This window comes from Chroicocephalus ridibundus, chromosome 4 (assembly GCF_963924245.1).
Source record: "Chroicocephalus ridibundus chromosome 4, bChrRid1.1, whole genome shotgun sequence".
Classification (NCBI taxonomy): Eukaryota; Metazoa; Chordata; class Aves; order Charadriiformes; family Laridae; genus Chroicocephalus; species Chroicocephalus ridibundus.
Genome location: NC_086287.1, coordinates 72,993,884 through 73,252,361, shown reverse-complemented (window position 1 = coordinate 73,252,361; position 258,478 = coordinate 72,993,884). Strand labels below are relative to the sequence as shown.

General features: G+C 47.8%; 8 protein-coding genes and 1 long non-coding RNA gene across 19 annotated transcripts in view; 3 read left to right on the top strand and 6 right to left on the bottom strand.

Moving 5' to 3' along the window:
* PSKH1 (protein serine kinase H1) overlaps positions 1 to 25,780 on the bottom strand; it is a 44,857-nt gene extending 19,077 nt beyond the window's left edge. The window contains exons 1-3 of one of the 2 annotated variants that reach the window (XM_063334050.1): positions 25,738 to 25,780; positions 23,837 to 24,000; positions 21,643 to 22,674 (exon numbers count right to left, since the gene is read on the bottom strand). In XM_063334050.1, the coding sequence (XP_063190120.1) occupies positions 21,643 to 22,587 (945 nt within the window). In that variant the 5' untranslated portion in view covers positions 22,588 to 22,674; positions 23,837 to 24,000; positions 25,738 to 25,780. Of the gene's footprint in view, positions 1 to 21,642; positions 22,675 to 23,836; positions 24,001 to 25,214; positions 25,686 to 25,737 lie in introns of those variants that run through there. The other variant, XM_063334049.1, reaches the window with a different exon arrangement.
* Positions 25,781 to 33,079: 7,299 nt separating this feature from the next.
* On the bottom strand, positions 33,080 to 36,527 carry NRN1L (neuritin 1 like). Its single transcript, XM_063332988.1, has 3 exons — positions 36,394 to 36,527; positions 33,614 to 33,773; positions 33,080 to 33,526 (listed from the first exon to the last, which is right to left on the bottom strand). The coding sequence occupies exons 1-3, from the start codon at positions 36,449 to 36,451 to the stop codon at positions 33,253 to 33,255; spliced, it is 492 nt and encodes a 163-aa protein (XP_063189058.1). The 5' UTR covers positions 36,452 to 36,527; the 3' UTR covers positions 33,080 to 33,252.
* Positions 36,528 to 37,627: 1,100 nt separating this feature from the next.
* On the bottom strand, positions 37,628 to 76,455 carry EDC4 (enhancer of mRNA decapping 4). 2 transcript variants are annotated; one of them, XM_063334035.1, is made up of 29 exons: positions 76,295 to 76,455; positions 71,829 to 71,985; positions 70,622 to 70,733; positions 69,384 to 69,483; positions 67,625 to 67,814; positions 66,788 to 66,935; positions 65,922 to 66,026; positions 64,891 to 65,000; positions 64,228 to 64,311; positions 63,519 to 63,614; positions 61,894 to 61,996; positions 61,268 to 61,448; positions 59,043 to 59,115; positions 58,501 to 58,592; positions 57,663 to 57,859; positions 55,513 to 55,601; positions 54,573 to 54,726; positions 53,369 to 53,832; positions 51,791 to 51,892; positions 50,237 to 50,389; positions 48,772 to 48,808; positions 47,595 to 47,775; positions 45,471 to 45,626; positions 44,617 to 44,732; positions 43,760 to 43,925; positions 42,391 to 42,577; positions 40,897 to 41,116; positions 39,998 to 40,161; positions 37,628 to 38,628 (listed from the first exon to the last, which is right to left on the bottom strand). In XM_063334035.1, exons 1-29 carry the CDS (start codon positions 76,371 to 76,373, stop codon positions 38,436 to 38,438), a joined length of 4,209 nt encoding a protein of 1,402 aa, XP_063190105.1. In that variant the 5' UTR covers positions 76,374 to 76,455; the 3' UTR covers positions 37,628 to 38,435. The 2 variants fall into 2 exon arrangements, with proteins under 2 accessions (XP_063190105.1, XP_063190106.1); XM_063334036.1 differs by lacking the exon at positions 50,237 to 50,389.
* Positions 76,456 to 78,314: 1,859 nt separating this feature from the next.
* NUTF2 (nuclear transport factor 2) lies at positions 78,315 to 104,641 on the bottom strand. Of its 3 annotated transcripts, none has more exons than XM_063334031.1 (5): positions 104,528 to 104,641; positions 94,306 to 94,430; positions 91,064 to 91,135; positions 86,763 to 86,861; positions 78,315 to 78,848 (listed from the first exon to the last, which is right to left on the bottom strand). In XM_063334031.1, exons 2-5 carry the CDS (start codon positions 94,402 to 94,404, stop codon positions 78,735 to 78,737), a joined length of 384 nt encoding a protein of 127 aa, XP_063190101.1. In that variant the 5' UTR covers positions 94,405 to 94,430; positions 104,528 to 104,641; the 3' UTR covers positions 78,315 to 78,734. The 3 variants fall into 3 exon arrangements, with proteins under 3 accessions (XP_063190101.1, XP_063190102.1, XP_063190104.1); XM_063334032.1 differs by lacking the exon at positions 104,528 to 104,641 and adding an exon at positions 104,092 to 104,457; XM_063334034.1 differs by lacking the exon at positions 104,528 to 104,641 and adding an exon at positions 97,312 to 97,441.
* Positions 104,642 to 109,873: 5,232 nt separating this feature from the next.
* THAP11 (THAP domain containing 11) lies at positions 109,874 to 112,802 on the bottom strand. The gene has a single exon (XM_063334030.1). It carries the CDS (start codon positions 112,779 to 112,781, stop codon positions 112,029 to 112,031), a length of 753 nt encoding a protein of 250 aa, XP_063190100.1. The 5' UTR covers positions 112,782 to 112,802; the 3' UTR covers positions 109,874 to 112,028.
* Positions 112,803 to 112,907: 105 nt separating this feature from the next.
* Positions 112,908 to 132,957, top strand: CENPT (centromere protein T). Of its 4 annotated transcripts, none has more exons than XM_063334027.1 (14): positions 112,908 to 113,154; positions 113,653 to 113,776; positions 114,340 to 114,433; positions 115,688 to 115,821; positions 117,270 to 117,303; positions 118,492 to 118,634; positions 119,102 to 119,530; positions 121,165 to 121,371; positions 124,171 to 124,347; positions 125,071 to 125,271; positions 127,714 to 127,804; positions 130,000 to 130,164; positions 130,607 to 130,711; positions 132,558 to 132,957. In XM_063334027.1, exons 1-14 carry the CDS (start codon positions 113,086 to 113,088, stop codon positions 132,679 to 132,681), a joined length of 2,097 nt encoding a protein of 698 aa, XP_063190097.1. In that variant the 5' UTR covers positions 112,908 to 113,085; the 3' UTR covers positions 132,682 to 132,957. The 4 variants fall into 4 exon arrangements, with proteins under 4 accessions (XP_063190097.1, XP_063190096.1, XP_063190099.1 ...); XM_063334026.1 differs by having other exon boundaries at positions 118,492 to 118,643; XM_063334029.1 differs by lacking the exon at positions 121,165 to 121,371.
* A 5,493-nt stretch (positions 132,958 to 138,450) lies between these two features.
* On the bottom strand, positions 138,451 to 165,694 carry TSNAXIP1 (translin associated factor X interacting protein 1). The gene is made up of 16 exons (XM_063334024.1): positions 165,623 to 165,694; positions 161,117 to 161,207; positions 159,340 to 159,443; positions 157,356 to 157,479; positions 155,909 to 156,002; positions 151,136 to 151,332; positions 148,175 to 148,310; positions 147,055 to 147,224; positions 146,273 to 146,432; positions 145,877 to 146,007; positions 144,766 to 144,894; positions 143,059 to 143,220; positions 141,536 to 141,645; positions 140,636 to 140,759; positions 140,190 to 140,296; positions 138,451 to 139,377 (listed from the first exon to the last, which is right to left on the bottom strand). The coding sequence occupies exons 1-16, from the start codon at positions 165,649 to 165,651 to the stop codon at positions 139,149 to 139,151; spliced, it is 2,097 nt and encodes a 698-aa protein (XP_063190094.1). The 5' UTR covers positions 165,652 to 165,694; the 3' UTR covers positions 138,451 to 139,148.
* Positions 149,295 to 163,514, top strand: LOC134515255 (uncharacterized). Of its 3 annotated transcripts, none has more exons than XR_010070926.1 (6): positions 149,295 to 151,063; positions 151,244 to 151,347; positions 153,492 to 153,581; positions 161,141 to 161,225; positions 161,756 to 161,963; positions 163,213 to 163,514. It is a non-coding gene; the product is annotated as an uncharacterized LOC134515255 (long non-coding RNA). The 3 variants fall into 3 exon arrangements; XR_010070925.1 differs by lacking the exon at positions 163,213 to 163,514 and adding an exon at positions 162,721 to 163,172; XR_010070924.1 differs by lacking the exon at positions 163,213 to 163,514 and having other exon boundaries at positions 161,756 to 163,172.
* A 512-nt stretch (positions 165,695 to 166,206) lies between the features above and the next one.
* RANBP10 (RAN binding protein 10) lies at positions 166,207 to 256,744 on the top strand. 2 transcript variants are annotated; one of them, XM_063334023.1, is made up of 14 exons: positions 166,207 to 166,448; positions 167,410 to 167,521; positions 188,868 to 188,920; positions 214,892 to 215,059; positions 222,783 to 222,805; positions 228,655 to 228,839; positions 235,272 to 235,384; positions 238,958 to 239,066; positions 240,069 to 240,217; positions 242,357 to 242,552; positions 245,289 to 245,413; positions 246,316 to 246,458; positions 246,937 to 247,048; positions 249,170 to 256,744. In XM_063334023.1, the coding sequence occupies exons 1-14, from the start codon at positions 166,244 to 166,246 to the stop codon at positions 249,298 to 249,300; spliced, it is 1,824 nt and encodes a 607-aa protein (XP_063190093.1). In that variant the 5' UTR covers positions 166,207 to 166,243; the 3' UTR covers positions 249,301 to 256,744. The 2 variants fall into 2 exon arrangements, with proteins under 2 accessions (XP_063190093.1, XP_063190092.1); XM_063334022.1 differs by having other exon boundaries at positions 166,208 to 166,448; positions 246,313 to 246,458.
* Positions 256,745 to 258,478: the final 1,734 nt, after the last annotated feature.

The window sequence follows — 258,478 nt, the reverse complement described above, 5'->3', positions numbered from 1 at the left end:
GGGGGTGGGAGCCAGGCACGCTGCAGCAGAGCAGCTTTCAGGGCGGATTTTCAATGCCAGAGCAGAGCCCCTGAATTTTACTCTGCCTGCGATGTTGCTGTCAAGCGGTCACCAAAACCTGCGCTGCAAGCAAACGACCGAGCCAACTGTTTTATGCTGGCTTGTTTTTACCCTAAAACACACACCAAATGTGTTTCTGATCCGTTTCCCTGTTGGACACTAGTTCTTTAAAATACTTCTATTGCATTCAAGTTTCTAAGTTACTTTTGTTTTTTCCCCCCTAGGTACTTTTTTAAAATCAGATTTTGGAAGTCTCTACATGTCAGCAGTGCATCCTCCCCGGATACACACTCCTACCCCTACGAGGCCAGGCCACGCAGATACCATTCAAGAGTGGTCTTTCGGCTTCTTGAAGACCCGGACAGGCAGAATCTTTGCTATAAAGGAGTTTGTTCAGGATGTTCATTATATGCTCCCTTCTTGCCCTGAAGAACCCACCTGGGACACAAGGCTCACAACAAGCCGCTCTCCGTCCTACAGGCACACCTGGCCACACCACCGCTCACAGTTGGGTACGTGTCCCCATATACGCCTCCACTCAGTGTTCACCAGCTGCTGCTGTCTACAATCCCATTGAAGACATCCAGACCACTAAAAACCATTAACAAGAAAGTCAATCCGGACACAGATGGCACCCAGGTATCACAGATATGAAGAGCAAAGGCATTTTTTTTCACAAAAATGACTCAATCTAAGACATGTGTATGGCGCTGGAGGCAGGGCACATCTCTCCCCCTTCTACCATTTTTCAGAGTAGCTGCGTTTTAAAATTCAGATGTCTTTGGCGGTCGACAAGTGACATGTGTTAGTTTTTAAAAATAAATTAATTGAAGGTCCCCAAGTACTCTCTGCATTGCATCTTTCACACATTCACACTAACGTAGCTGTTTTGTCTAATTTAGGAGGTTCCCGCGTGCCTTCAGAAAACGGAAAGCGTCAACTCCGAAGGAGCAGGTTGGGGACAGCAACTGTGAGATGTCACTAGGACGGCGCTGGGGCTCCAGGAATGACAGGCTGGCACAGTCCCGGGCATCGTTAAGCCCACGAGCAGTTGCAAAGAGGTGATCAAAACCAACCCGTTCAAAAGAGCTGGAAGAAAAAGTTTCCCATGAAAAGCTGTAACGTGCTGAAGCCCGCGCAGGACAGATTCCCAAGCATTCAGCATTAATTTGTTGATGTGGGGAGGGAGGAGGAATAAAGAAAGGATGAAAGAGGAAAATACAACAGCCCTTTAATAATCCACAGCATTATAAGTATGCACAGCCATCTGGTGCTGTGAACTTCTATAACCCAGTTTTTCGAATGGAAATAGCCAGCCGATTTTCCCCGTCCAAGCACTGAGTATTCAGCTAGAATAATGCAGTGAAATTACAGCAGCTACAAAAAACAATAAACACAAGGCTTTTCTCTACAGTCAGGGACGGCTCTGCTAACTGTAATGCCGAGGGAAATAACTGGCATGTTAAATTGGGGGAATACCACATTGTAGCTTGGACTTCATATCTGTCTCTTAAAAATGTGGCAGCAAGTTCGAGCTGGACACAGGGGACTTGAACCTTGACTGAGAAATTGTATATTGAGAAAGCTCAGGGTCAAAAGACCTGAACTCAGAAGGATACAGGTGAAAACGGCGAGATCACCGAGTGCAGATGGTGGAGACCGCCATGGAAGGGGCAGGCAGGGGAAAGAGCCAGACATTTCCAAAGGCATTGCCATAGCACCCGTTCGCAGCGGTATCTGCGGTAACTAAACTGGGAAATACCTTTTCCAATCTGTTCGTAACATCTGGGTATCCTGACATCTTCAGTGCTTTTACTCTCAAAAGGAAACTTCAAATTTGATCTCAAACGTTCTCTCATTCTGAATTATTACCTTAAGAGAGGCGTTGGCTGAGAACTAGAACTGAAGCTAATACGTGTTTTTATGTACCAGTTCAGAGTAAGCGTTGAATTAAGGAATAGTTAAACTAAGGAATCCTCCCCAATAGGGAGGAAGAATCTTCCCCAGCAAGGAAGAATATCTTTTATCACGCCGATTAGTGCAGTGGCGGGGGGTGAAGAGATAAGCTTATAACCTTCCACGTACACACTCACCCCCTCCCGCAGGCTACAAGCTGTTGATGCACAAGCCCTGGGTGCTTACAAGAGAACGAACAAGGGGGAGTAAATCCTAAGAAAGTCTTAGCTGCTAGTCCAGCGGGGGGTGCCCTGCTCCCCGGCTGCCACCAGCTTCTCCGCAGCTGCTCGGGACAGCATGAGGCTCCTTTAACCTCCTCGAGCCCAAGCGCCGAGGGCAGCATGCCAATGAGGAGCTCCGCTGAAAACCTCAGGGGTGCCCAGGCTCCAGCAGAAGAGCAGCACCCGCCTCGCCGCCCGGCTTGCCCTTCCCTTTCTTCCTTATAGTCACCGCTTAATTTAATCAGAATCCAACCCAGGCGTGGGTCAGAGGAGGTGAAATGCCCTTTCTTCCCTCCAAGCATTTCCTAAAAGCTCAGGTTTAGGTATTTAAGTGCTTCCCAAGCTAGGCTGGTACGGCCCAATCTCATGACATTCCCGTTTCTCTCCCAGAAAGTACTTTTTCAGGTAGGCAAGGTGGAGGGTTGGAACTAGTTGGATCTACATGACCTTTAAGGTCCCTTCCAAACCGAACCATTCTATGATTCTATATAAACTATTGCTGCTCTGAATAAATTTAAAGTTCATAATACATCGGGAGACACCAAAAGTAGGTTTGCTTGGTCTAACGCAGCGTGACTGGTTTACAGTTGTCTTTCCCGGCACTACTTGGGAAGTTTTAGTTAGAATCCAGAGCAGGACAACTGTTTGGGATCCCACAACACCGTGTTTCTCCTTAAAATCTTCTCAGCCTCTTTCAGCATCCGAACGGTTCAGTGAAGGAGAGAGAGGTCCTGCCGAACAACAGAATACGTCATCGAAACTGCACCAAACTGCGCATACACGAGAAGGAAAAATCAAAGGAGCAAGGACAACTCAAACATCCCTACCTTACACATACCTAATTCTGCAGCTATAATCTTATAACAGGGGGAAAAAAATCCCATTAATATATCCTACATTTGTTTTTTTCCCTCCAAAAAGAAGATCAGGAGTTTTCGGTTTGCTATGTGGAATCATACTACCTACCGTCAAGCATGGCCATCCCCCAGTTGAAGAAGGATGCAGAGAAGATGCGGGTGAGGGCTGCCAAGGTGGCCAGGCGTTTGTGGCATGTGGCCCGCAAGAAGGGGTGGAAGGAGCTGGGCTTGTTCAGCCTGGCAAAGAGAAGTCTGAGAGCAATCTAACAGCAGAGTACACTCATTTGAAAGTAGGTAGAAGGATTACAGAGCCACAAGCAGCAACAGGGAGGAGCTGCACCTTGGGAGGTTCAAATCCCTGGAAGGGTGGAAGGAGTCACCAGGGAGGTGGGGGATCTCCATCCTTGAAGCCTTTCAAGACTCAGGAAGACAAAGTCACAGCCAACCCGATGTAGTACTGGCAACAATCCCATCTCAAGCTGAACGGGATGAGAGACCTCCAAAGGTCTCTTGTAACCAAGGTTTCTATGATCCTAGTGCTTTTCCTCCCTGTCCCCAGCTGGTACTGGCACATCCCCTCCACGGCTGCAGCACATCCCTCCTTCCTACCTGCACCGCCGCCCAGGCTCCATCCCACACGCTTAATAGGGACAAGTGTGTCACAAGCGGTTCAGAATTAAACACGTGCTGATCAGCTCCCTGGATAAATTTGGATTGATATTTAATTACCTTTCCTGCAGCAAGGATGATTTTAGCTCTCTCTCCTACTGAGCCACCGATTTTTATAAAATTCACAGAAACTCCAGGCCTTTGAATTCTCCACATTGCTCAAATTGGGCTGAAACAGACCTTAGAAGTTAAATAGTTAATTGTGGGAGGCTGAAAGCCAGATAGCACAGTTCTACAAACTTTGCTTCCTTGGGAAATCAGGGTAAAAACAGGGCTGCAACGGACATCCAGGGATCATCCGATCCATCCCACGGTCCCCAAAGGATCCACCGCAGATGCATCATTCCTGACAGCTGACTGCCTAACTTGTTCTTCCAGACAGCTTCAGCAATCCTCCGGGAAAATTTTTTTTAGGAGCGGGAGACACTAGTGTTGGAAAAGGTCTAATGTGAATCTTTCTGAGTGCAATTTAAGGCTCTTGTTGGACATAATCTGGAAAAGAGATTATTCCTTTTCCTCTCCCGAGCAGCCTTGTGCACATTTGCAAACTGCTACGACACCACCTTCTTCAGGCCAAAGAGCCAAAAATGCTTCAATCTTCCGGAGACTGTGGTTTTTTTGACTCGCGATTGTTTTTGTTGATCTTCTGTCAAGTCTCTCCGCTTGGCCCGCGGCGTTTTTGAAGTCCGCTGCCCAGAAGCGTCAGAGCTTCAGCTTGGCACGCTGCAGCAGCCACTAAAAGCAGCGGGATTACACCACACGCAGCCTGTATTTCTCTTCATACACCCCAGTACATTCATCTTTTTCCACAAGCGTGATATTGCTGTCTCGCATAATAGTCTGTGATTCATCGACACGTCCTTTTCTGAGAAGCGAACACCTCCTAATCTTCTGTTCTTCACCTATTTTTGTGCACTAGCTTACTCTTATTTTTTAAAAAATTCGCACCTGCTGTTGAATTGCTCAAATTCCTCAGGACCATCTGGAATTCGATGCGCTTTGCAGCCCTTCCGATTCAATGTCATCTCCAAATATAACGAACGTACCCTCCCTTCCCTCAGCTGGGTTAGTCAATAAAGCCCCAAATACCCCTGGACCTTTGGCAATTTCTCGAGAGCCACGCTCACTACGTATTCCACTTCGTTGATGAGCCACCGCTAAGTAAATGCCAATTTTAACACCACAGGTTTGGGGAAATCCAAGATTTGGTCCCCACGCTCTCCCTGCGTCACCCACAGCCGATTTTCAAAGCGCCGTACAGCAGAATCTGCCTGCCGGCTTCTGGCCCCAGAAAGACTGGAGAACATTATTTTCCTAGCTTCTAGGCAAAGGAGTTTTGCTCGGCATGAAGGGCAGCCGAGGACACAATGATTTGTAGCAGTAACTGGAGAAGCATAGTTTTTCTGAGTGCCAAACCCCCTCTCCCACGGTACTTCTCGCCCATTGACACAGAAGATACCAGCCGATGCAGAGGACGCGTGAGGCGACTCCGCTTGCCCAAAGCCAGAAGGCTCCTTGCTTCCAGAAGATGAGGAACGCTTCAAATCCTGCCTCTCCTTTGCCTGCAGACGTGGGTAATTCACCGTCGCTGTTTGTTAAGGACGGTTATTGCACTTATTGGATTTACCCATACTGACTGTTTGGGAGCTCCACGTGCCTGGCACACATTCAAGCGCACACAAGGTTTCCAAAGCAAGGCTGGCAGTGCTGCAGCTTATTTCCAAACAGGGATTTTTCAGAGATCGTGAAACACCTCCATGAAAAAGCTAAAGACACCTCCAACGGTGGATCCATCCTTGCTAAGCCCCCGGGGCCAAACACTGGAGGTACAGGAACTCCTATGAATTTTGGAAGACTAGTGTGCCATGAAGTGACTTCGCATTCTCACCCAAGAGCCAAGCTAGCATTTCCCTCAATTTTGCAATATCAGCCTCTTAAAGCAAAAAGGTAGCTCAAGAATGCCACCAAGAATTCCTGAAGCTTGTAAAGCTAAAAGCAAATGAAAAAAAAAAAAAAAAAAAAAAAAAGGAGGACTAAGAGGAAAGAGATAAGAAACTGTAACTTAGGCATTCTTCCTATCAGCACCTGATATAAGAGCCTTTTGAGGCATCCCAGCCATAATAAGAAGCCTTTCTTATGTCCGAGCTACATAACCATTCTCAAAATGATCAGACTGTGAAAGAATCCCTTAGAAATTATTCTTCAGACGCAGACAAAGGTAGGAAACATGCAAACACTCTCCTTCTCAGACAGCTCAATACTGCCTCTTGTCAGGTACGGAATCAAACTCTTGGGTTAAGCGCTCCAAGCACGTGAAACGCTGGGTGTATTTGATGCGTAGGGTGAACGGCGCTGATGGAAGTTCAGGAGCTGTAGACACGCAGCCAGGCGTACAGCCACCCCAGCAGTCAGGCGTACGCTGCATTAACAGCGGGTATCTCTCAACAGCCACCACCAGAACGTTCTGCCTCTCCTCGACTTGTCTGCCTGGCTCCCACCTCACCAACCAACGCTAATCTGGTGTATTAGTAAAAGCTCAGTTTTCAGGAAAATCCATACAAGCGTCCACTTAAATAACAAAGGTATTGGAAAACAGGCCTGGGATTTCTCTCTTAGTGCTCCCTCGGGGCAGCAGGAGGGTGAAGCAGCAGGGTGGTGAGAACAGAGAGCAGGAGAGCCAGCCTGAAGCTCGTGTCCAAAATGGGAACTCGCAGGCACCGCTGCCTGGTTTGAGCCATCCCTTCCAGCTCAAACCAACTAACCCAGTTCCCTTGCGTCTACCAGCCTGAAAGCTTCAACTGCAATCTTGTCAGATTTAGGGATTTGAGGGATTAGGTAAAGAGACTACCAAGAAAAACTCCAGGCTTAGGAAGCATCTTTTTAGCCATCCAACTCAGTACCAACAGAAGCTCCCCAAAACAGTTTTTACAGCTGAAAAGAGATTTTAAGTATCTGAAATCAAAATCTTGACTTTCCAACCTATGCCATGCGTGCTAGTTAACTCCTCCTGTGTCTCACCTCAGGGCAGGAGCATGCTGCAGCTGCTAGGGAAGTCCCAAATTCTGGTCAGAGGAAATCTAAACCAACTCTCAACAGCAGATTGTTCCAAATATACCAGGTCCGATCGCTTTCCCCTAAGGCAGGGTCAACTACAGGCCACAAAATGATTTGCAACAAGGTGCGTGCTTACAGCCTTTCTTTGGAGAGCTCAGGTTTGATTAATTAAAACTAGTTTTTAACCTGCAGCAGGGGACAGCTGCTGGAACTACAGCCTCAAAACCTCCAAGTCTGGTGCTCAGTCTGGGGGCTCAGATGGGAGGTGGGAAGATGCTGCAGTTTTCTCCAGAGTGCAATGCATTTACAGCTCCCCCCCCAACAAAACCCCACTCCAAAAACATTTTACAGGCACCAGTCGGGGCTCCCTGTGCCTCCAGAGTCGCACTGCTCTTCCAATTTTGTACTTCCACATCCACCTTCTGGAGCCATCAGGGTCTTCGGCAGACCAGGGCTAGCAAATCCAGCTGAAGCAGTTTAAGCTGTTACCGCCATCCACTCACCCTGGGACTTGCTGTGACAAACTCCACTGTGTGTCACAGCAGGGACAGAAGGCAAAAACTGCTTGCGCCCTGCTCACGGGTTGCACCCACCTCCAGGCGCAGGAGAGCTCTTGTATTTAGAAAGAAAAGGAATTAAATCAGCCAAAAATAAAAGGGGGAACTGTACGGGAGTCACAGACATCAACGGCAGTTGATAGTTTAAATCCTTTCTGTTAATAATGTATATTCTGCACAGAGGCAGCTTAATATTCTTTTTCTACCCTACCAATGTCCCTTTATCCCTACATCCTTAAATCTGCAGAAATAGTATTCTACCATTAACAGGATTTTATAGGGCCTAAAGATGCAAAAATGAAAATATAATGTCAAATCACAGCATTATCACAAGTCCTCTTCCCTCGGATGCGGCTCCTGCTTTCCTCCATCCTTAAAATAATTATGTGCCATACGCTGTGCGCCGCTTCCCCAAAACCAGCCATTCACCCCCCAAAAATCTTAACCAAAATGCTCAGCTGCTGCCCTTCACCCTGCCTTGAGCCTGTGGGTGCTACCGGTATGGAGTGTAGCCCCAGGGACAAGGGGCTGTGGATGAAGTTACTGGGAAAAACCACATTCCTCTTCTCCATGAAGATTCGCTCCCTCCTTTCTTTATCCCTACGGGCTTCAAGGTGTAGACAGAGTGTCCTCCCTGGTCTCTTCTGCTCAACACACCCAAATAAATAGGAGCGTTACAGTCCAAACAAGCCACCACGGTGAAGCATGTGGTGTCTCCACCTCGTTGTTTCAGCAGACGCTTCCAGCCACAGAAACTGCAAACCCAAACGGAGGGACAGCCCGGCCAACTCACCTGCCACGAGGCACCAACTCAGAACATTCACTGACCTGGCAAAACTCACGATTCTGGGAAATATAAACTTCTTAATGGGGTGTTGCAGACTGTAGCTGTACGGAAATGAAATATGTACGCAGAGACAGATCATCCCTCTCCTTGCCTAACCTGCCCGAGGATTTGGAGGGATCTTCGCAGCCGAGTTGCAACATAAACTGAAGAACATAGTAAAAAGGCAAAAGGAATGATTTGGAGAAAGGTCCTTGTGACATAAGAATTCCATCAGAGGAAACAATCCTCAAAAAAAAACCCCAAACACCCCAAGAAGCAGTCAAAGCAAAGGGGAATTGATTTTTAAATGCATACATTGGTTTCAAAGCCCTTTCACTGAAAAAGGTGTTTCTTTACCTATAAATAAAGTGTTTCCACACTAAAGTTTTGCAGGAGCGCGGTCACCGATACACGCAGGAGGTTGGAGGATTTTCCGGGCTTTAATTGAACTTATTGCGTTTCAGAGAGCCTAAGATGTCCGCTCCCGCAGCGGGAGAGATCTGGACAAACACTTCAGCTCTCAGAGACATATGGAGCAACGCAAATCCACCCGTACTCACCCCCGCCGAGCCGGTGCATTAAAAGAAAAGAAAGAGCAGAAGCTAAGGGAAGTACATTTACGGGGCTGGCCCGGGTGTTTTGCGCCAGGCTAGGAGAGGCACACTTTCATCCTGTTCAAGGGTTTCAGCTCTTCAAAGCAGAGCGCGGTGCCCTTTTCAGCAGAGAGCCATCTCGCCAACACTCCTGTTGCTCTGCTTAAAAATCACCACGTTCTCACAGCCGTCTGAAATGCAAAAGCACATTCCTCTGTAAATTGATTTCCCCACACTCCCACCCCCCTTTTCCAGGCAAAGGGCTCAGAGATTTATATTAAAAGAGACCAATTCTTCCTTACATAGAAAAAAAACCTCTAATTTTTAGAAAAAAACAAACGCATTTCTCAAACAACAGGGTTACTGTAAAACACTTCTACCATCTAATGTGGCAAACGGGAAAAAAACAGAGCAGCTGCTATAAGTAAAAAAACTCTTTTTTCCCTCAAGAAAGTTAAAACATGCTCCCAGAAATTTGTATGATCATGGAAAAGAACAAACACGGTTTAAAACCTCGCCTTCAGCTGCCCTGTCCACGTTTTCCTTGTTATGCTAATATATCAAGAGCTTGGCACACTCAAAATCCAGGGAGAAGACTGAAAAAATCAGCCACCCTACTGGTTTGGAATCTCTCCTCTCTTCTGGCATGAAGCCCAGAGACCAAGGTGATGATCACGTCTTGCAGGGCAATGAGGAGGTGGCTTTGCAAAGAGCATCTCTCAGAGCAAAGGGTGGCACAAGACACCGTGCAAAGGCAAATCTTGGATAAACGGGAGACAGACACTAGCTTTCCCAGCCTCTTATAGCTCATGACTTTATTTTTTTGATTTTTATTATTTTTTTTTTTCAATACAGGAGATAAAGGACCAATGGGAACATTAGAGGGCAGCGATGGTACTCTGTTCCTGGCAATATTTTTTAATCTCCTTCGAATGTTTTCCAGAAGACATCCTCTAGTCCAAATTAAGGGTACTCCCCATCTTAAACTGGGGATGTACTAGGAGGAAATCAGCGGAGGGAGAGTTTTTCCCCCCCTTTCATCACAGCTGCTAACCCTAAAACCGATTTAATTAGCATTTCACATACTACACAAAGCTTTATGATATGTAACAAAGCTAGAGCTATGAAGTACATGAAAAAACTTGGACAAATTTCTGGGGTCAACAAAATAGAAAATAAACCAAATAGATTATGAAACACTTGATGATTTTTTTTTTCCAAATGAGTATTTTTTTTTCTAAAGTGGTTATAATTATCGTCATTAAAACAATAAAAGAGGGATTTTTTTTTTTTAATTACATATGCATATATAATTAATTCTCAGTGACCGGGAGTGCAAACACAGAGGAGCCGTTCCAGGGCTGGCAGCCAGCCAGTCCCGCTGCAGCACCGACGCGAAACTTACTGTTCTTTAAAAAGCCACCTCCAAATTTTGAGAATGTTTGCTCTGTACTGACTGAACTCTCCTGCAAAGCGCTAGGGAGGTGCGGAGAGACATTTTCTGCGATACGCAAGTATAATTTTTTTCCTCTCCTATAGGAAATCAGTTTCTACACTAAAATACAAGTATGCAAAATAGAAATGTATCTTTTTTTCCCTGCAGATCACTGCTGCTATACATCTCTACCTGCAACTTTTATAGCAAGGAGGTTACCAAGTAGGTTACCAACGCTATTCTTTTTATTGCTTGTGCCTTTTTTTTTTGTATAAATTTGTAATTTTTTAGAAATACCTGACCACAGTCATTATACAATCCCCGATCAGTCCCTTTGGAGAGGGACAGGCGATTCAGTAACCAGTTCCCACCTGAGTCAGAAGAAGCCTGTGTTCAAGCTCTACACCCCACTCTCTCTCAGAAAGCTGAATAAACACAGGAAATTAATATTAAAAGTTGACAAGACTGTCATCTGTCTCCTCCATTACATGTCCCGAGGGATTTGAGAGGTTACAGGTCCTCCGCAGTCTATTAACCAGCCTCCACAAGGAGGAACAATTACAAGGATCCTTTGGAAACGCCCTGCAGACGTACTTGGAGTAAGAACTCACACTGTAAGCGTGCATCACCTGGTTTGAAACTGTGTATTTTTATTTTGCTCTCTGTCAGGTAGCAACGAACAGCATGGGCACGCCGTTTGTTTGCTAATGCACCACCAGCACTCTTCGTTCTTCCTGCTTCTGTTATCACCTGCAGGCAGGGAAAACTGTTTGGGGAGAAAGTGTTTCGTTTCTTTACTTACATGGACCACGTTAGTTATCATGGAAACACCATTCACGCTACCCCACTCATCTTCTACTAGGGTAATTCGTTTTTCATGTAATTAAGTGCATTCTTCCAGCCCAAATCTATCCATAGCAGTATTTGAGGAGTTTACTCAATATCTGCATTTAACTCGGCGCTTTCAACTCCAAGCTAGGGCAGATGGTCATTAAGATGCTGAATACGATCAGAAGTACTCAGCATGGATTCACCAAGGGGAAATCATGTCTGACTAACCTGATAGCCTTCTACGATGGCATGACTAGATGGATAGATGAGGGGAGGGCGGTAGATGTGGTCTACCTTGACTTAAGCAAGGCGTTTGACACGGTCTCCCACAGCATCCTCATAGGGAAGCTTAGGAAGTGTGGGTTAGATGAATGGACAGTGGGGTGGATAGATAACTGGTTGAAAGATAGAGCTCAGAGGGTTGTGATTAGGGGCACAGAGTCTAGTTGGAGACCAGTGACGAGTGGTGTTCCCCAGGGGTCAGTACTGGGTCCAGTCCTGTTCAACATATTCATCAATGACCTGGATGAGGGGATAGAGTGCACCCTCAGCAAGTTTGCTGATGACACCAAGCTGGGTGGGGTGGCTGACACACTGGAAGGCTGTGCCGCCATACAGAGAGACCTGGACAGGTTGGAGATCTGGGCAGAGAGAAACCTTATGAAGTTCAACAAGGGCAAGTGTAGGGTGCTGCACCTGGGGAGGAACAACCCCATGCACCAGTACAGGTTGGGTGCTGACCTGCTGGAGAGCAGCTCTATGGAAAGAGACCTGGGAGTCCTGGTGGCCAACAGGATGACCATGAGCCAGCAATGTGCCCTTGTGGCCAAGAAGGCCAAGGGCATCCTGGGGTGCATCAAGAAGAGTGTGGCCAGCAGGTCAAGGGAGGTCATCCTCCCCCTCTACTCTGCCTTGGTGAGGCCGCACCTGGAGTACTGTGTCCAGTTCTGGGCTCCCCGGTTCAAGAGGGACAGGGAACTGCTGGAAAGGGTGCAGCGGAGGGCTACGAGGATGATTAGGGGACTGGAACACCTCTCTTATGAGGAAAGGCTGAGGGATTTGGGTCTCTTCAGTCTGGAAAAAAGACGTCTGAGGCGTGACCTTATCAACGCTTATAAATACTTAAAGGGTGGGTGTCAGGACGATGGGGCGAGGCTCTTTTCAGTGGTGCCCGGGGACAGGACAAGAGGCAATGGGCACAAACTGGAACATAGGAAGTTCCACCTAAACATGAGAAGGAACTTCTTTACCCTGAGGGTGGCAGAGCACTGGAACAGGCTGCCCAGAGAGGTGGTGGAGTCTCCATCTCTGGAGACATTCAAAACCCACCTGGACGTGTTCCTGTGTAACCTGCTCTAGGTGACCCTGCTCTGGCAGGGGGGTTGGACTAGATGATCTCCAGAGGTCCCTTCCAACCCTATGATTCTATGATTCTATGATTCTAATACTCAAGAAGAGAAATAGGAAATGCTACGCACATACAAACTCTGCATGTTAAGCCTCTCCTTTGCTTTGCTCTGAAGCCATTTGTGTTGCAAATCTCCCTTTAGCATTACATTTTTTAGTACTTGCTTCTTGGTTGCTTTTCACCAAGATTTGGAGAAGCTGTTGATACGCAGGGCTGAACTGCCATCCAGAAGAACCTCAGCTAGCTGGAGAAAGCGGATCTAAGGACACGAGGATGATGATCAAAGGACTGGAGCACCTCTCCTACAAAGACAGGCTGAGAGAGTTGGGGTTGTTCAGCCTGGAGAAGAGAAGGCTCCAAGGAGACCTTACAGCCCCTTCCAGTCCCCGAAGGGGACCTACAGGAAAGCTGGGGAGGGGCTGTCTGCAAGGGCATGTAGCCATAGGACGAGGGGCAATGGTTTAAACTAGAGCAGGGCAGGTTTAAATTAGCCGTTAGGAAGAAGTTCTTTACACTGAGGGTGGTGAGACACTGGCCCAGGTTGCCCAGAGAGGTGGTGGAGGCCCCAGCCCTGGAGACATTCAAGGCCAGGTTGGATGAGGCTCTGAGCAACCTGATCTAGTTGAAGACGTCCCTGCTCACTGCAGGGGGGTTGGACTAGATGGCCTTTAAAGGTCCCTTCCAGCCCAGCCCATTCTATGATTCTATGACATCTGCCAGTACTGTCAGGGCGGTTACAAAGAGGAGGACACCACACCAGATGGTCTCAGAGATGCTCAGTGAAAAGGCAAGTGGTGACCATAAAGCTGCAACCAGGTAAATTCTGTCTGTTGTAAAGAAAAAACATGGTTCCTACAAGATTGGGACAGCCCCAGGACAGGGCCCAGAGCGGTGGTGACATCTCCATCCTTGTAAACTTTCAAGGCTTGAGTGAACAAGGTGCTGAGCAGCCTCATCGAGCTTTAAATTTAGCCCTGCGCGGAACAGGGGTTTGGACCAGAGACTTCCCAAGGTCACTTTGAGCCTAAATCTTCCTGTAATTTTAAGATCAGTGGTACGCATTGCAACACGGTACTGCAGGAAGCCAGACCAACCGTTTGATGATGCTGTCTCACCTGGAGCTTGCCAGTTGGTCGCAAAAGAAAAAGCGGAACCAATTCACAAATGCCATCAATTTCTTCATAAAGTTATCAGAAGTAATGGCATCTAGATTTAGAAATAGGTGCTCTTTATTTGACTTAACTTCAAAAGGTGCCATCACTACAAAAATACTATGAAATTGTTATTTACATTACTTCTATGTGCATCTTAGTTATTTTTCCATATCACCGACACCTGAAACCCACGTATATGAACACTCTCCACTTTTTTTGGTTATCCTAGGGAGCTGCCATCCATTACAGGGACAGACTAAAGGACCACAGCACACCCTTTCAGCGTTACGATCTTTGCTAACAAGGAGCCACAGACCAGGTGAATCTAGGCAGAAAGCGTAGGTAACATCTCTTTATTTAAGAGATGGAGAAGAAGAAATCTGGGGGGACGAGGGCCAAGGAAACAAGCTACAGAAAAAACGTGCAGCAGAGACCTGCATGTGCAAGAGCAAGAATGTTCTTGTTAAGTCAGGAGAAAGGGATGCTGCAAAGGTTCGGACTTAAAATGAGAGCCTGGCTGAAGGGTTTACTGTGTAGACAGAGAGAAAAGGCCAGTTTTTAAATGAAGAATGCTCAAGACTTAAAAATTAGACTTTGTTGAGGACCCACAAGAATCCTTGGTTTGAAGGAGGACAAGTTTCTAAACGTGCCCCCGCATGAAGGGCACTCATGTGGAGAGAGGAGAAGGTGAAGCGGTCAATAAAGGATGCTGCCAAAAAGGGTCAGAAAGATGTGTGTGTGATCTTGGCGAAGGAACTGACCCGGTCTCGAAAGGCCGTATGCAAACTCTGTGCATCCAAACCTCACACGAACTCTGTTCTCATGAGGATGAAGAACCAGCTTGCTGTCCCGAGAGTAGCAGGTTCGTTGCAGAAGAGCACAAAAGCCATGAAACCTCTGCAAAATCTAGTAATTCAGCTTCTGAAACTACAGAAGGGCTTATGTTCCACATGAATTCCGTGGGGAGAGGCACCGCACACTCATGGGATCAGAAAGAACGGCTTAAACACTTACACATGGGGCTTTAGCAGCCCGCCCCAAAATTGCTGTCACCCTTCCTCATCTGGCAGTAGATGCAACAGGGAAGACAGCACCTCGGGATGTTGTTGGGAACGCAAAGAAAATCAGTAAGCCAAACCCTAAACAGCAAAACCAACTGGCAAGAGGACCTGTCATAGAATGAAGCCATCATATTAAGGGCACCAGGGAGGAAGCCAGGAGGGGAGAACGGCTAAGAGTGGTTCTGCATTCAGGTGTCGCAACTGAGTCACCGAACAGAGACGGGCAGAGTCACAAGCAGAACGCAATTCACGCCACATTTCCTTTAAACACATGTAACGTCAAGAGATGCTCATTTCTCCCAAGGAAATAAAAAAAAAAAATCACATTTCTGCAGGAGAAAGGGAAGTTAAACTAACTTTACCATCTGCAAAATGCACTTTTTATTACCACTTAGTATGTATATATTGCCTGCTTTTTCACCTACCTACAGGCTTTGGGTCATAATTAAAAGAGTTCAAGAACATTTCCATTTAATAGGAAATGTGTCCCCTCCTCATTTTTTATACGTCTAGTCTTTCCAAAGCAGTATTATACAGCAAGTAAAATTAGCCCGTGGGAGTTGATAAGCCTGGGGATTGATTTCCGATTCTCAGACTCAGCTGAAATAATGCTGCCTCCAAACCACAAGCCAAAACCGCACGAGACGTGTGGTACCTGCCTCACTGAGGTCCGATGGGATGGCTGGACACCCCCAGCACAGAGGCAGGCGCCCCAAATGCTGCACCCACAACCTCGGAGCACTGTTGGCTCTGCTGGCTGCCTCCGACCCACCTCAGTAACTCGTGGGAGTGGATGAAGCCCCCAACTGAGGGATGAAATGAGAGAAGGAAAGACTAGCACCAACAGGACTGAAGGTTCCTGGCTCAAAGACTTAGCCAGTCCAGTACAGCATCTCCAACATCAGCCGACAGCAGAAACAGAGGGAGAGACCAAGAAAACAGTCCCTATGTTGCAATTAACACCCCCCCCCCCCATACAGAATCATAGACTGGCAGGCGTTGGAAGGGACCTCTGGAGATCATCCCATCCAACCCCCTGCCAGAGCAGGGTCACCCACAGCAGGTGGCACAGGAACACGTCCAGGCAGGTTTGGAATGTCTCCAGAGACGGAGACTCCATCACCTCTCTGGGCAGCCTGTGCCAGGGCTCTGCCACCCTCACAGGAAAGAAGTTCCTCCTCATGTTGAGATGGAACTTCCCATGCTCAGGTTTGTGCCCGTTCCCCCTTGTCCTGTCGCTGGGCACCACTGAAAAGAGCCTGGCCCCATCCTCCTGACACCCACCCTTTAAATGTTTATAAGCGTTGATAAGATCCCTCCTCAGTCGTCTTTTTTCCAGACTAAAAAGACCCAAGTCCCTCAGCCTTTCTTCATAAGAGAGATGATACCCTCAAGCCTCAAAAATTTGTGGCTTAGGGACCTCTTTATCCATACTTAGGACTTTTTAACAACATTCTCTCCATTGATTTATCCTCCATGAATTCATCCAGTTGCTTTTTTTAACTCAGGCAAACTTCTAAGATCCACAGCCTTCGTCTTCACCATCTGAAGAACTCTGTATCATCCGCTTCATGAGTGAACTTTGTCCCCATCACTTTCAGGCAGAAGGGAACAGATCCTTCAAACTTCACTGGGTTGTTTTTTTTTTTCCCCTCCCCATGGAACTGAGCACGTATTTCAACCTTGTGCTTATCTTCAGCAAATTGCTGATCCATGCAAAGGCCACTGTCGCATTACAGCTGCAAAGTTCCTTCAAGAAGCCTTAGTGAGGGACTTTATGAAACACCACTGGAAAACCTAAGCAAGCCATGCAAAAAAAGGCTGCCGAGTCCCTTGCAGAGCTCCTACAGACTTGCAATGCCCAGCTTCCTTCATATATCAAACGCATCCCTCCTTGCTTTCACATTGATCAAAGAATCCACAAGCACCATTATTTAGAACAAGGTTTTTTTGGTTTTAAAGGAGTTGTTTTCCCACACCGGCACCCACCAGCCTCACCCGTGGTGAACACACTGCAAAAAGCTGATTGTCTTTTATGAACAGGAAAACAGACCACAAGGGGAAACGATTTGCACAGATCAGGTATCAAAACCAGAACAATCCCTAGCTCAGTTTCCCAATTTATCCACAACACGTATTATCTTCCACTTCTTCCAACAAGGTTCCCAGGTGTGTTAAGCAACATAAAAGTATCAGTATTCAAGAGAAGGACAAGCTTTGAAAGAGAACCGGAGCAAGCCTGTCCTAGCAGGGTAACGATGGTCGGATGTTCATTTCTGCACTTTCAAATTCAAAGGAAAGTGTGAACGGAATTCCAGCTTTATTCCTCAGACAACTTTTTTAAGCTACAAAGAGATCTCTAGAAATCGGTTTTAACCCCAAGATTTCAATTAAAATATTGCCAAATCTTCTTTTTAGTCAGCTCTAACAAAACAAGTGAAAGAGACCGACTTTGTAGCAGGCTACATCAAACGTGGTCTCAATAGCCCAAGCAACCCATACTCAGAGATGCTCAGGAAAAAAAAAAAAAAGCCCTGCCAAGTAACAAAGCCAGCTTTTCTTCATTCCTCACCCTACCCATTACTCCAAGCAGTTCAGAAAGTACAGAAGAAGCTACAAGAGATGATCAGAGCAGTGATGTCAGCAGCACCTGAACAAGCTATTATGGGAGACCTCTCCTATTGATCTGCTAATAGCCTCTTCAAACAGCCCTCACACTCCAGGCACAGGAGAGCGGTGGTGAGAGCGTCCCTGTCACAAAGCAGTTACATTAGCAGGACACAAGCTCACTTGTTTTTCAAGAAGATGGAGCTCCTTCTCAGGGCAGTGTGCATCTTGGCTTTTATTCCTCTCTCAATACAGCTTTGTCCTCTCTGACCAGGTTTTAAGGCCAGACTGTGGGACTCAAAAAGTGGGACTCAGCACCGATTCCTGGCAAACCCGCGGCGCTGCTGCTGCGTGACATGATACGGGATACGGTTCGGAAGACGGCTCCCTCCTTCCCTGCTGAAACCTGTCTCAGCCGCGCAGCTCAGGCTGTCAAGCTCTGGGCACTTTACTTCGCAGACTTTCTTTAACTTTTCCTCTTCCATTACACAGCTTCAAAGTTCACGTTACAGAGAAGAGGAGAAGTTCCCCTGAAATCTCTGCTTCTGCATCTATCAGACACTTTCTGCAACGCGCTCAAATCTTCTGCTCATTCTTGTTCCAAATAAGCCAGGACTTGCACCTCCTGCCACTTCCATTAGTCTGACGAACTTATCAACAGACATTTCTGACATCTTCCCACTTCTTCCAGTGTAACACAAAAAAAAAAAAAGCCATTTTCTGTCAACACTGGAAATTTGGAAGCATTTAAAAGTCCAGAAGATGGCTTTAAGAAAGCTGGCAAGGTTGCGGGAAACATGCCAGACACCTCTAAATCTCAGGCTCACTTTGATTCTGGAATTTATTCACAAAGTTGGCATTTTGTTACTGCATCTCCTGCCAATACCCGGCTACACTCAACACACCTGCAATTTAGGAGTACAGGCTTAATTACACTGGTAAATTAAAGCATCCATTTTCCCTGGCTCTGGAAGAACAGAAAACATCTGGGCAAAATATACAGGCTATTGGCTGACACATATTTGCTTTCCAGGCAGTAAAACATCCACAGCTTTCCAAAACAACCACTCATGTCACACATCGTATCCATAACAGCCTCCTGAAGTACGTAATTCGTGGCGGGATAACAAGTAAAATGCTTCACGCTTGTGCGCTGGCACTTCCAAAATACAGCCTAACACTTTCTCTGTGGCACACGTGCTACCGTCGTGTATACAACCTACGAGCCTCCCGTGGCCCTAGTCACAATGAAGTCACAACATTTCTCAAAATAATTCAGTTCTGACACAAGGACCACAGGACATCACATTAAATTACCCTCAGGAACGCTCAAGATAGTTGCTCTCTCTATTCACTCTCCCTATTCTGCTTACAGCTGTGCTGTTTGGTCAGAGGCCTCCCTCAAACCTGTATTTTTTTGGAGGAAGGGCCCTAGAGTCTAGTCACTTGGTCTTCAAAAGGAAGCCAGCCCACACCTTTGGTTATTCACTCTGCCCTTCTTCATATGTTTTTTAATTCTGTATTTTTTTTCGGGGGAAAAAGAACTGCACCCAAGTGCAGGTGAGATGATGGGCAATGGCACAGCAAGGACACCTGCAATAACAACACTAATTCCTAATATCAATTGGCTTCTGATCACGAGTTTCAGGACGATGTTTAGAAGTGTTTAAACTCAAATTGCTTCTTCTGAAGGGCAAGCATCCTCTCCAAGGCCCGCCATCATTTACAGAAAATTCAGACTGCTCGTCTTCCCATGGGACCACTTCAAGTTTGTCCACACCAAACATCAGCTGATTTATCACGCGGTCTCCCATTACTTCCTCAGCTTTGTTTTCAACCTCAACAGCTCAGTAGCACCAGCATCTTTTATTGGGTGTCAAACCTGTATCCCACCACTTGCTTCTACGACTCCAGAATTACCGCATTCCACAATAATGGGCAGAACCTGTCCTGGATAGCATGCTAAACTTCATTAAAAAAAAAAAATCTGCAAAGAGATAAAACCAGCAAGTGACAAAGTTGAATGACAGTCCCAAAATTCAAAGTCACACAAGTTCATGCACTGAGGGAAGGCACCAAATGATATATACACTATGACAACCACAAATCAGCTATTAACACTCCAGAAACCTCTTGGAATCACAGTGGATCACACTCTACATCATCAGCCAAATGCTCAGAGGTGTCAAAGACACAAATACAGTATCAGAAACCCTACGGGAAGAAGTAGTGAACAACCAGAGAGATCCTTCTACGCCACAACACAAACCCACGGTGCTCGTGTTATCGCCCCATCTCACAGATTATAAGTAGCCTAGAGAAAAGGGTAATTTTCACCAAAAAATACCCCGATACGCTGCTTCTTCAAAATAAAAGGAATGGAAGAAGAAAAACGAATGGCCAAGATGAACACAATGGAATGAGCTAAAAAGGACCAAACCCGAGTTCGGCCAAGGAATCTAGAAAGCTCTAAAATCTGCAGGCCTAGAGGCCAACATCCAGGCTGAGCCAAGCCAGCACCTACCTACTGCTTGAATGAGAAACTACGAGGAGGTGCACGCACTTGAAATGAGTTCTGCTACACGACAATCACCGGCGTGAACTGGCCTTTCCACGTGAGAAAAATAACTTCTACCATACCTACTGCCAGTGGTTACAGGGTAAACTAGGTAACGAGGACGCTGCCTTTCAGAGTGACGCTGCAGATGTTACACGCTGCTGGCAATTAATCTATTTCTGCATTAGGATAACCCGATTGCACGCTTAAAACTCTGCGGCTGGTTAACAAATCGTATTAACAACGGCAAATTAACAAAAGCAGCAAAGGCTGTCAAAGTCAGCTGAAGCTTGCAGTTCAAGGAAGCAGTTGATAGAATATTTTGGCAAGAAACTAAGCAAATGCTGTAGTTACTAAAGGGAGCAACACACTTGGTCCAGGAAGTGCCAAATTTGGGGTTTTACGGCTCCTCACGTTTGTGTCTCCTCTGTGCACCAGGAGACCTTCGGAGGAGCGCTCACAGGAAGAATAAAAACATTCACAAAGCTGTCAAATCTGGGCTCTCCTCAGTGGCCTCCTATGCAGATGCCAATAGTCCTCAGCTTCATTTAACTTGGATATTCCGACTATTAACACAAGCTGGCCAAGTATAAAAGACTTGCTGACACCTCTGAAAACCCTTTAGAGAGCGATTGATTTATTTATTTATTTTTAAACACAATCCTAAAGTAGCTTAATATGCTTAAAAACTTAACACGTTAGACTCCTTCCATCCATCGTTAAAATGCCAACATACCTGTCACACCTAAAAATACAAGAACAATCATTAATTTGTTCTATTTTTTTGGACAGTTATTTTACTGTCGTTTCAGAATCATAAACTTAGCAACTCATTAACACTTTCCCAGCAGGCTTCATCTCACAAAGTCATGGCATTCAGGAATCTAAACCCTCTCCTCTCTTATTAAAGAGGAGGAGGTTATAAAAGCTTTTTTTTTTTTTTTTTTTTAAAATATTTCCAGTGAGGAATATAGGCAGAAATGCAACTTGAAAATGCGGATACTCCCGCTTTCTGTAAGGGTGATTCTTAGTGAGGCTGTGCCTACGCTTGGCAACTGCGCTGGCAGAGAAGCCGGCTGGTAATCAACATCTCCCACCACCACCAGAAACAAGTCAGCAGGAGCTGTGTCAGCCTGGCACCCGGCCATTCTGCAGAGTGATGGGACTCTGGGATGGTAGGGAAACCCACCGTCTGCCTAAAATCTATCCCCTAAGGTTCCTCTTTCCATAGTTACTTAAGAAAACCACCCTTCCGCCCTCCGTATCGTCATATGTTAAGCTCAGAGACAACGCAGACCAATTTCAGAAATGCTCATGTCTCCAGATCTAGGAAGCAAGAGCCCCTTTGTCTGCCCCGACCTTGTCTTTCAGCAAAGGTATTTTCCAGTCTACGCTTGGATTTGTATCAGAAAACAGACTAGGCAGGTACACGCTACATTTCAAACACTCGCCCTGGCAGGAGTTTCAACAGCGAAGCATCAAACAGCAGCTTACCAGGGCTGAGGTCTCCCCAGCTAGAAACCCACAAGCATCCCAGTTCTGTCAATCCCTCCAGTCCTGCTCTACAGGAAGAGATCTCTTCTTTCTTTAGATACACATTTTTTTAAAGGAACTCACTACGCTGCACTGGAAGCAGTTTTGAAAGCAGACAGAAAACAGGAAAGGATTTAAAAAGCCGAAATACCCTGGTAATGTTACCACCCTGCACGTGACATCCAGTTCTGCTCATCACAGAGACCCACCTCCGGAGAGCTTCTTGTTTGACTTTCCTTCGCCGTGAGCCCTGCCACACTCACCTCGCCTGAGTAACTGTATTTTCCTTTCAGGATCTGCCGATACAAACGGGTGCGGTTGTCATCTTCAAAGGGCATAGTGCCACTCAGGAGGATGTATGAGATAACGCCCAGCGCCCACATGTCCACAGAGTTCGTGTAGGGCTTCCTGACCAGGATCTCGGGAGCAATGTACTCTGGGGTCCCACATGTGGTTTTCATCAGGCAGTCATCTCCTTTTTTCCGAGCACTTGCCAGTCCAAAATCCGTAATCATGATTTTGGAGTCTGTTCCCGGATGGTAGTACAGCAGATTCTCTGGTTTTAAGTCCCGGTGCGTGATACCCAGCGTATGCAAGTACTTCACACCATCTAACACCATCTGCAGCACACGCGTCGCATCTCGCTCGGTGAAGGAACCTTTAGCGATGATTCGATCAAACAGTTCTCCTCCGGTCGCCAATTCCATCACCATGTACACACGGTCCTGGGTCTCAAACACCTCAATAAGCTGGATGATATTGGTGTGCCGAACCCGCCGGAGCACACTGAGCTCCGACTCACACACCTCCCTCCCCTCCCGGTATTTGGTCTCTATCATCTTGATTGCATAGGGCTGCTTGGTAGCCTTGTGTTCCACCCGTACAACGCGGCTAAAACTCCCTCTCCCGATCAGGGCTTTAATGTCATACTTGGCTGTCACGCGGGGGTCAAATTTGGCACGGTACTTAGCCACTTTGTTCTTGCGGGGTTCCGGCTGGTCCACGTGGGCAGGCAGGTGGTTCCCAGGGTACGGGTTCACGTGACGCGGAGGTGAAGGAGAGCCAGCTTTGATGACAGTCCCACAGTCATCTTTGATGAAATGCTTGTAGATGTCATTGTGGCCTGTGTAAGGTTCGACTTTTTTAACCAGGTCTAGCTGCACATCTTTGGGGGGCTCGGGAAGGACTTTGCTTGTCCCGCAGCCCATCACTGAATGGTGTTAATTCCCTATCAAGGCATTTTCCCAGGGCAGCATCAGCAGCAACCACATCCAGGGCAATTCCCACATTTGAACCTTAGGAAAAGAACAAGAAGGAAGAGACATAGGAATCAGTGTAGCAAAGTTTCAAACAGGAAAAAAAAAAAAAAAACAAGGCAAGTGGTTCACATCTCAATGGAGCCACGCTGCCGCAAACTAAGAGTATGGGGTTTTCACAATACTATACTACAGAGCACACGTCGCTGCTTTCATCACAACCTAGTGAAGCGCGCCTATAAAAACACAGCCACGGGCAGCACAGATGGCTGTGGAAATCACACAGCATCTCTTTTTATTAAGCATAGTTTGTTTACGGCTCCCAGCTGAGCACTGAATCACAGAGTCACAGAATGGCTGAGCTTGGAACAGACCTCTGGAGGTCTTCTTGTCCAGCCCCTATTGCTTAAGAGAAGTCAAATTAAGGAAAGCGTCAAGTACGTTCCGTAACTTTGTTTAATCTCCTCAATTTCATAAGACAGTAGCCACTCCGCATCTTACAGTTTTGAATTTTCTCACTCGAAACTCCCCAAAGCATCTCAGCAACTTGTTCATTTAACAAATCTTCCTAAGATTTTCTTTATATTGTAGTTGTACCGGTGTCATAAACCCCTCGCTACCGTGCTCCCGGGGATCAATGAAACTGCACAAGAGGCAGGGAATATAGAGACAGCAGCATGCTGTTTTCAAGATGCATTTTAATTACCACTTAAATCACTGCATCCCCTGCAAAAAGCAGCCCTTATTTAACCAGCTTTTATTGCAGCTTTTAGCTAGCAATTCCCTCACCCTCCAAACGCTAAGAAATCAAGGTAGCCTTTGACATATTTTAACATCCTGACTCAGCTTTGCTTTCTTTTGCATCTTCAGGTACCAAGTGGCACTTCTGGTTTTCCATATGGAGCTGGGTGTAGGAAGTGGAATTTCTACCAGCTGCTCCAGGCTAGTGCAAAGGGAGATCCTGATCATCACCCCGTATTCCAGCAGAACCAAATCAGCTGCACTTCAGCAAGTCTTCAGGTGCTAATTAAAACAGTATGACTGGCTAGGAGATGGAGAACCCGCCTGTCTGTGTTCTGGCAGTTAGCCAAGCAGTTTAAAATTTCTACTCTTTGGCTCAGAGCCCATCAATATGGTGCCTGAGCCTTCACAGGCGGCTACAGAAAAGCCGTTAGCCTTCAAACGTAATTGTACGCCTTACCACCACCAAACGTATCTTCACTCATTCACCACCTCTTCCAAGCAACTATGCAGCGTGAACGACAGAACAGGAACCCCCATTGATCTTCCACCAGAAGAATTATGTAGAGAAACAAGAAATGTTTTAGGGGGACACCCGGAAGAAGTTCAGACTCTACATCCAACCTGGAAAGAAAACAAGGCTTTAGTTAAGATTCAATTTTAAAATCAGACACCAACGAAGTAATTTCTCACCTAAGATCTCCTGGCAGTACCGCAAAGCCAAGCACACCAACCACACACAAGCATGTCTATATTAGGCTGCAAGCAGTAGAAATAAAAACCAACTTCATAGAAAGCTTAACTGACATTTGAATTTCACCATGGGCTCTCCTGTAATTAGGTCTTCATTCAGATTAAAGTACCATGTCAAAAAATATATAAAATACCATAGCTATTCCTGAATAATGCCTCACACAGACAGGTTTTCACAGCATTATTGCACCTCAAAGCATACCAGGTTAACAGATGAATGGAATGAGAGCACGTGCAAGCAAGGTTATTACAGAGTAATTCCACACGTAGAGAAGCAATTGTGTAAAACATCCCACCCATAAACTAAACCAATGAGGGGGGTCGAATGCTGAGCTTGAAAATGTTTTATATAAATCCACTAATAACATCAACTGAGATCAGACATCAAATACTCGTATGTCTGTGGCTCTTCCTCATATACATAAGGGTCTCAGCGAAGCCTACAGAACCCCAGAGCTGCATGCCGTGGCCAGCAACCAAACACTTAACTCCACATCAGTGCAGGTGAAAACACTCCTGTGTAATAATCACCAAGAGTTTGGGAAAAGGAATTAATGCATTAGAGAAACGGGGCATTACAACTCTCTTCTGAGCAGGAAAGTCAAATACTCATCAAGCACCAAACCCTTGGAAAGAGGACAGCACGCCTGAGCTGGGGCTGTCAGTGGTGAGAAGGAACACGGGGTTTATGTTTCAACACCTATTCGCTCATCTCCTTGGGACAACCAGCACATTGCATCCCATGGCTCTGCTGGGCAACACCTCGACTCCTGCTGGTTCAGAAGCGTCCTCCACATCTTTGAAAATATCAAGGCCTGAATGATTTCATTCCTGAGGGCATCCCCATGGATAAGGAGCGTCAGCCACCCCTGACTAACACACACAAGGCCTAGCAGGCCTTCCACCACCAATTAAATACCTCATGACTTGAAGCTATTTCATTTCGCTTTTCTATGAGATGCCAGTAAGGAAACTTGAAGATACCAGCTCCTAACTACATTAACAAATGCTCACACACAGCAGCCTTCAAATCACAGCTAAGCCAATGCAGCGTAATGGGGAAAAAAGACCTGAGAGCACCTTACCTTCAGTTTTACTAATAGTATCTGATTGCCTGACACGAACCTGGCATTACCGGCTCCCTAGCTGGCAGGGTAAGCCTTCAGTGGGTTTATGAGGGGAAACCCGGGGCTGGGACTGCTGCGGCACTCCAGGCAGCTGTGCCGGAGCCAGTGGCAGGCCAGAACCGGTCAAACCGACCGGGATTTCCAAAACTCTGGGTTTTTTTCATAACTCATCCCGAACCAGGCCGTTTTCCCCCCATCTCTTCCGGGAAGGGGACCCAGGGCCGGGCCGGTAGCTCGTCCCGCGGAAGGCTCGTCTCCAAGCCCGGGAAGCCCCGCACCCTACCCGGCCCGGTGAGGGGACGCTCCGGGCCCGCCCGTAACCACGGCCCCTGGACAGCGGCAAGGCTGAGGCACCGGGGCCCGCCGCGCCCCCCGGGGCCGAGCCGCCAACGCCCCGGAGGTGGGAGGGCAGGAGCCGGGGCCGCCGCCCCGGCCCGGAGCGGAGCGAGGGGCCCCGGGCGGCGGCCGAACCCGCACTCACCTCGGCCCGCTCCGGCCCCGCGGCTCGGCGCCGCCTCCTGACGTCATCGCCGTGCGCCGGGGTGGCCCGAGGTGGGAGGGAGCGGGCGGGGACACCGCGCCCGGCGATTGGCAGAGAGGCGGCGGGGAGGCGGGGAAAGGGGGGGGGACAGGGCGGGGCGGGCCCGGGGGCGGGTGTTCCCGGCGATTCGCCGCTCCGCGCTCTAGCGCCCCCTCCCGGGGCCGCCGGGAACACCCGCCCCCGGGCCCGCCCCGCCTCCGGGATCCCCTCAGCCCCACGGGCCCCGGGAGCCCCGACGGCCCCGGGCTCCCCTTAGCTTTCTGGGCCCCCTGAGCCCCCACGGGTCCTGGGATCCCCTCAGCCCCACGGGATCCCCTCAGGCCCATGGGATCCCCTCAGCCCCACGGGCCACAGAAGCCACCACAGGTCCCGGCATCCCCTCAGCAACATGGGCTCCAGGAGCCCCCACAGGATCCCTTCAGCCCCCACGGGCCCCGGGAGCCTCCATGGGACTCGGAATTCCCCCAGCAACATAGGCTCCAGGAGCCCCCAGGGGATCCCTTCAGCCCTCACGGCCCCTGGGTTCCCCTCAGCTCTGTGGGCCCCAGGAACCCCCACTGGGCCCTGGGATCCCCTCAGTCCCACAGAGCCCCAGAACCCCCCTCAGACCCACAGGGCTGGGCCCCCCACAGGCCCCTCGAGCCCCGTCAGCCTCATGGGCCGCAGGAGCCCCCACAGGACCTGGGCGTCCCTCAGACCCACAGGGCTGGGCCCGCCTCAGCCCCAAGGACCCAAGGAGCCCCCTCAGCTCCATGGGACCCCAGAAGCCCCCACAGGCCTCCAGTCCCCCTCAGCCCCACAGGGCCCTGGATCCCCCTCAGCCCCATGGATCCCAGGAGCCCCCACAGGCCCTAGGCCCTCCTCAGCCCCACAAGGCCCTGGGACCTCCTCAGCCCCAGGAACTCCAGGACCCCGCTCTGCCCCACGGGTCCCAGGACCCCCTCAGCCCCACCAGCTGAGCAACAGGCACCCCCGCCTTGCACGGTGTTCCCGCTCCCCACACTCCCGCCTCTGAGGGGCGGCCATGGTGACACGGCGAGGGGACAACTCCTTGCCTCCTTCTTGGAGCCAAACCCATCCCAAACGGATCCCCAGCAGCGCCTGGGAGAGCTGCTCCCACCGAGCGGCTCCAAGGGCTCCCCGCTGGGCTGCAGGGCTCTGGAAAAACACTCCCTTTGCAAGAAAATTGCCCGGAAGCGTCAGCCCTTTTCTTTGGCAGGGAAAACCTGGTCCCTGTGGGCTAGCTCTTGTGCACAACAGAATAACGAGGCACATTCCTTTCTCCTTTCTTTTCCCCAGCTACTAAGTGCCACAAAACCCTCAAAGCTTGCTTGGTAACTGCCAATGGACTTTCCTCCTCATCCCCTTTCCCCATCCTTAAACCAAACACTCCACGTTTCAGCCCTAGATGACCTGAAAACATGGGATGACACCTTCTTGCGGAGATGCTGACGGCACTTCTTTCTCCGGGGAAGACACAAACGCGACACTGTCGGGCTTGTTTTCCAGCCTGGCTGGAAATTCACGTCATTCCCGACACGGTTGGGGTGGAGAGGGGCTATTTTCACACTCCTACCATGCTTTTAAAAATAGCTGGTTTTATTTTAACACTCCTGGGCTCTTTCGGCTGCTTAAAATGCTTAGTAAGCCACACCATAATAAAAGTTATACCTGCTGATGCATGCTATTGTCATCAGCTTCTTTTCCATGTAATTCCAGATAATGTACGGAAATTTAACGAGTGAGATGACAGAGAAGGGGCTGCTTGGGCTGTACTCGGCAGATCTGGTGAGTGGTACGGTTTCCTTCAAGGGAAATCAGCCTGTTCTTCTTTTGCCACACAGCAGTGGTGCTGCTGGGACGTTTTCAGCCCTAGAACCGCCCCCCCATTTTCCTTCTGGAGAGGTTTCCACAGCCGCACGTCCCCCGCACTGTCCCTGGGAGGTGGCTTAGCCTGTGCCCAACATGTAAAACCTTGCACGTGTCCCTGTTAAAGTTGATCCTGTTATTTTAGACCGTTTCTCAAGGTCATCCCAGCTTGGTGCCACCAGCAAATTAAAAAGCACCTCCCCTCATCAGCCTGGCTGCTCGGGATGAGCGTACAGCACGGGGCTGCCGCTCCTTGGCCACAGCTGCTGGGACAGGGATAAACGGCTCTGCAAGGATGGCTTTCCCTCAGGGTTTTGCATCTTCCATTAGTCACTTCCTCACAGCTTTGTTTCCCGGCTGGCTCATAAGAACATCAAACGAGGCAGCTACAGGTCCATCGCCACTGCTAAGTATCAGCACAAAAATGCCAAAGAGCCAACACGTATGGAACTCTTGGGCCAGAACCACGGACTTCTGAGAACTTCAATCAGAGCGGCTCTTTCTTGTATTATTTATGCCATGGTAGTGCTCTGAGACCCACCGGAGCCAAGAGAACGTCACACCAGACATCCGCACAAAGCACAAAAGCCGACATATCCGCCCGGCATACTAGCCAGGGCCGAGGCCGGGAAGAACCCGTAGCTCACTGCACAAGTGTGAAACCTGTGACGGAGCTTGGGAGCGGGCGGGGATCTCAGAGAACCCTCTTCTCCTCTACACGATCTGCTGCCTGCCAGTTTGGGCACCCCATTTGAGTTTGGGGTCAGTGTCAGTTGGCCCCTGAAACCTGTTACCCGGTCTGGAGTCATTTCTCCAGCAAGAAATGTTTCATGGCCAGGGTAAGCGTCTTGCCGCTGGGGGTGCCGGCGGTGGGCTGCGAAGCCCTGGGCGCTGGGGGGGCTCTGCAGCCTCTCACCTCACTGCCAGCGGGCTGTCATCTTCTTGTTTCTTGATTGACTTTCACACGGTTCTGCCCCCTCCCTTCCAAGCTGTTGCTTTCCCAAGGGAGGAGCCTCTCCCTGCCCCTCCTTCCTACAGAAATCCCCTGCCAACTCTTACCCCCAAGACCCATAGCCTGCCTGCGGCGCTGGTGGGAAGGATTCAGCCCCTTGAAGGGGGGCTGATCTCTGCGAAGAAGCAGCAGCAAGAGGTGTCCCCGAAGCCTGGCTGCTCTTTCCTGGGAACCACCATCCCTCTGCAAGGATGGGACTACCATCCCCCTGCCAGGATGGGTTCCCCTCAGGGCTTTGCACCTCCCATTAGCGTTTTCCTCGCGGCTTTTCCTGTGGAAGCTGCTCAAGGCAGGCTGGGACCACCGAGCCGATGGTGGGTACCCAGAGAGGTGGAGAATCCTCCCTCCTTGGAGATGCACAGCTCCCCCAGAGACAACCTGCTCCAGCGCCAGGGTAGACCCAGCTTGGAGCAGGAGCTTGGATGAGAGATCTCCGGAGCTCCCTTTGCATCCAACACCCACCTGCAGCGCTGCCATCCAAATCCGGAGTCTCACTGGGGCGCAATGAGCTGTAATTTCCTGTGGAGTGATGGAAACAGCCAGCACCATCTCCAGCACCCCCTGGCATCCCCAGGCTGCCCTGGGACATTGCTGCACATCCAGGGCACGGGGCAATTCAGGTAGCCCAGGGCTTTCTGCTGTGCTGGGCCATAGGAAGGTCACAGAGCACAACAGGGTCCTTCGTCTGCCATCAAACAGACACGTGGTGAAGCGGGAAGCCCGGACTTCCTCCGAGCCACATCCCAGCCCCACGCGGCGGTGAGCCTGAGTGTCAGCGGCTATGTCAGGCCGGAGCTCAAGGTTGTCCCGGCAAAGCTGAGCAGAGGTCGGAGAGAGAGGATGTTCAATTAAAGCTGCTTAAAAAAGAAATCCAAATTTCCATATGCCTCTCTGGAGAAAAAAAAAGCCCCAAAGCTGAGTGCAGACGGGGTGCCAGCCTGGGGGCTGAGCATGGCCCCGGCGGCAGAGGTGACTCCGGCTCAGCCATGCCCGCTGCATCCGATCTGCAGGGATTGAGGTTGCCTTTCGACATTTCCTTATGGAAAGTTGGACATTTGGCTCAGCAGAAATCCCCAGGCGAGCTCGGATGGTGGCCAGCCCCGTGACATAGTGTCCTCCAGGCTACGCATGGCTCCCAATGGTCCTTCTCCCCCCAGCACGCTGGGGTGTCGGTGATGCTGGAGGCAGCTCTGCCCTGGCAAGGGGACACCAGACTGGGACTGTGGCACTGGGGACCACGGGAGGGCAACGAGCCATCCCACCTCCAGTGGTGGCCCTGGCATGGTTTCGGCCCATCCTGTTGGAGAAACCCAAGTGCGTCCCCACAGATGAGGAGTCATTCCCCGGCCGGCACCTTCACCAGGAGGAATTTCCCTGAGCAAAAAGGACGGAGGATTCATCCATCGCGTGGTGAAGACGGCGAGCGGCGTGGCCGGGAGGTTGGCCCTCGTGTCGCCGTGCCGCGCATGCCGTCTCGCTCACATGGCTGCCCAGAATAGTGTCACCATCTGGTTCCAGCTGCCCGGGGACGCAGGAGCCTCCCCAGCCCCTTCTGTGGTCACAAAAAGTGAATTCAAACATCAACCGAACCTAACTAGGCCTTCCTTTATTCCCTTTTCTTTTCTTTTTTTTTTTTTTCAATAATTCAGGTTTGTCTCTTCGAAAAGAGAGAGGGAGATAATGTCTGCAGAGCATTTAATCTTCTGCCCAAAGAAAAGCGGAGAGCAAATTAGGATCTACTCCAATTAATTTGCCTTGATGGGCAAAATCTGGAGAGCGGCCATATCTGGGAATTAAGAACAAAAGCGGGGAGTGTAAAGTAGGTCGCTGGAGTTTCATAACCGGAGCGATGGGTTTTCACAGCACGCTGGGTGCTCAGAGGTGCCCGGTGCCAGGGGCCAGCGGTCCCCGTCCCCCCCGTCCGGGGTTTCAGCCTGGGCAATTGCTTTAAGACACCAGCCAGCGTGCAGGGCACCAGCTGTTCATTCTTGGGGCAGGAACAAGGACATTTCCCTTCCCATGGTGGGACTGTCCCAAACCCTTGCCCCAAACCCTTGAACCCAACGGCAGGACAGACTTTTGGAGCACCCGGAGAGTTTTCCCAGGGGTCGGCATGCCCGTCCTTGATGTCACATTGCCATTCCCAGCCTTGAGGGCACCTCCTTGAAGGAGGACTAGGGATGACAGGGTGACAGCAGCAGTGCTCTGCTATGGACCCTTGCACCATTAGGTGTCACCAAGCAGTGGTGACCCACAGGCCTGTCCTAGCCTGGCATCCCCAAATCCCAGCCCCAGCTCCCTGGAGCCTCCAGCGGCTGCAGGCTGTGCGGTGACATGCTCTGGTGTCACGGCTGGGGTCAACTTCCAGCTGCAGGACACGGGGGACAGCATAGCCAAGGGTGTGGGCCATGTGTGGTGACATCTCCCAGAGCATGGGCCATGTGCAGCCTGTCTTTCTGGATCAAACACCCCGAGCGTTTGGTGGGTGCCTGCGGGTCTTCCTAGGCAGCTCCCAGCTGGATCAAAGCGGCACAGTTCGGTGCACACCATTGTCACCATCATGGTGACAGACTGGCAAAGCACTGCTTTGGTGGCCCTCCAGCTCCCCAGCCACCTCCTGCCACCCTGTTGGAGGACGATGGCGAGTGCCCGTGGCAGCGAGCCCGCCATGCCGGCCCGGCGGAGGTGTCGGCGGGGGTGACATGCCGGCGCCCGTCCGGTGTTTATCCTCTTAGCCACGCTGCGGGGATCCGGCACTAATTCACCCTTAAACACAGGATTGTCGTGAACTGGAAAGGAAGGAATCGGCGGATTATCCCCCCTCGGCGCCAGCGTTAAACACAGGGGGCGGCAGATGCTGGCCGAGGAGAGCCGGGACAGCGTTTTGCCCCATGTCCAGTGGGGCGCCTGGCCCCGGTCTTGGCACCGTCCCCTGGCCAAGGCTGCCAGCAGCCTGTCCCCGCTCCTTCCCATGTGACGGTTGTGTCCCTCCCCAGGCCAGCTCCAGGCTGTTTAATGGAAGAAATACAGGGTCCCCCCGTAAAGCTGAGGGATCGGCAGCGACCGCTCGCCCCCCCGGCATGCAACACGGCACAACAACCCAGGCAGCATTTCCCGACCCCGGATGCCTGCAGGGGACAGGGGCAGCTGGGGTGACACCCCAGAGGTCAGGGACCATGTGTTTAAGTGACCAGGAAGACATTTCACAATGAAACAAGGGGGGTCTATGACGGCTGGACGAGGACAGCGGTAATTGAGCTTCTTGCTCCCATGACAAAGACTTTCAGACACGGCGCAAATGCTTCCCCAGACCAAACCCATGACCGTGCCCCGTGACTGGCCACAGGGATGTTTTTGGGACACCCTTGAAGTCACCCCAGGAACCGAAGCCACTGCAGCAACTCATCCTCATGGCACGTGGCTGCTTCTCTCATCGCTCCTGCTCACAGCCGAGCCTCGCACGGTCACTGGGGCTGTCGCAAGTCTGGGACATGGTGGCACTCACGTCAGCCAGAGGATTTTGGTGGTCGGGGTGCTGTTGCCTTTACCGAGTGGGACGGTGTCCCACGTGCCGGCCAGATCTACCCACTGCCACCAGGAGCCTCAGGGCCGCGCCAGCAAGGAGCCATTGATCTGCGCAATAGATGGGGTGGCCTGTTCGCAGTTTTAATGTCCCTTTAGGTGGCAGGCGAGGGGAGATGGCTGTTCCCCGGAGAGCAGGGAGGTCGCCTCGCCGTCCCAAGCCTAGGGAACTAACTGGTTTGACATGGTGGGTTTTAGCATGCTAGGAAAAAAAAATATCTGAAGTTTGCAGCGAAACAGCAACAGGGATGGGAAAAAGAGCATCTTCCATTGACTGACACAAGTTTAACCAAGTTAAAGTCCAGCACGTCGTCTTGGTTTCACTTCAACAAGTCCCACTCGGACCTGGACGAGAGCTTCAGGTCCCTGGGTTTCTTTACCTATATCATCTCAGCTAAAAACCAACCCTCTCTTCTCTGCGAACCCCAGTTTCCTTGATGACCGTTCATAGGACCAAACGTAGCAGGACCAAAATAAAACAGAGGCCATCGGAGCTGCCTGCCAGAGGACAAGCTACCCGTGTTTTCCCAAGATGCCCCTTAAAATAAAGACCCCACTTGACCCATCTCTAAAGGGACTATCCTTTACGCCCAGCCCTGGAAAGCAGCTCTCAGTGGGGTGATGGGGATCCCCGGTCCAGCCCTCCCCGGCGCCATCGGGGTCCCGCGGGCTGCCCCGTGTGGCCTGACAGAGCCCCCCCCCCCCCCAGTGACCCTCCCCAGGGCTGGTGCAGAGAACATCCCCTCTCCAACCCCCGCCCGGGGCAAACCTGAAGCTTAGGAAGAAGGCGAGGGGCATCCCATGGCAGAGAGACAGGAGAAATGTAAAAGTGTCTTTTAATATAAATATAAATCCATCTGAAGGGCTCCAGGAGAGGACTGTGCCCCGCGAGGGACGCCCGGGCGGGAGGTGGGCTCGGCAGAGACCGCGGGTGCCAGTGCTCGGCCAGCACCAGGGGACCGACCCGGAGCATCACCCGGGCACCTGCAGGGCTAGAGCTGGGCCACCGGCAGCAGCAGGGCCAGCAGGGCCAGGAGATGGGGCCGCAGGAAGGTGGCCGAGCCCCGCAGCGTGGCCTGGTTGGTTTCGGCATCCGGCGAGCCGCGGGCACTGGCCAGGCGGCTCCGGGCGCTGCACAGCTCCTGCAGGTTCCCCTGGAACTGGATCTTGCGGGACTCCTGGCGCAGGGATTCCCAGATGGCGGCTGCTTCCTCGGGGCAGCTCGACAGCACCTCGCTGGCGCAGGCGTGGAAGTCGTCCCAGGACCTGGGGAGACGGGCAGGAGTGACGGGGACCGCTGGTGGCAGGTCACCCAGCCGTCCCAGCACCTCCCTCAGGGAGAAGGACACTCACTTGCAAACGGTGTCCAGCTCCTGCGCCTCTTCGCCGCCTTCCTCCTGCTGCCGCCGGACGCTCTGGGCCATGCTGTCCCCCAGGCTGATGAGGCAGCCGGCGAAGCCCTTGTAGATGGTGTCGCACTTCCCCGCCATGCTGACGGGCTCCTGGCTCATGGCTGCGGGGAGAGGAGAGAGGGAGCTGAGCCCCCGCGGACCCCCCTGATGGCCATTGCCTGCCTGGCTCAAGGGCAGTGTCACCAGGCAGGGGTGACACCAAGCTCCGAGATGTGGCGAGGGGCTGGCACCCCCTTCCACATCCCACCAGCCCCCCCGGCATCCTCTCCCCAGGTGCTCGGAGTGAATCTTTGCTCCTGGCCCAGGAGCCCGACATGACACAGTGTGATGACCCCGCAAGTGATGCTGCCATCAGCCGCCGGGAAAGAATGGCTGCCTCGCCTTGGGCCCCCGGGCTCTCCCCGGAGCCATCTGTCCCGGCTTTTATCCCCTGACAGCAAAGATTAATTTGGGACTACAACAGAAAAAAAAAACAAAAAAACAAAGGCAAAGGCAAAGGCTCAGCAAGCTGGAGTCCCTGCTCCTACTGAGGTGGGAGAGAAGGGGAAAGGGAAAGAGGAAAGAGAAGGGGAAAGGGAAAGGGGAAAGGGGAAAGGAAAAGGGGAAGGGAAAGGGGAAGGGGAAAAGGAAAGGGGAAGAGGAGAGGGAAGAGAAAAGGGAAGGGGAAAGAGAAAGGGGAAGGGGAGAGGAAAAGGGAAAGGGAAGGGGAAAGGGGAAGGGGAAGGGGAGAGGAGGGAAGGGAAGGGAAGGGGAGAGGAGGGGAGGGGAGGAGAGGGGAGGGGAGGGGAGGGGAGGGGAGGGGAGGGGAGGGGAGGGGAGGGGAGGGAAGGGAAGGGAAGGGAAGGGAAGGGAAGGGAAGGGAAGGGAAGGGAAGGGAAGGGAAGGGAAGGGAAGGGAAGGGAAGGGAAGGGAAGGGAAGGGAAGGGAAGGGAAGGGGAAGGGGAAAGGGAAGGGGAAGGGGAAGGGGAAGGGGAAGGGGAAGGGGAAGGGGAAGGGGAAGGGGAAGGGGAAGGGGAAGAGGAAGGGGAAGGGGAAGGGGAAAGGGGAAGGGGAAAGGGGAAGGGGAAGAACAAAAGGAAGAGGTACAAGTGCAACTCTGTCTGCTTCACCCTGGGAAGCCCCAATTCCCACAAGGGACACACCACCGGGACTGGCCGAACCTGGGTGTCGGCCACGGGACGATGGGTGACAGGGTGTGTTGGGGACAACGGTGAGTGACATCCACGGCTGGAGGAAGCCCAAAAAGAGTCGGTGTGCAGCTGGGCCACAGGGAAACGCTGAGCAGTCAGCTCAGCTCTGCCCCGGGGGTCCTGCAGGACCACATCACGGGAGATGTGAGACTTTCGGAAGTGCCGTGCGTGTGCCCGGGAGCTCTGAGCTGAGGGTGCTAAAAAGGCGTGAGGACAATCCTGGAGGGGTCCCCTGCAGGAAGGAGCCCCCAGAAGCAGCCGAAAGTTGCCTGGCGGCTGCCAAAGCAGCCAAGATGTCTCCAGGGAGCCGTGTGCCGCGCTGCTGGCATCCCGTGCCTGTGACCCTGGAACACGGCCCTGAGCAAAGCGGCTGCGGCCAAGACTAACACCGGGGCAAGCCTGAAACCTCAGCCCGCCACGGAGCACAGCGGGTGTTCGTGAGGAGAAAGCCCCCGACCACATCACCGAGGAAAGTCTCGGGTTGACGGCAGCCACGTGGGTCGCAAATGTTGCAGGTATCGATGGAGAAAGTGGGATCCGTTGCTCCTCTTTTGACCCAACCGGGCAACAAGCATGTCTCCAACCAGCCCAGGGACACCTCGGCTGGTTGGGCCAGCAGATGCCTTCCCTTGGCCAGCTGGTCCCTGCCTGGGCTTTGGCCCCCCGGGCTCCCCTAATGCCCAGTATGAGCCCACCCCTCTGCCCGGCTCCCTCAGCACACGGCTGGGCAGGAGGCAGAAACCAGGAGGGTAAATCACCTCTGCCACCCGGTCGCAAAAACCACATGGGAAAAACCTGCTCCCGGCTCCGGCTCCGGCTCCGGCAGGGAGGGAGCCCCGGGTGCTGCAGAGCATCGCTGGCTCCAAGCAAGAGCCGAGGCAGCCGTCCTGCTACTGAATCGTCCACCTTCAGAGCCCGACAACTGCCCCAGGCTCGGTGGTCCCCATCCTCCATCCCCTGCATCCCTCTTTGGGGCAGGGATGCCAGCGGGTACCACTGCACCCGGAGCCGGACAGTGTCCTCCCTCGGCTCTGGGAGGAGCAGGAGAGCATGGAGGTGGCACGTTGGGGTGCAGGATCTGCCGGATGCCCGTTCCCCAGCGGACAGGGAGCCCCCCAGGCCCCGGGCGAAGGTGGGCAGGCAGGGAGAGCCAGCCGGAGCGTGGGGTCGGCGGGCAGGGCTGGCCTTGGGGCATTGCTGGAGAACCGGAGCCGAGGAGCATCCCAGCCTGAGCGGAGGGACCCCCCAGGCGGCGCCGCGAAGCCGCTTTTCCCCCTGCCCGGTGGGCGACAGGGTGACGGTGGACCCCTGAGCCTCCGCCGACACGAGCGGGGCTCGGGGCAGCCGGGCACCCCGGGGGCTGGGGAGGGCACGGGCAGCGAAGCCGGAGACAAGCGGGGGTCCCGCTCCCACCCTCCCCCAGCCCGCCGGGGACAGCCCGGGGATGCCCGAGCCGCGGCCGCCGGCAGCCCGGGCACAGAAGGGGGGGTGTCCCCGGTCCCGTCCCCCCGCCCGTCCCGGCGGCACTCACCGAGGTGCAGGAGCAGCGGGCACACGACGCCCAGCAGCCGCCAGCAGCCGCAGCCCATGGTGGGTCCCCGCCGCCGTGTGCTCCGCGCCCCGTCGCCGCCCGCAGCCCCGGCCCCGCCGCGCCGCCCCCGGCCCGCCCCCGGCTCCCCCCCCCTCATCCCCCCCCGCCCCGGGCTGAGCCCGCCAGGCCCCCGGCCCCTGTAATCCCAGGAGGGAGAAGCAGCAGGAGACCCTTTTGCTGGGAAAAGGGGAATCAGTGTCTCCTTCCCAAGCACAAATCCAGAAAAATGGCTAGAGAGAAGCCCTGAGGAGAAGGATTTGTGGGTGGTGGTGGTGGAGAAGCTCAACGCCCTGAAAACGTGCAGAAAGTCCCCCGCAGCCTGGGCTGCATCCCCAGCAGCGTGGGCAGCAGGGCGAGGGGGGGATTCTGCCCCTCTGCTCCGCTCTGTGAGACCCCCCTGCAGTGCTGCCTCCAGCGCTGGGGCACCAACAGCAGAAGGACACGGAGCTGTTGGAGCGGGGCCAGAGGAGGCCTCGGAGATGCTGGGAGGGCTGGAGCCCCTCTGCTGGGAGGACAGGCTGAGAGAGCTGGGGGGGTTCAGCCTGGAGAAGAGAAGGCTCCGGGGAGACCTTCCAGCCCCTGCCAGTCCCTAAAGGGGCTCCAGGAAAGCTGGGGAGGGACTCTGGAGCAGGGAGGGAAGCCATGGGATGAGGGGGAAGGGGTTTATACTGAAAGAGGGGAGATTTAGATGAGATATTAGGAAAAAAATTTCACTGTGAGGGTGGTGAGCCCCTGGCCCAGGTTGCCCAGAGAGGCTGTGGCTGCCCCATCCCTGGAGGGGTTCAAGGCCAGGCTGGACGGGGCTGGGAGCAGCCTGGGCTGGTGGAGGTGTCCCTGCCCAGGGCAGGGGGTGGCACTGGGTGGGCTTTAAGGTCCCTTCCAACCCAAACCATTCCATGATTCTATGATTTCTAGGGCCAGCAGACCACCACCATCCATAGCCAAGCCTCCCGGCTCTTGCGGGATGGAAAGACCACGGCACCTGGCTGGACTCATACAGGAAAAGCTCAAGCAGAGACTTGGGGGGAGATCTGTGAAAAAAAGGGGCATCCCAGGCCCTTGCCTTGGGCTTCAGCCTAGAGATCATTTCACCTGCTTCAGGCCTGGTTCCAAAGGCCACGCTTTCTTCCCTTCATGGCACAACAGAAGCAGGTCCCGTTTTTTTTTTTTTTTTTCTCTCAAAAAGTTCTTTATTGAATTGTTCTTAATGTTATTCCAAAAAAAAAAAAAAATTCAAAATTTAGATAAAAAGAAAAACCCTGGTGTAAAATCAAAACTAACATCTGAACCACGGACATGCTCTGATACACAACAGAACCGATGGCCCCTCTCGCAGCTCCCTGCTGCCTGACCATCCCGACCCAGAGCGCTCCTCGGGCAGGCTCCAGAAACACGCAACGCGCAGCCCCCTGCCCAAACCTGCCTGCCCCACGTAGGATGGGCTGGACACTGCGGTGGCAGCGTGGATCCGGAGTTCAGGAAACCCCCTTCCCGCTCGGCTGATATCCTTCCTCCCAGCCACGCACCCCACCAGGGAGGAGGAGGTTTGAGTCCTTGACTAAGATACAGGTAATAGTTTCTCATCAAGGCGGAGCAGGCGTCCCCGGCCGCCCCTTGCTCGGGGCTCAGCACACACCTCCCGTCTCCTCTGCTCATGGCAGCAGACTCCAAACTAAAGGGGTAAGAAATCCACCGGCTTCTGCTGAATGCGACTTGGACTGCCAGCCAGGCCTCGGGGACGGATGGGCAGGTGGAAGAAGAGACTTAACTCTCTCATAAAGAGGCTATTTAGGAAAAATAAGCCAAGTGAGCGTTCAGTGATTATTTGGGACTATACACAGATGGCGTTTGCCTTAGAGACATCACACACACGTTGATAGATTTCCTGGCAAGAGCTCTTAACACAAGCCATACGTGGTTAGTAACTACTGGATCTGCTGGGTGGGCTTCCACGGAGCAGCCCACAAGGTAGCCAGGTCCTCCTAGGTCATGCCAGGGGTGACCAGGCCCTGGAGCATGATCATGAGGCGACGGGCAGGCTTGCTCAGATTGTTGTGGGGTTCCACCTGGAGAAACTGGAAGAGCTTCTGCCGCACCTGGTTCATGACTGACCCCATGTGGTCTCGGGTGATGGGGTCACTGTGGTCCAGGTGCATCACCGCTTCCTCCAAGTAACTGAGGGAGAGAGACTGGGGTTAGCACCAAACCCAACGTGCAATCCCGATCCCATTCAGTTCATTTTTAGCTCTGAAGATGCACAATTCCGCTCCCCCACCCACCCACCCAAACTCAGTGCAGCATGGTCAGCCACCAGAAAATAAATGTTACTGACTCAGGGAAGAGTCCACCTACCCCTTCTTCAACACGTACGGGCAGCCTATATATTTCGCAGGTTGCGGCACGCGCCAACACAACCTGGCTGCCCAAACCAAGCAGGCGCAACAGCAAGCCACAGCTCCCTGAAGTGCTGGAGGTGGCACTCGGCCACAGGCCACGCCTGGTCACAGCCCCGTAGATATTTTCTTTGCAGCCTTTTTAGCATAAGTGGCATGAGTCACTTATTAGCCGGTAAAGATCCTCAGCAGTGAGGCTTACTCCACGTAGGGATATATTTACGGTCGTCTTCCGACGTCTGTCCAGGAAGGGGTGGGGGAAGAGCAAGAGTTTTACCACCAAGCTGTCGTGAAGTTCAGATGAGCCATCAACTCTCAAAGCACAGCCTGAGAGCTGTGCGCTGCGGTCACTGCAAAAGGGTTCCACTAACAGGCCAGCCTGAACTCAACCGCAGCAGCTTCGACTCCGATTACCAGCTCTTCTGTAACTTAAAGCTCTTTTTCAGTTTTCCTACCTTGCTTTAACCCTATTGTTAAATTGAGTTAAAAACGCAATTTAAGTCATTTTCCATACAAGGCCAGATAAAAACCCGCAGATACCTTAACAAGTTCGTTTTTTAGGGCAGATAGCAGGGTTTTGACTCACTCACTAAAAATGTTCATGGCAAGTATCAGCACAGTCACTATTTTGTCATACGAGCTTTGCTGAGAACGTCTGACAGACATTACTCCCAGCAGCTCCTGCTGCCGCCTCCCACTGGACCTGCCTGGCAGTCACGACGAGAAAACTGCCGACACAAAAGTCCAGCGACGGGGTTAAGAATTGAGGACAGAGCAAAGTTGCTCTGGATTATTGAGCTATCCAGGAAACACGACGCTCTCCCTTCCTTTCACCCCCGCGGGGGACATTGTTTCTCGGCTAAAGGAGATCGCGGCACGGAGCACAAGTAACATTTACAGACTACAATCCAGGAGGTAACAGCCCCTACAGCTGGGTACCCCTTCTACTGCTACCTCTGGGCAGCAAAGCTTTCCGTGGTAACGCCCACATCTTTTTCCAAGTCATTACCGGCTGTTCACATGCCGGTAAGAGGCTACAGAAGTTCCAACCTCCATCGAAGCACCACCTTCCGCTTCCCGGCAGTGAATTTAAAGCCGGAGGCGGGAATAGGTCCGCACAGGTTCAGACCCAGCGCTCTGACCATACTCACTTCAGCTTCAGTTCCGTGCGAGTACCCAAATCGGAGGAGAGCTGCTGAATGAGAGAGAGCAGCACAGGCTGGGACAGCGGGCACGGATGCTGGCCGAATACTTGCTGAGTATCCACGGTCTCGCAGACGTACAGGACCAGGTTGAGATCAGCTGCTGTTAGAGCCTGCAAGGAAGACACAGCTAGAAGCGCCGAGGAACCAGCAGGCAGGCGAGGGGCACAGGATGGAGCAGGAGGCAGCCCTCCGCCTTGGGGCAGCTCAAGGGCTCGCCAGCCTCCTCTGGGAGTAGGATTCTCTGCAAAGCCTGCTGTCCAGGCAAGCAGGACCATGTCCATGAGCAGGACCTCAGTCTATGCTCAGAGGACACCTGTGTCTGTTCTAAGCAGAATCAGACAAAGGGGAGCAGGTTACAGGTGGCGGCACAGAGCAGGGCCAGGTTCGCATCCCCCACCAGCCCAACGCCGCGGCATTGCTGTTGTTCGCAGAGGAGTTTGTCTGCAGCAGCTCAAACAGATCTGCCAACAAGCTCAAAGGCAAGGCAAGGTCAGGCCCCAGCTGGTCGATCTGCCTGGAGAGGCTTACGAAGCTGTTGCTCTTCGGGGGCGCACCACGTGCCACTGCTGATGGCAAAACGCTGTCTCGCTGGAGCGCTGACACTGTCCTTTGAGGGCACGGACAAGGAAGGAACTTAATTGCCAACACATCGTGGTACTTGCACAGCTCTGGCTTGACCTGCATGAAAGCGCAACTGCAGCCCTCCAGCAGCCCGCTGCCACGGGTCTTTTCAGCCAACTCCCGTATAAGTTGTTGTGGGATTGTGTCCCCACCTCAAAGAGCCCTGTTCCCCCCACCCCACCGCCCAACGAGCGGCGATGCCCACTGCCAGGAAGCCCAGGTACCTGCTGGAAAGCTTGGTTGAGGTGTCCCTGCTGGAGCAGCTGAAGGATGTGAGTTTGCTGAGACTGGAAATCCAAGTGAGCGGAGGGGATGGGAGTCCCGGCCGCCGAGCGCATTGCCTGGACGATGCTCGAGGTGACAGCTGCTTGCTGTTCCTTCATAGCCAGGCTCACTTCTCCTTTAATGACCCTCTGCACCTGGGCCAAAATAGACTCCTGCATGCTAAAAAAAAAAAAAAGACAAACCCAAAGGCGTCTCAGAAAACGAAGAGCTGAGGGACTACACTGCACAAAGCTTGTACCGGCGAGAAAGCACAGGCTTGTTTGCTTAGCGTAGTGTGGCTCCCAAAGGGTTAACACAAAGCGCTCGGAGGCTTCGGAAACATGCTGCTGCTGCAAGGTAGCTCTGTGGCCAACGAAAAGGTCCCAGGGTGCATGGGGAAGAGGTTGGAATTCTGTGTGAGGGAGGTGATGTTTCGGGGAACTAAGTCTCTCATCACGCAGCGTTTTAAATCTTTAATCTCTCTGGCTCACAAGCAAGGCTACCAACAAGCTCTAGGTTCACCCCGAACGGGCCCAGCTTTCCACACCACATCTGTTAGATGCAGCTTCCTCGCTTGCAACCGACACCTTTAAGAATGAGAACTCGCTTCCACCAAGCCCGTGGGTTCTCCACGGAAGACCAGCTCACAGCGCCGGCTGCGCTGCTGTGCGTTACGCCTCTTCCCCAAGGGTAGGAGCCTCCCCTCATACGAAGGGTGCAAAGCGTCAAACCTGCTCTACCGCAGGCAGAGTCGCAGCACTTCCCTGGGAGCAAGCACAGCCTACGCAACGAGAATTTAGTCTGGTAGCCTTTCTGGCAAGCCTGGCCTGTATCGAAGATCCCAATGCGCTCTGACATATGTTCTAGTGGCTTAAAATAGACAGGGGCATTCTGCCCCGTGGGTGACCACCGGCCGATCTTAATGACCGCAACCTGCCACCAGCTTCACGGTGTGAATGCGCTGAAGGCACCACCGGGATCACACCTTGAAAGCAGGATGGCCAAGCGCGAATTGCTGCAGAGCAGCTGGGAGGCCAGGGTAGCCCGCAGAAACTGTTGGCATGCCCGAGGACACAGCGTTAAGAAGAAAAGCCTTCAAAAAGACCCGTTCTGAAATGGTCTTCAAGAAGCATTCACTTGAGCGTGCTTATGGGCTGCCTTAGGTCCTCCTGTCCTCCAACGTGCACATGGGACTCTGTGAAGAGCAGGCCCCGAGCTCCCAGATGCAGCAGCGGTACAGCGGGTTGTCAGAAACCTTCTGTGGTCTTCATTTTGTGCTCTACAGGGCAACAGTTACACCAGCCCACACGCTTTGTCATACCGTGCGCAGAGACAACAAGCGGCCCTACAGTGGCAAACGGCCTGTTTCCACAACTAAGCAGGGAGCGGTTTTTCTTACGCCCATGCATACCTCTTTCTGACATCTCTTTCCGCAAGCCCAGCCGCCAACTTACTTGCCCACGATAATATGCAGCTGATGCTGCACCTCAGCATGGACGCTGGCTGCGACAGTGGCAGCCAGCTGCTCGGTGCTGCTCTGGAAGGTGCTGATGAGCTGTCGAAGCTGATTCAGCAGCGGGTCCCGGGCCTCCTGTTCTCGTACTTTCTTGTTCTTCAAGTGAGTCTCGAGCTGCTGGACATCTGCAACAACCAGAAAAAGATGTTTGTGCCATCGGTACCTGCGGAAATGGTCAGGGCAGGAATCCAGCTGGAGGGGTCTACACGTTCTCCAGCAGGAGCGATTGCTGAGCCAGCGTACGAGCACGGGAGAGAGGGGAGAAGACACAAGCCTTGTTTTGGGCTCTGTTACACTAACCTAGAAACGCTGCTTCCAGCCTCCCCATCAATGCAGGGTTACATGATACAGCAACAAAGACACGAATTCCCTTGAGACAGACCTTTACAATCCCTGTTTGTTCAGGCAAGGTAAAGGTGGGACCGAGGGTATTTTATTTCATACAGAGCGTGAGTTGCGATCTGTGTTACTGATGGAGTTCAATGCCGACGAAGAAATTGTTGAACAAAATCATGTCTTGCAGAGATCAAAAAGCTGCATTTTAAAATATTTTACGAACTGATCTTATCAAAAGGGAGAAGAATATAAGCTCTATTTAATTGTGGGAGACTTGCGAAGAACACAGAAAAGGTGCAAAATAAACAGCAGCTGGAGACCCTGTAGGTCTACGGACAACAGAAGTCACTGTGCCAGCACCAGCCAACTTCAGAAACCAGCTCTGCAGAGTAATACCTGCCTGACCTCCCGGAAGGCCAAAGAACTGGATCCTACGCCTGAGAACAGGAAATATCTTCTCCAGTGCATCAGTGTACAATATACCTTACTTAAGAGTTTTCTTTTTTCCCGCCTGACCATGTCTACACTGTTCAGCCACTATTTAACTTCTGATCGTCCCTGTAGCAAACCTCCCCCAGATTCCATTACCCTTCTGAGAGGTGGGCCCAGCTGCAGGACTGCTACCCTCTCTGTATGTCGTCTGCCTGATGTCAGCACGTGGTAATGCCACAGCTGCGCTTTTCTACTCAAGAGATGAAGTCACAGGTTCACAGTATGCGGCCAAGTGTTTTACTGCATGGGTTACAGAGACCAGAGGCGAATATCTGCTCTTACAAGCACTACCCACAAAAACCTCCTCACTCCCTGCTTCCGCGTCTCAAGTGTGAAACGGAGCATGCAGACGGGCTAAAAGGTTAAACGGTCACCACTGAAACTCGGAATGGCAAAGACAAAAGAAAAGGCCACCTTCTTTTCAGCCACTAATGCAAATACGCTGTGCAGAGAAAACTCAGAGAAGAAAACCTACTCACATTCCTGTGTGCCCTGCTTGAAGGTGTCATTGATTTGCTGGAACATGGACTGGCAGCTCTTCTCGAAGGCTGGCAGCACGACGCTCTGAAACGCTTCCCTGTAGGCTGCCTGGATCGGCCCCTGCAGGGTATCGGCCGTTGCCCTCACGACAGCATCTGTAAGGTTCTTACAAGCACACACAGAAGAGATTTCAGAAAATTAACAACAGCCTGCTGCAGGACAGAGCTGTGAACAAACACTGTGGGTCCCTGCAACACACCCACACCAGACAAGGACAGCCTGGCGTTGGAAGCGTGTATTCCCTCAGCTCTTTCCACTGTCCGGGTGGCATCATGACTACAGCAGGCAGAGCGCCTGCCTGCCGAGGGGCTGCCCCAGACCTTCCCCATTTCCCTGTAGTTTAGCAGTAGAGCAAGGGGAGGTGTCAGAGTCAGGCATGGCTCCTTTCCCCATCCCCTGCTTCCCTCCCACCATCCACCGTTCCCTACCCAGGAAAGTAACAACCTTCTGCTCCCTAAAGAATGTAGAAATGGAGAACAGAGCAGAGGAGCCCGTCAAAGCTTCCCCACTTGGCTGACCGAGAGAGCCCTAAAACCACTGGTGTAGTGAGAATCTCTACTCTACTAGAAAATTAACAGCTCGGTAAATAAAAGAAAGGGCTAATGAGGCAAATCAGGCAGGGGAGTACACAACAAGTCTGCTCTCCTCGTAAGACCAGGAAAGAGCTCTCACCACTTGGCAGCTAAACTGACCTTACCCGGAGATATGGGTGAGGGCAAGAAGTATAAGGAGTCACTACCCAGGGCAGGTGACAACTCAGTGTTCCCAGGAAAAGCTACAGTCTGGTTCTCCTTACCTTTGATTTCACTAGCTTGGTGATACTCTCCTTCAGCGTCCCCTCAACAGCAGTCAGCTTGGCAGCAATAGTGTTACTTAACTGGCCAGCAATAGGGTCCACACTCTTGGAAATGCCTAGGCACAACACAAACATGTCAAAACTGCGGCTTTAGGCCTAGAGTCACACTTCAAAACCCCAAAAAGAAAATGGAGTCAAGCTCTTCTTTGATATGACACAGCAAGGGGCAGCGATCACAAGCTCGGGCTTGGGAAGCTAAGGTTGGACATTAGGAGAAACTTTTTGCCAGGAAGGTGGTATAACTCCAGGAGTCACCAGAGAGGCTGTGGAATCTCCAGCCTTGAAGATTTTCAAGACTTGCCCAGACAAAGTCACACTTGACCTGATTGAGAATAGCGGGTAGCCCTGCTTCAAGCAGAATGGTGGACACTAATGGCTGCAGAAGGCTTTCCCACCAGCGTTTCTTTGAACATTTCCTTACACGGATGGTGCCAGTGTGTCAAGGAAGGGGAAAGACAAGATTTAAGTTTGCTCTAGTCAAGTCTCAGCACTTCCAAACTCATTAGCCTCTTTTGCTTTCCTCTGCTGAACAGATTCCAGAAACTTTATGGATTATAATGGAAGGTCAGAGCACGCTCACTGGAAAGGCATTCCCTCTAGGAGCCTCACCCTCCTTCCAAACCACAACTCCTCAGATTACAGCGGGGCCCGCAAAGTTTAAAGTGCTATGACTAGTATTCACGGAACCCAACTCCTGCTTCACATAGCGCCAACGCTTTTTACGCAGCATGCTTTCAATCCCTACAGGGTCAACTGTAAGGATCCACCTTCAAAACCTAGGCAGCACCACTCACACTGGGGTACGGTCTTCTTCATCTCCTCGCGAACGGTCCTCTCCAGACGGGTACACACAGCAGTGGAAAGGGACTGGGAGAGCTGCTGAGACAGATGCTCCTGGAGCTGCCCATTGCGCTGCTGTCCTTCCGTCAGCGCTCGGTCTAGTCTTCTCTCTAATGAGAATGCACGTTAAGGAGCACAAAGAACAGATTTCCTCTCTACCCTCGACACCCCACTCCACAGAGACGGACACTAGCCTCACCTCCAGAGGCTCCGCGAGAGCCAATCTGTGGCTCTGGTGAAAGAGGGGGTCCATGTAACATTGCTGAGATGTCCCTGGGAACAACAGGGTGCTCTTAAACAAACGATCAGGGTCAGAGAGGAGCTCTGGAAGGCATGGCAGAAAAGCCAAACAGCTAAAAGAAGCTTGGTCGCAGCGTTCCCCGCACACTGTGAGTTAACTTAGCTGCCCTGTAGGCAGTTCAGTCCCACACAGGCATTCGGTCAACTCCTCTGCAGCGGGATGGGGGAGAGAACAGGAGGGCTAAAAGCGAAAAAGCTCACAGGCTGAGATAAAGATAGTCTAACAGGTAAAGCAAAAGCTGCACATGCAAGCCAAGCAAAATAAGGAATTAGTTCACCATTTCCTGTCAGCAGGCAGGTGTTCAGGCATCCCCAGGGAAGCAGGACACCATCATGTTGTAACAGTGACTTGGGAAGACAAATGCCATCGCTCTGGATGTCCCCCCTTCCTCCTCCTTTCTCCCAGCTTTACGTTGCTGAGCACAACATCACATGGCACAGGATATCCCTTCGGTCAGCTGGGGTCAGCTGTCCCAGCTGTGTCCCCTCCCTACTTCTTGCACACCCCCAGCCTGCTCACTGGTGGAGCAGCGTGAGGGGCAGAGAAGGTCTTGACAGGCAAAACCATCAGTGTGTTATCAACGTTGGTTTGCTCACAAATCCAAAACGTACCACCACAAGAGCTGCTATGAAGAAAACTAACTCCACCCCAGCCAAAACCACTACACAGAAAGCAAGAAGCCCCCAATATGCATAAAAAGCAAATGGGTAAAAACGTTTCTACGAGATTGAATTGGTGGACATAAGCGATATAGTGCTTGGGAGCAAATCCAGGCTTAACAAAAGCTCGCCATGCCTCACAAAGCAACCAAGCTCTCTGAAGGAGCCAACACACAAACACCGAGATGCATGTGCATCTTAAAAAAAAAACAAAAAACCAACACACAACAAAACAACAAACCAAAACCAAACAAAACCCCCCAACAAAACAAACAATGAAAAGACAATTTAGCTGCCGACAAAATTCAGTGCAGATATGAAGTCGTGCGGATAGGGGAAAGTTATTATAATATAGCTCTAGCCTCCTGACTACAGGAGAAAGCTATCCGAATTATCTATGAAAGTACCAGTTTGGTAGTCAAAAAGGAACATCCAAGACTAATAGAGAATACAGAAATCATTGTCACCGCATAGAAGTTAAGAGTGGTTTCAGACATGCAACAGGCTAGCGCTGCTCAGTTTGGGGAACGCGACCAAATTCAGTCCAGCGAAGGACGTAGAGGAACCGACTACTCACAATACAATAAAAGTAATCGGATACCAGGTTTGAAAATACTAAAAGAAAGTACTTTTCAGGCAACACGTTAGGGACCTGCGGACCACCAGATGCATATATGGGTCCAGACAGGATAATTCTACACTCAGCTATGCAGTGCGGCAGTCTGCTGCTATTTCTGGTGCAAATACTGACGTGCCTTACGGAGGAAAGGATCATCCCGTAATTACTCTTGTGCAACTGCCCACTGCCTGATGCAGGATAACGCATTAGGCGCGCCTCTAGTCTACTCCAGCGTTGCAGCACTTATGGTCTTAATGGGTAACTAGAAGATCTAGCGTCATGGAGAAAGCAGCGGTTCTTCTCCGTTCTATTTCTGAGTTTCTTGCCCTTAGAAAGGGACTGAGAGGAACCGAAACAGCTTATGCTGCAGCCAGGCAATTTTACTGCACCTGTGGCCCATGCTACCAAGATCCTTCAACTTCCTTAGCTTTCCTCAGGTCTCTAGTCTGCCCACAGCCTTCCACTCTACCTCCCACGCAACACTTGCAAACAAGGATACGTTCCTGCTCCTGCTGGGAGTCAATCACCCTCTCCACATGGCCCATAAGGGAGCTCTGAATGGCATCAAGGTGATCCGTGAGTCTCTGCAGCAGCTCCATCTGGTTCTGACGCAGCTCGGAGAGCTCCCGCTGTTGGCTCCTCAGTATGCACATCAGCTCATCCTGGAACTCCGGTGTCACCTATGCGTGGAGAGGACAAACATTCATTTCTAATAGGATCGGAAGTCAGTCAAGCTTTCTGCTAGGCATTAAGTCAACCCCCGTGCCTAGGAACAAAGCATAACACGCAAAGCAGAAAATGGGGTCACCTTAAAGCCTATTTCTAAGACTTTTGTCCCAAGAAATAAACTGACAAAGCAAAGTGCATGAAGTTCCCACATGGAATTCATAAACAATTGCTTAGAATATCCTCAACTGTTTAGATTCAAGACCCTTGCTAGAGCTCTGACATCTGAAAGAAAACAGGTTCTATTCACTTTTTGGCCAGGTACTGAGAGAAAGTCTTTACGCCTCTGAATGTAAATAATGACCTCCAACACTTAGGAAAAGAGCTGTGCAATCAGTAGAGGAAGAAAGAGGTTTCTCAGAGCACTTTTTCAGCTCTTTCACTTATTTATGAATAACCAAACAACTAGAGAAGTATACATCTATGGTTTGTTGTCTCTTCAGCTGCTCAAAATATTCAGAAGAGGAATACACATCAAGGGCAGTTTAAAGAAGTGTATGCAACTCTGCTGAGAGCATTTTCTGTCAGATACGGAGATACTATCAACAGGGATAAGAAATTCCAACAGGCCAGTCCCCCTTACTTTGCTGCGAAGAGCTTATCCTGCTGACGACACATGGGAGTCGGCTCGGCAGGGAAGAGGAAACGAGTGGTAGAGTCTTGGGTAACACAGTGCTTGTGAGCACACAGAAATTTACATCGCTACGCAAAGGCGAGAAGGGAGGGAGGAAGCTGTTGGTCCAGACAGCACTAAGCGGCTCCGTCTCTGCTGCTCAGAACAGAGCAACGCCAAGCCTGAGCACAGCCCCACCTCAACCTGCTCGGGCACACCAGTGGCCCACAGTGCTTCAGGGAACTGGGATGAACTTTCTCTCAAGTCTTTAGTAACGCAGTCAATAGAGATGAAGCATCATGCCCTTGGGAGGGACTGCAGAGCGGCTCTGACTCACCTGGTTGTTAGAGGATCTTGGCGACTGGTTCATATCCCTGGAAATAAAAAAAAAAAAAAAAGAGAAAAAGTAGTAATCCAATTATGTCAATTAGCTGCTCTTATTATCCAAGTCTTCTGCCAAAACAGATCACATGTTTTACAGCTGGTTTAGATTTTACACTCCAGCTCATGCTTCTGTTTTGCCTAGTACAACTCAAAGAGCGACGGCAAGGCGATGAAATCCCAGGCCTTACAGCAGCTGTGACTCCTTCAATTGCGCAATCCACAGGCCCCGAAGCTCCTTACAGACTGGTCCCTTCGCAGGGAGGAGATCTGAAGCAAGTCTTAATGAGGAGTGTTACAAAGGAAAAAACGCACACTGATTTTTCAGTTTTGTCCAAATTCAAAGCCAGGGAAGGCTTTGCCCAACCACTTTTGAACATCTCCTGATATTTTACAAAGAAAAAGCAAGTACCTGTTTGCTAAATACAGAATTAATGAGCTTCAAATAATCTAGAATGATTCCAGCTCTCAAGGTGAAGAAACTAGTGATGCATTCCAGCATATACAGCACAAGAAAGAAAATCACTGAACTGATTCACTAATATTGCACGTCTCCATCACAGTCACACATTTATGAATATTCAAACGCTACCAGAAGGGAAGTACACATTTGTCGTTCCTAGACAGCTTTTTCCCATCCAGCAACTTTAAAAGGACTGAGGCAGGAAAAATGAAAGGCATTTCTGAGGCTAAGAGTTTCTGGGTGTCACAGTACAGGACCACAGCCAGAAACTTAAGGCCATAGCCCATCTTTGTTGTAATCTGCACAGATAGAGATCCAAATCATGGAGTTATGGGAAGACAAGAAGAGGATAGAGTGCCCCGTGCAGAAGCTGTGCTGCTCTCCTCACACTAACGCAGACGGGTTGGTCTAATTTCCCACGGGCAGACCTTTCCAGTCATCAGTTTTCACTTACAAGACATTCACATGGGCACGTTTAGAAACACACGAAAGCAGCAGGCAGGTAACAAACAGCAGATGTTGCTGAACAAGGGCACCGTGCCAGCGTTCAGAAGCCAACCAAAAATGGAGACCCCCCCTTAAGCTAGACTCACAGCGCCACAGTTCCAATGAAACCTTCACTGAAACTGGCAAATGGATCCAGTGTCGTCCCCCCCAGCAACGCGCAATTCACTTCCCACACATACTTCTGAAGCCCAGGCTGTATTTTGGATTTTGAGTCACAGCTGGAAAGGTAGTGCAGAACCTACTCCCACACCCCCTGAGTGGCAGCCAGCATCTGAGAATCCATCAACGCTTTCTGTGGTATTTTACTGCCATTTGCAAAATGGGATGAGGGTTGGGTGCACCTGGCCACAGCCCAGCCTCAGACCCTAGTCTCGCTGCTAATGGCTACAGCAGGTTGTGACCCTCCACAGCTCTTCCCACAGCCACCTGCGTTCTGGCAAGCCCAGCATACCCGTCATCTTTCTTGCCCTTCCGCTTTAGCTTTGGGGAAGCCCGGGGGGACGCCTTGGCTTTCCAGTCCTTCACAGGCAGCCTCTGCGTAGACGCTTTGGCACCAAATCCACCTGACGTAGAAGCCAAGCTTGCAACTTCATCATCATGGTCACTACGAAGGAATAGCAGGGGAGAGGACATCACTTGCAATACCGGACAGCATTAGCCTTCACTAAGGGGTGGGGACTCACACTCTGCTCTTCATCCACACATGGCCAGAGTCACACAGCTAAGGACGCCTGTCACCTTGATCTTTAACACAGAGACCTCTAGGGAGCTCAGCACGTGCTGTTCGTTTGGATCCAGGTCTGCTCAGGCTGAGCTACAGCGCTGCGCAGCAAGACTTGAAGGGTCTCTGCATTAGGGACAACTGTGGTTCGGGCAGCATGGCAGAACAGCGCCTGTTCTTGCTGCGTACACACACTAGCACGTACGCCCTAGGATGTGACGCTGACCCAGCAGGGAACCCAGGCACAGCACATCCTTACAGCTTTACAGACAGAAAGCACTTAACGCAGCAAGTATTGCAGGAACAGAGGAGAAATCAGGTTGAGCCAGAAAGCGTGTGATCCTCAGTATCTTGGGAGTCTTTCAGCTGATGACCAGCCATCCAACACAGGCCGCACGCTTCATATCTGAATCGTGTGGATTATGAATGAACCCTCAGCAATCATAGAATGGTTTGGGTTGGAAGGGACCTTAAAGATCACCCAGGACCACCCCCTGCCCTGGGCAGGGACACCTCCCACCAGACCAGGTTGCTCCAAGCACCGTCCAGCCTGGCCTTGAACACCTCCTGGGGCAGCTGCAGCTTCTCTGGGCAACCTGGGCCAGGGGCTCACCACCCTCACAGCAAACAATTTCTGCCTCAGAGCTCACCTAAATCTCCCCTCTTCCAGTGTAAACCCCTTCCCCCTCGTCCCATGGCTCCCCTCCCTGATCCAGAGTCCCTCCCCAGCTTTCCTGGAGCCCCTTTAGGGCCTGGAAGGGGCTGGAAAGTCTCCCTGGAGCCTTCTCTTCTCCAGGCTGAACCCCCCCAGCTCTCTCAGCCTGTCCTCATAGGAGAGGGGCTCCAACTCCCTGAGCATCTTCGTGGACAGAGGCCAAACAGGGCTGAGCTTGCCAGGCACACAGAACGTGCCAACGGAGCTTTAGAGTGGCTCCTGAAGGAGCAAAGATGTCAAGAGCAAGAAACTAACTCCTGAGATACTCTCGCTACCTTACCTGGGGCACAGTATTTGGAAACTGATCGCTTAATAGGTTTTCACTAGTAATTAAACCAAGTTTGGTCCATGCTCTTAGGAGCAGCACAGTCAGACCTTTCCAGAGGCCAATCTTGTGATCAGCTGAAGTCATCAGAACACTACAGAAGCTGGACTGCACACACACACGAAGTCAGGAGACAAAGCAAAGACATTCACCCCACACGTGAAGGCTTGCTGGGGACAGAAGCACAAATGCAGCCTGAACTGAGTCCATGCAGGGCGAGAGAGGGGGCTGAGCACTCTGGTACCTTTGTTCTGCACTAGCATCCTGGCTGTCATGCTGCAGCAGGTGGTAGCTGTGCCGATGATAGGAAGAGCTCTTGTGCTTTTCTTCAACCTCATCCCTTGGGCTAGAGGAGGGGGGAAAAAAAAAAAATAAATGGAAATACCACCATGAAATTCTCTTTCAGCTTGGGTATTTGCTCACTCCATTTCTCATGAGAGATCCTGATAGAAGGTCTAAACCCAACAAAAACCTCACACCTACATGCAGAGATCCAGAAAGTGGTGTTTAGAGGCACTAAACACTCACACCTCTTCATGTGTTTTTCTGGGGGCCTTAAGAAGGGAGAAGCAGCTCAGCTATGCTTCAGGCACCAACCAACAACAATCTCCCAACAGGCATTCATGGAACACAAGTGAGCCGCTACTCAAAATGCGTAGTACGGTGTACTGCCGCGAATACCATCACCTTGGGTTTGGTTTTCCTCAAGTAACACTGATCAATGGGGCAAAAAAATCATCAGTTCATCAGCTGAAAAAACCACCAGCTTCTCAATTCTTTAAAGTGTCTGAAGAAGCGTGCGAATTTGAAGGGCTAGGTCTACCAGAGAGAACACAATCGTAAAAGTGAATCTAATCCAAGTTACATAAAGATTTTGAAAGCAAATTGCACCTGCTTCTAAGCTGTAAACTAGGTCTGTCTGAACTCAGCTCACAGGAAGATTTTTAGACAGAAGCAAGCATTTCTTGCTTTCACAGCAGCTCATGGCTTGACTGAGCTGGAATGTTAAAAAAAAAATAAAAATCTCCAAGATCCAGAGATCTCTGACTTGATATGAGAAGTCCTGAAGAATTCAAAGACAGAGTGGGATCGAGGGGAGTTGCAAACGCTTATAAAAGTATTTTCTCAACTTCTAGTTATGAGCAAAAGCAAAAACACCGCGTAGAGACACAGCCTCGGTGCCCTCCCCAGAGCCATCAGAACTGAGACTTTTCTCTTGCTCCCATCAGAATTGCAAAGAGCCCTGGACAGCCCCAGGGACAGCACCGGACATGCTCAGCCCGCTAGTCCTGTTGAAAAGCATGGTGTTTGCAGGCCCTCACACTAATTCCGTGATGAATCCTAACATTGCTCCAGTGTAACAGTTTGCTCCTGGTAAGCAGGCGTAGGTGATGCTGCCCCACTCTGCACGCCTGCTCCACAGAGACATTGCCAGCCATTTTCTGCCTTTTAAAGTACTTATTTATAACGCTCGCTGCACAGAGCCAATCCAAGGAGAAAGATATACAATTAACCCAAAAATCAAGTCTCCATTCCCAGGTGAACACAAAGGCCAATAAATTGGACTTTTCACCTTCTTAACCGAGATCCTTTATGCTGCAAGGAGCGTGAGAGAGCACAAATTGTTAGAGCTGGCCTAGGAAGTACAGGACACCCCATACACAGAGCAGGCACACAGGAAAGTTGAATCATCAGATCGTTTTAGGAAAGGGAAGGATGGAGAACTGTTCTGGTTTAAACACAATGTAAGAGCTTTACACCAAGTTAGCAGTTTGCCAAGCGCAATGAAGTTGCCCTAAGCAAGACAAACCCAAGTGATTACCTGTCTGCCATGCTGTTCCTGGTTTCTCTGGTTATGTCAGGAGCTGCTGGCCACGGCTGACTCACGACACTGTCAGAAGATGCATTTTCCTGAGTTAAAGCAGTCTCCAGTAACGATGGAGCATTCAGTCTGTCCACCTCCACTGGAGGCATGTCCAAAGAGTGGTGGCTGTGCTCGGAATTGTGCCGGTTCCTCGGAGACAGCAAATGCAAAGCTGAGGCAGCGGATGCCATACTGTCTGCGTGATGACTGGGCTCCAGCACCTCCGCAGGGAGCCCAGACGGAGCTGCCGCAAAGCTGCGTTGCAAAGTCTCGGAAGCAATCTCTGGGATATCCTGGGACATGGCTGTGGAGGCAGAGGAAATGACGTCTGGCGAGCGCTCGCGGGTGGGAGAAGCCTGGGGCACCACCAAGGGCTCCACCTCCTGCAGTTCCAGTGCTAGAGAGGGGTTTCCTGGCGCGACCTGAATACAAAAAAATCAAACAAGAGCCTTCAGGGTAATGTGGAGACACCCCAAGAACTCCTGGTACCTTAACACAAACCACCTCTGGAAACAGCTGGCTCTGTCCTTTCCTCATGGGATCCCTGTGCCCCCACTCTCTTCAGTAGATGAAGAAGGACCCCAAAACTTGTAACAGACTCTTAGCTGGGCTGACAACACACTTAACCCAATGCTAGTTCGAACAGACTTTCAAAAGAGAACGTAACACCAGTTCTACCTCGCTGCTCTGCTCCAGGATCCTTTCTCTTTGAGAGGAAAAAGTTAATTTTAACATTTAATATCTCCTGGATTTAAAGTTTATTTCAATGTCAAAATTTGGTCATAATCTGTTTTACAATCACACCCGGAAAGAAAAATTTAGGAATAGGAAATGATGGTTTCAGACCCGTAAGACCAGCAAGGAGGAAGAAACCTTTCCGGATAGCACTGTCTCCTAACGTAAACCATTTCCAACCACTGTGGTAGTGACAGCACAAGCTAGAGCTGTCTCTAGTTTTCAGAGACACGCTGTTTTATACCGTCAAGTTCCACTAACACGGGTAAGCCTGGCTGCAGATCCGTGCCCACAGCTGTGTTTTCCAGAGGGCAGCCGCTGGCCCTGTTATGATCCAAGTAAGTCTAATTTTCATCCTGCGCAGGCCCATAGAGACAGGTCCCTTGGCCCACGAGAAGAAGGAAGGGAGCAGCATTTGGAGCCTTACTGGAACAGGTGCCTTTGGCGTTAGCTTGTCAGGGAGGCCTGGGATAAGAACCGAATGGCTCCTAGGGCTAGTCTGGAGACTGCTGCTACTGCTGCTCAGTGTCAGGCTGGTGTCCAGCTGCATCTTTGGGCTCACAGTCAAGTCTTCCGACGGCCTACAGAAAACAGAGACACAACCAAATCAAGCAGGCCAACCTAATTATACAGATCTGCATCAAACACTCAAACTGAGGAGATGGGATCCACAGGTCAATGGAGGAGCCCAACCCAAACTTCACTAGTGTTCTCCAAGCCCTTGCTCTTTCCACTGTGGTCAGCCACTGCCTGTCAACTCCCACCTGCATCTCCTAGTCCCCACACAGCCCAAAGAGAGACCAGGTGGGAACAAAAAAAAAAACAGAGGGGCATCGCAGTCTCTTAGAATTCAAGGTGTCAATGAGAGAAGGGACCTGTTGTATCTTCAGTTCACGCTGTACAGAGTTTAAGGAGAAACAGGACACTATGGGATAGGTCTTTGTCCTTTTCCCAGCCCCCAGAAGGGAAGTTTCTCCTGTTATGCAGCCCAACCCACCACAACATTAGTAAGACTTTCCTAACAGTCCCAATTATCTTCCTGTCCTTGGTGGCTGCAGCGTTCTCTTACCTGTAAACAACGACAGCCCTTTGGGAGAAGCATGTAAAGCAACAAAACTGAGATGCAATAAGAGAATCCCTGCGAGGCACAAATGAAACACTATTTTGTCCCCTTGGATGACAACGGGCATGCTCCAGGCTGCACTAGAGATGCAAACAGTTGCCCATACAGGGACTTTGGGACTCAGGCCAATTTCTAACTCTGGTTACGATCTCCTCTCCTACAAGATGCACTACAGCTCTGCTTCACCCTGAAGGACACTATCAGCTCAGCTGCAGATGTATTATTTAATACACGCGCCATTTACCTGGGCATAGCAGCATCCGTGACAGAAGTGCTGCTCATGGCTGTGACTGCCGTCAGGGAACTGACGCTGCTGCCCGGAGACACAGCGATCTATAAGAAAATACACAGCGGTCAGGATGTGACAGAAAAGTCCAAGAGCAGAACTGGACCCGAGAATGCTGGCTCCAGAAGAACTCCTAAGGAGTCTTTGGCAAAGAGGGAATAGAAAAAAAAAAATAGGTTGAGTTCTACTGCCAGGGTGCTCAGGTGCTCGTCAAAGGCAAGCCCAATACATCCCCATCACGTGAGCCACGACTGCTTTTATTGAGCAACTGCTCTCCCCAAACAAAGCATCGTTCTGCAGGGCTTAGCACCAGATCCCCATTTTGTTTTTTGAGCTAGACTGCTCTCATCAAGATGCGTTGCCAGTAGCAAGGCCAGAGTCTGTGCTGGGTTTAGGTCCTGCATTGCTGATCGAGGGAGGGAAGAATGCTCCAACGTGCAAGAAGAGGTACTGCTCATCTAGCTAGCTGGCTGACGGTGAAGAGCACAGGTGGACATGCTAGTCCCCACTGCTGCTTCTGGATACCAAGAAACACCTACAGAGAACACCAACATAAGCACACAAGTGCTTAGCTGGGAAAGCTGGTTTGGCCAAGCGTCTTGCGTTTCACACTGCTTATGGCAGAGAGCAGAGATTGAGCTAAACAACTTCTCTCTGCTGCCTTGGGAAGGCGACCCATCCTTGGGCACAAAATTAACTTTTGCACTCAGCAACTTTCTAGGAACATCAAAACCTTTAGGAGTTTAATTTATTCCTTGCTCCTCAAGTTGTCGCCGGTGTGGCACACTCTCATCAGTCAGCTCAGCACTAACTGCATTTCTACCCATCTCCATGTGCTGCCCATCCCTATCCAGGCTCCTCCAGCTCAAGCTGGTGACAACCAGGGGTTCCTCCCTTGGAGGAGGAAGCCCTGCCTTAGGATGTGCACGTGGAGTGCTGCTCACAAGCACTCTCCTCTGGGCCTGCAAGAACCACATCAGCACGGCAAATATCGGCTGAGGGTCTGTTTCGCACAGGGAGGCAGAGAAAACACAAGCACCGCAGCTTCTCACTAGGGCAATCCACACCTTGTAATTATATTGCAGATCACTTTTCAAAATGCTCCTTAATTTACATCTACTCCCATTCTAAAAGCACGTGGAGAAAGCGACAGTCACAAATTGAGTGAGGCACGGAAGCAGGTTATAAAGCAAGAATATCTGAACGGGTTTAAGACAAACTAACACGATACTTGGATGAAGAATGGCAAAGAAACAGTGAGCTCCTGCACTTCTGCTTGTTGGCATAACCCAGAAGGGGCAGCAGAACCCTGCACCGAGTCAGACAGATGCACACTGCCGGTGCCAGCCAGCCTCTAGAAGTGCCCGGCAGGACCCCAAGGTATGTGACGCGGCGCTGCTGGCCATGCACACCTGACAGAGCATTAAGAGAAATTCCGTGTTTTCTGATGGCTCCATCAGAGTTCCACTGTGGTGTAAATGCTTGCTTACGGCTCTTCACCAAGACACTTTGCTATCCTTTGCAGAGATCACCAAATCCCGGGGAATGCTTCATGTGCTTCCTGATACTGAAACCCCCGGCGCAAGCACAGAAGACTTGCCTTCTGCACAAGTGAAGGCCTCCTGAGTCAGATTCAAACAAACCCACTGAGCTACTGGATCAACAATTTGCAGGTCTCATGCAGATGTTACCATTCCAGCCACCTACTTGATCATTTCAGACATGCACTTCCCCAGCACCCCATTAGACAGGGTAGGCAGAGGTGGCGTATTTTCTTCCATTGTATCACAACTCCCAACAACACGTGTAAACCAGTCTGCCAGCTTAGATATGGTTATTTAGCAAACCCATATTTCTACGCAACACAGCTACGTCAGCAGTTTTGCAGCTAAACAGAGCACTCGCAACACAAGCTTAGGCCGGCGTAGCATTTTAGATGTGCCAACATGCCTTTACTCAGTTTGATTACATGCACAGAGTTTCCTGCGTGCTCTGCATTCAGCTAGCATAGCCTACCAGAGTCTTTACGGCCTAGAAAAAGTTCCCAAAAGTATCAAAATCCAAACCCACCCCTTGTACCACCAATAACGGTGCTGCTCGCTGGTTACCTGTTGAAGAGATGTACTCGGTGTCATGAACGCATCTGGAGTCATCAGCTTGGGCTTAGCATCATTTGAGAGAGAAAGGAAGTCTGCTGGTACGGGCAGATCAGCAATACGCCGCAGATCTGGTTGAGACCCGTGCACCGAGCCTTTTTCAGATCCCAGCCCTTCTGTGCTTAGATCAGCCATGTGGTCTGGAAAGGCTTCCAAGGGAGAAATACAAATCAATTGACACGAACTTCCCCCAAAAGCTAAAGCTTTAATTCCACGAAGTATGAACGTAGGCCATCGCCTACCATACTGGATTCCAAAAGAACAAGCAAAAACCCTGCGACATCCCAATTAAAGCTAAGGGCAAGGCAAATCCCGTGTCATGCTTAGTCTTTGTAGGCTAAACAACGGATGTTATCAGTTTTGATAATAAGAGATCCAAGTTTCTTTTCTTCTCTAAATGCAAGGCCAGTTTAACAGCCACGTCCCAGAATGGTGAATGAACTGAAAAGAGCGTGCAACACACAGCCCAGTCCCCTCTACTCCCAAAGCTCTGGTGTCACTCTTAATCTCTTCCGCCTGACAAGAGACAAACGTCAAGTTTCTGGCACAAGTGTCAAATCACACAGAAAGGTGAACTCAAGCATGCACAAAGCATTAGCGCCACTAGCCTAACATGTCCCCACGCTCCACACTCACACCAGGCTCAAGTGGCCTGCTTCACGGATAGTCTATATTCAGAATCCTTTACGCAACGACACCACTCTATTACAAAGATGCACCCAAAGCTGCCCCCCTCAACAACCTTTAAAGGCTCAGCAACACTGAAGATCGATTTCACACAAACGCTCACCAAATTCTTCATGAGAGCTGTGAGAAGGCATGGATGCACTCATGTCAGGGCTATGAAGAGGCTGGAATCTAATCTGCACATCCTGTAGGGCCCTGAAAAAAAAAACAGGCATCTCTGATTAGTTTATGAATCCCTGAGAGAAGTCTAAGGCTTAGAAGATTTCTCTTCATGGAACTGATTCCCTAGGAATATGCTTTAGTGTTTTCTGCCTGTGACAGAAGCAGCAGAAGCTGATCCTCATTCAGCTGTGTCACCCGGTTCTGGAGTCCAGGGTATTCGAGAGACGTTTCCCAGCACTTACGCATGAGCACAACTCTTAAGTCACCACGTACTCATGGCAACAAAAATACTAGCTTGCCACAGCACCACGCAGGGCTACTTCCTGACAAGGCCATACGGAACACACCACAGCTAGAAGTTTCTACGGGTCCAAGTAGTTTTGGTTATGAGCAAAAGGAATTGGTAAGTTAAATTTCTATAGGTCGGTGCAGGATTAGGATGACCGCAGACAGCTGCCCATGGTACCTGCTCCACATACTCACTTGGTGTGCACACAGAAGAGTTTTATCAGCACGCCTGCTGCTGATTCCACAGCCCCAGCTCCCTGAGCACCTTCTGGAAACGAGACAAAAGTAAAATATGAAGTTGGATGGAAACTGCAGAAAAAGTACCATGTGATGTTTTCACAGAATATGAAGCAGAAGAGAACCAGCACCATACGGCTTCATCATGTCTCCGCTTCAGAGGTGGATTCACCCTGTTAAGGGAAAGTATATTCTACATGCCCTTTACTTTACAATGTGAGAGCAATCAAATTTGCTCTACTCCAGCCAAATAAGCCTCAAGGAAGAGGGGGGGGGTGGGAAAAAGGACACCTCGTAAAAGACACTAGGTAAAGAGGTGGAAGCTGAGGTCTGGAACTGCCAGCAATTTGTTCTGTCTGGCTGTTGAAGTGACTGGTTAGATATATTTTAAGGGAGACACTGTAGACAGAAGGCACAGAGGCACATCATACAGAAGTTCAGAGTAGGGCTCAAGCATCCCTCCTGGCTTTAAACAACTGTCGTTATGAAGAGCTCGGCAGTAACCTCCCATCAGCCAGCACTGACAACATTCACGCAGCACCTGTATGGGTCTCACTGCTAAGAAAGGAGGCTGAGTAGAAAAGATAAACCTAACTCCCCATAAAAAGAAATAATAAATTGGCATTCCTATGTAAATTGTCCTAATCATGTGAGCACCAATTGGGGACCTCAAGTTTCAGTCCCAGTCTGTGGCTGACTTGCTACATGCATCAGTCATTTTTACTTCTGCATTTCAGAGCAGTATGCCACAAATATTGTCAACAACACGAATTAACTATTACGTACAATAACAGGCATAGGGAAGCACATCATACAGCTGTACTGACAGTCCGGGAACCTTTCTAACAAGAAATATGTTGATGTTATTCAAAGCATCTTTCCAAATCTTACTAACAGAAAGGTAGGAGATCAGGAGCAAGCCAAGAGTGGGACAGAGGCAGCAACCAAGGAATGCCTGCCTGGGACAGTTCTCCACAGGATTTTCTATCATGTTCATTGCAGTAACAGCCAGAAGAACATTATCTCACATGTTTCTCAGAAGACTCTCCTCTAAAAGAGAGTTCCTGGTTCATTTCTGTTGCAAGAAGGTTTATGGTTCGGGAATATACCTTCCAGGCACAATGGAGAAGAATCCCACCCTCTCCCTCAAGCCAGACTGCGTGCTGTCCTCACAGCTGTCACAGCTCAGGCACCGCAATTCAGAAGCAACCAGTTGGTTTCTCAGATCATGCACTCACACCTCTGATGTTTAATTACGCGGAGTTTACTCAAACAAGCAGTCACAGAAATATCCCCTGCCAGTTCTTCCAGGAACCCTTTTGCTCCTGTGTGCCTGCATCAAACCGTGCTGGAGGGAGACTCAGCCCTGAGCTGCCAGAGGAAGCTGTCCCCTGCGTTCTGCTGGGGGCAATGATGCTATGTGGTTACATCCCAACTCGAAAAATATGCAGTTAACCTTGTACCTTAACCAAAGCGTCACTTGCACTCACTTCAGTCTGCACAGCCCTGGAATGCTTTTTTTAATAACAGAAACACCTCAGTGGAGTTGGCATGGTAAGGGACAATGGCTACAATCTGGGTTGAGAGGTTCAAGTTCACATTAGGAATATTTTCTTTAGGAAGTGGTGCAGCCCTGGGACAGGGCACCAGAGCAGAGACAGAAGTGTCATGTTTGAGGGCCTTCAACATGCAACCAGATAAAGCCATAGGTGACCTGATCTGCCACTAGCACTAGTCCTGCTTCAAGCAGCAGGTTGGATCAGAGACCTCCAGAGGTCCCTTGTAACCAACTCTACTGTGTTTCCCTGAAGTACGGTAGCTGCACAGGAGGTATTTCATACATACTTAGAGAAGAATAATCATAGAATCATTATTTAGGTTGTAAGAGACCTTTACGATCATTGAGCCCAACCTAGCACTGCCAAGTCCACCACTAAACCATGTCCCTCACTACACGTCTTCTAAGTACCTCCAGGGATGGTGACTCCACCACTTCCCTGGGCAGCCTGTTCCAATGCTTGATAGCACTGTTGGTGAAGAAATTTTTCCTAATATCTAATCTAAGCCTCCCCTGGCACATCGCCTGTTCCTGGGGAGAAGAGACCAGCCTTTCATGAGAAGGCCAGAACCAGCCAGGAAAGAAATCCTGATCTCACAGCAGCCAAATCCTCTTTGTCACCCACCTACACTCAAGTTGTCGTTTTCCTCTTCTGCTGGAAGCACTTCGGTGTGCCTTAACCGACAGCGGCTCACTGCCTGGATGCCAAAGCTTAGGACTGGGTGGGTGAGGAGGAACTCTGAGATGGAGCTGAAGTAAGCTTTGCCCTCCTCTTGGTTCTGCATCAGCTCCATCACATACAAGACCTAGAAGAATCAGAAACAGAGAGTCACTGGGCTTTCAGAGCAGACCATGCGTACGTGTGTGTGGACTACAAAGCGTAGCACCTGAACTAGATTTGGGACAATGGAAATAACATGAAGAATAAAGCCTGGGCCATTTGAATTTGAAACAGAACACCCAAGGGAGACACAATAAGCACATTCCTATCTGAGTCTCCAAACACTGGAGACAGGTGTCTCCAAACAAGAACTTTACTTTAGGGTGAGAAATAATCCTTAAGGCTTCTTAGGATTAATCAGCTGAATTGTTACCATTTGTCATCTTGTAGTGAAATAGCTGAGGCCAATCGCTGTGTTTTTAGCTATTAACATGCAAATCCTAGACCTAGGCAGCAGAACCAGTCACAGAAAGCCATTTCTCCTTCTGTCTGCATTCCCCACGCAGCCAGCAATAAAATGAACCACCTACTTTTCTCTGCACATCACTCAGTATCAGATATTCAGCTGAGAGGTCCAGGCAGACTTTCAGGCTGGGAAGAATACTCATGGAGCTGAAGATGTCAGGAGAAAAGCTAAATCCACAAACAAGAGGTGGGGAGGTAGAGAAACCAAGGTAGATTAGCACAACCAGAATGTGAAAATGCATTACTTTAAAAAAAAAAAAAACAACACAAAAACATCTTAAGGAGTTTGCAGTCATATTACAGGGCAACCACCCACTAGCACAAAACCATCACTGCAAAAATTAGTGCTGCCTTCAGCCAAGAGACTTCATCAGGGAGACCACACAACAGGATCCAGATTCTGAACAATTTAAGCGACAGGTGACAGTCTGCCATTACGTAATATGTTCCACATTCATAGGAGGACAAGAGCCAAGGCTACAGATTTAAAAACAAAAATCCACCAAACCAAAATAACCCTTCTATAGGTTTTGGACCTTTCTGCAGTATGAGGTGGAAAAGGCAGCTCTCAGCTGTATGCCATATTCTTCTCACTTTAAGAGGGCAATTCAGAAGCGGCCTTACACATGCTTGTAATCAGAGGCCACAATCCACGAGCAGAAAAGTAGAATCAGGGAACAAAAGCAGCATGAAAGGATGGACTAAAGCAGAATTTGAACTTCTGGACTTGTAGAATCATAGCGTGTTGGGTTGGAAGGGACCTCTAAAGGCCATCTAGTCCAACCCCCCTGCAGTCAGCAGGGACATCTTCAACTAGATCAGGTTGCTCAGAGCCTCATCCAGCCTGGTCTTGAACGTCTCCAGGGATGGGGCCTCCACCACCTCTCTGGGCAACCTGGGCCAGTGTCTCACCACCCTCAGTGTAAAGAACTTCTTCCTAACGGCTAATCTAAACCTGCCCTGCTCTAGTTTAAACCATTGCCCCTTGTCCTATGGCTACGTGCCCTTGCAAATAGCCCCTCCCCAGCTTTCCTGTAGGTCCCCTTCAGGGACTGGAAGGTTGCTCTAAGGTCTCCCCAGAGCCTTCTCTTCTCTAGGCTGAACAACCCCAACTCTCTCAGCCTGTCTTTGTAGGAGAGGTGCTCCAGCCCTCGGATCATCTTCATGGCCCTCCGCTGGACCCGTTCCAACAGGTCCCTGTCCTTCTCGTCAGTCAGTCTTGTATAATTGCTTAAGCTCTGTCAACATGGCAGCTTCTCATTATTTAAATCAGAAAAAAACAATAACAGGAAAAGGTCCTAGATTGGTTATTGAATATCTAATATTTCTACAGAAGAAAGCACTCAAGGCGTGCTGTTTTGGAATGCTCCTCATGCTACAGGTATGTTTATGCTCGGCAGGCCAAAACGAAGACACCAGGTCTTGGTAACACCAAGGAGACTGTATAAAAGGATCAGCCTCCCCTGCCTTGCCAAAGCTTGACCTGATAGCCTGTCACAGCCCTGATAGCTTTCAACAGATAGGTCAGACTGGCAAAGGAGGTGGATCTAACTGGGGCTAGAGTAGAATCCCTTGGGAGATCAAGGATCACCTTTGCAAAGTAAGTATAGCCAGAAATTGAGAGCTTTGTTACGATCTACTTCTCAAAGTAAATCCAGCCCTTCGGGGGAGTCGGCATATCAACACCTACCGGACAGTTTGTAGACAAGTCCAAGACACAGTGCACCACATCTTCAGTTCTCTATTCTGATCTGCTCCTGTGATGAGAAATCTCCAGAAGGGAACCCTGCAGGCACAAGAGAATTAAGTTCTCTTAAAGAACTGGTCCTTCCCACAAGGACATTTCACAGAGAAGTTCCTCACAAGCCGCCCACGGTTGATTTTACCCAACCGTGTCTTAAAGTTCCCAGAAAAATCTCTGCTTCTGAGGCAGATTAGAAACCACTATAGCTCTCATTGCTCTCAAGAACCCTAAGGCCACAACTGAGTGAAGAAAGAATACACATTAAAAAACAAAACAGTTACTTTTTAATCACCTGCAGTAGAAATTTGGAGGATAACAGGCCGGTTAAAACTGACCATACCACAAACCTGAAGGAACTCATCAAATTAGAATTTTCCTTGCTTTCATGGATTTGACACTAGAATTAAGGTCACTTTATATTGTGCTCCAGAGCCTTATTTATTTCTCCACCACTGGAAAACTGACTGCAAAGAGGATGGGACTTGCTCCTGCCACGATGCAATTTTGGTTGGTTGGTTGGGTTTTTTTTGCTTGGTTGGTTGGTTTGTTTTGTTTTTGTTTTTTTTCCAAGTACAATGCAGTTATAAGGAACCCTCCAAAGGCAGAGTTAGAAGACACCACTAAACTTTGTCCAAGTACAGGATTGGAGACTTACTCTGGGTCTTGCTTTTTATGGTTGTCACAGAAGAGCAGGCAGGAAAGAGGCCTCCCATCATGGGGTTTCCACTCATGAAGACACCTAGGAAAGAATCAGAAAAGACTGAGTGTGCAGGGAGTAGTAAATAAGGAATACATAAGGTGAGTGCTGAACACATTATCCCTTGTCCAAAGACAGCATTAAGTCAGCAGCCACTAAGCATTACCAGCTTGTAGCTGTTTACAAGCCTATATAAAATAAGGAGATTAGAGCCCATACGGCCATAGACTGTGGCCAAAACCCAAAGAGTTCATGTGTTGATGTTTGGTTTGGTGTCTTAACAAGGGCACAATACATAAGAGAAGTCAACCTTGAGAAGAACAGCTCAGAGAAGCTTTCTGCATTTACAGGGACAGTGCAGAAGAGTTTGACTACAGCCTGTGCAGAGCACAGAACTCCTGCTTCCAGACACAGCTCTTCGGTTAACTTCACCAAACCGTAAGCACGCGTCATATTCAGTGATACAACTCTTCTGCAACAAATTACTTCACAAACTTTCACCCTATATCTTTATAATGTCCTGAGAACGACCGCTGCAGGTAATTCCGTAACAAGGAAACTGTCCCAGTCAAAATGCTGCTCTCTGTTCCAAGATCCTTCATTTTCTAACCCTCCAGTTACCTTGGCTCATCTTGCCCCTCAATATAGATCTGCCAGAATTTGACAAAACCGTCATGGCTTGCTGTGGCCAACACAGTTCCATCTGGAGAAAGTGCTCCCTCGCTCAGGCACTAAACAGAGAGGGGGGGGTAAAAAGACACAGAAAAGTGATTTCATAGCTCTTCATAGAGAAACAGTACTCTCTTCAAACAGGAGTTTGGCTAACAGTCTGAAAGCACAGGAGGTCAGAGCGATTTCCAACACACACGCCACCAGGTAACTTAACCCTTCACAGAAGAATTGACAGGACTTTTTTTTTTTTTGTAATAATAATTAACGATCTTTTCCAGACAACAAACTTAAGTACAATGGATTGCGCTGCTACTGTTCCCACCGTTACTCACGTTATGAACAGGGCTCATTTTGTTTTGGGATGTTCTGGTTTTTCACAGTCATAATTGTTCCATCTCAGCAATACAATTACTTTATCATCATCCTGTTCAAGAAGTGAAATTGGAATCTTTCTAGTTGTGTGTTTTTGTTTTTTTTTTTTCTAGATTTAAAATATCGTCTACTGGATAGTCAGCTGCAGTCCTGGTCCATTGTACTCACAAATTTAACTGTACTCATTATGGAAATCATAGAAGAATAAAGACAACATCGGGCTTAACTCTGCCCTTCTCATCCAGCAGTAAACCACTGCCATGTTAAGTGTTCCGTTTACCAGGAGATATAACAAAGGAGTTGGAATACAGCCCAAGTTGTCAAACAGGCCCTTGGAAATACAGATGAGTTTTTTTTAAAGAGCCATTCTCAAAGCAAATGACTACACATTCACCTTGGCTCTTTTTAAACAAAGGTTACTCGCCAGTAGTGTGCGTACGTAGCCAGTAGGTTGTGGGTGATAGCGTGGATGGGTAAGAAACTGGGGTTTTTACTGCCAACTGTCCTAAGAACTGCAGCTCCTGAGACACCCTAACCCAAAGAAAACCTAAGTGATCTGTACTGACCATCTATGCGACGGCAGTAAAGAAAACAAAATAGGTTTATACCGTGCTGTGGCCTTTCACTACGATGAAGCCCTCTTTGATGCTAGGCACTTCCACTGGCCAGGAGCTGTTGTTTGTTCGGATAATGTCCAAATCCCACACCTCTGCCTGGAAAACAAACATGTGGGCACACAGGTTTATTTCTGCAACTACTGGTCTTATCTAGTGAAGAATTTCTTATATCCTTGTCTTATATCCTGACATACCAGCCCAATGGAAAGTATGGGACATAAGCCTTCCCGTTTAGGAAGTTCCACCTAAACATGAAGAGGAACTTCTTGACTTTGAGGGTGGCAGAGCCCTGGAACAGGCTGCCCAGAGAGGTGGTGGAGTCTCCATCTCTGGAGACATTCCAGCCCCACCTGGACGCGTTCCTGTGCCACCTGCTGTGGGTGACCCTGCTCTGGCAGGGGGTTGGACGGGATGATCTCCAGAGGTCCCTTCCAACCCTACCATTCGGTGATTTCCACACAATTTGGCCATTAGATGCTTTCGCGGTGCCCAGCTGTACATAAGTACAGGGACCTGCTCTTGGCAGTTGTAGTTGTGGCTCACCAAGCCCCTCCCCGTACAAGTACTGGCTCAGCCTCAACAGACACATGATGCCTCTGGCCTGACCACACTGTTTCTAGTGGTCCTCGTTGTTTAATGGCAAGTAGAAGTTATCACTTTCCATCCTGCTGAGGCCCAGAGAAAGATCAGCATGACCTCTCCTCAGAAGAGAGGAATCCCACATCTCATATTACGGGAGGATCCCCAACATGGACTAGACAGGAGCCTTTACAACTCTAACCATATCAGGCCTTTCCTTCATTAGATTCTCTCCCTCTAATGATAAGGACAATGTTTCAAAACTAGGGTTTCCTTACCCTATCCTCATGCAACAACGCCAACGTCTGACTTCCCTCTTCACCGCTCTCCTCGTTATCATCCGGGATGAAAGGGCACCAGATGATTCTTCGAGAGGTGTTCAACGGGGTATTGTCAGGTCGCTTGATGTTAACCAAGATCTCCTCTCTGATCACCATGGTTAAGAAATGTAACATTCTGGCTGCGTTACTAATGGTCAGCAATAACCTATTCAGGTTTGGTCCTCTGTTAAACACTACGAAACCTCCAGATTTTTTGGATCGCTGTGATTCAAAAAGAAACCAGGTAAAAGGATTCTGCTAAGAAAGCAGGCAAGCTAGTGTTCCTTCACTGTCGGAAGTGGTTAAGCTTACAAAAGTTAATAGAGTCTCATAATTTTCTCTTGCAGGTTGCAGACAGGGACAGGCTAAGCACAAGAGGAGCGCACACATGCATCATTGTGCAATCCACGCAACTGCTAATGGACAGATGAAATGATTTCAGCTAGCATCGCAACACTACCACAGAAAGGCTGAAAAGCTACCACATTGCCCCAGGCTGAATGCTCTAGTCCACCCCTATAAATCACATCTTCTCACTGACTACCATTGCCTGGACCAGAAGGAGCACTGAGGTGTCACTCCTAGAATTTCAAGCTACGTGCAATTTCGAGTAATGACTGTGCTGAATACAGGCACAGGTTCACTGATTTGATACTCTGAAAGGAGCAGAACTATTGACCTTCCCCCTGCAAGCTGCTGCTCTGGAAAGGCTAGGAAATGAATTGCAATTTTGAGGCTGCATTCACATCTAACCATTACACAAAGACTGGTATGAGGCTTATTTTGACAAGATACTGGATTTTTTCTTTATCCATAGCCAGGCGCCAGACAAAAAGGTTGCCGGCCTCATCCAGGCACGCCAGCTGGTTGGAGTTGAGATGAGCAAAAGCCAGGTCTGCCACACCGCCTGTGAATCCTTTCAGCAAGGTCCGCTCAGCAGTGCTGACACTCAACACCCGCACCATAGCGGAGCCGTTGCTGGCAACTGCAGAAAAGACAGAGGGAGAAGACACCATTTATCTATGCGGTTTCCCCACAGGGCTGCTTTCGCTTCCAGCGATCAGCATTTCCAGCACCCATCCTGCCATCAGCACACTGAAAACCCACCATCAACAGATACCATGTTATCTTAACCCCTTCAAGAACCAGGACACGCACAAACATCCACTGCACTTTTCAGCTTTGGTGCAGAAGATTGGAACGGCAGCATCAAGGAGGAGTTTGCCTGCCTTGTAAGGGGCAGCTTAATTCTCCAGATCTTCTACAATTTCTTGAGCACCTCAAATTCTAAGTTGCTCTACTTAAAAAGTCGACAGAAGTTGACTTCTCACGATTCCCAGGATTATTCTCATGAAAGATGCCTTCATTAGATGCAAGGCCTAAAACTTTATCCCAGGCAGACAACAAAGCTACCAAACCTCCAAGAGCGACCTCCAGTGACAGTGAATTAATGTTAACTGCAATTTCATTTTCACTAACTAGAGAAAAGGAGTCACTGAGAGGCAGGTAGCTAAAATACATCTTCTTTAAGGGAAATGTAAAAAAACATAAATACTCACCTGACAAAAAGCACTGGTTTTTGGTTTGCATGACTGAAAAGAACATGCTTGAGAGCATGCACATACCAAGCAAAGTTTGCAACTTCCCCATTTATGTAAACATCGCTACAATGCAAGCAGTCTTATGGAGACCCTGTTGCTTCCACTTCTTGATGCCCAAGCCAACCCTTAGCAGACCACTCAGCTCTCCATAGTGTTACTGCACCCAAGCTTTAATACCTTTAAAAACAGTGAGACACCGTAAAACTCCTCTAAAATAACCTCAGCTAGGAAAAAAAAACCCACAGAAACAGAGTAATAGATTTCATAAAAGGCCAGACAAACTGATGGGTGTTAGAACTAGGAAGAAAGTGAAGAGCTGATACAACCAAACACTGTGTGGTTGGTTATATGAGAGCAGAAAGAGACGCCGCAGATGACCTGGCGTTCATTTGTTTCACGTATGTTGTGAAACAGTCTTTCCCTGTGTTGCTCTGCTTTTTCTCTTCCTTCCTACTGCAAAACACCCTGCATCTATATTGCTCTTTGGCTCCTCTAAATTTAGCATTAAACTCGACTCTAAATTTATGCAAGCAAATCCATCACAAACATTTATCTGCTCAAATTACCACGGGGCTGTTTCTGTGCTTAGCTACACAGAAGCTTGCTTACTGTAGAAATATTTAATTAGAGGAGTAATCTGAACATCAGTTTACTGTCCGGTGAAACCAATGTAATCCTTCAACTTTTCCTCCATCCCCAGAGCCCTTCTCTTTCTTTTTCTAACTTCAGAATAGCTTTCTTTCTCAGTGGAAATTCTCCTACGCCACCAACTCTTCCCTCCCCTGTAGCTCCACCTTCATTTTTATTCCCGCTACGACAGCGCCCTGACCTGGGTATTGCAAGATGTGTTTCAATTATTGCCGGTTACCTTCTTCTGATGCAAACTTTGCCTCTTTTGGACATACACAGAGCAAAAGAATACAAATTACATCCAAGACAAGGAAGTATCTCACCTCTAATGGCATAAGCCAGGTAAGAGTTTGAAACAGCTATCAGATTGCCGTAATAGTATTTCTGCTCCCAGTCGTATCTAGCCACAGGCTGTATTTTCACCTGCTCAGGAGAAAGAAAACAAAATGTGAGAAATGACTGGAATTAACTTTTTCCTGGAACAAACCTGCCAAATATACAATTTCCTCTAGGGAAGATCTGTAATGCTTAATAGGAACCTGTTAGAAGTGGCAGCTGGTAAGAAGAACTGCACGCTGAATGCCAGGTAGCAGAGCCCTGAACATTCAAAGTTCTGGAGGCTGAAGAATGTTTCCTTCTGTTGCAAGGAGGCATGCAACTCGCTGAAATCGTCATGCTGCAGAACAAGACTCGACCCTGCAACTTCAGCAAAGCAGCCTTTACCTCTTTATTAGCACCGTGTCTGGATTCCCAGTTCTTGGAAACTTTTTCGAAATACAGAAACACATTCGCTGCAGGGGCAACTCACTTTTTAGTTTCAATACCGCTTTCCAAGAAACTGAGATTCCTGGTCCTATTTGGTAAGCATTGTCTTTGCAAGCAAAGAATTAAGAAATACTATCAAAGTTATGGCAGTGATCCTCCCTTTCATTTTTATCTCCAGTATTATCTATGAAAACCAATAACAATATAGTACAGTATTCATTTACAACCTCTGAGGTCCTTTAATTCTTTGCACATCAAGGAACAAAACGATACAACATGGAAAAGTGCCAAGAGGATCAAGACGAGAGCTCTCTCCCAATTATTAGCATTTGTTCTGAGCATGCCTTGGTACTCTGCTACAGCTCGAGTTCTGATCTCAGTGTGTTGGTTCTTCTGCAGCTCTGATCTGCTGGGTGGAGCCCTCAGCAGGACTGAAGCTAGCAAGCTATCAAACACAACCCTCCCTCTACAGCGAAGACCTTCCAGCGAAGAAACAAGCAGCAGGAAAAGCTTGTTTGTGAAGGAAGGGCAATTTCCCAGGAACCTACAGCTTAAATCACGGACTTATTCCTGAAAATTAGAGGATGACTTAGCCAGACTCTGGAATAACAGTAACAATCACTTGCAAGATACCACTCCAATTTTTTCCCCCTTGTTAAGCTCTTTGACAAACTTTTACGTAATTCTAAGCTCCTATAACACAGGAAAGAAGATAGTGGTTTCTATTTAAAACATACAAGCATGAGCTGGTGTGTCTAAAAAAAGAGACCGAACCATGCTTTCTCTTGCTCCTTACCTTGTTACTCCCTCTGGCCTTACTGGTGATGCTGGAATCACTGCTGGCCACTATCTCCACATCTTTTGCTGATATCACTACGCAAGTGGAGCTGTCATCACCAGAAAGGCAGCTTTGAAGAAAAACAAAGAGGGGAAAAAAAAAAAAAAATCAGACAGGACTCCACAGGAAGAGAACACAGATATTTGCTATTCATAATTTTAACAGCAATCCAGAAGGATTGTCTGTGCACCTAGGAGGTTAGAGCTGAAAAACTGCAAACAGAAACTACTCGCCATTAAGTGTCTCCCTTCCTCACGTGCCGCAGGTTTGAGAGCGCCAAATACCTGCTTAGTTCAGCTTAAAAACCTCCCGTCTGTTTGACTTGAGCACAGACCTACATTTGGTTGAAGTACCCAACATTGGAGGGTGCAAAGAGACCAAAGCAAACCAGTTGGACCTCATCAACAACAATGCACACCGCTCATGGCTCTCACAGCATCCTCCCTCAAAACTATGAGCAGAGAACCCAAACCAAAGCTATTTACATGAGCTCTAATGTTAAGAGTCAGCAGACGAAGCCAAGCATTACACTAATTAGACTGATGCAGACTTGTAGTTGTGGATTTGTATTATAACTCCCGTGACAAATCTAAAGTACCCTATAATGCATATGTTCTCTTGCATATAAGCAGGAAAACCCCATGTGCTGTCCAAAACACACCAATGTATACGCACAACTCAGCAAAGAGTTAGGTAGAAATCTAGCTCAGGATCATTTGTCCTGTTTCAAGTTCTGTAGAGAGAAATGCTTTGACAAGTGCAAGGTCTACTGCACTGCAAACTGGTATAAGTTACCTCTCAAGTAACTTGAGTCCCAGAAGGAGTTCAGCTGGAGGTCTACATGAGAACGTGAGGTTTCACCCAGAGCCCTGCTAATCCATCTCCATCTTGACTTACAATGTCCGCCAAGTGATCAGTCCTGCTCCCCTTCTCTCTAAACAGCTCTGACGATATTCTTCAGCTCCTGAGCAGCAAGGATGGCAGGCTCCATGCATCGGCCTCACAAAAGCTACAAAAACCTCTGACCAACCGTATGGACTCATAACTGTCACCTGAACTCAACGTAAAACTCACTATCGGATTCACAGAGTGCTTGTCCAGGCTCACCAGAACTAATTTTGAACTGTTTTCTATTCACTCTCAGACTTTTTTCAACAAGACTTACATGACTTGCTTCTCCTGCAGGGCTCCCAGAGAAATGTTGCGATGCACTGGCTTAGCCAAAGAAGGTCCATCTCCGGCCACGATGGGATCTGGCACCAGCAGTCCATTCAGGTCTCCGTTATACGAATTTGACGGTCTCTGGTTCTCATTCACTGAACCTAGCGAGAAGCATAACCAACTGTGTACAACATGCATTTAAAAGAAACAGTGTCACATGAAATACACTACTTCCAGATGCTTTTTGTCACGTTCTACTGGTCTATCAGGTAGAATATGCTGAATTGGTTGGGAAAACTAGTCTTCTCCAGAAAGGATGTGTAAGAGACTTCCATATAAGAAACTTATCTCCACATAAACAAGTGAAGTCATAGCTGTTTTCTTACACAAGCAATCCCAGCAGACCAGAAAAACACCAAAGAACAGGTTCAGGGAACTTACCAGGTTTAAGGATCAGAAAGACTAAGCTGGTAATTCAGATTTACTGAATCAAGTGCCAGACCAAAGGGTTCTTGAAGGATCATTTCTAACCCTCATGCCTGCAGAGAGATCTCTGAAGCCCAGCAATACGGTCCTCAGCTGCAACGTTTGGGGTTGGCTGGAAATAATACATTTGTTACTTTCCAAAACTGGCTTCTGACTGAGACCCTACCTCAAAGTCCAGATGTTTGAGTAACTGAGCTATGAAACTGTGCAGCTGTGCCTACAGGATTCCCGTAGTTTTCCCTTGGTCGACTAGTCACATAGAAGTTTACAGCACTCAAGTTTTGCATAAAGCAACCACTTGTTCAGAGCTTCAAGACTGCATGTGCCCTGCCTTCAGATATTGGACCTAGCACAAGCTGGCTGGTGGCCTCCACGCTTTCCGAAGGCTTTTAGAAGAGGACAGATTAACAGGGAGTGACGGAGACTCTTCTACATTGCTAGCAAGGTAAATCGTTGACGATCCCCATTGGAGAGGAAGCCCACTCCACCCGCACTTACACATCAAAACACCAAAGTCAAAGCCTCTCATCTCAGCAAAATCCTCGCTTGAAATTTTCACTGGTTTTGAAAACTGAAATTTCGTATACTGTTGCCAGGTAACAACTGCAGCTCAGCTCGTGCAAAATGGCTGCTCCCAGGACCAGAAGCTCCACCGTTACTAGCACACGTAACAAACCTAAACATAACCGTGGGCAAGAGGAATGTCCTCTGAGTGCCAGGCAAGCGTTCAGTTACCAAACAGGGTTCAACGTATCCGGGCAAGCGCTGCTGCCTACAGAAATACCTGCAACCGTTATTCGTTTGCCAGCAGAATATTTAAAACTTGCCTGTTGTTAAATCAGGACACAAAAAGCCCGTGCAGCGACAGGGTATCCCGATGCAGAGACCAGCTGGGCGCTCACCTCAGTTTACCTGCGCTGCATGAAGAAACCAGCAAGCAGCACAAGGAAACTTCAGCCACCAAACACATCTGTGCTGCGCTTGCTGCTCTTGCAAGATTAAGATGCACCTCTTATTCCTACAGCGCATGGTGGGTGCTTGCCCAGTTGCAGCAACTTCCATCGACTGCAATTTATCCTTTGTGCCCGAAAGCAGGAAAATACTCACTACAGAAAAAGCATCCAGGCTGCCAGAGAAAGACAACACAGTCTTTGCTCTATTTGCAGCATCAGGAGTGCCTCACGTAGGTATCTCTGCTCTCTTACGGACAGCAGGACAGTGATGTTCACTCCGTGGGAAAGGGAAGGAGGAAACAGTCCCCAGAGGCTGAGGGGCATGAGAAGAGCATACCGAAGTTCAGGAATGGGGCTGAGCCCATCACTGCCTCAGTGGGAGACAGACAAGCACAGGTGCTGCCTGCACACAGTCCTGAAGGCACAAAAGAAGGGAAGAGGCTCAGTGTTTAGCAGGTAGGCGAACAAAACAAAATATTAACCTAGACTAGCACTAGCCGTCAAAGGGAAAGCAGTGCGATTGTATTCATTACCTTTCTTTTTAAAGAGTGGGTAAGCAGGAACAATCAGAGCTGAGACACTGAACTGTTCCTGCTCACACCAGCACCTGCACCAGGGGATGCTGCATTTACTGAACAGAACACTCCCCTGATAAACGTCAGGATGAGCAGGGTGAGCCCACGTAACTCCTGGTTACCAGCAGAGATGTCAGCACAAATCGCAGGATTCTGCCCACAGCCCCTGCAGGGACTGTCCTCCACAGCAGGCTGGCATTGGCGGCCTGTCTCCCTGCCCCAGCTGGGAGCTCCGTGTCTTGGTCAGGCAGCTCCCCCTTGCTGAGGGGCATTAAAAAAAGGGGCAAGGGCTGCCAAAGCAACGGATGACGTTTGCCAAAACTGGGAGAAAACTGTGTCAAGAGAGACTGGAGTGGTGGATCGCATTTCCACAATCACCAAAACGAGCAGAACTAAAGACGCTTTGTGATACCTGTGAACTCTTTAGAGCAGGGAGTATTTCTTGTCCCCTGCCTGGACAGCACACAGAATAACACATTGCTGCTCATAGCTACATGCACCTAGTACTGCAAAACTTTCTTAGCAGTAATAACCTCAGAAAGCAGCTACACTAGTCTCTGCTGGGTATTAAAATCTGTAAGTGAAACCTGGGGTATAACAGAAACTAGAACTAGAGAGGACTTTGACCACAGCAACTTTATGCCAAGCAAGACTAGCCCTATGCATACAATTCATAAGGCCGCTTCTATGCTCTTTCAAAAGCCTTGAAGGATCCCTCAGTTTCCTTTTCCTCTGGCATCCTAACAGGATTTTCAGAGGCTTTCAGTTAACAGACAAGTACTCTTGCACTTCACTTTAGCTTCTCCTGTTCTTTCAAGCCTACTTGCTACTATCCAGGCAGTGATTTCTGCTGAGATCAACAACACGTTCCTTACAGCTTGACTTACTGTCCATTTGCTCCTCTTCCTCTCAACTGCCTTCTTGTGCACTAGAGTTCACAGAGAAGGTATAAAGACAATGAATAGGAAAGAAGAAAAATGGAAAGAAATAAACCATACTCGGTAAATAACTCCTTTGTGTCAACCAGCAAGAGAAGCTGTTGCAGGGGAAAGTCAAGTCAGCTTGAGAGAACAGAAACAACTCCAACCACTTCCCAATCATGACACATCCTTTCAGGGCAAAAACTGCTGTGAAACAAGCGTTCCCTACCCCTGCACTGAGTTCTGCTTTCAGTCTTTCAAGTACAGAGTGCTGCTGCACTGTGAAGGAAAAATGTATTTTCTTACAAGCATTATAATCTGGGAGTATCCAAGTGCTCCAGAAACAAGAGAAACTACTTCAAGCAATAAGAAGTTTCTCTGTAGATTGTAAAACTAATGAAGCTGGCTTCCTGTAGGTTTGCGCCATCACTCCATATGCCTCTACAACCCTCCCACAACAATCCTGCATCCAACCTCTCATCCTTTTGGCCAAGCAAAAGGCAGCACACGTGGCAGTTGCTTTGGAGGTAGCACATTCGTACTGACTCTCAGGACACTTAAAAGCTATGATGTTCCTGCTTTTTCCTCAACAGGAGCACAACACGGGCATAAATTCTGTCCTCTACCCAGAGGCTAAGTTTTTTCTGCAAAATATTCATAGTCTCAGGCACCTTCAGACCTCATCAAGTTTGAGGATGGCTCCAGGGAGACTTTATAGTAGCCTTCCAGTATCTGAAGGGGGCCTACAAGAAAGCTGGAGAAGGACTTTTTACAAAGGCAAGCAGTGATAAGATAAGCGATAACGGCTTCAAACTGGAAGAGGGGAGATTTAGCTGAGATCTGACGAAGAAATTCTTTGCTGTGAGGGTGGTGAGCCCCTGGCCCAGGTTGCCCAGAGAAGCTGTGGCTGCCCCATCCCTGGAGGGGTTCAAGACCAGGCTGGACGGGGCTTGGAGCAACCTGGGCTGGTGGGAGGTGTCCCTGCCCAGGGCAGGGGGTGGCACTGGGTGGGCTTTAAGGTCCCTTCCAACTCTAACAGTTCCATTATTCTATGGCACTGATCTGAGAGGCCTGAAAGCCTCATCCCCTGAGCCCAGACATCCTTAACATGGCATGGAGACTCGGGCAAGGATGCGAGCGCTCTTCAGTTCTCAGCAGCGATACATCTCGGATAAGAGGAGCCCAGAGACCCGCAGCAGCAGCGAGCTCTGGGTCCGAGCTGCTCCGGCTCAGCTCAGCGACAACAGTCCCCTCCCGTCAGCGGGGTCCTTCCCGGTTCCTCTCCTCACGAGGCCGGCGCGCACCTCCCTGCCGGGCCCGGGCAGGGCCGACCGGGACCCCCCGGCCCCGCAGCCAGCGGAGGGCGATGCCACCGGCGCCCGCAGGGAGACGGGCCCAGCCCCGAAGCGCGGCCGCCTCACAGAGGCACCAGCTGAGGAGCGTCCAGCAGCCCCGGCCCGGGACGGGGCCCTGTGAAGCGGCCCCGCCCCGGCCAGGCCCCGCCGCCGGCGGCCTCCCTCGGTCCCGGCCCCTCACCTCCCGGTCGGTCCAGCTTGAGGATGTCCCGCAGGTGCTGGGTCGCGTCCTCGATGTCGATGCTGGAGGAGGAGGCCATGGGGCCCAGCCCGCTTCCCGCCGCCCGCACAACCGCCACCGCGCTGCCCCTGCCCGGCCCGCCGCCCACGCTTCCGCCTCCGGTCCGGGCTTGCTGCGCCGGGCGGAAACCGCCGCCGGGACGGAGGGTTCCGGGCGCGGCGGGGGCGGAGCCGGCCCGGCACCGGGCGGCAGCGCCAGGACTGGCGGCATCAGCCCCCTCCTCCTGCCCGCGGGAACGGGGCTGCGCCGACGGGCCGCCCGCCCAGGCGCTGAGGGGGCGCTGGCGGCCGCAGGGGCCTGCACCGGCCCCGGGGCGCATCGTGTGGGTAAGAGCCCTGGCCTCACGGCCGGCGTGAACTCCCGCTGGGGCCAGAACCGTGAGGGGAGACCTGAGGTCCCACTCGTAAAGGGTGTTTTTTAACGTCACGCAGCCGCCGGCCCTCCCTCCACGCAGGAGACCCCGGGGCTCAGTCTCACACTTGCGGCAAACATGGGTATGGAAAACAAGAGTTAAGAGACAGCAGATCTGTTTGCATGTATCAGGCCTCAAAAGCGTGTCAATAATATTAAGCAATACTGATTTAGACACTGCGGTGTTTGTCTCCTCCAGCTACACTGCCAGGAGTGACGGGCTGTGTGGAGAGAGGCAGGAGAAAGAAGCCCAGAAAGATCTACGTGACCCAATTTCAGGGGATAACCGCTTTGAACTTTCGATGGCCTAAAAGAATCTCATTTCAGATAGTTTTTAAACCAACACCTGCCACGCATATCGTTCCTTGAGCCTGACTTTCAAGCAAGCTCTCTCTTGGCGTATTGAGCTCATTATTCAAGGGACTACCCCGACCTCAGGGACCAGCCCGGGTTCATCAGCCAGACCTATTCTTAGATCCCCCCTCCTCTGCCAGGCTTCATTTAGAACTGGAGCTACAGCAGGAGGATCCTTGCTTAGTGGCAGCCATACCAAATGAACAAGGGTTCTACTGAAAGAGCTAATCTCTTCAAGGGATGAATTTTGAGCGTGACTTTTGCAGCTCAGGAGCAACGACAGGAAAACAGCCCTGCATTTAACATGGGGAATACAGGAGAATGCTGCAATGCCAAACAGGAGGGCCCTAACATCAGCTGCCGAGAAAGCTCTGTTCCAATTCAAACACCAGAGCAGCGGGATTTGAGAACCGACCAGCATGAGCACAGCCCATCCTGGGCTTTCCTGAAAAGCCTCAAGAGGAGGAATGCCAAGTTTATACACTTCAAAAGCCCAGCAAGGTGTACTAAGCCCTTGAAAACTGAAGCCTAATGGCTTAGTCAGGTCTGAAGGTAAAGCGAATGGGATTCTGCTCCTGTGGCATGCTGGAAAAATGAATTTAATAAATCCGTTTACTGGTGGAATACCGCCACCTCCAGGGTGGAAGACACATGACAGCCCACCACGTTGTAAAAACCAGCCCAGCTAAGGCAGTACTACCAAGCAGCTCAAGTTACAACGAAGGGATGCTAGAAAAACAGACAACACAGAGCAGGGCCAGGGCTTCAGAGCAGCCTACAAACTCCAGGACGGTGCTGGACTGACAGCCCACGTGTCTGCTTATGAAGAAAATACAGCATCGTGTTCAGTTTTGAGGGTGAACGCAATAGGTATCGTGAAGATTGACTACAGGCTGCCATGACCAATGTCATCCTTGTGTATTTACGGCATTTGCCTTGGTACAATAGAACAGCTGGGAACTAACCCATCAATGTTAAAAACTGAGCTAGAAGTCTGCATTATAAACGCTGCTGAGGAGGGGAAAACGTTGTATGGCCAAAGGCATACCTGAACTGCCTTCATCAGTAGAACTATCAAGTGCTCTTCAGCTTCAGATGTTTAGGTTTCAAAATGTTTCCCCACCAGGCAGACACAGGACAGCCAAAGCAAGCAATACTATATACTCCATATCCAACTCATTAAAACAATTTAAACTGTTAAGAAAATCTGATGGTTTTATTGTGTAATGTAGCATTGAAACATCTGAATAAATCAATATCTGGGCTGTACAGGCTGCTGTTCTTTCATTTCTTTGGGTTATAGAGCATCTTGTCAATACATAAACAACAACCTTTTGCATTGTAAATTCTTTCCGAGGCATGCTGGTACAACACAAATTTCTCTTGTCAAATGCAGCTAAGTCTAACTTCCAAACATCATGCACAAGAAACTCATCTAGTGACAATGTAAACTCAGCAGAAGGGCAGGTCACAGGTCTTGCTTGCTCACGCTCCGCAGGGCTGCAGCTTTGTGTATGATATTTGGAATGTTCCGTGAGTGTGAATAATACCAGTAAGAGGAGAGGAGAAAAAAAAAAAAAAAAAAAAAAAGCACGGGTGCCTCGGGGTTTCCAGCTCAGCCAAAGTTGTGCAATGCTAGCCTGAACATGTCATTGGTGCAAACCCAGGCATCGTTGATGTTCTTTAATAGAAATATCTGGTGGAATCCCATGATAGGATCTTCATCAGCCTGTAGAAAGAGAGGGGGGGGGGGAAAAAAAGTTCAAAAAAGCTCTTTTTTGAGAAGTACATTCCAAAACTCACAATAAGACAACTTAAAAGCTAACGTTAACAGTGATGTCACATGCTGTAAGATGCCAAAGTACCTCAGGAGACACCAATACAACCAGAGGTTCTGTTCAGAGGTGCTTTGCAGACAAACACCTGGGGCCCATTGACACAGAAATCCTACAACGGCATCTGAAGTTGGGATTTTCTGGAAGACTTGCAGACATCTCATTCCAGCAGCTTCACAACACTGGTAAGGGCATCCCTGGCTTAGCGTCGAATCACAGATTTTCTTTGGGCCTTGCCCAGGAACCAAGCACAAACCAAGGTGTTTCAAAATTAGTTTGTAGCTGCTGCACTTTGGATTGATGACAGAAGGGAGATTCCGTAGAAGTCAGTATCAAGACTATTGCCTGAATGATCTAGGTCATGATCCAGGCGGTTGAAAGCTTTCCCAGAGCAGGTACAGCTGGCCAGTGGCTTAATGCTTCCCCCCTTCCATTGTCCAGGGAGAGCTCAAAGGGAGTGAAGTACCTGCTGTAGCTGCAATGAGATGCTCTAAGCACAGGGATTTTCACAGCTGTGCCTTAACTCCTGCCTTTGACAATTCATCCAGGCAGGCTGTAGTGCCTGCACTGTATTTACTTTACTACTATGAAAGCCAAGAATAGTATTAGAGGGAGACTACTTCTCCCACCTAATACTTACAAGTCTCCTCAGAGACATCATGCAGGAATTAAAGCCTCAAAATAACAGAAAGAATTCCAAAAATCAGCTGGAAATCACACAATAGGATTCAATCTGAACAGCGCACAGGTCCTAGCTAAAAAGCAATCTTCTGACACTGACCATAGTGTATTTGATTCAGCATTTTTGAAGGATTTTAAGCTCTATTCTTCCAGTACATGACTATCCAGCTTCAGAAAAGGGGAGAAATGCATAAAAAAAAAAAAAGCATTGAAAAGCAGCAGCCAGAGTAGCACAGACTGTCAGTGCTGCATGTTTATTCACAATGCTCTGCTGCCGTCCACCAAGAACAGCAAATTAAAAGGTTGAAGAGCAAAGCAGGCTACAAAATAAACAAAACAAAACAAAAAATCTGTACTTTAAAAAAAAAGTGATATTCACAGAAGTGTTAAATTGACTGTGAAACAAGTCAGCTTTGAGGAGCAACTTGCTGAAGGCATCAGTTTATCACAAAACAGTCTGCCAGAGCACTGGAAAGATCAGACGCATGTAAAAGCAGCATTCAAATCTCAAACCGCTGGAAGGATTTCACAACTGCCTAGGAAATAAAATGTACATGAAGCGCAGTTTCAGTAAGCGTATGCTAATCCACAGGGGAAAACCAAAACAGGCCCCAGATTAGCTACTGCCTGTCAGGAAAGTGAAACTGAAACCATGATGGACAATGTTTTATTGTTTGTTTGTTTTTTTTTAAACCAGCTCAGAGCTCAACAGCTCTCAAGGCAAGCACAGTGTTAGCAGTTATTAGGAAAGGAACAGAGAACCAGACCCCATAAGTAAGCAACTGCATAAACGCACAGAGAGCACCCACACATCAAATCCTGCATGCACTTCTTATCATTTAAAAAAATTAAAATGATAGAATAGGGAAAAGCCAGAGAAGGACAAGAAAGATGAGCCAGCCACAGGCCAGTTTCCTCCTGAAGCAAGTAAATTGAGTACGACTCTCCAGCTTGCAAAAATGTGATCGGGGTAGGGAGAACGGGCAAGATATCAAATTACTACAAAACCACGAAGGATGAAGTCCATGAGCTACTACTACAGCCAGAAATTAAGGCGGCAACAAGTAAGGCCAAAAGCATGAGCAAGTGCAAGTGCTCAGTAGACAAACGAATGAAGGAAAAATCCTCAAGCAAGACAAGTACCAACAGAGTCTCTGATGATGAACTGGGCAGTTTTTGTCACATTGAGATATGCCTCCTTTGCATTAGGCAGAGGCTCTGTAACAATCAGCAGCATGTGAACACAAACAATTACGCTGGATTAGACCAGCCATCCATCTAGTTCATTAGCACATACGACAGCCGTCGTGCCTATTCTTTCGGGGGCAGTATTATCATTATTAGCTCTGCCCAGAAGAGATGCTCGCGTAGCCACGCTGAAGAGGTGGCCTGGGCACTGAAATCCAGGGATTTATGCCTTTTCTAGGTTTTCCTAGGATCAAATGTAACATGTACATCCTAGTAAAGTCTCACTACTGCCTGATGGTTGGTAGGTTCCTGGACATGAAGGAATCTTTAAGAAAACTGAGAAGCATCAGAGACGCACATACGACTTTGTAAAGCATCTTATTAACACTATCCCTTCTGACTAAGTTGGAATGAACTCATATTCCTGTCAGCTCCTTTCTAATGGCTTAGTTTAAATCAGCCCGGCAGAATCATTTCGACTTGAACCCTTCTAATCACAACTATTAATAAGCATTTAGTATACTCTCAGCTGCCCTATGGTCTCCTCTTCTTAGGTCACTGAAGCATCTATTACAAGGTGCAAAAATAGCTTTCACACCAAATTTGGCCATGTCATTACTGACACAAGTACATTTTAAAATATACCTCCAGAAAAAAAAAAAAGGTATCACCACCAGACTAGCTTTACTGTAGGTCTCCTCAATTTATGATAAGCCTAGCTGCACTGCAGCTCTTACTGCTTTGGCTTGAGGAGAATTTCCTCCTTTCTTACCCAATCCAGGACCGCACACATGAAGATTAAAAGAAAAGGGAATTCTTCACCAAAATCTTGCCGTTCTACATATGGCAAATTCCCGCAATGAAGTCACGTGCTTTCTTTATTCATTTATGTTATGTCTTCACAGCACAGAGGAGCAGTATACTTTAAAACCAAGGAAAATCCTAGATTTAAGGTGAATGAAATAATTTAATAGTCCATTCTCAAAATTCTGAATACATCCTATTAACATATAGCAAAGACCCACATCTGAGTGACTTGACATGCTCTAGAAGGCATAGACTAATCCTATCCCATTTGATTTTGGACCTTCACCACAGCTCCGATAACCTCACTGAAACTCTTACTTTCCATTCCATATTCAGCTATGTCCAACTCAATTTGCATTCCAGATACAAGCCCAGGCTCGAAACACAGGGGGCTTTATTTTTCCTACAAAGCTTTCCTTTATGCAGTTCAAGATTCTTTCATGACATCCTTGAATTAAAACAAAAAAGTCAGGATCAGATTGGAAGGATCCTCTGGTTTCCAATCCAGCATCGTGCTCAGCATGAGCGTGGACTACCAGCAGCACTGCATCAGCTGAGTCCTCCAAGCCTCCAAGAACAGACATTTCACAAGGCGTCCAGGCACCATTTCCCAGTGTTTCAGCCTTCCAGTGAAAAAATCTTTCCCTTGTGTCCAATCTGAGCCTCCCAAGTGAAAGTGTGCAACCCCTGTCCCTTGTTACACTGTCTGGCACTGCCAAGAACAATTTGATTTCAGGTTGTTGGAGGTACTCTACTCCTTTCCACCTACATTTCAGGCAGATTGCCCTTAGCTGCCTCCTCTCCCAGCTCCAGGAGCTCAGGAACACTACCAATCTTGCCAGCTTTTTGCCCTCTTCCAGTTTTTCTACATCCCATCTGACCTGGGGGCTCAAAACTGTAGAAAGTCCTCAGCTCACAGAGCCGTGGGTCATGTCACAGTATTTGATGCAACACTATTTTGCAATCCAAGTTTAGCTGCACAACTTTTCTCCTTTTGTCTGGTCAGTTTTATCCTCTCACCAGCACCCCACAGCAACTGTTGATTGAACTGCAGGCTTGCAGCTATCCTCATCTCAGAGAAAAGGCTAATTACTTAAGATAGCAGGTTCTTTCAGATCTTAAGCCTCATTTAACAGGCTTTAAGCAATGCTTTAAGTGTTCAGCATGCATTACAAAAACACCCAGTGATTTTAATTGCAAATTTCCTTTCCTTTTTAAGGCTAGGAAACACCGCATAACAATTAGTTATTCACTATTAATTCTGCAACAATCACTTCAAAATTCACACTTTGGGGGAGAACCACAGATCTGCCACATGGCTCTGAGAAAGTGCAAGCCACAGCCATGCATCTCAGCCGAGCTCAAGTGCCAGAAGAGCGAGAAGAGAGCACTCCTTACTCAACCAGGCCAGCGAGGACCGCATGGAGGAGAGGGAAGGCAGAGGGTTAACCGTTGTGGAGGGCTAGCCTGAAGACTTCGTTGGTGCACACCCAGGCACCTTGATAATTTTTCAACAAAAAGGTTTGGTGGAAGCCTAGAACCTGGTCATCGTCTGCCTGAGCGCGACAGGAGAAATACGTTACGAGGTGAAGCACACTGAAAATATTGGGTGACATTCTGGATGAGCATCAGCAAAGTAGTGTCACACCAAATGAAACTCACTTCTAAAGGCTTAAACTGATGCTCACTCTTCCTAGCTGAAGCAAGCAAACATGCACCCAGACAATGAATAGCAATAAAAAGTGATAAGAGAATTAGAATAAGAGGAGGTATATTTATTATACCTCTACAAAAGGATGAAGAAACCCATTACTACCTATCCCAACATCCATTAAAGAGGATCTTTCATATGTTTACTCGTAAACATGCTTTTCAGTGAAAGCGATTACTGTACTGCCTCTGCCAGCAAATTAGAGCCTCGCTAGTGACATTCACCCTACTTTGATGCTCTATTATTCTCCAACATCTTCTCCAAGCAGCTGCTGTGTCCAGTCCCCTCAGTGCAGATGATTATTCTGCTGCAAAAGACTTTTTTTTTTTTTTTTTAAATTTACAGTTCCTATTGGTACCAGTGTGCTGGGCTGTAGACTGGAGCAGCACAGAGGCAGATGCACATCCTGACCTTGTCACAGGGCAGTCATGATTTCAGCTGACCCCAGTTAAAGCCCCCTCCAGCAGGGCAGGCTAAAAACAACCCAGACCTGCAGGTTTACTTAGGGCATAAAACTCTGGTAAAGGAAATAACAGAGTTTAGCAGTATTAGTCCTTGACCCCATTACTTCTTCAGAACTGTTCTTGTACAGTTAAGAAGGGAGCTGAGGCTGTGTGACAATTTGGGAGCAGTTCACCCCACAGTATATGCAAGGACAGTTGAAGGTTTTTCGGCTTTGCTTTGGGTTTTTTTCCCCCCTAAAATCAAACAAGATCAAAATATAATGGTTTAAGGAAGAAATACAAGATGTGCCCAGCTCACTTAAGAATGAGTTTCCACTGAACTTTTGGGACTAGCAATTCAAGCAACTAAGGCCTCAGAAAATCCATTTAAATACCGTGCCAAGAATGACTGCTTAGAAAGGGCACGTTACAGGTGTTTTAGCATTATTATTATTTTCTTGGATTATTCTATTGAAAGCATTATGCAAGCTCCTTCATTACATAAAACAATGCAAGTTTTGAAAAACCGCAGACGATTCAAAAGCATATGCATTAATTGTACCAGGCTTTGAAGAATTTGGCTCAGTCCCATGAAAAGGATAACTGAATAGCGACCAGGAGGCGTGGCTTTTCCCTTCAAAACCTGCTACTGATGGTCTTAAAAGTGCCATTCCTTATGCAAATTTCTCTACAGTTTTCCGACACCAACAGGCCTGAGCTGTGCAGAACAGCGACACCATTAAGAAAGAAGGCAAACTTTAAATAAAATTAAGTATGCTGCTCCACGTTTGCTTGTTAAAATGTACCCCGATCAACTGGAACTACAGATGAGCCACTTGTTAAAATGCACTGACTGAACCCTGTTGTTCTCAGTTACTGTATTATATCAAGAACAGCACTGAGACGCATTAAAATGGCTGTCAACACGTATGTATTAGCACAAGGACAAGTATTCTCTACATACAACAACCAGGTTTGTGTACTGGCAAAAATGGTTACTATATATGTCATGCTACTGTTCCTGGTTATTTCGTTTGTCCACCTGTGTAAGTATTGTACAAGGCAGAAGCAAGAAGTCAAAGTTCTAAGCTGACTTTGACTTTCTGGACAATCCCTCAGCGAGGAACAGCATTTGCCAGGCATTAAAATGTGCTTTTTAAAGCTAAGATTGGAGACACATACATGCGAACAGTGGAAAAATGTTGCCTCTCCTACTAAAAAATTCATAAACAAGTTGAATTTGATCATGACAACAGGCATACTTTAATCCAATATGGTTTTTTTTCCAAGTACCTAGACACACTATCATGTGATCCCTGAATTATTCTGAGTAATTTCAGCAAGCTGAAATTATTCAGAGGATAAAAACCAGCATGGTAAGAAATACTACTCCAAGCCACGGTATTTATGGAAAGCTCCCGGACTGCATCCATAACCCTAATGACCACACTAAAGAATGAGAAAACCCAAAAGCTTTACAGAATCGGTAAGAACTTGTTATCTTGCCACAGGATTCACCACAATCACTGTTGCAAGCTGTGATCTGCTTGATGATTGTGCAATAACCTTAAAAACATGACTGTGCAAAAAAACCAGTTGCAGACGTGAGCGGCCCAAGACATTGAGTCAAGAAGTCTTGGTCATATCATTGGGTTCTGTGCACACCCAAGAGCAGGACAGATGAGATCAGCATGTCTGACTTCATACGTGGGGGACTGAGCAACAAAGCTGGAATCCACCTTGGAGCTAGAAAGCAGGGGCAACTTTAATGAGAGCCAAAGCTATCTACCTTAGGCTTAGACGTGGATGCGATACACTGGGAACTGCTTTTCCCAACTGCCCAGCACAGAACAATTATGGAGAATAGCTATGCAAGCAGGTTCCAACCTTCAGTCCCAGGTTTGCTCAGTGAATGGCACAGTCAGTGGAAGTTTGAATGTTTTGGTGCCATTCAGAGTTAACAGGAAAAGGAAACCTAAACAGCTATTTCAAAAGAAACGAGGTTCAAGTAACTCCAAAGACTGGATGGCTTTAGAGTCCTGACTTGACAGCGTGGCTGGACCAAACCCTGACAAAACTAACTTTGATAATTGTAACTATTCCTATTTAATTTCACACTTTTTAAATAAACACTGCCCACTCTGAGCAAGTTCTGCCCACAGCTGACTTCACAGCTTTATGGGCTGTTTTTTGCAGATTCCAGGACGACAGCTTTCATTGATAAGTAGCATAACTAGCTTACAAGTCTGTGGCTCTAGTATATATTTCTCAAAAGAACAGGAGACTGCATAAGTTTATTCAGTTCAGTAGTATAACAAACAGCAATGTAATCACACCACAGCCTCAAAAATGACCTGATTTCTTCACAACAAGAAACTGTTTCAACAATAATTGTCTGATCTCAGAGGCGACACTCCCATTGCTGAACCAGTTTTGACTACAGAGGGACTGGACTGCATTAACACCAGAACTGTGTTCTTGTGTCCTGCGACAGCAAAGAAAAAACACGGTCTTACTGAAGGGTTGTCAGCTAACAACAAGGTGTCTGCTAAATCACGCCTCGATGCATACGTTACATCAAAGAGCACATTAAACTAGATGTGCTCTTACTGTCCAAGGACACTGTAATGACGCTTTAAAACGCAACAGAGGACACTGAAACCTTACTGCATCAGGGTAAGGGAAATACTGATGCTTCTAGAGCCCATGTGGTATTTGTATGCACTGGAAAAACCACGGTACTTTGCTTGGCAGGAACATAAAACTGTCAAAGTGCAGGTGGTTTACCTAGGGCTAGTTATCTGACGGGACGAGCAGTTTCCTGACAGTCTTCAACAGTAGAAGAATGATGTCCAACGCAAGCTTACCAGTGTTCCTTCCCCACCCAAGAGATTTATGTTTTCAGAAATTGGATGATTTAGAATCCTGCAAAAATCTAAGACATAAGCATTTGTTAACCTGTAATGGAAAGAGTTTACCTTAAGCTGTCCCACTACCATACTGAGTATACAGCTGTCAGGTGTAGGTTGGTGGTCTTGTGCTGTGATGCTGTGTTGTATTTTTTGGAAAGGGAGGCTCTACAATGAAAAGAAAATAAAGTGTAATATATAATGTAATATTTTAAATAAATGTACAGTCATTGCATTATTGAACTTACAAAACAAAAAAATCAAGCAAATCCAACATTATAAAGTGTTAGACTATTTTAGTAGTACTGCACGGACAGTTGTTGCAACTCAACACTACTCAGTCTGCGTTGATCCTAACAGTTGTGTTTTTTTCAAGCACTGGAGACATGAAATAATATGTCACCATATATGTTAAGCAGTGTCTGTTCCTAGTCTAATTACACGGCTCAAAGAGCTTCAGTTCATCTACAAGCTGAAGGTTCATATGATAGAGGCACAAAGCTTCTCTGCTCTGAACAACATTAAAAGATTGTTTACCAGACAACTCCAAATTTGCTTCTCTGTTAAAATCACTACGAATACAAAGGAAAGGTGGTTGACCAAGAACCAGTGTTCAGGACTTGAGATCCACGTATCCACCTTTCCCCTTTTTTCTTGCCTTTGTAACAGCACCTGACAGTAACAGGCACCATCTTTGCCATGTAGCAAGCAGGAGCAGGGGGAAAGGAGGAGGAGGTGGAGATCAAACACACATATATTGAAATGAAAAAAAGCTTTCCATGCTCATGTAGCAGATACAAGTATGTCTGCAGTTACGTGTGCAAGGAACACCCCTTGAGAAACACCAGACATTGGGGAGTAATTTCTGTCTTTCAACTTAGACCACATTCATATTCCAATCACAGACAACGCCAAGTGGCAAACATCACACACCTGGGAGATCTGAGAGTCCTGTCACAGAAATGCAGTTTTGGCACTGTTCTATCAAAAGCTGCATTAATGCCAGATGCTTGACAAGCAACAGTTCAGCATGGATGGAGCTCTGAGTGACCACATGGCTGGTATCCGGAGTCCACCCGCTGCACAGGGCAGCAGCATGTGGACATTTAAACCTCAAGTGGTACTTTGATGCCTTTGCTCCATTTCCCTGGTTTAAATGGTTGAGGCAGACCCAAGCACGTACTTTGACAAGTTCTGCATTTCACTCTAGTGGAAGAAGCCTGGAAGACTTCCTAGAAGATCTAGGTACAACAACAGGAGACTCAAGTCCTACTGTCAAGGATGTGAAGTACAAACTTGTCCCTGACAAGCGTAAGGCTTCAGAAAGAATACCAAGAAGCTAAATCCTTAGGTAACAGATAACACAGAAACTGTGGCAGGATCAATACCTGGGGAAGCAAAGGAAGTGTACGGAGCAGCCTTCTAATCAGAGGGACACTATTCAAGAACACTCTCTAACAAAGCCTGCAGTGTTTCCTCTTGGCTCAGACAACAATCCCAACCTATCACGAACTGCAAAGTGAGCTACTGGTGTGTAGTATGGAATAGACATTTAGTAACAAAAAAAAAAATAAAATCCAGAGCAGTCTTTTCTGAACTACCAGCAGAATGCTTTCCAGGGCCACCATCCTGAACTTAGAATCATAGAATTGCCTAGGTTAGAAGGGACCTTTCAGATTATCTCGTCCAACCATCAAAACCAACGTGCCAACCATCAAACATGAATGTGCCAGCACAACCTGCAGAAGAATAGGCTGGGACATTGCACACCCTTCCTTTGACAAAAGAGTAATAGGAAGCCTGGTCCCACCTCAGCACAACAGCTTCTGGTTGGACAAGTCCTGCAAGAAAAGTCTCTTGAAAAGGCAGAATGCTGAAGGGGAATGAATGTGGTTGTATCCAGAATCCAACTTCCAGTGTGACAAGATGCCAATGAGAGGTGAGATTGGAGAAAAGACAGGGAGGAAGGAAAGAGTTCAGAGTCAAAAGCTCTGCAATATGGTGACAAGGAACCAAAGTCAAGACTGGGTAAGATGGTGCCTGTTTCAAGTATCTGATTGTCCCCTTCAGAAAAAAGGAGCCCAAAGGTTGGCCAGCTGAGTAAGCTACTACTCCTCATGTGATGCAGCGGGGGAAATCCCGCTGGAAGAAGTAGGGTCAGCTGATAGGAAAGGTCACCCATTTTGAGGACAGAGAGAAGCTACCTCAAAAGAATGGTTACTTATGAACATCTGTCTGTACTGGAGAGAAGCATTTATTGAGATAAGGAGTACAATAAAAGTGACTAACAAGTGAGAAGCCACGCAACAACCAAGGCCTTTAGTGCCCTCTGACACTAAAGCTTGTCTGGGCTTTCACTGCCAAAACTGCGGAATTCTCCTTGAAGTCAGGCAAGAGGAATTCACAAGAATGAAGCAGGGTAGCTTAAAGTCACTCCTGGCAACAAAGCTACCTGTCCCAGCTCCCTCCTTGGTCCAGGAGGCTTGTACAACTACAGGATTATCTCAAATGCTCAGCGTAAATCATGCTGTCCCCTGATTAGGACAAGCACTCTATTTGAAACAACTCTTAAGTGCAACACTAATTAAGACACTAAGACAGAAGGAACAAGTGTCAACTCCAACTCTGTAACAAGGTTCAGGTGCCCAGTGCTGGCAAAGCAATGTCTTTACCACCTCACCCTACTGTCTTAGCATCACCTGAGAGAGTAGGTTGAAAAGGTGCCATAGCATTGCTGTTACACAGCAGAGAACTTAACTGTGACAGAAAATCCCACATCTTGGCATCTACATTCATTAATCAGCCAGGCACTGAAGAACAAAAGACTGCAGAAGTGCAAACGAATCTCAGGGTCAATCTTTCAGTGATCTGCTCAACTAAGAAGCTCCAGAAGCACAGAGTAGGTGAGCACATTAAGTGGGAACAGCAAACACAGCCCAAGCAGCTCAGTGCTGACAGGGGTATACTGAAAGACATCAGAGTCACACTAAGTTCATACAGCCCCATAATAAGCCATGGCAGCAGAAGGGCATTTTACTGCATTTCTTCCTTACTTTAAGCAGATGGATACACGTCAGAAAACCTTTCCCTGAGGCAAAGCAGCATGCCTTCACTCACCAAGCAAGACTATGCAGCAGACACATGAATCCAGAAAGTCCAACTTGCACCGGAGACACAGAAGGTAAAAATGAGTAATGCTCTGGTGGGAAGGGGCCGATCGGCACGGGGCCAGATCCAAGGCAGCGTCTGAGACACTGTGGCCAAGCAAATGCTTAGCTGGTTGGGTATCTAAATGGCTTTCAGCCCAGAAGTCTAAAGAGCATTGAGTACACAAACAAGCAGCTCTGGAGGTTGAGTATCCGCTCATCTAGAAGCCGGCAGTTGCAAGCTGTGCTATTTCTGAGGTGTGTGGCCTTCTCAAAAGCAGTGTGGGTGCCTAATACACAGATCCAAGAGCAGACCTCAGCCTTCACAGTTAAAGATGCCCTGGACGAAAAGCAGTGATTCCAGAACAGAGAAGCAGTAGCTGCGCAACAAGACAAGTGTCCAAGTCAGAAAGATTTTTCTTCTAAATGTGTAATAAAAATGGTGTATCTGCCTGATATACCACGCTCTGAGTGGAATGTCCAAGGACCCAACACATGCCCTGCACATTTCTTCCAATAGAAACAAACTTTCTATTGTCATGACAGCTTATAAGTACACCCAGTTTTATAACAGAAGCATGGATTTACTCAAAAAGATAAAACTTCTCCAAGTTTAACTAAATGAAGAGGGAGGGAGAGTTTCAGTCTCTACACAGAAATACTGTCCTCTCACTTGATGAAGAAGAAACACTGGTTTCAAAGTCCTGAATCATAACTGCTCATATCTGAACAGCTGAAAAACACTGTGCTAAGTCAGGTTCTCCACCACAGAATTTATCTGCAGTTTATGTATCAGAAAACAAATTGTTCCTTGTAATAACATGTTTAGCCTTTATCACAGGCTATCCAAATAACAGGTTTGCTATTGCTACTTCCTTGGCATGCTTTAAAAGAACAAAAAAAAACCACCTTTCATTCCCCTAGATCGCAGTGTCAGCTTATGAACTATACTTTTTAAAAAATAAATCAATAATGTCAGATGCAATTGCAGTCACAAAATAACCTTGCAAACTAATACAGTCAATTAACATTCCACCATTAGAGCCAAAATTGGAACACAGAATTAAATCACAAATAACATTTTTTGAAGAACAAAAGTTGGAAGCACAAGTCCCATGCTCAAGAGTTTTAAACTGCTGAAGTTGAAATCAGTTTTTCAGAAGCAATTAATTTATAGTCTCCAGAACTGTTTCCCAAAACATTTGATAAGAATTACAGACTTACAGAGAGTTTTTCAACAATAGCTGCTTTGCCCTGGAACTGCTGTCCTTCCCACGTAAGGCATGATGCATCAATCTGAGGGGAAAAGAAACAAATTCATCAACCTGCTGAGGTAACCCTTAAGCAATCCTGGTAAGAGACTTTGTTTACTTGGTATATACCCTTAGAATCCAGCTATTTGGAAACTAGCTCAAAGGGAGATGGAAAGAAACCACAAAGAGCAACTGAAAAAAGTGTGGAATAATCAACTAGAAGTTAAGCAGATTACATTTCATTATCATGATTCTACCATCAAAAAAGTTCCAGCCTTTGTATCAAAGTTAGCTTTCAGAAGAAAATCTCAAGGAGATAAAAGAAAAATCACAGAAAATAATCCTATGGACACAAAATCGAGCATGTAGGGAGACAAAAATACACGAAGAAATCTGATGAGTTCCTTCACCAGCTTTTTTTTCCTCTCAGGTACTAATCTGCATACCCTATTCACACCCAGAGAAGTAAAATGGGCCTCTAAAGGTTTTCTAACAGACTGCTCTGTGTGGCATGAAGGGCTTGAGGTGCTTCAGCCTACAAGCTTTTCTGAGCATGTGATGTCAGGTGCCACAGCAAATGGCAAGAAGCTTTCTGTTCAGCTTAGGATACTGTTTAAACCAGAGTCGCAATATCCTGTTGTTGACATAGCTCCCAAATCCAATTTTAAACCTCAGCAAACAGACTTAAATTTAAACTGGTTTCTACTGAGTTCAAAGTCTGCTGCCACCTCCAAACAGCACCCTCACCCTACACCTGACAGACCAAGTTGCCATGTACCCTATCACAGATGACTTATTCATTTCACCTTTTTGAGTTTAAATACCTCCAGGAACATGATTCCCAGTTCTTTTCCATTCGGTCTTCAGCTCTCACTGAACCTCTGAATGTCTCAGCAGAATCAAGCAGATTCCAAAGAGCTCCATTTGTATGCTCTCTTGTAGCTTTTCCAGGCCCTGTTTGTGACCCACATTACATCAAGCAGCCACTCCTTTCAGCCATATGTGCTATGCTGAACCTGCACAACAGTCACAACCACTCTAAAAAAGCTTCTGTTCCTCCATGTCTCATCAGCAGGAACTACATAGTGCAGCAGCAGCCAAAAGAACAAAGGGAATCACAGGCAACCGCATGAAGCATTTCAGGGTCACAAATGCAAACAGGGGCTCTTCATACCGCTTTCGAATACAGCCTCCTCTTGAGTTTGGACATGTTTCTTTCAGGAAGAAATAGACGGTGTAATTGAAAAAAAAAAAATCACACAGTAAATCATCTGGCTGACACCACTTGCATCTTACATGACATCAACCCTTGATGTTGATAACTGGTGAAGCCGGGTGATGGTACCAGGGAAGGAGGCTATCTGCTATGCTCTTCCTGAAACACACAACTTCACATTGTACCTAATTAGCATCCACCTGACCCTCTGCTACAGGTTACCTCCAAAGCCACTTGCTGTATCAACAATCTGGGAGCAACTGCTTCAAGAACAAAAAGCAACCCCTCCTCTATCCCAAAAGACCTACCGATAAGAAAACAGCATAAAAATAAGAAAATATTTCATTATAAGTAGCCACATACCCAAAGCAGAGGAAAGGAGTAGCTACAGCATTTTCCTGCCAAACAACCACAGAGAGATAACTGTAAAACAAGTCTTTGGCTTAGTGCACCAACTCAAGCAATTCATAGCAAAAGTGAGCGGCCCATATCCCTACCTGGATTAGGTGACAAAAGCTCAATTGACTTAGATCACACCACTAAAGGAGAAAACTGAACCTTGCAGTGGAAGTATCGATACAGAACGCAAACAAATCCAAGAGCTCCCTGCTGCATTCCTGCACGCTATAAAATTCACTTGCTCCCACAGCGTCTCAGAAGTCAAAAAAGCTCACCAGTAAAAGTGCGTTTCTGCAGAAATCCCTCTAATTTATACAAGTTGTGGCCATGGCGCACTTTGACCACACAAAACAGGGTCCCATCTTCCAGTTTAGGAACTCCACAAAACAATCATGGAAGGGACCTTAAAGATCATCCAGTTCCAACCCCCCTGCCATGGGCAGGGACCACTCCCACTAGACCAGATCTCATCCAACCTGGCCTTGAACACTTCCAGTCTGCATAACAGAACTCCTGACCACATTTGCATAGGCGTCTCCATTGAATGATCACAGAAAGAAGGACCCTAAGGATGGAAGAGTTCATTGTGTGGAAGGCCACGCTGCCAGGAATTTAAATTAGCTTGTACTTATCAGCAGTCTTCTGAAGATTCCTAGCAAACACACAACAATCCAAAGAGCAAATGCTATCAGTGCTGGTGGACGCTGCTGAGGTAGGTATAATGAGAGGTGTCAGATGGTGTTCAGGCAATAGCTTCCATCCTCAAGAGCTTGCTGAAGCTTCATACAGCTCATCCAGCAGATGAAAAACAGGTCAGAAAAACAGGATATGCTGCTAGAAGACTTGTAAGACTTGAGTGTCTTGCTGAAATGCCTCATCCACCCAGCAGCACTCCTCACCACCAGTAATCAACTCCAAACACAGAGCACTTTGCATGTTCTGGAGGAGTCTTCCCCAAAACTAAAAGCTGAGATTCCTCGGGTTTGTTAGTTACAGTCTTTAATTTTGGAAGCCAAATCTACTTTGCCCCAAATAAGGAGCAAAAATAAAAACCTACTTTTTGAAGAAAGTTGAACTGAATTTAAATTTCTTTAACAAAGTCTAAATATTTAAAACTGGATTCAAAATTTTAAATGTATTTTAATGTTCGGAGGATTAATGCAGCATGAGATCCAAAAAATACCTGCCAGAACTGCTAAACACAGAGTAGGACTTAAATCACATCCCACTTCAAGAGGGAACCAAGCAAATCCATGCCCATAAATCAGTGGCAAACCAAGGCTAGCACATTTGCTTTTAAAGAGAATTTCATCACAGGATCGTCACCAGCCCCCTCCACTACAAGCCACTGTCTACAGACAGCTGGGGGTTTTATGACCCTGACTGCTTATAGATAAGGCGGAGAAAGCTCAAAATAGAAGTGAAATGTAGAAGAAATGCAATAAATAAAAAGTTGAGTAAGTGTGATTGCACTGACTGACATTCTGGAGTCAGGATAAAATCCACTATCCCACCCTGTGTATTCCCACAGATCAAAATAGAGAAACCTAGGCAAATAACGGGACAAAGCCTCAGCCCCCTCTTTTGTAGATACTTACATATATTGCTCCTAACTGAGTCCTGTCTGCATCAAAAAGCTGGTAGTAATGTTGTACGAAGCTGGACCCAATCTGCTCCCAGATAGGCTTGTCTCCCATTCTGAATCCTCACCCAAAGCCAGTGACTGTAAAACAAACAAACAAAAAATTAGCAGAAAGAACAACCACATAAATAAGCATAGCACTTGGCTTAAGTATTAAGCATCAGTAAACACAGATCCTCTAGGCTGGACAGATTTTTCCTTGGACGAAGTAGGACAAATCTCACCTCTGTATCTTTGTAAATAAAACTCTTGGACACCAAATGGTTTAATTTCTTATTTTAGCGTTTGGTGATTTCTACAGCTATTTCAGTGGGTGGTCACAACTTGCATACAAAAGTGGAGAACAAGAACAAAAATGAGTAAGCGTTACCACCTTATATTCACATAGTTCAAAAAAGACACCATCTGAAAAAGTTGGCAAGCGCTTGCTATTTCAACTTGATCTCATTTACTGTAAACAACTGACGTGTTAATATGGATTGTCTGCAAGTAGCTTACACCAACTGATTTATCTATTCAGCTCCTCAGGTATTCACCATCCACAGGCCATTCTAAGGAAGAGCGTCCTTTCAGCGGTACACAACAGGAGTTAATTCACTAGGTCTTTACTTAACACAAGCTTACTTTCCTCTTCTGTCACTAAGGCTGAAGCATACTCGACATTTATCTGAGAGTCCTTCTATTTTAGAGGGATTAAACATACAGCACGTGCAGCAGCTCAGAAAGACCCAGTCTAGAAACTATCATGCATTATCAGTACATTACATTTTAAGATCCGAGTTTACTTCAAGCAAACTAAATTATACTTGCTAAACGTCAAGATCTGTCAGTCATGGACCTCTTTGCAATCCCTGACCAGGAACCTTGAGCTACAGGTCTGTATTGCACTGCAGGTCGTGAAAAGGTGTGAAATTCTGTTTTAGGACACAGGACATGACAGCTATTTTGACACCTAAAGGAAGCCAATTACTCATACACCTGTTTAAGATTTGACAAATTCCTAACAGAAGCAAAAAACATATTGCTAAGATCTCCACAGCGAGTATTACCAGGCCTAGCCTTCTGTGCACAGTCAGACAAGAAAGCTCTGGCCATATTTTAGGCCTTTAGCTGTTTGAGCTTTACTCATACAAACAGGAGCTGAAATGGGTTCAAACCCCAGGCCAGAAGTTTGAAGGTTACACAAATTTGGCCAGACTTACAGAAGATCAAATATCTTTTATTAGATCAATGGCATAACAGGAGGTAGCACACAAGCTTTCAGGGCGGTAAATTCAACTACCAAAGTAAAACACAAACCAAGAGCAACTGCTAGAGCTTAGACACCCAGTGTAATTGAGGGAGAAAGTGGTTGGCATGTGTGGAGCAGAGAACATGACAGCACAGAGTGCGACACTGGGAAGGTGGCTCTCCCTGCTGAGAAAGGGATGGTTTGTAGCCTGTGAAAAGAGAAGTTCGGCAGAAGGAGCTTTGCTTGTGACAGCACACCACAAAAGCGGATCTCGTGGTTTTTGACATCCAACTGATGCTGGCTGCATGCTAGTTCTCAAGTGCACCTTAGAAATTTATTTTATTCAAGGATAAGGTCAAAAACTAATTTAAGACAGAAACATACATACCCCAATTTTAAACATCCTTATTTCACTATCGACCACCTAGGCAATACCGTCAACGTCAAACTCAATAACCCTGCACACTAACATAGACTAAAAATTTAAAGACTTGTTGACACGTAACTAGTACTTGAACCGCTACAAAAAGATCTACAGTCTGGCACCAGTCACCACCACATGTGCTCCGCTAACACTTGCAATACATAACTCAGTCTGAAGGAGCTTTACCCAGTGTGGTCACTCCTCTGGGAAAACAGATCGCAAATTAAAAATCCCTCCAAGTACAACAGGTTTAAAAAACAAAACACACACACACCTCAAACAACTTAAACCTACTTCTTTACAAGAGGAGAAAGTTGTATTGATTGCGCATCCACAAGTGCCACATACCAGCCCAACCTGGAGCAGATGTAGAAATCTAACAACTTCAGCCTGTATTAAAGGATTTTATGTTGAAAGAAAACCACCCTAAAAACACCTCACCAACTCCCTGGAAACTTTGCTGACTGATGCCCACCCTGTCATTCGGGAGGACCCTCACGTCTTGTTTGGAAGTGCTAGGATTTAGTTTTGAAGCCTGCTGGTTCCATTCCAGACCCGCAGGTACCTAGAGGTGTATAGTTTGGGATAGCCGTGGTGGAGGCAACAATGAGTCCAAGTGAAAATCACTTCTGTTCATTTTTTATGGATCGTCATAGCTTTAACTTCAGCCCATGAACTCGTATCACTATCAGATAGCCTTCCTAAACATTCACGTGCAAATCTATTTGACAGTATCGATGTTAAACAGCCACGCACCTAGCACTGAGATGAAGCAGTGAACAGCAAAAGAACACCAGGTTATTCTCCTGAAGCTGAAGTTAGCTATTGCTAAATTTATTTCCGCCCACCCCCCCAACACACCCGATGTGTATTCACCCTTAGCAGCTCGTTGTACCATCATATGGACCCAAGATCAAGTGGTATGTTAGCACTGCACCTTGTTTAGACCCAGAGGCTTTCAACTCAAGGCACAACAGCCTCACTCGAGCACCAGGTGCCTTCTGTTCCATCCAGAAACAGCGAGAAAGCCTTTGAGACGGCAAGAAATTAAGGAATGCTAATTTTAAATAGAGATAGTAGTATGATGGTTTCTAAAACTAAAAGTTAGCATGCTAGATTGCTATCTCCTTCTAAATCAATGTATTTATATTTTGGCAAGCAAAATACCATTAAATAAATTAAAATATCAGTATAAATTAGACCAGTTATAATGCTGATTTTGCCAGAAGTGAAAACCAAACTAAAAAAGAAATCCTGCTGAGATTAATGATCCTTGATTGTTGGTTTGGGAGGTTTTTTGTTACAACCTTGCTCTTTTTCCCGTGCCATTCATATACAGTTTTGCTGAACACTCTCTCTCTTCCTGGAAAGGTTTTTTTTTTATTTTCCTTTTCTGATTTTTCATCTTTTCCTCCATCCTGTTTTACGCCTGTCATCACAGATGTAAGAAGCTTAGAGACGTACCTAAAGAAAGAGCAAGATAGGAATGATCTTTTGTGTCATCAAGCCCAGTCCCTTTCAATAAGATAAAATCCACCTATGGTTGTATTGACATATTTTTCAGGCTGCTTTAATGAGATAAATGTAATATAAAAGGCTTTTAAGATCTATTCCAAAGCTTGCTGTCAAACACTAGGACACTAGTGTGCCTCAGAGCCATCCAGCCAAATCTATCTGTGGTTCACGCAAAGTTTGGTCACAGAGGCAAGAGTATTCAGTCAATATTAAAACTAGATAAAAGAAGTTTTAGTAAGCTAGAAAACACATACGATGTGGCACACCTGTCCTTTTAAAGGCACCTGCTGAAAGGTACCACTGTGTAAGTGTATTATTGGATATCCCACCTTAATTCCCCATGGAAAAGGAGACCAATTCCTTAAGCTAATTAATTTTCCTCCCTTTGTCACTTCAAATCTACCTCATCACATCCACTTAAGATCATCACAGCCCATTCCATTAACAGCTCCTTCGCAGAAGCACAGCAGCAAAGGTGAACTACCAACATGGAGTGTAATACCTCAGCTCACATTACTCAATTTCTTGGGATCTGCTCGTATTAGAAAATTTATCCCCACCTCAAATACCACCCAGCAGTCAGTGCTCGAGCTGAAACCCAATACAGTGCACAAAAGCTGCAGCTGCCAGCACCTCGCTCTATACTCAACAGGTATATGCTGACACTGCAGAACTGGGATCGCTGCTCCACAGGGGACTTTTCCGCAGTGACGTCTAAACCAAATTTTCCAACACCTTTGCCAGGCCACACACTGACACATCCTCAAGTGTAAACTCCGGCCCTCTGCACATCTCTCACCATGCTTCTGACAGCTCTCATCCTACAAGGTACCATGGTATCCCCAGTATCTTCATCCCTCGTTCATCCCTCAGCCTGGCACTGCCACTGCTGCACAACACCCTGGGGCATACAGCAAAGCTCCTGCAGCAGCACAGGAGAGGGAATTCAGACCCTAAACCATGCAGAACTTTCCAGTGCCCCACGATACCAGTCACAGACCCCCAATATCAAGAGGACTTCCAAAGGACCCCACAATGCCAGCAGACCACCCTGCATAGCCTACACTGCCCAGTGCTTCTGTTGCTCCTCAACCTTGCCAAATCATCCAAGGCTATAACTACACCCCAAAGCTTCTCTCCCCTCTTCTCCATAGGTTCCTCCAGCTTGTTGGTCTCTATGCTGGTCCAGGAGGGAGACAACTGCCTGAATTAAGCTCCCCCTCATCTGCTTTGGCACACAGCAGATGGCACTTCCATTAGGTGAAGCTGCATGACTCCCAACAGTAGTAGCACCAAGGAGGAAGGTGTGTCAAGGTGTGAGAGAGTAGGAGTGGAAGAGAACAGAGTCTTCACACAGGCCATGAGTGACCTTGAATTAGACTAGGGTTACACTGGCCTCAGGCAACACGTTTTCCGTCCACAAAACCCAGAAGTCGAGCCTCTTTCCCATTGCCGGTCACAGCTTAGGTTGTTCCTACCTACACTTATCCCTCTTCCTTCTCTGCCTTAACTGCGTGTGAGAGTTCAACACAAACATATCAAGACTGACCATAACTCCTAAGGGGAGTACAATCCTTAAAAGACCCATTTCTGCAAAAGGTCTGGATGAAAACTCTTTCCATTGCTTCCGTCAACAAACAAGAAACCAGGAAACAGCCTGGAGACAACTCTGTCAGCACGCTGCAGCACAAAGTCCATCTTTCTGCTCAAGCAGCATCATCAGAGCTACTCGGAGCTGTAACTTGAGGAAAAGCCACCATACGCAAAAGTAGAAAGTCTCCTGCCAACAGACAAATAAAGAGATCGCTTTTCCTGAAACATGTAAGCACCGGTGACATTTGGAGCAGGTGGGCTATTGTCACATCTCTGCAGCATGGAGAAAGACCAAATAATTGTTTCAACCAGCAGCTGCGTTTGCTGCGTTATCAGACCCCGACATATGTAAGCTCACTGCTATCAATTTAAAAAATTAAGTCTTTTTGAATCCAAGCATGGCAGACCTGCACTTACTATAAGACTACTACATTTTCTGAAAGTGTCAGCAAAAACTAGTATGAGCAATAGTAAAGTATGATTTAAATTGCTAGAGAAAATGAAGGTGTTCTCCCAGGGACTGCCACATTCAAAAAGCAAGCTGCATTCAAAGAATCAATGAACAACCATCACAGGCAAATTTAAGCTCAGTAAAGAGTATCTGATCTACAGAACATCAAGAAAGAAAACACAGAATTTAAGGAGGAAAAACCTCAAACCAATAGATTCTAAGATGTTAGCAGAGAAAAAGAATTGCCGTCTATTATTGTTATGACTACGCTTATTCCGTAAGTAATCAGACCATAAACAAGCCACACTCCCTGGATATTAAAGCTGGCCCTACGCACCACTGTACCAAAGCTAAACTCTCTTAAGATTCCATTCAAGCTTGTTTTCTGGAAGACTTGAAAAATCAGTGTAACAAGAGAGCACCAATGGTCCCTTTAACTTGGTGCTACTGGTCCAGGGGTACATGGTAAACATGATTTAGACCATCAGTTGCTGCACCCTTCACTACTGATTAACAAGAGTAAATAAGGACAATGAAGGAGCTCTCAGTTGGTTCAGTTCCTGTTATTCATGTAATTTCTCCCATGCATGTATTTTTGATTGCTCAGGTTAAAAAGAGTGAGCAGTAGAAACAGAAAAAGTAAAGCGGCAAACAGATTTTAGACTATTTTTCCTTCAACCTCTTTTCCGTTGCCACTAAAACGTACAAAGACAGGAGTGTCCCCTGTGCATGCTTTCTAGGAACACAATGGAACCAGCATTGCAGGACCAGTTAATCTTCTCTCAAACAGATCATCTATTCAACTACACCAAGAATCACTCGATAACATCATCTTCCTTTAGCAAAGCCGTACACTGTCAACAAAAGAAACTACGCAAATGACGACAGAATAATTCAGGCTGTAAGGGATCTCCTCCAGCCCGAAGCAGGGTGAGATAGATCAGACCAGGTTGCTCATGCCATTATCTGCTTTGATCCCCAAAAGCTCTGATGATTGGAGACTCCATGATCTCTGTGGGCAACCTCTTCCAATGCTTGACCATCCTCACGCAGAGGGCAGCTCTCCTGCGTCCAACCAGAACCCCTTCTGTTCCAACTTATGCCCCTGGTCTTCTGCATTCCCACCATGTGCCCCTGTGAACAGCCTGGCTCCATTCTCCTGATGGCCTGACAGATACTGGATATAGGACCAAGTCCCGCTCAAGCCTTCTCTTCCCCGCGCTAAACAAGCCCAGGCCAGGCAGAATGCACATTAACACAGGGGCAATTAAACACTGGAACTTACTTGGGGACCTCATACATCATCAGCCATTTATCTTAAATGCACTGTACCCCTTTCTGAGAAATTCCAATTTCATGGTCAATCCTTCTCCATTTGAAAAGCTAGGAAATTTCCAGTTAAGGCGCAAATTCCTACATTCAGAGACCGAGAGAAGGGCTTCTCTTAGGTATCTGTGCTGTCATCTTCACAGCAGCTGACTGATCCATGGAGCTTAATAATCTGAATATTACTGCTACAGGCCAATCAGAAATTATTGATTTGAACACAGACCTTCACCTAGTAATTGCTGTGGGCTGCACTGTGCAATAAACTACATTATTCTAAAAACACTTTCAGATCTAAAAATAATTAAGTCTAGCTATGTGAACAGTTGAAGAGTAAAAAGGGAGAAAGGGGAAGAGTGACAAGGTGCAGACTGTTTTCTTCGGAAAAATATGGAAAATAAATTGCCTTTCCCCTTCTCAGTCTTTTTATTCCTCTACTCCAACTTCATTAAAACAAATTAATGCAGGAATTATGCCAACCTGAAGTATATTTCTTTTGGTTACAGATGTCAGCAAGTACCAGGCCACTAGTAAACAAAACGCATGGGGAGAACTCCGTGAAAGCTTTCACTGCACCTACAGTGTGATGCTCATCCCGTCTGCAGCGTGCCAACCCAACAGAGTCAGCCAAGATGATTTTCAAATATATTACAATTATATTAATATCCAATTATATTATACATAATTGGGTAGGAAGACATAATGTTTTGTTGTTAAGCAATAGCCACAATGCTACACATCAGGCATTTTATTCCCACAGTATTCTGCTGCAACCCAAAAACTGAATTCAAGTTTACAAGGCTGAAGTCACATCTCTTTTCCCCAGGATGAGCCCAAGACTGCTCAGTTTTAAAGTAAGAGACGAGGGAAAGGGGGACAGGAGGGGGAAACTGCTGCACTGCATTTTTCTTTACTTTATAGGCACAGTAACATAACATTTAATCTCCGAGAAACAGCAGAATCTAAGGTATTTCTATCTATCCGGCTCTGACTATCATGACAGCTGTTTCAGGTTAAGACAAAATTAGGAACTGATTTTTAAGTTACAGAAGCAAAGATGTCATACTACAGCTATAACCCTTTTTTCTCCACCAAATAATTACTTAAAAATTAACCAGGTTTGCTCATTAACTCAGCAAAATAATATTCAGTGTTAATCTTTATACTAATTAGAAATTCTATCAAAAACTGCAGTTTAATCCTTGCAACTTTTCTTGTGGTTCACAACTGAAGTTGGGCACATTTGAAAACAATCACCATTGTGTGTTTGTTAAAAGCAGCCAGTTGTGTAAATAACAGACCTGAATTAGACAGCACAAAAGTAGTCACCCCTACAAACATAACCCTAGGTAACCTGGTGCAGTGATAAATGCAAGAGGAACAAGATAACATTGCTATTTTGCATTATATCACTCCATAATTTTAGGCTTAGCCACAGCATTCCTCTATTATTGACTGGCAGCATTCAAAGTATGCAAAATTTTCTCCAATGTGCTTTACAATCCACAAATTTTTCATGTGTATAAGCAAGGCTTGTTACACCTCACCTCCAAATGACTGCTCTCCAGTCTTTGGCTGAGCTCCAAATTTCCAAAATACATCTAAAAAAAATTCACCAAAACCTTTTGTATGGTATCTACCTAACCATCTTCTACTTCCAAAACCAAACATTTCCCATCCTGCTTTGCTTGGTTTTTTTCCTCCCCCACGACAAACAATAGCTCCATTTCCAGCAACATCGTACATAAGCACATAAGTTGATCATGTACAAATATGAACATCAAAACTCCCCGTGATGACACAATATTTAGGAGTTTTAAAACAACTGAAAGAAATCATACTTGAAAGTGTTACCAGTTATTGGTATGTTTTGTGTAAGGATTGAAATATATGCTCAACGCTACCACTAACTAGATGATCCTATTATTAATGACAGAAACAAAAGAATCCCCAACAGAGAACTGCAGAAAGTTGTTACCATTTGCATTTTGAACAGACACAGACGTTAAAACAAATATATTTCAAATCATCTACTGAACAACTTGCAATCTTTTAGGAAGGAACATTAAATAATAATTAGGACCCCAGCTGGAAAACAGTTAAATAGTCCAAAAGTAAGCCAAGGTGTCACGGAACTTTAAATTAGATTATGTTTTTCACCAATAATGATGTTATATACAGTAATTTCTCTACTTCTATGCAGAGATATGTGAAATGCCCCTGCTAAAAAAACACTTAAAAGTCACCACACACAAACACCGAAAGCATTGCTTGAATATAACTCCTCCCAAGAAAAAGGGAAACCAGAAAAAGAGTCAACTTGAGAAGATGGCTGATTCAGCAATCACAGTTAACTTTCAAGCAACAGTTCTGCAAGTGATTCCTATTCTGCAACTGATTGCTGTTCCTTTTCAAGCATTTACCTGGGCTTTGTTCCCGTTCCACTGCAATACAATGGACATGCCACAAATCCAACTCTAAAATATTCATTTACACTGGAAGCGATGGACTTCAAATGAGAACTAACAGTTAGTTGAAGCATTACAGCTTCAGGGAGTTAAATGTGAATTGTAAGAAGAGCATCTTCGGGACTTAACGCCTTCAGAAAGCTCTCTCATATTAACAAAACGCAACATACACTCCTTGCCACTGTAATTTCTTGCGGGTTTTGATAGTTCTTAAAGCTAAAAAGTGACAATAGCAATGGAGGTGGAAGAAGGTTGTAGAATCACACCAGAAACTGGGAAGTAAAAGGAAAAAACTAGGCGACTACAGCAGATCCCTGAGTACATGCACAGTTGCTAGCTTTACTCCAAGGCAGGGTGAACCCTTCGTTTTCTACGCGACAAAGCGACTCAGCCACGTCGGGTCAACTTCAGTCCTCGCACAACCTTCTGGCAAGACAGGAATACAGTAAGAACATCGAAAAACAGAAAAAAAAAAAAGCCCAGCACAGAAAACACAACCAAGTGCACCTCCTGTCACACCCCACAGACCGTCTCCTCGCAGCTCCGAGAGCTCACACCCCTCTCCCCTCTGCCACACCAACCCGGCGCGAATCCCACCCCGGCGGCCCCCAGGAGAAGCCCCTCCCCGGTGGCCCCCAGGCCATGGCGGCGGCAAAGCCTCAAGCCGGGGCAGCGCTGCCGGGAAGGGCCGGCCGCCGCCGCCGCGGGGTGGGTGCGCCGGTGCTCCGCCTCACCTCCCGCTCACCGACCGGCCGGAGGGACCCGTTCCCTCAGCGTGCGGCCCGGGTTTGCCCCTCACTCCCTCGGAGCTGGGCCGGGCGCCTTCCACCCCCCTCAGCGCCGGGGCAGAGCCGCCGGCGGCAGCTCGGCTCCCTCAGCCGGTAAACGCGGGCGCCGGGTCCCGGCCGCCGCCCCTCGGGGACGGCGCCTCAAAGACGGGGAAGGTCAGGGCGGCTCCGGCCGCCGGTTGCCGCCCAACCCGGCCCGCGGCTGCCGGCAGCACCCCGCGGCGGGGCCGGGACCGGACCGTGGGGCCGCGGCCGGCGAGCGCGGGGTGGGGCGGTGCCATGTGCCAACCCGCGGGGGACCGGGGCCCAGCGCAGCCCAGTCCCGCTTCCGCTACCCCGCCGGGGACCCGCCGCCGCTCCGCCCCCCCCCACCCGCACTCACCCCGCGGCTCCCACTATGGCGGCGACGGCGGCCCCGTGCGCGGCGCGAACCCCCTCAGCCTCTCTCGCCCGCGCTCCCCGCCCCGCCCCGCCGTCCTCGCCCCGCGGCATGCCGGGACGGCGAGTCCCGCCGGCCGCCGGAGCGCGCACTGCAAAGCGGTGATGGACTACAACTCCCGGCGTGCCCCGCGGCGCCGCCCGCCGTGGCTCATTTGAATGAAGGGAAGGGGCCCGCGCGCCGCTGGCCCCGCAGGCCGTGCCCCGCAGCACTGTGGGATAGTGGCGGAGGGGCGTCCCCCGCCTCAGCGGGGCTGTCCCGCCCCGAGCCCGCCGCCCGGCGACCCCCCTCAGGGTCCTTCCCCGACCCACCCCGCCTGCCCCGGCGCCGACCGAGACGTCCCCGGAGGCCTCGTCTCACGGGGAGGTTGCCCTGGGCCCGGTCGCCCCCGCGGGTCGTGGCTGTGGTGGCAGAGGGGACCCTCGGCCCTCCCTGGGCCCGTGTCGCCCGCTATGACTGTTACTGGCCCCAGGTTGTAACGATGACAGGATTTTGCCCCAAAAAGAAGGGTCTCTACCCTCAGAGGGCTATCGGCCCCAGCGAAGCAGTTGGCAATGAGCTGCAGACCCTGAAATTCATTTTTAACTCCCCTAACAAGAGCTACACAATGAAAAAAAATTTTTTTTTGAGAAAAAAGAAAAGGAATTGCTCAGCTTGCTTGCATTGAAGGAAGTTAGCACAGAAGCTGTGGTGTGGCAGGAAAACACCTTCAAATAAATACTTGCAAACAGATAAGTGGTCTAAAAAATACGGTCTCGCTGGAGGCGTGTGCCACTGGAGCGGCAGCAGGGAGGGCTTCTTATAAAGGAGCAGAATCTTTGTTACTGGGTTGTTTGGTGATAGGGCTGACCCTGGAAGACAGCTCACCTCTTGACCCATGCCAAGCATGGTGTTTTAGCCCAACTCCGAGGGTTTTCGGGTCCCTGCCTGAGCATTTCCTTCCTGTTTAGAGAGAAACAGCACTGCACGGCCCTGGAAGGAGATGGGTCCACAAAGTGTTTGTTTGGGCTTGCTGCTAAAGGCAGCGATAGCAAAAGGAGACAGAGGTGGCAGACACTGATCCTCTTTCTGAGACTCCCCTAATGTCACACTAACAGTATTTTCCAAGTTTTTCCTATGCAAAAGAGGCAAACCTGTGTGCCAATGCTGTGTCCATCACCACCTTAAGGCTTCTTACCCCACATGGCCTGGAAATGGAGCCTGCAGCGAGCTGAGACTCCGCTGAGTTCAGGTGAAGAGTAGCTGAATAATAAATAGGTGATTTTATTTTTTCCTCTCTCTTCCCCCTTGTTTTCTGGCTGAGGTGCTGGATCCTGCCTGGGAGAAAATGATGAGCTTTTTCATTGCCTTTATCATGACGTTCTCAGCTCTCCAGATGCCAGCCTGAGACGTGTTCATGTGCTCTGCACCTTGTGGCTGCTGCCAGTGTTTCTCCCCCTGGGGGTAAAGATGTCAGTGGAACGACTGGCACCATCCAGTTCTTTGTGAACTCAACTTAAGAATTTGTGTCGTGAACAAGACCTATTTTTTAAGTTATGGACGCTGTGACACACTTACAAGGGTAAACAGTTTGTGCGCAGCAACCCTCAGATTTATCTAGGAAGATCTAGGAACTGGGCTGATTACACACCAATACAAAGCTGTGAATATACAGAAAAAGCTCTTTCTAGTTTGTTCTTCCTATGGAAAGACAAAGGAGAAGAATTTGCATGATATGGACCACCTGGGGTCCCTTGTTCTAGCTGATCTGTGGTCGTGTCAGTTCCAACCATAGGACCCAAGCCTGGAACCTGCAGGCTTTAGGATACAATGCTGTTGATTTTCCTTCTGCTCTTCCTGTAGTAGCCGCTATAGTGGGATAAGTATCTTTTAGGGTGTAACTACCCAGCTATAGTGGCCCCTTTCTGCTCTCTGCAGTTTTTAATTTTTGAAGAAGAGGGGCAGTAAGAATTTGAGGGAGAATTGCTGTGTGATTTGGGAGGAAAAGTAGAAATGAGATGATGGTGGCTGAATGGAGCATCCTGAAAAGGAGGTAACTGGGTTTTAGGGATGTTTTGCTTGCGTGAGAGCTGTTCCTAAATCATATTCCATCAGAAGGGACATAATGATGGAATACCAGGATACCCAGGGAGAAGTGAAGCAGTGATGGTCAGCAGATGGTAACCTCACCACCCACAAGAGAACAATATTTTTGTTCTTTTCCTGCATCGTGATTCCCAGATAAGTTGTGGGACCGGAGCAGGTGTGGCTGGTGCCTTGCACTTGTCTCTGTGCTGTCCCAGCACGCCCATCTGAACTGTAATATTTCTGCAGGGAAACAGTCAACCCTTTGAAGTGAGAACTGACCGGGCGGCAGCTGAATGATGCTGATTCTTTATTTTTTAGCAGAGGTTAAGAAGGGTATCACCTGGGAGCCTAGGCAGCATCGAAGCCCCGCTTTGCTGGGCACTACGTGCAAGTGGACAAGAGATGATTTTTAGCCTAGAAAATGTGCAATCTAAAAACCAAAGAATAATGAAGGCAATGAAGGTAGGACCGTGCTATGAAACGCAAGACAAAAGTGCACGCTTGGCTTGGTAGCACACATCCTGACCAGAAGTTGGGCAAATTTCCCTTGGCCGCTTCTGACCCAGCCCTTAGGTGGTGATGAGTTTGCGATGCTGGGACCCTGGGAGTGCCCCTGTGTTCTGCTGAGGAGGAAAGTGAAAGCTTTGGATGCTTCCTCCTTAGCATTGGTGCTGGGAGGCTGCTGGTGCTGCTTTCTGGATCTGGAAACAATACGAGGAGCCTGGCAGACTACCTGGGCTCCCATCGAGAACAGCAAGGGGAGCCAGCCCCAAGAATGGGCCTTAACACCCCCTGAGAGTAAAAAGAGGGCATGTGGTGAGATGCAGAGAAGGAAAAGAAGGGCAAGGAGAAGAAGGTTGGGTCTGTTGGTGCCGTCTCTTTCAATTTAGCCCCGATTTAGCCCAGAATTTCAGCCTTTCTGCTGTTTGGGAAGGGAAGCAGGGAAGTCTGAGGCTGTATTAGAGAGCTGTCCACCATCCGGCCTGGCGGCCTGTGCTTTCTAGCACACCAGTTCCCAGGGGAGTCTCCAGCCTCTGCATCGTGATGCTTGCTGGCACAGTAACTTCTGCCCTGTCACATCAAGGCCCTGCTCACGGGGCAGAGGTGGGAACAGCAGGAAGGACTGCAAGAGGAGGCAGCCTCCAAAGCTGGAGGCAGGACACAAGACAGGGAAACAGAGGTGGAGTTGGCATGGGAACACACTGACTTCCCACACAGTGGCTTCCAACAATGGAAGAGAAGAACTGCAGATGAAGAGTTTGGGCGGGGCACTGGAAAATATTCCTTGTGCCGGAACCCACCCTGTGAAAGATGCTGCGCCAGAGGTCATGAAAACAGTCATCTGTCCGGTAATTTAATGGGAGCGACACTGATCTCTAAAGTACAGATGGAACGAGGAAGCCTCGTGCATGTGCAGAGAACATGTTTAGGGTTTCATCTACAGGAGAGAGGGTTTTGCATGGGAGAGAAGCTTCTCCGTGTCTTTTCTCCTGTATGGCTCTGCTTGTTAACTTTTCTTGTCACATAAGAGCCCCTCTGTCCCTTCCCATCCGTATCTGATCACGAAGAACTCAACCTAGAGCTGAGGCTACAGGTCACCACCTTGCTCTCACGGGGGGTCCGTGGCAAAAGCTCTTTAACTGCCTTCTCACAAAGGCTGGTTTTATTTTATTAAAGTTCAGAAAACTCAGTCCTCGGAAATGCAGACATGTTGGGTAGAGCCAAGCAATTAGGCGCACCACCTTCAGAAAAACGTCTCTTTCGTTTAATCCAGAGGTGTGGATCTCATGATGCATAGGGCCATTAGGTGAAGACTACGTATGGTGGAACGCTGTTTTCACCCAGTTTAGCTGAAGCTTCAACCCATCTTGGTGTGATTTTGTCAGCTCGTTTGGGAAACCGGGGAAGGAACAACCAGATACTTCCTACACATGTGGAAAGCCCCATCGGCCAGCTGATAGCCTGCCTAGCAGCTCTCCCCGTTACAGGCAGGCTGCGTGATCCTCATCCACGTTGTCAGGATTTTAGGATTGCACGGCTTATTGTGCCGTAGATGGAGTTACATTTCTAGATTTCTTGTGTAACCGGAAAGCTGAACTGGTAGGTGAACTTGGACCACAACACTGGCTATAGGGTACTTAGGGAATACGTGACTTGTTCAGTGCTTGAGCTCTGCAGCTTGCTGAGCAAGGCTGCATCATCTTAAGTAAAATAAAATTACTAGCCTTCTGGGTTAAGAGCTATCATGTTACTACAGAACAAATTAAAAACAGGTACAGCACCCAGAAAGGGAGTTACTATTAGTCTCTAGAGGTGATTGTTATAAACATGAAATTAAAGTTTTCCTTTAGAACCAGAAAAGCCATTTTAAACATTCTTCAAGTCCCCTTCTTGGGCTAATGTTTGATAATATACAAACATGGGAATGTGGCAACCAAAACCAGTGGAAGCTGGTAGAAGAAAAATACCACGAGGGTATAGGCTAGATTTGAATACAGGATGCAGAAAGGTGAGGAGTTGAAATGGAAGAAAAAGCATTTGCGTGGAGCAGCAATACAGTTTATTTGTTAGCACATTAAGGTGCTTTCCTACAGAATTAGCCTCTTAATTCACTGCCAGGGCTGTTGCTCACTTACGTTAATTGAGCAGCAAATGGGGAAAACTACGCACAAGGAAAAGCGTTTGCTTCATTTAACATTCCCGGTTCAACCCAAAAATGTCACATTTGAGGCATAGCTGAAATTTTTTGACGCTTAAAATCATTCAAGACTAATAGCTCTAAACCAGTCTGAAATTAGGAACTTCGGGAAGTGGAATTACAAATTCAAAGATACTGCAAGGCGAGCTCCTCCCTGCAGGAGGCTGGTTTGCGGGAGGCCATGCTTTCTCCTTCCTCCTCCGTGCGTAAGGTGGGAGACTTGTGCTGGCCTTCCAGCAGAAGTCCTGTGCGGCTGCTCAAATCACTCCTGGCTATTTAGAGAGCATCCGTGTCCTAACAGGCATTTGCTTATCAGACCAGCTCTAACCCCGTGCAGGCAGGCATGTCATACGCTGAAGGACCTCAAACTCCTCTTCCTCACCCTACACGAATGTAAAGATATTCACGCCCTCGCAGATGGGGAGTTCACAAGGAATAAAAAAAAAGTTGCAAAAGAAAAGACGAGCTCCAACCATCTTTCAGAAATATATATATATATACACACAGCACGGAAACAGGAGACATAACAAAACAAAATATACTTTATTAAAATTAAGCATGTTAGCACCTCAGTGTAACCTGGAGAAGTGGAAGAGTCCAGCAGTTAACCAGTCCAGCAGGCCGAATGGCTGAACGTCCTGAAGTGCATTCCAATGGTAGAAAAAAATACCACGACTGTTACGACACGCACGTTCTGGAGAAGCTAGGACGCACAACTGGTCTTGTTTGTAAGGGGAGACGTTGTGCTGCCTATTGTCTTGATGGGAGCATAGAGATCTGCTGGACCAATTCCATATGTTAAATCAGATGGTGGAGCAGGTATCTGCTTTCCTTACAAAAAGAAAACCCAAACAAACAAACAAACAAACAAACTCGCCGCTTACTTGACTCGCAGGAGAATCGGTATACCACGAAGCTGAAGTTAAGAGCTACATATCAGATTGGAGAAAATAAATTAAAATGAAATAATGGGAAATACTTAGTACATGAAGAGACCTGTAGTATCCTTACAGTTGGCCATCCAACTCGGTACACATGTTAACAGAAAAACGAGCCATGCATCACACCGCAGGCTGTGACAGCCAACGCCTTTAGCTGAACAGGCTACATAATCAATAGATAAACCTCCCCCTGCCAAATCCCACTGCGCCCTTTTGTTCGGTCATACAGAGTATTGAAACGGACAGTTGTAAAGCTACATTAGCCATTGTTACAAAGATTACAATATTCTCAAACTAACGATACTTTTTACATTTAGAAAATACTTCTATAAAATTTAGTAAAACTGACATCCCGATCTACCGAGTGTAACGCACTCTGCTTGCAGGAGAACGATCTCTCACGCACCCAGCACATGCCTGGGCGTTCCTCCCTCGAATGTCGGTATGGGCACACTGTGGTGAACTGCCTTTTGTTTTCAACAGCCATGGCTAGCGAAGCCGTACCCCCCATTGCCACAGAGCTACACAGGAGCACCAGATACTCGCCTCTTCCTCCTCCTCAGCGCTGAGGTATCTGTTCCCCTGGTTGCCCTGGAAGCACACATTCAGGCCAGCCTTGCTGCCTTCGCTCCACCATCTTTCTAGCCACCGTCGATTTGGTTTCCTGTTGCTGAAAAGCGAATGGACTAATGGCTGGCTAGAAACAGAAACTACACAAGCATTCCACGTAGGTTTGTTACAATACTCTTAAATCTGGGTTTAGAACACGCAAGCACGTTTCAGTAAGGTCTCACCTAATGTACAGGTTATGCGTCATGCCCACTAGTTGAGGATTAGACAGCAAGGGTTTGCAGCCACTGCAGATAAACTCGCTGCGCTTCTGCTTCATCCCGGTTCTCTGAGCAAAAGCTGAGGATTTAAAGTCAGACGTGTTACAAAGCCTCTGTTTCATTAGAGGGAGTTCTTAAGCCAACAAGATAAACTATGGCCGTCAAATGCCACCGGGTTCTGGGTACCAGGTCATAATCCTTACTAGGGTTGAGAGCATGGAGATGCCTGTAACAAATACATATGTACTGCGGAGAAAGCAAAAAACTACATAGTACAAGAGCACTCTTTAATCTGGGGATTCTTTCACGCTAGAAACAGCAGTCTTTTATGGCATCAGTAATTTACTGAAGAAACACATCACCCTGAGAGGGTTTCTAAAGCTTTCCTCATGCCTCTGCTATGCAAGGCCAAACGCAACATCCTTGTTCGTTCCTGTGAAGGGTCCGGTGCCAGCCACGCTTTCAGACACGCCTTCTCCAGGGGGTAGTGTTGCTGCTACCTCACTCGGCGCACAGCCAGAATGTATTTGCTGAAAACTGATACCCTACAGCCACTTCGTAGTGACACGGGTCCCATCGACACTAAAAGAAGCGCTTTCTGCTGCCGCCGGCACCGAGAAGGTGCGAATGGGCCTGGCGTAGACAGGCGGGTGCCCACAGTGCTAGCTCTGGGGTAATGTGGGATGGATAACGGGGCTCAGTGCTGAGCCAACAGCGGCCGCCCCGTCTGGGCAGGGGGATGTGATGGCTGGGGGCTGCTGCGGCAGGGGCAGGAGGGACCGGGCAGGGAGAGTCGGGTGGCCGTGGTGCTGGGGCCTATCCTGTCTCCGCTCTGTCCAGGCACCTCACCGAGGGCGGTGGAGGCTCTGGGGTGGGGAGCCCCGCACCGGGCCGGGCCCCAGCGGCCCTCAGAGGCCGTGGCGCTTGCGGGTGCCAGCGCTGGCAGCGTGGAGCAGCCGGTCCTTCTCACGGATCTCCTCACGGAGCTGGGCCTCGGCCAGGCGCAGGCGACGGATGCTGCCCTTCATCTCCTTCATCTTCACCTCCAGCAGCGCAATGATGTCGCGCTGCTCGTTCAGCTTCCTCAGCAGCTCCTCCGACGTGGTGCCCGACGACAGCGAGTACGAGTGGTCCGGGGGGCCGCCCTCCACCGCTACCTCCTCCCCCCCCACAGCCGCCGGTAGCCTGCCGGGGCCGGGCCCCGCGGTTGCCCCGGGCCCGAGCTCCACCTGCACCGTCAGGTCGATGGGCTTCACGTCCTCGGCCGCGCCCCCTGCCGGGACCTCGGCGGTGGCGGCGGCGGCACCGGGGGGACCCTGCGCGGCAGAGGCGGCGGCGGCGGCGGCGGTGGCGGCAGCGGCGGCGGGGCGGGGGCGGCGGGCGGCCCGCTGCGCCTTGCGCTCGTTGACGCCGCGCAGGGGGAAGATGGTGGGGACCCGCACCAGGTAGGACTTGCGGCCGCCCTGGAAGTGCTCGCTGCAGACGCGGTGGCCCGTGGTGGGCTGGAAGGTGCTGAAGCAGCCGCTGACGCCCGCCCGGGAGACGTTCTTCAGCCAGAGCCGCCGCAGCTCCTCGTCCTTGGGGAAGGTGTAGAAGTGCAGCGCCTTGTCGCGGTGCGAGTTGTTGTAGCAGCCCGGCACGCAGCAGGTGAAGCCCGGCATGGCGGGGCGGCCTCCCGGGGAGGGGGGGACACCCCCGGCGGCGGGGAGAGCGGGCGCGGGGGGGGCCCCCGCCGAACTACAGCTCCCACAAGGCCAACCGCGGCCTGCCTGCCGCCCGCCGCCGACACCGCCCGCCGCACCGGAACTACGCGGACCACAATGCACCGCGCCGCCGCCGCCGCGCCGGAACTACCCGCCCCACACTGCGCCGCGCCCCCCAGCCCAGGATTGGTCTCGCGAGAGTTCCGCCGTCTCGCGAGAGCTCGGCTGAGGCGGGAGGCGTTGCGGCCGTTAACCCCCCACCATGGCCGACAGCCGTCCGCGGACCCGCGTCGGGGTTCGGCGCGGCACCAGTGGCCGGCAGACGATCAAGGTGGTGTATGAGGGTCTGGCGGCCGTGCCGCGGGGCGTGTGGGAGGGGAAGGAGGGAGCGGCACCGGGAGCCGCTGTCGGGACCGGGAGACCCGCCGGGGTCGCCCCGCTCGGCGTGAGGGAGAAGCGAGGCCCTGGGAGTGTGGAGCAACGGACGCTCCCTTGCCCGCCTATAGGTTTTAGGGTTTTAGGTCAGGGCTGTGAGGGATGAAGCGTTGTGGGCTGCGCTTTCTGGTCCCTCGGGTTTTTGTTCGCCACAGGGGTCGTGTGTTGACACCCACCTGGATGACAGGCCTTTGTGAATTGCCCAAAAATGAAGTGCCAGTATTGTTAGAAAGCAAATGTGCACGATTTCTTTTGGGGAATTTGGAAAATGTTTCATGCTCGCTAGCTTAGATTTTTATTAGAAGACAGGTGATGAATGCTCTTGATGCTAAGATTCACCTTTAATGATGAAAAGACAATTTTTGAATTGCATACCTCTCATTCCTCTCTTTAGACTGTATCTGATTCCAGAAAGGAGAAGGCTGGCAGAACCACCTTGCTGAAGCAGAGACCGACGGTGTTACCAGATCTTGACAATGACACGCCACGGGTTATGCTCAAGAGAATCATCCAGACCCGTAAGTATCTTTTTTCTGGAAAACAGAGAGTAGAAGGACAATGTTTTGTTGACAATGTTTTGTTGGAGTTGAGAACAGGAGGTGTTCTCTTGTAGCCTGTTATTTTTACTCTGTTATGTGGAACAGGAATGCATATTGTTGTGTGACTGATTTATGTAAAAGTGTCAGCTGAATGAGGTGATGCCATGCAGCTTTATTTTAAAGACTGGGTCCTGCATTGATGAAATCATATTCTTGAAAATCCTCTTCACTTAGTCTTCTTACCCTGGTGGACAAGCATGTAATCTTCATGCTGCCTTTAGCAGTAGGATCGTGTGTAAATTGTAGAGGCACGTGTTGTTGCAAACTTCAGCTCGTGGAACCCCGACACTGCCATTTGTCACTGTTGGCTTTGTCACTGTGCGTGTCAGCCCTCCTGGGAGCAGAAGCCCTGTAGTTTTCACCAGGTCTTTATTTTAACCCATTAACAAATGTAACTTACAGAACGTGTATTTGACACTGCTGCATTTTAGCATTCTTGCTGTATTGAGTTATGGAAAGGAAATGTTTTGGTTTGTTGGCAGAACCACAAGTTTCACCTCTGGCACCTCGGATATCAAGACATGAAGAAGCAGAAGCAGCTCGATCAGAACTCCCATCTAGGAGGGTCTCCAGCATGTAAGTAATATTTGTGTTTTTTTACCCTAGCAGGTATAGCTGCAGTTCCTGTGACATCAATGGGATTGGGGAGCAGGATTTCTTTTGGTTGGAAGGGACGTTAAAGATCATCCTGTTCCACGTTTACTTCTGTTTCAATGATCAGGATTGTGCTCTGTCAGGTTGGATTTTCAGAAATATTTAGTTGACTTTAAAAGTCGCATAGGAGTCACTGGGACTGGGGGACTGAATAGTAAATACTGCAGGTTTGTGCTTTGTCCCCCTTAAATGGAGACTTTTAAGATCTGTTTTGCAGTGGAAGTGCTGGGTACAATAAGTCTCCTGATGGAAGCCTACTTTTCTTAGTTGTCTGTGACATACTAAAATAGAAGTTCTTGGATTTTCCCAAGACTTACAGGCCATGTGCTGACAGTGCTGAGGTGTAATGAGTGACCGCTGTATCTTGTATTCAGAATGCAGGCTGCTGTAGCTTTTTACAGTGTTGCTGCTTCTTGGCTGTCCTTGTTTTGGGCTGCTAGGGGTTACTGCCTTCCTGCAGAGTGGTTTGCAGGTGAGGTTTGCCTGAGGCTCAGCTGTCTTTTATTCACATTTAGCCTCCTTTAATATTTTAAGTTAATGGGCCTGACTAAGAGGCTGAAGTGTGGTTTGTTTCCTTCCACTTCTTATGAAATAGAAGAAAACCGGTAGTGTTGGTAGGTCTTAATTTGCTTTGGCCAGTTTTGTCACAACACTTTTATGTGTTTTTGCTTACTGCAAAATAGGCTGTTCTCAATAATGTGATTTCTTTTGTTTTGTCTCTATAGCTAAACTCTTTGCATTGACTGTAAGCAACCTTAAACAGGACATGTAAAATATTAAGCAAACTTGTATCTTTCAGTTTTTTTGATAGAGAAAGAAACACCTGAGTCTTCTGTAAGTGTAGTAGCTTGTTTATAGCTTGTTTATTTGCTTGTTGTTTTTTTTAATTCAAAAAGGATGAGCAGTATTATTTTAGTTCCTTCTTGATTTTGCTTGTTGTAGTTCTTGAATGTCTTTGAATGTGCTCTCATCAGCCTTTCTGAAATGAAAAGACAAGACAGTTGGATCTTTGCAGGCTTCTGCATTCCATGTGTTAGCTAGTCCTAGCTAGTATGTATTTGTCCTGCTGCAGCAAGGACAAATAATTCTAATTTGCTTTTCAGCAACATTACAGGGACCTTCCTATGGTAGCTAAGTGACAGTGTCCTTTATTAAAGCCTTGGTTTGTATTGGTAGGGGGGAAATGCAACTGCCAGACCTTGTTCCTGAGGACACGTCTATCGCCGCATTCCGTATGACTAGGAAGAGAAAGAAACTCAGCATTTCTGAATTTGAGAGAGCAGCAGACAAAAGAGTTCCTCAGAACGAAGGTAAGGGCACAGTCAAAAATTACCCTGTTCAGCACTGCATTTGCTGTCAGTCGATTTTCACCTGCTGCAGTTGTATGTTTGGAAGCAAGACTGCAGCATCTTGTCCAAAGGCGTAGCGGAGAAGGTAAAAGCCCCTCCCATCAAATTTAAAATAAGCCTTTTTGAGCCAAATTACAGGCTCTGCCTTGACTGTATATAACTTCTTGACTATTTTTGCAACTCGGTGCTCTTTGAGTTTTGAAGTGTCTCCAAGGGAAGCAATGCCTGTCTTCCCCTCAATTCCAGAAACTTAAAAATAGAACAAGCTACACATTGTGCTGTTGTCAAATAAGTTATGAAGTTCTTGTTTGAGAAGAAACGGTCTTGTAGATCTACAAAAGAAAGTATATTGGAATTTAATTATATTAAATTAGTATATATTAATAATATTCCAATATTATATTGGAATAAATCTTCCCTTTAAACATAAATTTGCAAATTTCATAAGTATCATTTTAATTTTAATTGTGGTTTAAGAGACAAAGGTAAAACACCACACTTTGGTTTACATACCCTATTGGCAGTAGCAACTGGAGTAGAATTCAAGGGTAGAATTCAGCTCCAAATTACCAACACCTGTACCTTAGCTCCAAATTACCTGTGTGTACACTAGATAACTGAAGTCCTCCTAAAGTTTAGGGGAGATGTGGAGCCTGGAGGGTGATTCAGCTCGCCCTAAAGTAGACACCTACATTTGATTAATTGTGCTTGACTGTAATGGGAACATCGACGCCTGTGTTTGGATACGGTAATCTGGAGCTGAATCCCACCCTGATTCGCCCGTGGTCAGAAAATCAGTTTGTTTCTCTTCAGCCTGATACCTGGTCTGATTGCGCTCCGCTAACACGCGGGCAGCTCTGTAAAAGCAGAGGGGGCATGTCTTATTATTTTCCTGTATGAGCATGATTATGTTGCTGCTCTCTAGATCTGCTTTTGGATTTTGGGGACTCTGTGAGTAGAACAGGATTGAGTTACAGTTTCGCCAGCAATCTGTGGAGTAGTTAGTACTTCTAAAGCTTCCAGATGCTTTAACGTTTGGTTTGGGTTGCTGAAGGGTGGTTGTGGCTGAGGGCCTAGCCTAGCATCTTGCTGTTAATGTGACAACATTGATATTATTGAGTGTGAGGGCATGTGCCATATTGAGTAATCTGTGAAATAACTTTTATTACCCTTTCAGAAATTGCTTATTAGAATTATAATATGCAGTTTTGAAATGCAGACAAGAAATTGTGAAGTGATCTTGTCATCTAATTCTGTTCTCACCAAAATGTAACTTTTGAGGATTGTAGCATAACTGGCTCTAGAAAGAGGAACATCCATTGGGGTGTTCCTGTAGCCTGTTGTGTAGAGGGTAGTTTCTCAGCTAGTGTAGTTTCCCAACTAAGATGTCACAATTTTTTTTTTTCTAGCTCAGTCAACGCTGAACAGCACTGCTTTGGCTCGGTGAGTTTAAACTAAAATGTCTTAATTTCTCGGTGTCCTAACTATAGCTGTCTTGATTCATCACCTCTGAAGTTGTGAAGAACAGTATAGATACCTGGGTTTATGATAAAGACCTGTGTTAGAAATAACACAGTTATCTCCCACTCTGCTGGTGGAATTTGAAGGTGTTACACTAAGTACCTCATGATTTTTTTAGAAATTGTGGCTCTGCACTGCATGCCCAGGTTGGTGTAGCTTGTATTGCTACTGTTGCTCATTTTTTTTTTTTTTTTTTTTTTTTTACTTACTAGGATCGTTCCTTTTTCCCTTGCATTCTCATGTTTCCAACAATAAATCAGTACACAGTGTACCTTAGAGCATTATCTCTGCCTGTTAATGGACTAAAGACTGCACAGATGCAACTGATGAATCAAACTTCCCTGAACTTCTAACAAGTCAAGGAACTTCTTTTCCAGTGTTGCCCATGTACTTTGCTAACCGTGGCCAGGATCATTAGCAATTTATTTCACCTTTCTTGCTGCAGCCCTTGCCTGTGGTCCCATGCAGGTGATTTGCAGGGCTGCATTCTGTACTTCCTGTCTTTGAATCCTCTGAATCCCCTTTTTAATTGGGTTGTCCAGAGAGAGGGACAGGAGGTGGCTGAGCATGGCCAGTCTCTTTAGGATGCAAATATGTATAATGAGATATATCTTCTCCTGTGCTTTGCATGTTGCTGTCTTAGCTCCCATCTCAAAAAAGTTACACTGTGTTGGTGGCTGTGCTTTGCTGTGAATACCGATACTAAACAGCTTCTTAGACTTGTTCTGAAGTCCTCTTACCACCCAGCTATCATCTAGATGACATCTTTAGTCTCAAACATCTGTTTTCATTCTCTTTTTTGTTACTTCAATTTTTTAAAATTACTGAACCTTTTTTCAGATATGTTGTTGCAGCCCTCTTGAGGTAGGAGGCTGTAAAACAGTCTGTTTCCTGATCTCTGTGATATGTATCCTGATGTCAGGTGATATGAAATTAAATGATTTGTTTACAGTAGACAGGCATGTAATCTTTGAGGTTTTTGGGGGGAAATTCCTCCTAGCTAAGGGATTTGTGAAATGTCTCGCTGTTAGTAGCACCATGTCTGTAATCAGAGGGTAAAAGGAGAGTGCATAAGTTTGGAAAATTACTTCTTCCCTCCTCTTTTTACAGATCTCTTCACATGTCTCTTGGTTCCTTGATCCCACCAGACACTGTTGAAAAGAGAGGCTTACTCCGGAGGCCAAAAAATCACAAAGCTATTGACATGGAAGCTTTTGAAGGCGGAGTGGAACAGAACATGCTGAAGAGAAAAGGTTTCTTTTGTATGGTTACTTCTGTTTTGGGAGGGAGGGCCTTGCATAAGGTGGCTTTTAGAAGCAGTTGCTGAAGCATGGTCTGTATTTTACAATTTAGAGGCTACTAGCAGTTTCACAGAAATCCAGTGTGATTTGGGAGGCAACATTAGAATGCGGCTCTGCATCTCTATTTGCTTTGATTCTGTGCACTTAAATATATGCTCCACCCAGTTTGGTGATTTATATCACAGCAATCGTTTGGGATTGTGTTTGTAACTGTGGGTGCTAAGGAGATGATTTGGTAGAGAACGTGAGGGGCACTGAATTGTGGTGATACAGTTTCAGTGTTTGTTCTGTGGAGGATGAATAAAATTTGGTTGAATAGCTTAAATTTTGAATTATACAAGTTCTGGCAATAAACCTGTGTCCGTATGACCTTGAACAGTTTTTCACATAAAACTTGTTTTAAAACTTTCTCTAAGCAGCAGAGGACTATCTTGTGGAGTCGCAAACAGCATCTGTGATTCAAACAGCCATGCTGACAAGTGATGCAGAAATCATGCTGGGTAACACGGAGCTCTTCGTTCAGCCGCAGTTTGACGAACAGAGCCAAAACAAGCTTTCTGCTCTTGAACCACAGCTATCAGATTCCAAAACTTCAGCACAGAGAAGCAAGATTTCTGATGCAGCTCAAGAGGAAGCGAGGCTGGGGGGCCTGGTATCCAGTGTGCGCAAAAATGAGGGAAGGACCCGAAGATATTCTGAGGACTTAATCCTTGATCGCAAGCATGTTGACAGAATGAGTCCTGTATCTCCAAAAACACCTGCAAAACAGCAAGAAGATAAGCAAGAACATTCCCAGCAGAGTAACCCAATGGAACAGCTTTCTCTTTCAGAAGAGGTGGTGGTTGGCGGTGAGTACTACGGGTTAGGACTTGGGGCTTAGCAGATGTTGTCTGAAATCACAGAATGGTTGAGGTAGGAAGGAACCTCTGGAGGTTACCTTCTCCAGCCCTCCTGCTCCAGCAGGGCCACCTAGAGCAGGTTGCCCAGAGTCATGTCCAGGCGGCTTTTACATACTTCCAAGGACAGAGACTGCAAACTCTGGGCAACCTGTTCCAGTGCTCGGTCACCCTCACAGTCAAAAAGTGTTTCCTTATGTTCAGGCAGAGCCTCCTGGGTGCCAGTCTGTGCCTGTTGCCTTTGTCCTGACACTGGGCGCCACTGAGAAGAGCCTGGCTCCATCTGCTTTACACCCTCCTTTCAGATACTTGCATATATTGGTGAGATTCCCCCTGAGCCTTCTCTTCTCCAGGCTGAACAGTCTTTCAGCCTTTCCTCCTTGGAGAGATGCTCCAGTCTGGTGGCCCTTTGCTGGACTCTCTCCAGTATGTCCGTCTTTCTCTTGTACTGGGGAGCCCAGAAGTGGACGCAAATATGGTGTGATAAGGAGATAATATGTAGGAATTTTAGGTAGAGTTAGAAGGAGTCTCAGGAGGTTACTAGTCTAGATCTTTACCCTGGTAATGTTGTTTATATGTCACAACTAACCGCTTCTCTGTCTCCAGGGCCTTGAAAATCCCTTGGACAGAGGGAGTCACCTCTGTCGTAGTCACGCTGTACCAGTGCTTTGCACATCCTCTCACTTGCTGGTTTCTCCTTGCTGTCTGGTGTCTCTCTCCTGCATTCATTTCCCTTGTAAATACCTTGTCCTGTCTGTGTGAATGGGAGCACGTTTTCCTCACATTGCGTGGACCAGGCACCAAGGCACCGTTGTAACCCTAAAATTTTCTGCTTAGTGTCCCTGGGATGGCTAGCCAGGACAGGATCTGCTGCGGTAAATAGCTTCAACCAAAAATCCCTATGCATTCCATGAAGTATGGACAGCTAATGTTTCTTTTTCATTCATTTTTTTTTTTTAACGATCCTTTGTCAAAAGGGCCACAGCAATCATATTTAAAGAATGGTTGGTGTATTCAGTACTGCTCAAGCCAGCAGAAGAGTTCTTGCCATGGAAAACTTAGAAATTAATTCCTGGTGGACTCTTGCACCATACTGTGCTACTGGAGGGTTGTCTGTGGCAAGTTTGGTGTGAAAAGTTGTTTTGAAAGGACAAGAGATAGCAGACGAAGGTTAGGTGCTCTGAAGAGACCAATGGCAGACACTTCTAGCACAAATAACGTGGAGAAAAGCGTGGAGGATGTGGAATAGGGGACTGGATCAGATGAGAGGAAGAGGAGGGGTAGTTTAAGAGAGCATATCTTAAAGATGCTGGAGTTTGTAAGGCATTAACGTCAAAAGTTCTCCTGTTTTACCAAAGGTAGCTGATGTCAATGCCGCTCCTCAGTGTGAATCGAAAAATAGTTGGCAAGGACTTTTCCAACTGGTTCCTAAGGTGCAATGTGAACTCCCTAAACTGTTTCAAGTAAAGGATGAGTGTTTTCTTGTGTGTATTCCGCTCTCTGCTTGGTGGGGTTTTTATTTATCAGGAAAGCTAAAAGAGAGTTTAAAAAGATGGTGGGGGCACATTAATGCTCTCAATTTCTAGCCGTTAATAGATGGAGCTCCTCTTTGACGTCCAGAAGTTCAAGTAAATGTTTGGGATCCCCAGTTACTCCAAAGCCTAAGAGATCTTTCACAGAGTCTTTGAGAGAATTTGTGTCCCATATAATTGAAGACCTAGACGCAAGCGATACAGAAGAGGAGATGGCTAATACAGTGAACAGAGTTGAACAGGAAGAGATTCTCGGAGAGGGTAAGGAGTGCTTTCAGTGTTAGAAGTGAATGGACTACTTTAATCCAATTAAAACCAAGAGTTGTTCAGGTGACTTGCGGTGTTAAATAGGACTTTATTGTGCAGTAAATGCTGGAGATCATTTAATTCAAGTCATATCAGATACACTCTGAACATTTTCAGACAAGCTTCCTAAAAGCAGGCTGTTACTTTTGCACATGCTTTCTCGTCAGTATTTGCTTTGTTCACAGTGACTGCAAATGAAATAAAGGTTTGTATTTTGGTGGTAGGTCTGTAGTACTGCTCATCTTCCCACAGCAGAGATGAATAGTTGCCTCCTGGCAAGGAATACACCTGGCTAATAACTCTTTTTGTTTATATACATTTTAATGCTTTACTGTATTTATTTAAGCCACGTTGGCAATTATCGTTCTCCTGCACTAACCAGCATCTTTTTCCCTTGAGACAAGGGCTTGAAGGTTGCCCTCCCTTAAGCAATAAAGACTGTCACTAGTAGGTTGGGCCTTAATACCTCCTTGTTCCTGGTCATGCAAGTTGCCTGCTTTCACAAGCACATCTCAGTTTCCTCTGAAATCCTTTTGCCTTAGAATCTAAGACAGTAAAACCTCTGCACAGATGCTGAGGGTGGCAGGTATTACCCAGTCATTACATAAAGCTTTGGGTATGTGCAGGCACAAATTCCTGTGTTTGGTTGGATTTCATCTTCCATACTCCAGTTCAGGATCCTTTTTAAGTCTTTCCCATTGTTTTTTCAACAGTGTCTGGAAATGAGAGAAGACCGTTGCAGTGCGGGTTTAGTTTTCCCTAGGCTTAATTAGGTCTAAACTTTCATATGAATTACCTTATGACAGTATGGAAACTGAACAGTCTAAAGCACCAACAGTTCCATTATTAGATTTTTCAATTAATACTTGCAATGCCCATCCACAAGTAATTGCTTGCATATACCAGGTGTATCAGCAAAATTAGTTATGTTGCCTTTTTATCATGATAATACAGCCTTTTCTTTTAAACAGTTCTTTTATAGAGTAGTTTATTAAGGTAGCAGATATTCTGCATCTCTAAACTTATAATTGCGTAAGGTTGGCATCCTGTAGTCTTTTTTTGAGGCTGTTGTCCTGTTACACTTTTACTTGGGCGCACCTGTGGAGCGTAAAGTTTAAATGGGATGTGACTTTTGAGGCTGATAAGTCGCCTCAGAACTGTTACAGTCCTGTGAACACCAGCTCAAAGCTTGAGGGGTGGTCAGAAAAGCAAATAATATGTAAAAATTATCATGAAAGGAAGAGGTGGCAAAACATCACTTTGCCACTACAGAAACGACTGCCATGCTCACCTTTTGAATACAGCGTGCAGTTCTAACCTCTCCATCTCAAACAGAACTAGAGAAGGTGTAGAGGAGAACAGTTTTACCATTAATGATACTCAAATATATGGAGCAGTTTCTGTACATTGAATGACTAAAGATAAGGACTGCTCAACCTGGGAAAAAAGACAATGGGAGTGAAACGTAAGATGTTTAAAAAGAAAAGCCTGGAGCGGCCTGCAGGAGATGATTCAGCAAACAAATTGAAACAATCAGCTCCCTGATCTGTCAGTGCAGAAACTAGAGAGGAGCAACTGGCACAGACAGTTGGCAGGTTATACCGAACTACAGGAGGTGTTGCTACTAGCAACAGGTGAAGAAATCAGTAAAAATTAAGACTTGAATGTGTCCATAGCATCTGGTACTCCACTGTTAAAGTACCATATCCCAGTAGGGATCCAGTGGGAGAATCACTGGTGCCTGTCTGCAGTAGGCAGTCTTAGTGTCGAGCTGAGCTTCTGTCGTCTTCCCACAAAGGTAGTTAATATTTCACTTAACTTTAGGCAAGATTTTGCCCTCTGTTGGTGTAGGGAGCTCAATGTTCTGGTTAGTGATAATTGGTATTACTGGGTTTTGCCACCACCTTTGGCCAAATTTTCTTGTCCCCTTCGCTGGGGCTTGGGGCTCCCAAGACCTTGACACTTGTGCTCGTGAGTGTGAACACTCCCAGTCACTGGAGAGGACGGTAAAAATCCATTTTTACAGCTTCTGATCCTGGGCTCAGCCAAGATTTCCAAACCCTTCAGCAAGTGACAGTACTACGAGCGTTCCCAGTAAGATTTCTCCAGACAATTACCTGTGTGGATTTCTGAGCTACATGGTGACAGACAGGTGAACTGTAGATTTAGTATGTAGGGAAAAGGAGTACTTAAGTATTCTTCAGTACTTCGGTAGCTACTGCAGTAGCTGAAGTTTTTAAAGATGTGCAAATTATATATCCACTTATTTCTCCTCGTCCTGCCTGCTAGAGGCTTGCCTGGGATGGTTAAAACCACTGCTTGGCACTCTCCTCTTTGCACGCAATGTACCTCTTCCAAAATCGTTTATACAGAAAAAAACTGAGGAAGTGCAGAGGAGAATCTGAGCGCAAACTCCACCTATTGTTAGACTTAAAAGAAAACAAATTGGTCTTTCACACAATCACCAAAAGTGAGAACAGACATGGAGATGGCAGATCTCGAGGAGCTCTGCTTACTGATAAGTGAAATTCATGGGTCTCTGATGTGCACCCTAATTAGGTGGCTGTAGAACAAACAGGAAAAGTTGTGTGTTTCTCAGCTCTAAACCTTTGGAAGGGAATGGCATCTCCTTCCCTTATTTATAGCTTATGGCTATTGCTGAGTTTACTTACCGTGTAAATTTTAGCAGTTGTTAAACTGTACGCCTGGGGATGTTTTTGTAGGTCAAACTGGTGATAGTATTTCCTATTTTAGCTGCAGAACATCGTGCAAATTCTGGATATTCTGAACACTTGGAGAAGAAACTGATCAAAAAAGCAGAATCACAGATAACTACAGCACAGGATGCCAGAGTCGAAGAAGAAATGGCCCCTTCAGAAGAAGAGGGAGTAGCTGAAGGCAGTGTTGAAGACCAAGGCTCTCCCAAAGCTGGTGAGGACAACCTCTTAATACCGAAGATGATCTCTAATACCAGAAACCTCTCGAGCTGCATTGTTGGCATCAGTGCTGGGAGAGAGACTTGTTAACTCTATTTGCATTCTGGAATCTGGGCTAAATGCTGGGAAAATAGCAAACTAATTTTGGCATTTTAAGCTGAAAGACTGCATTCTGCTCAAATGGAAAACAAAATTATGTTGGCAATACTGCTTAGAAATACATGATTGTGGAAAGCTTAACTAAAATTTACTAGTGGGAGTTCTTTATCAATTCTAGAATTGATAAAACTTGGAGGCCTTCTGAGTGTGTTAGCAAATCAGGATCTCCCAAGTTACTTTTTGTGAATTGCTGGGTCTTCCGTGTTCAATGTATTGCACTAAGGCTCTGGTGCCTTTTGAGATAAAAGTTCTTATTAAAGGAAGCACATTTAAAAGGAGCTCAGATAAAAATTTCCCTCAAATCTCCACGTTACCTAGTGCTGTTTTTTTTTCATGTGACCTCTGCACACCTAGATGTAGCAGAGGGAAAAGCTGAGGATTCATCAGTGCTTTAGCTTATCTAGCTTAGCGTATTGACACCCTAATCCTTGAAGACAGGAACACAATAGGTGGCAACATTGTCAGGAATGGAAAGCTGGGTTTCATTCTTCTGAGTGCTCTGAAGTTTTGTCTATGATACTTGTTTCAGTGATGTATTTCTCCTGTTTTGGAAATCTAGAACGTGAGATTGCCAAAGGTGTTGAAGCTGGAAGTCTGGGCAGGCATTCTCATGCTTTTTCCTCCTCTGAAAAATCTGCGATGAAGCCATTAGATGAAGCTGTTGAACAAGCAGATGAACTGGAAAACCAGGCTATCATGGTAGAATTAGATGGTCCAGAAGAACTTACTGAGGATGAAGCTGAAAGCCCTGAGAATGAAGGTAAGAAAACTATTGCAGCAGTAGCGGAAGGCAGCTGGAGAATTTTTTCCCTGTTATCTCTTGATAGATTGAGGAACAACAAGGTTAATAATGTGATTATCACGTTGGCTGCTATTCCTAGGACCAGGTTGTTACTGGGTCATCAGGTGCTTCAGAGACCTGGATCATATTGTACTTCTTGAGGTGAAGGTAATGGAAGTGCACAAATAGACAAAACTGCGAAAGGGTTTTATACAGTGACATGGGAGTATCCCCCATTTTTTCTTCCTAACTTCATGCTGACTTGTTAATGTCTTAGCATCGAACTGCTGTTTCTACAGCCAGTCATGTAAGTCCAGACTTGAAACCTAAATTTAGAACACCGTATTTAGTACATGGAGTTACAGATTTCCTTTCCAGTTAACGAAAAAAGTAGGCCAATTTTCCAGAAAGCTGAGAGGAGTGTCTGTTTCTAAACAGTTCTTCAGACACTGCATCAGTCTGCTCTGTTGCCCCAAGAGTGCTTATGCCTTTTGGAAGAGCATATACATCAGACTGAGTTCTCTTTGATCAAGGCCACGTTTGAGAATGCCCAGAGTGTGTTTTGGCGGTGTCTTTTTGACTGGTCTTAAAGTCTTTTGAAGTACAATACATCCTGAAATAAAAAACTGAACTGGGGATGTCCTGAAAGAATCCCATTGCCAGAATTTGAGGCATTGTGGAGAAATACAGCTGTAATGAGAATATCAATGCCTGTATGTGTGCAGTGTGGAAGGCACAAAGACGACGGGTGAGCTAGTACACTTTTGCCACAAGAAAAGCTGTAGCTGTTCTTAGACAATAGTGTGTCAACATGCTTCTCTTTAACACAGCTGTATGAAGAGATGGAAAGATCTTGATGAAGAGATCCCTGCTGATAGGGTGGAACAGTAAGAGTAGCATCTTACAGGTGTCATTGGATAAGGAGAGGGAGAAAAGCAGGAAGACAAGATGAAAAAATAGGTGCTTTTGTCATTAAACATACCCTGGAAACCTCAGCACAACTGGTCTCTCCCCCTGCCTCCTGCTCCCTGTCCCTCTGGCACATGAGTATTTCTTCAGAAGAAGCTAATGCGAGGAACCACGGTAGTTCATCCAGCCTCGCTTTCTCTGAGAGACTCCTGACCCTTTGAGTTGGGGAGTTTAACTCTCAGTAGTACTTGAGGCCTCTAGTAGTTGGGCTTTTACAACGGGGCCAGTGTCCTAGCTCTTGGGGAGCGTTGCGATACCAGGTATGCTGGATTCTTGAGCTGCACTCAGCTCACAAGGGAAACTGGTAGGCAAGAAGCCCTCCGTGACCACTCCTCTTCTAGACAGGAGGCTGCTCAGTATTTCAGTTGTGTTAATGTTTTTTACTTTCCTGTGCTCACTTGTTAAGAAGTGAAGAAGTTTGAGAGTGAAGTTAGAGGATGCAGATTAGACTTGGAGGAAACTGATATGAGTAGTTCACAGCAAAGAAGAGGTAAGGAACTGACTATAACCTCAGCCTTAGTAGAGGGAATTTATGAAAATCTGTGAATAAGGGAGATGCTGGTAGACTGACCCTTGTAATGGTCTGCTTGTCTCTGTTCAGGAGAATTTGCTGCTGATTTAGCAGCAGTAGCTTGCAGACTTTGAAATTCTCTCTGGGGAAAAAAGAGGCTGCAGCTTCTTGGCAGCCTAAGTTGACCCAGCCATCATCCCCTGCAGCCTGGCCCCCGAGTGTGTTTTCCTGCTCCCTGCCCAGCCTGCTGGTCCAGCCTGAGGGAAGCCACCGGCCTGTGTGGCAGGAGGTGGGGCGGGTGGGACTGCAGCAGCCTGCAGTTATAGGACCACAGAATCGCCTAGGTTGGAAGGGACCTTTCAGATCATCGAGTCCAACCATCAACCTAACTCGGTCAAAAACTATCACTAAACCATATCTCTAAGCATTATGTCTGCCTGTCTTTTAAAAACCTCCAGGGATGGTGACTCAAACGCTTCCCTGGGCAGCCTGTTCCAGTTCTTTAATCACCCCTTCTCCTAATCTCCATCCTAAACCTCCCCTGGTGCAACTTGAGGCCATTTCCTCTTGTCCTGTTGCCTATTCCCTGGGAGAAGAGACCAACCCCCCCTGGCTACACCCTCAGCCTCCTTTTCTCCAGGCTGAACACCCCCAGCTCCCTCAGCCGCTCCTCACAGGACTTGTGCTCCAGACCCCTCACCAGCTCCGTTGCCCTTCTCTGGACCTGCTCCAGCACCTCAATGTCTTTTTTGAGGTGAGGGGCCCAAAACTGGACACTGCTGGTTCAGGGTGCCATGAAGCCACAGCCTGAGCGCAGGCACCGGACCAGATGTGGGGAAAGCTGGCTGGGCTTCTGTCTGCTGCTGCAGCAGCAGCACTGCTTGCTGCAGGAACTCTGAAAATGGCGTTCAGTTGCTCAGGTACATTTTTTTTTTTTATAGAGGTTTCCATGAAGACACCTGGGTTTGTCCGTGCTGCAGCCTACAAGCCACTGCTGTCAACTCCATGTCCTGCAAAACCTGCTGCTCCCAAGTAAGTATAAGTCACCTTCAGCAGTGACCTGGTAGAAGTAAGTACCAGAGGGAGAGAGCCGAGCCCAGCTTTGTCAGTTGTTTTGTACTTTATCAGCTCTAGCAGGGACTAAGCAGTCTTGAAGTCTTCAGTTTGTTCACTGCTTTAGCAGTTGAATAAAGGGTTTGATCAAGTGAGTGTCAGTACTCCCCCAGAGTAGAGCTGGTGCCTCAAGTCCTTCCAATGAACGTTCATTTAATATTTTCTTGTGCCGAAGGCCAAAACCTTTTCCTAGGGGTTTCTCAACTGGTGAACTACCCTGGAGCCATAGACTCCAGTATCGGATGCAGAGGTCCGTGCAGAAGGGGAATTACAGATGGTGTTACATTGATCCCAGGAAATGACATGTTTGTATTGAGGTTAGAAACCTAAAGCTGTGTGCGGTTGCCATGTGCTGAATGTAAAATGAAGCTCACCTAGAGGCAGAAAGTGAACCTGTCCTCTGCGTTACTGCAAATAATTAATTAACATTTGTCACCCTCTTAACTAGAAATTTGGTGAAGTTGTATGCTTCATCAGAACCGCTAACAGTGGGTCCCAGGGAACAGGAGGAGTTTTCTGGCCCGTGACTCTAGATACTTGTTCATTGACGCAATAAACAATAAAACCAAATTCTGGTGCCCTTTACTGCTGTGAAGAGAGATGGATGATGCTTACAGAAGGTGCCGGATGATTGCTCTAATCACAAATAGTAAAATATATTTATAAAGTAGAAGAAGGAGTCTTTGATACTCTGCTGACATGGAACTGAATGAATGCAGATTTGCTTTGGGATTCTGCATTGGGATGCGCTCTTTATTTTTTTTTTTTATATATATATATATATATATGGAACGTCTGAATACTAATTCTTCTGTAGGGTGTGCTAGTCCTCATTGGCAAAAGAAGCCCATATATTGGGACGCATGTTCTTTATAGGAATTTCTGGACACTAATAGGCTTGACAGTTGGCTTTCAAGATGTGCTGAGATAACAGATGATCATAATTACAGGTTCAGAGCCTCGATTACAGGAAGCTGTTGCACAAAAAGTGCGTGGTTTGTTTGCACTTTATGGAATACCATCTGGCTCTGAGTTGGTCTGCTTGCTTCCCAAGGTAGCGACGCACAGGTTAAAAGCCTGAGGAATACTCTGAGTTATGTACTTGTGAGAGCCATGGTTAAGGCATTCTGCTATAAAATAATCTCTTTATACTGGTACAATTCTACTGCGATCAACTATACCAGATTAGACTATACCAACTATACCACGTTTTATTTAGAAATGCTGAAGTCTTATACAGTCATTATGCTGTGGACCAAACGTTCATATATAATCATTCACAAATGGGTGAACTGAAGGACAGAAACGGTAACCAATAAATTATAACTGTTTTTTTGTCTCGCTACTACATGTACGTCACCTCTGGAGCTGATCTCTTCCAGCTGCCCCTGAGGTTCTGACAGAATCATGTAGGTGGGCTGGAGAGAGAATCAAATGACCCATGCACTACCTCTGTGGGTATTGCATGCGTTGGCCTGAAGTTCCAGGTCTCTTCTGTTGTTTTCTCCTTGGCTACTGACTAAATCCAGGGATTTCACTTCCCCTTTGTCATGTTACAAGTTTTCCTCTTTTGAATGGAAAGTAGTAGTAGTTTCCTTTGGGACTTACAGTCTTGTTTAAGGGAAAAAAAACCAACAACGCAACAACCCACCAAAAAAACCAACCATTGAACAAACATAAAAACCCACAAAAACCCCCACTAAGCAAAACATTTGCAATAGTGTAGCGGTATACCCTGCAGACCAGGCTCCTGTCTGCAGATACAGAGGTCACCTGTGGATGCTGCAGACTTTGTGCGCTCCTGGGGAGAGAATATTTCAGGGATGCAGTGAAAACTCTATTTATGGATTGGAGTGATCTGTAGTTTGCTGGCTATTTGTTATGCTGCTGTGCTTATCCCGGGGAAACTCGAGCCTGGATTGCATCTCCCAAGGTCATAATGCCATGTGAACTGCTTGCAAACTACTTTGTGGGCATGAGAGTTCTGAGGAGCTGGGAGGGAGAAAGAATTGAGAGCTCAAGGTGGTTCTTCCGTCTTCCAATTCAGCATAAGGTTTGTCCAAACTCAGCCTGGTCGTTCGTTTGATGTGTGACTTTTTGATTTCTCCCCAAAGGTCTCCCCTGCAGCCGCTGCAGGCTAAGCCAGTTCCAAAGAGGTCAGGAGCATCACGGAAGAAAACGCGTGAGCCTAGAGTGGCAAGTAGTTTGATAAAGAAGATATTTAGGCATTATGTGAAAATGCCAGTGGCCAGAGGTGCATTCAGAATTGTTGAAAAATGGTAAGCGATAGCAAACTGCTCCCCTTCCTGCTCTTTTTAGTCTCTTTTTTTTTTTTTTTCTTCTGTCTCCTGAAATAACAAACCTGTCAGGAGTGCTGTTGGCAAGCTGACAGCTAGGGAGAGTCACGGGAGGGCCGATTAAAAGGACAGAAATGTGCTAGGTGCTTTTGGCTGCTGTGAGGGTATCCGTGACCAGCGCTGCCTTGCAGGAGCTTCTGGGTTTTCTCCCAACCAGTGCAAACCGCACCATTCCAACCTGCTGTAGCGAACGGCACGCTAACATCGTTAGCGCTCTCTGTGAGTGGGGTGGCACTGGCATGTTTCTTCTCCCGCACGGCGAGCAGCTCTAGTGCCACTTGCCCTGCAGAGGTGGGTGAGTGGCAGGTGTTCACGCGCTCCGCTCTGCAGCCTGACTTTATTTCCCTCCTCAATCCTCCTGCAGCTCAGTGAGATACTTCAAGCAGCTAAGCAGAGATCTGGAAGCTTACACCCACCATGCAGGGAGGAAGACAGTGGAGATGGCTGACGTGGAAGTCCTCATGAGAAGGTAAAGGGAGGGTTATTATTAACCTGTGGTTATGTTAGTGGTGCTTTTATAGCTCGGTAAGACTGTCCTTGTCAGAGTGTGCACTAGCAGAAAGTATTTCCACAGTAAGTGTGGTATCTTGTGATTTACTCTGCGTGATGCCACTTGGCCAGGAGGGCATTTGTGGATGTGAGCTTCACGGTGATGATGGTGGAGGGGCAAGAGGAGGTAGAGAGGGGTTGGGAGAGCAGGAGTCGTCTGTGGAACAAGTGTGTGAGCGTGAAGCAGTTGTGGCTGGGGATGGTGTCAGTCGAAGAAGCAGAGTAACGGTAAGCACGAGGCTGGGCTGCACCGTTGGCATCCCTGAGCGATGTCTTTGTTAAAAGCACTTGCAACTGAAACAGCGTGAGCATTTTTGCATGCCCTGCTATCTGTTTTGATGACTTACTCTTCCAAACAAAAGTGTAGAATCACTTAGGTTGGAAAAGACGCTTAACATCATTGAGTCCAGCACTGCCCAAACCACCACTACCCCATGTCCCTCAGCACCACCTCTACACGTCTTCTAAATACCTCCAAGGATGGTGATTCCACCACTTCCCTGAGCAGCCTGTTCCAATGCTTGATAATCCTTTTGGTGAAGAAATTTTTCCTAGTATCCAATCTAAACCTCCCCTGGCGCAACTCGAGGCAGTTTCCTCTCATCACGTGTTACCTGGGAGAAGAGACCGACCCCCAACTATCTATTACCTCCTTTCAGGTAGTTCCTGCCTCTGCAAAGGCTGATACTTAGGGTTCAAACTGACAGTTCCTCTCCAGTGCAGGAAGATGAGCCTCCAGCCTGGCAGCCCAGGGCTGGCCTCTCCTATCAACTGTGTTCCGCTTTGGGACGCCGCAGAGGGGCAGGCTGGCCAGCAGCCAGCAAGCTGTTCTCAGAGCCTCTCCACTGCTGCTCTTTCTTGTGGGCTCCCTCAGCTCCCCCATATCATGCCTGAATTCGCTTTGTCCTGTGACCAAAACACAAGGGATTTGTTCTTGGCTTGGGAGCCCTCTGTAAAACACTGTAGGGCCTGAAACAAATTCATCGCTCCTTGTTTAAAGTCATGACTCCAAGTTGTTATTCCTCGTCTCCACTGGCAGAGTTTCAGCTGTGATGCTAAAGTCATTTGAGGGATTTTGCGGGCACATCTGATTAAAGGCATTGACTTAGCGTGGGCCTGTGTAGATGGAGCTGGTGCTGCTGCTTAAAAAGAATAATCAGTTGCTGTCCTGGTCTGGAGATTGTAATTTTCCCACTTGGCAGGTGTGTGCTGAAATTAGCATGAACAGGCTGAGAGGTGCGATGGTTTAGTTGGCCAGATTTGAGGATTTTATACTCTTGTTACCTTACCTTTTTCTACATATCTTTATGCCTTTCCACTGCCTCGTAAAGGGATCCGAAATTGTTGTCTAGCTCATGCATGGCTTTAAATAATAAAATTTATCCCATGGCAGGTGGATTGTGAATTTAAAAAGCAGTGAGCATATATGTCTTTGGTAAAGATTGATATGTTGACTCTCACTGAGGAGGACACGTGCCTCTGTGGGATGCTGGTCTGCAGTAGCTCTCCTGGTCTGCATCCCTGTATAGGCAAACCTGGCGCCTGCACCGTACGCAGGGCCTAGTGCATCCTCTGAGAAAGCTGCCTGCAAATAGACGCCTGTAGCTTCTCTGTCACAAGCAGCCACAGCATTTCAGCTATTAAATGCAAAAATGTCACTGCAAGAAAAACCTTAAAAACTTTACTCTGATACTAAGTTTGAGTGGAAACGCTTTTTGCTAACAAGTCTCTGTTTTTTTTCTCTGCCCTCTTCTTTTTGATCGAAGACAAGGGCTGGTGACAGACAAGATGCCGCTGTGTGTGCTGATAGAGCGTTACCTGCCTCTGGAGTACAGGAAGCTCCTGATTCCGATTGCTGTGAGTGGAAACAAAGTGATCCCCTGCAAGTGAATGTTCCCGTGCGGGCGGGAGGATGGCCGGCTTGCAGAGCTGGCTCTAGGTTGTTCTGTGTAACGTCACCCTGTGACGGTTTTCTACCAGTAACGAATGGGGCAATAAACGGTCGGCATTCTTTTGAACTGATGCAGGTTGTGCTGTGGCTGTCACACCAGCCTGCTCGACCTCACCAGCTATTATTACGAGTAACTCGACTATCCTGAATCTTTTTTATGTTCCCACTGAATACTTGTACAGCTCTGATAAATAAAATACTACGTGTATTCTGCACGAGAGAAATGCTGCTTATTCCAGTGAGCTGAAAGGCCACTGCATTGCGTTGTTCAAAGTGTGCCTAATGGACGTTCAGCTGCGGTGATGCTCTTTGTACTATTGAGCTGTTTGCTCGAAGGAGAAAAGTTACGTACTGCCTTCCAAAAAGAAGCAGATCTTTGTTCAGCTGTGTATTTTTCTAGAGCAGGGGCTTTCAAACTTGGGGTCTTGTCCCCCTTTGCCAGTCTGTTGTGGTCTGCTGGGGCAAGAGTAGATCATAATCCATCGGTGACCACGGCTGCTTATTGATGTGAATTGAAAGGGGAAATATGCCCTATACTTCCTTGATATATAACTAATCCCACGGGGAATTAGCAAGTGATACTTTAAGATGGCTTGAGAGATGAAGTTTTGTGGTGCACACGTGGTAGGTAGACCAGGAGAGTGAGTCAGATGAGTTAATTGTGCGCATTGGGTTTTGGTGGCAAGGTTTTGGTAGTGGGACAGTGGGAGGCCGCAGGAGTGGCCTTTGGCCCCCAGCTCAAGCAGAGCCAGTTCCAGCCAGCTCCAGAATGGACCCAGCACTGGCCCATGCTGAGCCCGTCAGTGACGCTAGTGGCGCCTCTGTGTTGGCTTGTTTAAGAAAGGGTAAAAACCACTGTGCAGCAGCTGTGGGAGGAAGGAGTAAGGAGGAACATGCGAGAGAAACAACCCTGCAGGCACTGAGGTCAGCAAAGAAGGAGGCGCTGGAGCTGAGACTCCCCTGCAGCCCGTGGAGAAGGCCATGGGGAAATAGGTTGTCCTGCTGCAGCCCACAGAGGACCGTGGTGGGGCGGATACCCACCCTGCAGCCCACGGAGGACCCCACACCATGGCGGGTGGACATGCCCTGCGGGAAGCTGCAGCCCATGGAGAGGAGCCCAGGTAGGAGCGGGTTTGCTGGCAGGGAGCTGTGGGGGATCCCCGCTGGAGCGGTCCTTGAAGGACTGTACCCCACTGAGGAACCCCACTGGGGAGCAGGGGTAGAGTGTGAGGAAGGAGCATCGGAGACAAACCGAACTCCCAGTTCCACATCCCCTCTGCGCTGCTTAGCAGGGAGGAGATAATTGCGCCTGGGAAGAAGGAGGTGTAGGGGGAAGATCTTAATTTTGTCTTTGTTTGTCACTATCCTACTGTATTTTTAATTGGCAATTGTCCTGGTTTGAGCGACAGGATTAACTTTTCTTTCGGTAATTTTACTTTTCGGTAAAGTCTCTTGTAAAGCCTGGGAAAACTGCACTTTTAGAAGACTCGATTGTCTGAATTTGTGAAAAATATTTACTTTATCGCCAGCTCTGGGATGCGGGTTTCAAGGTCTCAGTGTTTTCGAGCTTGCCAGGTGCGGGGATGAGGAGGAGTGAGACCCGGACACTTAACCCAAGTTGCCAACAGGATTATTGGAATGTCACATTCAATATAAATTAGGAAGTTTTCTAAGGAGTTCTCTCTCTCCCTTGATGGCTGCGATCCCAAGAATTCCTTGCCCCAGTGCTGGAGCTCTGAGCCACAGGGTTCCTTCCTCCCGCAGCCGCAGCCTTCGCAGGGTCCCACATTGGCTGTCCCTGTGGGGAGTGCATGGCTTCTGCTGGTGGAAGCCGTGTGTGTTCTCCTTGTGTGTTTTATATTGATATTGGCATCAATATTGGTTCTTTAGTGTTATTGATGTTAATTATTTAGTACTATTCTATTAAATCTGTTTATATTTCAACCCTTGGGTTTCCTTGTTTTCTCCCGATTCCCCTTCCTGGGTGGGGAGGGGTGATAGGGTGAGAGAATAATTATCTAAACGACAAGAAATTGTCATGGGTTCTTCAAACCGTCACAGCCGTATATTAAATTAATCTTCCCCAAGCCAAGTCTGTTTTGAGCGTGACGGTAATTGCTGAGCGATCTCCCTGTCTTTATCCTGACCTATGAGCTCTTTCCATCTAATTTCTCCCCCCGCCCCCCCCCCCCCCCCCCCCCCCCCCAGCCCTGTCCTGTTGCGGAGGGGGAGTGAGGGGCTGGGGGAGGGGTGGCTGGCAGCCAGCTGAGGTTAAAGCACCCCACTGCAGTTGGGTTCAGGGGATTAAACCCCACCGCAGCTGAAGGCTGCGCTTCCCCAGCTGTTTCCTGCCGCCTCTGGGGCTGTCCCCTCACTCTAGGTACAGAACTGTGTCTGGAAGGTCACCTCGGCAGTGCCACTGAGGAGGCAGCAGTGCCAGAAGCTGCCCGGTGAGGCAGGTCCTGAGCTGCGGTTCGCTCTGCAGAGGTCACCCCGCTCCTGGGACACAGCACCGTCCTGTGCTGGCATCCCACGTCACCATCCACAGGGACTCTGTGAGTAACAAGCGCGAATAAAATCTTCTGCGTGTTGGACACACCCGCGGGGGCTCTGCTGCTCCGCTCTGGGGTGAGCCAGGGAGCTTTGCCTTCCACCGCTCCATACTGGTGGTTGCTGGTCCGCACTGCGCTCCCTTGTGTTCCTCAAGTAGGGAAACAATAAAAGCAAAATCCTCGTCTCTGATTTCACGGCTTGCAGGGAACCTAAATCGCGCCAGGAGTGAGGTCAGGCACCACAGAGGATCTCAGGTGCAGAGGACTGTGACTTTGTGAAACGATTCACAAGCCGGGGAGGGATGAGGCCCGTCATACAGACGAGTTTTGGGGGGATGGAACATGGATATCAAACTTGCTCTTGGGTGTCGTTCTTCAGTGTCTCTCCAGGGGGTCAGGCTGGCACTTTAACATGGTTTCCTTGTATTTAGCTAGTCTGGAATTCCCAAGGTAAAACAAGGTGCTTATTTAACTTCTGAGGAAAAATTAAGTAGATTTCTTTTTTTCCCCTCCTTAATTCTCAGCATCTGTCTTGAACTTGAAAACCTTGAGCCTTTAAGTCTGCCTTAGACTGGAGTCTTTAAATTGACTAATAATTTCTAGGTGTCTGCTAAGGAGGAGGGGCTCAGGCGGCTGCTTCTCAGGCTCAAACAGGACCCAGCGGGGCTGAGCGTGGTCCGGTCGGGGTAAGTCAGAGCTCGGTGCAAACATCATCTCCCCAGTGGCTCTTCCGACGCTCCTGGGGCGGGACAGCCTGCGTGGGCTCTGCCTGCAGCGGCGCAGCGGATGGTCTCGCGGTACGCCTGCCACCCTCTGGTTGTTTCTCCCCACCTGAAGCCTTGTCCTAGACGCCACTGGAAGCGTGCATCCCCGTCTCTGGAGTAAGCTGCACGCGCAGCAGAGTTCCCAAAACTACAGCCAAAGGGGCAGTTAATAAGGACGCCTGGGAATCCCGCCTAGCTCCTGGCAGCACCACCTGCAAGTTAAACAGGTTTCACACAACACTAAAGGAAACGATGACCAGTACAGTTAAAATCTCTTTGGCAGGCGATACCAATACAAAGGTGAGGCATTTTTCAAATTATTTTTTTTAAATTAATTCCATTAATGCAAGAAAGGGGATTTTTTTTTTTTCATTACTGAAAAGGAAACAGCTTTGTTCTTTTAACAAACAAACATATTGCAAAACTTTTCCTTTTAAAAATACATTTTGTGCCATTATGGGACTTCTGGAGTATGTCGTCAAGGCTTTGCATGCCAGAGTTTGAAAATTTTGATCTGAAGCAGGAACGAAGTTTGCAGCTTCTTTCCTTTGTGTTGCTGAAGCACCCGGAGAACCCTCTTTTCCGAAGGAGAGAAGCTCCAGGGAGCAGCTGCTGGTTCCTCTGTCCTCCCATGGCGTTGCCTCCCCGGCAGCCACGCTGCAGGGACCCATCAGCAACCACCTTCCTCGGCTGCCGGGTCCTGATCCAAACGGCTTTCAGCCGCCAGCAGGAGATGATGGGGTGCCGGTGGCTGGGAATGTCGTGGGAGGGAGAGGTAAGATTCCCTGTTCCCCTCTGCTGGGATGTGTTCAGCATTGAGTTCCCCCTCTACTCCACTCTGGTGAGACCCCACCTGGAGCACTGTGTCCAGTTCTGGAGCCCCTACTGCAAGAAAGATATGGATGTGCTGGAACGTGTCCAGAGAAGGGCCACGATGATGATCCGAGTGCTGGAGCACCTCTCCTATGAGGACAAACTGAGAGAGTTGGGGTTGTTCAGCCTGGAGAAAAGAAGGCTCTGAGGAGACCTTATAGTGGCCTCCCAGTACCTGAAGGGGGCCTACAAGAAAGCTGGGAAGGGACTTTTTAGGATGTCGGGTAATGGTAGGACCAGGGGGAATGGATTAAAACTAGAGCTGGGTCGATTCTGGACATTAGGAAGAAGCTCTTCACCATGAGGGTGGTGAGACACTGGAACAGGTTGCCCAGAGAGGTGGTGGAAGCCCCATCCCAGGAAGTTTTTAAGGCCAGGCTGGATGGGGCTCTGAGCAACCTGATCTAGTGGGAGGTGTCCCTGCCCAGGGCAGGGGGGTTGGAACTAGATGATCTTTAAGGTCCCTTCCAACCCTGATCCTATGAGTTGTGGTAAAGTCAGGGTTAACTAAATTCAAGACTTCTATGGACACATTTTTCAAGTCCTATGTAGCTGGAAGGGCAAGAGGAATGCCCGGCACTGAAAGCAGCTGTTAACTTTTTGGGATCTGAAGCCCTCAGGGTGAAGCAAAATGAGTGACTCCTGCTCTCTGTAGCCCACTGCTTTCTCTACCTCCCTGTTAGGGGCTTTCTTGACAAGCTTTCCAAATTTGGTGTTCGTCTACCAAACGCTTTCTCTGTGCCTATGTTCCCTCTCCTTTTTTGAGACACTGAATTTTCCTACATTCCAACTCGACCTCTCAAGAATACTCCTAGATCCACCTGCAGTGAGGACATCTGGGTTCTAGCTAGATGATGCGTCTCCCTCTTCAATCCTTTTATGGTTCTTTTCCTGGTATTTTGCGATTTGTTTTGGAAGTGCCTGGCACAAAGTTCAGTATTCAAGGCAGAAATCCCAGGGGCCTCGTACCTCTGGGTGGCACTTTGTCACGCAGGCTGTGACGCCTTTCCAGCTCACAGATGCAATCAGTTTTTGCAAATGCTCACGAAAACAAAAAACGGTGTGGGTTTTTGGGGTTTTTTTGTTTGTTTTTTTTTAAGGAAGATGCCTTCTGATTTCGTCTTTCCTCTTCCTACTTTTCAGACTACGTTAGGAGAAAAAGAACGGGTTTTGCTTCTTGGGGTTGCTCCACTTATTGGGCAACTGAGGCACAACCACAGCAGAGCTGTTTTCCTACAAGTTTTCTGTTTCAAGAAGTCTTATTCCCCTCCCTGGAGAAGGGTGATGTGCTGGATAGAGAGGACACTAACGAATAGGAAAGATTAATTGATGCCAGTGGTTGGAAAGGCAGTTACCAAGATGCATATGGTGTTTTCCTTGAAGCAAGGGCCAGATGTGGGTGTTCCTGTGTGTACATCGCTTTTGCAGCTCAGCGTTTGGTTAAATGCGGGGCAACACTTGAGTTTCTCTCCAAGTGACATCGTACTGGACAACAGCATCTACACCGAGCCTCCTTGGGGACAGACATGATCACCAACCTGGTGTGAGCTGAACTCACCTTCCACGTGCGCCCTGACTGTGATGATGGCACCTGATTTTCCAAATCAGGTGTGTCCTTGAAACCCTCTTTGAGCCAAGGGACCACAAGGCCAAAGGACTAAAGCAGCCGCATTGCAGCCTGGTGTTTGATGGTGGCTTCTCAGGTTCTAGTAACGGCTGCTGGAGCATTGTTTTGTCACCCAGCAGAGAGCCTGACACCCCGTGGTGCCCCAGCACCCTGCAGGTGTGAAGCCTCTGTTTTGGGGATCAGGAAACCTCCCATGGCAAGTCTCGCTGAGCTGAAATGACGCTGCAGAGCCTGCAAAACTCTATTGGAGTGCTTTGCTGCTAAGCTGGAGGTGCTTCTGATAGCTCGAGCCAGCCTGTCCTCTCAGCTGTTAGTTACCAGGTATGTCTCTGGATGCATGGGAATCATGGAATTGCCCAGGTTGGAAGGGACCTTTCAGATCATCGAGTCCAACCGTCAACCTAACGCTGACAAAAACCATCACTAAACCATATCGCTAAGTACCACATCTGCCCGGCTTTTAAATACCTCCAGGGATGATGATTCCACCACTTCAAACCAAGGAGCGTTTCGCGTGGTAACTGTGACTCCTACAGGTATCAAAACCTGTAGACCAAACGGTCTGTTTATTCTTAATACGGGAAGTCTGCTTACTCTCCTTCAAAGCCTGCCGTGCTCCCCTCCACGGGGGAGGGCCCTACTCGTCTCACGTCTCCGGTGAGCAGTCTCTCCAGCACCGTTCCTACAGGCACAGCTTCTTGGTCCAGCTCTTCTCTTCCCGCCTGGGAAGCCAGGCCAACATAGGTATCCAGTGTCTGACCATCAATGTCGGGATCGATGGAGCAGAAGGCGGCCTTCAGATCATCTGCCTTCACCTCTCTGTTCAAAAACAACCGGGTCACTGCTGTGTTGTGGTTCGTGAAAGGAACGCTTACTTCTTTGTGCCCCAGTAAGAATCCACGCCGCTCGAAATGCGGAGCGGAGATGACTTTCAATATTGTTATCTCTGGCTCCACTAGTATCCCTTTGTTTAGTAAATACGTGTGCAAGAAAGACTGCTAAGTACTAAATTGGAAACTGAGCAGAAGTTAGGGAATGTGAGAAGACCTCAATTTTGCTCTGTCTTGCGCTGTGATATCCTTTGTCACAGAACTAACTTGCTAATTCAGTGTCCGCGTTGGACAGAACTTTGTGGGCATCTCCCCACCTTCAGTGATGTTCTCAGTGCTCGGTGCCCGGCACGAGACTTTTTTTTCCCTGTGCAGTAACTGCCTCTTGTTTTGAGGTGGAATTATTTCTTTAAATCTGCAGTTGTTGGTCCTGTTTGCTCTTCCCCCTCCTGAGAACCAGCCTCTGAGGATACGCAGGATTTTGCTGCTGGTTTTGGGAAGCTGAGGAGTGTTGAGACATAAGACTTCAGGTACCGAAGGGGATCACTGGTACAACCGATCTTCTCCACTCGCTGCCTGCTGCATCCAGGCCCTTTGGGTGGGGAAGTGATGCTGTGCAGAGTTTTGTAGAGCAGGGCTCAGCCAGATTTTGATTTTACTGCAATATTCACAGCTGGGGCCCTCTGTAGCGCAGTGGGGGGGCCTGTCCCGACCGTGCACTCCCGCGTCCGCAGCGGGGTTCCCTCTGCCTGCGCCGCCCTGATCTACTGTCCCCATGGACCCCTTCCCCTCCAGACTTACGTTAAATCTCCCAGCTTGTTCTTCAGCTGCCTCAGGTATTCCTGCTTCTCCCGGACGTACTGGCTCCTGAGCTTTGCGATGAAAGGTGCCGCGTTCCCTTCCTCATCCTGCAAGAAATTACAGGTGCGTTAGCACTGAGCGTGTGTTCTGGTTCCCACAGGAGGTACCCCCCAGTGTGTGTTAAAATAACTCAGCTCCCCTAGAAATGGCATTTCCCTGTGAAAAGTGGAAATAAAGAGGGGAAAAAAATACGGCAAAACCCCTATGACGGAAAAGGCACAAGATTATGTTGCCGTTGTCTGCAGACGGCCTTCGGATGTTAGAGCTTGTGGCGGGCACAGCAACTTTGTTAGACTGGTAAACCTCGTTAGTCTGACAAAACTGATTTAAGCCCTCAATTAGGCTTAATCTGAATCGAAAGGAAAACGTATGTAACATCAGCTTACTTCTTTGAATAAGGATATGTAGTTGATGAGGTCTTCGGTGCCGTCCAGCCTGTACCTGCTCGCGTCGACGAGTTCTTGGATTGACTCTTTCCTTTTCAGGGGAAAAGCTTCTCTCACAGCCATGCTGTATGGAGACAGGCGATGCGGGCAGATGTGCGTATGCCGTTACAGTACGGGCACTTAACATCTTAGGCTACTAGAGCGTGCGTGTATTTCGTGAGCCAGATCTTCAAAAATTCATTGCTTTCCTAGGAAGCGTGTTTTGGAGAAGCACACGCACCTTCAGACACCAAAACAAGGGCAGAGCTTTCAGCAGAGCTTAGGCCTCGGGTGAGCGTTGGCTGCTGAGCCACGTGGGAAACTCTGAATGCAATCGTGGCTGGTAGCCCAAGTGCTGGAAGTGGCTGGTGCTTCTCTTCCGTGCCGTGGCCCAAAGAAATGCTGTATTTATAGAGTTGCGCTTAAAGCGGCCCGGCTGCTTGATTGACTGGGAGAAGACTGACCGAGGTTGCACCTGTAGCAAAATTCACAGAAATGCTTTGTGAGCTGTCACAGGAGCTCACGGGAGCTGTGTGGAGGGTCCTGTGTGTCGTTCCCCCCCCCCACCAGGGAGCAGGGCAGGGTGCGGAGGCTGCCAGCCTGTCCCCGAGCATGTGTGAAGCAGCCCATGCCTGCTCTCGGGCTCCCCAGCCCTGCTGAAAACCTGCAGCACTGACATTATTCTAAACCTCATACAGTGGTTAACAAGTTTAGACTCGCTACAGCTGTCCACATGGGAATTTAAAGGAAAGAAAAGCCTCTTCCCCTGGCTGCGCTGGCAGATAAGCAAAGAGGCTTATCCCAACACCCGACATGTGCCAGCTGTGGGCAGAGCCCGGTGGGCAACAGTCGGACTCTTGCCTGAACTGCTGGCTGGTCAGGGATCCACTGTTCGAGCTGTCACGGGCAGCCAGCTCCTTTTGCAGGTTAGAAATCAGCTGATTCTGGCCGCGGTAGTGCTCTTCATCTACCTGTGGAGCAGGGAAGGTTCATGGGTCAGTAACTGCCCCATCTGTCCCTTGGACAACCTTCAAGAGGGAGGCAAAACTGCAAAAGGACTGTGCTCCCTTCTAAAGCAACTTTTACCTGAGCAGCTTTTAGGGATTTACAAACAATTAAGCAAGCAACACGGTAGCTGTTCACAGCGGCTTCTTGTTGAACAACTTGCTGCAGAGCAGTTTTTGTGCTGCCACGTGCAGGAGCTGAGGGCAGACGGTGAGAAAGGCTGCGGTGATGTGTCGGGGTCTGCGCGGAGGCCCACCCCAACACATCGGGGATGGCTGTCAAACCCTCGGGTGCAGACGCACACCCTGCGTCTCCCAGAACAGCAGTGGCTTCCCCGCCTGGATGGTTGGACTTAGTCCCCAGACACTTTCCCATTCCAAGCAAGACGTCAGTGGGGCGAGTATAAGGGGGCCTGGGGGGGAGCTACATGTCTTTGTTTTGCAGGAGATGGAACGACGTGGCCATGTAGCTGATGTTCTGCAGCTCTGACATGGTTCCGGGGAGCAGGGAACGAGGCTGCCAGGGCCTGCTGCAGGGCAGAGACTGTGTCCCGGTCTTCACAAACTGCACAGGGACAGATCATGAGTCGGGAAAGACCTACTGAGAGAGCGAGGTGTGTGTGTTGGAGCAGGGCCAGAGGAGGCCCCGGAGATGCTGGGGGGGCTGGAGCCCCTCTGCTGGGAGGACAGGCTGAGAGAGCTGGGGGGGTTCAGCCTGGAGAAGAGAAGGCTCTGGGGAGACCTTCCAGCCCCTGCCAGTCCCTAAAGGGGCTCCAGGAAAGCTGGGGAGGGACTCTGGAGCAGGGAGGGGAGCCACAGGATGAGGGGGAAGGGGTTTAAACTGGAAGAGGGGAGATTTAGGTGAGATATTGGGAAGAAATTGTTTGCTGTGAGGGTGGTGAGCCCCTGGCCCAGGTTGCCCAGAGAAGCTGTGGCTGCCCCATCCCTGGAGGTGTTCAAGGCCAGGCTGGATGGGGCTTGGAGCAACCTGGGCTGGTGGGAGGTGTCCCTGCCCAGGGCAGGGGGGTGGAATGAGATGATCTTTAAGGTCCCTTCCAACCCAAACCATTCTATGGTTTTATGTAAGAATGGCAAATAGAAGCGTCTCGTCAGAGAGACCACATACGATGTGACCAAACTGTTTGGGAGAAATGGGATCTTCTAGAAGCTCTGTTGGGAGCAATAAGAGCGTGCCATGTCTCGCAGACAAGATTCCCTTCTCTAGTGTCAGTGTTTACTGTTATTCTCATGAGAAGGTGCAGCTTCCCAGGGGAGGATGGGAGGTGAAGCTGCTCTGCAGAGGAACTCTTGGCTTGCCTGCAGCCTGTCACACCAGGGGTGTGCGGGCAGAGGCGCGGCATTGAGTTGCGGGCTGCCTACCTTCCCGGTGAGTACGTCGTAGAATGAGCTCAGGACGTGGTTCGATCGACAGAGCCGCATGTTCTCATAGAGGGTGTAAGACCATTCCATGGCAGCGGCATCTCCGTACTTCTTTTGGAGGTAGCTGAGAAAGAACTCGGGAAGACTGCATCGCTCCCCCGTCTGCGGATAACAAGTGAGCAACTCCCATCAGCAGCAGAACTACATCAAATCTGCCCATTTGATTCTAGCTGTTTGTGTACAGATGTCTGTCTTTCGGGGATCTCGCACAGTACTAGTGCTGGCTGGAGTCTTTTATTAGAGCATTCAAAATGTTTCTCCCAGCTTTGTTCTCTAAATGTGGGTAAGTTTACAATGAAGCTCTTCTGTTGCCGAGACCACTGATCAAGTCTCTCTTCTCCTACCTATTTTTGTAAAATCTCTTGGAACTTGCTGCCGGCGAGGCACTACCCTTCTGTTGCATTTAGCTGAGCTTGGCTCGTGGCTTGAGAAATGGAAGCAGTTACTGGAGGAAAGCAGAGCCAGGCAGTGGCTGCAGTAACCCTCTTTGCCCAGGAAACCAAGCTGTACGTACAGACAGCTGCCACAGAAAACATTAAGCCATTTTGGGCTGATCTCGGAGATGTTTCTAGGCTTCTAGCCCAAGAGAAGAAATCTGTAAGGCGACTCTGCCTCTCTCGAGGTTGCTCTCCTATGGCTGAGGCAGAGTAATGGGGCTTGCCCAGCATCTGGGGACATGGTAGCATACTTGTCCCTAACATAGGAAGAATTAAACAGCCACTTTTATTCTCTTGGATCGTCTTGTATCATCCCAGACAGACAACCCTTGGCAGAGGACACACACCTCACCCCTCTGGCCTCCAGCTGTCACTCCCAACCCATTTCGGACAAAGAAGGGGAAATTCTTTAGGATTTATGTAACAAAACCAAAGCATTTCTATATTTATCCATTTATCAATATAAACTGGTTTTTTGCCCCCGATCCTCATTTTCTCTGCAGTGACACCCGTTCCTCTCTTGCACGGGCACAAACACTGTGGAGCTTAACAACGGGTTGACAAGGGTTAACATCAACCCAGCACTAAAACCCTGGCCTTGCTTTTGGCTGCACAGATGTCACGAAGGTTTCTACCACCGAAGAACAGACGCTGCGGGTTCTGATGGCCTGCCGGTCTACAGAGCACCGTCGCACGCTGGGATAGCAGCAGGCGTGTAGTGAAGGTCTACAGGGTTTAGCTCAGGGTAACCGCAGCGGTTCCTCCCTGGTCACGCTGCCTTGGGGAGGAGTCTTTCTTGACAGCTCAGATGCTCTTGCAACGCTGGACCACTGCAGTTTACAGCCCTGGGCATCAAAGTGAGGGGTGCTGACTCCCGGTTTCCTGAACGCCTCTGGATTCACAGTGGTTGGGGGGCATCAGCTGCTCCGTGAACACCCAGGGGTCCCGGGAGCAGGAGCTGCAGGAGAAGCCTCTTCTTTGGCCTCGGATGGAGCTACTCCAGTTCTCCACGTGACACTGTCCCAATTCCTGAGTCAGACCCCTGGGGAGCCCTGCCAGGTGCAGGGTTACTGCCAGTTTGTTCTTAGAGTGTTTCGTGCAGCTCAATCCAGATGAAACACTTGGCAGGACGCGGGCGAGACCCTGGCTTCCCAAGCTGGACTGACTGTCATAGCAAATGCTGTTTGTGGAGAAGGAAAATGGGACAAACCTGCTGTTCTAGTGCAATTTTCTCCTTCCAGACATCCTTTAGGGTGTTGACCACGTCCTTCTTAGTCAGCTTTTTGTTCTTGACTTCACCTTCATGGCGCAGGTACACAGGAACCTTGTCACCTTTGCCCTAAGTAATGGAAAAGAAACAGATATAGGTAAGGCATTCGCCTACTGGCAGTGGTGCAGCACCAAGGCCTTGTTGTCAGCATCTAAAGCCATTAAACTGGGTCATTTGTGTGGGTCTCGTTCCCAGTACTGTAAAATACATCTGTGAGCATCTCCACAGTGTGTCTCAAGTGCTCCAGGGTGGACAAAATGGGACTGTGTGAGAGGTTATGGCCAGCAAAAATAGAAGAGGAAAGATATTCCTTGGAAATATCTTCCAGCAATAGCAGGGACACCAGTTCAACTTTCTGGAAAGGCTGAAGAAGAGATGTTAAAGGACCAAAGAAAGGCTACTCTGTCCCTGAGAAAACCTTTGGATACAACTATGCTTGGTATGATGTGAAGAATCCTTGCAATGTTTCCTCGTCCCTGTATCCTTTCCTGGTTCCCCCCACCACGTGCTGGGGTGCGGTGTGATGGGACGGCGCCAGTCGAATTAACTTCCTGATGCCACGCAGAGGAGTCATCCCCTGCTCCGCGGTCATGCTACTTACTCTTGGTCATGCTAGTGCTTTGTCTGAGTTCGTCTCATCAGCAGAGAACTAACCTGGGGAAAAACAAATACTGCTCTGCTGAATACTTGCCCGTGGCTGCAGGCAGTGCCGGGGGGTAGGGACGGGGGAGAAGGACAAGGTTTATCAGCAGCAGGAAGCTGGTCATTCGCCTCAGCCGTACGGTGCAGCATTAGAGGGCTCCAGCCGCGATTCCCGTGGCACCATTGTAAAGTGTGGCTGCTCCGGCCCCGTCTCCACTGCGCTCGCTCACGGTTTCAGCTTTTCTATTGCACCTGAGTTTTCCTAGCTTTAAAGTTGCCGGTGGTTACTAACGGGAAGGGGTGAATATTGACGGCACCAGTCACGAAAGTGATTCTCCCACCTTCCTAATGGGTATTTATTACCAGTTAATCTCAGTGGAAACAAGCAGGGCAGAAAGCTTGCGCGTACCCATCCAGGGAAGACAATTATCTCTCTCAGCGCTCCTGTTCCTATTTCTTCCAGGAGCACATCCATTAGCTCCTCGCTGGTCTTCCCCTCAGCCAGGCAGTCCCACCGCTCGGCTCCACCAGGAATCACCTCTGCAACAGCAAAAAAGAGACGGAGCTGCTGGAAGAGGAGAATGCAGCCACACGTACTGGTGTTGTGTGAATCCCACAAGGCGCCTCATGATACAGATCTAATTTGTCTCCTAAGATGTCTAAGGCAAAATGGAATACCCCCCAAGGTCCTCCCTCTGCCCAAAAGTCCAGGAGAAAACGGGGCGCCGCAGGTGAGAGATGCAGCGTAGCAAAGCGTTTAAAGATGAGCTGCCTTAAGCAAACCGCTACTGAATACGTTTGGCACCTGAACACTTTGCCCAGTTTGGCCGGGGCGTGCAGTTCTGCTGCACTCGCTGGAGCTGGGCGCAGAAGTTGTCTCGCTCTTGCGCAGTCTCTCTGTGGATTTCCAGCAGTGTTTCGTATTCCTTACGGAGTTGATCAAAACCCTCCTGCAGAGCCTTCATCTAAAGGGTACAGGAAGGAGGATTGTAACAAACCAACCAGAGAAACACATTTTCTGTTGCTGTCAGGCAGCTCAGGTGAGCAGTCAGTGTAGTAGCCCCATAGACTTATGGGGCAGGGACAGCCCCACAAGCTGGGTTGGATGACCTCGGAGTTCCAGTAGGCTAAAGCCATTTAACGCTACTGGAAAAGGCAAAAGCCCAACCGTACAGATAAGCATAAGTAGCTCAGTGGTAGTTTGTTAGCTGTGGTTCAGACGAAAGTGTGTGATGTGAGGTGAACCTAGTTCGTTTGTTTTATATATGCGATGATCTCAGACAGTGGCTCTCAAGCTGTAATCTGTGGGCTCTTGGTGGTCTGCGGGCCATGATTGCTTTTATGGTTAACTGAGTTAACTCCATTAAAGCTGATATTTGTGCTGGTATACTGATTTTGAGTGTGCTGAGAGTCTGAGATTCCAATAGATAAGGAGCTTCCGGGGCAGTGGCTTTTCATATATTTCACATACAAGGAAGAAAGAAATGCCCTTACATGAGCTCTAGGTTTACTGAGTCCCTATCCCAGCCTGACTACTGAAGCATCACGTTACGTTTGTATTTATGTAAATGAGGAGCTTAAGCTCACCTCCTGAAGTACGTCAGAGTATTTTTTCTCCAGTGATTCAAAATCTCTCCTGGGCACAACATCTCCGTAGTCCGCCATCATTGCGTTCAGCTTCACCTGGGCTTTTGTGAGGTCCTGCCGAGCTACCTTTAATGCCAAAGTTAACTTCACCGCATCTTCGCCCTTGACGTCTTTAAACAATAGCCATCGATGAAAGCTCATGACAGCAAAATTGCAGTTTTCTAAATCCTCTATTAAGGTTTTAGACCACATAACCCTACGGAGCATCAGCAAGAGCTGAATTGGGTGTAGACTGTGTTATTAGTAAAGAACTACAAGCCCAGGAGTGCACTGCAGTGTTCACATCCCCAGCCACCATCTCGCCGCCTCTCCCGTGCACACGTACGTATGCAAAGGCTCGGGCTTGGTTTTGATTAACAGAAGGGATCGCAGGCGGGGAGAGCCTTAGGCGGGTTGCAAAGGCTACAGCCAGCGAGGAAGAAGCAGTAGCACAACGGGCGCCTGCAACCTGACTGTGGATCAACAGAGATCAGGTACTGAAAGGGTCCCTGCCACCACGAGTAACTGCTGTGCCAGGTATTTGTGACACCTGAATTTCAGCAGTTTTGCCCATCCTTGTGGACAGGCACCAACCTGGCAGCAGTGGCTGGGTAAGAGACACAGACCGTTGGCACTGGAGTCTAAAACCATAAGGAACATTTGCACTGGGGAGCTCCTGCCTTCAGTTGACCTGTTGTGCTAAGCAAGAGCACACAAGAATGCAGCAATGACGTAGCGAATCAGATCAAACTAGTAGGTACCTCCCTGCCTATTCCCTTTCCTCTCCATTTATGGCCTTTTGGCCCATGAATTTGTCTCACTTCTTTCAAGAATCAAAGCATATCCATCCCTGGAGGTATTTAAAAGACGGGTAGACATAGTGCTTAGAGATATGGTTTAGTTTTTGTCAGCGTTGGGTTGATGGTTGGACTTGATGATCTGAAAGGTCCCTTCCAACCTGGGCAATTCTATGAAGGTATTTCAGAGATACTCTGAATTTTTTCCTGCAATGCCGCACCCAGGTGCATGCATTTGGGTGTCTGCGCAGGACAGGTTCTCACAGAGACCCCCCTCTCTCTACCTTGGGCTTGGCGCCGCGTCATCTCCAGCTGTTCATTGTGCATATCATTCAGTTTTGCTAGAAGCAGTTTGCGGGCACCATGCTCATTGAGATAGCGAGCGTACTCCTCAGCGACGCTTGTCTGCAGGTGCTCCACCTGCAGGAAAGAGGGGCTCAAACTGATGAGGAGCATCAGTGGGAACTCTTGGTCTGGTTTGGTGGGTCTAGAGCAGAAAGTAAGGAGAAAGAGTGGGATACCGGAAGCAAAATGTGGAAAAACTGGAGGAGGAGAAGTGGGCAAGAGAGGACAGCGTAGAAAAGGATGGACTGGATGGAAATATGACAGAAGAGTTCAAATGCCGATACAGTGTGCGAAAGGGTGCTCCATCTGAGTGTTCAGCCTTCTAGAGAGTGAATTATAAACATTTCATCATCCGAGTTACACCATTTCTCTGTTGTAAGCTCATCTCTAGAAAACCTTCCAGCAACTTCTGTCCCTGTTGCTGGTCACATGGGAGACAAAAGCTGCTACTTCTACCAATTTACTCCACTGGAACTGGTGACAGAAATGTATCTTGGATGGAAACATGGGATTGTGCTGTATTTTTCATTTTTTTTTTTGGGGTGCAATTTTTAATTTTAATCTCATTTTAAATGAGTTGCAAACTGTCAGAAATCTGGGATTATGTGTAAAACTAGAGCTTATTGCTGCAATGTGCGTTTCGTTACATGGTCACATCCTGACACCTGCCTGATGTGCTGGAGAGGGAATGAATCAGCATGGTTTTCACTTGTTGCTCAGAAGACGACTGGCGCCTTGGGGGACTCTGACTGTTCCGATTCTGATGAGAATTCTGTTAGTCTCATAAAAATGCAAGCCCTCAGTAGGAATGCCTGTGTCCCTACACCACCACAGCCACAACCGTGCTGCCACCACCAGGCAAGTCAGCAGCTTGGATGGATCTTTCCAAGAAATTTTTGAATAACTAACTGTGCCCTAGTTAGAATATTTGAATGCTGCCTCAAAAAATGGATTTCTGGTTTGAGCCGAATTATTTTTCTCAACTTCCCTTACCCACAGTGCAAAACTTAAATAGCCCATACTGGAATTTGGATTCTGGGCTCTATTCTTAGGTACAGCAAGTAAAACTTTGCGTAAATTCTTGGTTGCTCCTTTCAGAGAAGGTTCTCTATGAGGCACGGAGGCCTGTGAATAGCAGCCAGTGGAACTGGCTAGTTCTAGGACTGCAAATGGAAGAAATATTTATGAGCATTTTGATCTTGCTAGTGAAACTGAAACCTCTAAGGTTTGCCAAGTGCGAGCTAGATGAATAAGGAGCCTACATAGTCTGTCCAGAAACGTGTTCTTCACCTTTATCGCTTAAACCTAGTACTTAAATTAGGGGGTGAAAGCAAGTTCAGGTGGAGTTCTTTATGCTGTTGTTATCACACCTCTGACTACAGCAGAATTGCTGTGTGATAAGGACAATTTATTTCTTCCTCCTGCTCATTTTTCACCAGGAGGATGGTACAACCCCGGAACAGGCTGCCCAGGCAGGTGGAGGATCGCTATCCTGGGTGGATCTCAAACCTCAAGCCAGACAAGCTCATGGCTGATCTGATATAACGCAGACGATAGTTCCGCTTCATGTGGGCGGCTGGGCTGGAGACTCTAGATGTTCCAACTAACACTTCTTTGATACTTCCTGAATTAGCTACAGTAGCTATCAGGGCCCCAAGAACCTTAATTGTCCTGATCGGCCTCAGCTGGACCCTCTACGCATGCACCGTCTGCCCACAGCTGAGAAGCTCTCTTTAAACTCAGGCCAAGGCTTTTGGGCTTTGTTGATTTATGTTGTAGGTATATCTGCCTCCAGTCCTGCCTCTGGACCTTAACTGGACCTTGGACTCTTCTCCTGGATAGGCCCCGTTGGACGTCCCTTGCAGTTTTGTCCCCAGTCCTGACTCTGGCCCTGTCTCCCGCTGCTCCTGAGTGCTTGCTTCCTCCCCCCACCCATGGATGGACCCTGAGCTTAACTCCTCATCTAGAACTGCTGAGGATGGCTGCTACCAGCACCTTGTGAGACCATGCCCTGGCCGGTGGGGCTCTGACTGTCCTGCAGTCACCCTCAGCTCCTTCCTCGTGCGCCAGCCTTGCTCTTGTTGCTCCCCAACAGCAGTATCATTCCAGCCTGAAGTAGCTGAAACTGTTCCAGAACTGTATAAAGCGGTAATTTTAATTGGAAAGACTTAACTAATCTGTATAGATACCAAAGTGACTCCACCAGCAGTAAGACGAATGAGACAGATTTAAAGATGATAAGGGTACGATGTTGTAAAAGAGGCCATGTTCTTTTATATTTAAAAATTTAGTATCAGAAGTGGCCTTCCAGTCCCTAAAGGGGGCCTACAGGAAGGATGGGGAAGGGACTCTTTATCAGGGAATGTTATAATAGGACATGGGGTAACGGCCTCAAACTGGAAGAGGGGAGATTTAGATTGGATATTGGGAAGAAATTGTTTGCTGTGAGGGTGGTGAGCCCCTGGCCCAGGTTGCCCAGAGAAGCTGTGGCTGCCCCATCCCTGGAGGGGTTCAAGGCCAGGCTGGACAGGGCTTGGAGCAACCTGGTGTGGTGGGAGGTGTCCCTGCCCAGGGCAGGGGGTGGAATGAGATGATCTTTGAGGTCCTTCTAACCCGAACCATTCTGTGATTTCCTCCCCCCCGTCAAGTGTGACTGTGCAAAAGCCAGACAGGACGGGAGATACAAGTGAAGGCTTCTGGCAGGGCAGCCTGTCCCAAGGGAACAGGGTATTCTCTGGAGCTGGCCAAGATCCAGCATCACTACCGTGCCAGATGTTCAGTGCTGGCTCCAGAACTTCTGCTGGCACCGAAGGATGAGAGCCTGGCAGGTAAGAGATCAGAGGTATGAAATGCATCCAGCTGAAGCTGGGAAGCATTTGTCTTACCATTGTCTAATTTACCTGAGTCTGAAGAGAACTCTTTTCTTCCTTCATGTCGTCAATGAACTTTAACAAACGTTGTTTCTCTTGTTTTAACATATGTATCTCATCTTTCTCCTTTTCCTGCAGTGCCAGTATCTGCTGGGTGCACTCATCAGACACGGTTGTGACCATAGCCTTCAGGGGCTCTAGGGCACGAATTGCCTTCTTCTGATGAGCTAAAGAAAGCAGAGGTGAGTTCTCACAACGGGCTGAATGTTACTCAGGGGGGCTGTTGGGTATTCAACCCCAAATCAGTGCTGGGGGAAGCGGGACTGAACGTGGAGCTCTTACTGCTCGGCCTGGTGAGTGTCGAAGGACTGGGAGCGGTATCTTTGGGGATTATATCCCACTGTTTATCCAGCTGTGCATATGGACGTCCCAGGGATTGTTACAGAAGGACTTCTGATTTCAGCTCATGCCATGGTTTTGAAAACAAAGGATGAGCAGTATTTTATTTTGTTTTCTTGAGTACTTAAGGTTTTGATAAGATATAATGAGTGCTGTTGCCCTGTTTCAGTGTGTGGGAAGGTGTCACCATTTAAGCACAGGCAGCATATGGGGCTAAAGACAGCTGGTAATTAGCAATATATACCCTCTTCTGTGAAGGCACACGAACTTCGATCTGCTTTCTTGTCTCCAAACGCATGGTCTCATGCAACCTTTTGTATACAAATTTGTTGTTTACCCACTCTCCCTGCTTTTAGGTACGCCTTGACCCCTCTTCTTTTGCCTTTCTCTTCAGTACGCCTAGTACAGAACTCACGTGCTCTTCTTGGCTTTCTCTGCTCTAACATGTGCTTTTCGCTCTCAGCTGTTTCCCCCTTGACTTGAAACATTTCTTAAAGTTATTTACCTGAGGAACACAGCGACAGTGCTTGCCTTGTGTCCCACATCCCAGTTACAGAGTAGAATTTGGCCTGATATCGCCTCCTTGGTGTGGAGGCTTGTTTTTGTGACTAGATGGAATTCCACCAGGAGAATAAAATGATCGAGGACAGGATATGGTGTGATTCAAAGGCAGCTGTGAGCCAAGCTCATTTTGTTTGTGAGTAACTGCGTTATTCAGCAATCCAAAATGTTCACTCCCTCTCCTGAACAGAAGGATAGAAACGCTGGTGGGTGCTGCATAATATGACTTGGAGGGGTTTTTCCTCCCCAATAAAACCTGGTGTTACTATTTATGTACAAATACCGTGCAACAGACTTTGCATTTTAAAAGTTAAAACGCATACATAAAGCTAAGAACAGGAACTACTTTTCTTATTATACTTGGGTGTGAATTTCCTTCCCACGCTGTAACTGTACCAAAGGTTTTGCAAAACTCTTTCACTATGACTCTTGTATCGGGACAAGAGATGGCAAAAATTAGCACACTAGCACAGGGATTCTGCCGCTGTGCTGTTTTGTTGCTCAGTGTGACCTTGTTAAAACTTCAGCAAACTTGTTTTGAGGCGCAGTTTCAGTGTTTCACAACTGCCTCCTGACCACAAGCAAATCCCTTTAAATTAAGTGCAATGGTATTTTTAATTGTAGCTGCCTAGTATGTCAGAAGTTAGAGTACAACTTGTTGGCTGCCAAAGCGATTATTTTGTAGTGTGGACACTGGCCAGTGCCATCTGGGAACATTAGCTATCTGATGACCTCTCCAAACCCTCCCCATGCCAAGAAAGGACAGGCGCTCTCCCACTTGGAAAGCGTTCAGGCTGGGGTGCAGCTCACTGCACGCACAGAATTGCTGGAAGGCCCCAGAAGCCTTAGCACCGCAACGCAGGGAATGTGAAGGCCCTGTGGACATAGCAACCTGAGTATTAATTTTATCAAGAAGTGCATTCTTCAGCTTTGGAGTCCTCAGCACAGGAAGGGTGTGGACCTGTTGGAGCCGGTCTAGAGGAGGCCCCGAAGATGCTGGGAGGGCTGGAGCCCCTCTGCTGTGAGGACAAGCTGAGAGAGCTGGGGGGGTTCAGCCTGGAGAAGAGAAGGCTCCGGGGAGACCTTCCAGCCCCTGCCAGGCCCTAAAGGCGCTCCAGGAAAGCTGGGGAGGGACTCTGGAGCAGGGAGGGGAGCCATAGGATGAGGGGGAATGGGTTTAAACTGCAAGGGAGATTGAGATGAGATCTGAGGAAGAAATTGTTTGCTGTGAGGGTGGTGAGCTCCTGGCCCAGGTTGCCCAGAGAGGCTGTGGCTGCCCCATCCCTGGAGGTGTTCAAGGCCAGGCTGGACGGGGCTTGGAGCAACCTGGTGTGGTGGGAGGTGTCCCTGCCCAGGGCAGGGGGTGGAATGAGATGATCTTTGAGGTCCTTCTAACCCAAACCATTCTGTGATTCTATGGATTCAGCTGTGGATAACATCACCATGAAGACCTATTCTGTCATTTGGCTTTGTCTTGGAGGAGCTCCCAGCAACATAACCTTTATCGCGGATCAAGGTAACGACCGTAGAGATTTGGTGGCTCTCCCCTCCATGGTGCTGTTTTCCAAATTCTGCTCAGTACCCTCACGTTTCTGTGGATTTACTCCAGAAACACCACCATAAAGCCTCAGTGTTGGCTCAGCACAACCTTAACACCCAAAGGAGCTACAGCTCCTCGCTCCGCGTGCTCAGCCAGGCACGTGCGAGCTACTTCAAATGTCCTGCTGCCCCAACGATGCAGCTAAATACACAGCGTAAGCAGTATACAGTTTTAGGACAACAGCTAATAATACTTGTATTATTTCTATTTTTTAAACCAGATTATTCTGACTGAACTGGGATCACGTTCTAATGCTAGCTGATTTAAGGGGAGAACCCGCCCCGGCAGCGGGTGCCGTGGTGAGCACCTTAAACATCATAAAGGCGAAGCTAGTACAGGATATATGACTAGGGCAGAAAAACCACCGTAAGACAAAGCTGCTAACTCAGACTACAAAGATAATAACCAGTTAGCTGAGAAATACAACGCTGTGGTGTGAAGGCGGTTTAGTTTCAGTTTCAAATGGAACTGAAGTGCTACAGCTGTGTGTTTGTTAGGTGGAGGGGTGAGACATCTCTCTAAGCAAGCTGTTCCATTTAGCAGCTCCAAAACTGCACCTTAAGACTCCAAGCGCTGCAGGGAGAGACTAGGAGGGCTCTCCTAACATCAGAATTTCAGAACGGCCACCTCTCGCAGATTTTAAAGACGTTGGTTTTGTTCAGCACAGTCAGACATAATTTAAGAATAGAGATAAATAATTAGGAGTGTAGTTCTACAAATCAGTAAATCTCCTTCCTTTTCTCTTTCTTTTGTACTCTTTCTGCTCTCAGAGGCTTGCTTTTGTCTCTTCCCTAGCACAGACGCTTTCTGGAGCAATTCAACTCACTAACCCAACAGGAAACTTTGCAGCTCTTGGTCTTTCTTTTTCCTGCCGAGTGAGTTGGCTCAGCTGGTAGAGGTGTGCAGCGAGTGGCTGGTGCAGTCTAAGCACTGGAAGTGCAGCCGCAGGACTGGGGACGTGGGACCTCCTTGTTTTGGTGGCCATGAGCGGCTGGATTAGATCACTGCTTCCCCGGGCAGGCCGGAAAGCTGACGTCTGTGCTAGGCAGGGGGAAGGAGGCCTGGAAATTCCTTACTGATAACCCCATCCCATACCCTTGGCTAAAAGGGGACGGAAGTCATGCAGGCCTCAGCAAGGTAAAATCTGTAAATAGGAAAATGAGTCCTCAATATACAGAAAGGTGGGAGGATCCCAATCCCAATTTAAAAAAAATTAAAAAAAAAATATCCATTTGTTATATTCTTAGAGCTTCAAGTACATTTGCTACCGTGGCATATTGGTTCACTGGCATTCAGCTGATTTCCAAAAATAAAGCTATCATAAAAGATATGTCTTGTTGGGTCTCCAGAAGCTTCAAAGAAAAGAAGGGGAATATCACACCCAAGGAATATGTAGAAGTCAGTAAATAAAGGCTTAAAAAACCCCAAAAGCTTCAGAAAGCAGTACAATATTAGCTACAGCACGGACACCAGTAATCTCTCTGGGACCTGAAGCAAAGTCTACTAAAGAGTTATGGAAGGAAACTGATTTAAAAAAAAAAAAGTTTTACATAGTGATTAAAATCGACTTATTCACCTGGTTGAAGGATAGTGTGCAAGGAAACTTTTTTTTTAATAATGAGAGAACGTGATTAGGTAGTCCAAGTAACAGGTACTGGGATACACAATATATATCTTCTAAGAGATGGTTTTAGTGGAAGGCTGTTGACATTTGATAGCTGCTCAGCACCCAGCGTGAAACGAGCTCCCGGTTACAGTCTATTTCTAGCCCTCTGTGATTGTTTACAAAGTCCTGGTATCACTGTGGCATCTGAACGCCAAGCAAAGTTTAAAACACACTGCAAATGGCCAGGGAACAGCCAGTTCGGTTCTCTGCCCTGCCTTGCTTCAGGAGTAATTCAAGCTTCAAGTTAGCAGTTCAAGTGCATCCAAAAATACCAGTACGATACACTCCACTATAAACATAGTTGTCCAGAAAAACCTGAACTGCGTATGTGATGAAGGTTTAAAAAAAAATAATCTAAAAATCTTCTATCTAAATCTAAAATAGGATTGGAAAAAAGGCCTCCAACAACTTCATCTTATGTATGAAGGAAATAGAGATAAGGGACCAGAAAGATGGTTTTATCAGTTGACGTCTGTTCAGGCTGTTCATCCTCTGTATGTGCCCAACATAACTAAGCTCTGTAAGAACATGTCTCTGTTAGCGGTTTTTCCCCACAGGTCAAAGCCCAAGAGCTTACCCAAGGTGACTTCATATTCATTCTTTATAGCGGACAGCAAGGGCTTGTAGGTCTTGAAGTTGTCTATGAAGAATTCAAAGATCTCTCTGTAGGGCTGAGAGAAGATAGAGAGCTGGAGAAAACATTCAGTGGCACATTTTTCAGAATTCAGAGACAGCCGCTTTGTCGAAAACAAATGGCACGTAATGGCAGTGAGAATAAGTATAAAAAGACTGCTACCACATTTTATCTTGTCTCTCTACCTTTGGCTCGCCATCCCAAATACCTCAGGAGTTCTCTCCCCTATTGATAGCCACCACAGCATGACGGAGAGCAAACAAAGATTCTAGCGGCTCCAAAATATGCTACTGTTGGGACGGAGCTGACGAGAACTCACGGACGTAACAATAGGGATGTTAAAGATGTGTAACAAGATCGTATTGCTGCTCTTGTTGCCTATTTTGTTAAGTTAAAGGGCAAGCTCTGTGGAGCAGAGAAAGTCTCTCTGCAGAATTCCTCCTCAGCAGAATAAAAACTTGTTCAGAGAGGACAGTTAAATTCCCATGGTGTGTCTGGGCCACGGGAAGACTTCACGAGCAATAAGGAATGTTCTCACTATTAAATACAATTAAATGTGCCATGTAATACAGTAAAAATATTTTCAAAGCAGAAACACATTTACGAAACCTCTGTCTTCTCTTGCCATTAGTTACTCTTTGTTTCTCTTCAGTCACTTCCATCTACCACTTTCTTTCCCCATCACTACAGGATTCCTTTGGGAATGGGAATTTGAATGAATTTGTGCAGAGAAAATCAAACCCAAAATTCCCATGGTCTGCTCCAATTGCAGGATATTATGAAAATGGGAGTACCCACTTCTACTCTATCTGTGCTTTAAATTAGTGGTGGTTATCAATGTCTCCATGAGGTGCATCCTCGAACGCTCACAACAAACCCCCCAGGAACAGACCCATTAGAAACTAAAAATTTTGGGGATCCCAATTAAGCTCAGACAAGAGCTAGATGCCCCTTCTTGTCGCATGCAGAAACCTAACTTCAGAAATTAGAAGTTCTGCAGTGAAAATTTGGGGACCTACACACTTGCTGCTCTATGGGTTTCCACAGGAATCTTCCGTCAGTGACTAAATTCTGTTTCGCGTCCCTTTTAGATTACCATATCTTTTTGAAGACTAGGGCTTTGATTTGAAAACAGAAGGAGTTATAGAAGATGTGGAGTTCGCAAGAAGATGTGAACAACCCAACAACATGTAAACCCAACAGGCAAACAACAACCCAACATACAAATGCATTGCTTTCCGTGCAAGTTCTGCTAACGTGAGCTGCAAACCCACTTATCCAATACTGCCCACAGGTGCCTGCTCTTCTCATCCCCTTTTTCCTTTGGATGGCCAATTTAAGTAATCCATCTCAGCAGGTAGTTTTGAGTCAAGGGAACCTTGTATCAGACCTGTAACTTCAGTTCTTGAGAGTTGTTTTTAGTCAGATCAAGAGACCGCAGCTCTTTCCTTAAGTAGGACTCCAGTTCCTCCAAGTATCGTGGCTTTGGAACGGTGAGAAGGGCCTGTTTATTGCTGCAGAGACACGGGAAAAGAATGGATGCGTGGACTCATGTGTGTCTCATACATAAGAATGAACTCATAATAAATCAGCTCAAGGATCTTGTTTTTCTTCCTACTGCCCATTGCTTCACAGCAGGATTTTTTTTTTTTTACTGGACTACATATATATTCTGTCAAAGCATACAACAGGTGATTTAAAATTCCTCAATGGAGCACGAATCTATTCAAGACATCCTGCTATTACTGCTCGTCAGTTTAAGAACTTCCTAATGCTTTTTGGCATAAAAAGGCAGGCAAATGGGTTCTCTGTGGCAGAAAACAATACACACTAATTCTCTCATTTGAAATAGGCCAAGGAAAACAGCCATTTTGAAAGGAGAACTGACAACTTACTACATCTCCTGATGTTCTAGGTTCCTCAGGAGTTTCTAGCCCAAATGTCTCTTTGCTGGATGTTATCGTGCATATTTCATATTAAAACAAGCTAAAATTAAAACTAAAAAGTGCAACTATCCTTATTATATCATCCACAACTGTGTCCTACAGTCTGTTAGAGCCCTGAGTTGCACCAACAGGCTCTGCAACCTCTTCCCCGACCCCTGGGAGTTTGGGTGCCTGTGGCTCAAGGGGAGGTGGGACCCCACAGAGTGACAGCAAGGCAACCAGGGACAGTGATCTGCCCAGCAGGGCACAATGCCACAGGACTTGAACAAGAATAGCAGAGTGGGTCCCTTCATGGTAGCCAGGGTCATCCATAGGATGAGAGGAAACGGCCTCAAGTTACACCAGGGGAGGTTTAGATTGGATACTAGGAAAAATTTATTCACCAAAAGGGTTATCAAACACTGGAACAGGCTGCCCAGGGAAGTGGTGGAATCGCCATCCCTGGAGGTATTTAAAAGACATGTAGACGTGGTGCTGAGGGACACAGGTTAGTGGAGGGTTTGGGAGTGTTAGATTGATGGTTGGACTCCATGATCTGAAAGGTCCCTTCCAACCTAGATGATTCTACGGTTCTATAGTTTGGTGATGGTCAGGCAAGTCCATGGTGATGGGGAAGGTCTGATGCCAAGCTGGGATTTCAAGTCAGCGGGCCAGGGGCAGCGAGGTACAAGATAGACCTGGCTACACCATAGCTCCAGCAAGAACCGAAGGTGAGCAAGCCTGAGTGAAGGCTTCTCACATCTTTCTCACACAGCGCTTTCCAGCACCTGATCCCAGGTTACCCAGCTGTGCTTTATCAGAAACAGTCTTGAGACCAGGCACCCAAACACAGAATCACAGAACGGTGGAGCTGGAAGGGACCTCTGGAGATCACCCAGTCCAACCCCCTGCCAGAGCAGGGTCACCCACAGCAGGTGGCACAGGAACGCGTCCAGGCGGGGTTGGAATGTCTCCAGAGATGGAGACTCCACCACCTCTCTGGGCAGCCTGTGCCAGGGCTCTGCCACCCTCAAAGGGAAGAAGTTCCTCCTCATGTTGAGGTGGAACTTCCTATGGTCAAGTTTGTGCCTGTTATCCCTTGTCCTGTTGCTGGGTGACACCTAGGAGTGGAGAAGAGCTTGCAGAGCCTGTTGGTGCACTCTGACAGGATCCTGTATGATGTTGGTCAATGAATCATTAAAAACATTACCATTTTATGGTAATGTTTATACTAAGCATGACTTCCTGTTACATAAATACTTGACATCTCCTATAGAGCTACCAGTCAGAACCAACAATGTCTTCTCTGTTGTGCTGAACTCTTCTGGGGTAACCCAGCATCATTGGTCTCACTAACACTGGAAGAGGTTCCGCTCTGTAAGGTCTAAGTTTTCAAAACCTGCTTCCAGCAATCCTGGTGACTTAACCAGTAGTACAGGCTGAGCTTACCTAGACCGTCTCTCCTCTGGGGCGCAGCAGGGTTTGTGATTCCCTAGGATGGTCTGCTCGGATCCAAATGCCGGCCACGTGGACCAGTGGCCTCGAGCAGAAAACTGAAAAGATTGAAAGGAAAAAAAAAATAAATCCCTTTGCTGTATCTGAGCACTACAAACTCACAACAAAGAGCCCAAATCCAGACTCGATACAGCAAAAGAGAAGGGCCATACCCTGAAACTCTTCTCAGCCAGGACTGACCACACCTAAAAACCAAGTAAACTTTTTTTGTTCTTTGAGGAAGTCATCTTCCCAGACCAGTACCATTTGTTAAACACCTCTGACCAATCTCCTGTTCGTGCTGCCTAGATCCCACGATTGTGAGAAAGCATTCACATCTTTGGGTGCAAAATGGTTTCTTGGTCTACACTGGGACCACTGGAAAATAAAGCATTGCACAAACAAATCAGAATTTGGCGGTAATCCAGATGAAAGACAAAGTGACAGCTTTGGCTTGGGTCTTGTTTCCAATAGGGAGCTTTGCGCTGGGGTGTGTCCCGCAGTGAGGGCACACTGAGCAAGGTGGTGACGCAGGTAGGTGACGAGTTTCAAATGCAGGTTGGTGACCCTACACCAAACACCTGGCTTTGGATCAGTGTAGAACGTAATGAAGAGAGGGTCTGAGGGACAGGAAAAAAAAGGACGTGATAAATGAATTTTCCTTCAGAAACTGCAAGCTCTTCTGAAAGCAAAATCTTGTTGTTCGTTTTAAGAGTCTGATCATTTCTATCTTGGAACTTTCGCAGTGTTTCTTAGGGGGAGGGAAAAAGCCAGCTATGCTGGAGCGCTCTACTTTATCTTCATTATTACAACCAAATAATTAGTATACGATTGTCCAATACAAATCCCTCCCGATTAATCATGGGCAAACAGGAGGGTTTGACTTTTAAAACCCAAACTTCAGACTGACCAAGCCTCGAAACAGTTAAATATAAAGCCTCAGCAGTTTAAATGCCCTAATTTCAGTGCAAGGAGCAGGAAAATTACATTGGAGAAAGAGTAAGATTCGAGTTTATTGAGAGTCAAAAATCTTTTGTACAATGAGGAAAGAGCTTACAGAATATCTCAGCTCTAGGGACAAAATAATACTTTAAGTTCCTGTGCTAATGTAGCAGAGAGCTTGTCAGAGAAGTGGCACATTCCTGAAATATAACCAAAATGCTAATGAGAAAAAGGCCAAAAATAAGTAACGTATGACTTTAATAGATTTTCACCTCCCATTAGTTTGTTGCTGTACAGGTTGCTGAAATTTATTTTCTCATAATTTGGATATAGATTTCTCCCATGCTTATTTATTTTATTTACTAAGACTGATAAATACTAGGGAGCAGATGCTCCTGTAGGATGCTCTTATCCTCTGATTAAACGGCATGCGGTTGTGTGGTTTCTTTTTTTTTTTTTTCTTAACTATATGGGTCAAATTCTGGCTTCAGTATTTGGCGTGTATGTTCACTCAAAAAGTTGCAGCCAAGAACAACATTTACATTCCTCTCCTCTTTCCTCCACCCTTAAAAATGCAGTAATTAATACACAAAGCTGCCATCTGAATCTGAAATTCAAGAGTGAGCAGCAACATATAGATTTTCTCTCTGTAGGTATTAGAGAAAAATTAAAAAGACTAGAACTTGCTTGACTTCCTAATAGTTTGGGATGGTCCCTGGGCTTCCAGCGAGATTCAAAGTTGACCAAGTTAGCTAAAGTTTGGATGTTTCACTGGAATTATTCAACTCACCGGAGCCTTCTGTTTCTTGGACAGGATGTATTTCAGACTGTTGATACGTGTTTGGCAATCTGGAGTCCCAGAGGAAGAGTCAGGAGCGGTCCTGTGCAATGACAAGAAAGTAAGTTTTCAAAATATACAGAATTAACGAAATATACAGTGGAGGTGGAGAGCCTGGCTCATATATCTCTAAGGTAAACAGTCAATTACGAAGTGCCTGATGGATGAAAATATGCAATAGGATAACGTGCAGGGAGGGACCGATGGAAACATTCGTGGTAGAGCTCAACTCCGGGATTCGCTGTTTGATAACTGGCGCAACAGTTGGTACCTTCCTCACTGTCCCAACAACAGCAACCGGGCTGAACCCTGCGGCTGGGCAAGCCTGGCCACGCTGGTCTTCTGAAGAGGAGAGATTTGAAACAGCGTTGGAAAACCTGTCACCCCTGGGTTGAGAACTGGCATCTGGGTCCCAAAAGCGCCTGCAAAGCCAGGTTCCTGGGGTGGCAGCCATGCCATGGCACAGATGGCCTGACAGCCAGTAGAACCAGCAAACCACGGAACAAATATAACCGCCAACTTTCTTTCCTAGACTAGAAACTGGCACGTAGAGATGAAAGGCCTTTTAAGAAGTAACCATGTGTATTTTAGGGAAAATCAGGCTGGACGTGACCTGGGGAAGCAATCCAGAGCCCATGGTGAATTTGCAGACGCTGCACTGGCACAACGTGACCACATGCTCCACTTGATATCTGAGCATCGGCTTCAACGGCCAGCGCGGTGTCACCTCGGGTGGCAGGTAGCTGTTAGACCTTCGGCAGGTCTAACTCTCCAGCCACCCGGTGGAGGCGTGCACAAGGTGAGCTGGACTAGCTTTCAGAGGAGGCCACCAAGGGCCGGCACAGCCTTGGGGTGGGAGATGATCGTATCTGGTGGGCTGTTGGATCTCCCCCAACCCCAGTGTATAAAACAGCAGCCTCAAGCTGCTGCTCTGTGAGATGTGGTTACAGCTCAGCAGTACTGAAAGGGGAGGTCCTGTTCCTCCCCCACCACAACAGGCTCCTGATGGCTGCGTAGCTCTACTGTATGCTGGACAACTCTCTGACCTGTCTGCTAATTCAAGGAAAAACCTGCAGTTACTCAGTTTAGGCTGACTGAAAACATAACGTGCGAGTTAACATAGCCGGAGAGGCTGTGGAGTCTCCGTCTCCGGAGATATTCCAAACCCGCCTGGACGCGTTCCTGTGCAGCCTGCTCTGGGTGAGCCTGCTTTGGCAGGGGGTTGGACTAGATGATCTCCAAAGGTCCCATTCTGTGATTCAGCCCTCAGCAGGGGAGCAATTCTGCAGCTGGCAGTGAGGATGGAGACGGAAACCCCGAGCAGTTGGGTCAGGTCACCCAAGGAACCACACCTTTGGGTGAGATTCCCTGAGACATCATGAGCTGATCTAGCAGCTTACTGCTCTTGAAAAGCCAAACCCTCTCCTCCTCCCAGCCGCATCCTCCCACTGTTTACCTCCTGCTGCTGCCACTACTCATCAGACCTTTTTATAAGCTCCTTTAAGGCATCACCTCAGCAGAAAATGAACCCAGCGTCATCTTTTGATTTTGCTCAGTGATCAGCACAATGACATAGACAAGAGAAGATTGTATCTGGTGCAACGTGCTTTCATGGCACGGTTCCACTGGCAGGACAAAGGAAGCTGGGTAAGCTTGTGCTGTGCACCTGGCTACAGGGAGGGACGGAAAAGCCACGGCAACTGGGAGCCACGCCTGAGAAGCTCAGACTGCGCTGGCCAGGGACACCCCAGGAGCAAGGAGCGGGATGAAGTGGCCTACGCTCAGAATTGCAGAGTGTTTGGAAAGTCTCCAATATATAACAGACCATTACACACATAGTGACTCGTGTTTTAGAATCCAAAGGGCACTTTTCATGCATTTAAATAAAATAAGGTTCCCAGCTATCCAGAAATGCTTCTTCTTATCTGCAGCTAAACTTGCAACCAGTTTGATACTTAAAGTACTGAGCACTCTCTGCTTCCATTTGCTTTCATAAAGGCTGAGTGCACTCACCCCCCAAGAGCATATGTCTCTCTTTTTTCTTGCAGGACCAGATCTTAAGATAATGTCAGTCTTTACAGCCCCATCAGTCAGCACGCTGCCAGCCACGGCAGCTTTTCACTCACCTGACAAGAGCAGGGTCTCCAACTACAAGATCCCACGTTTGGAAATTGAAAGGTGCCTGTTCCCAGGTAACCACATTAAATGGAAAAAAAAGAAAAAAGAAGTGCCTGCAACTTTTCCCATGAGAAAAAATGATTGTTACTTGGGCTGTGGTACAGACAGCCTGGATTTGGAACCGGTGGCTTTTTCAGCACTGTGAAAGCGAGTGAAATTGAAGAAAGGACAATTTGCTTTTTGGAAGAAAGGTACTTCCCAGGAGTGCAAAACACACAACTTGAATATAATCAAAGTTGCTTTTACTATATGTCAATTTTCTTGAATGGATGTAGACATTACTGTCCATAATGGAGCTCTCCATATCTCCACGCAATAGCATCCTTTTAGACTACTTGCATCATACAACTCCGAGATCTGAAGATAAAAACCTTTCTGTGGGTATAAATTGGGTCTTCACTGTGCCGGAGGGAGGCTCAAGACATACAGAGAAAAGTAGGCTTGGCCACAAACGCTCCAGAATTTTCTTTTGAGGCAGCCCAGGGACATGTCAGTGTCTTCAATGGGCCTTAATTACCCCAACCAGCCCCAGCTGAGACCCTCACCTGTGCACCCTCTGCCAGTTGGTCCAGGAGCTCCACTTAAGCCCAGGCCTGGGCCTTTACACCCTGCCTCAGTTACTTTGTAGTTGTAATTATCTTCAGCCCTCTCTCTGGATGTGTCTTGGGCCTATGCTGGAGCCTTGTCTCCAGTCCTGTCTCTGAGCTGCTCACTCTGGACCCAACCCATCACTTGGCCTTGTCTAGGACTGGGGGTAAGTGCTGCTGGGCAGGGCCTGGCCTGTGCTGCAGCCACCTTCGGCAGCCATCTCACCCTCCTTGGGGAGCAGCTCCATGCTCTCAGAAGGCAGGTAAAGGCCTGTGTGCTAGAAGGAACCATCACAGACTGGTGGGGGTTGGAAGGGAACTTCAGAGATCATCTAGTCCAACCCCCTGGCAGAGCAGGGTCACCCAGAGCGGGTTGGACAGGAATCCATGTGGATTTTGAAAGTCACCAGAGACGGAGACTCCACACCCTTTCTGGGCAGCCTGTGCCAGGGCTCTGCCACACTCACAGGAAAGAAGTTTTTCCCCATGTTGAAATAGAACTTCCTGTGTTCCAGTTTGTGCCTGTGGCCGGGCACCACTGGAAAGAGTCTGGCCCCATCCCCTTGCCACCCACCCTTTAGATATTGATAAGCATTGATGAGATCCCCTCTCAGTCTGCTCTTCTCCAGGCTGAACAGCCCCAGGGCTCTCAGCCTTTTCTCATAAGAGAGGTGCTCCAGGCCCCTGAGCATCTTTGTAGCCTTCTGCTGGACTCTCTCCAGTAGTTCCCTGTCTTTCATGAACTGGGGACACCAGCACTAGACACAGTACTCTAGATGTGGCCTCACCAGGGCAGAGCAGAGGGGGAGGATGACCTCCCTTGACCTGCTGGCCATGCTCTTTTTAATGCACCCCGGAAGACCATTGGCCTTCTTGGCCACAAGGACACATTCCTGCCTCATGGTTACCAGGTCTCTCTCCACAGAGCTGCTCTCTAGCAGGTCAACCCCCAACCTGTACCAATGCAGGAGGTTATTCCTTCTGAGGCACAGCATCCTACACTTGCCCTTGTTGAATTTCATTGAGTTCCTCTCTGCGCAACGCTCTGGCCTGTCCAGGTCTCTCTGTATGGCGGCACAGCCTTCCGGTGTGTCAGCCACTCCTCCCAGTTTTGTGTCATCATTGAACTTGCTGAGGGTGTGCTCTGTTTACTTTGAGGAAAGGAGAAGAAAGGAGACCCCTCTGCTTTTATACCTGAACTATTCGGACTAACTGTAACGAGGTACCGATGGCAGATGCAGATCCTTTGATAAAGGAATGGTATGGAAAACAACTAGTAAGGAGAGGCACAGCTTTCCAAACTATAAACTAACCCTAAAGAGCAAAACGGCAAAACAAATACCACAGGAATCACTCAGCACGTCCCTTGCTCCGCTGTGAGGGAGTGTGGCCCTTGCTACAGGAACACTGTGTCCCGATGTCCCAAGAGCAGTCCTTGAAAGCCTTCCGCAGTTTATTGAGGCCTCCAGCCAGGCTGGGGGTGCTGACTCGTTTCCCGCCGCCCCTGCTCGGGCCCGACGCCGGCTCGGGGCGGGCTGATGGCGCCCGCGGCCTTCCAGCCCGTGCGGGCGGCAGGGACGGGGAGGCACCGCAGCCTCGCGAGAAGGGACGGGCGGCGGGTATCCCCCGATATAGGACGCTGGTGACGCCGGTATCCCCTGCCCGCCCTCCATCCCTCCGGCCCGGCCCTTACCCGCCGGGCGGAGCGCGCCGCGCCGCCATGGCCCGTGCTGTTTACACCCGTCGCCATGGAGACGCTCCCCCCATCCCCCTCAGGACCCCCTCGCGTGCCGCTATAGCTGCCCCAGCAGCGCCCGACGCCCTGCTGCCGCTCGCCAGCCCCGCCGTGGCCCGGCCCCGCCCCGGCGGGAGGCAGGCTCTGGCGGAGCGGCCGGGCCCGGGGCGAGGCCGGCGGAGCGGCACCGGCCGGCCCCTCGGCGGGGCGGCCCGACACCGGACCCGGCGCGGAGGCGGCCGGCGGAGGCTGGCAGGCGTGGGGCGGACACTGTGAGCCGCTGTGCCGCGGAGCATGCTGGGAAGGGGAGTCCCGCGCGCGGCGGCGCTCCCCGGGGGCCGGTGGAGGGGGAGACACGTTTCCCAGCGTGCAGAGCGCCGAGGGGCGGGGCGGGGCTTGGGGCGCGGGGCCTGTCGGGACTTGCAGTCCCGGCCGGCGCTAGAAGCGGGCGGGCGGGCACGGGGCGGACTCCGCTTCCCGTCGGGCAGCGCGGCCCCATTGTGGCCACGCTCGCATCCCATTGGCTGGCGGCCGGAGCCGGGCTTCGCTCCCCGCCCGGTGACACAAAGCGAATCCAAGATGGCGGAGGCGGGCGCGGGGAGCCTGCACGGGGGGGACGCGGCGCTGCCGTGCCCGCCCGAGGAGCAGGAGCTGAGCCAGCGCCTCCGCCGCCTCTACCCCGCTGTCAACCAGGAAGAGACGCCGCTGCCGCGGTCCTGGAGCCCCAAGGACAAGTACAACTACATCGGCCTCTCGCAGGGCAACCTGCGCGTCCACTACAAAGGTGCCGGGCTGGGGCGGCGGCGCCGGGTTCGGCTTCGGCCTCGGCCTGGAGCGGGGCGGCCCTTGGTCTGGCCGCTCGGCGGGGCCAGCCGGGCGGCGGACGGGGTCGGCAGCCCGGGCCTCCGCTGGGGCGGCGGCGGTGGGTCCGGCAGCCCCCGGGGGCAGGGGACGGCTGGGCCGGGGAGCGGCGCGGGGATTGGGGCCCGCCCAGCTTCGGCCGCGGCGTGTGGGGGGGGCGGCGCTCGTCGTGGGTGCCGTGGCTGGACTGCGAGGGGTTTTCCTGGGTGTGGGAAGCGAAGGGGGTCTGGAGCCGAGGGCCCTTCCCCCGGCAGTGGGTGCTGCCTCGTACAACGCTTTGCAGTGTCACCAGCCCGGGCCCGGGCCCGTCTGTGTAGCCAGACCGTCTATTTACTCTGTCATCCTGCTTAAAACCCGGCCAAGGGGTCGGATGGCATCGACACGCTGCCCAACTGGGGCTTTGGCTCCTCCAGTTTACACAAAATAGATGCTTGCAGACTTCTAGGACTTGGGGAATCACAGTGATGTTTTTCTTGCTTGCTATTGGAGGCTGTTCTCCCTTCCCACCCAGCGGAGAACTGATCATTCCTTTTCCTGCCTGGTTAGTAAACACTGATGTCATTCCCCTCTTGTGTAATCATTTTTGTCTTCTGTTTGTGTATGTTGGTCTTCAAACTATGTATGTGGGGAGGGGGAGAGGTAGTACTGTGAGTCTTTTGCAGTAACTTCTCAGTGAAAACAAACGGAAAAACTACAGTGCTCGCAGTGTAGGGATTGTTTGTGGTGGCAGTGCAGGATTGTATATTCTAGTTCCCTGAAAAGTGTGCTTTAAATTGTTGGATATACGTAGAAACAGACCCCACTATGTTCAGACAGCAGCGTTTTAGATCAAAGCGTGAGAGAGTTCAAATCCCATCAGGACTTACATTTCTGTTCTTTCCCAGGTCATGGTAAAAATCACAAAGATGCTGCCTCAGTCAGGGCTACGCACCCTATACCTGCAGCCTGTGGCATTTATTACTTTGAAGTGAAGATCGTCAGTAAAGGTAGAGATGGGTAAGTAAGTGCCTTATTCGAATCTGATGGTTGGTGATGTGTATTTAGCAGTTCTGCTGTACTCTGACCTCCTTTCTGGAAGGGTTAGAGGTCCCATGGCTGTCAGGTGTAGCAGGCAGGTACATCATGGGGAGGTTATATTCTCTTGGTCAATAGATGTAAATGTGGTAGAACGCGCTGGAAGTAGAGGCACTTACACAACTGCTTTCCGTGCTGTTTGATATGGGCAGTTAAAAAAATTTAGGAAACTTTGGGTCTGTGGTGCAATTCAAATTAAAATAGCTTTTCCTCTTGCTAGCTAGGCCTGGTCACTCAGATTTCTGGAATTATGATGCCTCGGAAGCAGAGTGAAATAGAAGGGAGGAACCTTGAACTTAATTTTGGACTGTTGAGAGATGTTTGCATGGAGAAGAGTAGTCTTAGCAGTACTTCAGCACTGGAAGGAGAACTTCTAAACCGTTTTTTAGAAACCCCATGTGCATGAACAATGAAAAAATGTTGAAGGAGAGGGAAATTCAGTGATTGTGAAATATAAGCTGGAACCTGCGCTACTGTCATCTCTAGTCTAGGACCTGAATTTGGACTTGGGTCATTATCTCAGGATAGATTGCGCCACAGGGTACCATGACAGATAACAGCTGTGGAAGCTGGGGAGACTGGGCTGGAACCAGAATGCTAAATATGAGAAGGTTTTTCCCAACTAAGTCATGCTTTCTGTGGGAATATTTATTACTGTAGGCTGTTGTTGAGGCTGCCTTTGCCTTATCAATCTATACTACCCTGAACAGGAACGAGTGGAAGAACTGCAAAAGCTGCAGATCCTCCTGGTAGCATTTGATGCTGCCACACTTTACTAGGCGGCACCTCAGTGAACTGGCTGTGGGTTTTGTATCTCATCCTGTCTTGTGGTTACTGTGTTGGGCATCATTCTGATCCAAAATATAACCGAACCAGGATGTATGTGGAGTTCCTTTAAAGCCATATTCAGGATGTTGGGAAATGTGGGAGGGCAATGAAGCGACGCTTCTAACAAGGTCTGGGTTTCTACTGCTAGTGGAGATTTAGTTTTTAATCGTTATAACCATATCAGACTATTCTATGTGTATGTGTTTGTCATTTTTCATTGTTAAAGGGTGACTATTGCAGATATAACTATCCAGAAGGGCAAGCCGTACAGGAGGTGCTATTGAGTGTAATTAATTAATCCAATCCTTCAAGACTAACATTTGAACTCCGGCCAGTTTAGGGGTCTTACTGAAGGGCAGCAAACGTTCCTACTAGAAACCAAATCAAAGTCATAATTTCTTACTATTGAAATTTTTTGCCGTCATCGTTGAATTGAGAAGTGCCCTATTTGTAAAGGGACTTGCAGAAGATCGTGAATTGTGCTGAATTTAGGCCTGTGATAATTATTAGGTTATCTGTAAAGAGGTGGATGCTGGGCTGGATGCTTTACAAATGCAGTTAAGAGGCCATCTTTATTCTTTCAGTTCATTGACTCGGTGATGAACTGCTTGTCTGCTTTGAAACACTGCACTTGATTAGTTTATGTAACTGCTAAAATTAAAATAATTTACAGTGAACTTCAAGATAAAGAAATCACATTACAAAAGGTCACTGAACAGCACTTGATCCTTACTGCATTCTAGATCAGTCTTACAGGGAGATAATGGAATTTGCTGCTTGTTTCCCTAGCTCAGTTTTCTGTATTAATAGCCCATTGTTGTTTTTACCGTAGTCTGTAATTATAATTACTTTCCAGGAATACTTTCAAAGATACGGAACCCTATAGCAACACGAACGTGAGATGTTGATAGCTATGATCCGAAGTCAGGGCAATGGTGAGCGTTTGAGAGCTCGTCTGACGTCTCCACCGTTCCTGTGCCTTGTTTTTCTTTTGCTGGTTGAGCGAGCTCCAGTTTTTATCTTGCACACTGTGGTGCAGGGGGCTTGTAATTGCGCGTTTATATTGTAGCTGCTGCCTGTCTGTCGCTTCAGAAGGTACTCTTGTGTGTTTTAATGGTTTGAAGTCTGCCCATTGGAGGCTCGGTACGTTGTAGTAGTGAAGTGCAGTAGAGACATCTCTTCTTAGGAAGGGTATTTATTACAATGTTTATTACACCATGGTGTGGTGGCTTCAGTTTAAAGGAATAATAGTCCAGAAATCTAAAGAAGGGATTGGAGGGAATGAAAGGAAGTTTTCAAGTGGCATAAGTGGCAAAGCGTGTCCCTACAAGCTCAACTGGAAGCCCTTTAGCAAGGGGAGCGCAAGAGGAATCTTTCTGAGCTCGTTTCCAGAATGGATGCTTCAGGTGTAAAGTCTCTACTCCGTAGCTTGTTATTTTATAGATGCTGTACAGAGCAGGGAGGTAAGGACCGCGCGATGTTGGTCACCGTGTCTCTCTTGCTGGAGTTTGCGATAGCTTTTCATGTTTTGGTTTAAAATGTGAGCAGCTGCGTTTCAAAACAAGACTTACTCAAAAAGTACTTCGGTGGAACGAATTTCAAGGAGTGCGCTTTGAGGAGTTATGATTGATTTTTTTTTTTTTTCTTTTTCTTTCCCCCTCAGTAACTCAAAGCTATCATCTAATAAATGCTTATAAATTGTTAGTCTAGCGCTCTGCACTCTGGCTAGGTGCTGACAGTTGCTAATAAACAACAGCAACTAAGGTTGCAGGTAAGAAGTGTGGTAGAAGCTCCCAGTGGCTTCTGCTGGAGACGTAAGAATCCTGAAGCTTGCATGATGACTCTTTGCAGCCTGACAAGATGACAAGAGAAGCTGCCTGTATATGATACGTATGTGATAAGAGCGTTCTTGAATTGGCATCAGCCTGTGCCAGTTCTGGATTGGCGTTGTCACCGTGGGAGAGGAACCTGAGCTATAGAGACAACTGAGGCATCCACAGCACCTTTTGTAACTTCTACCTTCTGTTACTTTCATGGGGCCAAGGTGATCTAAATCCAATGTGCTGTGGTTCCCTCCTTTGTTTCCTCCCACCACGTTGTATCCTAGCAGTAAAACCACACATCCTCACCTCCCTCCGCTCCATTTTTCAGGCAAGTGACTTCTCTGCTTGGTTTTGCAAACCCCAGTGCCAGTGCAAGGGAAGAGGGAGCGACTGCAGCAACAGAGACACATGTTGCTTTAGACTGCCAAGGCACTGCACCTGGCAGAAAAGCTTCCTCTTTTGCATTGTCTTTCTCCCCTGCCCTTTAATGCACCTGCTCCATTAAGGTGCTTTTGTTGAAGAAGCAAATGAAATGATTTATGAAAACTCTCCCTTAACCATTGCTAGCCTTTTCTGCCTCGGTAAAATCTAGCTTAGCTCACTGGCAGATATTTAAACGGAAGTACAGCATGCAAAAAGGTCCATTTGGTGCACTTAAACTTCTAAGTTTATCAGCTTTTCTTAGCTTTGGATCTTCCACTGCTCATGCACTGAGATACAACCACAATCCTTTGAGTTAAAGAGAGATGACTGAGACTTACTTTTAGCTGAATGTGGTCATTTCTCATCCTGGTGGTTTTAGTCTTTATTGCTAAGAGGTCATGTTTATTCACTGTTTTTTTCTGTTGTTTTGTGTTATGTGGTTTTTTTTTTTTTTTTTCCTGGGAGAGGGGAGGCTGCCAGGCTACCATTGAAAAGCCGTCTTGACAAGGAGGCTTGGTAACACGTAACAAATCAGATCTGTCAGTAGATTGATCTGTTGTTTGTGCTACTCTTTGTTTGGGGAGGTGGCTCTTATCCTCAGAGAGTAGAGGAGAATTTAAAGTCTCTAGTTCCAGCCCTCTTCTCACCTCCTTGTCTGCGCTGAACACGCAGGGAGTGGTACCACGAGACTTTAAGCTGATAGAAGTCGAGACTGTGGGATTCTGCCCTTCCATTTGCCATATGTTTCTGTGCTTTCCCTCATGCTGACAACCTGCGGCCCGCTCCTGTGGTGAGCTGGTTCAAGGAGATAACTGGCTGAAAGCTGGCCACATCAAAGTAATTATGATGATTTAATCTATTGACGTCACTGTCAGAAATTGCTGCCTTTTTTTTTTTTTTTTTTTTTTTTTAAATTGAGGACTACTTTTCAGGGTTCTGCTCCCTGATGTGGGTTAAAGGCGAGTCAATAAAGGGACGGGCTGAGCTGGGAGAGGGAAGGGTAGGATTACAGCAACCCACGTTTAATTCCGTTCGAAGTGGTGTTGAACAGTTTTGTTTCAAGACTTGCTGGGGTACTTCATTCCTGAGCCATTGTGTGCCTGTCTCTGGAGTGTGGTCATTGGGAACAAAAGGATAAGAGGCAATGGGTCACAAGTTGTGGCAAGGGAAATGCCAGCTGGACACAAGAATTTTCCTTCTGAAAATGATTAAGCATGAGGAAAAGGATGCCCGGAGAGGCTGTGGCATCTCCATCTTTAAATTTGCGCAGGCAAGGCCTCAGACTGCCTGCTAGAACTTTCAGAGTTACTTATAGTTGGGGCAGAAGGATGAAGGAGGAAGGTCCCAAGGTCCCTTCCAGTCCAAACCTCTTTGTGGTTCTGTGGATGGCTCGCTTCCAGCGTTCCTCACATGAACAGACTGGCAGAAACGTAAGTGACTGTGATGTTCCTGAGCTGCCACAAATAACTCGTGCTTTTATCACGGTGGTGTTTATAACAGTTCAACCTGGACTATATTTGAAGCACTGGACTCTTTATCCACTCTCTCAAATACATGTTTCTGTTTGCTGTTGATTTGTCAGCACATCTCACAGCTTCTGTTTCCCCATTAGATGATCTCTGCTTGGTAAACAGGAACAGACTCATCAGGGTAGGGCGCTCAACCCACAACTCACAGGCTCTTGTGACTCAGGAGGACAATTCATCTTTGTTGTCCTCTTTAGGCTGGGGCAAGGTGAATTGTCTCATGGGTGGCAGTGCTGGTTCCTGACCGCCATTTGGGTTTCTTGACCTGTTTTACCTGCCCGGGCCATGCAGTGGGTTGTGATGGAGCGTGACTGGGCAGGACATCCTGGAGGCTGACCCTGATGGCATGGATTCCCGATTCTAGCAAAAGTCACCTGTCTGGCAGCCTCCATTTCTGAGCTGCTCCTGGGAAAGACAGTCCAGCAGCCCGTGGATTGCCTTTGCAATGGCAGTTTGCTGTCAACAGCTGTCTTTTTCTGGTAATTGTTTGCTTTTGGACAGTGGCTTATTGCCGGATACTTGGGCGTGCTGGCATTCTGCAGCAAGTCGGACCTCTCAGCGGTGGCCGAGCTGCTGTCTGCCCACGGTAGCTCTGCGTGTTCAGTGCAAACAGAGTAAGTGTGGTCTGCGGGCAGAGGAGGTGCCAAGCGGCACAGCCCTCTGTGCCAGGGGAGCCAGACAGTTCCACGAGGACTTTGAGCCATCTCGGGAAGGCTGCTGAAAGAGCCAGTCTAGCTTTTTTCCTTGCCATGATTTAGGTTGTTTTTTTTTTTTTAATTTTTTAAACCCTTTCCTTTGTGACTGTGTAATGAGCTGGATCACGTTAACTGTCTTTTTGCTGGATCGGTCCTCGATACAGTGCTTTCTGTGCATCAGGTGGGAAAGGGGAGACCCAGAAGGGTGGAAAATGGAGGGTGGGAAGACACGGGCAACAGGGTGTGTTGGTGTCCTCCTTCCATCCCCGGCTTGAAGTGTTTCAGAGTTGCTTTGAGATGTCCAGAGATGTCAGTTGGCAGTAGTTTAGGTTTCTGAGAGAGGGAGGAAAGAGTGCTTTGAGGAGAGCGGCCGAAGAGCTAATCTAGCTTAGTCCATACCATAGTTTATTTGAAATCTTCCTTTAGCTGTTTTACACAAGCGCACCATATCCTGGACTTAAAAATAGCTTAGTTTCTCTCTGGCTGAAAAAGAAAAATAAAGGTCAGCTATATTGGTTGTTTAGCAGTCTTTACATTAGTAACAAGTAATCTGTCCCTCTTCCTTGCTTACATTTCTCCTTGCCAACTTTCCATTTCTCCTCAGCGTATGGGGAATGTGATTGCTTTTTGAGAAGCCTTTCACTCGTGTGCTCTAATGGTTTCCAGATGCTGACAGAAGGCCTGTCCATGCGGTGCTCTGACGTCGGTGGCTCTCATGGCATGCTTGTCTGTGTGCGTCCATCGGCCGGTGATACTGCAGACACCGTGTAATGTCATGCATGTCTGGATGTGGCTGTAGGGAAGGCTGAGGAATATTCTGGGGCAACTGAGGATTTCTAGTGCCTGCACGTGCTGTGTGGTCCCTTATTTGTATTTGATAAGCCTGTAAATAATTGATTTCCTCCCTCTTTTTGTTTTGTTCCGTCCTGGTTTCCAAGAATCCAAAACCAGCACAGAGAGGGGGGTTGTTCTTCTGTTTGCAGGTATGTCTGCTTACTTGAATTTATGCTGTTCCGCAGACGTTCATTTAAACAAACCAACACATAAATAAATCCCCCCAAGTAGATTCAGTAAACAGTTCTCACCTTGTTCCCATTTGCAAACAGCCTTGCCCAAGCAAGTCCTGCTTGCTCGGCTACTGGCTGCCTGAGCTTTGGTGCTCTCAAGTGTAGAGACACTCTCATTTTCTGCGGAGGTTTCACCTCGGTTGATGATGTCTCATATGAGTTGTTATTTTTGGTCGCCGTTCTGCTAAACTCTTGCAAAAGGGGGTAATATCAAGGGCAGCTTTTTCGATGTAAAGCAAGTTGTGGGATTGGAATATCTGATGCGCAGTTGATAACTTTTTTTTTTAACTGCCTTTTTTTTTTTTGTTTAAAATCAATGAAGTGGAAAGCGAAATTCAGCGCTTTGTAGTGGTATCGTGGGCCCATCCACTGTAATGGCAGAATATCGATTTCCCTTTAAGATAATTTGTGAAATTAGGAAACGAAATGGAGGTAGTGATGGTGATGTGTGACTTCATTGCCTGTGATGTGTGCATTTAGGTATGTCTGAGGTATCTTCTAGATTTACTGCTGTGATATTTTTTCTTTCTGTTGATTTTTTTTTTTGTGTGTGTGTCCGGTTAGAGTTGTAAGATTTTGCCCAGTAAAGAAGAAAAGTTTCAGGAAACGATTTTTGCTCGCATCTTGCTCCTCCCCTTGCTGTTTCCGAATGCCTCTTCTAGAAAAGGTAGGAATATGGCAAAAGTAAACTCTAGCCAGATCAACTGAGCATCTTTAGAATATGCTTCAGTTCCTTAGAATGCATTTACAGTTGATAAATCAAATCACAGAATAATGGGAACTAATTGTTTAAATGTTCTAGGCTCTCCGTTTAATAATTAACGTGCAAGTTGCGTAACTTTTATAGAGGGGAAACTTTTTACCTTCACTTAGGAAGCTCTGGGATGATGAACTGCTAAAGAATTTATCATTTGCTGTAAAGCTTGACTTTTTCTTCAGGTCTGCCACTGGCCCTGGATTGTATTAACTGTGTTATATCAACTGCGCTGCCAGGTTGATTTTTCTTAACTGCTTCTCTAGCAACGGGGTTTACATTGTACCTGCGGTATAAGGCTGGATCTCCGTTTCCATGCTACAGTTTCAATCCTAGAGATACAATCTTCCTTCCTATTTTACAAGCTCTTTGTATCGATGCTCTCCACGTCTCGCCTTTGTTCCTTGTTGTGGGGGTGTCAGCGTGTGAAGATCTGTGAATTCAGCGTGCAGTTGCGTTCCCAGTGCTCTCCCTAACTCTCCGGCTATTTGTTATTTATTGCTTTAAAGAGAAAGAATTGTTATTTCGTAAATACATCTGTCAAAACTCTGTGTGTTGCTTTTTCTGAAATGTGTTTTCCACATAAAAAAAAAAACAGTTCTTCTGTAAATATTGCAGTTATTTTTTTTTCCAAAATTTCATGAAAACTTGTGTTAGCTGGTAAATCCTCCCGGTGTAAGAATTGTTACTATCAATTCCCTGATTGAAGCCTAAACCAGAGCAAATTTAGCCACAAGGATGGGAGAATACCTCTTAAGAGAACGAGCTACCTGGCAGCAGAGTGTTTTCTTCAGATTTGGGTATTGCGTTTACATTGTTCCCCCTGTGTTTTAGCGGAGAAAGCAGAAACTTGAGCTGCTGTTCTGAAGCTGACTGTTATGAGGGACTGAAACGCAAAATTAGTCTTCGGTGTGAAACTTGTAGCCTTTATATGACTTGTCCTCCTTTGGATGCCTTTCTGTTGGGTATTGGCGGTACCTCTAGTGTCTGTCTTTGCTGTTTGCCAGGCTTTGTTCATGGCAGAAAAAATGGCCTGTTGCTTAGACTGGCAGTCAAACAATCATAAGTCCGTTCAGTCATGGAAACCTATTTAACTGCCCTAATATATTGAATAAAAATTTTCAGCAACTCTGAACGGTGCATTTGGAAGTGAGGTTTGTTAATCAGTGGGAGAAACTGAACAAAAATTCTACTTATTCAGTTGGGTGTAACCAGAATAAATAATCAGAGAATGAATATCACTAATGCTTTATGCTGTTCCCAGACTGTCACGCCATTTGCCACTGACGTGGTTTATGTGAAGTTTGTTGAATAGCAGCTGACTTAAAGAACAAGTCAGCTGTCAAGAGTGAAAAATCTGAAGTTGGATAAATGAAGTTGGTGGGACACCTCAGCTTCGGATGCCGTTGTTTCCGACCACAGCGTGTTGCAGGGTTTGGGGTCCCATTGGATGTGATGGTGCTTGTGGTGGCAGATGGACGAGTTGGTTACTTTGGCCAGATCCCAGCGGTGATTTTAGCCTGCTGAGGCTTGTATTATGCCTTTTCTTTCTTAAATGGTGCTCAAGTCAACTCTTCATCTCTCATCTGTGTTTTCTGTCTTTCAGTATTTCTACATATATTGCTAATCTACATCATCAGTCTTTTCCTTTCCTGAAGGTCACACAGAAAAGGGACTGATCTGACCCTTCCTGCAGCTGACAGATACCGGTTGAACGGGACCCTAAATTTGGAAGGGAGCTGGGAATCTGATACCTTGGTCTGGGAAAAACAGTTTTTTATTCTTCTTGTGTGGTTTTGACAGTATTTACTCATAAACAGACTGAGAAGATGTGTTATGTTACCAGATTGCCACCTCTTAAGTTTGTTCTGCTCGCTCACCTTCTCTTCCACGCTCCCTGGCTTTTAGAGCTTCTCTGCCTTTCCTAAGGGCTGACGAGCAGTGGCTTCCTCCGTGCCTCAGGGTACTTGTAGTTGTTTTTAGTGAGAACTTAAGAATTTTATTTTCTTGCCTTTATCTACTTCTTTTCAGCCTTGCATTATTTGTCTTTACTGACCTCTGCTTGGGGAATTGGGATTCTTTCTGGAGCCCGTCAGCGCTATTTCTGAAGCATTGTTACAGAACAGCACAATATCCGTGAATAAAACCAGAAACTTTTCCACTTTAGAGATTCATTATATTCCATTATGAACTAGTTCCAAAATATTTATTGTTAAGACTGAAGAGTCAGAGGCAGTCGGAATCCAGTGTTTTAGAGGTAATTTTTTTTAAACAGATGTAACTTGTTTTTTCCCCTGCCTTAAAATAGCACGCCCCTTCCCCCACTGTAACTGCGACAATGTGGTTTCAGGTGGTAAATTGATATGGGTTATCATTTCTTGCCACTCTTCAAAGCTGGCACGAAGTCAGGGCCCACCTCAGACAACAGGAATGACAGTCCAGAGCTTCGCGCAAGAGACTCCGAACGCCTCTGAAATGCCGCCGGTGCGATGGGTGTTGGGTTAATCTCTAACTTACTAATTTAGCTTGGTTATTTTAGACTTAACTGTGCGTGTTGGAAGAGTGGGGCGCAGGATAGCTGGGAGGACAGGATTCCTCGCAGACAGGGGTGGTTATTAGAAACAATTGCAGGATGCAGCGAGCCTTTGAATCACACTCATCCCTTGTTCGGCTTGTGCTTCAGCTGGGTTGCTTGGTCTTGGCTGAGCCATGTAATAAAAGGCCAATCCCAGGAATTTCTGCCGCGTGTCAGTGATATTGTTAGTTCACTACCTGAGCAGGGCACGGCTGCTTTACTGGATGTCACGACCTACAAAACAAATGATTTAATGTCTCTGGTTTTAACTCTTTTTAAGTTTGGGCCTCGGTATACCTCAGCGTACCTAGTAAAGCGCGCTCTAAGGAGAGGCCGCTGCATCAGGGCGTTAGTGGCACAGTAAAGACTTCTAGGCTGGTCACCATTAGGTAGCCAACCAATGCTAAACCCGTGTTTTTCACCTCCTTACCCCAGGTTTCAGATGGAGTGAATTTTGCCTGCCTTCTAGGCGAGCTTCACAGGCACTCGGAGGAGCAGCGGCATGGGTTGTTTCACCATCCTGACTTTGGTACCTTTCAATGGGTTAAGAAATAAATAAAGGGAAATGGTACGAGCTTTCTTTTTGTGGGAGAGCCTTGATAAATCTGCTCCGGTAACTGTCAGAACTAGCATTTTTGATTTTTCAGTTTTCTTGGAGAAAGTCTTGCAGCTTTTTGGGTAAAGAAATGCCGCCTTTGTTTAAAGTGTGCTGCCCTGGTCCAGTTATGTCCGTGGACTAATTGCTTTCTCCCTCCTTCTGCCCCACCTTTATTTATTTTGTGTACAGCAATGCCTCCCAAGTGCTGGCTGCTTTCCAGGCATTCAAAGGGAGATGTTCTTTGCTCCTGGCGTTCTTAGAAGTGAAGAATATCAAGTACGGATATATACGAGTTCTGTTGCTGTGTTCTCCTCGGTTCTACCCGTGGAGTTCTTCATTCCTGCACTTGAAAAGCCAGATAGATGCAAGTGCTGCACTTTCAGCATTAGCTACTTGCTGTCAAAGGGCAAGCCTGTTCTTAAGTTTTTCTGCTGGGTTCATGAGGATTTTTGCGGGTTGCTTGCACAAAGTAGCTTTAGACTAGCCAAAAAAACTCTTCTTATGTTGACTTTTTGGCAGGCTCTCTGGGTATCGTGTTTGTTCTGAAGAAACATCTTTTGACTTGAAGGCTTGCTTGTAACATGGGTGGATTCCCCTTCGGGGGACGAACCAGACGCGGCCATCAGTGCACTCCTCTGCTCGTATGACCATATAACACTTAAAACAGCCTCTTTAAGAGATCCCTTTTCTTGAATTTGGGTTAGTCAAATACTGTCACTCCTGTGAAATAACTTTTCGCGTAGCTTTTTTGGGTAATTTCTGCCCAGTGACAATATATAATCCTTCCTGGCTGAGTCAGTGCATCTGAGATCTTTGGTATCTTTAAGAGTTAAATTTTAATTTAGAAGTACAGTCATCATTTTGGCTCTTTTCATCTCTTTTCCAGGGGAAGTCTTTTCTTGGCAGAAGCAAAAAATAATACATCCTTTTTTTTTTTTTTAATTTAAAATATACAAATTTAAATTTTGACATTTTAAAATATCTGCACTGCACAATCCGCCACACAAGTTCTCTTGGGAGCCAAAAGTGAATGCTGCTCCTGTTCAAACGTTGCTGTGCTGGAGTAGCATAAATGCAGATGTTTTACTGCTGAAGTACTTGGGAACTGGGGGAAGGTACCAAAAAAGCTTTGTCTGTTTGAACTTAATCTTACCGTGGTCACGGTGCTGTTAGATGTAGAGGGGGAAAAATGTTGGCAGTCCAGCTGGTGGTGTGCCGTGCAGAGGCGTGTGTGGAGCCGGCATCTTTTGGCGTGGGGGTTTGCTACCGAGGTCCCTCCTTCATCTGCCGTGGCCAAGGAGAGCTGGTGCTTGGATAAAAGAGCTGATGTTGTGGCTGGTGGTAAGCGCGGCTGTTTCACTCTATTCACATTTTAAAAAGCAACCAGTATTGACTGGGCAGGGCTGAGGTGCAGCAGAAGTCTGGAAAAATTTGGTGCTATGGTAACTGCTGAGGCTGCTGGTGAGTGGAAACAAGACTTGTGATTGAATCACTAGCATGTGTCTGCGTTTATTTTTGTCTGTCTGCTGTATTTGGAATTGATCTACTGATGCAGCATTTTTGAAGCTTCTGATCGGGTGTGGGGGGCAGTTCCAAGTACTCAGTGTTCACTGCTGAGAAGATGGTTTTAGGAGGTCACTTTTGCCTGGCTTTAGTTCAGGTACATATCTTACATACGATGGCCAATGGCTTTAAATGAATCACTACCCAGAACCCTAAAACAAGATAGATTTTATTTTTTTTTTTTTGTTTCCCCTGTTTGAAACTGACATTTCTGTGCATCCTCTTCTAAGAGGCTCTTTGAATCCCTCAAAAAGGGGCTCCAGTTAATGGATACCCCATACGGAGTCTGACCACACCCGAAACCTCCGAAAGCAGTGATGTTGCAGGCGGGCAGACTCCGTAGGGATTTATGTTGAATGATATTGAATGTTATAATTTATTCTTTAAAAAAAAACAAAAAAAAAAACCACAAACAAAACCAAACCAAGCAGTAGGTTGTGCTTGATGATGCCCACAAATACTGTTTAACTAGTATTGAATGTGTTGTATACACAAAACCGGTTTGGAGCATTTGGAGTCGAGGAAGCGAGAAGCTGTTCTGCACCAAGCAGTTCAGAAAGCAGCTGATGCTTTTGGTGGTGGTGGAGTTGAAGATGAATTCCCCCCCCCCCTCTAAATTTTCAAGAGAATAGAGCCATTTTTTTAATCTGAGGCTCTGTAGGTCTCAAAGCTCATTTTATCCGTCACTTCTGATATGTTAATCTATAGTAGATGGGAAAAGCAAAGTAGCTAGCATCTTCTAAAACAAGAACCAGCAATCAAGTATGTGACAATTAGAACTTGCGGATATAAGCTGTAGGCTGTGGAGCTGAAATCCAGAATGGCGAGAGAGTCTTCCTTTATTTTAGGTTGTCTGCAAATGCTGTGTACAGTTCTACAGTCATTATGGTCTTATTTTTAAAGTGTGTCTCAAGCTTTAAATGGGAGTGTAAGTTGAAGAGCAAAATTTTGTGAACAGGAAGGCTTGTGGTCATGTTCATTTTTTTTTTTTATTTTTTTTTTTCAGTGACACACTTCCAAGGTGTCGTGTATCTAGATGAAAGTGTAATCTTAAATTTAGAATTTCTGGATTTGTAGTACTTGCTTTTCCTAAAAAATACAGACTTCTAGCCCAGATTTAAAGCTGTGTTGTCTGAAAATGGAAAGATACTATTGTATGCGTTTTTGCCCTAGGTTATGTGCGTGGGGTTTGCTGCAGAACACAAAAGAGGGAGGATGAATCTGCATAGAAAATAATAAAGTTAAGCAGGATAAGCTGGAGACGACCTGTTTTATCCAAGTTCAACAATTGTGTTATTTCTTGTAATTTCCAACAGTTTGCTGGGTATTGCCGCCCTTACGGTGACAGTGCAGTGCAATGACCCAACAAGGGATGGGGACAAAAGGGGAAGCCATCAAGATGCTGCAGCCATGATTCTGATGACGCTGTGTGCCAAGGATGTGTGCAGCAGCGGTGTCCTCTTAGATTCCAGGTGTCTCTGTTAAATTCCAGGTGTGCTAATGTCAACAGCAGCAGAAGTAGAGCCAGAGGAGCAGGCAGGCAGCCTCGGGCAGTGGAGAGGGACGGAGGTGGCCGATGGCCCTGCGCCAGCGGAGCTGTGCTGTGTGATACTGGGACTCGGGAAGCCCACACCGCCACCTGAAGGAGCTGCATCGAGGAGACAAAGTGGCCATGGTTTCACCACGTTTCACCTTCAGCTCAGCCAAAGAGATCAGAACATAGATAGAACAGAAATATTGCCTCTGCCGAGAGGTATGTCATGCTCACTGGAACAAAATGTGGCAGCTTCCAGCAAATCCAGGAGGTCTCGGGCTTGCTAATGAGAGCTGGTGAAGGTGGTGGGGAGTGTTCTGCCAGAGTAATGGGGTGGTCTGCTCCTCGACAGTTTTTTGTTAAGTGTTTCCAGCCCACCAGCGTCAGGACCAAGCACCCTGGTATTATTGCACCAGGCTTAGATGGTGCTGTTATTGTGTGTGCAAACAATTTGGGACCTTGAATCACAGCGCCCCTGAGGCTTGGACAGTTGGCAGAGGTGGCACTTCTCACTGCTCTCTGAAGCAATACAGACCTGGAATGTAGTTCTAGCTGTGGACTATGGTCCCTGACTGCTCGCGCATGAAAAAAGTAAAATCAGTAGCAGAGGGTTCCAGACTCAGTAAGAATAAGAAAATTGAAATGCTAACAAGCACGCTGTCTTACCTGCCCGTGCGCTAAGGAGGTGGCAAGGAAGAGCTAGAGCGCTCCCTGCAGATACAGGGAGAAGTCTTCCGGATTGTGCCCGGAAGGCTGTAAACATAGCCTTAAAATGCAGTTTATTCTTTCTAGAAGTGTGTATGTCGCATGACTGTGTGAGACTAAATTTTTAGATGCCATAAATGACTGCTTCGGAGAGGCTAGTCGGGGAACTCACGAGAAAGGATGTAACTTCTGACTCATGCTCTGAGCAGTGCAGAAGATGTTTGTTTATACGTTGCTCTGCAGCACTGACCGTAAGTACTAACATTTAGCGTTCTCTGAGAAGCACCATAAAAAGACCCCCAAACCCTACCGTTTCAGTGTTCATCAAAAAAACCCCACCACCCAACCACAAAAAAGCCAGAAAACAAACCTGTATAAATTGAAGAAGCTCATTTAAGAAGAGTTAATAAAAAGATGCAATCGGAGAGGTAAAATGCTTTCAGATGGCATGGAGACTGTTTAAGGAGACATCGTATTGGAGGACTTGGAGATACTCAAAATGACCTGACAGTTGTCATAATTACATATGAGGGTGAGAGAGGATAGTGATACACCCTCCGAAAGCTGGAATTCTATTAGATGAGAAAAATGGAAAGAGCAAACTTTAAAAAAACCAATAATGTTGGCCAAATGACTTGAGGGACATCTGGCTCAAGGTCTGAAACATTAAAGGAGTATTTTGCCCTCCCAAAACATCAGGGAAGGAAGCAAGCTGGAGAGTCTGTAAAACCAAGAGATGATTCAGGAGAACTTTTTATGAAGGGCTCTGAAAAAGCAGGAATGTTTAGAAGCTCCCAAATGCCAGTGTTTGCTGTTGAAGGGTTATCTGGCTCAGGTTGAAGAGTTTATACAATAGCAGCGGCATTTGTCAATAAAACACATGCAAATCTCCGTTTTTAAACGATTATCTGATTCCTGTTGAAGGGTTAATACAACAACAGTGTTATTTATCCATAAAACACAGGAACAAATCATTAGGGGTTATCTGGGTTTCATTCAAGAGGTCTAAAGAATGAAATAGCTGAGCCATTAACTGTGGAGTGTGATGTTTAAAAAGTCTTGATTTCAGAGGAGAGAAGAGATACGTGTGCCTGTGTTTTGTTTTGTTTTGTTTTTTTTTTAAAGGGATCCAAAGGAGTTAAATCAAGTAGTGCTTTCTCTTAAAGCGTCTTCCATCCTTGACATCTCTACATCAGAGCAGAACCTTCCTTGTTGCTTTTCTTCGAGTGGGCACTAGGTTCAGGAACCCTTCAGCCAAAGAGCTAAAGGGCTCGTGGGGAGGTGCCAGGCAGCAGCTGTCATGGCATGTTTTGTTTGTGAGTTCAGGGTTGTTCTGCAGATCAGGAACCAGTCCTTCCTGGGCAATCCATTCTCCTTGATGACTGGGAAGAAAGCTGGACTCAGCTGGTATGATCAGTCAGGACTTAGCTTGCGGCATATTTGTGTGCCTCAGGAAGTTCTGTCTCTTCTCGACTTAGTAGATATCCTGCTTCGTGCGCTTCTAGCCAAGAGCATGCTGCCTGTCAGCAAAACTGTCCTGAGTCAAGATGTTGTTGAATAATTTAGGTTGGAAAGGGTGTCTGTAGTTCATCCAGTTCAGCTCCCTGCTCAAAGCTGGGCAAGCTCCAGAAGTTAGATCAGGTTCTTCAGGACGATGTGCAGTCAAGTTTTTGACTGTCTCTAAGGGTGGAGATTTGGTAACTTTTCTCGGCCCTTCTTCCAGTATTCGATCACACTTGTGGTTAAAATCTTTTCAGTAATATCTAATTGAAGTTTTCTTTATTACAACTTTGATCACCCCTTCGCCTGTTGTTCTTAAGACCACAGAAGGGCATTGCCCTCAGCCTCTCCCCATCCATCGCGTGGCTTGAGCCCCCTGACTGTTTTGGTGGACGCTGCTGCACTCTCTCCAGTTGTAACTCCTCCTTGTGCTGGAGAGCCCTGGACTGACTACGGTACTCACGGGGCTGAGCAGACGGGAGCGGGTCCCTTCCCTTGACCCACCGCCTGCGTTCGTGCTAGTACAGCCCAGGGTGGGGTTGGTGGCAGCAGTTCTCTTTACACTTAATTATCTTGGTCTTTCCGCCTTCCACCTTTCTTTCTCCTCGTCTTTTCCTTGGCTTTCCTGAGTCTCCTTTTCAGGTCACAGGTATTTGTTCTGAGCCAGCAATACAATGTTTTTACCTCACCTCTATGTTCCTGGAAGCATTTTTCTTATCCTTGATCTTTTGTCATTTAAACCACTTACTAGTCCATGAGGTGACTTTCTTTTTGTACCAAGACAGTTTCTTTACGATCTCCTGGGGAAGGACCTCACCACTGCTGGAACAGAGATGTTTTGATAATTTGACTATGGTGCCATGTCCTTTTCATGGCAGTTGGTGGTGTGGAGGAGTTCTTGGGTGGGGTGTTTTGCAGGCCATGGGTTTTTTTGTCATAATAGGGAAGTGGAGACCAGCAATCAATCTCTGTTCTTAAAAAAACTCAACTCTTTAGTGACACACAAGGTCAGAATAGTGACTAGCTGCCGTTGTCTTAGCTGATAACTGCCATGGTGCTGTCCTCCTCTCTGCTCAGGGGTGTTTCGAAGGAGTTCCTGGGACAAAGAGAAACAACAGCGTCCCCTCTGGACTCTGTGGAACAAAGGTGCTAGCAGTTAGGGCATCTCTTCTCAGGTGAAACTTTTTTTCCTATCTGTTGGTTACTGAGGAGTAGATAGTTTAAAGGATAGATTCTTTCATCCTTATAGTCCTCTACAAGTTTAAGCTTTGGGATGAATGCCTGGAAGTCTCGCCTTGTCTCTGCCCAGTTCATGTATCTTTTGAAGCGATGCTGGTCTTTACCGTTGAGCTTTCTACATCAGGACAGACTACAGAGGGCTTAATTTTGTATGGATCCTCCCCACTCCACTCTTTTGGTACACCTTGCCTGGCTACTCTACGGCGTGTGGCAGCAGAAACCTTTGGGATGTCTTTTGTTGGGCTGTATCTTGGCAGCCTCTGATCCCTCCTCGGAGGAGTGCGTGCCCAGGCAGGTGCCAGCTCACCTTTGGCTGACGGTTCCCTCGGCGCAGGTGAAACAAGCCCTGTTTGTGCTGGAGGAGCTGGTTACCCCGTGGAAGGGAAGGGCAGGGGGTGCCCCTGGGCTCCCTCCATCGTGACCAAGCGAGATGAGGATTATCTCCAGGGTGGGGCCAGTCAGATTTTAAAGTTTAGGGCTACCATCTGCAGGAAGTACTCGCTTCAGCTGTGTCCTGCGACTTGGAGCAGGGCAAAATACACTCAGGACGCGTGTTTGTGTTCCTGCATGCTCGGTGTCCATGCTGTATTGCACTGGGGCATCCACTGCCCTGCCTCAATGAGCAGAGTGCCTGGAGCTCTTATTTTTGTAGACAGGCTGCAGGCTTTTAGCGTTTCTGCAGAGAATACCAGATTTGCTACGTAATAACATATATCCTAGATATTTTGGAAACCCTCACAAATCTCTTTTTATCCTTCTAGATGAGAAGTAGGAAATCTAGCCAAATGTCCTGGAATCTGTCCTGTGTGACTGTGGTGTTTCCGAGATAAATTTGTTTGCCCTAAATGCCATCAGGAGGTTCAAATCTTCTGCTCCTGAACTGGCTGCTGCCAAAGCCTCTTTGGGGTATTTTTCTTAGTTCAGCAATCTTCTTACTGTTTCCTTTATCAAACACTTATGCTTTCCTGGTGCTTGTGTAATTACATAGTTTATACACGGTGAGAGCTGAAGGACCTGGACTGGCTTTCCTTGGTTGTAGCTGGCTGTTACGTTGGCGTAGTCAGTGTTCACCTCAAGAAACTATGAAATTGAGGAGCCCTAGTCTTGCAGCAGGAAAACACTGAGCTGGGTGAGGGAAAGGTACAAGTCATAGAACCATAGAATGGTTTGCATTGGAAGGGACCTTAAAGCCCACCCAGTGCCACCCCCTGCCCTGGGCAAGGACACCTCCCACCAGACCAGGTTGCTCCAAGCCCCGTCCAGCCTGGCCTTGAACCCCTCCAGGGATGGGGCAGCCACAGCTTCTGTGGGCAACCTGGGCCAGGGGCTCACCACCCTCACAGCAAAGAATCTCTCCCTAATATCTAGTCTAAATATACGCTTTTTCCGTTTAAAACCTAGCACTAGGTTGTCCATATCATGATCGTGTATCATTTTCCTTTGAGAATAACCCTCAGAGGCCAGGGGCCAGCTAAGGGGAAAAGGCGGCCCATATGATGGTTAGCACTTCAGTGGTCGGGTATATAGATAACTGGTTTGTGACTCTGGGGAGAATGACATCAGGACTTGGCTGGCAGACACAAAGTACACAGCTGTGCCAAGGCATCTCAATGTTGTACCAGTTGCTGTGCGTGAAGCAATGGTTGTGGTCCCTGTTGTACTGAATCACAGAACGGTGGGGTTGGAAGGGACCTCTGGAGATCATCCCGTCCAACCCCCCTGCCAGAGCAGGATCACCCACAGCAGGTGGCACAGGAACGCATCCAGGCGGGGTTGGAATGTCTCCAGAGACGGAGACTCCACCACCTCTCTGGGCAGCCTGTGCCAGGGCTCTGCCACCCTCACAGGAAAGAAGTTCCTCCTCGTGTTTAGGTGGAACTTCCTATGGTCAAGTTTGGGCCTGTTACCCCTTGTCCTGTCGCGGGGCACCACTGAAAAGAGCCTGGCCCCATCCTCCTGACACCCACCCTTTAAGTGTTTATAAGCGTAAGGTGTAGGGAAGAGCAGAAAAGGTTCTGTATGTAAAACATTTTACTATTACATGGGGAATTGAAAACCAGGACCCCTGCTGTAGCAGTCTCCAAAATGCTTTTCCCCACCAGTACCGGAAGAGAGGTGAGGAGGGACAGTTCTGGAGTGTCAGTGAGGGGCTGGTCTGAGGAGGAGAGGTTTGGATCCTTTGGAAGCTGGAGCACTTCTGAAATAGAGCGTGATGTTTAAAGGGACTGACTCAATTTAAAGCACTGTAAAAACTGGGTTTCAAGTGTTTAAACTCTGGAAGGTCGTGCTACCGAGAGGGGAAGTGTTCAAGACAGACAACGTTGGCCATGTTTGTGAAGATGTGGTGCTACTAGTTGAAGAGATCATAGACTAAAACCTGATTAATATATATTGTAGATCTCTATGGACTTAAATGCCTGTGTAAAGAGGAAAAAACCCAGTTATTACCATTCCCATCCTGTTTGATTGGGATGGTGATGATGACTGAAACACAAAAATGAAGTGCAGGAAATGGTTGCTGCAGGAGACTTAACCCACGTAGCTTGAAGAAATGTAACTTTGGGGTCAAATTCTGAAATAATATTTTTAGACATGGTTAATGTATACCTTTACACGAACAGGAGCCCAACAGTAAGTGTTAATTTCAAAGTGCAGTAACCTAAAAATATGGAAGCTTGTTAAAAACAAACTAAGTAGGGCAGCTGTTTCTGTGGTTCCAGGGGGTATTAAGAGACTCGCAAACCACGCAAATTAACTAAAATGGAACAAACAAAGCGGGTACGTGCATCAATATTGCACTGAGGAAGACGAGCCTTTGTGAAGGCTGGCCGTGCCCTGTTGAATGCAGAAGTAGGTAAAGATCAATCTGCCTGGATTTGCAAAAGCCACGTGGCGAGGTCCAGTCTCAAAAATTCATGAGGAGGGTGGAGGAGCTGTGGGATAAAATGAAGGACCTCGTGTGGTTGAATGGTCGGTTAGGCGATTAGCTGACGGGTGGGAAGCGGGGCAGAGAAATGAGTGGCCCGTGTGTGCGTGTGCCGTGCCTCCTCTCCTCCCTGCAGCTGAGGATGCTCACCCGTGGGTTCTGCGGGGACGTGTATCCCACCTCTGATGGTCACTACCTTAATGAATGACCTGGAAGTGAAATGAATAGTAAGGTGATTTTTCTTGCTGATGATATAAAGCTAACTAGAGTTATAAAATCAAGGGCTGACTATGCATGATAAAATGAGAGATGCAGTTCAGGCTGGCTGGCTGGAAAATGATTCTCGTGCGGGGAGGATGAACAATCCAAACTTGACACAAAAAATGGTCCCTCAGCTGCCTCTTACAGTGCAGGGACAAATTCTTTGTGTTCCGGTTCCATGGAAAAAAATCAGCTCGGTTCTCATCTGCAGTCAAAAAATAAATGGAATAATTGAGACCAGGAGGGGGTGGAATAGAAACCAAACCAGAGGACATCATTATACTGTTGTCCGTAATAATCACCATGTGTTTGTGTTGTGAATGATGCGCGTGGTTCTGGTTTCCCCCTGCTCTCACAGAAGATGGAGGACTGGCAGTGTAGCAAGAGTGTTAAGAGGTAGAGATTACCTTCCATCCCAGGAACAACGGAGCAGACAGTGAGTAGTCAGCCTTGCGAAGAGACCGCTGGGGAGTGGCGTACAAATGAGGACTTGAAAGTCCTTGTGAAAGTTAATCCTGTTCCTCTCTTCCAATTCTGAAAATGCAAGTATGGAGCGAAACTAGCTGGAACAGCAATGGAATGGTGGGGCTGCGGGATGTTGCTGTTTCAAAGAGCTTACGAAGGTTCAGAATGCGATGTCAGATTAATGGAGGAAAATCTGTCGGGCTATGAAATACAGAACGACCAGCTTTTCCTTAGGAAAGTCTATAAAATATGTGTTGGACAATGGAAGAATGTTCTTGGAAAGTAAAACCGTTTGCTCTGTCCCATGCATCCGCTACCAGCTATTCTTGGAGACAATATATTAGGCTGGATCGACATTTGTTCTCATATACTGCATCTCCCTTATGTATTTTTTTTTTAACTTTCTTGTTAATCACCTATATACATATTTTTTTCTGATTTATGTTGGGGCGGGGGGGGAAAGCACAACAAAACAAATGCAGAAATTTAGTCGCTGATTATTTTCCAGTCCTTTTCCTACCAAGTAAGAGCTAAAGAGTAACCGTAGTTGTATACCAGAAAGCTGTTGGTCACGAAAGCAGACTGACATTTTATCTTGGATTCAAGAGAAGTGTAAAAAAAAAAAAAAAAAAGTAATGGGATGTCTTCAGTGATTTCAACATCCTTACCTTAAATGATTTGTGGCTTGTTTTCCACCCTCCTTCCCCCCGTATTTCTGCTGCAGGAAATCTCTTGGATTAGCCGTTCTGTGCTTGACTGATACTGTGTTTGGTTTTTCTTTTGAAGGTACATGGGAATAGGACTTTCTGCTCAAGGGGTCAACATGAACAGGCTTCCTGGTAAGTCGCTGTTAAGACGCGGTTTGGCTTATCAAACCTGTGGTAAAGTCTGTGTTAAACGTTCATTTGAAATAAAGATTTTTAACTCGTATATATGAATTAGTGACATGTGTGTTTCCATTAATAAAATGTCATGACTGGAAGTGTCTTACATCTGGAAGTTTCAAACTATCGAGTGTTACCCTAAACGGAGTTACTGGTGGTGTTAAAGTAGCCACGATGATTTTAGCAGATAATAGAAATTAATATTAAACTAATGAGTAATGGGTAAGATGATGAACTTTCAGACATGCAAAGCTCTTCTTTGCCTCTGAAAAACGAGCAGCAAAATAATTTGACATTTAATCTGTATATCCCACTTGACAAATTTACATGAAAATCTGGAAATGACAGGAAAATTGGCCTGTCACATTGTCTCTCCTCTCTTCTTTCCCTCTTCCCACTGAAAAATTGGAAAAATGGGATAGAGTGGTATTTCCAGTTAATATTGTTGCTTACTTTGTTTGAAATGTTTGTTTTTAGGTTGTCCTCTAAGTTGGTGAAGTAGCTTCTTTTTCAAAAGAAATAATCGGCAATCTTTTTTTATAATTTTTAGTTAATACGTTGGATGTTGTTAACTTCGAGATTTGGATCAACAGTGACTCCTGTAGCAGGAATTCTTTAAGCTGGGTTTGAAACTAGAAGTTTTCTGTGTTTGGTAGAAAGCAAATGTTCTTCAGGTCCCAGCATGAATGACGGCTGGGACCCAGTTGTGGTGGGCTTTTTTGTTTTTTGGGTTTTTGGTTTGTGGTTTGGTTTTTTTTTCAGTCTTGAGAGTGGTTTGCTTCTGGTGGAGTTGTTTTAAAGCTGCAATGTGTGTTCAGCCCTTATTACGCATCTTGGTATCTGCACAGGACAATGTTTTGTGCCTGTCTTAACAAAAGGACGAGCTTCCGTAGGGGTTGCGCTAAGGCCCTCGTGAATTCGCTTCTCGGTGAGGATTTTGCTTTCATCTTTGTGGTAGCTTGCATATTCAGGGAGCGGAATGTGCTGGTTTTTTACTTACAACCTCCAGTTGAAAATGTTGCAGCGCTGGAACAAAATCCCAGACTATTCCATTAGCAAAATATCCAATTCCGTAGCTCTGTTATAAATTTCTGAAATGGATATTTCTGTAGCTGTTTCTGAAATTCCGCTGAGACTGCAGATGGAGTCTCAGCAAGGAGATGAAAAGGAGACGGAGACAGCCGGGATCCTTGGATGATTTCAGGGAACAGATAACTTCCTGATGCCCGTTCTTTTAATTGTAAACCTGCGGCTGAATTTTGCAACGGAACACCTGCCTTCTCTTGTTACTGAAGAGAAGCATGGAGATCTTGGAATGCATGAGGGGAGCATTTGGGACCTTTCGTGTTGGATAAAGAAGAAATTTGGAATTGTAGGCTAATTGCATTAGTTAATTAGTTCGATTAAAATTTCACCAGTGAAACAATAAGCGTTGTTTTAGTGACAGATGTCAGTGCAGCGTGCGGGCCGTTCATAAATCACAACCATGGTTAACAGTTGCAGGGAGGCTTTGCTTTTCCAGGTGCCACTTTGATCATGTTTGATGGACCTTGGGAGTCTTCTTTTGGCCACTGGCAGAGACAAGTCCTGAGACCTGTTGGTCTGACTGGGGCAAAACCTTCCTTGCATGAGTTTTTCTCTGGTAACTTCAGACCTGCCCAGGGAGCTTGTGGAACCTCTGACTCTGGAGATACTTAGGACTCGGCAGGACATGGCCTTGACCAACCTGGTCTAATTAGACCGCCTTTGAGCAGGCGTTGGACTCAGTTTTCAGACTCCTCCTCTCTCTCTGCACTCCCTCTCCCCTCAATCCTCCTGCCCGAGTGGGTTGTGTGCATGCTCAAGGTGAAGCATGAGTCTAGTCCCATCATCCCTTCCCAGGATTGAAGTGCTCGGCTGCTTGGAAGAGGAGTTATTTGGCTATTAAGGGAGCATGTTCTGTTCAAGAAATGACTCTCCAGCTTGTGCAGTGGAAAGATGGGTGGGATTGTCTTGTAAATTTGGCCTGTAGACTTGCTGGTTGGATTATGTTTAACCTAGGATTCTCCTGGGATTATAACACAGATATAGAGATAGATATGTATATATAAAACACTGTTGAATACTAACCTGAGATGATGTGTACTGAATGCCATAGCTGTGCTGTCCTGAAATTGAACAGCCAACATAATTTATTATTTTTTCCCCCCTTTAGAGACAAAAATTAGCCAAGCCACTTCTGATGATAGCTTTAAAGCCCAAGAGCTACATGGGAAGTGTTTTGTGGCCAGTTTGACTCAAAGCGCCTATTATTTCTAAAGTGTATGTGGCGAATGGGGAATTCTTTTCTCCGAGTGAAATAAAACATAAAGTGAACTTGAGACTTCAGATAGTGCTTATTTAGCAATGAGTTGTACAAATTTGATCCTATGAACCTGTTGTTTGTTTGATCACATGCGGATTACGCTGCCAAGAGTGATTCTGCGGGCATTGTTAGGTCAATCTCCCATCATCTGTGTAAAATGACCTGCATGGCTCTGTATTACAGCTCGATAATTATCTTCCTGGCTTTTGGAGAACGAGTCTGATGTGGGTTTTTTTTTTTTATAGTATATTGCTATATTTCTCACTGAAGTGAGAAACATGTATCAGGCTTAACTGTTACGGGGTCCTTCGCAGCACAGAGTAAGCGAGAGCTCACAAAGTGACAGACTTTGGAGTCTTGACTTGGCTTCACGTCAAAGTGTAATTTTAACTTTTTGTGACCTGAAAGCCTGCCAGGTTTGTCTCCTCAGACCCTTTCTGAGTCACTTCTGCTTTAACAGATCAGTTTTCACTTGGTGTGCTGGCAGGGCAGTATGTGACCCACTGCAAGTAGTGGTTCAGGAGCCCAAAGCCTGGTGCGGGAGCCAAAGTTGGTCCTTTTTTTTTTTTGTTCCCACTTTCAGTGGGGATCCTTGGCACCCTGTCAGCCCTCATTCAAAGAACAATCTTGCTGCTGGGTTCTGTCTCAGACTCCTTTTCCCCCCCTTCCCCAAGAACAAACGCTTTGGCCATATCCAGTTCCAAGTCAGGGCATTTGTGCTTTGTGCCAAATTTATTTTGGCTTCAGCCCAGCTCCGTGTTGGTGGGGGTGGTGCTGAGCCTTCTCAGAAGGTTGGAAGCGTGGTTGGAGCAACCTGAGCATTTATTTAAGCTACCCCCTCCCTGCCTTGTGAACAGGGACTGCTTTTAAAAGGCGAGTGACCTGTCCCTGCACGACTCAAGGTTTCTGTGGGCTCTGCTTTGAAACTCAATCAGCAGGTCTGAAATTATTGTGGGCTTTTCATTTGAAGTGCCAGCATTTGTGACCCTGACATGTCTTGATGATTTTTTTTTTATATTATTATTTTTTGAGCTTTTAAAAGACATTAGCCACGCTTACCAATAAATGTGCTGCTTTAAACTAGTCGCTTTTATTGAAATGTCTGCTCGCTTCTTGCCCCAGATGCAACTTTTTTTTTCACGTGTGCTCAGCATTTTGGTATCTGAGGATGAGATTACATGTTACAGCTGAACTGATCTAACTCACTGTCATCAAAGGAGAGAAACCTGAGCCTTCCTCTCCCCTGCACAGTCCCTCTTCTTCCCTTGTGCAAGCCCCTGGCTCTGGCACTTGTTGCCTGCGTGGCCAGCCCGGCTCTCAGGCCTGGCAGGAGCCTGCTGCTCTTCTGCTGTCTTGGGGTGGTAGCAGGCTGGTTCCTTCAGAGCTCGTGGAGCAATGCCTCCTACCTTTGCATCCTGAATGTAACATCTCAAATGTCCTTTTTAAAATTTTTTGATTTATTTTATTGTTTAGCCCTCGATCCAATAAGTTTCTCTGAGCCCGTCTGAAAATGCGTTGGTTGTTTGCTAGAGGTCTCACCTAACCTTCGTAAAATGGAGAAGATAGGAGTTCCTGTCGTTAATATGGATGAGATGTGCATGCTGGAGATGATTCTCCTCTGCGTTGGTTCAGGTCCTTCATGCTGTTGAGAGATAATGTTTGATTTGTTCTAGCTCTCTGGGGGTAACCTGGCAGGAACGTACAGCCAGGCAGAGAGGGAAGGAGGGATGATTCTCTACGGTAGCAGCAAGGTCTTAATTCAGCGTAAAACCTTGTGAAACCATACCCTTAGGCATACCCTGCTTCAGTTTCTGAAACACCGTAGATAGGATCTGACCAATCACTTTTAGAGACTTTAAACACCCTCTGGTTAATAACTGACCTGCCCTGCTGTGCAGCATTGCGTGTGTTGAAGGGGAGTGCCAACACTCACCGGTGTTTTGGTTTATGAAACTTTGATTATTTTTTCACCTTACTTTTCAAATGAAAAGATACTGCTTGGCTTATTCACCACCTGCCTGCTTCAAACTCCCTATTAAAAGAAGAAGATTTCAAATTCAGGAATGTTTTATAGACTTGAATTAAGTCTATTGAGTGTGGCCAGATGAACCAGTGGAATTTGGTGTACAGAAACCTGCTCCGTATTGGGGTTTGGCTTCTGGGACTGTGATCCCTTAAGCCAAGTCAGCAAAACCAGAAGCAGTTTATCCATCTGTCCTGTGTCTTTGTTCGGCAAAGGGTCCTTGTGAGTGATCTCTTTCTGTAGACATGTAGATAAAAATGAGCACAGGGAATTAAGACTTCGCCGTGCTGCCCTCCCCTGTGAAAGCCATCCGTCCTCCGTAAGCCACCAACATGATGATCGGGCTTTCTGTTTTAGCTTTGTTTGGAGATTCCTTCCTTTCCTTTGCATTCTCCTCTTGCCGATAGGTTTCTGTTGACATTTATAGATGGGACTTGACTACTTCTCAGCCTATCTTGCATGTTATCAGAGGAGATGCAAGCAGGGGAGCAAGGCTCTTGAGGAGTCTGTCTTCCCGTTCCTTCCTTTGAGAGGAAAAAGAGACTGGTTTCTCCCCTAGGACTCCTCTCTCTCCTAGGATGGCTCACAAGGGTTTTTCAGGCAGGTGTGCTCTCTTCCAGGGCAACCAGAGAAGAGAGGCTGGGTAGATGTTTTACTGTAGGAATCAGTGAGACACGAAAGGACCTGGATTGTTCAGCCTCGAGAAGAAGAGGCTGAGAAGGGATCTAGTAGCAGCCTTTCATTATCTAAAGGAGCTCATGGAGAACATGGACCCAGGCTCTTCTCAGAGGTGCACGGTACGGTGAAGAGACACAACGGGCACTAGTTGCAACAAATACAATTCTCATGGGAAATAAGATATAATTCCCCATCAGAGCTGGGGACAGATTACTGGAGAGGCTCCACCCTCAGAGATTTTCAAACCTCAATTGGACAAGGCTCTCGGCAACCTGATCTAACTCTTAAGTTAACCCTGCTGTGAGCGGGGAAGTTTGGTTAGAGACCTCTGGATGTTCCTTCTAGCTGGTTTTGGTTTGGGGTTTGGTTTTTTTTCTGTGACTGCCAGGGGATCTTTCTACTTCAAGTGTGTTTGAAGAACTTCATTTCCATGTATCAGCTTCTGCTTTCGGTGTCACTTTCTGTGACTCCAATGACAAACGAAGGACCTGTGCTAAAGGACATAGTCCCAGTGGTAAATATAACAATTATAGAAGATGTGACCTCACCAAATCTCTGATCTGAAGCTAATTCAATTACGCATCAGTCCTGCCTGACAGGTGTGTGTCTAAACCAGCCTTTCATTATCTTTCTGGCAGCTTCTTCCAACACTGTCCTTGTGTTGGAAACTTTTCCTGATGATGAAGCTGAATATCCCATGTAGTCAGTATCTAAGTCCATTACTCTTGAATCATGTGGAAGTGGAGAATAATTAATTTCTTTCCTCTTTGTAGCTGTGTACATGAGGACCTCTGTCGCTGCTTTGTGGTCTTCTCTCTAGACCAAACATCTCTGGCTCTTTACCCTGTCCCTGTTTGTCATGTTTTCTTCATTTGTGAAGTCAACTCTTGTTGACCTTTTCTGAACTCTATCCACTGGATGCATCACAAGCCACCGGTGTCTTACTCCCTATAGTAAAAGAAAACATTAAAATTCACAGCAAGTGCAGGAAGCGGCTCTTATCCCATGCTGCAAACAAGGGCAAAGGAAAACCCTTGCCAGGCTTTCACAACTCCTACGGCTTTCGCAGAAAGGAGAGGGGAGAAGCAGACGGTTAACTGGGAAAAGAAGGGCCTTCCCCCGTGGCTTCTAGAGCAACCAGCAAAAGCCCTGAAGGACAGAATTAAATACACGAACAGTATCTGGCAAACAAATAGTGATGCAGGCTGCTTTCAGATCCTCCTGGCTAAATCAGCATTTTGGACACCCAGCTTGGTTTTTCTATATTTAGAAGTAATTTTTGTTAAGTTTGTTTAACTATTTATGGAGCTGATCAAGCTCTGCCTTAAAATACTTTATGATATTTGTCCTGCTCCAAAGCTCTTCTAAAACTGTCCTGAAAATAGTTGCCCAAAGCGGCACATGGGATTTCCATACGGTATCTAAGTAAAGTCTTGTACAATGATACTCACACTTCCTTGTCTCTTTAGTAAATACACCTCAGATGTACCTTTTCTTCTGCTCTATTAGCTGTGTTGAGGAAATAGAACAAACCAAAGTTTTGCTCTTAGTTTAAATGGAATTTTAATTCTGTAGTCTATCCTTATTGCAACTTGTTGACATATTAGGAAGGCAGATGGGTGAAAAAAGGACGAGAAGGCGGTGGCAGTCCAAGCTGCTGAGAGTGTGGACTTCATGTGGCGAGGCCAAGCGAGCAGGCACCAGGCTACGGGCAAGCTGCCTGTTGTGCTCCGTGCACGTCGGATTGAAGTGACGCTGCTCTTGGTCGATGCTTCCAGAGGGTGTAGGGAACCTTGGAGCGCCATGGAGAAACCTGAACTCTGTTCCTCCCCTCTGTTATTATCCATAAGGAAGGCGTAATGGAACGAAGGTGATCAGAGGGCTGGAGCCCCTCTGCTGTGAGAGGCTGAGAGAGTTGGGGGGGTTCAGCCTGGAGAAGAGAAGGCTCCGGGAAGACCTTATAGCAGCCTTCCAGTCCCTAAAGAGGGCCTACAGGAAGGATGGGGAGGGACTCTGGATCAGGGAGCGTAATGATAGGACACGGGGTAATGGCCTCAAACTGCAAGAGGGGAGATTTAGATTGGATATCAGGAAGAAATTCTTTCCTGTAAGGGTGGTGAGGCCCTGGAACAGTTTGCGCAGGAAAGTTGTCAGTGCCCCATCCCTGGAGGTGTTCGAGGCCAGGCTGGACAGGGCTTGGAGCAACCTGGGCTGGTGGGAGGTGTCCCTGCCCGGGGCAGGGGGTTGGAGCTAGATGATCTTTAAGGTCCCTTCCAGCCCGAACCATTCTGTGATTCCATAATGCTGTAAAGAAGCACAGAGACATTCATTTTAGCCCCCCCTCGACCCCAGTTTCATTCTTAGTGTTGCTGTGGCTCTTCATGGAGACCTTGAGACCATTCAGGTTTCTAGTTAAACCACTCAGATTTTCAATTATTCAAGAATGGCTGAAGGAAGCCTTGTTATTTCTTAGAAGGGGTCTGAGTCTGCTTTTATCTGATCATTACTTATAGTCCTATTTTTTTTTTTTTGCCTGTTTTCCTTGTATCTTTCACTTGCATTTTGTTGGGTCCTGTTTAGGATTAAGCACCATGGAAACCTTTGAGTACTCTGATAAGAGTTTTGGGATAAAAGTGGTTACTTGAGTAATTTAATCAAAGTGCTACCCAAATGTATACTTGTTTCAAGATTTAATACTTTTTATGGCAATTTGTATCTGTTAACATTACTTCTGCTAGATGGGTAATGGCAGTAGTGTCTATACCATGTCCTGCTGGAGTTATTCAATGAAGAATTAGTATGTAACCCAGCTCTGCTTGCCACTCCGTGTTTAAACCTGTCCCGTTGCTAGCCAGGAGGAGATGTGACTTGTCAGGAATTTTATTTTATTTTATTTGTGCAGTAAGTATAACCCAGATTGAATGGTACCTAGATCTTCATTTTGGTGTGTGGTTTGCGTATAGATACTGTAGTACCGATAAGGAGTTTCATAAAGACATCACTTATGTAGTACCTGCCTAAATTATAGAGGATGGCAGTTAATTTTTATATGTCAGGTTAAGGATAATATAGGGTTGATATTGATTTTTTCAAATAAATAATAAATAGGTGTTCATTCCTTCAAAACGACTTATGGAATCACCTCCAGGACTTAGTGACACATGCAGTCCTTCAGCTGGCTGTGCCAGTTCCCATCCAAAAATGGGCTTACACTGCTGGTACCCTCTCATTTATCCTTGCAAACCAGTTTGTGGGGCTGCATGTGAACTGGGTCACGTAATTGGGTTAATAATAATAATGGGCGGGGGGCACTGCTTGATTTTTGGGGTTGTTATTAACTTGGATCTGTTCTGTGGCCCACTTGATCGCACAGGTAACGCAGGTTGAAACAGCTCTGTGAAACTTTATTCTACAGAAACGTGTGGGTAGCAGTGGTCTGAGATTAATTTTGATAGAAATAAATATCACTCCCACTGAAGATGTATGTTGAAAACCTTAATTATAGACTGAGCGTGCCCTCCAATTAAGTTATCCACTGATCATGGAGACTTTTTTCTGAAGGAGCATCTTGCTGGTGCATACTGGGTTGAAGCTAGATTGCCTGGCCATGGCTCTTTAACGTGTGATCTCTGCCACTTGTTAAGCTTTTTGAGGATGATGGCTGGATGTCTTTTTTCTGGTGGTTAGTAAGGTGATACTTGAACTTGATTGGACTTTTTTTACTCTGAACTTTGTTTTATTCAGCCACGTGAAAACAGATGTCCATGAAAACACATACTTGTTTTGCTGTTACCTGTCTGATGCTTTGTAGTCCAAATGATCATGGGCCTGAAAGTTTGTGAAGCTGCTGAGCTCCAAAGGGCTATTGTATATTATTAGGAGGGCTGTGCGCTAGTAGTGGTGATGCAGCCTTTGTTAGCTTCTCCGGAGTATGGGTAGAGGACCTTCTATCTTGGTGTGGTGGATGCTGCTCCAGCTATGGAAGGGTGTCCTGAGGAAAAATCAAATGTGGGTGATGGAGGCCTGTCTTGGGAACCTTCTGGGCCAAATGCCTTCTGGCTGTGTCTGATCTCTTACTGGGGATACGTTAAAAGGGGCTGTGACGTACAGGTGCTTGCCATGGGTATTAATGCCCTACAGTACAATGGGATGAGTGCATCTACAAATTGTCTTGATGGCAGTGAAGGAAGTTATCGAAGTTAAGGGACGGTGACTTCTTGCAAAGAACGTGTATTGTGGAGGAGTTCAGTAGTCTGTAGCAGAGGCCGCCAGAAGTCCATTTGCAATAAATCGAGGGGGATGCTGTTAATCAATCCGAAATACAAAGAGACATGAAAGATCAAAGCAGAGAGAGCCTCTGACCTGCGGTGGCTGGGGGAGGAGGGCTGCGATCCTACCACTGCTGTCTCTGCTTCCCCGGACTGGGCAAACCCTACACGTCCATGCGGAGCATCTGGAAAACGTCCTGTCGCTTAAATGCAGGTTACTTGGGAGCAGTTAGCAATGCCGAAAATCTGAGGTTCGGTAGAAGCCGAGGGGGAAAAGCAGCCTGAGAACTGCTCCAAAAACTTCCCTTGGAGGGCTTTGTCGCTGCCAACTTAACTAGGTTTTGACCTGAAAAGTAACTTGTATCTGTCTTGAACATCCTGAGAGGTTATCAGTATGTTTAGAAATGGCAGGTTTTGGTGCTGCGTAGTGGAAGAAATGGGAGCGAAGTGGGTCAGTGTGTTGGTTCAGCTCCAGAGTTGGTGATCCATTTGTGCAGAACGTGTTTTTAGAGGGATTCCTCACCGCTCGAGAGCTCACCTGGATAGGTGAAGTTTCCTGTGGAGCTTAGAACACCGGTGGTTAATAAACATACACTGCCAAGAAAAAGATATACATTACAATATTTAAGATTTCTGGCCTTTGTAAGTCAGAGCCTTTTGGATTTGTCTACAGGGGTCTCTGATTTTTGGAAATGGGGTGTATTTTGAAGTGAATCTCCTGGTTGTCACCACTTGCTGTACTTTGATTTACATCTTCAGTTGTGCTACCCTTGTTTCTTCCAAACTAAACTGGAAGGATGCGCTCCAGGATCACAGTTAGTGCACTCCAGCTGCTAATAACTATTCAGTCCACAGGACAAGGCTAAGTAATACAAGGTACCTATCTCGATTACAAAAAAATTGTTTAAAAATCTCATACTGGAGAAGTAGTGTTCCGAGACTGGTTGAACCTCGTTCTTTCATTCTCCAGACCTGCTCTTACTGTGCTCTACCATGTGCTATTTTCAAAATAGCTTTTGATTATTATTATTATTACTTTTAAATTTAAGTCCAAATGAAGCTCATGCTACAGAAATAGATAAGAACTTTGGGCTCGTAATAAAACAAAAGGATTTCCTTTGAACTTGTTTTCACATATTTTTAGCGCAATAATTTTTCCCGTATGGAATCAATTTCATGTGTTCAGCGTATGTAAAATTTCATCATGGGAAAGTAATCTGAGAAATACTCATTTTCTGTTTATTCTGGGCATCTCTGGTTCATTTATATTGTTTCTTTTTTTTTGTCTTCACTCTCAATTCTATGTGTTTGTGGTGCCTGACCAAATTTTAAATGCACCATGGCTGCCCTGCTGCGTCTATGATAAGAATCTGAGTTCCTCTGGTGTTGCTTAACTCACCCTCATCTTGTTTTCTCTTCCTGCATCTACTCTCTGCAGATCAGTAAACACCCTTTAAAATGGTTGTTCTTTCTCAAAATGGTATGATCTTTATTAAAAAGCAAGAAAGTTCTACGTATCTTTGTGAAGCTTGTGGTTTATGATTGACCTGTCCGGTGCCAGTGGAGGTCTGCTGAGCTCCACTCAATTGCTCAGACGTCTTCTCCCCATCCCACGTAAGCTTTCCGCTTTCCAGTCAGTTTTCTCAGATCCTAGTTTGGGTGCTGAGGTCACCTGAACTTGTATGAAAATCCCAGCTTGAATATCGAAATGGATTTGATGCATTTGCCATGAATTTATTCATATCTCATCTTCTAGAAGAAGTGGAAATTCATTCTTCCACATTCATCAGCTTTTCACATATCAACAGCGGGCTTTCTGACAAAGCTTGGATTTGTAAGATCTAAATTTTGGAGACATCCAAAGTTAAAACTTTACCGGTATACGATTAAAAGAATTAACTGGGTGTACTGTGTGTGGATACATTGTGGTATGGGAGGGGAAGGCTGTGGACAAGGATGGCTGTGATGGTTTTGTTGTAAAATACATGTTGGGTTATGTGGATTGATATTTTAGATTAAGATTGTGTTTTTTTGGGTGTTGGAATAATCTGAAGTCAGATGAGTCATTTTTTTTTTTTTTAACGTGTATATTGTCTTGAAATTGGTGGTTTGCAAGCTTTTTGATCTTGAGGAACATAGTAGCATTTCGCTTTCCTGCCGCTCCTTTGTCTTGCAGGGTGTCTTGCATGTGCCTGGCCCCTTCTGGGGATGTGGCTTTTATGGAGCCTGGCAAAGGTGGTGAGCTCATAATCAGCACTGAAATAAGAGCTTGATGTCTACTTCCCTACCTGCAGAAGGGAAACTGTAGGAGCATGGAGGAGCCCAGCTTAGGAAGCTTGAGCTCTCCTGTTGGGTAGATCCTTCACCAACTTTTACTACAAACGCGTGGTGCAGGAATTGCAAGAAATGCACAGATGTGTGTGGTGGTTTATGTATTGTTCCCTCCTCCTTCCCAACAGGTCTCGTTTTGGGGAGTTGTGGTGCTGAAGTGTGGTGTGTAGGATCTGTAGTTTATAGTGGATGGACTGGCACAGCTTTTATAAGCTGTCCAGAATCAGCAAAACAAGAAAAAAACCAGGCTGGACGGGGCTTGGAGCAACCTGGTCTGGTGGGAGGTGTCCCTGCCCAGGGCAGGCGGTTGGAACTGGGTGGGCTTTAAGGTCCCTTCCAACCCGAACCATTCTGTGGTTCTATGAAACGCAGCTATATTTGTACCTGGAAGCATGTGCAATCTCTTTCTTTACCCTCATGGCTGCCAAAGCCTCCGTCCCCATGCGCTCCTGTGCTCTGCTCCTTAGGTGTGCCTCCCCTACTTAGGTTATCTTACCCATAGATGGGTACAACATGTTTAGGTGGGACATGTTTTAAAACATGAGCCTTCTGCTAAGAGCTGATACTGGGCTGGTTGACATGGCCTGGAGCAGTTGGGCGGGTACCTTGAGAGCACTGCAGTGACGCTTGCTGCGGGGTGACACCGGGGGGGTGGTGATCGAGTCCTTGAATGAGGTTGGACCTGACACTCCTCAAATATGGCCAGACCTGACACCTTCTATCAGATGCGTTCAGAGCTGGAGAGTAACAAAACCAACTCCTGAACCATAGAATTGGGGTGGATAACCTGAATTTAGGTTAAATTTAATCTCCTGTTTTATTTATGGCTATTTGACTAATCTGATAGCCTTCTATGATGGCATGACTGGATGGATAGATGAGGGGGAGGGCAGTAGATGTGGTCTACCTTGACTTAAGCAAGGCCTTCAACATGGACTCCCACAGCGTCCTCATAGGGAAGCTCAGGAAGAGTGGTCTTGATGAATGGACAGTAAGGTGGATAGATAACTGGTTGAAAGACAGAGCTCAGAGGGTGGTGATTAGGGGCACAGAGTCTAGTTGGGGGTCAGTGATGAGTGGTGTTCCCCAGGGGTCAGTAGTGGGTCCAGTCCTCTTCAATATATTCATCAATGACCTGGATGAGGGGACAGAGTGCACCCTCAGCAAGTTTGCTGATGACACAAAGCTGCGGGGGGGTGGCTGGCACACTGGAAGGCTGCGCCGCCATCCAGAGAGACCTGGACAGGTTGGAGAGTTGGGTGGAGAGAAACCTTATGAAATTCAACAAGGGCAAGTGGAGGGTGCTGCACCTGGGGAGGAATAGCCCCATGCACCAGGACAGGCTGGGGGCTGACCTGCTGGAGAGCAGCTCTGTGGAAAGAGGCCTGGGAGTCCTGGTGGACAACAGGATGACCATGAGCCAGCAATGGGCCCTTGTGGCCAAGAAGGCCGATGGCATCCTGGGGGGCATCAAGAAGAGTGTGGCCAGCAGGTGGAGGGAGGTCATCCTCCCCCTCTACTCTGCCCTGGGGAGGCCGCACCTGGAGTGCTGTGTCCAGTTCTGGGCTGCCCGGTTCAAGAAGGACAGGGAACTGCTGGAGAGGGGACAGCAAAGGGCTACCAAGATGATTAGGGGACTCGAACACCCCTCTTCTGAAGAAAGGCTGAGGGATTTGGGTCTCTTCAGTCTGGAAAAAAGATGGCTGAGGGGGGATCTTATCAACGCTTATAAACACTTAAAGGGTGGGTGTCAGGAGGATGGGGCCAGGCTCTTTTCAGTGGTGCCCAGTGACAGGACAAGGGGTAAGGGCACAAACTTGACCATAGGAAGTTCTGCCTCAGCACGAGGAGGAACTTCTTTCCTGTGAGGGTGGCAGAGCCCTGGCACAGGCTGCCCAGAGAGGTGGTGGAGTCTCCGTCTCTGGAGACATTCCAAACCTGCCTGGAGGTGTTCCTGTGCCACCTGCTGTGGGTGACCCTGCTCTGGCAGGAGGGTTGGACGGGATGATCTCCAGAGGTCCCTTCCAACCCTATGGTTCTATGATTTATGTAAAAAATAGGATTGTATAAAGTAAAAGTTACTGCCTTTTTCCCCTTCAGACCCCCTTCAGTTCATGTGTTTGCGTGTATTGATTGTCCTGTCTGCATGTCTGCAGCCAGAAGAACTGCCGCCAGACATTTGGTCGGGTTTTTAGGGAGGCGTTGTCTTTATTTTCTTTTTTTTTTTTTTGTCTTTTTAATTAGACTAGCTTTTGGGCACACAGGCTTCAGGTCCGAATGGAGGAGGCAGACCAAAAGCTGAGCTTTCGGTAACCATGCTTCACCCAGGAAATAATTGGGAAGGGGCTCAGCCACGTCATTCAATCCGAACAAAACCATGATTTGGTATTTCAAGGGGGTCGCACTGGCCTTGGAAAATTAACCAAAGAAAGTGTTTCCACTGGCTATTAAGTGCTCAGGCGTCAGTGTGGGTGAGTAAGAAGTGATTTTTATTCCGGGGTTCTGGCTGTCCTGCGCCTCTCCATGCCCTAATTTCTGTGCCGTAACTCTCTGGGAGGTGGGCTGGCTCCTTGCAGAGGTTCTGCACTCTTTCCGCATGCAGCGTATTCCCAGGAATGTATGATGCAGGTTCACTGGAGCCTGCCTTTGCGTGGAGCTTTCCGTCAGACAGCAGGTTGTGTTAATGTGTTTTGTGCCACGTGAAAACAAGAGAGTTTCCAAAGCGGAGCGGAGATGGCGTTATGTGGTTGGGGTTTGTGATCTGGCCTTCACCAATATACCACAGGTTGCATCTCCAGCTGTAGCACCGATTGCGGACAATCCGGGTAACCTTAGTGACAGCTAAGAGTTGACTGGCAATTTAGAGACAGCAATTTAGCCACCAACAGGAGCTGTAATCAGCACTACTTGCTTTTTGGATTTAAAAAAAATAATGCTTTTTAGCAGCTGTACCTATTATACGAGCCTTTCAGATAAAAGGTAACATCAACACAAAGCTGAATTTCGCTACACCTCCAACTGATGGATGGCAGCTATATTTACTGATGGATAAATATGATCCTTTTCGGAAAACCCTGTTGCTTTTACCTTAACTGATGTGGAAAGTATTTCAGGAACCTGAGTTTAGAATCTAGAAGGCCTGGTTGCATCCCCTTAACATCACGAGATGAGCTTCTTCTGGAAGACTTCTCTCTCCGTAAGGTCTTGTGTTTATATAAATATTTTTTTTTTGTTCCTAATTTTCTTACCTCATTAAATACCATTTTAGGGATTGTTTTTAATAGCAGCTGGATGCTAGCCCCCTGCATTTCGCAGGGAGCTCTAACATGGCTTTTGGCTGAGTCATTTAACTGCTCTGCCTCAGTGTCTCTCTAAAATGGCTTTTGGCCGTTACATTGCAAGATTTTTCTGAAGGTGTCTTAATATTTTATGGAGGTCTTCTTGCCCTTCAGCTAAAAGTTGAAAAGTTGGCCTATAAATGAAAATGTGAATTATTTAATATGATGAGACTTGAAGCCTGTGTACGTGATAAGCTGTTGTATCCAACTTGTTCTTTGCCCCTGCCACTTAATAGAGAAATGGCAAAACCCCTCATCTGACATTTTTTTTTTTTTTTTAAATCTGTGTCCTACTTTGTTTTGCACCCCCGCACTTCTCCCCACCCCCTCTGGCACGGTGTGTCAGGGAATGTAATAGGTAGAATAGTACAGTGGTGACCTGATCATGCTAGAGAGCTTTTTGAGCCTTTGTAGATAGAACCAACCTGTTCAGTAGTCGTGCTTTGATGTTGTGTTCTTTACAGGGCTATAAATCACGAGTAGCTTGTCTTGACCTCTCTGGTATAGGAAAGACCAGCTCATGTTCTGACTCTGGCAGGAGACGGCCCATCAAGCTTTTAAGTTAGGAGTTGCCATCTTTACTCATTCAAGGAAGCGGGACGTTTATCTTGATGACTGTGTTCTGTGGTGAGGTGCATAAAAAGTAATAGAGAAGTGGCTTCGTTACCAAATCTCTGGGGCAGGTGGAACAGACCATTCCTGTTGACAAGGTGCTGGCCATGTTGCAGCCATCCAGAGCCTTCTGGTTTCGTTTTTTTTCTCTTTATGAGTCAATGGGTAGAGTTAATTAAATTTAGACTGTGGTTTGTTAGTGTTTTGAAGCCTAGTTAACATGCAGTAGCTGTCAAATGGTAGGAGTTGCTGATCTGGTCTAAAAATCGCCATGCCGGTTCAATATTGTTAAAAAGGAAATTTTACAGTGTTACTTTCTGCTTATAGTGTCCGCAGTGGATCAGGCAATCCTTGTTAGCACCTGCCTTCTGCTGGATCTCCCAAATTCTTGCAGGCCTTTTTAGCTGTCTTTTTTGGAGACTTTTTGATCTTTGAATCACCGTGTCCTTTTGTTCCTGCTCTCTGTTAATACAAGAGAGATGCTGGGAGGGCTGGAGCCCCTCTGCTGGGAGGACAGGCTGAGAGAGCTGGGGGGGTTCAGCCTGGAGAAGAGAAGGCTCCAGGGAGACCTTCCAGCCCCTTCCAGTCCCTAAAGGGGCTCCAGGAAAGCTGGGGAAGGACTTTTTACAAGGACATGGAGTGATAGGACAAGGGGTGATGGCTTCAAACTGGAAGAGGGGAGATCTAGATGAGGTATTAGGGAGAAATTCTTTGCTGTGAGGGCCCTCACCCAGGTTGCCCAGAGAAGCTGTGGCTGCCCCATCCCTGGAGGGGTTCAAGGCCAGGCTGGACGGGGCTTGGAGCAACCTGGTCTCGCGGGCAGTGTCCCTCGTGGGGGTGGGACTTGGATGGTCTTTCAGGTCCCTTTCAATCCAAACTATTCTACGATTCTACATTTTCTCTTTTTTTTTTTTCTTTTTTTTTCTGTTCTCCCCCCTCTCCTTTGGATACTTGCCACATTTAAGTCCTCCTTGGTCTGAGCTTTGTCTCTTTTACAGTTGCAAGTGCAAGTACTTTATTCAAAAACATGGAATAGCCTCCCGGCCAACTCTACAGCCAGGCCTGCCAAGAGTCCTGCGTTCTTTGATTAGCATCATCTGGTGTTGATCTGTAGGGGCCAAACCAGCCTTGGATGAATCTGCTCGGTCTGCTGGGGGCTGGGGTGAGAGGGAGGCCACTGTATGGCAGTCCCTCGCTGGGACGTGTGCGGTGGGGTGTGCTGCACGGCACCATTACCGTGCACACGATTCGGTGTGATACTACAAAGACTATGGGACCTGAGCATGTCTAACCCCTAGCTTAGGAAGTTTGTCCTCCGTGGGGCGAAGTGGTTTTATTTTCTGTATATGCCTTGGTCCTGTGGTGCAACGTTTGGGCTTCTCCCGCATTCCAACTCTCAATTTTGCCACCTTGCAGAAGATGTAGAAGCTGTTCTGAGAAAGAAAAGGTTGGCGTGTTACTAGCTAGGGCTTCTTCATTTTCTGGTGTCCCTAAGTAAGTGGGGTGTAGGGACATCTTTTTTTCCTTGATGTGTTCTGGGCAGATATCCAGGCCCTTGAAGTTCTGCCAGGAAGATGCTGTAATAGGCGAAGCGCGCTGTTCCCTGATCCTATTCCTGTCCTCCAGCTGGTGTTGTGACTGTACCTAGACAGTTGATCCATGCCAGGACCATGTCTCCCCTATTCCTACCATCCCAGCATGGCTTGCTGTGGCCACTGAGCAGCTATTTTTGTAGGCTGGTTGTGGAAAGAGAAAGCTGAGTTGCAGCATTACTAGTTGGTCTGATTCTGAAGCACGGTTGAATGAAGAAAAACAAAGCTACCTCCTTGCTCTCACCCAAGCATCTGATGTTTATGCGACTTCCTGTGGTTTGGCATAAATGCTGTAAAAATGAACTTACAGCTGAGATGCTGCAGCACCCCAGGTGCTTCTTGGGACAACAGGCTTTTCTTGACCGGGCATTTAGCTTCTAAGGCTGTAGGAGCACGGGGGGCTTGCTCAGCCTACGCTTTGCTGGGGGCAGAGGCATGCTTTCACTGCTCCGAGCTAAGGTACCCCAAAGGCATATCCACTGGCAAAGCCAAATCTGCTGGAAGATGGTAGAGCGGTCAACAGAGGGTGGTTCTACTTCTGCTGTGATAACAGCTTCTTCCCCATGCTTATTTTTGTCCCATCCCTGCAGACACCAGTCCCTCCTTGGGACTGTTCTGTCCAGGACGTTGTAGAAGCAACGTCTTACTTCTCCCCGCACCATATTAATCTGTTCAGCCTCTGTTTAATGTACCTTCCCCTCCACTGACATCATCCTCTACTGCTGCCAAAGACCCGGAGCTGGCTGAGCACCAGCACGGCGCAGCGCATGGACATGGCCCAGCCTCTGGCCAGAACGTGGTCCAGCAGCGACTCTGGGCTCCGGAGCTGGCTCCACCCTCAACATCCCATTCCCCAAGCACTGTACAAGCAAAAGTTGTACATCTGTTTCTGCTGGACTTTGGATTCAATAAATCGTATTAAAATTATTTTGTTGGGTTTATTTCAGTGTGTCGACACAAGTTCTTGTCCCTCTGCAGCTAGTGTTTGCACGTGTCATGCCCTGGCACAGGCAGCTGTGGGAAGCTAGGGTTGTTGTCCAGAAGAGTGGGAAGAAGAATGCCACTGGCAAAAAGCTGGACAAGAACAGGGAGGAGAGAAAAATGAAAAATGTTTCAAAATACAAAGAGAACGAAGTAGGTACAGTTAAAATTTGGAAAGACACAGACACTGCAAAGACTGCAGAGCAGTCAATGAGGTCTGTCCAGAAGACTAAGCCTCCAAAGTCGTCACATGTTATTTGGGATATAGCAGAGGCAAATCCACTATTTACAAATCTTACTGCAGATTCTTTCTGAGGAACTTCCGTCTTGTCTTCCTGTGGCCAAATACATACTTCACTGGCCTCGCTTACTACTTGAGATGTTTCGGGTTTCCGTGATCGCGGGTCAGGTTACCGCTGAATTTGTTGTGAGCAAGGAAGACCCTGCCCCTTGCAGCAGCTTCTGCCCCAGGTACCGATTGCCTTGAATGTATTGGCTGAGCTGCAGCGGAACACGTTTCTCCCCTGGAATGGGCATGGGCAGGAGGCGATCCACATGTCAATGGTAAAGTCCGTCTGTCTGCCATCTTTTTAAGCTTGGCAAGCAGCAGAGCAGGAAGAGTCTGAGGTGTCAGGCTGTAACTTATTGGAACAACCATCTTTTCCATGATCCCTGTCAACGTTGCCTTCCCAGTTCTCCTGTGCCCACTGGTGCGTCTGGCATGTTTGAACCGTGATGCAGGATGTCGTCAGTCTCTGTTCTTCTCCGCACTCTGTGCGGAAGGAGCCGCAGGCCCGCGAAGACCTACTGCTCTCGGTACTTTCTGTCAGGGCATCCTGCGCTGCGTTGCCTCTGTTGTGTACCGCCTGACGTTACGTGCTTTCAGAATTGGGCAGCATGTCCAGGTCCTTGTGTTCCTACGTGTGGGAGGTAGCCACGATGGCCGTTTTACCTGCTAGAAGAGGTTCTGTGCATGTTGCTGACGCTCTCGAAACGGGAAGCTAAAACGCCGTGTTACTTCCACAGTGCTGAGAGGTACATGGTGTCCCAGCCCAGGAGCACCGCTTCCCCGTCGCTGTGTTGAGAGGCAGAGCCTGATCCCAGATATAGATAGACCTTAGGCCCGTCGCAGGTTCTGCCCAAAAAGTCAAGAGTAAAGCAGGGCTGATGTTGAATGGGCAAGGTGGGATTGGGCAGGGATGGCTGTAGGATAGTTAGGGGTGCTCGTAGCACCCTTTGTCTAACTCCAGTGCTCCCTTAAAGGTGAGTATTTATGAGTTGATCCTGTAACTGTGTCCTGAAGTAACTCAAGTCTTTTCTGCCACGTGGTCTGGCATTGCATAATTCTGGCCTGTTTATCAAGCAGCAGCAATGGAACTTGCTGTTCATTTTTTTTTTTTTTTTTTTTTTTTTTTTTTCTTCACTGTGTGTTGGGATCAAGATATTCTGCCAAGGAGATCAGCGTATCTGCTTTTTCTTGTTAGCAGGCCAAACAGAACTTCAGTTTGGTGCTGAACATATAAAAATGTCCTCCCAAGCCCTACTCGTTGTTTCTGTTTTTCTCTCTGGTTGGTTGCACAATCTGAGCTGTGCTGCATCTGTCTGGCTGTTCATAAATCCTGTACCTATGTTTGGGGGTTGAAGGGTCCAATTCAAAGGGACGTCATTTTAACCTCTTTCTGTTCACCAGCTGCTGAGGTCCTACCTGCACCTCTATGTTTGCATGTTCAAAGCACTCTTGTCTTCAAAATGACGTGTGGTGACAACAGGAGCCATAGGAGGCAGGATGTTTAGGGTCTGCTTGGACCGCTGCTGTGGGCCAGTTGGCCCGATCCTTTCTGTTCTCTGCCTGTCTCCCCTCTTTGAAATGATTTTGTGCTTTTCAAGAGAGGATGGGGAAGGAAAAGGAAGGAGTGAGAGAACTGTGCTAACTGGACCCTCCAGCCACACTCTACCTCACTAGATTTCAGTCTGGTCCTTCAGGGGTCCGTGATCTACTTTTGACGAGAAAAAGAAAAGCATGTTCTCCAATCTTGTTGTCCAGATCTCTGTAATTTTGTAAGGGATCCGCGCTTGCATTTGAGAATTTTTAGACTTGGTCAACTGCACGTAGGTGTGAAGTGTCCATTGTGATAGACATCAGCTATCACCAAGAGACTGAAATGGACGTTATTTAAACCCCACAGCCTTGTTGGAATGGGTTACTGGTCAGAAACGGTTCGTGCGTGGGTACTCCGAGGGTTTTCTGAGAAGCAGCTGCCTGCTCCTCGCTAGCCCAGGCTGGAGGATAGCAAGCCACTGATGGTGGTAGTTGGAAGGTGCTGGAGGGGGGCTGAGGTGGAAGAGAGGAAGGTGGGAGGGGGCTGAGGCTGAGTGCGCCGGCAGTGAGATGACAGATGGGAATCCGCACAGAGAGGGCAGGGTCATGAGAGCGATGATGCGTTTTGGAGTGATTACAATAGCTTCCTGGAAACGTCAGTTCGGTGGTGAAAAGGCTAATAAAGGGGAAAATGCTGGGATTAACTCACAGAGGGCTGGGGAACAGTGCAGAGAACAGCTACAGCCTGCTTCCCTTCTCCACAGAGCACCTTCAGCTCCGTTCGCAAAAGCAACACTGTCAATCCGGAAAAGGTTCAGATGATGACGGGTGGGTATGCAGGGAATAGCTAAATAAGCCAGGAGTTGTCAGTCTGGAAAAGGGATGATTTCGTGGGGATTTCGTAGAGGTCTATACAGTGATGGATGTTCTGGAGAGACTGAACATGTGGTTTGCTGCCATCTCCAGTGCGAGAACTACAGACTGTCAAATACAAGTAGCAGAAGACACATTTTCACGAGCTTATAGTTACGCTGCGAAACTCCTTGTCGCAGGGTACAGTGGATGGTGTGAATATTTACGTGTGCTTAAAGAAGGATTGGACAACGCAATGGAAAGAAAATCCTTTGAGGAGTAGCAAATGAGTGCAATCTCCATCTGAATCAGTATATCTGTGCTGCAGGGAGTTATAAAGTGGTACCGTTATTCAGTAAGAGCAAGAAGGTGCACGTCCTACGCTTATGCCCTCTCATAAGCATCCGCTTCTTGAGCAAGATACTTCTCTGGGTTGACCCCATATCCCATATGGCCGTTCTTTTTAAGGACATGCAGATAATAAAATCTCGTCTCTGCCTTCTGGGTGGCAGTGGAAGTTGAAATGCTTGAGTACAAGTGGTGTGAAGGTCAAACCTCCCGGAGAACTTGCAGATGTAAGTGTAGGGAAGGCGTATAGGAAGTCTGATTCAGCCCTTATTAAAACAGTGTTAGATTTTGTAAAGGACGAGGCTATTGAGTGACCGGAGGTGTGAGTAATGTCGCAGGAGTCAAAGAAAAGGTTGTAATATCATAGACCTATTACTAGGTGGCGATAGTAAATTGTTAATGATGCAGAAAAGTCCCAAGTTTTCAGCAAGCGTTTTTGTAGATGGAGAGAAGTTGGAGGATGTATTTGCAAAATACACGCGATAAGTTACTTCCCGCTCTGCTGGTAATCCCAGAGAACGCCAAACACATTCGATAGGGATACGCTATTTAAACAAATAGGCCCAGATAACTTTGGCCTAGAAGTATTAGAAGTGCTGATTGTTATTTTTAATTTAGATTACTGGGAAATTTCAGAAGGCTGTCTGAAGTTGGCCAGTGCTGGAATGACCTGTATGCCTTTGCCCCCATGTTTATTCTGGGCAGAATTTTAGAAATACCGATACATTATTTCATTAATAAATAACTAAAAGTTAGGCATATAATTAACGCCACGGAGCTTGCGTTTATGGTGAGTACAGTAAGTTCTCTCAAACAAATCCTGCTTGTTTTTTTTAAGCTGACCATGGTGATATGATAAGGGTGACAATAGAAATTTAAAACACTTGGTTTTGTGTCAGGTCCAGATTCAGCAGTATACAACATCTGAGTTGAAAAGGTTGACTCTGTATGTCATTAGCAAAGTGCCGGGTGAGCAAGATTTCCTTAACTGGTGGTTGTCTGTGGAGAACATGATTCAAATCAAGCTTTTTCCAGGCACTGTTTCGATACATACCAAATTTGACACCGTCCTCAAAGCCTTTATCCAGTCACTTCTCATTGGAGTTCATCGCATCGATGAGTTCATTGCCGTGTTTGGTGGCACAGCGAGTAGCCGTACTGTGAAGCACAGGTCTTAGAGGAGCAGGAGGAGATTTTTTCAGCAGGATCGGTTGTAATCTGTAGGTCATTAAACTTTTTTTTTTTTTTTTTCTTTTACTACAGAACCTGTAGTGTCTGCATTGGCACAAGTATTTTGTGACATTGTCCTCCCGGTTGAGCACGCTGTTGCATATGTCACGATAGCCCTACCTGGTGCATGGTGTGTAAGCATCTCACTGCTTAAATGGAACTGATGACAAGTTCTCATTAAATGCTTTGTAATGCCAGGAACGTTGTGTATGCAGAAGAGCTAGAAGTTTGTATTCGGGTTGTATTACTAAGTAGCTTAGGAGATAAATTGATTAGAGTTCTCATCTGAAGTTACCAACAGCTTCATTAGAGAAGTTCTGAACTGACACACGTGTAACTGGTCTGTGTCTGGGGACACTAAAATAATAGATCAGCCGTGGCAGCCTTTCACAGGGCAGCAGCAGAGGAAATAAAAGGGATAGTGGAAAGGAGCCACAGTCTTAAAAACTCAGTATTTCAATGGTGTTTTTACTGGATGGAATCTCAGCAGTGGAAGTTTGACAACAGACTCTAGAGCCCTTATCGCTCCCTCCTTTGTTTTTGGCAACCCAATTTGGCATCATTTTTGAGCTTGCTGAGGGCGCTGTCTGTGCTGCCGTCCTTGGCTTTCATGAAGATATTAAACAGGACTGGTGCTACTGTCAGCAGCTTGTTTGGAGCTGCTCCGAGGGAAGATGGAGCTGACTCTTGGGACATCTCAGTCTGTTCCTGTGGGTCTGTGGGACTTAACAAGAGGAAATTATTCACCATTTCTAGACTAGGAGTCCTTCACACCTCTCACTCCCAAACTTTGCCCCGAGGTCCAAATTCTCAGACCGTGGCATGTTTCAGTCTTGCTCCATTCCCTGCCTTTCCCCTTGGCATTCATGTGGTGTGGTGCAACAAATGGAGGGCCTTGGCGTGCACCAGGTGTTTCATGGTTTTCTGAGAAACCCCAAGCATGTGGGTCCCGCTGATGATAAGATACCTGAGTGCATGTAGCTGAGCACTATTTGATGGGATTAAGTTTCTAGTGCCATCACGTAGTTGTTGGGTTTTTTGTAGGAAAATGATGGCTGGCAGAAGTGCTCCAGCCCACCTTCACAGGGCTCCTCTCTGGTTTGCAGTGTGCTCGGTCTTTTTTTGCCTTATTGCAGAATGTGCACTTTACTTTCTACTTTTTAACCCCTCTCCTCCCATGGTCACTGCGTTTCTTCTGTAGTCCTTTTGCCAAAACCATTGCTCCACATTGAACAGGTTCTGCACTACCCTCGGGTTGTATAAGGTCAGTAGATGGTCAAAGCACCTTCTTTCGCTTCCGCTTCAGTTGGCGCAGTCTGCCTAAGGATCCAAGCATTTCTGTTTAAAAGAAGGTGGTTGTTATTGATGCTGTGTCTGTCTCAGGCTTTTTGATAGAAGCACATCTCTCTGTGAGGTGTGGTTTTGATTGTGTAATTCACAGGAAGGCTCCAAAGAACTGTAGAAGATCCTGATTCTTCTTGAAGTCTTACAATAAGACAGAGTGTGTCATGCTTTCTTTAAACTCTCTGGTGAGAGGAATGTTCCCCATGACTCCCTGCCTGCCGTAGCTGGTCTCCTAAGAGGGGCGAGGATAAGCAGTAATGACAACTGAATTTGGCAGGGATGGGTTAGTAGGTTCAGGTGGCATTTGCTGAATCACTCTGTGGCCACAACCAACATCTTCATCAATGATATAGACAGTGGGATCAAGTGCACCCTCAGCAGGTTTGCCGATGACACTAAGCTGAGTGGTGCGGTCGAAGTGCAAGAGGGATGGGATGTCATCCAGAGGGACCTGGACGAGCTGGAGAGGTGGGCCCGAGCAAACCTCATGAAGTTCAACAAGGCCAAGTGCAAGGTCCTACACTTGGGTCAGAACAATCCTCGTCATGAGTACAGGCTGGGGGAGGGTGTGATAGAGAGCAGCCCTGTGGAAAAGGACTTGGGGGTACTGGTGGATGAAAAGCTGGACAAGAGCCAGCAATGTGCACTTGCAGCCCAGAAGGCCAGTCGCATCCTGGGCTGCATCAAAAGAAGCGTGGCCAGCAGATCCAGAGAGGGGATTCTGTCCCTCTACTCTGCTCTGGTGAGAACCCACGTGGAGTACTGTGTCCAGCTCTGGAGCCCTCAGCACAAGAAGGACATGGACCTGTTGGAGCAGGTCCAGAGGAGGCCACAAAGATGATCCGAGGGCTGGAGTACCTCTCCTACGAAGACAGGCTGAGAGAGTTGGGGTTGTTCAGCCTGGAGAAGAGAAGGCTTCGGGGAGACCTTAGAGCCCCATCCAGTCCCTGAAGGGGGCCTGCAGGAGAGCTGGGGAGGGGCTGTTTGCAAGGGCATGTAGCCATAGGATGAGGGGCAATGGTTTAAACTAGAGCAGGACGGGTTTAGATTAGCCGTTAGGAAGAAGTTCTTCACACTGAGGGTGGTGAGACACTGGCCCAGGTTGCCCAGAGAGGTGGTGGAGGCCCCATCCCTGGAGACATCCAAGGCCAGGCTGGATGAGGCTCTGAGCAACCTGATCTAGTTGAAGATGTCCCTGCTCGCTGCAGGGGGGTTGGACTAGATGGCCTTTAGAGGTCCCTTCCAACCCAACACGTTCCATGATTGGATGATTCTGCAAGAGTCCTGAAAAGCAAAGACCGGTGTGTTGCCTGAGGAACACTTCAGCTTTTAAAGGGTGGATTAATCTCTCTTCTTTGCAATAGTTAGTGGTTATATGTGGCGTTTCTACATGTAAGAAATTCACAAAAGAATTTACAACAGAATTGGGGTGGAACAGAACAAAATCAGGAACTCAGAATTACTGTGTGATGTAGAAAAGGGCAAGTAGGCCGGTAAAGCTGAGCCCAGCTTTACCCCTTGGCACAGCATTACTGGCAGAAGAAATAAAAGATATTAATGTTACAATTGACTTGGAAAATTGCCCGTTGACATTTAAGGCTTGTGTTTTAAACTGTCCGCAGAACGGGAAATGTTGTTGCCTAAGGGGAGCGCGGAAATCCTTATAAACTGTCAGAAGGGAAATGTAAGTACGAGAGTGCAAACGTTGCCTCAAGCTGCTCGGTGACGCCTGCGAGCAGCACGTATGGACAAAGCTTTTATTAAATTTTATTTTTATTAAATGGTTTTACTGGAAGATTGTTTTAGTGGGAAACACAAATGCTTTACAAAGAGGAGCGTGTTTCACTGCAGGCAAGATAGAACAGAAGCAGGGTTTTACTGTTTTTTTAAAACAAAAAATTGTCTTTATCAACATGACTTTGGCAATCTGTTTTTGTTATTTCTTGTAAGGGACAAATGAAGTTGAAACACAAATGATGAGTTGTTATTGATGATCATTAATTTCAGTTACAGGTGTGTGAAAGTTCATTAATGGGATGAATCGGAAGCGGGAATCAAAATTTCAAATTTCCTACCAGAAAGTTGTCTCCTGAGAGCTGTAGTTGCCGTGTCGTTCTGCTAAACTGGCTTCATTGCTGACCTGCTCTTTTGTCTTGTCTTCTGCAGGATGGGATAAACATTCTTATGGGTACCATGGTGACGACGGGCACTCCTTCTGTTCTTCGGGGACGGGACAGCCCTACGGCCCTACCTTCACCACTGGGGATGTGATCGGCTGCTGTGTTAACCTTATCAACAATACCTGCTTTTACACGAAAAATGGCCACAGTTTAGGTAAGTAAAGAAAGGTGTTCTCAGGAGAGGGATGCTCCTGCCCTGCTATCACTGCCGCTGTTTACTCTAGTGCTTTGCACGTGTTGTCACTCTTGTCCCACGTTTGTGGGTAAGATTTAAGGAATGTCAGAGAAAAAGTGCGCTAAGCAGCGGTCAGGGGATGTAAATTGGCTCTGAGACAAAAATATTGCCAGCACGTAAAATGGTTTCTATGCTGCTCCGTTAGGTAGGTTAGGATTCTACACCTTTCCTCTGCCGCTGCACAGCCGGTGGGAGGCTGGATAAGATGGCTAATGGCTGGGCAGCAGGGAAATAAAGAAGTGGGAAGTTTAGTTAGTGTATTATTCAACTGACTACAAAGCCACTGTATCAGTGTCTTTTCACTTTTTAAAGGGGCTTAAGACATTGGTCCAAGCATTCCCAAAGTCAGACATTAATTCAGCATAAGAGTCTTACTTGGGCACTGACCTCTAATTTGGTTCGTTCCACAGTTGTTTCAGTAGTTCCCCTAAAGTTAAGGACTTCAAAATTTTGCCCAAAGGAATATCTCACAGGTGTTTTCCAGGCATCCATCGTACCTGATTTGTCTAAAATAGAGACTTGAAGCCATTTTCACATACAATGTCTTTCCCTTGGATGACACAAATAAATAAATAAATACAATTCTTGTCCTTTTTTTTTTGTCACATCAGATATGCCGTAAATTTTGATAAGTTCATCTCCCTTTTTGTGCTGGAATTCATTTGGTTTGGCAGGGACAAGCGCTCTTTTCCTTTGCTTCTCCTTGCTGTGTCAATTTGCCTCTGTTGAATTCAAGATGAAGAAGCTGGTAGAAAAATACCCCGCTCAAAAGACCTACCAGAACAAAAACCGGTTTGGGTTACTGGCTGGGCTGAAGGAAGGAGTGGGATTAGAGTGCAGTGTGTGTCTGGAGACTGCATCATTTCTGGTGAGCTCTTGGGAAAAGTACTGGGCTCCCCGGTATTAGAGAGAGACGGACATACTGCAGAGAGTCCAGCAAAGGGCTGCCAAGATGGTGAAGGGTTTGGAGCACCTCTCCTGGGAGGACAGGCTGAGAGAGTGGGGCCGGTTCAGCCTGAAGAGAGGGCTCAGGGGGTTCTCATCAATATGTATAAATACCTGAAAGGAGGGTGCAAAGCAGACAGAACCAGGCTCTTCTCAGTGGTGCCCAGTGCCAGGACCAGAGGCCGTGGACACAAACTGACACACAGGAGGTTCCCGGTGAACATCAGGAGACACTTCCACTGTAAGGGTGACCAAGCACTGGTGCAGGTTGCCCAGAGAGGTTGTGGAGTCTCCATCTGTGGAGATATTCAGAAATCATCTGGACACAGGCTTCTGTGGACGCTGTGTGATGCCTGTGATCATCTGGACTCTTGTTAAGCGCCAGTAGTGTCTATTTGTGCCATTGATAAAGAAACACAACATTCAAGAGAAGTGCTTCAAGAGAAGTCAATGTTGAGGAGACGGTGTCTGAGCCCCATAAGACCACAGATCCCAGTCATCTGGCTGTTCCGCAGCTTCTTCTGGGCACTGAACAGGTAGATGTGAGAGGGGGGATCTCAGCAGAGGAACCGAGACCAGATGGAGGCAGGAGCAATGCTTTATTTGAAAGCCAGAACACTTCCTGCCCTAGTGGAAGCATCTCCATGAAGATCTTGAACATTTCATGAAAACTTACGCTAACCTGAGAATCTCATTTCTCTGTTGTGTAAACCTGAGATTTACTAGGAAAGGGATGAATGTGCTTTTTGTTGATGTTCCCTGACACAAAGCCACTGGAGCTGTATCTCTCTCCTGTTAGGAAATCAGGTCATTATGTATTCGTGCTGCAGATATAAAAAATATTCATGAGACTGATCAGCCCCTTTGTGATGCCAGTTAGCAGGGTTTCAGGGCCCTGCCTCTGGGCATTTGGATTTGTCTTGCTTTTAGTGGAACTACTGTCTTTCCCTAAAGATGATGTTCTCTCTTCACCCTTTCTCTTTGCACCATTTCACCCTCTCCTTTTCATTTGTTAATTAGACACACCCCCTGCTTTGTTTTCCTTGCAGTTTCTCCTGTTGCTTAACTATGATCTCCCATTGTCTCCATACTTTTCCATTTAATCAGATCCATCAGGAGCTCTATATAAGAATTGTTTTCTTGACCATCACAAATTCTGGATGTTCTGGTGGGAGCTAAGTCTTGAACTTTGTTTGGAGACGTCACGTGAAAACTGTTTGACATCGTATGTAGTCTTAATTCTCTCTTCTGGAAAATGTCTTAAATGTCTTCCGGCCACTGATGGCAAGTTCTGAGTGGAGTCCTGGCAATAAAAAGCATGATGAGATGTGGCTAGAAGTGTGGTGAGAGTGAATTAGGAGAGAAAGCGGAAGAAATTTGAGAAATGTTGGGGCTCCAGCAACTAGGCGGAGAGGCTTGGACACAGGACATGATGAGGGAATGTGACTGGTGCAGGTCTCTGGGATGACGTGGATGAGTTCGCTCAGGGACTAGTGTGGGAGTGTTTCAGGTCTCAGGCTTTGCCAGCAGACCAAGGTAAATGGAGCAGCAGGGCTATAAAAAGAGCATGCAACCCTCTGAAGTCTTGGCATAGAAATCTTCCTGTAGTCTGAGTTCTAGTGCAGGCACTTGGAAAGACGAAGTTAACCTGTACAGCAAAACACCCGTTCTCAACCAGTGTAGAGATTAACAGGAACAGGAGAGATAACGAAGGAATCTGCTTGGCAAAGAGATCCATGGATGTCAATCCCAGCTTTGCCCGGGTTTGACAGGACTGTCCTCAAATCAAGCTGGCAGAGAGCAAGGACATTGAGAGGTTTAAAACAAGACTTTAAAGATGAACCAGATCTAAAGTGAATGGAGAATATCAAGCTTGGCTGCAGCCTGGTGTCTCTGTAAGAACAGTTGATTGGATGATAACTGTTTGCAGGAGCGTGTAGAGCTGTGTGGGTTGAATGGCACTTCTCCTCAGCAACAAGTCATAAAAGTATTCAAGTATTTCATGGGCTGACGTTTCCTAGTCCACTTTTGAAGATCCCCCATCTTGCTGAATGTGGTGTTGCATATTTGCGGTGGATCAGCACTGCTTCTGCGGTCTCTGAATTAGGATTGCCTAAACAGATGCTGGAGGAGGACCCTGCCGAGGAAATGGAGTGTTGTGGCTGATGGCCCAAATGTATGTCATCTTGTGCTAACTGAACTCTGAAATGTATTGTGAAGAAAATGGCCAACTGTGAGGCAGAGGATGATCGTTGCTGGGTGGAGGGTAGAGTTGGGCGAGAAGATCCACAAGCATGTTGTGTGCATGGAGATGTGTGTAAGTGTGTGTTAGTCACGGAAAGGTGGAAGGTGTTGATCACACTGTCCCCCAGCACTGAACCTTCATTTAATGTCTTTATATCACTACCTTGATGATCAGGTTCACGTCATAGAATCAGAGAATCGTTTTGGTTGGAAGGGTCCAGGGAGGTGGTTAAGTCACCATCCCTAGAGGTATTTAAGAAACATGTAGATTTGGCACTTCAGGACATGCTCTAGTGACAGAGATTGTAGGGGGGTTTATTTGTGATACACACAATCGACATGATTGGAGTCGATGATCTCAAAGGTCCTTTCCAGCCATGAAGATTCTATCATTCTAAGATCATCAAGTCCAACCAGCAACCTAACACTGCCAAAACCACCACTAACCTATGTCCCACGGACTAACAGGAGAGGCGCTTCACACACTCGCTCTTGCTTCCAGATCTCTTTAGCTATACAGTTCTCATGTCCTTAGATTTATGAAGTTCGTTATTTTAAATTGGACCCCAGCTTTGGAGGTGCTGCAGAGAAAGAGTGCAGTTTCAAGTTCAGCTGCCCAGTTAGAGCTGTGATTACAAAATCCCAGACTGGCAGGGGTTGGAAGGGACCTCTGGAGATCATCCCGTCCAACCCCCTGCCAGAGCAGGGTCACCCACAGCAGGTGGCACAGGAACGCGTCCAGGCAGGTTTGGAATGTCTCCAGAGACGGAGACTCCACCACCTCTCTGGGCAGCCTGTGCCAGGGCTCTGCCACCCTCACAGGAAAGAAGTTCCTCCTCATGTTGAGGTGGAACTTCCTGTGCTCAAGTTTGTGCTCAAGTTACCTCTTGTCCATTCACTGGCACCACTGAGAAGAGCCTGGCCCCATCCTCCTGACACCCACCGTTTAAGTGTGATAAGATGCTCCCTCAGTCATCTTTTTCCCAGACTGAAGAGACACAAATCCTTCAGCCTTTCTTCATGAGAGAGATGTTCCAGTCCCCTAATCTTTCGCTCTCTGCTGTTGCCCATGTTGGATGCGGGTGTGTAGCAGTGCAGATTCAGGATGAACTCTCTAAGCAGACATATTTGTGCAATAGATCTAGTTCTGTGTGCCCAAAGCATTTTATTGGTCTTACTTAGGTAACAGGGTGCAAAACATACAAATACCTTAATTTAAAGGCAGTATAATAAGTTTATTTATAGAATAGTAATTATTTATAGAAGAGTAATTTTTGTTGGGAGAGATCTCTGGAGGTCAAGCATCCAACGCCCTGCTGAAAGCAGGACCAATTAGACCGTGTTACTCAGAAGCTCATCAAGTTTTTACTGTCTCCAAGAACAGAGATGCCACAGGGGACTTTTCTGGTCCCCTCATTCAGTCTTTGACCACAGTCATGCTGAATTTTTCCCACCTAATTCTAATCAGACTTTTCCCATGTTGCAGCTTGTCTCCATTGCCTCCTGTCGCCATGCATCTCTGGGAAAAGTCCATCTTTTTGATACCCTCCCATAAGGCAGCAATAAGTGTCCTAGCACTGGACAACCCCTTTTCCCTTAGCCTCTCTCCATCTCGTTGGCCTCTGCTGGGCTCATTCCAGTCTCACTGTCCATCTTGTATTGGGGAGCCCAAAGGTGGACGTCATACTCCCAAGTTTAGACTCACAAGCATGGAAGAGAAGGGAGCAATCCCTTCCTTTAACCTCCGCTCTTACTAACGCAGCTCCAACTGTACTCCTACTGATGCAGCTCAGGATGTGGTTGACCGACTTCACTGCAAGGACCCACTGCTGACTCCTGCCCAACTTGTTGCCCAGCAGGATCCCCTGCAGATCTGCGTTCTCTCCAGTCAGCCCCAGCCTGTCCTGTTTTCTGGGAATATTACAACCTGGTGGAAGGGCTCTTCAGTTGCTTTTGTTGAGCTTTACGTGGCTTGTGCTGGATCGTTTCTCCAGCCTGTTGAGGTCCTTCTGAATAGCAGTATGCCCTCCAGCGTATTGTCCACTCTCCTGTTTGATAACATCTGTGAGCCTGCTGAGAGTGCACACTGTCCCATCGTCCAGGTCATTACTAAAGACATTAAACTGTATTGGCCCTACCATCGATCCCTGAGGGACAACACTTGGACTTTGAGCTGCTGTTCACAACCCTTCGATCCTGACAGCCCAGCCAATTTTCCACCCACCTTGTAGTCCACTCAAAAATCATATACTTGTCTATGTGCTGGATGCAGCTCCGTGAGTTGTCGTGGGAAAGCCAGGCCGCCTTTGGCTCTGAGTGATCCTGGGTGGCAGAGGAGGGCTCCAGAGGGTTGCAGACTCAAGGACCTTGGTCTCATTCTAGTGTAAGGGTTAGAAACCAGCTTTCATAGAATCATAGAATGGTTTGGGTTGGAAGGGACCTTAAAGATCATCCAGTGCCACCCCCTGCCCTGGGCAGGGACACCTCCCACCAGCCCAGGTTGCTCCAAGCCCCGTCCAGCCTGGCCTTGAACACCTCCTGGGGCAGCTGCAGCTTCTCTGGGCAACCTGGGCCGGGGGCTCACCACCCTCACAGGAAACAATTTCTTTCTAATATCTAACCTAAATCTCTCCTCTTTCAGTTTGAAACTGTTATCCCTTGTCCTATCATTACACTCTCTGATCCAGAGTCCCTCCCCAGCTTTCGTGGAGCCCCTTTAGGGACTGGAAGGGGCTGGAAGGTCTCCCCGGAGCCTTCTCTTCTCCAGGCTGAACCCCCGCAACTCTCTCAGCCTGTCCTCACAGCAGAGGGGCTCCAGCCCTCCCAGCATCTCCGGGGCCCTCCGCTGGACCCGCTCCAACAGCTCCGTGTCCTTCTTGTGCTGAGGACTCCAGAGCTGGACACAGTGCTCCAGGTGGGGTCTCACCAGAGTGGAGTAGAGGGGTAGAATCACCTCCCTCGACCTGCTGGCCACCCTTCTTTTGATGCAGCCCAGGATTACTCATCGAGCTGAGTAAAACAAGTGCGAAGTGAAAAACAGGCTTGAGTGAGGGACAATATTTGGGCAAAGTGTTGGAGTGAGAGCAATGGTTACTGAACGTTTTTCTCAGCCAAGTATTCCACATCACTGCTATACACAATTTTTGGTTGGGTTGTAGAGAAGGTACTCAACAGGCAAGGTCCAAACTGCTGTGATGTTAATTAAACCATGTTGGCCATCTGCCAGGGTGTTAATTAAACCATATTGGCTATTTATTTAGTAAAATAGTCAGGATTTTTTCCCAAGCATTTGGTTTTGGATCTGTGCTGCTTTGAATGTTTGTTTCCTCTGCTGACTCCTAAAATTGGTTTAAATTACCCTTTCAGGCTGATGTGGTAACATTACGTTGCAGCTCTTGGTTAAAATCGTCCTAACATTAAAATCGGAGAATGACGTGCTCTTGCTTCAGTGCAGGCTGTAGTGCGTTTCGGTGCCAGGCAGGAGGGACTGCTGCGTGGCTGGGAGACGGGATGCGTGCCAGAAATACTGGTGTGGGTACCAGCCTTCCTCTGGCGGGGACCAGAAGGCATTGCTGGGAGCACGCGTGGGGCAAGACCCCACCTTCCAGGTCGACTCCCGAAATGTTAGCTTAGGAGATGAATTAAGCTTAGCCTATCGTTGGCTAGTTGTCTCGCCATGCTCCTGCCTCGCTGCTGGATCTGGCCTGTGGCGGATGGAGGGACACACCACGGGAACCCTCCTTCAGAGTGGTACCTCACACCACACTCAGATGCGGAGCATGCACCCAGCTTGGCTGTAGCTGAGCATTGTCTCCAGCCGCAGCTCCCTTAACCATCCTAGGCAACGGCTTAAATATCTGTTTTCTGTCATGCCAAATACAAATGAAAAGGGAGACCATACACTTTTTTTCCCACCTCTTATATCTGGAACTGTAGCAGCATGGTTGAGGACGAAGCTGTTCGTTGCCCAGTATTCCTCGGGTGCTCCTGGTTGCAGCTTGGTCCTGTTGCAGGGCTGTTCCCCAGCTGTAATGCAAAGTTGGGTTGTTCATTCCCGTCTCTCTGGCTGGTAAGAAGAACTAGTTAATAGCCTAAACTGAAGCAACTTTATAGTAAAACTCTGTTTCTAAAGCCAAAGTGAGTCTTGAAAACGATCTCCTTCATAGCGACACAGGGAGAAGCAAAGAAAAGAGGAGCTGCTTTTTAGAAAATCAAATTTTTGGGAAAGATGTCTGAAAAATTAGGCTTTTCCCCAAACCTTTCTCCCGATGCAAAACCTTGCACAGGATGGGGCTGGGGAGGGAAGTTACTTCTAAATACAACCGGTGGTGACATGCGGGGTCAGAGGTGGGATTTATTGGAATGGAGTAATGTTTTGTAGTGTGTTAAGGATGTAGCCAAGCAAGGAAAAAAATCCTTTGTCTTTTTAATTCTGATATTTTTCCCCCCACAGGTATAGCCTTTACAGACCTCCCTGTAAGTACACCTATTTTCAGTATTTTAACTAAGGATGCAGATGGAAGGGAGGGGGAAGAGTGAGAGGGTGTGATTTTTTTTTTCTGTTTGATGCCCTGTTAAAAAAAAAAAAGGAAACGCGCATTACTGAATGGTGTGGATGCTCCTTTTTCTGAAACTCCGCAATCCTATGGCTGGGTTTGTGGGCTGCTCATGTGCCTCCTCTCATCCCTCACCGCCTCTAAGAATATGTTGCTCCTTCTCCTGGAGTTAAAGCGAGGATTCCAACTTCATTCCAGGCCACCGTCTTCCAAATGCAGCTTCGACTCTTCCAAGCTTTGCAGCTGCGGTGGAGTTGTTCCCTTTCCACGGGGTGGTTCAGGAAGGGTGTTGCTGAGAACGAAGGTCAGGCTTAGCTGGCTGTAGTGTGTGTGCTCATGGCACAGGTTTGTGAGAAGCCTCTACCCATGATGAGTAACCAGCCCGTGGAATCGCCAGAGGGAATGCGTTTGGCATCCGCATGGGGCTGATAGTTACTCCTCTGGTTCACCAACCCCTCCGCCCAGGTTTTCTTGAGCGCAGTGACGGCAGCTGAGTGACAGCAGGCAATAATGGCTCTTAGACAAGCACACCTTTCACAGTGGGTCATGAACAAAAAAAATAGTTGCTCTTTTTCAGACTCAAGTGGTCCTGGGCAAGGAGCAGGTGTTTAGGAAAAGAAGATAAAACCAGGTCAGGCGTACACCAGTACATCATGGCATCCTTTTCTCTCATACATAGAACTTCTTATCCCTGAGGAAGTCGTTGTACTTAATAACCCTACATGGATTTCCTCTGAGGAATATCTTAATTTCCGTAACTTGTGTCGGCCTCCAAAGTGATCAGTTTCCTTGCCTGGTTTCCACACTGTGTGGAAGAAAGCTTGCTTTGCGTTGTTTTACACCTCCCGCCAAAGATTTTTTTTCGTTCCTCGGATTTTTGTGTTGTGAGAAATAATGACTAGCACTCCCCGTTCCCCTTCCCCAGGGGGTTTATGGCTTTACAGATCCCTCCCATATCCCAGCCGATGTCTGCGCTGAAGGATATTCCAGTTACTTGATTCGCCTTTTCACATCAGCTGTCAATACTTGAACTTGGTAACGTTGCAGTGTGTCTTAAACCAGAAACCCTCTTTGTGTGGGTTGTTTCACAGTGGTTTATTCACTCGGTCCAAGTGCAGTTTATTAAAGTAAAAGAATATTTTATCTGACCGTGGATATTAACCTTTTAGAGTGATGTCTTGTGACAACCTTGCATCCATAGCAAGAAGACACTTCTTTGATATACACCTTAATTTTGGATGGTCTTTGTTTTCCCTCTGGATATAGATTACATTAGTAGTCACAGTTTTATCATATTCCTTCTAATTTTCTCATCCTTTTGTCTTATCACTTGGCTAGACTGCTTCTCTTTCTGAGCTGTGAGCAGTGTTCGTGTTAGGATAGACAGATAATTGCTATTTAGGCTCTCACCGATCAAAAATAGCTATCCAACACACCCAAACACACATACCCTTGTTTTGTCATTTGCAGCTAAAGTGTTGCTGTAGAGTTGTATTCTGTGGAAATCAGTTTCTCGCATTTACAGCAGCAACTAATCCATAACACACTTTTTCTGGGCCAGGAAGGAGAACAATGGATGCCCTATAAGCCTCCTACTATTGAGAATTATCCTCCATGAGATAATTTCTCTGTAAAAAGGTGGCCAGAGAAGCTTGACTGGGTCATTTCCCCCCCTGACTGTGGATGCGAGCAAAGACAGGAGACTTCTGGCTCCCTGTAGATTTTGGACATTCCTCTCCATGTGCTAAATGGCTCAGCTGTTGTGTTGGCAGCTTCATCCTAATGGATGCGTGCATCCAGCTTCCATCATTCCCATCCTCCTTTTCCAATATCATTCCCTCGAATTACTGCCTTCTTCCCTCACCCTTGCAGACACTTGTGTATTCCATGTCCTTTTCTGGCCCTTTTTATTCCCTTGGTCCACGGCTTCCTGGTTGTTCTTCCAAACAGTTGAGGTTACTGCCCTTTCCTGAAGAAGGGGATGCCAAACACAAGATAGACCTTTGGATTAAATATAATGACTGACGTCAGAGACTGTAGAAGTCTTGAGGCAGTAGGGAATTTGAAGTTGATATAACTTGCAAGTGGTATTTTTCATTTATTATAGCATCGTGATCCAGGCTCAAACACAATATCCATTCATTAGAAGGTAAAGAAGAGAAAACACCCATCATATGAGAGAGATAAAATGTAATCTGTGTTCTTCATCTGCTAAAGCTGTGGTCTGAAAATCTAACTGCAAACGTGAATGGAAACAGCAGTCTTACCTGAGTGACCCTTGAGGTTCTCTGGTCTGAGCAGCTTGACGTGCAGTTTTTGTCACTTTCCATGCCCAATTACTGAAACCCCCCGGGGAGGGGCTGTAGGTTGAACACCTTTTCTTGCGTTACAGCCTGTGTCATGGTGAAGCTGGCTGGTAGCGCGCATTGGTGAGAAGCTTGGCCAGTAAGCCCCATTACTTTTACACCTTGCAAGCTTAAATAACTTCTAGGGTTGGCATTTCTCAAGGGATTCATTTGACTCTTCAAAACGTTACCAGTCTAGAAATTGTTTCCTTGAGGTGCTTACTGCAAAATTCTCCTTTCAGAGGCAAATGATGATGACAATATTCGCAATATTAGGAAGCTGAAATGGATGCTTTCAGTTGAAAACCACATTTTATTGTGATAATGCTCACACACAGCGAGGCATATTTGCTTCAGCACGTTTCAGTTCCCTCTAAAGAGTGTTTGCATTTGTATGAATAGACATGAGGGAAAAAATTGCATTTTGGCCTAGCACAGGTTGAAATTAATGTAGAAATAACTGCTTATATCCCACAGAGGGAGTTTTCCCCTTTTTCACCGATTTTAGTTCATGCTTAGGCCTAACTTTCTTACTTACGCAGGCCCGTATCAGGTTTATCCTGCCTGGTGGTTTGCTAAGATAGGAAATGTTAAAAAGCAGAATGTGGAAGAGCCCAGGGTGAGATTGCAGAGGTGCAAAGGGACAAGGAGGTTAAAAAAGCAAGCCAAAATGAGCTAGGGGGTTTTGAGCATCTGGCCACCAACATCAGAGGGAAGAGGTCCCTCTTTTGGACCCTCAGAGGTCCAAAAGTCACTGGGAGAGTGTGCCTGAAGAACATGGCGGGAGAAGCATCTGCCCGGTCGGTGGGCTCTGGGATGATGTCTTCTTGTGTCTGGCAGGGTGGTGGGGATACGTGTAGTTCCCAAGTAGTTGCTAAGGAGAGAAGACCCATCCCACATGTGAAAAATGGGATTTTTGAGGGTAGGCAGCTTCCCCTCAAAGATGAACATACCCCAAGGTGGCCAAAAAATACAGGATATGTTGTAACTTGGTGTTTTTTACTTCTGACTTCCAAGGATTTTGGGTGTCTCTTTCCTGGCTTTGGAAGTCCTTGGGTTCTTAATACCAAAAAGTTAATAAACAAGTCTAAAATATGGAGTGTGGGAAAGATCTGATCCCTCGTTAGAGATACTTCCTTGTCAGCTGGGTTTGAAAGAAAGGAGAGACTGACTTTAAACATGGCATTTTCCTCTGGGAGCTCCTCCTTTATCATGCTGTATTTTCTTTGCACGCCTCTCTAACCCAGAAACTTCCTTGGTGTGAGAATGGGAAAGGAAGAGGTGTGCTGAGTCAGCAACAATGCAGTCATCCTGATTTCTGATGTCAATTCCCAGCCTGTATTTATAGATTCATTTTTTTTTCTTTGATATTTGAGAATCAATAATGTCAAAGGTGGAGCAGGTTGGTCAGGACTGTATCCAGTTGAGTTTTGAAACTCACCGAGAAGAGAGATGCTGCAGTCTCTCTGGGAACCTATTCCGGACTTTAATCATCTTCCCGAGGAAGAATTTCTTCCTTATGTCCCATTAGAATTTCCCTGGCTGCAGCTTGTGCCCCTTGTCCTTTCACTGAACGCCCTGGAGAAGAATTTGTCTCCATCTTTTTTATCACCTCCCATTTGGGAGTGGGAGACTTGAAGTTAGATTTTCCCTTTTGCCTTCTCCAAGCTGATTCCCTCAGCCTCTCCTTGTACGCCAGGGGCTCCAGCCCCCTGGCCATCGTAGCAGAACTCTGCTGGACTCCGTTTGTGAATGTCTTCCTTGTCTCCGGGATGTGGAAGTGGAGGCGGGGAGCCGAGTCCAATAATGCAGCCATAGCCACGGCAGTGACAGCAGAGAGGATTAATCACTTCCCACAACTTACTGGCTCCATTTTTGCCGATGTGATTAGGATTCTGCTGAGTTCCACCTTGTAACAATCTTAATACCTTTAGTAAAAAGTAAAATCCACACCTCCAGTAAGTCTCACGGGGGAGATCAATGATATTGTCAATGTCTCAGGTCTCTGCAATAGTGAAGAATTAGTTGAATAAATTTTCCCGATGCCCCATGCCCCTTGCTATGGAGGAGGAGAGAATCATCCCAGCTTTCTTTAGGATGACCGTCTGACCACCAGTAGTAGTTCTCGCTGATTTGACCTGTAGAGAGATGTCTGCTCCTCCACTGATCTAACATCTGACATGGGTTCAGCCATGAGCAAGGCACTGTAACCGGGCGCCTTCCGGACTACGTGCATCATAGAATCACAGAATTACCTGGGTTGGAAGGGACCTTTCAGTTCATTGAGTCCAACCATCAACCTCACACTGACGAAAACCGTCCATCCCCATGCCTTGCCCAGTGCCTGGGTTCTGGCTATGGCAGTCTCCAGTGTGAAAGTGAAAAGACCCAACACCAAACAGCTCATGAGCAGCACGAGAGAGCTTTCTCCCTAAACCCCGCAGGCTATCAGCAGATGCTCTGAAGCAGAGCATCACTGCAGTCCATGTTGCAAACAGAAAAGTAATTTGTGCTGCAAAAAAGTAACATGACAGTGAAGGGAGCATTCTCTTCAAAAGTGTGATCTAGAGTGATGAGAACCAGGCACCCCCGTACCTTTTCCGGTGCCTTTTCTTTTTTCCTCACATTCAAGCGGGCTCAGGGATTCAATTCGTATCCGTAAGCTTATTCTTAAAATAGCCTGAATTCAGAGAATTTCTATATAGACGTTGACCATCTATTTTCAATTACATCATCTTTGGAAGCTGAATTATTGGATGAATTTTAGAGGTATTTTCATGGTGATAACCTTTTTTTTTCCCCCGATGTTCTGGTGGTGGGTAAAAGCTTCTGTTTGGATCCATGTGCTTGTTCTTAAAATGAAATTTGTCTATCAGTAGTGGAATTTCTTGTGTGGATAGGGATCTTGCTGTCTTGGGATCATCAAAGACCTAACCTCAGAACTCCACTACCACCCATTCCGTTTTATCAGAGATGTAAAATATTCAGAGAGCAGCTTCCAAGGAATAAGAGAGTTCAGTTGAAACAGCGGAGAACACATAGATCTGTTGATTTACATGATGCCTCTTTAATTTTTATTATTATTATTATTATTATTATTATTATTATTATTATTATTATTATTATTATTATCTGGCTATTGAACTTTGGTAGAAATTGCAGAGAACTAAACCAGAAAGTGGACAGACCACAGACAGTGGATGATTCCAGACTGCTGGGATCAAACCCATTGTCGTGGTTTTATGCAATACCTTTTATAACTCTACAATATTCGTGGGGTTCCTTGAGATGTACCTGAAGGGCTGTTGCCCCTTCCTATTCCATTACATGTTTCCATTTAAAGAGCAGCTTTTTTGTTGTACCAAAACTGGAACCAGAAAGAGAAAGCTGGGTTTAATACGGGTTTCTTTTCCTTCCTTCCCAGTCAAATCTCTACCCTACGGTGGGTCTCCAGACTCCAGGAGAGATAGTGGATGCCAACTTTGGGCAGCAGCCCTTTGTGTTCGACATTGAGGACTACATGAGGGAGTGGCGAGCGAAGATTCAGAGCACCATTAAGCGGTTTCCCATAGGAGACAGACTAGGCGAGTGGCAAGCCATGCTGCAGAAGTAAGTCACTGTTCTGGTGTTCGGCTTCTTTCGTTCTCGTAGGCTTTAAATACTTTTTTTTTTTTTTAATGCTAATTTATGCTTTCTTATGGCAAAAATTGCATAAGAAAAAATGCAGTCAGTGCATTTTGCTCAATTTGTTCTACCCTCTGTATTGTTGTTTAATAGTCTTTCCTACGTAGATTGCTACTGTTTGAAATGTAGAAGATGGGAGAAGTTTTCAGCCAAAGACTGCATGAAAGCTTGTAGGAATGGAAGAACATACACTTTGAGGTGATGCACTGGGGGAAGGGGAGTGGAGAGGACGCCATAAAAACTCTCACATAGGAGAAGAGCCAGTATGTAAGTCAGCTGAATTCAGAAACAAAAGAGCAAGAAATAGCCTAAAGCAAAGGCTTCCAAACCCAACCTAACCGAAAACACAATTATGGCACGTTACAAATTTATGATTATTGAATGCGTTTCCCATTGCAAAAAGGACTGAGTGGAACTTGATGAGAACAATAAGAACAATTGTCAGAGGTCAGGAGTATCTTCTGCCTGAAGAAAGACAGAGCTGACTAAGGCTCCACGGCTTGGAAACAGGTAACTGAGGGAGTTGGGCTGTAGCTGGCTGGCAGTCGCTCACACCACAAAGAGCATGACTAGAAAGTGATTGTTCGCTGTTTCTCAAAACACAAGAAAAGCACCTTCTGCCTTAAAACCAAAATAATATTTTTTTCACTAAGAGTATGAAGCCGTGGGACTTGCTGCTGCAAGAAGTTGTTGTCGTTTCAGTATAAGTGGATTTTAAAAGATACACATTTAAATATTCCCAGTAATCCATGGAGGCTAGTTCCACAGTTGTATTTTAAACCCCCGAGTCTATGGCTGTTGCTTCTATCTCTGATTGCTTGTATCTCTGATTACAGATAGCTCTGTGTTTCACCTTTTTATTATATTCTTTCCCTAAACACCTGATGCTGGTCATTGTCATGCAGGAGACTTACATGCAGCAGTGATCGCATCCATGTGATCGCTCTGGTTTTCTGCTAGTCTTGTATTTAGTTATTTGCAGATAATTCATGGCAACAAGCAAAGCCTTTGAAAAGCAACTAGCAGATGCTATTGAAAATAATAATAACATCTTTCTTCAAGAAAATAGGGAGCGTGAGGCCTGCCAGGGAGCGTGTAGGACCTAGAGAGAATTGCAGTATAAAACCAGACCATATCCAATTGAATTCTTTGCCTCTGTGTCCAGAAATCAGGTAGGTTGTCATGCTGGGATGCTTCTTTATGAGGGACTTGGCAGAGGCTGTATCTGGGATTGAAGTGTGTGTCAAAGAAGCACTAGAAGAAATAGGTGGGCGGAAGTGGAGAAAGTCTCTGGGATCAGATGTTTAGCCAGAGTCCTAACGAGACTCAAGGAGAAAACAGATGAGCTTGTGGCTGTGGAACAGAGTTTCTCTCCAAACTGCCTTGGATCAAGAGAAGGGGTGGATGGGGTGGATGGTGCCATGTTTCATGAAGGGTTTCAGCAGAGAGTCAGGCAGTGATGGGCTGAGAGAACCTTGATATCTGGCTTGGAGAAATCTGTAGAAGCACCACTGAAGGGCAGATACGTTGGGCACATGGAGAAAGAGGACGTGGGTTTTGCAAAGAGGAGCCAGCAGACACATGGATACGGTTCTTAGGCTGCTGTCTTTGGCTTGGAAGTCCAAAAGGCTTTTGAGAAGTTCCCTTGCCACAGACTGAGGGAGACAATGCAGCCAGAAGCTGAGGGCACATGTCCGATGGGGATTATGAGTTGTTTAAAAGAAAGAGAAGAGAGGGAATGAGCGGGAAAGGGTTTGTCACTTTGGGAGGAAGAGACGGTAGAGAGACTTGGATGGGTGGTGAGGGTGTTCAGAAATGGCTGGGAAGAAGGGACCTTCCAGGAAGGAATGAAGTCTTTGGGTTATGATGAGTCATTGCACAGAAATGTCATCTCATTTTTTTGCTAGTAAGCAGGAAACAAAAATAATGCTAGGATTCATTCGGGGAAAAACAGAGGACAGAAATAATTCTGTCACTGTGTGAATATATGGTGCACCCTTAATGTGAATACCACGTGATGTTCTTTCTCGCCAGAAGTATGTGGTAGAAGTAAGAAAAGCACGGGAAAAAAAACCAAGGCAGGATGTGCAAAGGTATGGGATGGGTGTAAGGCAGGAAACAAATATACAGACCTACAGCGTTGAAGGATATGATTGTGAAGGGTAAGGCAGAAGTGTGATAAAAATATCTTGAATAGCCTTGAGAAGGTAGTGAAGGAACAATTGTACTGCAAGAATTAAAGGGAAAGCTGCCCAGCGGAAAAGGACCTAGGGGTGTTGGTGGGCAGCCGGCTGAATATGAGCCAGCAGTGTGCCCAGGTGGCCAAGGCGGCCAACGGCATCCTGGCCTGTATCAGCAATAGTGTGGCCAGCAGGACTGGGGCAGTGACGGTCCCCCTGTGCTCGGCACCGGTGAGGCCCCACCTCAAAGGCTGTGTCCAGTTTTGGGCCCCTCACCACAAAAAAGACACTGAGGTGCTGGAGCGTGTCCAGGGAAGGGCAACGGAGCTGGTGAGGGGTCTGGAGCACAAGTCCTGTGAGGAGCGGCTGAGGGAGCTGGGGGTGTTCAGCCTGGAGAAAAGGAGGCTGAGGGGAGACCTTCTCGCTCTCTGCAACTCCCTGAAAGGAGGGTGCAGCCAGGGGGGGTCGGTCTCTTCTCCCAAGGAACAGGCGATGGAACAAGAGGAAACGGCTTCAAGTTGCACCAGGGGAGGTTTAGGATGGATATTAGGAAAAATGTCTTCACCGAAAGGGTCATCAAGCCTTGGAACAGCCTGCCCAGGGAAGTGGTGGAGTCGCCATCCCTGGAGGCGTTTAAAAGCCAGGCAGATGTGGTGCTGAGGGGCATGGGGTAGTGGTCATTTTGTCAGTGCTAGGTTAACGGTTGAGCTCAATGATCTTAAAGGCCTTTTCCAACCTAAACAATTCAACGATTCTACCATTCTAAGTGAAGTTAATTAACCAGATGGCACATTGAGAAAAAATAATGGAGGGGCATTTTTTCACGCTGTCTGCCATAAGATACCATGAAAACAGCACAGACTCAAAAAGTTACCGGAGACATTATTAGGAAGAAAAATCTATCGGAGCTACGCTGTAGAGAGATACCACCTCTCGGACAGGAAGTATCTGACCAGTCATTGGAAGCTGGAAGGGTTATGGGGGAAAAGCGTCATTTCATACGTGCCTTGTTCCTTGATGTTTTGCTAGGCGTTTGCTTCTGCCAGTTGGGAGGTACAAGTCCTGGGCTAACTGGATGTTTGGTCTGACCCAGCATGGCTGAGATGTAGCAACTGTCATTGACTTTAATGTTAATTTTCATTCCGATGTTCTGGACTGTTGACTTTCTGGGGTCGTTTCACTCTCTGCAACGCATCTTGTCAGGCTGTAGGAGGGCAGGATCTGCTTTTGGAAAACTGGCTTAAGAGAAAGAATGAAGAAGTTCCTTGATATTTAAATGGAAATAGTTCCTAGTGCTCAAAAGGCAACTTGTCCAGAAAAAAGTGTGCGCCCTTCATCTTTGAACATAAAAGCATCTGCATTGGATGAGAGCACGGGTCCGTCAAGCTCAGTTTCATGGATATGTGAATAGCACAGGTTCCCGCAGCATCAGAGTGTTTTTTCCTTTCCCTGGTAAAAACTGACCATTTTTTTACCACCCCATTATTTAACTGAATGTTTTGCCATGTTGGTCTTTTCCTTTTATCACATGGTAACGCAATTTCTTTGAGAGACTTTGCTGAAAGAATCTGTGAAATATCTTTGGACAACCAGGTGGACTGCAAAAGACTCTCTTTTGTGCCTGCTTCTGCACACCCTCCCAAAATGTCACCACATTAGAGCGCCCTGGCTTGCCTTTACAAAAGCTGTTGATTCTTCTGCAGTAGGACCAGTTTATCCCTATGTTTGTTCCTTATGTTCTCCAGAATTGTTTCTTCAGACGTGCATGGTGGAGGTGTCAGGGTCACCACTCTGGAGTTCCTCATGTCTCCTTTGGACTTCAAGAGTCAGCATCATGTTCTCCATCTTCCTCCTCTCTGTAGGCAGGTTTAAGTCTGGGCTTGTACCTCATGTTAGTAGTCCACCTGTTTCAGGTTGGAGCTCCAAGTTCTTGGGCCAATGTTAGGCTTTGTTAGCATTCCTTGTATCTTATTTAATCTTGTTACCATGCAGCTAAGCATTTCCTTCCCTTTAGAGGCTCTCCTCCCTGGCAGATCCTGAGAGGCGCAGCCTTAGGGAGGCTGTCCCCGGGGAAGGTTTGCTGTTGGGAGTGCCTCCCTGGAGAGCAGAGGAAGAATTAGCCTGGCAGAAGTCTCCATCTGTGTTGCACTCCTGGATATGCTGTCACTGGAGAGGCTGCCCTGACAAGGTTTTCCAGTGCTTGAAACCTCGAAAGGGACTCACGTGGAGAACTCATCTTTGTGTGTTGTTACAGTCTTACAGGATCTCTAATCTTTTTAGCTCTTGCCATGAAGAACCCGAGTAGGAGTCATCTGAGATGAGATCAGCTGGTGTGGTTCATTATCGGAGAAGAAGCAGTGTAGGTCCCTATTTCTGATAAAGCAGGAGGGCTTGGCATTGGTTGTGTGAAAATCTTCAGTGGTGCCATGCAGAAGGAGAACTTTCTGTAATTTGTACAGAGAAGTGTGCAATCAAGTTCTGTTTTGAAGAAGAAAAGCCACAGACGGTACAAGGCTCTCTACCACCACCATGACCGCTCTAGGTGAGAGAAGCCCCCCTAGATGCAGCACAGAGACAGCTGCTCCTGGGATCTGAGCGCTTCTGCTCGCAACGAGTTTCAGCCGTGGCTCCCAAGCGGTAAAAGCCATTCCTTTGGAGAACCTGGGATTCTGAAAGGTTTGTGTTGTCTGCATGAACGTGTCACATAGGTCACAACAGTGGAGTGGGATAAAGTTCCCGCAGAACTTCAGGAGAGGTTCTCCTGGATTCAAACCAGCTGGTGAATGTTTGAGAGTGTGTGGCACTGCTGTGGTAAGTAGCAGAGACACAGGACTGATAAGTCATTAATGAAGATTAGCCATTAATTAGTCATTAATGAAGATTACACGCTGGCATAGTGACCAGCGTGTAATACTGCTGTGTGCCCACGCAGGGACACGTCCTGTGGTGCCACAGGCAGAAGTGGCGCAGGGAGGAGCTCAGGTTTTGTGCCGATTTGTAGAGCATTTAAATCTTTGCAGCCTCTGACTACTGACTTACACTGAAGCAGGAGTTGGCTTTTCCCCTCCGTCCCTGCCAGCCTGGGTCGCGGTGTTCAGTGCTTCAGCCTGGCGGAGCCAGGGTGACCTGGCTGCTGTGCCTGACGCGGAGGGAAGCGCTTCGTTACGCCTGTCTTCGTTACACCCGCCTTCGTTACACCCATGCCAAGGGCACGTCTGGTACCGACAGCGGTCAGAAACACTTGTTTTTAAAACAAGTTTTAAGAATTACACACCTGCGTAGAGTGTTACACCTGAAAATTATTGCTGACTTATAAAGTACTTCTTTCTTGGACTGCACGTAGCTAAGTTGAATGCGTGTTTTGAGCTGTGACTTGGTGGGATCAATACCAGCTTCATCCTGAGAAGCTGACTTTGGGATTCATCACTAGAAGCTTGGAAATCTTGTGCTGGCTTTTTAGGTTTTGTTAAAATCCAGTGAGCATTAACATTTACCCGCCATATCCTGGGAAGGCACAAATGCTTTAGAAATGGTCTGTTCAGAAAGACGTTTTTGTTGGTTTTGTGTTCTGACAGTGATACTACCTCCCCCTCCCAGCGTTTTTCGAAAATACAACTTAAAAACGTGTTAGTGTTTGTGAAATCAATGCTGACAGTCTGTTGTTTGTAAATCAGCAGACAAGAGATGTGTAGAATTCATAAGGAGATTCAACTACCAAAGATACAATTTCTGGCAAAGTAAATGATGGAAGAAATTTAGGACCAGAGTCTTGTTTTTTTGTTTTGTTTTGTTATTTTTGCGATCTACTTAAAAGCCACGATCCTCTATGAGCTTCACATTTTGTGTCTCTGTAGGATGTCACTGGCAGTGACACAGTACTGGGTTCTTACAAGTGACCCTTGGGCAGCACTAATAAAATAAATACTGTGTATGCATTGGGAGTCTTAAATCTTTTTATTTTTATATTTTTCTGCCTTAAGGTGAAATTAGAGTTTCTCTTACCTATCTAGGAAATTTACACTGTCTGGACCCAGAAGTAGGACCCTGGTCATGGCCTAAGCAAGCTGAGTTCGGTCACTGAAATTTCAGCTTCTGTTGTGTTGATGTTTTTTTCTCCACTGTGATTACCCTGTTTTACCAATGCCTCGTCATCTGTTTGTATTTTCTTGTTTTCTAGCATGGTTTCATCGTATTTGGTTCATCATGGGTACTGTTCAACAGCGACTGCCTTTGCCAGAGTCACGGACACCACAATCCAGGAAGAACAGACCTCAATAAAGAATAGACAAAGTAAGTCCCCTGGGGAGTCGTTCTCAACACGTGGCACGCTGGCCACATGTTTCCTTCGGGACTCTGCAGAGGAATGAAGTGCTGTGGAAGTAGAAAAGTTATTCCACCACAGCACAAAGGTGTCCACAGCACACTACTGACTTATTGTTCCTGCCTGTGGGTCAGTAGAGCTTGGGGACTGCTGCTTGGAGCACTTTTCCCATCGCCACTGTGTCCCTTCCACCCTCTGCCACCTTTGCCTGAAAAATCTTTCCATTGCCTATCTATCTGCTCTGAGAAATCACCTGCATGTGTTGAAGAGAGTAAGTTTTCTGATCAACTTGGTTAACTTTCCTCAGTCTTGTTGAAAATGAATAGCTGAATCCTGAAATCATAGGATCATAGAATGTGTTGGGTTGGAAGGGACCTCTAAAGGCCATCTCGTCCAACCCCCCTGCAGTGAGCAGGGACATCTTCAACTAGATCAGGTTGCTCAGAGCCTCATCCAGCCTGGCCTTGAATGTCTCCAGGGCTGGGGCCTCCACCACCTCTCTGGGCAACCTGGGCCAGTGTCTCCCCACGCTCAGTGTAAAGAACTTCTTCCGAATGTCTCATCTAAACCCGCCCTGCTCTAGTTTAAACCATTGCCCCTCGTCCTATGGCTACATGCCCTTGCAGACAGCCCCTCCCCAGCTCTCCTGTAGGCCCCCTTTAGGGACTGGAAGGGGCTGGAAGGTCTCCTTGGAGCCTTCTCTTCTCCAGGCTGAACAACCCCAGCTCTCTCAGCCTGTCTTCGTAGGAGAGGTGCTCCAGCCCTCGGATCATCTTCGTGGCCTCTTCTGGACCTGCTCCAACAGGTCCATGTCTTTCTTGTGCTGAAGGAAGAGCTGAGGTGGCTCTCCGCTTTGAGACCAGCAGTTTCACGCATCAGGCTACACATGATATTTAGGGCAGAAGATGCTTTCTTGAGGTAGTGCCAAACTGATGGAGAACAGAATGATTACCTTGGACTTGCCTGAACTGAGGTCACTGCCTATCAGCATCCCTTTGGATTTGGGTTCTGCGATGCAGCGTGTTGCAGCAGGGGCAGTTTCATTATCATGGTCACAGGGACCCAGACACATCGATCCATTTTGACTACAGCTCCCAGAGTTAACGAGTCTCCCAGTCCCTTTGCACATTTAGTCATCAGGTAAATTTTTTGCATACTAAAGGTTTTGCAGATTCACAGCTGACGCGCTTAGCTCACACCAGGTGGAGGATTTGTATTCTGTGTCTGTTTCGGTTACTGCTCTTTCCTCCAAAGTGGTTCATCTCTCAGTGGGTACGGCCGTAAGTGCTTTTGGTTCCTGCAGAATAAGGCTTGCAGCGTTCTCCTGCTCTGCGGTTTTTGGGTTGTTTTGTTTTTTAGCTTTTCTATTCACAGGCTCAGACTGCAAAGTCACAGAACATTGGTGTGTTTTCTGCATTCTCCTGGCTGTTGAATACATCCCGCTCTGTACATTTCCCTTCCCTTTGTGAACCGTTTCTCATGTGACTGTTACATACCAGGGGCATCGTGGCCCTTTGTAGCTCACTCCATACATTACACATGCTTAGCCAGCATTTGGGTTCATCTGGGGACTCTGCTTAGTACCCAAAATAACTTAGAGTTGCTGCCCATTAGTGCTGATGGGCTTTGTGCTCTCCAGACCATGCATTATGCAAACCTGAGCCCAGCCGGTGTTCTTGCTGGTGCGGGTTTAATTGGTAAAGCCTTACGGGAGGGACGCGAGACAGTGATCTCGTTTGTCTGAGGACAGGTGACGAGGCAGATGGGAAGGAAGGAATATAGAGCTCTGAAGTTGGGGCTTCAATAAAAGGTGTGAGGAAAACACAGATGGGAAAACAAAAAGAGGGGAAAATATAAAAGGCGGCGACATCTGTGAGAGTTGCCAAACAAGGCAAAGAAGAGAGCTGTCAAAAGCAGCGAGACATGAAAACGGACGTGCAAGTAAGTAGAAGAAACAGAGCGCGAAATGAAGGAGACTGTGCAACACACGTTGGTGTGAGCACCGCGTCTTTGGGTTTAGCTTTCAGCTACAATAACAAGCAAATAGACACTGAGAAGTGGGAGCCAAGACAAGTCATAGCAGATTGTTACCGGGGATTGCTAACAAGGATTACTGGGCTGGGCTTTGAACTGCTCATGGCTCGCAATAGTCACAGCCTGTTGTTACGAGCGCCTCTGCTCGCAAAGCACCTCACTGGCAATTCAACACCTTCTCTCTGTTGTTTGTGAGGAGTCCTGGAAAAACAGAGAGAAGTGCATTGCATTTTTAGTTTTAAGGCCACGTAGTTTTTTATTTTAAGGGCACTTAGAAAAAAAACAAAACGTGAACCTCTGTAGATCAGCAGCTTCTCTGAGTGTTCATGGGTGGGATCTCAAGTTAAGTCTTGCACTTGTGTCTTGTGACCCACTGACGGAACGTACGCAGGACATGAACACCCAGGATGATAGATGGCTTCTGCCTCATATCTTTGCGGCTCCTAGAAGTGTACAACTCGTGGAGCGGTTTCTAGCTTGGTCAGTAGCTGATTCTTGGAGCCAGCTTACAGGTGCCACATCCTCATTGCAGGCCAAGCTCAGGTTCCTTCTCTGGGAATACTTTGAGGTGGGACTTGCAGGAACCCAGTTTTATTGATATAATTACTTCTGCTTAGAGGTAGGGATATAGGGGAAACACTACTGTGCTGTGGTTTAAGCCCACAGACCCCCTAAGAATACTCTTCTTATCTGATGCACAGCCACACGTACAATTCTAAGCATGAACCAGCCAGAGGACGTAATGTGGGGGTGACCCAGGGGCTTCTCCTCTGAAACTGTCATTTCCCCAGCAGCCTCCTTGCTCCCATCCAGTTGTCATGTCCTGCTTTCTTTTGCATCACTGCATAGTTCTGTGACTAAAGGACTAAAGTCCCAGAGCACCCCACCCCAGCGCACCCACTTCATCTTGCAGATCCTTCTACTCTTGATGTTTCTGAGCTGCTAAGAGATTCTCCCTCATTTTCACGGGCTTTTCCTCATCCTAATCCATAATAAATAGAATCACAGACTCATAGAATGATAGAATGGTTTGCGTTGGAAAGGACCTTAAAGATCATCTAGTTCCAACCCCCCTGCCTTGGGCAGGGACACCTCCCACCAGCCCAGGTTGCTCCAAGCCCCGTCCAGCCTGGCCTTGAACCCCTCCAGGGATGGGGTGGCCCCAGCTTCTCTGGGCAACCTGGGCCAGGAGCTCACCACCCTCACAGCAAACAATTTCTTCCCAATATCTCATCTAAATCTCCCTTCTTCCAGTTTGAAGCCACCACCCCTCATCCTATCACTCTATGCCCTTGTAAAAAGTCCCTCTCCAGCTTTCTTGTAGGCCCCCTTCAGGTACTGGAAGGGGCTCTAAGGTCTCCCTGGAGCCTTTTCTCAGTGTGGTCCCCAGTTCTCCCTAGCCCTTGTGCAAGGTGGTAGTGGGGAGCTGTGTGGCAAGTGTGAGACAACTCTTCTGGCCGTTCTTGTTAGCCAGTCCTGTGTGTCAATAGGTCTCCTTTTGCTTTCAGGAATACAGAAGCTAGTATTAGCAGGCAGAGTGGGAGAGGCTATAGAAGCCACCCAGCAGCTCTATCCTGGCCTCCTAGAACATAACCCCAACCTGCTCTTCATGTTAAAGTAAGTATGAATAGCTTTATACTCCCTAATGCTGAAATGTGTAGATGAAAGAGGGAAGAAAGAGGCTCTCCAGCCATCCGGTCTGGTTGCACACCTTGGTCTGAATTTAAACTGTCTGAGATCCCATTGGGAGCAGGTGGGAGAGGACACAGGTTCACTTCTTTGCACAGTACTTGTAGCAATGTAGGCAGAGCCATTTTGTTGCTGCTCAGACCCAGTATGGCTTTGCCTCATGAGGTCAGGCAGAGGTGGGTGAAATTTTAGCTCCGCCAACTGCCAGAAGCTCCTCCACAGATGGCCTTTAGTTGTCTTGTGGAGATCTTGCCACACTGGAGCAGGTGGCAGTCACTGGGAAGGTTCCTAGAAAGGCAGATGTATGGAAAAAAGGCTATTTGGGGTAGAGATTAAAGGGAGAAAATGCCTGTGTGTCCCAGTTCTCCCAGCCGTACAGAGTGGCTCTCCCCAGCCTCCTGAGATGTGTAAGGACGGTTCCCAGTAAAGCCAAATGGGCAGCTGTCCTCACTGCCCTGTCACTGTGAATATTCCGTTTTTTACCCTTCCTTGTCTATTTGCCGTTGGCCACCAGCATTTCTAGGTTGATGGTGGAGTGGGGCAACTACGATGTTTGGCAGATTTAGTATGATGTCCCTGAAAAAAAACCCCACAGTTGAGTTTTGGGGTTCCTGCAGAGATAGTGGAGATGAAAGCATGCTGTAAAGGAACTGTTTCTTCTTAGCAATATAGAAATAAACTTGGTTTTTGGGAATGTCTTACCATTCGTTAGCATCAAAATTGCAGTTTCTGAGCTACTTCCTCCCATAGCATTATCAGAGCACTGGCAATACAAAGGTACCAGGAGTCTGAAATGTCTTTTTCGAAGGCAAGAGATTTAACTCCTGTGCAGTTTCTAGGACTTCTCCGCTCAGTAACGAAGGAAACCTCAATGCAGAGCATCCTGGCTGTCACGCACCCTTTTCTCCTTCTTCCCTCCTATGAAATCAGGTGTCGGCAGTTTGTGGAGATGGTGAATGGGACAGACAGTGAAGTACGTTGTTTCAGTGCCCGCAGCCCCAGATCCCAGGACAGTTACCCCGGGTCCCCCAGCTTAAGTCCTAGACATGGATCAAGCAACTCACACGTTCATAGTACCGGTAAGTGTGTTTTCTGTGTCTCCTGGTGAGAAGAGCAAATGTTAAAGGTCAGCTACTGTCCATTACCTGCTACTTTCTGTACGTCTTTCTCTGAAATGCTCCGTTCCTTTCTGATATCCAGCTGAGAAGACATACTGTTGTCATGGGTGTCTCTGTACTGTTACAAAATCGATTTTACATTAGTTATTTTCCACAGACAATTGTCTACAGAGCAGGTTTTTTTCAGAATAAAGAAGGTTTTGAAGGTGGCCTTGTAGTGCAGGCACTAGTGACTCAGTGTTTCACTGCCCGAGCTGTAAGAGGAGGTCTGGAAAACAAAACCTGTTTCCTTGGAGCCTGCAGAAGAATTGCTTTCCCGTAAGGAGCGAGCAGAAGATGCACTGTTCTGGCCGGCTGAGCGAAAGGTTAAGGGGATGCCTTGCATGAGAGCTTCTTCCTCCCCCGTGGACTCAGTGGACCTTGCAAGCTCTAAACGTGTGAGAAGGGAACAGTTATGTCCCTGCGAAACCCATCGCTGAAGCATCAACTTTTTGCAGTTTAGGAAATGAAACTTTAGGATTTGAAGCGGAAAGAATGAGGTAAACCAGGACACCCAAGCTATCTTCCCTAGGTAATTATTGACTCCAGCTTTGAAGATGGAGTAGGCCAGGGAGTATGACCTGCAGAGCCCCTGGAAAACACTCTGAGCTGCTTCACTGAGCCTTGAGCTGCTCACAGCCATCTATCTGACTGTGTTTGGTTTGGGTATTCCCACTGCTGCGTGCAACAAACAGTGGACAGGCAAACATTTAAGGGAAAGGAGGACAATTATTTGAATGCCTCCAAGCTGTCACTCACCTTCCCAAGCCAGTATCTTTGTTTTCCTGTGTTGTGTTGCGAGAAGCCCTGGGTGTGTTTCTCTGACTAGATAGTCGGAATGATCCCGTCAGCCCATAAAAGCTCTTGGTAATACCCGTTTTCAACCAGGAGATGCCCACATAAAAAAAACCCTACAACACAAGGCAGCATTCATATATATTTGTCTCCATCCACAGGACACCACCTTCCGCAGTTCCCTCTGTCTGACCTTGGTGCTTTCAAAATAGTGATAATTTCATCAGTCATATTTCAAAGATTAAGCAGGAAAAAAAAGTTGGGCACGATCTACTGCGTCTTTGCCATGTAAATGCGCAGAACGGCCTTTTGTTTGAATCTTTGTGTTTCCATGATAAACATATAAATAAATTCCCTGGCTATAAATATGATTGTGGGATCAGCTGATGAATTTGGATATATCACCATCACTTCTGGAGGAACAGCCTCCGTCACATCATCTAGTCAAGATCCTGTGGTCAATGTTGGTTGCCTAGGAAGAAGACGAGCCCATCGTGAGATTTTTCCAAAATATTATTTGAACCCCTAATGATTTGTAGTTGTCTTGGTATTAAACAGCCCCTGCAAGTTTAGCCGGTAATTTTTGAATCCATATAAAACTTGTGGTAATGACCAAAGGTTTGTGTCCAGCGTCAGTGAGTTCCACCGCTTGATGATAGGCACCTTTGGTAGGGGAGAGGATGAGATTTCAGGCCTGACTCTCCTTTCAGTGATGTCTGTTCTTCTGAACGAGGAAGGTCAGCTTGTGATTTTTAAGAGGATTCTTGTTTGCTGAGTGTTGTGTGAATCCGGTGTATGCCTAATACAAGATAGGTCGTGGAAAGCCTGGGACGTTCTGCTTGCAAAGAGTTCTTGTGGTCCAGTTTTCACCTGTGCTCTCATAGTTTTCCTGGATAGAGGGTTTCTGAGAAATATTTGGGTTTGTGAGAAGAGAGTTTGTAAACCCCTTTACAAACCATCCATGCTTCATATTTCATCAGTAATTTCTGTGCTTGTGTGAGCTGCTTCTGCCTGTCTCTTATTTCCAGCCCATTTTTGGAACTTCCTTAAGCTCAGACGTTGCTGGTGAGCAGTGGTTTCCTTCCATATTCATTTGTGTTTTCTCTAAACCCCACTAAATTTTAAGAACGATGAATAATAATTTAAGTCCGACGGTCTTATTTTGCTTTCTTCCTTTGGGGTCTGCTCTCTTGCTAAATTGTTGACTTCACACTAGAGCGATACTGTCAGTCTGGTCTCACTTTTCCCTTTCTTCTTGACTTTCAGGAGCAGATAGTCCAACCTGTAGCAATGGAGTCATGTCCACAAAAAGCAAACAGAGTCACAGTAAATACCCAACACTGAGTTCATCATCTTCATCTTCCTCCTCCTCCTCCCCCTCATCTGTGAACTACTCTGAGTCCAATTCTACAGATTCTACCAAATCTCAGCAGCACAGTAGTACGAGTAACCAAGAAACCAGGTATTTTTTTCTCCTTTGTAGATGTCTGAGGAGGGTGAGATGGTGGGAGAGAGCTCAGTCTGCTTTTAGAAGAGCCAGAAGGGTCTTGTGTCCTGCTCTATGAACAACAGAGTGACCCTTTGTTAGCTACAAGGTCACTACTGTTCCTAGCAGCCAGAAGCCTGTCCCGGTTCCCCTGCTCTGGCCAGGCTCGGAGGCTCATCTCATAAGGAATATTATGATGCTCTTGTTTCAAACACCGAGCTGTGCCACTAAACTGGTGCCATCAGATCCCAACGGGATAGTTTGGGCAGAAGCTCTCCCCTTGAGCTGTTGCTGCTGCCTCAGCCAGTTGGTGACTGCTGCTGAGCAGCCCCCCTGCCCTCTGCTGGGGGAGGCAGCAGCTCGAGTGCTTACTGCTGTTGCAGTTTGAGAAAACCCATAACAATCAATTGTTGTTTTGATAATTATTCTATCACCCGATGAGCCCTCCCCACCTGGAAAGGGGAATCGGGGAAAGCAAGGAAACCGGAGGGTTGAAATATAAATAGATTTAATAGGATAAGACTAAATAATTAACAATAATACTAAGGAACCAGTATTAATCCCAATACTAATATAAAATATACAAGAATTACACTCAGCCAATTATATCATGAGGAAGCTGTCCGCTCCCAGCAGTGGACAGTAAATGTGGGACCCTGCCAGCGCTGCGGCTTCGGGAGGAAGGGAATCATAGAATCATAGAATTGCTGAGGTTGGAAGGTACCTTTAAGATCATCGAGTCCAACCTTTAGCCTACCCTGACAAAAGCCACTTCTAAACCATGTCCCTCAGTGCCCCATCTACCTTTTTTTTAAACACCTCCAGGGATGGTGAATCCACCACCTCCCTGGGCAGCCTATTCCAATGTTTAATAACCCTTTCAGTGAAAAAATGTTTCCTAATATCCATTCTAAACCTCCCCTGACGTAACTTGAACCCGTTTCCTCTCGTCCTATCACTTGTCACCAGGGAGAAGAGGTCAGCCCCCATCTCTCTACAACCTCCTTTCAGGTAGTTGTAGAGGGTGATGAGGTCTCCCCTCAGCCTCCTCTTCTCCAAGCTAAACAACCCCAGCTCCCTCAGTCGTCCTTCATAAGGTTTGTCCTCCAGACCCCTCACCAGCTTTGTAGCCCTTCTCTGGACATGCTCCAACACCTCAATGTCCCTCTTGTAGCGAGGGGCCCAAAACTGAACACAGTACTCGAGGTGGGGCCTCACCAGTGCCGAGTACAGGGGGATGATCACTTCCCTAGTCCGGCTCACCACACTATTCCTGATACAGGCTAGGATGCTGTTGGCCTTCTTGGCCACCTGGGCACACTGCTGGCTCATATTCAGCCGGCTGTCAACCAACACCCCCAGGTCCTTTTCTGCCGGGCTGCTTTCGAGCCACTCCGCCCCACTTTTGAGCCACTCTGCTGGGCTCAGGGCTCCAGCACGGGGGCAAGGAGTTTCTCTGGACCGCCGCCATCAAGGGAGAGAGAGCGACTACACAGCAAACTTCCTAATTTATATCAAATGTGACATTCGTGGTATGAAATCATCCTGTTGGCCAGCCTGGGTCAAATTCGCAGGCCTCGCTCCTCCTCATCCCTGCACCTGATGAGGCTCGAAAACACTGAGACCTTGAATCCCACATGGCCTAGGTGGCTATAAAGTAAATATTTGCACGAATTCAGATGCTAGAGTCTTCCAAAAGTGGAGTTTTCCCCGGCATGAGAAGGTAAATTAGTCCTGTGTCGCTCAGCCCAGGACAACTGTGTTGGTGCATTGCCCTCTTGAGTATTTTTCTTGGGCTACCTCTACCTGTTGCCCAGTTGCTTCCGGATGAGCCTCTAAATCAACAGTTTTCTACTTGTGACAAGCAAATCAGACCTGTAGAAAGCCTCCCTTCTCCCGGGAGCCATAGGCAGGCAGTCTGTTTACTGGAGCATATTGAGCTGAGGTGGGAACGGAGCTTCCTTTGGGCCCACTTACCAGGTGGGTGTTGCAGGGTTGTCTCGGGTCCTGCTGGAGCGGAGGATGTCCTTGTGATGAGTAGAATCTCTTGCTAATTGCGGCTGGCACTCATCCTCTGAGGGCTGTGCCAAGCGCAGTTTGCAGGACAGTTTGTCGTCTCTGTCGTGACCTCTTGAGGGCCGTACAGCACGTAACCGAGCGAGAAACATTTGTTCAGACTCCATTTACCGGAATCGTGTGATAATGTTGGATTTATGGTTCTTTTTTTTAAATCTAGAGCCCAAGTCCCAGCAAGATTTTCTCGTCGTTTCAGTTAATCAGCAATCTTATCCCGACTGCTGTCATGAACATTTAAGCCTAGAGCCCTTGTGTTCTGTATTGCACTTTTTGCAAGTGTTGATGGCTTACCGCAGCCAAGATTTCCCTCCCGTTTGGTATGTTAGGATGTTATCTGTTGTCTGGCTGCTGCTCGCTGTTGCAGAGATGACTGCTTCCTGAAGGGAAAATGATAAGCACTCTGCACCTGTAATTATGACAGCCACTTTCAGCACAGAACCCTATTTCATAAGTTGCCATCAGAAGCCTTCACCATTTTTTTGCTATACTGAATCAGACCATCTGGCACCCTGTAGTCCCATCTGGCACTTTTCCTGGTTTACTGGCCATTGCTGGGCATCATTTGGCATCTGAGCTCTTCATTTCTTCCCTTTCTAATTTAGACATCTTGGCCTTTCTTTCCTCCTTTCACCTCAGTGACAGCGAGATGGAAATGGAGGCTGAGCATTACCCCAACGGAGTCCTGGAAAATTCATCCACCAGGATAATGAACGGCACCTACAAACATGAAGAGATCCTGCAGACGGATGAATCCAGCATGGGTAGGGCCTCAGACGCAGGAGGGGTAAAGGGAAATAGAAAGAGCAGGTACGAGAGTTAAAATTGGGATAGGATTGCGGTGAAACACATGTACTTCGGGTTTCTTTCCCCACCCCAGTGCATGAAGTTCTCAGGATGCCTGTTTCACGGGGAAAATGAATCTGTCCTGGAACTAAAACCAGGTCTGGCTTTTCATAGTTTCATCCCCAGCGGTGCTGGGGATGTTGTGGAGCAGAGGAAACAATAAGAGTCAAAGGTTTGTTCAACGCTTGGTCATGAATTCCAGCTCGGAGCAGTCCTGGCACTTCTTCCTGCTGGGGGATGGAACTGAGCTGCGAAAGGCAGCTCATGCCCAGCCACAGAGCGTCCTCAGCACGGTGTGGTCAGCAACAGCTGTCTTGTTTGCGGGTGCGTTAGCCAGGAGGAGGATGAATTAGCTATGCTGCCTCTGAAACTGGGGATTCCTCCAGTTATAATGGGTCTTGTGGCCACGGAATACTGGGAAGCTGGTGGTGTTGACATCTCTGACTGAAAGTTTTCTCAGCCCAGGGTTTGTTAGGCCAGGGGTTTCTGTGTTGTGTCCGCTGTCTCACACAGATAAAAGGGTAACACAGCTGGAGCTGTGAGCTCCCATGATTCTCTCCGAGTATTTGATTTGTAGGTAGTCCTCAGGCATTAAACAAACTGAGCTCAAGTTTTTCCTGTACCTGACGGACACTGTGAAAAAACCACTTCGGCTGTCGCAGTGCAGGGATCAGAAGAAGCTTCCACTGGGATAAACTCAGAGCAGGGAGCAGCTACCCACTCCAGAAGGGGAAGGAGTTTAGGGGTAGCGTGACACAGACTGGGCCGTGGTGGGAAATGGGAGGTAACTGTTACTTCTCCTCTGCCTTTCCTCTAGAAGACAGTTGCCCCCAGAGGCAGCTCTGTGGAGGGAACCATGCTGCCACGGAGCGAATGATCCAGTTTGGACGGGAGCTGCAGATGCTGAGCGAGCAGCTTTGCAGAGAATATGGGAAGAACACAGTGCACAAAAAGATGCTTCAGGTAAGCCTGGGCCTTGTGCTGCCTCACAGCAGTTCTCTGGGCCAGGACTGGGGCTGTGGGTTCTCTTGCAGAGCTATGGGTGGCCCTCACTTCTGCACTTGGTGAGGAAGAGGGGGCCTACGTGGGGATCAGAGGTCGAAACTCAGTGAACATAGAGCATCTAGACCCAGTTCTCAGCAGAGGAGAGAAGAAATACAGCTCCTGCCTGCCTTCGCTCTTCTTCTCTCCAGGTGACACTCTACCTGCCTTCCCGTGCTGGTTCCCCTGCCAGGTGGAGGGGGCACCCTCTTTAATCCAGTATCTTGATGGCCCAGTGTGGTCCCTTGCTGCCAAGAAGAAAAGGGCCATTTCTTTTCAGGAGGTAGGCACCTGTCACCTTGGCGATGGCAGGAGGTGCCCCGGCTGATGGACTTGGAGGTTTTCCTGTGTGTTTGCAGCCATGCATGACCTTACCGTGCCTTTCTGTTCTCTCATACAGGACGCATTTAGCTTGTTAGCTTACTCAGACCCTTGGAACTGCCCCGTTGGTCAACAGCTGGACCCAATCCAGAGGGAACCCGTGTGTGCTGCTCTTAATAGTGCTATATTGGGTAAGGCCTGGTTCCTTTGTGAGCGCTACCACTGGACGTATCTGCTCGCGAGGGCTGTCCTGTGGTGGACAAGCCTGTGAGTGTTAGGAAAAGTTCAGAAATACTTGTGTTTAGCTTTTGCCTCTCTTTCTGTTGCTGGGGACAGGGCAGTGATGCAGGAAGGCAGGTGGGAGGGAAGCCTGCAGGGAACAGATCCACCTGAACTAATCTTCTTTTGGCTCCCTTCCTTGGGTCGTCTTCCAAGGATGCTCCTTGGGATTTTCCTCCCCTGCTTACTGAGGAAGCCAAGACCTCTTTGATGCATTTCCTGCCCCTCTTCTTCCTTCGAACCCACCTGAATCACTTCGCTGGCATTAGTAGGGGTCTTTTCCAAGCTGTTTGGGTTGGCAGAGTTTTGTCCTGGCATCGTCCTGCTTTCTGGTAGGGAATGCAGTTGCTCTGTCGCAGCAGCTCCTAAGTGAAGCAGGTTTCTGTAGCGTTGGCTCTAAAGTCGAGGGGGGCCATTAATTCCAGTTACCTTCGATCTTGTGTTGGACATGTAGAGTTAAGTGGGTCTGTCTTCCCTTTGAGCACTGCCTCTGCATGTTCCCATCATGTGCTGTGCCTGCTAGAGCCCAGAGAGCCTGGCTGCCTGCAGTCCAGTGTTGGAATCGGGGCTGTTGCAATGGTCCAGCCCTGTTGCTCTTTCCCTTATGGTCCTCACTGTGCTGAGAGGACCCCGCTCTGCGCAGAGGTCTGGTTATAGGTTGGTTTTCTTCAGCTAGCAAGACAGCTCCCCTTCTTCTGATGAGCTTTGCTCCTTGCGTCAGCAGGATGGATCACGGTTGGATCCAGGTATGAGCAGTCTCTTGCCCTCCATTGTGTCCTCAGAGCTGAGTGTTTGTGCCTGTTCTCCCATTTTCCTTAGACAAGAATGTTCCTTGTCGTCATTTACTCTCTTACCTTGATTCTGGTGTAGTAAATGCAGTAGCTTTCCCTGATGGAAGTCTTATGCTTGCAATCAATGAGTTGCCATGTCATTGCTGACCCTCCTGGCATCTTCAGCTACAGAAAATTCCGTGCTGGAGAAACGGTTATAGCGATAGTGAGGTAACGGGCTGCCAGCACTCTGCAAGAAAGGGCTTGTTTCATTCTAGGCAGGGCCCTCGCCCCCGTCAACCAGACCCCGCGCATGCTTTGTCATTGCTCAGGTGACTTCACAGGACACACTGCAGTCTCGGTTAGCTCGGTCCGTCCACAGCCGGCCAAACACTGCCCGCTGGACACCTTCTCTGCCTCAGAAACCCAGGCTTGGTCCTGTGCGCAGTCCACCTCGCCGTGCCCAGATGTATTTCCTAGCAGGTCTGTGCACCTCACGTTGAATGTGCCAGGAGATTTAGAGATTATCTTCTGGGGGAAGGAACAGCTTGATGGACAAAGCCTTGAGGGCTCCTGTTCTGTCTGAGTAAAGGAACAGAAATGACATGGTTTGGGAAGGAGAGTCCCTTCCCCTGACAGTCAGCATGGGCAGGTGTCCAGCAGGGTGGCTCAGTTCTAGCTGTTGTTGGTCCGGTGCTTGAGAGACATGGACAAGTTGCTGAGGGGCGTCATCAGGGAGACGTGAAAGACGGTATCTGGACGTGCTTCATCACACAGGTCGCAAGACACCTTGTCTAGCTCAGATGAGGATCCCCTCTTGCATGCATAGCAAACATGAAGATGAAAAGAAGCAGTGACCAGTGAGTGAGTTTGTTTAGGGCTTGGACTACTGTGTAGACTTGCACAGGTGGGAGAGTGGGAGAGGTTGCCTCTCACTTGGTGCCAGTTTCTCCTGCCTTTTCTTGTTCTTCCATGCATTGATCTCTCATGCTTTGAGGGTTTTCTGGCAGACACTGAGGCAGCAGGAGCTCCACTGCCTTTTTCTTGCTCTGGCCACCAAAGCAGCACTTTCTCAAAGGCCCTGTTGAGCTGTGGCCCCACGTGGGATGTGTCACGGGTGGTGGGGTGTGTGGAGTAGCTTCCTTCCAGAGCCAGCATCTTCTGCCAGGGATGCTGGCCTTGGTGCCCAGGTGGGACAGAGAGGTGAGCCGGCATGCAGCCAGGACTCCTCTTCTAAACAGATTTCTTTTTTTGCCCCTACAGAATCTCAGAACCTGCCAAAGCAGCCCCCGCTGATGCTTGCCCTGGGCCAGGCCTCGGAGTGTTTGCGGCTCATGGCTCGCGTGGGCTTGGGCTCCTGCTCCTTTGCCAGAGTAGACGACTATTTGCACTAGCCACCAGAGCAAGATGGAGTTGACATCGTTGAGTGCTGCCCTTCACCCTCCGTTGCTGCCACTACACCACCACCTCGTTCGATAGCCTGACCTCCCTGCCACCAACACCCCCTCTAGCACACACACACGCTGCCTGTGACAGGATTGAGTGAGTCCCTCGCTGTGTGGCTATCCCTGACCCCAGGAACGACGGGCAGATCGTACCTGTCTCCCTGCCATTGCTGCGGCTCCAGCGGCACTCAGTATTTCGCTGGTTATTCTAATGTAGCGCCTTCCAATTGTAGGGATTTCTCTTTATTTTGATTTGAGTTGTTTCTCATGGATCCACCAGTATTTTATCTGGAGAGTTTTGCTGAGCTGGTTTCTGCTGATTTACTGAGGAAGCTGATCAAGTTGGTGACAGCTTGTTCTTTTCTTCCCTTCTCCCTCCGTTGTGCACATACAGTATCATCTTCTGTGCTAGTTATCTGAACTCTTCTCGCAGTGGCAGTTCAGAGGGATTTTTTTTTTTAATTTTATTTGAATCCTGTTTATTAAAAAGGTCTCTTCCACCTCCACAAAGTCATTGATGTATTTATTGCCCACAGACTCGGTCCCAGCCATACACATCATCCAGCCCTGCAGGAGACCTGGTGAGGTAGGTCCTGTCACGCACTAATGATGGGAACTGGAGGAGCCTGGTCCTTCGTGGTGGTGCTTGTCTCTCTAAGAGCACAGGGCTCTCAAACGCTTGGCTTTGTGAGTGGGAAGACTTGACGTTGCCTGTGTCGGTGGCTGCAGTGTAAAAGCATCTCACAGCCCTGAGAAATAGGTAAATCCAGCTCTCAGAGCAGCTGGAGGGATAGGACCGTCGGATATGAAATCATCTACCTTTGTATTGGTAGAAGCAGATTGTGTTAGCCTGCAAGAAACATCCATGGGTGCTGCCCAGTTGGGCTGTCGGTTTTTGTGTTAAATCACGCATCCCCCCGTTTCGCCATCCAGGAGGGTTCTGTCACTAAGACTTGATAATAGCAGTATTTGCTGACCCCTGCGTATAACGCTGATCTAAATGAACACTTCTAAATTTTGGAAGTGTCTCGAGAACACTAGTGTGAACTGTGCTCACCTTTGCAGGTCGCACGTGACGAGATGAGGTTGTGGGTTAGGGTCAGTACTAGCTTTGTAAGGTCTGAGCCGGTCAGAAGGGAGCAGCGATGTTTTTTTAAGGATCACTAAGAAAACTATTTTAGTTTCAGGCCCAAAAGCGACCAGCGAGGGTCCTGTGGGCGAGTAACCTCCAAATAAGATGGACTAACGTGTCTCTGCTGTGGTATGTATCAGGCCCAGGCACTCAAGTGCTACTAAGCTTTTGGTGTTCAAACCATCTGCCTATAAGTGTTTCTGAGCGTGTGCTTTGAACCGATGAGGCTGCGTAGCAGCCCCGCGTGCTCTGCATCCTCTGGTCCACCGTTGGGAGACTTCAGGTTCGGTCTGGCTGCGCGGGAGGAATTGTAATTCCGCACCAAATGAATTGTAGGTCAGTAGCTCTGAGGAGGCCCCTGGGGAGCTCAGACCCAACATGTATTTTACTGCTGTTCGTGAATTTTTTTTTTTTTAAATTTTTTTTTGGGAGGGGAGGGTCAATGAAAGATGAACAGATCGTGTTGAAGTTTGCCCTTAAATTGGAGGTTAGCCTGTGCCAGGGCTTCAAGCAGCAAGAGAGCTTGTGTGCCGCTGGAGAAGGGAAGGTGGTGTGTGACCTCAAGCCCAGAGCTTGAAGGATTTTCTGCATTTGCAGGCTTGGTTTGCGGCTAGAAGGGGAGGTCTGAAACCAAGGCAGAGCAGGGGGGGCAGAAGACGACTGTGGCAGTGAATGTGCAGGTGGTGGTGGAGGTGGCTGGGATGCCTGGCGCTACCTTTTGGTGAAGGCATGCAATGTGCAGCGGCGGTGCTAGAGCTGTTGGGGCCTAAGAAAACGGGCAACACAAGGTTTAGAGATGGAGGAGACATTTTTGTTAGATCAACTCATATAGTTGAGAAAAAGCAGGGGGAGCTATGCGCGCCACGGCCTTTCTTCTAGGGCAGACAGAAGCGGAAGTCTGCACTAAGCGGAAGAATTTAACTTGCAAATCTGGGGCTTGTGTTTCAGTTCTGGGGAAGACCTCATGTGCCTGAAGGAAAATGTAGTGGTTTTTCAATTCTGCTCGTGGTCCTAGTGATGGGTATTACCCCAGCCTGCAGTCTTTGCCTCGCCGCAACTGCAGAGACGCTAGCTCGGTGGGCGGACATCCTTTCTGAAGCCTCTTGACGCTGGACCTGCCAGGCTGCCCCGGTGCCGCTGCGGGACCTGCAGCAGCATGTGGACTTGGCCTGGTGAGGGATCCTTCTGCAGGCTCTCCGTTTCTTAGACCTGGGCCCATGGCACGCTGAGGGGCTGATCATGGGTACTTAGGTTGGAAATGCTCTAGTACCTGGCTTTGCCTTTCGCATTTGGCGGTTTCCTCTGCTGTTGGTCACCATTTCGCTTGCTACTGGCTGGCTGCAGTCGGGCCTGTCTTTCATCTTTGTAGCCACACCATCTTTCTCTCTTTCTGAATTTTCTCTGTTCCATCCCTCTGTGGTTCCTTTAAGCCAAGTCTCTTTGTCATGTGTCATATTAATGCCCCACTTGGTCTCTCAGCAAAGCTGTGCTGACTACCCTGGAGCATTTTTGTTGTGTTTTGGTTTCCCTTTTTGCTACCAAAAAGCCCCAAGAGGTGCTCCTAGATACCCGGTTATTCTGGTGCCAAGAAGTGCATGGTGGGATGGTCTCTCTGGCTTCTCACGGAGACTGTCCCTGTGGTAGAAACCATCTTGCCGTTGTGTCAGGGTTCGTGCTAAGAGGCCACGCTCTTAATGATGATTAATTGCATGTGGCAGGGCTAAGTTGCTCTTGACAACGTGCGTCACATAGTGGCAGTACATCCCTGTAGACTTGTCAGCAGTGATGTTTTCCACTTCTTGCCCTTGCCAGCTCTTGTAGCTGGTGTCCTGATCTTGGTTTTCGGGGAGTGCAAGGCCTTTTCTGCTGTGACATATCTGTCCCATACCTGTTTCACTAGTGGTTTCTGCTTGTTGGGCTTGGGTTCTGACTAACGTCATGACTCAGTGTGAGGAGGAGAAGTGTGTGCGGTGTGTGCTGGAGGTGTGGGCTTCAACCTACCACGGATTCCTAGAAGAGGTTTCTGACTTGCTTTTCCCAGGTTCTTTTTCAAAGCCTCTTGGTCTTTGAGTGTCCCTGGCTGCTCCTTGACGGTTCGTATCAGCTGAGACTTGGTTTGAATTGCTGCAGTCATTTTAAAAAATGAACAGAACTAAATTAAATTGAGTCTTTAACATTGAATGTGGTGGTGCACCTAACCAGCGGCTTCAGGCAGTTTAAAAATTACTTTTATGTAAGTGATTTACCTCATGCTTTACTCAGAAACAGATGACCTAAGAACACCCCAGCTGAGGCTCTGCTTCATCTGGGCAGTCCCTCACAGTGTCACTTCTCCCAGGAGTCCTTCAGTGACACCGTGTAAACGATCGCGTAGCCCGTAGTAGGAACTGCTGGCTTCTCGGTGAAGGTGACAAGGTTTCAGCTGTGGCCCAACGTTATAATGCTGATGGCATTGGCTATAGGACTTGCATCACGTGAGGCTGACATGTAGGTTGCTCTCTGCTGGGCTGATCTCAGATCCCTGAAGGTTTTCCAAACGGCAGCCAGACACTGCTCACAGGCAACATTTCTCACTGCGCAGCCCCAAGAGAGGCTTTCCAGCCACGGCGTCCTTCCCAGGACCTGTGAAATGCTGCGGCTGGAACAATTAAGCCTCTTCCAGCTCTGCCGTGTCCACACAATCACAGGGTCTCAGCTCTCAACTGCTCAGCCCAGTGTCACCACCAAAGAGGTGACAATCTGCACAGTGGGAGGTACCCTCCAGCTGTACTCTGGACACCAGCCTCTCCACCTGCCTTCCTCAAACTCGGCATAGCAGCAGGGGCCTCTCAGAAGAACTAACATTTCCCAGGGACTTGGTGGAAACCTTCTTTCAGGGGTGGTGAACTGCAGCCCTGCCATCATGGGCTTTGGTTTTGAGCCCGGTGCCCTTTGAGAACAACATTTTGGGAACTCCAGACCTAGAGCCTTGGTTAAAGTGTCCTTTAGTCCTGCAGAGGCAGCTTCATGGAGCTGAATTCCATCAGTAGGCTTTTCTCCTTGTGGACAAGGGTTCGTACTGTCCCCGCAAGCAGTGAGGGCAGTCACGTAGACAGTAACATGGGAGAACTTTGGAGTGAGATGAGGGATTGACTAGGGAGTTGGAGGCGTTGGAGTAGCTGGGATAAGTGTTTCTGGGAGTTGTATCCAGCTCATACACCTTGTACTCCAGCCTTTGTCCATCTTAGTGGCCTCTGCTGGACGCAGTCTAGTTTGTGGACATCTCTGCTGTACCAGGGAGCCAAATCTTGTTCCGGATGATTGCTCTTGCTGCTCCATCATCCTATCCTAGCAGGTGTTTAACAAAAGCTGATTCAAGACGTACAGGGTTCGGTGAGCTCCAAGTCAAGGTCTCCTGTGAGCATGGAGGGCAGCAGTCTGTTTCCCATGCATCCTTAGGTGTGCTCCCAGAGCCAGCTTGCCTTGGGAAAACTTCTTATTGCTACCAGGTCTCCCTTCTTGCTCCATTGCCTCCCCCGGTCCCAGTAATCTCCCACCTGTGTGACCACCAGAAGTGGTATCTGCAGTGCTTGGCGCTGCAGGAGCTGCTGTGAGACCCAGGGGCAGCTCCGTGGCCCATGCCAACGACGCGTTTGTCGAGCATGGGCATGGCATCTCTGACTGCTCCTCCTGGGCTTGCTTCTGCTGCGCTGGCCTAAAGGGGCAGATCTGCATGGGACGATCCCTTTTTGTCACCGTAGAGGATCCCACCAGCCCGCAGCTGGGCTGGCTGTAGCACTTTTGCCGTTCTTTTGGAGTCTGGTTAGAAACCAAGGCTTTGCGTGTGGCCAGCAGAATGGAGAGGGACCTCCAAAGAGGGACCCCCCCGGATAAGTGGCATCCAGCTGTTGGGGGGAAGGTTGTCCAGTGGCTGCTCTCTCTCCCCTCCAGTCCCCTCGTTGCTTTGGGACATGTGGAAGGTGTGTGGTTATCGGTGCTGGAGCCCGTTTCTATTTCCAGCATCCTGGTGGTGCTCGCTGGGCTGCTGCCGACCTGACTTGGAGACCAGCTGTGACTGGTGTGGAGAATGGCTCCCTTCGAGAGTGTCGTTCTTCGTGGTCGCGTACACTCAGGATTTTTCCATCTGCTTCCTTATTCCTTCTGGTTTTTTTACAGTGACATCTTAGCCTGTCCTGGAGCCTGTGTCCTTATTTTTCACGTGGCCTTACTGAGGCATCTTTACCATTCTTTAAATAGCTTTGTTCTTGAGGCTCCCTTGAGCAACTGGTACAGGCAGAGCTGATGGAACAAGCTCTGGAGATCAAATTTATCATTTTCCTCCTTAGACATCGGGGATGGTGAACCATCTCCTTCTCCAGCAAAGCAAACCGTGTTGGATTGCTGTGATGCTGCTGTGCTTTGGTACCCGTCTGTCTCATACTTGCGTAGCACGTGTTGCTTGGATGCAAGTTTCAGAATTCCTTCTGCCTTCACGGGATTGATTGATTGAGAAGGGGAACGATGGTGGCCAGGCGATATAGCAGTGAGTGAGTGCCATGAAGCTGCCTGGTGCACAACACGGTATCGGGAAGTTCTTCCCATGAAGAAGCAGTGTGCAGACTTCAGCTGCTCCCACAGGAGGAGAGGTCCTTCATGCTTCAGTGCTGGGCGTGGTGAGGCCCCGTAGAGCCGGTCACAGCATGAGGGAAGGAGCACGTTCCTTGGCAAGGTGGTCCTGGTCCACCTGGGAGTCCCCTTTGCAGAAGGAGCAACTTCCTTCAAACCCTGGCCGTGTTGGAGCAGTGGTGGATCCAGGAGGGGAGTAGGTCTGTTGTAGAGATCTGGTGTTGGGTCTGCAGCTGTACATCTCTGTCCCGAGGTGTTTCTGCAAAGGGGCTGGAGGGGGACACGACAGGGGATGTGTGCTGTGTGCTGCTGGGACTCTTCAGCCCCAGAAAAATGTGTGATGGAGGGAAATGCAGTCCAGCAGCTCTTACTGAGAGCCAAAAGCCGGCTGTGAACCATGTCCCATGTCTAGGTCAGAGAGCTGGAGGAAGTGTCGGTGGGGCGAGCGTGAGGGGAGCTCCAGCAGATTTGGGTTGGAAAGGTGAGTGTTTGAGAGCCTGGAGGCCTCTTCCAGAGAAGGCACTAGCTGCTCTGCACCACTGGTCGCAACAAGAGGTGGCAGGTGATGGATGAGTGAATGTGGCGTGTCTGTCCCTCTCCTGGTGTCCCACACCAGAGCTCAGATCCTGCAGCCTTGAGCTGTACGGCATCTGGCAAGCCAAGGGCCCATCCAGGCTTGAGGAGCACACGTCCTGCCAGCTGTTTTATTTCCAAGAGGGAGGCTTGACTCTCTCCTGCTCGCAGGGTGCCAAGTCCCGTGTGGGATTTACACTCTCATCGCTGCAGAAACGTTCCCGGCGGCCACGCAGACTTCTGCTCCTTGTTGAACTTCCTCTGGCCAGGCAGACACCATTTCTCTGGTCGCTTCACTTGGGTCCGGGCTCCTGCTCTGATCCCTGCGCTCGGGAGGGCTTCAGCTGCATCCCCGCTCCGGGAGGGACCACGGCTGGGCTTCTCGCGAGCTCTAACTTGGAGAAAGGAGAAGCAGCAGCAGCAGCTTTGGGGATAACCAGGATTTTAAAGAAAATTTTCAAAAGACCGGTGTGGTGACTCTTCCAGACCAAGGACTCTGCACAGGCGTTTGATTGGGATCGTCCCTCTCGGTCCTACCTGTGCGCGCTCTTCAGGGCTCTCCAGCCAGGGCAGACGGGAGGAGGCTGCCGGCACCTGAAGCTCTTGCACGCAGCGTGTTGGGCGGTGCAAGCCCCAGGACCTGCCACCACGCAGGTAACTCTTCTGCTGGTTGCTCAAAACTCAGGTATGAAACGCTCAGCTGGAGCCTGGGGTTGCGAGGTCTTTGCAGGTTCCCGACCGGCCCTGGAGGAACGGCCACCGTTGGGCTGCGACAGAGCAGATCTCCCTCTGCCGCTCCAGACTTCTCATCGCCTTTGGAGGTGGGGGGTGGGAGGGAGTTTCTCCTCTTTGGTACAACATCGGCTAAATGGACATTACACAAATTGTGCACATTGGTTCAGTCTAAGCTTAGTATTTGTGAATTAAGTTATCTGATGCTTCGCATGAAAACTTCAAAAAGGGGGGGGGGATTTTAACTGAGAAAAAGCCTATGAAAATATACTGGAAATATGGTAAAGAAATTGACGTTCTGCTGTATATTGACAGAATTATTTTTATTAAAATACACATCCATGTGCAAGAGCTCGAGTGGAGCCGTGTGCTTTGTCAGTCTCCGCTCACTGGGCAAGGTGGAGCCAGCGGCGGAGCCGGCGCAGGTGGCAGCTTGTGTCCCCTCCAACGCGGGTTGGCATCTGGCCCTGCCGGAGCAGTGCTGCTGCCCGCGGGCAGGACGGTGGGGTGGTTGTAGCAGTGATGCCCCACGGCTCAGCAGGTACCGGCCCTGCCACCAACGGCGGAAGAAGTGATGCGCCACGGCTCGGCAGGCATCAGCCCCGGGGACCAACGGCTTGGTGGAAGGAGCTGGGCTCTGCCCCACAAGGATGAGCTGGTTCCAGGGTGGGTTTTTCCCCACCCAGGGGGGAGCAGACGCCAGCAGAAGCGTGTCCCTGTCATTGCGGAGGTCCCTTGGTGGTCAGGGCAGGCTCTCGGCTCGGGCATCGCTGCGTCACGTGCAATTATTGGAGGGAAATAAGCAATTATCGCTAAGACTTTCAGGTCAGCCCTGCCCAGCCTCGGTAGGAGGTATTTGTGGAGCAGTTCGTCCTGCAGCAGCTGCCGACGCCTGTATATATTTCTGCGATAAGATTTTCTCGGCATAACGGAAAGCACGTGACGGCTGTTCTCCAAAACTTCTTACGGAATTGCTTCTCCCACCGCTGCTAAGCCCTGCCAGAAGTAGCGGTCGAGGGGCGCTTCCAGCGCACGCTCGCGGTCAAACCCCTAGGACAGACCCTGGCAATCATTAACGGGCGCCCTTTTGTCACGGACCATCTCCTGCATCCTCCTCTTTGCCACCGCGTGATGCCCTGCATTGGGTAACGCTCCCACCTTGTGGCATCTCACTCAACGCACGTGAGTGGACCCCAAGCAGGAGGTCCCTGGGGTCCGGACAAGTCCTGAACGTCACCGCAACTCCATTCCCTGTCACCCACACTGCCAGGGGGACAAATCCTAGGAGTAACGTTAATGTGCCCAGTGGAGCGTCATTTTATTTTGTTAACGAAGGGGTTAGAGAGTAGTAAAAGCCTCATAATGATTTTTATTTCAGACGGTGGTTGTCCCACGTCTCCATCACCACCTTTCTCCTAGAGGGTGCGGTGTGTCATCCCCGTAATAGCCCTCGAGGAGCTGCTGGCCTTCCCCACCTCGCGTTGGCAACAGCACCCCGTGACACCTTTCACAGCTGGTGAAGGTCAAGGTCAGAATTTTGCAGGTCAAAAATTTCCGGCTCAGCGGTGTGCCTCCTGTTGTCCGCTTGTAATATTTGGGTTGTGGGCCTACATAATTTTGATTTTCAGTGGCGGTTAAAAAAAAAGCGGAGGGGGAGGGGGGAGGAAATAATCTTCATAACCCTCAAATTGGAATGATCGGGGAAGGCTGCTTCGTTTCGTAAGTAAAGTGTTTAAAAGAGTTGGTGACATACAGACTGGGGGTGTCTGATCCGCAAGTTCACCTCCTTGCACGGCTGTTGGCGCCTCCATTTTGTCTCTCAGAAGACACAGCCGTCCTGGCCCTCGGTGTGGTGTGCTGTGAAGGTGTAACCCCGAAACCGCCTGTCTGTAAGCAGCCAAGCACAATCCCTGAGACGTTTGTCCCCCCCCAAATCCGATTCTGCCTCAGCTTTCCTTTCCACCACTGCTTTACCCCGTGGCGCTTAGGATGCGTGGGCAAAGATGTCGTTCGGGATGGTTTTTTTTTCCTGTCCCCTGCCTGCATCCAATGAATGGAGAAAATACATTCCTAGAAAATGTATTT

What these genes read in the sequence shown, in the direction of transcription:
- EDC4 (XM_063334035.1), bottom strand. Translation starts at nt 76,373, where the DNA reads ATGGCCTCCTCCTCCAGCATCGACATCGAGGACGCGACCCAGCACCTG. An exon ending in CAAGCTGGACCGACCGGGAG is followed by an intron (nt 71,986 to 76,294) that starts GTGAGGGGCCGG and finishes GCTTCTCGCTAG; the next exon opens with GTTCAGTGAATGAGAACCAG. An exon ending in GAGGGGCAAGATGAGCCAAG is followed by an intron (nt 64,312 to 64,890) that starts GTAACTGGAGGG and finishes ATTCTTTCCTAG; the next exon opens with GTGTCTTCATGAGTGGAAAC.
- RANBP10 (XM_063334022.1), top strand. Translation starts at nt 166,244, where the DNA reads ATGGCGGAGGCGGGCGCGGGGAGCCTGCACGGGGGGGACGCGGCGCTG. An exon ending in GTCAGTAAAGGTAGAGATGG is followed by an intron (nt 167,522 to 188,867) that starts GTAAGTAAGTGC and finishes TTTCTTTTGAAG; the next exon opens with GTACATGGGAATAGGACTTT. An exon ending in CTCACACGTTCATAGTACCG is followed by an intron (nt 240,218 to 242,356) that starts GTAAGTGTGTTT and finishes CTTGACTTTCAG; the next exon opens with GAGCAGATAGTCCAACCTGT.
- NRN1L (XM_063332988.1), bottom strand. Translation starts at nt 36,451, where the DNA reads ATGGGCTGCGGCTGCTGGCGGCTGCTGGGCGTCGTGTGCCCGCTGCTC. An exon ending in CCCGCTGCTCCTGCACCTCG is followed by an intron (nt 33,774 to 36,393) that starts GTGAGTGCCGCC and finishes CTCTCCCCGCAG; the next exon opens with CCATGAGCCAGGAGCCCGTC. An exon ending in GAGCTGGACACCGTTTGCAA is followed by an intron (nt 33,527 to 33,613) that starts GTGAGTGTCCTT and finishes CCGTCTCCCCAG; the next exon opens with GTCCTGGGACGACTTCCACG.
- CENPT (XM_063334026.1), top strand. Translation starts at nt 113,086, where the DNA reads ATGGCCGACAGCCGTCCGCGGACCCGCGTCGGGGTTCGGCGCGGCACC. An exon ending in GAAGAGAAAAGGTTTCTTTT is followed by an intron (nt 118,644 to 119,101) that starts GTATGGTTACTT and finishes TTCTCTAAGCAG; the next exon opens with CAGAGGACTATCTTGTGGAG. An exon ending in TTCAGAATTGTTGAAAAATG is followed by an intron (nt 130,165 to 130,606) that starts GTAAGCGATAGC and finishes ATCCTCCTGCAG; the next exon opens with CTCAGTGAGATACTTCAAGC.
- NUTF2 (XM_063334031.1), bottom strand. Translation starts at nt 94,404, where the DNA reads ATGGGAGACAAGCCTATCTGGGAGCAGATTGGGTCCAGCTTCGTACAA. An exon ending in CTCAGTTAGGAGCAATATAT is followed by an intron (nt 91,136 to 94,305) that starts GTAAGTATCTAC and finishes TTTTCCCCTCAG; the next exon opens with ATTGATGCATCATGCCTTAC. An exon ending in TGGTAGTGGGACAGCTTAAG is followed by an intron (nt 78,849 to 86,762) that starts GTAAACTCTTTC and finishes CTCTTTCTACAG; the next exon opens with GCTGATGAAGATCCTATCAT.
- THAP11 (XM_063334030.1), bottom strand. Translation starts at nt 112,781, where the DNA reads ATGCCGGGCTTCACCTGCTGCGTGCCGGGCTGCTACAACAACTCGCAC.
- TSNAXIP1 (XM_063334024.1), bottom strand. Translation starts at nt 165,651, where the DNA reads ATGGCGGCGCGGCGCGCTCCGCCCGGCGG. An exon ending in CCAGAGGAGAGACGGTCTAG is followed by an intron (nt 157,480 to 159,339) that starts GTAAGCTCAGCC and finishes GTGTCTCTGCAG; the next exon opens with CAATAAACAGGCCCTTCTCA. An exon ending in AAACTGGGCAAAGTGTTCAG is followed by an intron (nt 146,008 to 146,272) that starts GTGCCAAACGTA and finishes TTGCTGTTGCAG; the next exon opens with AGGTGATTCCTGGTGGAGCC.